Source organism: Hirundo rustica, chromosome 8 (assembly GCF_015227805.2).
Source record: "Hirundo rustica isolate bHirRus1 chromosome 8, bHirRus1.pri.v3, whole genome shotgun sequence".
Lineage (NCBI taxonomy): Eukaryota > Metazoa > Chordata > Aves > Passeriformes > Hirundinidae > Hirundo > Hirundo rustica.
The window spans coordinates 20768609-21013801 of record NC_053457.1 but is presented as its reverse complement, the minus strand read 5'-3'; the positions used below and the strand labels follow the sequence as shown (position 1 = coordinate 21013801).

The 245193-nt window shown below is 37.7% G+C and overlaps 3 protein-coding genes across 15 annotated transcripts; 1 reads left to right on the top strand and 2 right to left on the bottom strand.

The window, feature by feature from the left end:
- Nucleotides 1-18893: 18893 nt before the first annotated feature.
- DNTT (DNA nucleotidylexotransferase) lies at nucleotides 18894-153162 on the bottom strand. 6 transcript variants are annotated; one of them, XM_040071201.1, is made up of 13 exons: nucleotides 153025-153162; nucleotides 151696-151914; nucleotides 100714-100793; nucleotides 97272-97446; nucleotides 90666-90791; nucleotides 81074-81244; nucleotides 79714-79785; nucleotides 76875-76998; nucleotides 75650-75782; nucleotides 49280-49382; nucleotides 42475-42738; nucleotides 40970-41053; nucleotides 18900-20069 (listed from the first exon to the last, which is right to left on the bottom strand). In XM_040071201.1, exons 2-13 carry the CDS (start codon nucleotides 151702-151704, stop codon nucleotides 19983-19985), a joined length of 1428 nt encoding a protein of 475 aa, XP_039927135.1. In that variant the 5' UTR covers nucleotides 151705-151914; nucleotides 153025-153162; the 3' UTR covers nucleotides 18900-19982. The 6 variants fall into 6 exon arrangements, with proteins under 6 accessions (XP_039927132.1, XP_039927135.1, XP_039927136.1 ...); XM_040071202.1 differs by lacking the exon at nucleotides 153025-153162 and adding an exon at nucleotides 152866-152994; XM_040071200.1 differs by lacking the exon at nucleotides 153025-153162 and adding an exon at nucleotides 152593-152988.
- Nucleotides 123179-218066, top strand: BLNK (B cell linker). Of its 4 annotated transcripts, XM_040071193.2 has the most exons (26): nucleotides 123179-123340; nucleotides 125915-126585; nucleotides 131018-131080; nucleotides 154700-154746; nucleotides 187782-187847; nucleotides 193047-193103; nucleotides 194872-194921; nucleotides 195838-195878; nucleotides 196731-196887; nucleotides 198036-198205; nucleotides 198684-198765; nucleotides 199566-199646; nucleotides 201112-201137; nucleotides 201648-201676; nucleotides 202015-202104; nucleotides 202857-202899; nucleotides 205728-205755; nucleotides 206051-206123; nucleotides 206674-206704; nucleotides 207683-207725; nucleotides 208418-208496; nucleotides 208915-208946; nucleotides 211893-211972; nucleotides 214293-214376; nucleotides 215408-215563; nucleotides 216826-218066. In XM_040071193.2, the coding sequence occupies exons 2-26, from the start codon at nucleotides 126511-126513 to the stop codon at nucleotides 216943-216945; spliced, it is 1803 nt and encodes a 600-aa protein (XP_039927127.1). In that variant the 5' UTR covers nucleotides 123179-123340; nucleotides 125915-126510; the 3' UTR covers nucleotides 216946-218066. The 4 variants fall into 4 exon arrangements, with proteins under 4 accessions (XP_039927127.1, XP_039927128.1, XP_039927129.1 ...); XM_040071194.2 differs by lacking the exons at nucleotides 123179-123340; nucleotides 193047-193103 and having other exon boundaries at nucleotides 126336-126585; XM_040071195.2 differs by lacking the exons at nucleotides 123179-123340; nucleotides 125915-126585; nucleotides 131018-131080; nucleotides 154700-154746 and adding an exon at nucleotides 174019-174142.
- Nucleotides 218067-221247: 3181 nt separating this feature from the next.
- Nucleotides 221248-232565, bottom strand: ZNF518A (zinc finger protein 518A). 5 transcript variants are annotated; one of them, XM_040071491.1, is made up of 4 exons: nucleotides 232429-232565; nucleotides 230548-230666; nucleotides 224320-228175; nucleotides 221248-222904 (listed from the first exon to the last, which is right to left on the bottom strand). In XM_040071491.1, exons 3-4 carry the CDS (start codon nucleotides 228062-228064, stop codon nucleotides 222885-222887), a joined length of 3765 nt encoding a protein of 1254 aa, XP_039927425.1. In that variant the 5' UTR covers nucleotides 228065-228175; nucleotides 230548-230666; nucleotides 232429-232565; the 3' UTR covers nucleotides 221248-222884. The 5 variants fall into 5 exon arrangements, with proteins under 5 accessions (XP_039927425.1, XP_039927424.1, XP_039927426.1 ...); XM_040071490.1 differs by having other exon boundaries at nucleotides 221248-227979; nucleotides 228115-228175; XM_040071492.1 differs by lacking the exon at nucleotides 232429-232565 and adding an exon at nucleotides 231754-231837.
- Nucleotides 232566-245193: the final 12628 nt, after the last annotated feature.

Below are 245193 nucleotides of genomic sequence, written 5' to 3'. Positions count from 1 at the left end.
ATTTCACCCAGGGCATGATTAGACACTGATCATTAAGAAATCAGATTAGTGTTAAGTTATACCAGATAAATGTACAATGCACCTTTTAAACTACCCAAAGCCCAGTTTTTAACCTTCCCAATCATTTCAGCTATGCAAAATGAAACCATCAGCATAATTTTTACTACCAAAACATAGGTTTTTTTCTTCTACCTTACTTTGACCATCAGGTTTCCCTCGTGCTAATTTTTTAACTTTTTATTTCCCTACCCCATACAAGTTCCAAACAATTTTTTCTGATCTTTATTATGTTTCACATTCTTTTCTTTTCTTTTCTTTTCTTTTCTTTTCTTTTCTTTTCTTTTCTTTTCTTTTCTTAACAGAGTAGTATGTTTAAGTACACACAGGTAACAAAATTCCACAGGCATCTACAATTCTGAGTTACAAAAACATGTCTTTTTCTTCAGAAGTGAACTCTTTACACATAAGTCTCATCGAAGCTGATTGATCTCAGCTCTGTTTACATAGTTAACTCTAGATGCCCAGATAGAGGAGGATGTATAACCCCAATCAGTAACATGTTGGAGAAAAAAAAAACAGTTCCTTCAGCAGAAGATAAGTAACTTGGGTGAAGAACAGAGAAATAATTTCTTGATAAGGTCCCAATGGTGTCTTTAATTTCAAAAGCTTTTTTACACAACTTTTCAAATAATTTTTAGCTTATTTTCAAAGTTCTTCAGCCAACACCTCCGTAAAAAAAAATTTCATAAAGGAAGTCAAAAACAGAAGAGACAATGTATTACAAATGTCTTAAAATAAATGTGTCTGCATAAAGTCCGCAGTAAAAATCAGATCTAAGTAAGTTCTACATCATTGTGTGGCATCACATGCAGTTCCTTTTGTCATTTGCTGGATGTAACTGGCAATTCACATCTCTTCTGGTAATTATATGCAGCATAAATATTTCATGTCACAATAATTATGCAACCCTGTTGGATAGAGGCTGCCATGTATATGAGTACATTTTTCTGCTCTCTATAGGATACTTTGAACAACTCAGCATGACTCAATCAGCATAGGAAATACATGCATTTTGTATGTATCTATGATATAATTCCTCTAAAAAATTACAGATTTAAATTATTGCATCTTTTTCTAGTCAGGCTTCTGAACAAAGCAGAAATTCATGCCATTATTTTATATAAATGTACACTTTGAGCAGTCAAACACTGCTCTTGAAAGTGTATATTTGAATATTTTACAAGTTTTCCAGTTGGTACATCACATGTGAAGTAAATGAATTCCCATGGAAAGACTTCATTATTTTCTTAATTTCTACTGGGAGTCACAGAGGTGCCCTTTTCTTTGTCTTTCACAAACAATTAACCTTTTGCCTTGTATGCAATTGGCTGAGAGCAATCCTAAGTGGCTCAGAAAATAATTTACAGCAGAAACTGTACAAAGTTAATTAGTATTAGTCTAAGGTTATTCATATATTATCAACCCAAGAAAATGGTCATCATGACCCTCATGGAACTTTAAGCAACAGCTGAGTCTTCTCATCATCAGCTGCAGAGCATAAATGCTAATCAGGTTCCAGTAGAGACACAGGTCTTTTAACCATGGCCATTTTAAGTTTGAATGTTAAAACCTCTGAAAGTACAGGTATATACAAGCATGCAAAGTAGATTATTCTATGCTATTACTTAATTCTTATGTTAAGCAAAACAGAAACAAACAAATTACTAAAACCAGAAGTACTGTCTTTTAATTTTACCTGAGAATGTTTTAACTTGTTCTCATTTTTGGAGGTCAGTTTATTAAATTTTTACGGATTATTTCTGCCTAAAGATTAAGCTCCTTTAGAATTAATTATGAGCATAGTTACTTCTAAAGACAGAATCAAGGCATAGAGAACACATAGAGTCTTGATTTTAATTTTGGTGAAACAGAAGGGGAGCTCTCAGTGTGCTTCTTATACTACTCGAAGTGCACAATATTTGATTTTCAAATATCTGAGAGGTATTTTCCAAATATGTGGGAGACTGGAGTTGTTATAGGCTAGTGACTCAAAACATCACCCAGCTGGGAAAGTACCAGAGGGCTTTATTGGAGATGGGTTTGGAGATGGAGGAGTTGAGCTTTTGGAATTTCTCTTAACAGCTAATCCACACTTCCTTTTGGCACCTATGGCAAGTGTGTCCACCAGCAGCCAGTCTATCATATGGAATCCCTTTCTACCATTGTATGCCTTAGGTGCTCAGTTAAATTTAACTGACAGTCTCACAAAGTAGACTTACATTCCCTATTTGGGGACGTAACTGTGTAAGTTTCTAACTAATTAAAGGTCATTCAGAAATCCTGAAATACAGTTACAACGGCCAACAACTTTCCTGGGTTCCACCCAGACCACAGTGTTCCCACGGGTGTTTAACGGGAGCTCTGTTTCGTTGGCTCCTGCACATGGGCACAGTTCTGCTGCTGAGTACAGACAGCAGATGGTCTCCAAAGAAGAGCCATGGCCAGGCCAGGTCCAGCCAGGAATTTAGTCATGGCCATGTCATGCTGGCATGTTGTAAAGGCGCCAGCTTTGCCCTGACATTGCAGGGCAGGAAGGACAATACTAAAGTTCTTGTTTCTAAGGCTAGAAAGGAGCAGAGGAAGAAGAAAATTACCTTCTGTATAGACTGCTCGTGTCATGGCATGCAGGCTTGCGTGGCAGCAGACTGTGAGGCAGCCCCTGGAGCACAGCAAGCCATTTCTTGACGGTGCCAAACACCAGGGGTCAATCTGGCTGCCCACGCTGCTCAGCCAGCAGCGCCTGCCATTGCCAGTGGGCCAGCACAGCCCACAGAGACATGGCCACATCACAGGTCTGACCAGAACCCTGGGAGCAGAGTGAGTTTAGGTTTTAGCTCGTATAAGGCTTCAGATGAGGCAGACATTTGAACAGGGTAATTACGAAACACTGGGTCAATGGTACCTTGAGTGCAAGTCATCACCAAAGTTTAACAGCAACAGTGGATAAATGACTGAAAATACTTTTGTCCTTGGAATAGTTTAGTTTTGAATAAATAGATTTATTCAACAAAGGTCTGCAGCCCATTCTGGAGGTCAGTGGCAATGAGCCAAATAGTCCCTTTTGGCTTTATAATCAATCAGTCTGCAAAGTCTAGTTAATTTTTTAGCATGTGAAGAAGTGAATTGGGTAGCTGGTCAAAAGGGTTCCACTTTGCAGTTGGCTTACAGTTGTCTTGTGGAAAATTTCTCATTGCTGATTTGAGAGCCTCTTAGATTCTTTCTGCAACTCACTTCATATCTCAAAACCATTTTACAGCTTAAAAAACGTCTACTATAAACATTGTCAAGCTGAGTCAGTATCTCTGTGGTTGCTGGAAAGTAAAAAAGCCTGATCCCTGATTAAAAAGAAACTCAAAAGATCTCCCATATTAAATCATTGCTTTAGAGAAGAATTAATCCTCTTTTTAAAACAGTGAACCCTCAGATATTTCCTTCTTGATTCTCCTGAGTTTTTAAAGATTAAGTATAATAAGGATTTTTTTTGTACTTTTCCCAGTTTTAAACTTCAGAGGAAAATGTGATTTTGAACGTTGAACTTGGATTCTAGTACAAAGAACTACAGTCCACTGAAGTTCAAAAACCAAATTAACAAAAAAAGACAATATAAAGGAATGAAAATAGAGTATAAAATAAAACCTTAAAAAATTGAGAGAAACACAGTAGATCAGCAGAATACAGAGCATGTGAAAGGAGAATGGCTGTTTGGAAAGCTGGAAAAAGAAGATAAAGCAATATCTTGCTTATACTTGTATCAACTGGAGATATTTGCCTCTGGAATAATTAGGGGGGGGGGTTTCTTTCTTTTTTTTTTTTTTTCCTAGAAAACTTCTCTTTTGTTATTGGCTTCTAGAAGAATATGAACATTTTAACAACAAATTTAAATGGTTTAATAATTTGACTCATTTAAACAAAATCCCTGTGTCACTGTTGGACACAAAAGAAAGATTAAAGACTCCAAGTATTTCAGAAGGCAAAGAGTGTAGAAGGCTTTATTTTTTTATAAGGTGTTCTGGTACAGATTTAACATGACTGGTGACTACTAACGACACCTCTCTAATCCCACTGGTGAATCTAGAGAAACAGCAAAACACCACCGGAGAAAGATGGTTTTGGGAAAGGATAGTTGTTTTGCCAAGATTGTTTGGAGAAAAGGCTTTCTTGAGAACTTTTCCCTTGGGAAACAGTTAGCACTATTAGCAGGCTAAAATCCCTTCAGATTTAGAAATTTCAGGCCCACAACCCCAGTATAGCAACCTGCTCTGAGCTTGGTAAAATTAGTTATTTTTCTGGTTTTGGACAGCAATTTCTTTTGTGAAGCTGGGTAAGTGAAAATGTGATAACCCACTGGTATGCCAATGGCAGAGGACTGGCCGGTTGGAAAGTTACATTCATAAGCAACAGGATGAACTGAAGAATATCTATTCAGGTTTCAGAATAAATAATTCAGGGAGCAGTTAACAGTCCTCTGTAAGTAAGCATAAGAAGTCCCACTGAATGAGGGTGGTTTTGGCTCCAGTCTTACAGCTTTAATCCTACCATTTACAGTCTGTTTTAGGGCCCACAATCTCCAGTCTTGTAGTTAGCTCTATGAAAGAAATGAGATTTTGCATATGACCATACATTCTAACGTGAAGTATCATCCATAATTTATGGGGTTTATCAATTTATATAGATGCCAAGTGTGATACCCGCCTGTTTTGTCTGTTCTTCTGAGTAATACATCATTGCAGATTATAGGTAACTGTGCTATTATCCATCTAGAAGTTTAGTGGGGTTTTGAACTTCCCTAAATTTTCATGTTTGCTTTTAACACTCTATCAAACATTTATTTTACCTCCAAGCAAACATATGTTAAACATAAATGTCTACTTTACATAGTAGTACAAGGGGAAAGCATTATTTATTGATAGTAAAAAAAATATCTCTTGAGGAAACAACCACATAGTATTTCCTGGCAAAATCATGGTAGTGTTTTGTCTGGATTACACTGCTAATACTCAGGAAATCCTTGTGAAGTCAATACAAATATTTTAAAATATTTATTAAAATACTCAAACACACTGCAGATTGTTTTGTTCTACCCCATTCCATCTTTCAATCCATTCACATCCAGCTGAATCTGATGAAAGGAAGATATGTGGCAGGGTTTCTAAATTACCTGTCAGAACGAGGTAAGAAGACAATAGAGAAAGAGCAGAAGACATGACAAGACATGGCTGGGGAGTGTACTATAGTCCTTGGAAGAAGATTGAGGCCAAACCACTGAAGTAACAAACTGGATTAGATATCTCTTAATGTAACAAAAACCCTCTCTCCTTATTTGCTTAAGTCAGGGGACAAAGATAAGGACAGAGAAGAGCTTTCTGAGAGGAAGCCAGCTAAAACATAGTGGGAATCACAGAATCTACAGCATAAATGGAGATACTGCTAAATGGATAGAATGTTAGAAGCAATATAAGAATGAAATCTTCTGCTGCTTAATTTTAAGCATCTTCCAAAACAGATTTCATAATTAGTATTTTCTTTCATCAAAGCAAATATATTCTTGTGCAATGTGGTTTATGTATGCGCTTAGGGGACACCATGTGTAGCAAAATGTACATAAAGTAGATTACTGTAGAAAAGTTAGTGCAGAAATACTGAAAATTAAATGGAAGTGCAGATGGTACTAAGCACATATTCAGACAGTTGACTCTGAAGGGAATCTGTAGTTTTGCAAGAGTTTTGTAGAAGGAACTTGAAATTTCTACTTCAACTTGCCTAAGGAAATTTTCATTAAAATAGACCTTCTGCTGGGTTATCAGTTCCTAACCAGTTCTAAAGTGATAACTAAATTAAGTATTGTAAAGAGTACACTATTATTTAGGTTTTAGTATTATTTGAAATCTATGAACTCATAAATTTCCTTTGTTGCAACAAATTACAACTAATCTTTCTTTCTTTTTCTTATAGCTCTTTCTTTTTCTCCTAGATGCTTTAATATACAGGCCTCTTTTTACTCCCTGAGGACCTAGGCACGTAACTTAAATTAAGCATGTAATAGAAATGGAATGTATTGTAACATTTTTGAAAGTAATATAAGCACCTGGATGACTAAGCAAAACAAGCTCCAAAGTTTCCATTTGTAACAATGCACACATCTAGGATCATCATGGAAAAAGTTATACACAGAATGTCAGGAGCCATTTAAGCTCTTTATTTAATGTAAGACAATTGCCAAGGAGGTCCCCATTTTCTGAAGTAGTGTAAGATAACACGTTGGTCCAACTCCTTCAAAGAACTGGAGCATGAATACTTGATGTTTGACAGTATTTGTACCTCTCTGGCATTCTCTTTCCATCCATCATTATCATCAGTTCATTGCCTCCCCTCAAATGTGAGAGAGTACATCCTTGTCTGTCTGCCAAGAAAAAGTCACTCTACAATGTATTCGAAGTGATTTATGAGCTGAAAGCAAAACAGAGGCAGTGAATAACCAAACACAGATACATGCAGCAGTATCATTTAATCAATTACATTACCCACTTTTATGATACACTTGTGAATTATGTTCTTTTTGCATGTATAATTAGAAGGCAGAACAGATGGTGAAAGCTTAGTTTAAAGGCCTTAGATAAAGTTTTAAAATAACCATTGCTGCCAAGTGATCATTCACTGTAACAGGATACATTTTTCTTTAAGCTATGATTTTGCCATGGTCTAATACACTAGATGGTAATGAGACTGTAAAAACATTACTCTCCAGGGTCTTACTCTACCAAAGTTCATTGCAATGGAATGTGAACATGGAGGGGAATATTGGGGGTGGCTCTACGGTACACTGTCACTGCTCATTTAAGTGTACTCTAAGGAATGATGACTGAACAATCAAGAGGACCATCTCTGAGAAGCCAGCACTACTTTGAGAGGAAGGAAAATTATATTCTAATATGTAAGTATTTAGTCAGGTTCCAAGCTCATATATGGACATTTATCAGCAATGTTGTGGTTGTTCATTAACAGCTCAGAAGCTTCATTGGTTATAATGAAAAAAGATCTTTCCAGATAGTAACCTTCCCTGTCCCTCTTATACAACCCACCTAGTGATCAAAATCTAGATGATATCTTTATCTGTGCCCCAAACATGCTTCTCACAGTATTTCTCATCTCATAGCAATGCTGAAATTACAGATGTACCAGGTGTTCTTGAAAAATAATATGATTTTAATAAAGGTTTTTAATAATAACAATCATTAAGTGAAGGAAACAGAGAGAGTTGACACGTAGAAATCTTCTGATGTCTTTTGAGTCCATGGGTATATTACACTACTGTTGCAGTCCAGCTCTAGAATGACTTTTCGGAGCAAATTTCCTGATTATTCCTACTCACCGTATTTCATCTTGCATGGGATGCACTCCAAAAAGATGGGTACTAAATCCTACCTGTTAATGCATATTGAGTCTGAGGCAGCCAAGCATGTATAGGAATAATTTTCAAGTATATAAACCATGGAAGAAAAGAAACAACAACCAACTGGAAGGTACTTGTGGACTCCAACTGAAAACAATAGTTTACCATACTGAGGCATCTCTCTGCGTTTGAAATACAATTTTCATTCTTAAAGCCAGAAGGCATGGTATTTCCTGTGATGACTAGAATGCCAAATAGCTCATAATAATTTAAATTTAACTACTGTTAATAATAAACACATGTTTTGTATATGTATGTAATTCTCTCACCACAATAGCACAGTTTCCCCAAAATATCTTGGTAAACAGGAATTGATGTTCTGAGGTAACTGCTGTTCTGCTTCTTCACCAGCTGAAAATTATATACTGTATTATTTATGTTACATTCTTAACTTTAAAAGTTGTACAAACAAAAAGTAATCAACCTGTCATCTTTCACATTTAAAATATCCAACACTTTATTAATACCATGGTCTTCTGAAAAAAAACGAAACAAATTTTAAATAAAAATCAAGGGAGGTAGCCAGCAATCATGACTTTACTGTTTGCTGTTGGTATGATACCAAGGAACAGAAACTGCTGCCACTTCTTTTTAATGACAAAAAAAAACCAAACCAAACCAAACCAAACCAACCAACCAACCAACCAAACAAACAAACAAAAAAAAAAAAAAAAAATCACCACCTTTGCAGACCTTAGAGAATAAAGTTTTATTCATACAATAAATTATGCAGCATTTTCAAGTGCAGAATGTAACTAATATAAAAGCTACAGAAAATCCTCCTCCATAACTAGAGGTAAATTGCATAAGGCTTATCAATTCCTTTGATCCCATTTTAACTGCTGCATTTGTCTCTGTAATGGAGGGTTCTTAGGAGTCTTAGATCTACTTTGACTTTGCAATGTGTTATTTTTATCTTGAAACAGATTGAGAAAATAGGACTTTTGTGATCACATCGGAGTAGACATTGCAATCTGCACCGTACCTAAATCTCATCCTACACTGGAAGAGAACTCCCACACTATCCTGCCTGTTGAAGTGTTGCAAAATAGACAGGTTGATTGCTTGGTGATTTGAGATCTGGAGAAACACAGCCATTGCTTTTGACTCTTTATAAGCCTAACTTCACACTTTTATTTGTATTTAGCTTTGTGGCAACTTGCCCTCTTCAGGCCTTATTTATTAAAACATTATTTTAAAAACTTTTATTTCTCCAGCTCTTTTATGTCCATTTCCCACTGTTGTCAAACATTTAAAGACAGCCCTTCATCTTAGCCTGCCAGCACCTCGACTCTCTCCCCAGAAGTAGCAACTTTTTACGAATTCTATTATTGCCTCACTGCTCAAATCCCCATTGCTCCTTGAATTTGACTCCCTTGTCTGTTTTCTCATACTTTCCTCCTTCATTTTAAGGATTGTAAAAAAAATTTCTAACATACTCTACAGATTCCCAGTGATCATGTTGTATTTAACATCTCCACAGCATCACCAACAGCTACAATTCAACACACAATATTATGTTTCCTGCCAAGTGTAAAAACCTGTCTAAGAAGGTCCCGGGTTTACAGAGTGCAACGTACATTAAGTATTATTTTTAAAAAACATGGTCACATAGCTACACTTCTATTTTCTTTCCTCAGGATGAAGCGTTGCCTTAATAATTTATAAACTTTACTGCTGATACTGTTTTTATGCCTTTTAAATTGTGTCAAACGTGCTGAGTGCCATTTTGCTTTTATTTGCTGTTAAGACAATCATTCAATAAAAAGCCTCTTATCTTTTATAAGCTTTCAATTAGTTGTCTTTTTTATCCAAAAGCTGTATTTCCTTTATATATACCTTCAGTTATTTCAGAATTATGTGACTGAGCAAACATAAACATTTCTAAATATTTCCAATTCTTTATGCATTTATTTGTGGTTTTTCAGTCATCACTGCACCATGGGACTCTAATGAAGAGATTTAAAGTATTGTTTTATTCCTACACTGCCTGTATTAGTCTCATCTGTCTGTAATTTGGAGACCAGTGGTCAGTTTTTGATCTTAGGCTCTTCAGGGATTTTAAATTTCTTACAAAGCATAAAGCTTAGCTCTGATGTGTCTCAGAGCATTCCATTCTTGGCCCAGTGGTGCTTCTAATCTTTATGCTGGAACTTAGAGGACAAAGTCTTTGGTAGTATTTGCATGTCCCTGCATGGATGCTGATACTCCACTTATCTTTCTTTAACACCTTCTATCCTGCAGGCATTTTTATTGTTCTTAGATCATTTATCCAATCTCCACTACCAGACATGTTATAATATTTTCCATCTAAATTCAACCAAAAAAATGAAAGCAGGTTATTTTTACTGGCAAAGGTTGCTAAGCTGTTATTTTTTTAGTACATAAGCAATACTGTTTCTAACATTCAGTCCAAATACAGAAAGAAGAGAGCTGCCAGTCTGGTTATTAAATATTTAAAACTTAGGTCCATTCAGTTAACTGATCTTTATTTCTGCTATGATACCCTGCTCTTTTATTATCTTGATATTGATATCTTGTGCTGTGCTTTTATTTCTTGCAGCAAGATAGCTGTGAACCTGTCCATATTTCAAAATCTACTTTTTTTGACTAATTTGAACTCACAAAAAAAGTATTGTTTCCTGTGTCTTTTCTGGAACATTTTAAACAATTCATATTCAACAGTTGAGTTCATCTCTGGTTGTACAGAGGAGACTCAAAAAAATACCTGCCCCCGAATTTTTAAAAACCAGGTACAAGTCCTAAGAGAGATTGACAGAAGCAAAACTCAATGCTAGGTCTACTAAGACAAAATATATGGCTTGTTAATGTCACAGATAATGAGTTAAAATAAGGCACTCTCGCACAGGTAGTACAGCTGGAGAAACCATATGCAGCCGTTCAGCCCCGGCATTGATCCCTTTTAGTGCTTTGAATATCAATACACAGAATATTTTTCTTGCAATGTTGCACCAAGAGCAGCTACATACACCTTTTTTAGTGCTTATTTTTCAAAGGTTTTTCACTTTGCGTTGGGTCATTCAGTTCTGTTGCAGGTGACTAAACATGTTAACACGAATTTAACACGAGTAAGATTTGTGAGGCTTGTGTCAGCTACCATTCCTAAGGATAAAAATCTGTCTGATAATGGATACATGAAGTGAAGGGTAGCAGAGGTGTTAGCAGTACCACGAAGAACCGTAGACTGATGAGTTTGATCCAAAGAGTAAAAACGTGTTTTGTCTGCAGCGTTCTTCCATTGTTATCTGCAGCCTGAAAATGCATGAGAACATGCTGGAAAAACTGAAGAAAAGAAACAGTGGCATGCAAGGATAGCACAGCGTAAAAAGCTAAAGAGATATTCTAAAGCAATGCAGACACCAACAATGAATGTTCTTGCAGAGAAGAATTGCAGAAGCCCAGATCTTCTTGAGCAAGGGTTCCCTTCACTTTGGATTACTCCACAATGGAGAAACATCAGTGCTGTGGGAACCACAGGCGGGCTTACACTCCCTTGCAAATAAACACTGTCGTTTGGGATGCTTAAACAAACAGAACCTGTAAGTCATCACTAGCACAAATGTTATTTTGACTTGTTCAACCGTCGATTATGATAATTTCCTTCTCACAATGTGGAGGAAAAGGTTTAAACTGAAGTAGAAATCCTGACATTTTGAAAAACTTTTCTGACTTTTTAGATATATGGCCAAAAATGCATTTCTGCGTACTTAACACTTTGTTAAATACGTGAAAACCTCTTTGAGCTTTCCATGAGCTGACAAGGAAGGAGAGTTGTCAAGGAAACTTCTGCAGTACAGTAAATTACATGTGGATGCATTTCCCAGTACTATTCCCAGACTTCTACCTCTGCCTCAGCTGTCACACTCAGTTGTGAATGAAAATAAAAATTGCTTTGTCTAATTGCTTTGTCTAATTGCTTAAGATGTATTGAGCAAATGAAAACAGGATACTCTAAATCAGGCAAAAAAAACCATTAGATTTTTCAAGGGCTTGATTTTATAAGTTTAGATTTGATCTCGTAAGGGTTATCATGGCACTTAATATTCAAAAACTAGTGCCTGTTTTCCATTTTTATATCAGTGCAGCACATTAAAAATTAAAAATACCATCAAAACAAGATTATAACTATATTTTTAAAGATGCAAAATTCTTCTTTATCATTCATACATGTGAGTATACATTTTTCATGCGCATGAATTTCATCCTACAAGCCAGAAAATACAGCCAATTCCAACAAAGTCACAAATTGCAGTGTCATCACCATCATGAAAATTCAAGCACAGAAACCTCCACTGTAGAAAAGTTTATTCATCTATGCTCATGCTGGTTTAAAGCATCTCATAACTGTTGATGATGATTGCAGCAGGCTGTCAGTGTCTGGCTTCAGCAAAAGCCATCTGGATGGGACATGGCACAATAAACTCCTCCACCATCTCAAAACATACTTGCAGCTGAGCTTTTCCTCTTCTCAAGATAAGAAAGTAGTTGAATGCTTCTACCATAATAGATTGTCAAAGTCCAATTTATTTATTCCATACAGTATCTGAACATATTGCATACCACATAAGCTCCACAGTTTACATTTACCAACAGATGTTTTTCTTTCTGGAGCAGATGGTATATTGAGTGTACTGTGATATAATTCACATTTGCATTATCAGTCATGAATGCTAATGCATTCCATAAACTGAGTTTTGTGTTTTGATAAGATATTTTTAATAACCACAGCATCTCTGTATAAATCAATTTGTTTGATAATACAATCAAAAAAAACCCCAAATTTCTTTTCTCAGTTACACAAAAAGATAAGATTTTTTAATTCTAATGTAATATTTAGAAAAAAATAAATAAATAAAAAGGGGACAGAAATGTAAGAATTTTTTATTACCAACTTTTTATTATTGTCTGATTTGTGCATATTTATTTTGGTTTTGGTTGTTAAATCTTAAACTTCAAAGTTAAATATTTTTTACTACTGCAAAAATTCTAAATTTTCTAAGCTGTGAGCTAATATTTAGTAATATCTTTTTATGAACAAAACTAGATAAACTTACTTTATTAAATCATCACAGGCATTAATAAAGTGAAATAACTGTAAGTTGAACAACACGTTGCCAGATAATATTAATAACTTCACTATACTTGGGCATGATGATGGTCCTGCTAAATTTAAAAAAAAAAAAAATCCAAATTATTTTGGATTTTATTCTCAACTTACATTAGTTTTTTCCATTATTTTCTAGAATATCACTAACAAGTATCTGGAATGCCCTGCTAAGTAACTTCCTAAAAGGAATAGAACAGATAATATATGCAGGTCCAAACAATATCCTCTTTTTACAGTATGCAAAGTATATTTTCACGTAAATAAATCTCTATTTGTTTACTTTCTGACTATGATTACAGGTTTATCCTGATTCAAATAAACATTCTATTGTCAGATTACTTTTTTCTTCCATGAGTTTCATCCCACACAGACATTATAGGCACAAAGCAATTTTTTCCCTGGCACAAACAAGCCCAGCCTTCTTTAAGGGCAAGAGTTCTCATCATTTTAAAGTCAGCCCAATGTGGCTGAAATGGGTCTCCTGATTCAGAAGCCCAAAGTCTAGTTTGCACTGGCTGAGGCCAAACAGCACCTCATAAATGTAAATCAATCATTGCTGCATACTGTGCTGCTGTTGGGTGACTTGATATTTCTTCTCGTACAGTTCGCTTGGTTTTTCACAGAATTGCCTAAAATGTTTAATGGAACACTTAGGGGTTAAGAAAGTGTTGTCCAAATTGTGAAAGAACACCCAGATCAAAGAAAGGACATAGCAGTGAAAAGACCTCTAGCTGGATGAGGCACTGCAATTCTTAATAATGCCTTCTTAATTAGCCTTGTGTGGGGATCAAAAGCTAAAATGTGACCTGTCCATTTTATAACCAGAAATCCATACAACAGCAAGAAAATGAATCACATATACAAAAAGCTAAGAATTTTAGGCTTAAAATTCTGTTCCCTTAGAGAACCCTGTGGCATATTATGATTGATATATCAGCATAATTTGAGAGTGTTGTCTCTGTCTGCTTTTAGATGAATTATTAGCAGTAAAATTCAACTAGCACTCAGCATCATATGGCTGTTTCTGTGATCTTTTTGAAGAGCTAAAAAGGGAAAATGAACAGTTGTCCTGTTGCAATAAGAGTAACTGTCAATCCTCTTTGCTTCTTTTAAAAGGAATTGCTGAGATTACAGATTCTGAAAGCTGGATACTTTTGAAAATACTGTTCCCCTTTCCCAACAGCAAGAAATCATTACCCCTAAAAATGTTTTTTCACAACTAGACCATTGAGAGATGTTTCTCATACTACAAGTAATTTGTTTCTCTTGAGCTCTATTCATTTAATGTAATATATTTCAGCTCTCAGGCAAGCCTCCATTATTATTTTACAAATATTATGACTTCATCTTAAAACTTGTAACTCATAAGAGTTCATCATTATTCATTTATGTTATTCTTTCCCATTTGTCTGTGGTTAATTTGTTCTACCTTGTGCATGTAAGTTTGTTTTTCTGGGATTTTTAGGTACCCACCTCATTTGGCATGAGACACATTTGCTTCTAGGAGGATTTCATACAACTCACTGAGGTTCTTCTTAGGGACTGGAATAATTGTAATATTAAGTTCATCACTGTTGGCTCTGATAATCTTCATATCTGTTCATCCCTCCCTTACATTAGAAGAATGTTTATTCTCTGCTCAGCTCTTCTATTTAAAAGCTTGCAATTCTTGATTCGCTGGTAATTTTGTATGATCGTTAAACTTCAGTTCAAATGTTTCTTGGAGGAGGCTTGCTGCTTTTTTTTTTTTTTTTTTTTTTTTTTTTTTTTGGTCTTTTGAAAGCTTTAATGTATAGTCATGTGTCATCCAGAGTAGATTGTCTTAGCAACCATCTGTCACTAAATTTCGAAGTGGAGTGGCCCACCCATCTACAGTTTCTTTCTCACTTGGATGTTTTTGAAAATCTTTCCTTGCATACACAAGTGTACAAGTGGGGCTTGCAGCACATTTTTAAATTACACAGTTCATTAGGCCCCGTTATTTGCATCTAATAGAAATTTCCTGAAAGCTGTTCAGTGTCCAATTTTCTGGTCATATGGGGACAAAGGTCCTTTGGGTGAGTAAAAGAAAGGGATTGTGAGCCTCTTCAACAGGGAGGAGGAGAGCACTTGTACTGTGGTTCACCGTGGAGCCCTTCAGATATGTGTCCTTGTCCCCTCACGAAATCAAATCTAACTGGGGGTAAGGGGTGAGATTAACGGAAGAAAAACAACCATATTCCTTCTGTGATCATGATATCCTGTCTGAAAGGACACTGATATTTATGGTATTCGGCTTCTTTTTAGTGTTGGTATTGTGAAGGATTCAAATGAAATCATCAATCATTTGTCAAGAGCCCCGCAACAGCTCCAGCCCTGCCACCAGTCTGTCAGGGTTTCCAAAACAGCCACCTCCCACTCGTATACCGCCAACACAAAATACACGTTATCCAAGACTTTAGCACATTCAAAAGCATACTGTAAAAGGACAAAAGGCAGAGAGTTTTGTCTCTGATATCTTAGTTTCGTTTAGAACACAGAAACCCAATTCGTATATCATAATATGGTTTAAAGCAGAATCAAAGGATTTCAGGATCGCCAGAAGCAGTAGATCCTAGTTACCTTCTCAACATATTTTGATCTTTTGCTTGTCAGAGGAGCGCAAAGGCAAAATTTCCCCACCATTACTTGCTGAAGTGTGGGATTCATGGATTTACAGAAGCCACAGGCCCAAGTGGTCTTTCAACCCATCCTTAGGCTACTAAAAATGGAACACTTTCAGACTTGTATCACCAACAAGAGTTTCCAACTGCAAAAACACTCCCACGGAGCCACACAATTACATAACCTCCTCAAGCTCCATTCTTGAAGTTAGATCTACCCAGCTGTGAAGAAAATTCCAAATAATTTCTCTTTTAGTGGTTAGAAAAATACAAGTATCGTTATTTTATGTTCAAAGTATTGGGATATGATTTTTTTATTTTTTGCTATTTTTCTCCTACATGTTGCAGCCACAGGTTTCTGAAATATAATCTGCACATCCCCAGCAGAGAAATCATCAATTTTTTAAAAATTGAGATATTTCTTATTATTTTCTATTATATGTAACGCATAACTTCCTTAAGGAGAAAAGACACTGAAACTGACAGAAGACTTAGAGTAATTTGGACATAGTGTGTGTATATATAGCAACAAACACACAAAATTTTGTTACTCCTGCTAGAAAGGCTTTGTTTATTTAATAAAAATGCATCTGAGTTGGTTTCATATAAATATTGTTCCCTTAAAACCTCATAATGATGGAAAAGGGTCTGGGGAGCTTTGCCATTTCCAAAAATCCCTTTGAATGAGTATGCTGATTTTGGCTAGACTGAAACAAAAAAGAAAGGAAGTATACTATTTAGTATTACTTTTTGCTGTGCAGTTATGAAGGAACTGGAATTAAATGTCTGCAACCGTAAAAAAAAAGTAGCTTGTTTTCAGTAAGTGTGTTTATATACTAAACCACAGAAAACCAGGAGACTTTGTACTTACCCAACAAGGGTTCTCTCTCCTTCTCTCCCCATGGTCAGTCACCACATGCAGAGAGGATTGATTCTCATCAGCCAAGTGTTTTTCCTGAGGCATCTGGGCTTCTGGAATGTGTAGTCCAGCATCACTCCCCCCACCCTGACGTGGAGTTTCTGTATTATCAGTAGTATTTTAGAATAGTATTTGTTGGAGATAGCCACTGAAAAATAGTGTTAGATTTTGTGGGTTGCCTATAAAACATTTATTGAAGGAGATATTAAGCAGCGAAGTACTCTGAAGGAGTTTGAACAGCTTCCATGGGGAAAAGCCTTTTCCAGTTACTGTTTGACATTGTGCAAGGTGATACCTCTGGTTGGCTTTAGCAGAGGGCCTTAGCTCAGGGTGACACAACATACATTTCCACAGTATTCCACATAATAGCTGCTGCTATCAAGGGTGTCCTATAGTACTCCTAAGGAGCCTCTTCAGCTAAAACAAATTACATTTGATGCATCCTGATTAAAGTAAAAGACACTTTGTGCATCTGCGCAGCAGGGCTAAAAGACTGCTTGGTCTTCCTCTTAATGAAGGTTTCCAGAGCTCTCTGTCTTCATTTGCTTATGTGACTTCAATTAACCTGTTAGACCCAGGACCTGCTTATTTTAACTGCAGTTAACTGTATAATAGAAAGAAAGAAAACTGTATAATAGAAAGTAATAGCTGTTCAAAAAGCAAAAGAATATATTTCATACCAAGGAATAAGATGGTCTCACCTGAGAAAGCAAAATAATTCTGCCCATAAACTGTAGAAAAGACATTTCATTTGGGAATTATAACATTTGCAAATCTTTGGGGTTGGGTTTTTTTAACATTCTGGAGTTATTTATGCAAAGTAGCAGGAGTTCTCAGGTTTCCAGTTATTTGCAGAAAGTCCATGTGGCTTCAGTTTTATGAGTATTTAGGTTGCCCAGATTTGCAATTTTGTAGAGCTTTGTGGATAGAATTAGCTTTTCCTTCAGTACATTAGTCCTTTAATCATTAACTACATTATTACCCACCAAACTAAATACATCTCATTGCCTTTGTCTTAAGAGATTATTTGACAAATCATATCTAACTTCAAACTACGAAAAAAAATAACAGTGGTTTTCCTTTTCCTTTACAGAGACAGAACTGCTTTCTAATTCTTAGAGAGTTAGTAGATAGATGCTTATTAAACCAGTGATCCTTCTCTACCCACTACTTGCCACATTGCCTTGGTGTAGAAGCAGGGGAGGAGGGACAGACATTTTTAAAAAACAGCCTCCAGGGACTTTACAACTGAATTAGTTTGACATGATTTGTTTCTGATGAACAAGTTACCAATAACTTATCATTTTATTTTCCTCTAGGTGCATTGAAAATACAGTCTATTAATCATTCTAGCAATTTAGGAGTTATTAAGTGCACTGATCTGAGATTCTCTCTTCCCTTCCCCCTAGTAAAAGGTTGATCTGTTCTTGTTACAAGTGTTTGCCCTTTCCAGGCCCTCAGGCCTCACCTGTCCTTCACTAATTCAGAAGCTTTGCTCTGAACGTTGACTCCAACAATTCCATCATGCTGGAGGCTCTTTTCACCAGCACATGGATCCAGATACGCTCAGCTGATAAAGGCTCTGTTTCCTTTAACCTGTCCCATCCCAGCTCTCCTGTATGACTTTTATCTTTTCTAATTATAGTCTCAGCTGAGAGGTCTGGCTGGTGCTATCAGGGATGATCCTGCACACGGTACCTGCGATAGTGACCATCTTCTTCATGGTCAAACCATCCTGGTCATCTAAGCTGTTCTTCTCTTTAACACAACCCCTCATTTATTAGATCCATTTTTTTTAAAAATAGTTGATGCAGTGAGTACTCTGAAAGAGGTATTCTAAATAAAGTTCAGAAAAATTGAGAGAAATAAAAGAGTGAAGTGATATGCTGATTTCTTCTAGTCTTGGAAGAGCCAACAGAACTTGGTGTCTTGGTGTCTTTTCCCTCACAGGTAGCATAATTATAAGTGATGCATGGGCACCCAAGATGTGAGTTATTTATTTATGTGGAACTCAGAATGTTTGATACTTTGTGTGTGTCTTGAAGTTTGCAGAAACAGCACAACTGGAATGTGTAATTTCTGATAAATATTGGCCAAGTAGAAAGTAGAATATTCAGACAAGGAAGCTTTTGTTTTCTTCCATTAGGACTGAAAAATATCACTGCTACTTCAGTGTCAGCATCCTGATGCAAAACACAGAGAAGATACTTCATGCCTCAGCACAATAAAGCAGGAAGCAATGCCAGTGCCTTGTAGTTAGAGCAGTTTAGGAAGCAGCACTGTACTTTCAGCTCAGTTAGCAAAACTGCACATAAATAGGGTGGTTTTATTGACACAGGCAAGAAGTAAATTCCTGCCATCAACACATTTTTCTACAACCCTGACTGAGGTTTTGGAATAGTTTACAGCGCAGCCCTCTAAAAGTCTATTCCCCAGCTGAAAGTAATGAGTAACAAATGAAGCATTCTCTTTTACAGTAATAGAAATACTGTTTGAATATGGGAAGCCTTTAGTGTCTGTAATAACTGTTGTGCACAGCATTGCCATTCTTTCCTTGTCATGTCAAGAGGTGTAGTCCTCAATAGAGGAAAAAAATCCAGATTTATAAAGAAGAAAATTTGACCAATCCTGGTGTTCTTAATCACCTTTATTCTGAAATAACTAATAGATCACTAAATAGTTTAATTTCCTAAAGCGCTGGATGTCCCTGTTCATTAAAGGGTAAATGTATTACAAATCCTTCATTGTCATTACGGTCACAAGAGCTACCTGGACATCTTTTGAAACCAAAATATCTTGTAGGGCTCTTATCAGAAAGCCTCTCACATCATAGATGAATTTCCGACTAAAGAGAGGGAATACCACTCTAAAGCTGCCAATAGCCCAACAGCTCAAGTAAAATCCCATTCCAACGCACTCACACTTACTAATAAATAATTTTCCATTGATCTAAATTGAGCACAGATAATTAAAACATTTTGTCTTGGAGCAGTCACCAGCCTGACAGCTAAACTATTGTCTTCATGCAGGTTAGGATTCAAATTCCCAGTTGAGGACCATTAATCCACATAACCTGAATCCTCTTTAGTCCAAATCAGTACTCTAAATTTAAAGTATTTTTCTACACAATTAAAGATTGCTACTGAGTTACTCCACTTTTCGTTTCAAAATCCCTTCCTGTGAAATGTATTTTAATTCTCACTGGATTATTGACTTGTTTATAGTTTTTGTAAAATAGTGCCCTACCTGGGAAAATATTACAACTGAAGCCTCAAGTTGCTGAGACTGCAAAGTAGTTACTGCCTAGGTCATTAAGCCTTATATACTGAGCAATTTTATACATGGATTCAGCAAAATAAGTAAGAAATTCAGTTTAAGACCAGCATACGTTTCAGTAATGTTTTGACTCAGCTCAGATGTTTTGAATTATTCATGTATTGTTGTAGCTGACTATTTTAAAAAACAAGTATTGTTCATACTAAATGTTAAATTCCTATCATAAGCAAAAATCTTACCAATTCCAAGTTTTCCCCCCAAAACAAGCACTGTCTTATCACTCCCATGTAGAAACTTCCAAAACCAGAAAAGACTGGAAAATATTATGAAAAACTTATACTCTTATCTTCTGGGAACATTAGCATGTGCAAATGGCTTCTAATACTTATTTAAATTTTATGTTGTCATAGAAACACTTATTATATATGCATATATAACTAAACCAGACTGCAAAATGGGCAGAAAGACCATTGCAGTCAACAGATGAATGTACACTGGCAAAAAATTTTAAGCATTCCTTTCCCATGGTTCAACATAATCCAAGCCAAGATGTGCAAAGATTTCTTCCTCACTTCCAGCTTTGAGAAAGATCCTCTGTAAAAAAAATTTAAAAGAAAGTCAATAGGAGTGTTAGAAAGAAATTTCAATTGATGTTTTTTGCTGTTGAAAAGGAGTTAATTTTTGACAGTTCTACTCATTGTATCCTCTAAAGAATACACTGTCTTCATCAGTGTGCCTACCCTGAAATGCAAAAGCAAGTTAAAAAAGAATTTTAATGCTGCTTGATGTTTCCACTTTCAGTGACTATCTTACAACTTTGATTTACTCTTTCAGGACCCTCAAATCCAACTTACATTTCCTTTCCATGAGGGTTAATAGCAGGACTTCCTTCATAAAATCATAAATGTTTTTAAATTAATATAGCAAGGTTCTCTCTATAAGTGCATTCAAACTGATTTGATGGTGACACTAATTGTGCTTAGCCAAGCATTAAAAGCATCAATTAAAACCCAAGTTTTATTTTTCTTTACCCACACTCCTTCTGAATTTTACACAGTAAAATACAGTTTAATTTTTTATTTTTTACCTGCACCCCTGATAATACAGGAGATTATTTTTATACAGGGACACTCACAAGCTACCCCCCGTATGATGGTTGATACAATAAAGTACATAGCCTTATGCATTGCTTTCATCAATAAAGTACAATCATAATTTTAAAAGCTACTAAGGTGGGTGAATATTAAAACAGCGAAAACCTCTTAATTTAGGGTCTGGAAGCAAGAAGGGATAGTTAATATTTCAGCAGTTCCTGAATCAATTGAAGTTTAAATCAGTGTTCAGCTCTGAATAATCAAACTCAAGTGTTGTGAAAACTTCAGAGTTGAGTTTCTAGATTTACCCCTTACTGTGAAAGAGGAGATGCTGTCTAGAGAACCCATTGATATATTCCTTTGAGCAAGGAGAATCTGTGACTCCCACAGCCCGTGTGCCCGCAGCTCTGCTCCCTCTGCTGCCAAGCAGTGCCTCCAGGAGGGCTGCGCCATCCAGCACACCCATGGGAACGGGTCAGGAAGGGAGTCCAGAATTACATCTGATCTAATGGTTGAACGATTTCTGGCACCAGAGATTCACAACCAAGAACTGAGTGACTGAAGTTGTCTCTGCAACAGCAAAGATTGCTTATAAAGCATAGAAAAATAACATCCCAATTTTTTTTCCCTAGGAAGTTCAAAATGTCAGCTTCTGGAATAAAAGGAACCTACAAATAACACTGAACAGCAGAAATACTGAACTTCTTCCTATATATAGGAGAAGAAAAAAATGGTAGAAAATATAAATTGAACAGAATAAAAGGAAAGAAGACATCAACAACTGTCCATGGAATAAAAATATTGTGTCCTCAAGTGTCTCCTGAGATGACAGGATTTTAAGGATTTTTTTGTCATTTCTTTTTTTTTTTTTTTTCTTTCTTTTCTTTTAGAATTACTAAGAAAAAGAGGTCAAGCCATAACACCTACATTACTGGGAAAAAAAAAAAAAAAAAAAAAAGGAAAGAGAAAAAAAAGAAAAGAAAAAAAAAAATCTTACACTTGTAGACAGATGTTGCAGACACTCTTTAATAGAAGCCCTTCATATCTCTGGGACCCCAAATTGCATTCCATTTCTTTTGTTCTGTCACTTTTATGTTTTCCTGCAAGCTAAACTCATTTCATTTGCTTGACAGGGAAAACTTCTAATACAATGTATTTGATGCTGAATACCATTCTCTGTAGCTACAAGCAATGTTTCTAAATGAATCTCTGGCTGATATCTGCCAGCTGCTTCAGCAATGTAAGTGTTATTAATGTTAATCATAACCTATGATTTTCCTTCTGTGTCAATCTATGCAGAGCTTACACAGTGGTGCAAATTTAATTATTGCATTTTTTTCTTGCTTTTTCCTTTTTGCTCAAGAGAAGTAATGAACTGCTTGCCTAGTTGTGATTTTACTTCATCTTCTTACTAATATTCTGCAGATCCAAAACATGCCCCTTCAACATCAATCAAATTTACAAAAAAAACAATGCTCTGGAGCTTCTGGTATGTTTCTCTCTTATCCCATTTAATCAATTCTGTCATTTCAATGGATGTAAATATTACATTTGTGGTTGTAAACATGACCATTAACTACACCTAATATAGAACAATTGCCATCCAAATGTTTTCTTTTACGAATTTCTACCTCTTATTTTTCATTTTTGGCATTAATGATCAATAATACTTTTGATGAAAGAGAAGCAGAGAGTGAAGGCACAGAGCTAGCACAGCTTTATGACATTCTAACTATCATGGCCAAAGTTCATGTATGTTATACTTCTGCCGTCACTTGGTTTCATATCACATTTTAATACAATGAACCCAGCAAAATTAAATCATTACTTAATAAAGCAGAATTCTAGTTTTAGTTATATAAATCAGCATTAGCCAACAGCACAGACTTCTTGAAAGGCACACATTTAATCGTAGTCCAAGCAGACTGATATCCTACTGTTTATTACCAAATTGCTTGGCAATCACAGTGTGTTGCCCAATACCAAAATAAATAATCTATTACACTTGAGTAATACTATGAATAAGTCTTAGCCTGCCACTATAGGATTTCATTACTATTTAATCCATGTCAGGATGAACTAAGAAAATTAGTTTGGAGTACCCAAAAATGGAAGTCAATACCACACATTATCATTGATGAATTGGGATTTGATGGTTCTGAGCCAGCAGAATCTGCTGCAGAGTGAAGTACACCAGATTTGTATGTACATGTGAAATGCATTTTTCTGAACTTGAGACACGTGATGAAAGTTTGACTAATTTTTTCCTTTAAATCCTTATAATCCTTGGTCTTAGCTGAAGAACAAGAATTAGGTATGTTCCCAATTGATTACTGGCATAACTCTGCTTTATAAACTATTTGAACATTTGTTCTTGAATAAGTCACAGCCAAATTATGCCCTTAAAGACCAAGTAATTTCATTCCAGATCCCATTTTTCCTACTCTTTTCAGAGCCTTGACTTTCACATGCTTTACAGGTGTAATTCAGAAAGAATGCAGTCATACTCTAGCAGATTTCATTATCCTTTTGAAAATTATAATGTTGTGTGAGGCACATCCCTTCCTTTTGCAAAACACCCTGAAGGACCCGAAACACTAAGGTCTGTCTGGACTCCTATTAAATGAAATAAATTGGGGAGGGGAGGAAGGACATGGAGATTATTGCCAACAGTACCTTGTTAACAATTTATAAAACACTCTTTGATACAACTTTGCTTCTAGACAAGAACCTGGAATGTCATTAACATGCACATTTTTTCTGACCTTTTCTTTGTGTCCAGGACTATGTTGCATCCTTTAAAATGACAAAATTTTACACAAGATATTTAGGGATTTTAAATTTAATTTTTGTCTTCTATCAATGATTTTCATATTGTTTAACATGTCACACATATTCACATCAGTTTAATTACCCTAATATTTCCTTTTCTTTTTAAAACTATTAAAGTGGAGATATAATGACAATATGATCATACCTAACTTTGTAGTTCTACCAGTTCACTGAATGATACGTACCAAGCAGTCTAAACCCCCATCACTTTACATCTCAAATTATCTCAGTGGCCGTAAGCAAGGCAACGACAAATAAACAACAGAAAAGAAGAGGACAGACTGTCATTTGCAAACTTGAAACTTAATTGTTCATTGTGCTTGGACAGAATCCATTCTAAAAATAAGATTCATGGGTAAAGTCAGTTGTAGATGAATGATGATAGCAACAGAACTTGCTTAATCAGCCATGGTCGAAGATACCACATTGCACCTTAAATTTTTACACATGTATTTGTCACTTTAGTGACATCTTCACAATCATCCCTTACGTCAAGTCAGTTAAAGAGTTTTAATTAAAGATATTTGGGACAAATTAAAAGATGATGCTGCTTACATTCCTTGCAACAACTTCTTTAGATACAAAAGGCCATGACACTAAGTGAAGCAGTGCACCATAATGTCAGATCCACAATTGATAGAATACACCTCAACGGCTTATCAGAGTAAAAGTACAAAGCTATTAAATTGGTCACACTCCCTTTTTCTCTGATCCCATTTACTCAAACAGCATTTGTATCCTTGGAAAAATAATTAACAGAAGAGGCTTACAGAAAGAATTGTGAAGGCAGAAACACGAGTAACCCATCACATCCTCCACATGATTGCCAGTGGGAATGTTCTGCGTGTTTACCCGACCTGAGTGTTACCCCACCTGTTCCCTGCCCCTGGGCCAGTTCTCCAGCTCAGGTGCTGATGCATCACCAGGGCACAAGGGTCACACCAGCGCCGCAGAAATGTTAGGAAGAAGCTACGTTTACTAAATCAGCTTTTTATAATGCATGGGCATACATTTCATTGTTTTGTATGTATCCAGTATTTTGGATTTTTTTGACCTAAACTCCTGCATACCAAGGCAAAAATATTCAGCTTGTAAGGCAGTCTGAGCACTGCATCAAGGAAGCCTGTACAGTCACATACCCACAAAACAATGCACTGAAGTATTTTTGTTTCAACATTTCCTGCATACTCAGAGGTCCTATTTTATCAAGTTCAGTACAAGGTTCTAACAATAAATAGATAGACCATTAAATTAATTCTCATCTGTGAAAATGTTGAAATAACCAAATACTGAAATAAAACCAAGAAGTTAGAAGAGGTGCAAACAACCAACACTTTTATGGGAGAATTTCTGTGACTGCTATAGCAACCATTGTTAAAATATTTTTAAACAAGTAGCTGTAGTACATACATTTTTTTCTTGATACGTGAATATTAAATGTAATACACGACAATAGCCCCAAGGAACTTCTTCTAATCCCCAAAATACTGAGGAAAAAAGAAATAAGAAGACCTTTGGAAGCTTGAAGTAGTCACATTTTCATTTGTTGTATGACCAGAATTGCAAGAAAGTTTTGGGGCTTGCTCTAATTATTCTTTAAAAACAGAAATGAGGCCTGCCTGAAAGGTAAGAAAAGAAAGAAAGAACAAAGATACCAGAAAGCAAAAAATATGTTTTTTCCATCAACTGTTCAAGTGTTGCAAAGCTAAAAATATGTAGGCACCCACCTTGTGCTTTATACTTATATAGTTGCACTTTCTTGCTATTTCTGAGAGTTAAAAGATACCTGTGACTGACAGCACACAAATCCAGTGAGAAGAAAAGGAAGATCTCAGTGCAAAATAAAAGACATCCCAAAGGTTTTTCCATTTGGCTACAGTGAGCTGCATGGATTTTTGGTGAATCTTAGCAAACAAGCCTTAGGAAATCATACAAGTTCAATGCTGTTCTCCACTGGGAAGCCTGAGCTGCAGCATGAGCCTGAAGACCTCCATTAGCTCACAATCAAAAGTAAACTTGAAAACACAGAGGCCATTAAAAAGTCATCCATTAGCAAGGGAAACATAATTTTCAAACAAAAACTTGAATTCCAAAGGCAACCACTGAATGTGTTGAATGCAGATACCTAAGAATCCTTGGAAGTGACAAGAGCAAGGACCACTGTCAAAGCAACTGAGTCAGGAAAGCCCAAGAGAAGACAAGACAGACAGGTAGAGCATATGTTTGCTTTAGCTGCACATTTACATGTTCTCCCAGAAAGGTCAATCAGAGAGAGGTAATCAGATTAAACAGACTGATTGATGAAAAATTATCCAAATTCACTCCACGGCACAACTAATTGGACATTCTGTTTATTGACAATTAAGTTACTGTGAGTCCCAGAATAAACACTATGAGTTGTATATATGCTTGATTCCCATCAAATTCAATTAGGTTTATCCTGGAATCATGAATATGTAGATGGTACTAGCATTTTCTAAAAATAATTTTTTAAAGTTAAAAAAGGAAAGAAAAAAGGGCAGCACAGAAGGACAGAAAGGAGGATGTCAGTAACAGGGTAGAAAAAGGCTAAAGCCAAATCTGGATGGACAAGTTATTGAATGATTGACTTGACATGACCTCCTCATGGGCCTCATATGTTAACAGTTCCTACCATACTGACCATGCTGATGAACTTCTGCAGTTCAGCACTTCCATACGGAGGATGAGTCCAACACATAACGAGACAGGGAGGTAAAACTGAAGAAAGTAGGGAAGAGAAAATTTCTATGGAATTTGAGTTCAGACATTTCTGAATTGCTTTTGGTGGTTTTTTTCAGGTAGATGCAAACCTAGACTAAAATATCAAATATAATGGCTCAGAACATTTTACTCAAGCCAAAATTTACAGAACCAAACAAATTTACTCAACCACCAGCCAGTGAAAAGGCAAACAAGGGCACCTACAATAGAGCAATTGTCTACATAAACTTGTTAGGGTCTTAAGACTTGTAGCAGGTTCAATAAAAAGCTTAATCTGTTTTTGTTTCACCTGGATGTATATGTGGGTTAGTGGGCTTCTGAGAGGAACATGTAGGCAGTGCCTGGAAAGTGACTCAGCAGAAGGAGCAGCTGCAAGGAAGGGAGAAAAAGGTTGTTGCAAACTTTGAGTGTTTCAATTACTCCCTGCTCAAAAGTTGTTTACTTGCAAAAAGATATTCCCACCTTCCTCATTATCAAAAAGCAATCACTTTCAGGAGTGATTTTTTGCAGACCAAATTCGTTGATTAACAGTGTGGATAGGAGCTCTGAAAGTATAAGCCACAAGGTCTGAGGAAAACTACCAGAAAATGCATAAAAACTCTCCATAACAATAGCTAGAAACTGATTTCAAGGAAAATAAGCATTTTGTTGATATAATAATCGTGTGGTTTTGTCTATATTTGAATTTACTAACCTAAAGACAAGCATCATTACTTGATTTATATTGATTTACTATAGACTTATAATAATACAAAAAATGTGAGTGAATCATATTTCTTTAAATCTCCCTAAATACCTAGCTCTATGTTGTTTTCTACCCTTACCATGTGGAACTTGAGTCACTGAGCATCACCTTAAGCAGGAGAGTGGGCTGTGTTTTATATGCTCTATGTCAAAAAGTAATACATAAGTTAGCAGAGAGAGATTTTTACTAAAGTTACTAAGAGGAGCCCAGGGCCACCATCAACATTTAAAAACTATTGACATCAATATCAGAATTTATTGATAACAATGTTAAGCCACAGGGACAATAATTCCATTTTTTTTTTAACAGATGAAGGTGCATCTCCTTGATCTATCCATAACCAAGGGCAGCCCATGCACCAGGATTTCCATCTGCCATTCAAGTCTGTCATGTTGTGCCAGGCAGTCTTACTTTCAGCACCACAACGAGCTCCATCCCCTCTCTGATGGGAAGGGAGGTCAGCATCTCTCTCCCATCCCCTGCCATGACCAGGGGGAAGGCAGGCTCTGCAAGCACTGAGCAGGAAGCCAGCAATTTTATCTTCCTTCTCTATGCAACTGTTAACTTTAGAAGAAGGAATGTTGTACGCCTTTGGTGGAAAATATAAATCTGTTCTGAGCTTCAGCATAACAAATAGCTTTGCAATTTTACACCACTTACAGACCCAGAATTTGGGAGAGTGACTGTAGAGAAAGCCTTATGGAAAATCCATAAATTCCTGCAGTGCACTGACTGATAGGAGGTTGAGTGCCTTCAATTGACAATGAAAGGTATGGGAATACAACATAACACTGATCTGTAAAATAGTGGCTACTTCTCTGAAATCTCCAGCTGATCATCTGGTAGACAAACTGCTAACAAGAGACACGGTGTTCAGTAACCTTCACAGCAAGCAAAATTATTTTATGGAGAGGGTGGGGAGGAAACAGAAGAATCAGAAAAGGCTAAGTGCAGCAGTTTCCATATAAAAATGCACACAATCATTGCATACCATCATAAATACATTATGCAAGAGATTTCAAGTAATTGCACTCAATGATTGTCTTGCATAGTATGAACATTGCCAGAAAGTACCATGGAAAAATGAGATTTCTTCATGGTCCTGATGTTACAATGGTTTTTCTGAGTTTTTTATAGCCTTTTGATTTTTCATAAATGGAGTCAGATCTTTTAGCTATGGTACAATATTAGAAGCAGTTCTACCTTTTTCCCACAGATGTAACATAAACAAATCCTTTGTTTCTCATTCTCTGTCCTTTGTTTGCATATTTCTAACCTGAAAACAATTGTAACTGACGGCTGGTCTGGCCAGTTGGCTTGAGAGGTGAAAACTCTAAAAGCCAATCTTCTGCTAGACCCACAAATGTATAAAAAGTAAGAAATAAAACAAAGAGGCTCTCTCTCCGCCTGGATTCAGCCTTGAGCCAGATCAGAGAAGGACCTCTGCCCTGTGAAACCTCTCTCTTGTGTGACTGCTTTGTGTGTCTCGGTAACAGTCCTGATACTCATACTGCTCTCCAGCCCGAGAGGGACAGCAGCTCATTCCACCAGTACTCTGTCAGACAAGGCTCTCAACATGAAACATTGCTTGATGAAAAAAATATTACAGAATCAAGGAACTGTGCAGTAATTACCCATCAGAATTTAGCTTCATTATAGTCGACACACATTGTTTATACTTTGTGGATAGTTTTAACATCTGACAATCTGTCTTCTAGTACTTTCTTATACAACATGACTAGCAACTTTCAGGAGTTTTTCCTTCTGTGCTTTTCCCAGTCTTTTTTTTTTTTGGAAGAGGTTTGTTTTTAAGACTGGCTATTGGTGATTTTGCTTTGCTTGTGATTAGGAATTTTACTAAATATTTAAGCTATGTTTATCAATGAGACTATAAAGAGCACAAACAAATTTATAATTATAGAACATAAATTCTGAAGTACTAATTGTGCTAGAAATGTGAACTATGTCAACAAATTCAATAATAATATCCCACAATATCTGGAGACACCATGCATTTTTCATTTGACAGCATCATAACAGTTTTCAGCAGCAATAACCTGAAGTTTCTCTGACAATATATTATCTCCATATGTAATTTTAATGTTTAACTGCTATTTTCTGCAGTAATATTCACATCAGCATGCCTGCCTTAAAATAAAAACTAATTTGTTCCTAAGCCAGCTACAAACAAGATGATAAATCAGAGAGAAAAAAATTACTTTTTGAAGAGACAGTATAACAAACCATGATTGAAAAAACAGCATTACAAGCATTACCCATTGACTTGATACCTTCAGGCAAAATCGTGTGTAATGGTACTGATGCAAAATAATGCAGTGGAATTTATTCTAATAATTCTGGGCATGAATAATTTTTGAATGTAATAGAAGCCAGAATCATAAATTCTCATTTCATTTTACCACTGGACTTGTCTTGTGCTTTTAATCAGAAATACCAGACTGGAATGTTACTCTTAAACTCATCTCTGGCTCTCGTTACAGGTTTATTGACATTAAATTCTGAACAGTAACAAGTAAATTAATCAAGTAAAATAGAATAATCAGGCTAATATAAGAACATTCCAGGCACTTACCCAACTGTATCATAACATAGTGTAACAAAATACCTTCATGTTTTCTACTTGCAGTCCACTTATTCCAAGTAGTTTTATGAAGGAGAAAGAAAAAGACCAGTGCTGAAGTACTGACCGTTTGAAAAATAAAATATTAAAAAACACTATCTGTTGATTTAACAGAACTTGCTAAAATTTAGTTTGCAAACAAGACCATGTTGTAGATAAAATGGAACTATTGTCTGTTTAAAATGACAGATCTGTGGTCACTTTGTTGCAAAACACTACATTGTTATGCATCCAATCTCCCATTACAATTTTAAAAATTGAAAGCATTCCACGATTCATTGCCATCCAGACTAAAATGTTTTCAGTTTGGGGCACACAAAGTAAGAGGAAACTTGGAACTCACTATCTGACAACACAGGCAAAAATTTTAACACATTAAGCAGCACACTGTCATAAACAAAAGCAGATCAAAAACTTGTTGTCTGTGCAGTTCTCTGGCAACTTCTGCACTACCACAAAGTCCTTAAAAATATTCTCAATTTCCTTTTTCACTTTAGTTATACCCACATTTCACTCTAAGTCTGTGTTATTTACAGCAGCTTTGTCAAATACTGTTGGGTTTTTGTACTTTATCTTATAAAGCTTTGTAAGAGTGAATGAGATGAGAAAAATGCAGAATCCTGGATTTTATGAAACTCAGTTGTGAGTAATTCATATGGGATTACTACAAACAAACCACTTCAGAACTTTATTGGGATTGCAAAATCAAAGACCTGCAATTTAAGAAATCCCAGAATGTGGTGGATTGAATTTTGACCTTAATTCAATTTTTCTATATTTATGCATAAAGACTTCATTTCTTCAAAGAAACGCTGCTTATTTCAAATCCCGTAAGATACTTAGGCTTTGTTCACTAGGCAGGAAATGTACTGTGCTACAGGGCTAACAAATATTTGCTCACAGCACTGACACAATCTTGAGTTGCAGACCAATGTGGGATCAATCAGTCTTAGGAAACTGAGCTTTTATAATCTGTATCTGTTCCAGCTCCCTGTCTTTGCTGCTCCCCTATGCTAAGTTGTTGATGTCTGCTCTCAGATTTCCAGTGTAACTCTAGGCTCCTCTCACGCCATATCCAGAGTTAAGTGAGATTTGCATAGTTTACTTGATTATTTGAGGCACAGAACATTTACCTACTCCTTGTTGGCAGCTTAGAGCATTAGCCTGATGAATTGAATTTAATTTTTAGTCCATCAAACTTCCACTTAGATCTCTTCCCTGTCATTCTATTTTTGTGCCCCTTTTCAGTTGTCTCTTCAGTCAACATAGATTCGTTTCCACAATGCAGCTGCTAATTAAATCCACCCTTTCCATTCCCCATCCCTTTTTCCAGCCACTCTGCATTTACTTATCAAATTTGTACATCCACCATCCCCTTCTGACTCACACCTCCTGTGCCATTTTCCCCTCTGCTCCTCAGCTGCTTCCTTTTCCAGTTTCCTCTCTACCTAACCTCTTCTCAAATTAATTACTTTTTCCTTTTGACAGAAAATATGAGACAGTAACCCCCACATTCAATAACTAATCCCAGCATACTGACTGAACAATTGAATTAGAACAGTTGAAAATTATTGGTTCTGTACTGCCCTAGAAATTAAAGTGAGTAAAAAAGTATAGTCAAAATCTTCAGGATCTGCACCTCCTTAAACATTTTGAGAGATGTCTTTTAATTAGCAATACAGGTTTCACTGAACTGCTCAAAAAACACGCTGAGCATAGGAAATGACAATTAGGTACTTTTATCTTTGTGTTAGATGTATAGCTTGGTATTGCAAAGAGATTAGATTTAGCTAAATATATATATTAATTACATGCAAACTTTGTAAAAATGGCCAAATCATATGCTGTATGAGAAAAAATCAAAAAGCTAAGAGAACATGGAGGAGAAGCACACTTTGTAAGAGAATGTATAATCATTTTTAAACTTATCAAGAGGTAAGAAAAGTAGATTATTTTAATTCTTAATTTTTAAAACTAGACCAGGTACAAAAAGAAAAAAATCACCCAAATCACACATACAACTAGACCAGGTACAAAAAGAAAAAAATCACCCAAATCACACATACAATTTCCACTTTCCTGAGTGAGAAGAATTGAAACATAAATGAAAGAATGTGCATCTGTTTACAATGACTCAGTGTTTAATTGTAGTAATCTTAGAATCAAGGAATTGTTTAAGTTGCAAAAGACCTCTGAGACCATCAAGTCTATGACCCAAAACCACCTTGTCAACCAGACCATGGCACTGAGTGCCATATCCAATCTTTCCTTTAAACACTTCCAGGGATTGTGACTCCATCACATCCCTGTGCAGCTTGTTTCAGTGCCCAATCACCCTTTCTGTGAATAAACTCCTCCTGATGTCCAATCTAAACCTCCCCTGATGTAGCTTGAGACTGTGTCCTCTTGTCCTGTCACTGTAGCCTGGGAGAAGAGGCCAAGCCCCACATGGTTACAACTTCCTTTCAGGTAGTTGCAGAGAGCACAGTGGAAATCAATATTATAAATTTTGGATCTTTATGTTTACTGTAGCTTTAATCCAGTCATTGTTGCAGATGTCTAAAGCAAACTCCACAGCTGCAGCATGTTTAATTCATCAAGATGTTCTCAAGGCTGATTATATCACCATTATAACTTTATAATTTTAGAGCAGCATCTGCCAAAATAAGTCTATAACTTTCAATTTTTACAGAATCATAAAAAATGTTTCTAACTATGCAAGTAAACTTCTGCAAGCATCTTTTTCAATGAATGGTAGTGTGGAGTAGATTTTCTCAGATAATACCCAAAAACTGAGTTAGAGACTGTAACTACGAAATGCACAATTAAACACTGTGAAGATTACACAACTTCATGTAATAAAATGAGGTTATAAAATCATAGACAGCTCTTTCTGGTGATACAGGTTTTTGAGAAGTAATGTGTTGGGCAGCGAAAGGAAAGAATATCTGCTTGAAAAACAAAGCTGGCTTTTTATTAGGAGACATATTTACCAAGTTCTGGCAGGGCAGGTAACCGCCCAGCCACCTGTGCTCAGTCTGGCTTCCTCAGAGCAGTTTCTGTCCTCTGAGCCAAGCCACCACAGGGACCTATGAACATGACTTTTTGCACCAGCATGGACACTGTCAGGTAAGCCATGTTCCAAAATAAAAGTCACAACACAGATGCAGTTTCAGCCAGAGCAAAATTTGAATATTATGAGGGAGGCTAGAAGCTCAAGGATGTTGCCAGGCATGGCTGGATGGGCTGCCTGCCGCAAACATGGGGGCTGACTGTGAAGCAGCTACTAGGACAAAAGATGAGCAGTAGCAGAACTCAGACACTCTGAGCCGCTCACCAGAGCATTACTGTCATAAAATAGTCATTTACTGGGGCTGTAATCACACCTTCATTTGGCTTTACAGATATGTGCTAAGGCAGGCAGGACAAGCCCTGCCTGAAGAGTCAATCATGGTTTTGTAGAGGGGAATTCACTGTGCAATACTGATGGTGACAATTGAGTACATGTGAGCTTCACGGTGTGGAAGAAATCCCAGGATAAATTTCCCCTTTCCTACTTATTATGATTCCCCAAGAAAATGTAAAATTTCCCTTAAAAAAACTGGGATCACAGAATCTTATTATACTCAGTGTAACTGCACAGCACTTAATGGCTTGCAAAGCTGGGTCCCATTATGAAGTTTTCAGAGCATCTTGTGAGTTTGTTATTCAGTACAGTTATATAAACCACCTCTCTTGTTATTCCACAACTAAATAACATTTCATGCCATCCAAATTCATACAAGGTTTTTAAATGCAAAATTGTCATCAATCATCAGTCAGTCATCTGTATAGTGTCATATTTTTTCCAATATTTCTTTAATAGAAAACATTAAGGAGGCCTATTTCCCATCTTAAATTTACATAGGACATAAAATTAATAACTGCTTTCTGCCTCAATGACTCTCCAAAATAACAATGAGCTCATGATCCTTCTGGTACAAAATATTTTTAAAAAAAAAAAAAAAATCAACCTACAATGTCAGTGCAAGAGCATTCATATGCTAATAATTCAATTAATCTATTATACCTTAAGAACTCCACCTATTCTTTCACCAAAAAAAGCAATGTTAATTATTTACATCACTTCATTTTGCTGCCATGAACTGCATAAAGTGATAATTGGACTTGAAAGGGATTTTCTGGAATGTTGTGAAAATATATGGGTTTATAGAATTTATAAATCAGAATTTACAAGATAAATTCAATTCTCCAATCTCTACACTTGGTTTGAGAATTTCCATTGGTGAGTGGTGTATAAAATGCAGGAGAGAAACACTTTCTATGTGGCCACAGTCCAGCCATGAAACTGTTCCACATGCCATCCTTAGAAATGTCCTGACACGAAATAGGAATACCTGCAGTAAAGTAAAATACCAGCAGCAGTTTAAGGCATCCAGCCCACTCCATCCCACTTCTCATTCAGCTCAGCTCTCCCATGCTCCCTTCCATGTCCAAAAGACAGAAATTTGAGGAAATATATCACTCAGAATTTCTAGCATGGAACGGTTGAAGCTAGTTCCTGTTTTAGGCAGAGCTGATTCTGAGTAGCTGCTGAACAGCAAACAGCATCAAGAAAAATAAACATACTCTAAGTGAAAGGAAAGAACAACAGGGAACCCCACTACAGCTGAAATTGTGTGACAGTGAGGAAGTTTTAAATCTCATTTGTTACTGTAACTCCAAGGAATAATTTCCAAATAGTTACCAAAATGCAAAAACAAACAAAAAGAGATTCATTTTCCTATGGATTCTGAAGTATTTGGAAATGGCGTTAATTTTTAATAATTCAGCTAAGGAAGTTTAGTTAGGAAGCAATAGCAAAAAAGATTGATAAATCCTGCATTTTAAAAAGTCACATTCATCCACCGTGTAGGTGGGGCTGGGTTTTATAGAGGGCAATAGATCTTTCAGAAGCATCTTCTGTAGTTAAGTTTGGGATAGCCTCAGAGCAAGCTGTACTGAGAAAGATGATATATGGATTTGGCTGGCTGAGAATCACTAGAATGCAACTTCCCAGGATTCCCAGAGAAGAGTGAATTCTAGGGAACAGTACTTCTACCTAACACAATTATAGTCCCACAAAAATATTATCACGTGGCCCTTTGAACAGATCTAATTCTCAAAACACTAATGAATCTTACTTCATTGGAATTTTCCTACTCACTTATCCTGGGTGTTCCATAAAAATGATGTAATCAAAATACTGCCCCCAAAAAAGTCACAATCCAATAGAACCTAGCTTACCAGGCAATTTAAAAAAATCAAAGCCTATTTGTGCTCCTGCCAGCTTGCACATCTTCTCAATAACCTGCCTGACAGGCTACTGGGAGCCTGAGCTCAAATAAGTCATTTTAAGTACTTCAGAGTCAGGGTCCCCAGAGCTCATTGGCTCCATGGGCCTGGAGCAGCCAGCCAAGCAAAAGCCTCAGAGCTTGCAACTCCAGGAACTGTCCGAGCTTTGGGGCTTTGGAACAGTCTGATACATGGATTGTTTCCAAAACTGAGATTCAGAAAGAAATTCCTTTACCAGAAAGTGCCAACTTTTTGACTTTCCCTCTAAGGGACCAAGCAAATTTTGAATCATCAAGATTTTCCATTAAATCTTCGTTATCTCTTCTAGTTATAGACAAAGACAAAACACAGGGTGATAAAAATTCTTCATTAAACTGAAAGAGCTTTTTCTTCAGGGGTTAACTACTTACCATTACTGCATTACTAGCTTTTACTGCTGGGAAGTGAGACTAAGGAAGGTTAAACAACCTGCTTAAAACTACAGAGAAAATTTGGCTACAGAGTGACACAAGTTGCAAGCTAAAAGTCAAACCTCTGGACCATCCTCCTTCCTTAGCCTGTATTACAATGACATGTAGACACCAGCTCACAAAACCATCATTTCATGCTAAATGTCACAATTCCTTCTCGTGCTGCCTTTTCACCAACCAAATTAGGATTACAAGAGGGATCAGAAAACATTCAGAGAACATGACAGCCTGAAAGTTGTTTGACTGTGCTCCCTGATGTCACACGTCTGACCCGGTACGTGACCCTTTGGCTGCCTGCAACCTTGTCATTCTGCCAGCCAGTGCAAAAATCCAGTAACAGAGAGTCCAGCCTCAGGTACTCCCCACAGGGCCATTCTGCATGAAAAGATATTCTACTGCAGCTAACAGCACCAGACTTGGTAAAGCCACCAACCACCTCTGGAGTTCCTGAATCTTATTCTGGATTGCTGATACGGAAAAAAGGCATTCATACCACAAGGACAGCTCCTTTAAGGTTAGAAGTCCTGTGGTTTGCCAGAGACTTTACAAATCACTTTCAAGATAATAAAATACTAAGAGAAAGTAAATCACATCTTTCTTGCATTTTCCTATAAACATGATAATTACTAATCTAAAAGACATATTTAAAAATAAAACAGGCTTCAGAACTGTATCTTCTTTAGTTAGACCCACTAGGTCTCTCTTTATTTCACCAAGGTAAAAAGCTGTCAGGATGTTGTCAAAACTTGCCAACAATGCCCTAGTATGCACACCACTAGTCCAGAGGCAATGCACATTATAGCCCCCAAAAATGTATTGTGAGGGATAATTGCCTCCTAATCCAACTCAGAGGAGTGTCAAAACAACAGCTGATGTCCTGGTTTACAGAATAAGGACCTTAATTTTTCTAAGGAAGAGCCTGTTATTCAGCCAACCTGACTTATGCTTCACACAGAAAAAGGAATTTCTTATTTTTTTTTTTAACCATTACTATTTTTTTAGAGAGCATATTGTTCATTAATGAATAGGGAAAGTTTTACAATGAGAGTTTTATTCACCTGTTCATAAAAATGTCATGCCATTTGTAGCACCAATAATACCACAAGACATGGGGAATGTACAACTTCTCTTTCTTCCTTGTGACTGATCAAGGAACTCCATTCTGTAAGAGTGGGGATCATGGACAGGTTTGACCTCCAGCTGGTGCAAATCACAGGAACTACATACCTCAGGTTGGTGTCTACAAGTGCTGATTTCTGTACCTTTAGTACACTGTTCTAAAGACACACAGATTTGGACATACACTCATCTTTTTATGTAAAAGAGGCTAACAGATAATTGGTAGCAAGTTTTCAAATTTTTTGGCACAATTTTCCTATGAAAGGAAGATCTAAAAAATGCCCTTCTTATTACAGAACTGAAAAAAAAAAAAAATGTTAGTTTGATAATTACACGCTGTCTTCCAAAACCAACAAATATATGAAAAAGATTCACACTAGAAAGAAAAGAAAAGAATAAATCAAGGCTGAGGAATAATTTCACAGTGTAACTTTGTAATGAGTCCCTGGAGAAAATTTCTCTTCCTTTTGTTCCCATCTGCAAAGCTATGTAATTGATTCCTAACTGCTGTGTTAATGCTCCCGATTCCTGGCAGAATCCCTTTGGAAATACATTAAAGTAAGCAGGACTCTCTCCTGCTGCAACCCTTTGAACGCTGGAATTTGGGATTCTGTGACATGCATCACATTTCAAGCAGAGAGCCACAGTGTGAACATCTGTGCCAAAGGGCTGATAAATATTAACATAGAACAATAAAGTATACTGAATTATATATTGAAATATAGAGCAAATCAGGAAGTTGTTTTCCTTTGTAATGAATGACATTCTCTTACAAGTACAGTTACATTCAACCAAATAGAAATTAAATAAGAGCAAGTAATATTTGCTATAGTGTGATTTATTAACTTCTTATAACGACTTGAAAATTTTTAAATTATCACAGGGCAAGGGTTTTTTAAGGAAAGGACTTTGTCTTCTGCAGGATCAAGAAATAGTTTGACTGTTCCAGATCTTCTTATCCCTTTTGCTGTGCAGCTCCCAAATTCTACCCCAGCCAATACCCCAGTGACTGTCACAGCTGTGCATAAAGGTTCGTCTGCCTGGACAGAGCCAGTGACATAAAACAACCTCTCTTCAGCAGACAAGGAGAGAAATACGGAAAAGGTGTGTTTCAGTTTTCACATATGGTGCCTCATTAACCTTAATTAAGGTTGTGCTGAGGGATCTTGAGCAGCTTGCACAAGGGATATCTGCTCCCTGATTTTTTTTTTTTTTAGGTTTAAGAAAGGAAGATTTTCTCTTACAAAGAGAATTATACTTATGAAATACAAATGTTCATGTTCCAATCCAATTTTATGAGACGGTACAGATAAAACGCCCATGTTTTTATTATTCCCTACGAGTTAATTTTAAAAAAAAAGCACTAGGATTACAACAAAGTAGATTCTCTGTTCTGTGGGAGAATTGTAAAAGAATGGATAGTGCTCCGGGCAATCTTGTCCCTGATGAGGAAAGACAGGTGAAGTGCATTAGAGGAAAAGGAGCAAATCAGGGAATGTTGATTTGTATTAACCAATCACAAAAGAGTAAAAGGGCACACGGGGTTATGCATAAGGGGAAAAGGATATAAAAGGTTGTACTGGGGAATAATAAAGTACTGATACTTGAAACCATTCTTGGTGTCAGCTGTGTGTCCTCCATCACCACTCTTCATAGTTTAATGTGAAAAATAACCAACAAACCAACCCTAAACATTTTACTATTTGGGCATATGTTCCCTTGTGTAAAATTATGAATTATTTTTATTACTTGTTTTAAGCTAACAACTCTGATGACCCTAAAAATTAATCAACCTTGGCAGCCACACAATTTACTGTGAACTTCTCCTCTTCCATTGTAGGCCATCAAATTTCACAGGCAAACACCTTTGCTGTATTCTGTACATTTCTGATCTTATTACACACTGGGTGGCAGTATGGAAGGTTTTTGTTCAAACTGTCGTTTGTGGGAATAACAATATAAAATTGTAAAGTTAAAAATAATTTTCAAATACATTTAAATTTAACACATTAGATTACAAATAATAGTGTACTTGCCAGAGAGTCATCTCCTTGCATCTTGTTAGAATAACACTACTTGAAAAAAAGAGCCTGTGTTAAGCAGATTATAAATTCTGTGGTGCCTGGCATGAAATTTTCATATTACATATCTGCCTTAGAAGTCTCTTTCTTTGTGGAAAAAGTCAGCTAATGTAATTTAGCTATTTCTGAGACGGCAGCAGAAACAAGAACAGTATTCTGCTGTGTCAACATATTAACACAACTTCTTGTGTTTGAAGTCTGCAGTGCATCTGTGGTTTACAGCAAAAGAAAACCCAGAAATTGGAAGCAAACTAGCTGTGTTTGGGATTAGATGACAAATGGCAGACGTGGATATTGGGGAGCAAGGGTGGTGATGGCAGATAGACATTTGAAAGCAAAGTTCCTCCCTGAAAGGGATAGCTGACCCAACCATGTGCTCATTCCATATAGGGAAATTGTAGATTAAGGGCTTCATGGTCAAGACAGTTAAAATTTTCCCTGGAGATTTGGTCTGGGTGTTTTAGTTTTCACCTAGTTTGGGTTTTGGTTTGCTGTTTTTTCTTCTTTGCCTTTGTCAAGAACTCCTGCCTTATGATAAGAAATAAGGAAAATTTTCTGAGTTTTGCTTCTCAGCTCTGTCCTTAGGTTCATTTCTTCAGTCTTGGGCAGTACAGCTGAGGAGGGGAGGAAATCTCAGTTGAGACTCAGACACGTAGAAGGTCTGGAGATTAAGTTACAATTACAGCTTATAGTTTGGGGAACCACAACATGGGTATACACATTTGTTTGTATTTTTAAAATTTCCAAGGCAAATACTCAATAGGAGAAACTTGAGGTTGGGCACTGCAAATGCAGGGCCCTCAAAATCAATGGATGTTTAAGACCTTACATCTTTCTCTGCCTCCTCTCTTTACTTGAAAATTTGGGATGAGAAGAGCATCTTGCTTCCCAGAGGAAACTGTGAAGATAAACTCATCATTTATTTGTGAATCATCCTGGCTAATCCAGTCAAAAACACATGAAAACTCACATTTTTTCCCCCAAAAAAATTAATGGTATGTTGGTTATAAAGCCTAAACATATTCAAGAAAAAATTATACTGATTGATGTTGTCCATGAAAGAACAGTGTCCATTTTGCATCCCTGAAAGCCCCAGGGCTCTGAGTAAAAGCAGCAAATATTATGATACATACTCATACACCAAGCAGGCAAATTTTGCTGCATACAAAAAATAACACTGGCATTCTTCAAGTTCTTTGGTTTTCCCTAGCGCCATTTTCCGTTACACCCAAGAAGCTATTGAATAGAGCAGATATTAGCATGTAGATAACACCAACAATATTATATTGAGGAAAAGTGTTCATATTTTGAATACTTTCAAAATATAAAAGACAGGCAGAAATACACTGACATCGAGTTTGAGAAGAAACATTCTCTAGACACACGATAGCGTATTTATCTACCATTGATTGTATGTTTTCTCCTGAAGCATCTAGTATTGACAATTGCTAGTGGCAGGATATCTGACTAAAGGGATAATTAGCCCAATAATTTCCCCAGGTTTCCATGTGAACTGAGGATGCTGTAGCAGCATCTGAACCTGGCGAGCACATATGGAGACAGTGGAAATGAAGTGATGGCTTGGATCATTCCTGCATCTTAGAAAGAAGCAGTGAGACAATACTGCATGTAAGTAGGGGTGCTAAAAGCCCCCTCCATTCTATAAGGAATATATAGGAAAGAGTAATGTAAAATCTTGACATGGTACTTTTGCCTTTCCCTATAATGACATCAATAAGCATCTTCAGTATTGATTTTTGCTTATTTAAATGGCCTGATACAAATACAGACATGAAGCCAGATAAATGCAGAGATCAGTATAACTGCAGCCAAGAGCCTTTATACCAGAAATTATACCAATTACTCCCTAGGCTTCCGAGCCTGACTAAACAGAATTCCACACAGACTTCTGAATGCAGGGCTTTAAAAGCAGGATGATCCCTAATCCCTACTTAGTGTCATACCCTGCAAAAGCTTCCTCAAGCCTTCTAACTGAGCCTGTACCACTCAATATCCCCTCTTCCTTTGCAATGTCAGACCAATACGAGTTGAAAGAGTGTCAGGGACACAGAAATGATCCCTCTTTCTGAAATGGGACAGTGAAGTACCTTTTTCAAATACTTGAAGATGGGTTGCTCTAAATTTTGTAAAGGCTGCAGAGTTCCTATCAAACACAAATGTCTAATTCATGCTTCTTGTTACATTTCAGGAATTACCTCATAATTGCAAAAAAAAAAAAAAAAAAAAGGTTTCCAGACTTACATGTTCAGATTTAATCAGGCTGTTTAGTGAAACAAAATCATGTGAAGGTGGAACTGTTAAACACCAAATGGATAATCAAGCTAAAATATTCTACATACTTGAATATAAAAAATTCACTGGAAATGCACACTCAGAAATAAAAACATTAGTTTTATCTCTGAGGATAGACAGTACCTTGCTCCTGTCATACAATGCATGGTTATCCAAAATCATCTTCCTTTCATGTGCAGCATACCTCTTCAAATCACGTCCAAATTGCTGTGAAAGATATAGCAAATATCAAATATATACACAAACAAACCTGTTTTCCTTTGCACCTTCTAACACCAAACCAAATAATAAACTAAGGAGTAAAAATTACCTCTATTAAAGAAATATAGTCTGGTAAAATCAATCATCTGAAAGGAAATGTTTTGACAGGGAATGATCCATCATTTCAGTTAGTTACTCTGAGAGTAGTTGTGCAGTGTAAAAAGAAGTAAACCTGTGATGGGCTCACGCAGTCTGTAGGTGAATTAGCTCAACAGGGAGTAGGAACTCTGTGAGGCAGAGAAAACTGCCTACTCATCCAAAGGGCCTCACACTGTGTGTTTTTAGTGTAGACACCTATCTACAGAGTTGAGAGAAGGGCTTTTAAGTTGCCAAACACTTTCAGGATAAGAAAGGATGCCAAAGTCTGCAGAACTTAATCCAAAGTCCAAATAAATACATTTTGTTATCTCAAAAAAGTGACTGAAGTAACTCATAAGCTCAGCAGGAGAACACATCAATTTCAGAATTTTGCCTGGTCTAAGCCATTCTGCTTCCAATTAACCTGAGTAGAACAGAGTGGCAAGGCACCACTACTGCTTCCAGCACATCAAAAAGATAATTCAGAGCAGGCTCAGGAGCTCTCCATTGTACCATGTAAACACTCCCTAAAAAATGAACATCAGAAGGCGAGCATGTAGAACAGATTGAAAAATAATTCTGTGTGGAGAGAGATTAATCATTTGAGTTTTGAGTTTGCATTAGGTAGAATTTTTTGTTATGAAAATGGTGTACTATTTCATATTATGCCAGCTAAGTACTGTCTATTATGAAAGTAGTTATCATTTCAAGTTTTCTTATTAAAACATAAATCAAAATATATTCTATTCTAGTTCAAAACTAATGTCTAATTTTAATTTTTTTCCATTTTTTTACAATTTAAAAGAGTCAATGAAAATGCAACTGAAACAAAACATTTGATCTAATCCAAACCCAAAAGATGTCAAATAGTTTTCAATTTCCTACAAAACAAATTAAGTTCCAATTCAGAACATCTCTCCCTCAAATGTTTAATTTCCTGTAAAATTGTGTGATGCTTTCCAAATCATCTCTCTACTCAGCAACCATTTAAACTGCTTGTTAACAGTATCATGATGTGGAAGGACAACTGACCAAAAGCCTAGCTCTCCAGTCCATAAACCTGAACAGTAAGCTTCCAGGAAAACAGATCTTAAATCTGCTGGAGAGACATCTATAAATGCTGGTGATGACTTCATCAGCTCCAGCCCATGATCAGGGTGAATGACAGCATGAAATGAAATGTGTGGACATCAGGAATACTTTTTTTTTAATCCATGAACTCTGAATAGTCCTGCAACAACAAAAACATGTTTACAATGCTAAGAAAACATACTGTTGTGGTTACTTACCCTGGAGCCTGTCCAGCCCAACAGAGCATATGCATATTGCTCAAAGGGGGTGATGACCAGATCCACACGGATTGCCTTCCAGTCTTTGACTTCTGCCATTTCCAGTTTTTCTGATGTGTTGCAAGTGCTGCTGTCTACTCTTGGCTGATATAATTTTAAAATTGCAAAACACTTCTGAAAATGATCCATAGCATCAACTTTTCTGCTTGGCAGCTGTTCCTTTACAAATGTTGATTCAATCATATCGCAATAAAGGAGTAAGCCCTAAAGAGAAGATATTGTCCATGTTGAATTGCTAAACTGGTTTTACTGTCATTCCAGAGTTTCTAGACAGTTGTCTTAAAAATTCATGCGAAATGTAATTTCACAAGGAACTGTGCCAGGCCAAATCTGTGCTAAGGAGAGACATTCTTCCACTCCCTCCTTTTCTCCTAAAGCTTTTTCTAGTCAACATCAGAGATAATGTCAACTTTCTGAGTAAGGATTTTATGTTCCCATGTGGCAGACATCTAGAAAAAATTATTAGTCCAGTGCACAGTCTTGCTGACATATTCCAAAGTGGAAGATTTCATTTGGACTCTATCTGTAGCATGAGATTTCCTTATGACAGGGTCTGGAGTCTCCAGAGAGATGGAAGATTCCTGCCCATGTCTTTTGCAGAGGGAATGCTCATTTGTTTAGGTCCTTGGATCACTTTTTTGTTTCTGCTTTGAAATCACTCAAATGTTTACATGCTCTCCTTCCTCTGGACTAGGGGCTTTTTTAAGTTGTGATGTTGAACTAGGAATGTCTAAAAGTGGTTTTATTTGATAGCTGTCACTTGTTAACTACGATAGTGTTGTAGTTTAGGAATGGTATTTTCCCATTTAGTAGCCCAGCTACTAAACCAGCTAAAACCACTCCTCTTGCTTCCCCCTACCACCCCAACTGAAAATACAAAAGGCAAAGATCATGGGCTGAGATAAGAACAATTTCCTGGAAACAGCAATGTGGTTTGAGCAAAGAAAATAAACAGTAGCACAGCAATATTAATAATAAAAGGTATAAGACAAAGAAATTATTTACATGTAAAATACCAGATCTTTTCAACTACCACACTTTCTCCCATTGTAAGGAACACCTTTCTTCCAGGAAGAGAGAAAGTCCCTTTCCCCCATCCCTGGCAACGATAAAAAGTGGTATTGAATAACATCAGAGTCTGGCCACACCCCTTCCCTCTGATCTCTAGATAAGACCACTTAATGTCCCAGGTAACAATGAACTGATTTTTGGAAGAATAGCTCAGTATTAAAAAACAGATTTTGATTATTCTTTTATTTAGCGCAGGTGTGGTAACTTTACATGACAATATCCTAAATGCCTTAGAAAATACTTTACAGCAATAATATTACTTCTATTACTTAGAGCTATAATTCTGGCACAAATAAAAAAGCGTAACAAAACCACTTAACAAGATATTATTTAAACAAAGAGACACTGATATGGATTATTACATGTTTAGCCTCTAGCTTTTTGTTGATGATAATTCCAAATTAACAATCCCATTATTTTACTGGAAATCAGTTGCAGGGTTTTTTATGGGTCAATGAACCAGCCTTTGAAATTATAACTATTTTATCTGAATTGGCATTCTTTCACTTGTTTGGAATTTTCCCTGATTATAAAGATTTATTATAAGCTGATATGAGAAAACTCCTTATATAGCTTCTTCTCTTGGGTTACTAGTTTCCAAGTCTGCTGATGTGAAAATGCTTAAATTTAGCAGGTGCTCTGTAACATCTATCTTTAAAAGAGCAATTTTTTCTTAATTTTACCCCAACATCATGAGACACTGACGCTTGGTCTTTCCAAAAATAGATTCAAAACAGCTGTTGAATGTTAATGCATAACTGCTTATTTTCCTGCTCTTTTTGGATGAAACTATCCTCCCTTCAGGTTAATTTTTTTGCTTTTAATATTAATAATCTGAATATCATTAATCATTGACCATAAATTGATGACTTCACACTGATTAAGCACCAATATTCTTCCCATTTTCTATAAAAATCTGTAAGCTACTTAGGAATACTTTCTCATCTTTTGCTTCATTTTTCTTGGTGCTCTTGGAGATTTGGGACACTACATATTATATACCAGAAGTCACCATTAAATAGGAGCCAAAACCTAGGTCATATGCATTGGGATAATGTTTCCAATTAACCTCGTATAATTAGATAGTGAACATCACCATCGCCCCATAAAGTAAAGGTGAAATGGCACTTAGATACTTTTGGAAAAAGCATTGCCTGAAGGGGCAGTCAGCTATGAAGATTGTGTGAAGCTCTGGCCACTGCTAGTTGCAGAGCTGCAGCTTTCTCATTATTCTCTGTCAGGGAATTTGCAGTTCTCTGCACATTTCAGATTGATCCTTATACCATAAAGGGTTGTAGGTCTTGTTTACAAAGTCAAGTTTTAAAGTGTAGGCATTTTAATTTCACAAATTTACACCACCATCAAAACTAAATGTGTTTTTTAGGACAGTTATGTTAAAACCTCAACAATTTTCCATTTTTAGAATGACTGCACACTTGTACTTCAATATGCTGAGAGCTGGCACATCAGTAGCATTGACACTGGAATAAATCCGTGTTCAAACTGAGGAAAAGTATGGCTTTTCAGAAAAATATGAAATCAATCACTGAAAAATCAATCAAATATGGTCACTAGCATTGTCAGTCATTTTTAATTAAATGAACTAAATATAGAATCCTATTCTATATTTAGTGTTACATGCTGTCATTATTCATAATTGTTGCTAGCTGGATTAATTCTGTTAAAGCTAAGTAGGATCATTTTATATCATCTGAAAATGTAATCCTATATGTTCCTCTGGAATTTGTATGTTATTGCTCTAAATTTCCTTCTGAGATAGTTTAATAAAGTGAAACTGGATTTCTATTTTTTTTTCCCAGTGGAATTTCTATATCTAACCCAAAAGAGTATGTAGCATGTTAATTTGGAAAAATCTCAACCTAGAAGAGGTAGATGGAATTCTATAAAGTAGAATAACTAAAGAAACTGATGGCTGGGAGAAGTCAGGCCTTTTAGGATAAGAAGTCATTAGAAAATGGCATCAAAGGTTTGATCAGCAATGCAAAACTTGGCAGCTGCTGCATTAATCACAGCTGCCTTGGTCCTTTTTCATCTTGAAGTTCCCTGTGTGCTGGAATGATCTATTTCTGAGCCTGTCTGGGGCAGCCTGCCTTTGATAACAATGGACAGATCAGCGCCGGAATCAAATGAAGGTGTTCACCTCTCCATGCCACGATAATTTGCACTGCTGAGCAAGATAAAGAGACAGACAGACAGGAACTTACATGTACCTACTCACCCACATACAGCTATACAGTACACACCAGAAAGATCAGACATCTTGAGAAATGCCATTGTTGCCTGGATCTTCACTTAGAACATAGCAGGAAATGGAACACTTCTGCCTACATTATACAATAAACCTCACAAACAGGATAATCAGATTCAGCCCTATACTCCCTCTACAGAAATTTAAACCAAGATCTCTCACTTTCAGGGCTCTAACCACCTTGCAATAGTCTATTTTAGGTAAGAATTCCCTAGTCTGATTCAGAATCAAACAAAAAATTCATAATGCAATGCAAAGAAAGTTGAGACAATACATGTTCACTAAGGAGCTCTGCATCCTTACACACTCTTTCATCTGAAACAAAAGGTTCTTTCCTCTGGCTTCTTAATCATTTCTGTGTCTTGTCTTAGAAACAGGCTTTGTTGCTGGCAAAATCCAGCTGTCACTTATGAATGCGTGGCTTTCCTGTGAATCCTGTTTCCAGCAAAAGAAGAAATATTTCTTGCTCCTCACCATCCTCTTCAATGGCACATCAAGCCTTCCCCTTCCTGATCACCTCATCAAGGGTGAATACTAGAGTTTAAATCAGGCCAGTAATATATTAAAATAGGTAAGCACAGGCAGGTGTCCCCATTATTCATTTTCCTAAAGCCAAAAGAAAAACACAACATTGTACTTACACCAATACAAAGGGAAAAACTGAAGAGTGCAGGAGTGCCTGTCGTAACAGTACCTCTTCCATTGTTGAAAGTATGTATATAACAGGAGCAGGGCTAAATACAGCTATATAGGTTTTCAGCAAAAAATGAAAGCATTTTTCACAGTATGCGAATGAAGCTACATCAACACAGATGGCTCAGCCTGTTTGCCCACAGACTTTCAAGCTCTAACCCACAAAAGTAATTTCTTACTTTCTTTATGAGGCTTTTTGCAACCATTAAGACCATAACCTGTGTACTGCATCACAGCTTTTCCATTTTGCCACTCTGCTTTGAAGACTTTGTGCTCTCTGTTCCTCAGCTCCATTTATCCCCGGTGATGCTGTATCAAAGAGCATGATGGTGCTGATTTAGCCACTTCATTTTCAGCAGCTTTCAGTGGAAGGATCCTGTAACACTAAACATTTCAGATAAGTAAAGGGCTCTTAAAACTATTTAAAGATGTGGTCCATAATTTCAAAGTTAAACATTGTGGAATCCTTCACTCAGAGCTGCCAAAAGAAAGTCAACATCATGACCTCCATGATGTACATCGATTAATTTGGCTTAGAAGCAGCAGCACAAAAGTGGCAAGCTGTGAAGCAGATTACTGCAAAAAGTTAAAAAGTGCTTTATTTGTTGGTTTGGTTTTTTCTTTCCTGCCCTCTCCCTTAGAAATCAGAGATAATAAAAAGGCCAGAGGTGTATAAATTTTCTCTTTTTTACATTTTGATTTTGCTGGCACCTTGTTTTTCAGTAGTGACAGTAAAAGCCTGTATAGAGGCTTTTACTGTAGAGAGGTAGTGTAACTAGTAGTATAAACCATGAAAAATCTGGAGGACAAACAGAACACATGAAATCATTTTCCATAGCTTTAAACCATACCCAGCTCCTCTGGGTTTGGTTTCTACGCCCGTTGTGCTTCTGACATGTTCTTCATGCTGGGATTCCTAGAGGAATCCTAATCTTTCTATCAAACTCTTGGACACCCTTGACCTCCCCTACTCTGCCCACGCTCCTCTCTGCCACATAGCCTCCCTAACAAGAAAATCAGTAAGAACAAATAATTTTCAATTTCTTTCCTTTCAATTCCTTTTAATGAAAGCAGCTCAAAGTAAACTGGAAAAAAAAAAATGGTACTTGTCAGATCACAGCCATTTTTCTCAGTAATGTAAGTGGGAAAGAAGAAATGAAAGGCTGAACTCAGGGCAGGTTCTAGCCTTGGTTTGTTCTTCCCTTTCCCTTCTGTTCTATTACAGTAATCATATTTTGGGAGGACCCATACATGTTTTCCTAGAGATTCAAGTGAGTGTAAGAAGGGAAAAAGACACCTTCTAAGAAGAAAAACAACTTTTCTCATAGTAAAGGGAATATAATAACCATGAAGGAACCTATACATTAATAATAAAATTATAAAAATAGATAATTTCCTCAGCACTCACTAATTGCCATTGCTTCATTGTTTTTGAGTAATCTAGATGGTAAATGCTATCAATCTACTCCAACGCATACAGCTTCCACAGAGAAATGAGAAAAATCTAAAAAATTAGTAGCAGTCTGATAACACTTCAAAAATCAATTGGAAGAAGAGGAATTCAGCTAATGTTGCATTTTACCTGGAAAAAACAATTTTGAGGCCCTTCCATTAAAGCCAGCTGCAAGACTTTGACCACCTTGAAACAAGTAACTTCATTCAGTCACATAAGCTTTTGTGTGGTTGGAGGTTTCGAACCTCTCATATGTTAATCCATTATATGTTAATTAAAGTACGCAGCTCAAGAATAAATTCAAAAACATTCTCTGCACCCTGCCAGCACTGAAAGCTGACTTGCCTTAGCAGTGAGGCACTTGAGGATTCACCTCAGGGTGCTGGCCTTTTACTTGTTGAAATGTACTCCATTTCTTTGAACAGTGTTGGTAGTAAATGTTGAAAAATATCTCAGCTGGCTAGAAAACCAAAAGTTTATATTTTTCCAACATACTATATTTTTCTCACCCAGGAATATTTTAGCTACCTGCGTCTGTTATAACTGAGACACTTCCAACTTTAAAGCTGTTGGAAACTGAGTAGCTGAATAGAAAAAAGAAAACAAAAATCCATCTCTTAGATGAGTGATTCCTCTATGAAATGACACTATCATCTAGCAGTTTGGGTTGGAAGGGACCTTGAAGATGTGTCCATTCTTCCACAGACCTCACGGAAAACTATGTCAATTTTTCAGTATTTCAATGGAAGCTGGGACAATTGCTAATTAATGGAGTGAAAGAAAGTCAGAATTACAGAGCTTTGGTGCCTAAGCTTTCAGATTTGCTCACCTCACACTCTGAGGTCATCCAAGCCCACTATGCTTAAAGCTGGATCTCCCTGGAGCAGCTTCCCCAGGAAAACCTACTCCCACCTCAAGGAGAAATTAAACAAAGAGACAATTTCTTCAAAGTATAAGAACAATTTTCTCTGATACTCAAAACTCTACCTAGCTTGATTTCTCACCTTTGACTAGCTGCATATTCTTAGGGTAAGATATTACAGATTGCATGTGCACTTCTGCCATAACCTTCAGCTTTAACATTTGGAGCTAGAGAATGGACCTAGATCATATTGGTTAGTAACCAAATAGAACCAATCCTTCTCCAAAGTATTGCAGTCAGCTGTAAAAAGGAGCATGACATTCTTTAAGAGGTACATAGGCTTAATTCAGTGGAGTCAGAACATGTCTCTTTTGGCCAAGTGCTCTTTAGTTCATACCTGCTTTTTCCATAAGTCAATAACTTTATGCAGAAGTTCATCATCCTCTCTTGGTCCTGGATTGGTGATCAAAAAATCTATGTCATGTCCAATATTCTTACCCCTAGAAAGAATAAATAACAAGGACATTAAAAGAGTTAAGTTCCTGTTGAATTTATCTCTGTTTTCAAAACAAGTATTTTTGCTGCATTACAAAAATGTTTGCAGAGTAAAGAGATAGCAATGTTGCTTAAAACATAACCAAAATGGAATTTTTTATTTCTATTATGGAGTCTATTAGTGTTGTTTATAAAATAATAATGACAAGTTTTTGATCTATGTCCTCTGTTTTTCAACTAGATACTACAGATCCATTTGCAGATATTAAATCTCTCTTTCTTCCCCTTAAGTGCCAGAAAGGAAGGTTTCAGTCATCTTTGGATTAAAAAAAAAAAAAAACACATAATCAAAATACCATGTTACATATTATGAATCCAGTGCAATAACAGCAGATAAAATTGCCAGTCAAACTACCACAGATTTAAATATTCTTTTTTGCTTTTGATGGACATTTGAATGTACAAAACTGTGATTATGAACATTTTCATTGTTTCTTTTAATAGCAGATTTAAATCCTTTGACTATTTTGCATTTCTTTTAAATATAACAATGCTTTTTACAGAGATTGATTTTTTTTTTTTGAGGACAGTTCATCCTTAATGTGACTAAAGCTTGTTCATTACATGCACTAAGGATTTCATAATTAAATCCGTGTGCACAAAATTTAATTGCCAATGAATGTTCTTAATGAAAAACTATGTCATAACCTCTTGTTTTTCTGTTTAAGTCTAAGCATTCAGCTTGCTTTTGATCTACTTTCCAAAGGTGTCAAACCTAAATCTGATTAAGACATAGCTATCATTGGAAAACAGGCAAAAGCATGTTTTTCTGGAATGCTTCCCTTCAGAATTACAAAATGTTTGAGAACACATAAAAGTTTATCTCACAGTGCAATTCATCTGAGTATTGCAGAACCAATACAAGGTTTTAATTTCGGTCTCAGTATTACAATAGGACTGCATACACATTTAGTGAGTGCAATCAGTCCAGCCTAAGGAGAAATGAGCAGCGGAGATATTTCTGCAATGAGAATAATTCTCCTTTATGGAGCTGGTGGAGTAAGCACCCAAAATCTGGAGTAGTGACACTTCTGTGTAGCACATTCCCAAATGTTTTTCATGTCTTTATGGGAAAAGCTTGCTCTTGCTGATGTTCACAATATGTGATGTTACAGCTCAGGAGGGTTTCAGCCAACACTGTGTCAGAGAACTTCTGAACTGCTATTCAAGCAATGAAAATAAAAGTGTGGGACCCAAAAACTCTTCTTTTTTTATTTCATTAAATAATTTACTCTCTTAAAATAATGCCTAAAACTGAACCTGGTTCCTTAAACTTGGAAATTTGTAGAAATAGAACTGATAGGCAGATTTGTCAACTGCCATTTGTGTGACAGGAAGTCATCTAACTGATGGGTAGTTGAACAGCATTAGCACAAAGTTGTAAGGAGATGAAAGTCTGGGGTTTGCATTTGACAAGTAGTCTAACTCCCTATAATGCAACTATTGTGCCGTGTCTGCAGCAAAATCAAAATTGCTTAAACAGGTGGAAATTATTTCAAAAGAGGTTTCAAACAAAGAATCAGTCTAGGCTTAGAAACTGAACAGCAATTCAAACTCAAAAAGTTAGAAAATACTTAGTATTCCATGTAACACTGAGTTATTTTGTAGGATGCCATTCATGATCTCTAAAATTACAATAATAATGAAAAGCACTTACATAGCACTTTTTACTAACATGTCTCAAAATATTTTTTCAAAGGGAAAGAATTTATTATTCCTGTCTTAGAGATGCAGAATGGCATAAGAATATTTACTTAAAATTATTTTTAAAGAAATCAAAGAAAGAAGTTGGATGCTGATGGATCTGGGAGCTGATTCCCAATGCTTCTTCAACATTTACATGTTTTAGGTTAACATCTACAAAACCCTGCATCAATCAAGCCGTAAATTCACAGGAAATCCAAGCTGCTTCATTGGTCCTCTATCTCGCAAGACAGAAAGTATTTATTGAAATGTTCTCAGAGGCTTTTTTTTTTTCCTGTGGAATTAGAGATTTTAAATCTCATATTAGCACACAATATTAATTATTGTCAGAGTTAAATTTCAGATCCTTTCTGAGTAATTCACAATGGATAAATTTCTAACCGAAATTGTTAAGCTGGTGCTGAGACATTTCGTCTAATTGCCAGTAGTACTCTTTACCAAACAATGGATTTCAGCCTAGAAAAACATATTATTTTCCTTACAATAGAAAACCAATGTAGTAAATTAAAAAGATGCATAACATATATTGCTCACAACTTGTAAATCATGCAAAAAGGTGCAGTAAGAGATTCACATCATCATTCTGTTGAAGCTGTATGTGGCCAATAATTTCAGCAGAGTAGGGTTTTTCACATAATGCATTTGTGTGTGCGTACATGCAAACATACAATAACTCATAAAGTTACATAAAGGGCCAAGTTATTTGTCATTCACTGGCTGTTAAATACAAAACACAGAGCCAGAGCTTGGTACAGAGAGCAGGGTCTTAAGAGCTTTCCTCACTAGAAAGGCATCCTAGTCAGTGTGCTACTTTGCACTCCCCCTGGATCTACAAATCTCCCATTTAATATCTCAGGGTGGCATAAACCCACCTGAGCTCGTATTTTTAGCACACTAATCAAAGATGGGAGATGCAGGGATTTGAATCTGGCACACCACAGTTTACATACTCTAATCACAAAGACTTTATATAAAATGAGTATTTCTTTTAAAATAAAATGAGCTGCAATGACATTTTAGCAAAAATAATACACACACACTTAACATGTATGAGAATAGCACAGGATTTGTCCATTTTCTAGACCTCCTATGAGATAGCAATGATAACCTGTCTAGTCTCTACATTCCACTTGGGCATAAGCAGGATTTAAAAAATCATTTGCTTATACCTGGAACTGCTGAAGCTCTGGTGAGCCAGGAGCACAGATGTACCCTAGGAGCAAAGTAATCATGGACAGAACTGGGAGTTCAAGTTTCTGCAGCTTTGAACAGGAAAATATTCAAGGTTTGGATTTCCTATTCAGAGCCACTTACATCTTTTTATTCTCTTCAAATTTAAACCTAAATCTTTGCTGGGCTGGAGCTATAAGAAAACCAGCACTTTAAAGAATGGGAATTGCAGCTTACCTTTTGTTTTAATAATTGATTCAAGCCTGAAGATAATAAAACACAGTGCACTATTAATTGTGTTCAATTCTTGGTTGACTAAACTTGTATAAGTCTGTAAAATGTTTCTTAGCAGTCAATTAACTACCTTTAAGGTTGTTGGAATTATCTTTCTTGCTGTTATTAGATTCCAAGTGATCAAATATAGCTATCATTATGACTAAAACTTAAAGATATGAACGTATGGTAAAGGATAATCATATTGTCTTAATCTACAATGGCAATGCCTGCACAATTAGACATTTAATAGTTTTATGTGTGCAGAATATTCTGAGATACTGGAATAGTACATAATGGCTAAGCCACATCAATGAGGATTCTGATAAAATTATTTTAGCTGAGAAAAGATGACTGATGTTTCCTTACTATTCACAAAATTTCACTTCCAAACTGTTGGATGAGAAAAATTACTTTTGACTTCAAAATCTTAAACATTATACTAGATCTGTCTTTGGGTTACTTAGGCTATTTGGTGATGAGTTCCTGTGATGTTTTGCTTAACAAACTGTATTTTCCTGGTTTCAGAGATTCCCACTTCATTCAGAGTGAGATTATAACAATTTTTCCAAATCCTTCTCAATCTCTTGCTTTACTTCTGTGTGAAAACAGTTCACCGGTTAAGCGATTTACCTCAGATCTGTCCTTGTCAGCTAAATAACAAACAATTGCCTGACTTTGGAATAAAAATGGAAAGGCAACTACAAATTTTGGACCAGGAATCCAAGTTAGTACCATGCTTTCCAAAGCAGTCTAAAATACTGTTTCTTCACAGCTGCCATGTTGTGTAATTCAATTGATTCTCAAAACCATCTTAGGAGGGGCACTTCAACATTTTCTTTGTGAAAGATAGCGCTTAATATTCAGAAGAAGATTTTCAATAGTTGCTCTGAAAGACCATCCCACTGGTTCTGCAGTCTTAGAATCTGGACTGGAGACAAGCTGGAAAACTGGTATTTCTATCTCTCAAAAAACACAGATGGAAAATTTCCAAATGATTTTTTGGAGTTTGTTGTTGTTTTGGGGATTTTTGGTTTGGTTTCAGGGGTTTTTTTGTGCTGTAACAGTCACAGCAGAGCCATGATTACCTTTATTAGGAAGCAAATATTATCTATTCCTTAATTAGAGAAAATTCTTTATGGCATGATAGAATTAAAAGTGTTGAACAAATTCCCATGTGTGTAAAATCACTCAGTGTTTACACAAGTACTCTGAACTTTACACATGGGACCACTGCTACAGATAATCAGAAACATTAATCGTTTTGTGAAGTCAAGCATATATATTTAAGAACCTGACAACTAACACAAGCTCATTTCCAATGTCTTATCAAGTATAATAAATCCTAAAGAGGCATAAATTTTGTGGGGTTCCTGGACTTCAGCAAATTAATTGCATATAATTAATTCCATTATAAATCTTCAAATCATCCACTCATTTAACAGCAAAAAAAATACAGCACAATGAAGTGGGTGCAAATAATGGCAAACATAAACAGTTTGGGCATAGGCACTTCAAGTTTCCTTCTATGTGACTAAACTTTTTATATCTGTCAAAATTTTGGAAAAATAATAATTGTGGAGGAAGACATGAACTCTCAAATACTAGGTGTTGGCTAATGTTCCAAGCTAATCTGTTTGATGAAACTGGATTGTACTTACTAAAACAGTGTACTTGTTATAATATTCAGATGCTAATCAATATTTTAGTTATGACATTTGCAACCTCTGCACTGACTAAAAAAACCCCATAACCCCATAATATATTATAGAGAGTGATTGCTCTCAGGAAATACTGTGAAAAAAATTAGTCCACAGGAATTGCTGTCAGGAATATGGCCAATATTCACCATAAAACTGGAAAGATTTTTTTACTTATCTTTTTCCTGAGCATTTTATTGTATAGTTGTGTTTTGATAGAGAAAGCTAGGAAAATCAGTAAAAGTAATTTCACACTGGTACTGCATGGAATGGGCCTCAGACAACATGAGGAGAGTCTGCACAGAATATCAGAGGATTTAACTCTCCCCTCCTTCCAGAGATCTCAGATTAAAAGCAATCCAGCTGAAATTCATTTGTAAAGTAAGCTGGATCCTAGCTAAGATGCTGGAAGTTGATATAAAATAATGTCAGTGCCTTTATTTGTTGAAAGAAATATGGGAATTCATTTTAAGTTAAATTCAGCATCATCTCCTCTGCATTCCTCTTTTGGGGAATGGAGGGAGGACAGCTTCTAGACAGACATCCCCAAATGATTTGAAAATATGTGAGGATATTTGAAGATTTTCTTGAATATAGATGAGTAATATGTATAAACACCCAAGAAGAACAAATGCAATTGCTGAAGTGATGATTGTGTGGCAATGGAAAAGGAATTAAATGTTGCAGAAGGTTACACACAGCTGAAGAAATGAAAATATTGTGATATAGCGCAATGATCCCTTGTTTGAGCAGTGAAGAGAACACTTGAATAAGCAGCAGAATAACTTATTTTAGAAACAGCTAACAAATAATTTATAAGTACCATAAAACACATGTTCCTGAGCAGAACCCCTAGTAAAACATGTAATTACATCTCTAATGGAACACACACACATAGGTACACATAGTGCAAACATTTCTCTCTGTTCTGATATCAATGCCATATTTTTCCTCTGGGGAGGTATCCTCTCTGCTGGGTCTCCTGTAACTCTCCCTGTAACAGCAGGGTAGAATTATTGTTTGACATCAGTTGAGTTTGACCAAGTGGCACAGGATTTCTATCTAGTAACTACAGTCCTGATTAAGTTGCTTCCACAACACAGCTCCAATCAACATGTGCCTCTCAGGAAAAGGAACATACATTTATGTCCAAATCCCAAGGTAGTCTGCATGCCTGTGGATTTGGTTATTAAGCAGTCTTTGCTGAGACCTTGAACAGGGAACAGACCATTTCTTACAGCCAGATATTAAAATAATTCTGAGTTACTGTCAGTCAAACTATGAAGAACTACATATTTTCTTTGTATAAACCTCTTACAAAAAGAAAAAAAACCCCATTCTTTAAGCTTGAAGTACTTGGAGTGTGACAGTGTTACAACTCTTACATAGAAAGTAAAATCCTGGCTGTTTGACAGAAGAATTCTACCAATTGTAAAAGAGTTACAGAATAATTCTTGGCTCTGATACTACAGATTTTCAAAACTTTGTTACACAGCGTCCCATCTTCAGATATAAATTACTAGAGTTTTAATAAAATAAAAAAGCAGTGGTCTACAAAGTAGACCAGTAAGTACAATTCCCTGTATATATTGCCTAAAGAGAATTTACTGAATTCAGAATTTATTCACAAGTTTGTTATTCCTGTTCATTTTTTTCCTCCAACCTTTTTTCAGATCTGAAATCTGGACCTAGAGTAAGTTGTTTTATTGACTCTGAAGGACATTAACCTTTGCTACCTATACAATTAGTACACTTACATGGGCAGTCAGGTCTGTGCAAGGGTTTCTGAAACACTGATTTCATGCTGAAGGAGTTTTTTAAATGGAAGAAATTTTTATGTCTGCAACATGGTTGTTTCACTTGCAACAGGAACTAGGTAATAGTAAAAAGAAGTCAGAAAGTTATTCTGTTTGTGACAGAAAGTCGCTTTATTGTAAGTCTTCCAACTTACAATAAAATGCTGTAACATTTATTTGAAAATATTTCCTCAGAAATTCTCAATTACATATTCTGACAAATAGAGGTTGTGACAAACTCTGACTGTAAGAGAGTATTAACAGCCCAAGCAGCAGCATAATGCTGTACCAGTCCATTGCTGGCATAAATGACCAGCTAAGCCCTGTACACCACACGTAAGCTGTTCTTCAAACCACTTCCAGCTTTAGCTCAGGAGTTTTCCTTAATATTCAGGTCAGCTCCACATTTCCAGAACAACATTTAGATTCAACAGTGTCAATGCCATGGTGTTTCACATCCATATAGAGTAGGTAGCAAGAAAATAAATGTTCATTGAAGTGCAAAAGCAGCTCAACAAAAGTTAACAATCCAAAAACACTGACACAGAGAAAGCAGAGACAGCAGAACACAAAATGTAAGTGTTGGCAGGTCTGACTCACATTGTGCAGTGACTACTTTGTCAGCTGAGGGAGGGGGGAGAGGGAACATTCAGTCAGAATAAACCAGGGGCTCTCAAACATCCCTAACTCTAGCACCAGGTTCATTTGTTCTCTCAGTGCTTGATCTCTACCTTCGACATGACAAAGACATAAGATTGGTGAGGATTTCTAAAGCAAGATGCCATTTTATAATTCATCAAATTAGACAGAAGGCTCACCTATACTATTTATCACATGAAGCCATATTATGCTTCCTTAAGTTTGGCATTCTAAGAGTCACAGATTACTCTGATTCCGGAATTAAAACTCAGGAAAGCCTTGTAGTGCAGGACAAGGTAGTAAATAGGAAGACAAAGCTGTAGAGTTTACCAGGTTACTTTATTCAAAAAGTCCTAACCAGTACTAGATGACAATTTTGAGCACGGCTATTAAAAAATAATAACCAAGAAGATTATTACACTGCAAGTATCTATGGCAGTGGTTTGTTACACCCCCTGATTCAGTGAATGCCAACACAGTCAGAACCTGCTTTTCAGAAATAAAGTAACACGCCTGAAGTAATGAGGAAAACAATAAACCAAGATCTGATCAGAGGTCTGTAGAAAAAAGATATGGGTTGGGCTTCTTCAGATAATTTCTGCTCACCTGGTTGTTATTTGAATTAGTTCCTAATTTCTTTTGATGGCAGTTTGACACTAGTGGTTCCCAGACAGTGTGAAAATTAATTCTCGTTTCCTTCTAATGCTACATAGGTGGTAAGGTACAAAAAAACACCTGTGGAGATGAAAAAGGCCAGTGTGGGAAGATACTTGTGCTAACATTTTATATCTGGACTCTGAGTTCAAGGCCCAGCCTTTCAGTCACCCTACTGCACTTGGTTTTCACAAGTGAATAAAAACTTTGAGCTGAATATTTCCAGAATTCTAAATCCAAACTGAGTGAGAGTCTTTATTCTATATCAAAGAAATTCTGGAATTCCTGCCCCTTGAGGGCTAAATCATCCCTGGTTGTACATTACAGTGCTCTTCTGGGGTATAATTAATATCTGTAAGATGATTTAATAAGATGCTGAATAATATCTAAAATAGCAATATAATAATCTAATTAAATCAACTGAAATAAATTCTGCCACTAGCAAAGACAATTAAAATTAAAACTGAAATAATGATATATTTAACTGAAAAGATACCATACAGTTATGAGAACTACCCTGATTCATTTTGAGGGAATTTGTGGGTAAAAAAATTGCTGTCACAGCTTTGTCTGCAGAATTACTTTTCCCACTAATTTAAGAACAGAATTATTTAGGTTACACTGTCTCTGAAATAGAAACTAGTGAAAACTGAGACCTGCTCCCCTGGGGAGCTATAAATCAGGCTTCTACAAAGGTTTGAATTGCCAAAGGTAGCAGATAGCAGCTTCTTCACCCAGACAAGTAATTCAACATAAACCCAGCTGAACTATGTAAGTATTTGGCAAAGATTCACAGGTATCTTCTCTTGAAAAAGTGCTTGAGGGTGGACACGTCATTAAAACGCTATTTTTCTTGCCCAGTGTAACAGTAATTCTAATTCACTGGAGGCAGAAACCATTTTCCATGGCTGTGGAACATACTTATTTTACTTTTCAAGCTAATCCAACTCTGCAATGAAGCAGCATTGGGGAAAATCTTTCCCTTTAGGATCAGAAACCTTACTAGATAGCGAAAGGGAATACAGCTTTAATATGGGATACACAAAACAAGCATTTTTGGTTTCTCATTTATTCAGCAGGGTATCGCTGCTATTGTGCATCAGTAGCTTCTGCTCAAGAAATATTTTAGGGAAAGTCCTAACAAGGCAGAGAACTAATTACTTAAAAGATCTTGTATCAAGTCAGGAGAAAGGATTACCGACTGCAGCAGAAGGGACCACATCACTGGTTATTTCTACAAGTTTTGTTCTGAGGGAAAAATCACTGAAGTGAAGAGAACCAGTGAAAAACCTGTGCAATAGCACTTAAATTTACTTGAAACGTAATTTCACCCTCAGTGACTACACTGCCCCAAAGAAAGTTAGTAATGCATGGCCCTCACCTCCTCTCATTAAATGCATTTTCAAAGACCAAGTTATGTCATGCTACACTTGATTGTATCTTTTATTACCCAAAAGAAACTTAGACATGTCTCAGAGATACTCAGGTACTCCTCGTGATGCTGTGCTGATAAGTTTTGCTTTAACAGATATTTCATTTAATGCAATAAAAGGAAAAGATCAGAAAACAGTTATTCAACTGAGGGACTTAAATGACCAGTATAGCTAAACTGAGAGCTATTCGCTGATCTTAGAAACATCTCTTAGATTATTTGCATTTAAATTATTTATTTAAATTATTTAATGTGAGAAACATCTTCTATGCAAAAGCCTGAAAATATTTCCCTGCCCTGTGAAAACAATGAATGGTGAATAGTGTGTCTATATACTGCCTTCTATGTACCTTTAGCCAAATGATTATTTCAAGGTGTATTTGGTTTAAAATAAGACTGTGTAAGGATTCTCTTATGCACTAGTATCTGAGAAAACCGTAGTCATGGAACAACATGAAAATCTGAATGGAACTCAATATTTGAAGAACAGATAAAAAAAAATTAATCACAAGCAAAAATATAAAAACAAAATTTATTCACCTATTTTGGTATGCATTATCTTGAGGAGGACCACCTGCTATTCACATGCTGAAACTACTTCTCTCCAATCTTAATTTCAGATTTTTTAAAAACAGAAAAGCAGTTTCTATGAAAAACAGTTGCAAAATTGTATTTCAACCAAATTTACTGTACACTATTAAAATAGTTCATAAAGCTGTCTTCCACCAGTCTGGTTTCCACTAAAGAAAAAAAGAATAGGATAGTGGCCAATGTAAGAATTTAGTCACCTACTTGTTATTTAGAAAGTATGGCTCCCCCCAGGGATTGTAACAGTTGCATAGCCTGGATGGTGCTGTTGTCCTCTGGCTTTCCCAGAATGGGTTAGGTTGGAAGGGACTCCATTGGGTCATCTGCCGCCAGGCGGTCACCCCAGAACACTTTGCACAGAATAGCACCCAGATGGTTCTTGAATATCCCCTGTGAGGGAGACTCCACAGGCTCTGGGCAATCTGCTCCAGGGCACAGTCACTCACACAGGTTAGAAGTTCCTCCTCTATGGGAAGAACATATTTGTCTTCCTTCCATGACATTGATGCCTGAACGCGGCTGTCACCAATTATACCCTGATGCTGAATATTTATCATTTTTGGCTTGCACACAAGATGACTTTTTCTTGCTAGCAGTTTTAGCCTCTCTGAATCCTCTATTTGGAGTAAATACACTATTCCACCAAGCAAAACAAAACTATGGTTAAGTTTTGAATCTCTGCAAGTGCTGTCTCAATTTCATATAAATAGTGCAACTGTACCTGGAAGCTGTCCATGTAATTTCAAGCTTTAAAGCTTATGAAATGTACCCTACCAAACTGTCACAGTTTTATTTAAATTCATGAAATACATTGCTGAAGTTTTGCCTTTGCTGTCTTGGCAAATCCTTCAAATTATACTTAATTTCAATCAAACATTTCAAATGACATCATAGAAACTTTCTGCATAAATAGATTTTGCCCAGTGCCAATCAATGACAAAACAAAACCACTTTAACACTGTTTGAAAAAGACATACAGTCCAATAAGTATAGATGCATATTTGGGATCTCATATATGCAGATGAAATGTGAGGTATGCAGATGAATTTAATCTTAAAACATCTACTTAGTTTTGCATATGTGAAACCTTCTGTCAGCACATTCTATGGAAAAAAGCTTTCTCACTCTTAAGTAACAGCCTGTAAGACAGTGGTACAACACCCTTAGTTACTAGTCATTTTATAGATTAAAATTACTCTGAAACATGCAGGAAAAAATAACATATTCCAATATGTAGTAAGTCTGAGAAATCAGACTTGACTGGAGAGAAGATATGTTTTTATTATTTATGAGAGAAGACATCTCAGACTAGACCTGCTCAGATATCTTGAAGTACCTCATTTCTTTTGGCCTAATTAAAATCCTTAAAGACAACTTCAAAATTACGCAAACTGGGAGACAAGGATATTTAACTACCTCAGATTTTGAAGAACACAACTAAGAGATCAGTGTACTCAGATGTTAGATATTTTGATGAATTATCAGAGAGTATGATGTACTTTAAGGGGAAAACAAAACAACATAACCAAAGAAACCCAAACAAATAACCAAACCAACAACAATAACAACAACAACCACTAAGAAAGGAAGATAAAGAGAATTACTGCTACCTCTATCCAAAAATAAATTAATATGAGAGGATGAAAGAGAAGGTTAAGGTTTTTAGGACTTCAGTCTTTGGAGGTAAGTGGTGACTGGCATTTTCCAGGACAGACTCCTACAAATTGGGAGAGCACTGGACCCTTCCGGATCTGGATTAGCCATTATGTATAGCTATTTCTCTCTTTCAAGACCAATTCAGGTGCTCTGTCCGTGTTCTGCCAGAGAAGAAATTTGGCTAGAGCTGGCTATAGATTACATATGTATCTCCCAATACCTAAAGGTGGGGTGGAATGCTTGCAACGCACTGACATTCCAGATTTAAAAGTCAGAAAACTTACCAGTTTTTTCTTCCATCTCAGCTGGTGCATAAGCCACTCGGGTGTCACATTTCAAAAAGCATTAATTGCAAACCGAAACCACAGTTAAATGAGAGATATATTGCTAAAACAATAACCTAGTGATCTCTTCAACATCATTAATAATGCAGTAGAAAATACAGAAAGCTCAGCTGCATTCAAATTATTTACTGAAATAAGTAAATAAAAGTCTGCATTAATAATTATGAAAGGTGTATACTAAAAAAAATGTTTTCATTAAACTACTTGTTGCACCTTAATTTTTGCAAACAGTAAAAAAATCATTTTGCAACTAAGGTAGTTTCCATTTACTAGTTTAGATTTATTTTTTTTTTGTCCAAGGCAAAATTGCTTGGTTCAGAAATATTTCTATTTTACTTGCTCAGAATCTCATAAATATATACAAGCTTATATTTAAGATACAATATTTTATTTTATAGAAGATGAAAGTTATTTTTCTATAATGATACTCTAACAAAATTAACAATCAGCTTTATAGAAACAATTTTTGCTGTCCTGAAGCTTTCTGGCAGTAGATCGAAAACATGAATTCAAACCCTGCTGATTTTCATTCTCTCCAGCTAATTCTGTTGAGTGTTCCAAATGGCTTATTCTTTTAACATATCCCTTTGTCACAGAAACTTTCCTCAAAAAGTTCTTCATGCATGTCTACTTTGGCATTTCTAAAAATCAAAATGTTCTCTTTAAACAATTTAAAAGACAATATTAATGTTCATGTGAGGAAGGAAACATGCATCTTCAGAATGCCCGAATGATATTAAATGTTCAGCCTGGGTTTCACTTACTTGGCAGTGATGGGACAATCTGCAGAATCAACCTACCATGAAAACAAAGGTTTCTATTTACTTCCTGCTCAGCTGTTCTGGAAGTTATATAAACATGACCAGTTTTCTATTAAAATTCCTTGAACTGAGAAATAGATTGCTTGCATCCACAGGGAGGGTGGGGGAAGACAACCAGAAATAAGACATCTCTCAGAAATCCTAACATGAGATAGGATTAACACTTCTGCTAGAGCTGATAGTGTAGTGGCCAAGGAGTGCAGGTAATTTTTCAAGCGTTTGGGTTAGTGACGAAGACACAAGCCAAATTTTGAACTCCGGCATTTTGGGGTAATATGTGTAATTCTACTTTAGTTGTGATTACTTTAAGGTATTTTATCAATCTATTCCATCAAAGGGGATATAATGCAATTTAAACATTTGTGTAATTGCCATCAGACAGCTGCAGCAAGGTGAGTTTGAGTATAGCTTTTCTACCAAATTTTACTCAAGTACTTCTGAAAAAAATATGTACAGTTTAAACTTCAAGCACGTGTACAATCTGATTAGATTTAAGAAAATTGGCTCACTCACTCAAATTTTTAAAGTGAACTGTGAAATTTTTCCAGGATTGAGCTGACAGAGATTTTCAATAACTGCACTTGCAGTAGTAGTTACCCCTACTGCAAGTAACGTAGGGGTATATATACAGAAGAATAATGCAGAGAAAATGAGATTATTCCCTTTCAATAACTAATCTAGATTGTGTAATCTACTAATTTTGTAGAAGGGAAGAGAACTTTACCCCTAATTTATGAAATAGACTTGGAACACTACACTTTTGCAGAGAATGAAACTGAAATTAAAAACTTGTCTTCTTGGTTTACATCAGTGGTTTGCCAAGATAGCTGTGTGGTGTGAATGTACAGTGTTTGCCAGCAGCTCCCTGAAGCTGAAATAGTTACACCCTTTAGGCCAAAATAGGTTATTTCATTTGAGAAAATCATTTAAACTGTACTGTCAAAGGAACACTGCATCTGCACAGAGAAGTGTTGCCAATATATTCTCAAGTACAGGCATACCAGAAAAGCCTTTTAAAGTGTGGACAAGCCTGTCATTAAATCTAACTTCTAGCTTGAGTAAATCCCTCCATTGTGAAATCTTGTTACCCTCCTTTACAAAATTCCCTTGCTCTGCTTCAAGATGTGATTCTCCATCAGCTAAGGAGCTCATGAAGTTAACTTAGTCGATTTAATTCTAGATTGAAAACTTCTCTGATTATTACTAACCAACTTCCTTAATTCCCAAACCGTGGCAAGAAAATATCCTGTTGGACAATGTAGCTTATTAGAGTTCTCTTTGAGCCCTTCTTCCAGATCCAGATATTGTAAAGCTCTAGCCATATATTTTCAGAGAGTCTTTCAAAGAGCCAGTCATATCATATTTCTTGTATTCTTGTTCTGACTTCTTTCTGAAAACAATCCTGACTTTTTCAACCTGCCCTGTTTTGTGACCTCAGGTAATTGAAGAGACCTTTCCAGGGTATCTTCAATATAGGTACATATTTTAATATTCAGGTGAAATGTGAAGATGTATTCCCTGGGTCACCATTTCTTGCCAGTTCAATTTCTCGAACAATCAGTTGAAAGTGAGCCCCTATTTTGTCATGATTCAACAGAAACCAATGTCCAACCTCCCACCAACATTTCAGTGAGAAACGACGGAAGAGTTGTTCACATTTCATTTTTAAGATAAGAACAGTGAAGGTAAAATCTACATTGGCTAAGTGTGGGTGTGGTACCATTTACTGCAGTGATACAAATGTCTACTATAACACCGAGACATTTCATAAACAGCAATGAAATAAGGATATTATAGCCAATATATAACATCTCCATTGGATATCATATCCAATGACAATATTATCACTAAGGTAAAATAATTAGGTGCCACTGGACATTAACCACTGTAACACAACCAAATAATCAGGTGTGTTTCTTGTGTTTGTTTATCCACTAGACCTGTGTCTAGGTGTAAGATATGTCAAGATAAAAGGAAAACATTCTGCCATCCTTGATCAATAGCACAAGATAAAGCATGTTAGGTTATTACTTTATGAACTAGCATGAGTTTATATGCATGTATATGAGAAGAAGCAACCCACAAGGCTATCGTATCAGGTTTTGCTGCTATTTAATGCTGATTTTCCATTCTTCAAAAAGATTGCCTGAAACATTTCCATCCGCCTCTCCTACAGTACATCAACAATCCATAATTTATTCCACCACTTCCAAACTGAAAGCAACTAAAAGAACTATTTCTGACTATATCTTTTAATTCATGCCTGTCACTCATGATTTATTGTAAACCTTTTTAGTTTTTCCTTGTTATCTGACATGTAGAAAATATCCTGTCTGACTCATATTGCAACAACAACAACGAAAATTTAACCAGCAGCTACTTCTTTGTTATCATGTCACCACACCACTAGCAAGATTAAGTCACACTTGATTAAAATGTTGTGGCTATTCTTGCTCACAGGGATCTGCAAAATGTATCCCCTAGTTGCAAGGTCACCGATGTTTGCAGCTTTTCTCATGACTATCTGACAGGAAAAAAAAAAATCATTCTTAACTTTTGCTGTCAACCATCTTTACAGCAACTTACCAGTCTACAATAAATTTTGACTCCTGCTAAAGAGTCTATCAGCATTAAGTAAACTCTGCTATAAAAGTCTTGTTTTCAAGCCAGGTTCCTGGGAATAAAAGCATGGGGGGGGAAATGACAAAGTATAATACATAGCATAATTAAAACAAATTTTTGTCCTCTTGATCAAAACATCAGGCATTTGACCCTGCAGTCACTGAACCACCTGGCATCTGAGCCTGCAAAACCTCTTTTGCACGTGGTGAACCACAGAACACTATTGTTTGTCACAGTAACTGTTCACTAAGAGAATGCAAAATTTTCAGAACAACTTCATCTCCGACATAGATGCCCTGAGACACTTATGAGTAAAGCATACAAATAGTAAGAAATATCCTCAAAATACTGAGGCATCAGAAACTTCTCAGAGAAAACAACACACATCCAAGAAAAACTGCGCACAGGACAAAATGTATTAAATCATTTCTATTCTGTCCTGAAACACTTAGGCACAGGCACTGAAGTTCATAGGTAAAAGATGCTTAAGTACCATTGTCTGAAACAAAACAAGAAATAGACACTTGCTTCCTGGTGCACCAAATGTGTCTAACAGAGAGCTGGCTAAGCATTATTAGCACTATTCTTGGCACTATTCTTTCTGTGTTAGCACATTAATTAAGCCTCTTAATCATAGCCAAGCCCTATCCTTGGCCTATTAATGCTACATTACAGTTGACTTTACTGCTGGGAACTTAGTCTAAGACTGCTGCCTGAGTTTTGTTTCAATTACCCTTTATGCAGAGTTCTGATTTGATTTTCCATTAGAAAGAATGTCACTTTCTTCTGCACGTCTCTTAGTGTTACAAAGACAATTGTTCTGTCTCTCTTCATTCCATTCCCACCTTGAGTGGCCTCGATTTTCTATGACATCCTCTTCTTAGCAGGTGAACCCCAATGAAACTATTTTATAGATAACATGTAAGGAAAAGAGCTATCTATCAAACTAGGCACCTCCATCTCATCAAAGCCAAGTATAGCTTTGGTTTGACCTCTTGTGCTTTATGTTTCTCTTTTATCTTACTACTTTATCTGAAATCGCCTCTATCTTTTTTTAATCTTGCTACTTCATCTTTCCTGAGTATATTCCACTATCTTAATAATCCTCCTTGTACCTAATGCTCTATAAGTTTTAGGTTTTCTACTTACCAGTTTTATGTAGTATTATGAATATATTTTAATTTAATATATTATTAATTTAATTTTCAAGTAGTATATTTTAAATATTGTACTTGAGCATACTTCTTGGCCTAAGTATTAAAACTGATCCACTGGCAGAGCATTCCAGAAATCAGTGCATGGTATTAGCTGAACTCATGTCAAATGTCTATAAGATACTCTCAAATTATTGTGACTCTTCAGAGCAGTACTTCAAAATATGATGCCTTCCCATAATATCCATGTAAAAGGCAAAAAATGCAAACATTTGCAAACACTAACAATTGAAACATTTGCTTTTGCTACAAATGCTGAGTGATAATTATAGTTGATTGTTTATTCTCTCTCTAATGATTCAATCTATTATTCACAGTGAGGATTTAGTAGAGCTGGTCAAGAAAATGAGAAAAAGCAAAAGGATTTAGGTGCACAGTTGAAAATAAATTAAAGAGGAATACATGTTGTCAATTCAATTTGTTGTCTAAAACCTCAATCAAAATATTTCAGTGATCTTGCAAAGACGTTGTGATGCTTCACAGAGGTTTCTGTGCCTCTGACTACCACTTCCAGATGCATATGCCCTTGTCTTTAGATGAAATGACACCACATCATTATGAAATTCCTATGGCTGAGGCTAATCACAAACGAGGAACTCTGAAATTCTGAATAGAACATTCATTTCGGGGGGAAAAAAAAAAATACATTTCTGCACATTTCTGCATCGAGAAATGAAAATTTTCGCAGAAAACAAATACTCAAATATTTTGGTAGATATGTTACAAGTAACCTTAAACATAAATGCATGAATCACTTCATTCGTTAATTTTGTTTCTGAGTAGAAAGCTGTTCTATAGCACCATTGATATATTTTGGCCTGCAATGCCTCTTCCCAAACAGCAATACACAAGTTCTCATATCCCCTAGAACAGAAACAACAAAAAACCCTAACCAAACATCACTGACAATCCATTAAGGTAAAATTCCAAAAAGAATTAATCAAATCTTCAGAGAATTTAGACTTTCTTATGCATAATGAATCATATCAGAAAATTCAAAACTTAGTGGAAATTTCTTATTCATATTCTCCCTTTATGACATTCCCTATGTAATATGCCCAATATCAGTAGCACGAGAAAGAACAAGGCTGGCAAACTCCTTGAGCTCTATCCTATGCACTCAAATTATTGCAGCACATATAACAGGACTCTGCTACAGAATGGTTCTATGGTTACCATCATTGAACTTGCATCAGTTATTATCATAAATAATTGCTTGTCCTTCTTTCTACAGAGTTTGAAAATGAAGCTCTCCCAGTCTATGAATATGTCTCTGGACATGTTAATGTTAGGTACCAATTATTTGTACAATTTCTTTTTTAATCATAAGAGCATTTATTCCCCCATGACATATCACACTAATCTATTCCCAAACTACCAGGACATTCAAAGAGCAACAGTTCAACCCTAATGCAGGAAGCAGGTTTTCCAGCTTATTAAATTATACTGATAAATCAATTTTAGTACATGCTCTGTATCATGCAACCTGCCTCCCTGTCTCAGCCCCAGATTATGTGTTATAATAATACCTGGGGCTGTCAGACTTGATGTGACTTTTTTTGAATGACGTGGTGACCTATTCAGACTGTCTCAGCACCGTCACCTTAGTCTTGTGCAAAACACCTTTTCTGAATTTACGTAATACATGTTTTATGCTCACTGAAAATTATGTACTTGTGTATTGGAGAAACTGTGTTCGAGGAAGGGCAAAGCATTTTCCCTTCCAAAACAACAGAGGAGTGTTTTTAAGATAAGTCATACCAGAACCTAGTAATTTACACGTTTAATTTCCATAATGCAAACAGTAACCACCACTGCATACACTAATTGTTATAAAATGATGAATGAATACTTTTCAGTTAACCTAGCAAAATAAAAACCACAACCATTTTTATTGCTAATCTTTTAAATGGGAATGGTCAGTAGAATATGCATTATTAAGTACACTTCATTCATATAGTAGGACTAAGAGTAATTGTATCATACCCCTTTTATAATTTTTCAAAAACATTCACTTTGGCAAAACTTGTCCAGGAATTTGTGTAAGTGATGCAAAATCTGTTTTTACATCTTTGGAATTCTAATGCGATATTATCTGAAGGAGTGGCATTGCAGAAGCCACTGCAGTTTGAGCTGGGAGTACTGTAATTCGTACTGACAGCTGTCACTGCTCCTTTCCACTTAGGTGGGTCTAACGAGCCAGCCGTCAGGAGAGATTGGTATTTGTTTCAGAGCTGGGACTTCACATCAGGAGAAAGCAAGTTAGCTGTTAGTTATCACCTGACACTCTCACAAGCTCCCAAAACGGCAAAACTGAGCTCAGTGCTGAAACCTGCTCCAGATAATGGCACCACCATTCTCTTGCATTTTGCTAAGCAAAGCCAGTGGAATGGGTGCATCCACATCCAGATCACTCAGCCCAGCCTTCTGCATCCCAGGAGCCCCAGATGGCTTTTGTCGTGTCCCACACTGAGCAGGAAACCCAGAAGCCCCTTCCCCCATGCCTGTCCTCCTACACAGGGAAGGATTTATCACAGTGAGTCGTCTCTGTTACACAGTGAAGGTTTTGAGACACTGTCACCCAAAAATGAGAACAAACATCAAACAGAATTATGGAAACATCAAAGATGCTTTTGAACAAACAATGGTAGATTTCTAACAACTTCTATTACTTTCTCTGTAAGTAAAAGGCATACTATGTTGTAAATACTAAATCCATGAAAAGATTAAATTAAAACATTCTACATTAGTGCAGAAGGAACTAATTTAAAAAACCTTGGACACCTACTGTTTAGGTATTAGATTATTTGTGAGATGTCAGAGTAAATTTCTGAGGGGAATGTACATTGTTAACTGACTATTCTTCACACCATTTCATAAAATGCTCTTAATGTGGGACTTCTTGTCAAATAATTTTCATCACTTCTCAGCCATGTGTCTTTCTTAAAGTCTTAACTAGATCATTTTGACTACCTCTTCCTTAATTTCCATTCACTGACAAAACAAAGATGTGAATTTTTTGTCTCATATCTGCACATTATCACTGGCATTGCACAAAAAATAGGTTCTTCTTTTGACATTGCATCTCTATAAAAGAATTAAATGAACTGTGAATATCAGCATTTAACCAATAAAATGAGATCCTTATTTATTTAGACTGTATCAGATCTGCTTCATCTAAAAGTCTAATTGAAAAGGCTATTCAGGTCAGCTGTGATATTAGAAGACAACTGAATCACATTTAATGCTACTTAAAGGATGTGAATGGGCTGAAAGAAAAATTAAACCATGGCCATTAAAATTTAATTTGACTAAGCGAAGCCATTAACATTTTGGTTTTATGCAGCGGCAAGCATTCTAAAAATATTTAGAAATATAATTTAGAAACCTAGAAGTGCCAAAGGTTGACCCTTACACAGCAAAAATGATTGAAAGCGACCTTACAGGGCAAATCAGGAAAAAAAGCAAAAGGAGAACAATTGTTCAAATAGCATTATTAGCTGTCATTCTTTTCTTCCTTCAGATATAAACTGTCTTCTATTCTAGTAATTACTCATTTTGTTTTTCATTTAACATTCAATTAATTTGGATGTCAAAAGAACATAACATGAAGATGTGGAAAGAAAAAAATGTATTTTTAAGAAAATGCCCAGTCCTACTTCTGGTAGTGTACCTGCAATGTGTTGCTTTGTCACCACAAGTTTGCCTTTGCACTTTGAAAATGCCACTCCAATATCCCTTAGACGCTGTAATGACAAATATTGTTAACAGCACAAAGCATCCATCAGTGCAGTAACTTTAAAAACTTTCATCAGTTTCAAAAGAAAATTTTGTCTAGATTAAAATGGTAACAAATCTCATGATGTATCATAACTGAAATTTCAGACTGACTGCCTGACAAGGCAATAGAAATCCCTAGTTTTGGTTTTCAGTCTCACTTTTTCCAATTAATTTTTTAAAAAAAAGAAACTGCTAATACAAGAGTCTTTGTTTAACAGTCCCAAAATACCAAAATAATACAAGCTGAGATTTCATATCTTGCTTTATAACGTTATTTGTATTTCTCTGGCTTACTAACTAGTAGTCACCATCAGACTTGATAGGAAACATAAAACACTGAACACTGTAAAGGCTCTTACAAATGCATTCCAGAAGGTACAGGGTGTTCATAGAAACTGTAAGACTAAGGCAATTTTCTGGCTCTACACAGAGTGTAAAATTTCTGGCTTTGCAGAAATCAGCCACCTCCATTTTCAGCTCCTCACTGGACCCACCAAGTGAACTAGTTTTAGAGATAAGACAGGTACATAGCTACACAGCTTCCTTCTAATGAGATAAAAAGTTGTGAAAGTAGGAAAGGGTGAAGTAAGGTGGGGCATGTAAAAAAACTGAATCAACAAGTTTTTGAAAGACTTTCAAAGTATATGCTCTGCTTAGTACTCAATTTTAAGTTTCATGGGTTCTTACAAAGTCCTTTTGTCTGTGATTCCCAAATACCTTATTCATCAGTTCCTACTTCATGATTCATTGTGGCTAATAATAGATGAAATGACTGGAAAAATAATCAAAGCTCTAATGACAAAAGGAAGTGTCTGAATTACTGCAATAGATTATCTTTTAAATTGATTTGGCTAGCCATTAATTTGATTTTCTCCTTTCCCAACTTAATTTTTAATGGATTACAGAAAATTAAAAGCAGAAACTTGTGTTGATCCCTGTTCCTTCACTTGCAGTGCTTCTAACTCCCGCCAGAGAATATTTTTACAGACAGCTTATCAATACCTCAAGTTCAAACACCTCTAATCTTAGCAAGTTTGGAAAAGCAAAGCTGTTTTACTAAGCTTTAAAACCAGTCAGATCAGATTAGAACATCTCCAGGTTAAAACTCTCACCCAAAGTAGGCTACATTTCATCAGAGGAAAGGCTGAGCTCATGAATGATAGCCAAGCTGTCTCTCCAGCCTGTTGCTGGAATAATTGTTAGATCTGCTTTAATTTGAACATGAGCGAGCTACCACTTCAGCTTGAATGTTCAGCAAGCAGCTTGCCTCACATCTCCTTTATAGCAGATTTCTCCCTGGAAAAAATGTTAAATACCAGCATACAAAAAAATTTATTTCTTTTTAATAGCAGTAGAAAAAAGTGAAGAGAAATTATAGTATTTGGACTTGCGTACCTGGAGAGAGTTTATATTTTCCCTTACCAGAGTTTATGTTTCAGAGTAAAAAACAAAAAAAAACCAAAAAAAACACATGGAAATAATTGTACCTAAGAACAGTGTAAATGCAAAGCTACACTGGTACACTGTAACAACAAAGTGTAAGTAGAATAAGCAATTTCTGCTTAGAAGTTTGCCTAAAAACTTAATGCAAGAATCTTTTGCAAAATTAATTCTATTAGTTTAACAAGTAAGTCCAGCACTATTTTAATCCTAGATCTGAGGAGAAAGAAAATAATTTGCATAATAAGACTTCAAATACATTTATTCTGAGCAGCTAAAAAATATTTGGAGTTACGTCAGGTATTTTAACCTCATTGCAGAACATCTACAGCCTCCAAAAGAATACTCTTATTAGGAATATCCAATATCAAAAGGTCAAATAGAGCTTTTTATCAGGATCAGAACTTGTGATCAGATGTTCTGTGATTTATCAAGATGTTCAGCCAGTAGCCACAGGACAAGCTCAATTAAATAAACCACAAAGTCTTGCCTATATTCCAAAGCTTGGAAAGCGTAATACTCTTCGACATTCAATCTCAGTCTCTCTATACGAGGATGCGCCAACACAGTTAGATGTGATTCCACCTGCCATATAGAAGTCTTATTCCTGAAACAAAGGTGCCACAATAACCTTGGATATTTATCACTGCATGAACCTGTAAAATAATCTCTCAAAGTGTTTCTTTGTCTCAGCTATTTCAACTTATCTCCAAGACTGAAAGAAGAGATATCTTTAAATTATTTTCTTGCTACAGAACAGAAAGACCAGAATGCTGTCCCATGTCATTACTTTATGCATTCCTTTGCCTTGTAGGAAATGTCACCGCACACGGGAAAGAATTTTTTGCATTGTAATATACAAAAGCATGGCAGTGGTGCCTGACAAATACCATCACCCTGTCCTTTTCTCTCTTCATTGCTTTTCTATTAATAATTCTTATCTACAAATGTTAGAGAGTATCAAATCCTCATTTCTAAAAGATAATACAAAATTCAAGCAAGGAGATAGTGATCTACACTCAGGTTCATGTTGGGACAGAATTAAGAATAAGAGAGACTGGGAAAAATTTCCCTGAAGACTGATAACAGCATGGAAAAATTAACCTCCCACAAAGATAAAAAAAGATAAGATACATTAGTTATTCTTCATGATGCAATACCCAAGACACTTGAACAACCTCTTAAGAACTGCAACATGGAAAATTACCTAAAACAAAGTCACTGCTTAGTCTACTTCACTTTCTTTCTCTGAAGGCTAAGGTAGGAGAAGCCAATAAAAGTGTGTCTAAGTAAATATTTGAGAAAGTGAGAAGTGAAATCATAATACTAAGAGGATCTCTAAATAATTTTCAAAAAAGTAAGTGCCTGTTGATGATATAGTAACCACATCCTCACATCACAGACACAATTCTACTTCTGCACAGATAACCACTACTGTGTTACGTGCAACACAATAAAATTGAACCCTAACTTGTAAATAATTTGTGAATCATATGGACAGAACACACAGAAAACCATTCTGAAAATGTAGTTCTTATACATATATATAAAATATCCTCATTATTGTATGTAATTCTTATTCTAGATTATTTTCTGAATGTCTCCAGCCAAATTTGGAGGTTGTGGGTATATGTATTGAGATACAAAAAAACAATAAAGAGACTGAAACCATAAACTACATATAGGATACAGTGCTTCCTCCAAGCATTTTTCCTCTTATGAAACCCTCAATTTAGATCACATCTTGGGGCAAAACCAAGTGTCAGCAGCTAAATCAAGTTCACTAAAACCTAGGATCTTACTGAATATCATGATAATGCTCCAGTGCATGCCAACCTTTTCTTGAAATTTCTCTAAAGCCATATACTAATATGGAACTGCAGGAACAAGGGGAAATCTCCTCCAGTTTCACTCACATGAAACTTAGAGTGAAGTTATTTTTCTACTTGTCTTTCCTAATGACCCTACAACAAGGCTAATATTATTATTAATAGCATTAACATATCGCTAACAGGAATAAAATTTTCTGTAACATGCACTGATATGCACCAAACGAGACAATGCTATTACTACAGAAACCTCCTTAATTCCCTTCATTGAAAAAATTTACTCTTTTAATATCCATGGGAAAAACATTGTCAGGTCCACAGTTGAACTCATTTAAAGGTGAGAACACACATTAGCTTAAACTACACTCCTGCCTTGGATATAGCTGGGACAAGTGGATTATTAATCAGGGATGTTGCTTATTAGAATAAGGGGCTTCTTCTCCCTGGGGCCTCTGTTTATGTAGGAAGGGAAACTTCACCTTCAGTGGCTTTAGTAACTTATGAGGTTACTATCCTCCACCTCAGAATTTGTCTTATTAACTAAAACCTCAAAATAAGGAAGGCTGAGCACTGAAAGTAATACTGTGCCAATTCAAACAGACTTTGCATAGCAAATTCAGACTTTCTAATAACATTGTTCATGGCATGATTTATATTGCACTATCAGCACCTTTGAATCTTCCTTCTTTGCAGTCACCCTCCCTGACACCTTCCCTGAACAGACAATGAAATATATTCCATACCAGATAAGTGTGATTTATTTTATAATGACAATTGCTCTATTTCTGTATTTCTATGCATTTCAGTGTTGCAATTTCTGTTTCAAAATGACCCAGATAAGTGCTGGAGAAGGTTGAAAGAAACATAAAAACCCTCCCTGAAACACAAGGAATGTTCTACAGGCAGTTAGCCAAGAGTTCCTGTAGGAAGGCAATGAGGGATAAACTTATCTAGACTTCATTAATTTCTGCCCCTGAATTATTTCAAATTAGAAAGATATGAAGGGTTGCCATTACGATTCTTTTTTTACAGGTCTAGAAAAAGAAGTCAAACAAAAGACTGGAGGTGAAAGACTAATCAATCCAAAGAAAAGGTCATGAACTACTTTGCTGGGATTTAAAATAAAACAAAGCAAAACCTATTACATATTTTACCTTTATACTGTTTGATTTGTGAGATTCACACTTTGCAAACTATGCTGCCAACAAAGCCCACAAATACATTTTATTAGAAGAAACTGGGACTTTTCAGTAAATAACCCCATCTCGACATGAGTTAGTCAGCTACATCCAAGTTACCAGTGACACAAGGTCTCCGACTGATTTGCATCCTTTGGGAGAGTCTCTTAAACAAAGACTCACGGTATGACGACACTTGAGGTTTGGAACGTAAAATTATATCTTGTTATCAGACCTCTGGTCAGGGTTCCTGCTTAAGCCTAATGCTTCTTACTGACCGCATAGTTTTATAGAAATTATGTAGCTGGAGGTTGCTAACATTCCTACAATAAATACGGGATATACCAGAAATAATTATAAATACCATGAAAAGGGACAAAGATGATAAAAACATTCAGCACAATCCCTATACTGTAGAAATTACAAATTAATTTAGTACTAGACAGAGTCTCTGACTTATCTAGGCTTACAATATTAAAACACACAGGTGCTATATTAATTATTAATATTCTTTCATCTTTTGCTTTCATATCAGTTTTAGGTGCATGAGAGTCACTGAATTGCATATTTTGAGTTCTGCAAGAATAAATATCTTTGAAAGATACTTTTATATTTAAAATACAGTTGGAAGTTTTACAAAGTAACAAAGTCAGTAACAAAAGCTAGCAATGACTATATTTTTTTTGCTTAAGAACATAACATGTAGCGCAAGAAGGACATAATGGGGGACTGAGAATAGAGCAAGGAAAGCAGAACTCCTGAAGGCTATTCCCAGCTCAGTACTGTGTTTTGTGGCTGTAAGAAAACTCTCAAGTAAGTGCTGAAAGAATGAATGTTCTGAACAACAGCTTTGGGTTTGGTTTTGCAGAGCAAGACCAAAAGTATTTGTAACAAAAAATCAGCCCGTAAAGGAATTCCGAGATCCCATCTATACAGATGTTAGTATATATTTAATTCAGTCAGTGCTTTATAGTCATTTTAGTAACTGTTTACTCCAAGTATACTTCTAACACTACAAACTCTGCCTCAGCACATTTCAAACTCACGTGACTAAGATCTCATTAAACCTTTCCCCACAAAAACCCAAACCAAGACAGCCTTAAGCCTGTTGTATCTTTCCTTCAAGCATGGCCTTGCCATAGTCTCAGCCTTGGGAATTCAGATCCAGCAAAACTAACCACCTGCAGCGACAAAACACAGGAACCTGGGACTGTCATAGAATTGTACTCCTGTTCGGGGGAAAAAAAAAAAAAAAAAAAAAAAAGAGTCTGATATTTTCCCAAAAAGCTTCTTTGAATTTTCCAGGACACAGACATATTTTTCTTCATGCACCTGCATAAAACAGTCAAGTGACTTCATTTTTTTCACTCACCTCCTGAAACCACCAGTTATGGTAACTAAAGCATCTGGAAGAAATGTACACACAGTATTCTTGACAATCGAGGTTACTGCATCTGCTTCTGCCTTAGACACGCAGCTAACAAGGTCCTCATAGTAGAGAAGCCCTGGAAATCAAAGGGGAGAAGTACTGATCGCTCCACAGAAAGATTAAAATCTACACAGCATTATTTAAGGCCCAAATCACAGGTGGTGTCGGTACAGAGACAGCCTCTTTCTTCCCTCATCTTTCTCCTTAGAGTTTATGTATATTTTTGTCATTATAATTCATAATGTAATTTTGTCAACACAGCAGCCACAATAATTGCTGCACTTTCTTAAGACCTAAATATTTATAAATTAGTCTGACTTCCCCACCAGCTCCCATCAATGGCATTTTTGGATGTACTCTTTCAAAAGGCAGTCTTCCCAAAATAATGTTGTTCTACGCAAGTCCAGAGCTCAGATGTATGTGAAATATCCCAGCTAGCTCATTTCTGATCACAGACCTTGCTTTGAAAGAGCCCAGTATGGCAGCTTGCTTCACATTTGAATATGACATGTAAAAGAAAAAGGGACAAAGCAGCATGAATATAAGAAAACTGATCCAAGGGATTCTGAGGTGATGTAAAGCACATGAATTTAATGCAAAAATAAAGTTACATTATTTTAAGGTCATATTATAGAATATGTTTACTTTGATGCAATTAATTTCTTTGTTTAATTCATTTATTTAGGGAAACAGTGCATGCACACAAAATCTGTGGGGGAGCAACATTATTCATGTGATCGTGTTTAACATTTTAAAGCTAAGATTATAGAAAAAAATTTATAAGTACTGTATAACAAGTCTAGATTTATCGGTAAAGTAGAGCTGCCTTGAAGGAGAGAGATCTCCTCTGAAAAGTAGTTCTGGACTTTCCCAATTTTGTAATTTTTTTCACAACCTGTGCAGTACTGAACCATTAATAGTTTCATGTATAAGAGATTTCATTTGGTTTCTGCACAAACAATTTAAAAACATGCATATTTTTATGTTTTGGATGACACCATTTTTAATTAGGAGCTCACATGGTCCAAATATTTTCACCTAATAAATCAGTATTCACAAGACTGCAGCAAGGGAACAGATGTATAAATGAGCTTTGCCTTCCCCTGTGATTCTGTTATCAAGTTCTTAGAGCACTGAGATACAAGTTTTTATGACACTTTCACCTTACCTGCTTTCTGCATTTTTGACAGCTTCAGGGTCTTGTCAGCTTTTACCTCTTCCACAGTTCGCAAGCCCAGTCTGTACCATTTCTCAGAAGTCTTCACTCCCACTCCAAAGACTGAGGTAAATTGCTAAGGTCAGTAGAAAAATATTTCAGAGTTGTTTTCTAAAGAAGCAGTGAATTAATAATAAGCAGGTAACAACCAGGTTTCACAAGGAAAGCAATAGGCAGAGTTAATCCTACACTGAAGATAAATAGTGTGATATACAAATTCAGCTTCCCTTCTTTTCATGACTACTTTGAACAGAGAATTGGTTTTATACATGGAGAGCTCTCACTAAGGCGAAATCTAAACAAAAATACATTAGTCGTCCCAGCACCTTTATGTAATTTACTAAAATGTACACTTTTACCTAAGGTTTGAAATAAGGGTAGTAATCTTTATTTTTCTCAGTTTCTGAATAGAAATGCAAACAGCAACATTAGGTAGCTCTATTCCCTGACACTGGCCTGATAGAATAAGAGATGTCACAAGATTATCTCATAATTTGACTGACATTGAGGCTTTGTGCTATATGCAACACCAGCTCTCTCAAAAACAAACAAAAAATAAACAAAAAAAACCCATAAAAACCCCAAACAAACAAACAAAACAACCAAAATAAGGACCAAACCCCCACACACTCATCCCTAAACAAACAAAAAAACTGACACACAAAAAACTAACTTAAAACATCCCAAAATCTATCAGTCCACCAGAAATTTTTGTGTGGCCATATTCCATCTATTAAAAAGCAATGTTGTTCACTAGCTTACTACCCATGAAAGGATGTAAAGCAAAAATGTCACAGTTGTAAGCATTATTCAATGGATCGATATCTCAGATGAACACTGATATGAAAGCAAGAGGGAAATCTTTCATGCTTGCCTAAAAGCACGTTCTTTATGTTCAGTTTGTCAATACTGTAGCTCTCCACGCTTTCTTTGTACTTTTGCGGAATTCAATGAGAAGCTGTGTAAGACATGAATAGCTGCTCTTTTCCATTGAATGTACTACCTCTGAATTCCAAGCATGCTGGCTTTATTTTGTGTTTCGGTGAAGTTATTAATTCCTTGGAAATAATTAATATAAAATAGAGAAAAATTAAAATAATGGATAATATTAAATATTAAATAGGAATTGCCCTAAATTTTGTATATGATGGGTGAAATTACCTACTCTTTGTCTGAATCACGGGTGCTTATAAAAGGATATGTTTTTTTAGATTAGATTGTTATTTTTTAATGTTTTTGCTGGTGCTGAAATATTTTCAAAAGGGTCTATTACTAGTTTCAAATGATTCTAGAAGGCTTTTTTAACACTGAGAGAGAGAATGAAAGAAAAAGGATTCTAGGCACCCAAAGTTTTAGGGGAAAAAAACCAAAAGTGGTTTTTTTTTCCTTTCTGTACTAAGAGCCACTGTTATTTAGCATTTTATAGAAGCTGCAGTGCAGCACAAGTAACAGGGAGCTCACTTCTTCAGTTGCCTGTGGGGGAAATGAATCACGCCAACTCACTGTCTGCAGCCCCCACTTCTGTAAGGAGGCAAACTGACCCTGCCAATGCATGTCCCTACATCCAAAACACTGACTGTAATTTAACTCAGTCATTTGAGAACCACGCTCCTGGGGCCAGCGTGATCTTTTAAGCCTTGATAAGTGAAGCAGCAGGCACCAGGACTGTGCTAAACAGTAAAATCTAGGAATTCACTAATATGAGATTCTTCTTAGAATCTCATAAAAAATTGGTGGAAACAACTGGTTACAACTAATTTAGACAAAATGTTGAGATGTATGCTCAGCCAAGAAGAAACCACCTAAGTAAGTTTGTTGTAATTTTGCATGTGAAACAAGGCATAAAGCATATTTGAGATAATTTGTCTCCTGATGGGTTTTATTCTAATCTCCAAGAGATTTTCTTAAACCCCGAAGTGTAAGATTTAATAGCTGTTCCTCAATCATGCTGTAATGCAATCATGCATTAATAATCAAGTCTGCTTCTTGAATCCTGCTATACATGTCAATCTACATTTCTTTCTGAATATAGCTCGAGATGGCATCAACAACTGTCTCTGAACACCCTTGCATAGCTGTATTGTAGGTCAGAGAGAATGGAAGAACCTTTGGGTAACTGAGGTCAAAGTGAGTGACGCCAGGGAGAATCAAACAGATCAAACAGCCCCATTTGTCTCACTCTGTTTTAATTTTTCTGAAGACAGAGAATATTCATAAAGATCAGAAATGCAGATAAAATAAAATGTTTGTCCATCTTACATGTTTCCAATGGAGAATTCAATAAATATTTCACTAATGGGAACTGCAGTATTTATGGGATTTAGATTCCCTGCAACTATGAAATTGTGTGACTAAGACTCTATAATCTGCCTAAAGAAGAAATAGTTCCAGTCCTCCTACCTCACACGAAAGAGAACTACAATAGATCTCAGTCAACTTCTTCACCTGGTATTTTCTTAATTCCAGAATAAAATCAAGTAGTGTTAAAATGATAAATAGCTGAGGCAGAAATAAACCCGACATCACGTTAAACTTACAGCAAAGAATAAGTTGCATTACATTACTTAAGAGCAGCTATATATACATCACATTAATTAAAATAGAAAGTTATTTCACATTATTCCTTATCACTGTTTCTCAATTTCCCTTTCTTTTTATTCAAGACCTTTGTATTTCTTTGTACTTGACATTGGTTGTCCCTTTATAATAAAATTGATGGCTTTGTCCAAGTTTACTTTGTCCAAGTAAAGGGAGGGAAATTTTAAACAGCAAGAAAACTCAAAAGATTTACCTTAAATGCCTTGTATCGCTCATCATTCAACACCTCTTTAACTCTAGAACTCTCTCCTTCTTCAATAATCTCCTAAACAAAGAAAAATATTACTTAAAGAAAATAAATTTAAAAAGCAATTGTAAGATCTTACCACAATTAAAAGATTTAGTGAAATAATTTAAAACCAAGTTTTATCAATCTTTATCAATCAATAAAGATAACTCCTAGCAAGCATATTCTTTTATTCCCTTAGGATCAAATTCTGCAACCCTTTAAAAAGACAGAAAATTACTGAAGGATGAAGGAGAAACTGGAACCACAGAATAAATTTCACAGTACTTACTTACTCATAAATTTACTCAAGGATGAAGTAGAAACTGGGACCATGGAATATATTCCACAATACTTATTTACTTATAAAGTCACAGCCAGAAAGCAGTTATTTATCATAAGCTATCAATGACTTGTCCTGAAAATTAGATTTCATTATTTGGTTGAGTTTCCTACTCTCAAAAATAAGACCATTGTAAGAACAAATACATTTTTTCTAGAGCATACAATTCTTTCAGCATTTCTTTAAAAAATTAAAAACAAAACTAAGAAAGAGAACCACCAATATAAGCCAAACAAACCATCCTATTTTCTGTGGGATCATGGTTGCAATGCCAGCCCCCCCACAATATACTAAAAGCACTTCAGAAGCTACATTCTTAACTGGGGAATGGGGTAAATGAGGAGCCAGAGCAAAGCACAACACTCAGCAATGACCCCTCCAAACAGCTGAGACCCCTGAGCAGCTGCCTGCTGGAATAGCAGCACTCAGAGATAGGCTCTTGAAAAGGCTAAGAACTAAAGAAAGGTGCAGGGGATACTCCAAGTTGCAGTAAGAATGTAGAGTTCATCCATCACCTGGGTAAAAGGCTCTGCTATAACTATATATAACTTGCTATAACATAGCAAGGTAAGATTGAACATTAAAGTACTAAAATATTTACCACTTCCACAAAAAATAGTATTTCCAATAAAGCATTCTGGTGAGTAAACTGATGTTGCCAAGGGCAGAAGTCACATGAACAAAACTATTAACAGTTAACCCAGTGCATCTGAATCAGAGTCCTTAGGAATTACATACAAAGATGATATTGCTTTCTTTATTCTCTTGTATTTATTCACTTGTTACCCTCATTCCTAAGAGTTGGGGCTCCATGAGCTGTGTGTTACAAAAGGTTTCCAAAAATCATTCCATTGCTAGAAGCATGGATAACACCTTGTTATTACAGGAAATGCAGGAGATTGTGTACCATAGATACCAGTGCTCCTCTCTGTAAATGTTGATCTGTAAAAGAATGAATTGGCAGATAATCCAGCAGTACATCACCTCAATGATATCTCTGACTTGGTCTCCCACACAGGGCAACCCTTGTATATCTTTCATTCTGGTTACTGAAAATGGAAGAGATTTCAGCAAAGAAGTTGCCCTTAAAAATTCCAGGCAGAATATTTCGTTTTCTTTGAACTCGTAATTTTCGGCCATTACCTCAAAGGCATCCTGGGACAGGGGGAGGCAGAGAAAAAAAAAAAAAAAAGTTAAAGTTTAATAAAAACTTAAAATATTCAGTATGCTCCTTAGAAAGGTTACTTTGTATGCTAATTCAATAATTGCTTCTTTACACTAGGGTGAAAAGATAGAGTCCATTAAAAAAGCAGACTAATTTTCTAGCAACTTGAAGTTTTCCAGGCATCATAAAAATTTTAGAGAAAAAGGTAAGAAAATTTTTTGATCTGTAGCACAGCCAAGCTTGAAAACCTTTTGTGAGATTTGCCTTCTGTATTCTGTATGAATCTTATAAACTAGGGTCAAGTAGAGCCATAATTTTTAGAATTATGCCCAACTATAAGTAATCCATCAGATCAGCATGTAGCATCTGCATTTTCAGACACAGACAAATAGGAACCAGTGGCGATATTGGAAACCATCTTCGTCTTTTTGAACATGTAGCCATGCTTCTACTTGACAATTTAGGGAATAAACTCTCATTTTTCTCATTTTTCAGATGTAAAACCTTGCAAATATAAACACATTTCTTTATGGTTCTTTAGATGTCCATGGTTTGATTTATTCAACATTGCACTTAAAAATACCTGAAGAACGTCTGTATTGTTGATTATTTTCTAAACAATCCATATGAGGTCTGTTTCCCACTCAGAATATATATAAATATATATATTAATAGCAGCAAATTTTATAAATTAAATGCAGGGAATAAACCACACAGTAGCGCAGAAGAATTTTGTTGCTGTTGGCCACTGTAGAATATCAGCTTTTGAGAGAGAACCAATGCTGCAAAATAATTTTGTGAATAACCTAAGAATTTACTAAGAAGATTTTAAGTCAGATTAGCTGGAAAAACAAGTTCTGAGTGAAATCTTGCACAAAACTCAAAAAATTTCAAGAATGCAAAACTGAGTGATTTCTTCAGAAGTGCTTAAGAATGGACCATTACTAGAAGAGACTTTCACTGTTCAGAACGTTTCCCCAGAACCCAGAGAACTGGTTGTCAGTGTGCATCTGCCTGCAATTACCACTCCCCAGAGCTGTAGGCCAAGTGCCTGCTCAGAAATGTTTTTGGAACAGATACGAGTAAAATCAAGAGACAACAAACAGCTTACCAATGGCTACAGTGGAAAGTAGGAAGGAAAAAGATTAAGCGGTTTTTTTCCTGCTCTCACTGTTCATGTTTAGTTTCAAATTTGATTTCATTTGTAATGAATATACAGTTTATACAGTTAAAAAAAAAAAAATTTAGATTTTCCTTTGTGTGCTTTATATTGGAAGATAAAAGCCAGTAAAAAGCAGCAGGCTTTGTACTTCCTAAGTGCTACATGTGTAATATCTCCAGGTGAATCTGTCCCAAGCCCACTAACTGGCATGACAGCAAATCCAGTGAAGTCAGCTCTTTATTGGATCTATGGAATAGAAAACAGCATCTATCATCCTGAACTGAATGAATACAGCCTCATTTAAACCACCACGAGATTTTACTTGAGCTACCATCATCACTGAAATAGAAGAGCTCCTTAAAATTAAGCATACCTTTCACAATGAATGGAGATTATTTACATATTAGATTTCATTTTTGGGTCAGTTCTATAAAAACACACCATATGACACGGTATGTTGTTTATATAATAAGCATTATATTCTCATTAAAACAAAATGAAGGTTTTACTCTAAATATTCAAGAAAATATTGTCTTTGCTTACCCTACAATTTGCAAAACATTCCTCTTAACAAAACAACATTATGAGATCTTAATTGTTTTCACAGTATTTCCTCAAAAGGAAATAGGCACTGTAGCTGAACAAAACCACTTCATTTCCTTTTTTTTTTCCTTGCACTATGTTAAAATATATAAAAATAGGGCTTGCTATAATTTGCTTTATTCTATGTCACCAGTATAACTTCACTCCTTAGTCTCCCTAAGAATCAATCACCTGTTGTCTAAGAATCCTTCCCTTAGCTGCATATTTGTTTACCAGCTACCCTCATTAGTAAGGGCTGTGAAATTCCATTTTCATGACATTTCATGAAAGAGCTCATGAGAAGGACAGCTGTTTAGCAACAGGCCTGATCTGGAAGTTTCAACTATCATTTACATTCAACTAGCCCTTGGGTATAAGGAATCAAAAAGAGGAGAGAAAATGCTGCTATGGGGAAAGAAATAAACAAAACCCCAAATCTATTAGAAAAATAATGCACAAGCCTTAGCTTCCTAACATCTGTCTCTAAATCTTTGCAGTAGCTAATTGTTGGAATTATTCAACTGCCTTTTTTTTTTTTTTTTCCTCTCTCACATTTAAAATCTTTATTTAGTTGACAGATTATGTTGCATGTAATTACAGACTTTTTGGTAAAAGTCAGGCACATTATATCTTCCATTTAGAAACAGAACTAATGCAGAAAAAGGTGGAACCACCAGTCTGAGGTCAGGAGCAACATAGATTCATCCCAAATTGTATATAGAAGAAAAGAGACAGCACAGACAGTAAAATGGGGAAATATATTTTAAAAGTGAGATAACAGGAGTCAGATGTTTCCCCTGCTGTGGGGTTTTTCCTGGATGTTCTCCCAATTTCTAACACTTTTTATTCTTTATCAACCCCAAAGATTCTTTCTTACTGTGGAATAGAACATGCTAATTGTGGCTTCAAGTGAGACTTACAGTTCAACTCACAAAATAAAGATTTCTTTTTCTCTCTTTATAATTTGTACACATAAATACTCAAGAAAGTACTGTTTGGCAAGAAATATCTTACTCCAGTTAATACTAAAAGCATTAATCAGGGGCAGAGCTAAAAAGATGTAATTGCTACATTCTTATTTAAGTAGTCTATACTGATAAACATGGCCAGAAAAGTGCTTTCCAAAAGCAGCTGCTCAGCAGCATGTGTTAATAATGGCAGGGACTGGCAGAGCCATCTTCTTGATTAGGGTGCTCAAAAAGTCCTGGGATGTTTTTTCTCACTCCTGACAGGCAGCCTCTCACATGCGCATCCAATAAACGTCCTACACCGAATAATCAGCCGTTGTGATAATTGTGTCTGCACACAGCAGCACCAACCCTGCTGTGGAGAGGGGTCAGTCCCTTCCCCTGGCAGGAGGGCAGCTCTCAGAAAAGCCGTGTCACCATCGCTATTGAAAAATACAATCACATGAAGCATTTTACTCAGAGGCTGTTGATAAACAATGAGAAAATACAATCAAAGCATTTTTGTTATTCTAGTTTACATTTTTCAGTATTTTCCTGCCCCTGCGAAGCTCGTTAGGCTGTTGGAAAAAAAACAATTAAGGAGTATGGAATATTCATTATTCTCTGTGCAAAAGAGTCACATTGCCTGCAAATGCCGCAACTAATTATGGATCTGCCTTTTAACCTAAAACTGCTTTTGATATTCTTTTTGATAAAAAAATTATTTAAAAAAAAAAAAAGACAGCAATCCAGCTGTCTATTAAATAGTGTAGTTCATATTGAGTAATAGTCTAGAGGGCAAAAACATATAAAACTCTAATTTTATTTAAGAAAAATCTACTATCTAATAGATTTTTGGTGAAGTCTACCTATGTTGATATAAAAAGGAAAGTTATTGACCATTTATTCTAAACTATTATGTGTCTTACATGAAGCACCTCACCTTTACCTTATCAATCAGAACAATATTCAGATTGCCTGTTTAAGAAGAAACTAAATTTCCAGAGATTGCCAGTACATGGGAATTTCATTATCTTCAGAGTACTCTGCAGGGTCTGCTTTAATTAAATTTGGAACCGAGCAGGGCTACATTTCAATTCTTCAGTTATTGAAAATTTTACTTCCTCTCTGAAATTGTGAAAGATTTGTTGGTGAGACTTGGACTCATGGAAAAATTTGGGGTTTAAATGCACTTCCAGATTCCAGTGGGTCAGATCCAAAAAACACTAAGATTTTGCTGAATTGTGTTAAAAATAAGAAAGGTGACAGATGTAGAGAGGAATTGTGAATCTCATTTAATATCTGGTATTTAAGAACTAATAAAGTAAAATATCATTAACAACACAAAGTTACCAGTAATCACCTTACGTATGCAAAAACCGCAGACTAAAATACTATAAACGCTAAAAAAAATCCCTCAAAAACCAACAGAAAGTGCAAGATTCTCAACAATTATAGGAGAATGATTCTCAGGAAAAGATAATAATCAGTAAGACCACGCTAGTTTCTGTCTGCTGAACAGCTGACCCCATAACATTCAGCATGATTATCAGAGTACAGGTCATGCAGAAATCAAAACAAATTAACGGTCCCGTGGGTTATTTTATACTATCCTGCTCATTTCAACAACAGTGTCAGAGCAGGTCCATTGCTACTTGCAAAACAGTCTTTAATAAACTCAGTTTAAGACTCTGCTAGAACAGAAACTACAAATAACACACACAAAAAAAACCCATATTTTAAATGTTTTGTAAATAATTTATTACAGCCTCGTGGAGGGCACTTGTCTTGCTGCCATGCCTACACTCACAACTTTGCTGCGAGACCTTGGAAAGCTGCTTCACACCTCCCTACCATTGTTTCTCTTGGCATCTTCCATTCACTCTCTATTAGGACTGTGAACACTCCAGGGCTTGAATGCTTTCACAGTGTGCTCGTACAGCATCTCTCATAGAAAAGGCACCTCTCTTACTTGAGCCTGCAAACACTACTGCAGCACAAATTTAAAAAATATTAACACACTGTTGTGCAAGTAAATTCAATCTGCCAAAGAGCTAAAAAGCAAATTGTGATATTAAAAAAAAAAAAAAACTTACATGGATTGTATTTGAAAAACTGTTATACGCAGAAAAGCAATTTTAGTTAAATTGCTTTCCCTCTCAGTCACTCTTTTCTACTTGTTTATTTAGTAGGTTGCAAATCCAAAGGACCGGTCCTACTTCTCATCACATCTGGGTCATCAGTGTCTGATGACAATTCAAAACTGACCAAAGTTTTAGAATCCATCTTTCATTCAAATCTTTTTCCTCTCTCTTTCATTACTGTAAATATCAATTTTATATTTTGGTAGGAAGAGATATCTGGCATGTGAATGTCCTTTTATATAGACTGAGAGAGAAAATAAATACTTCCAGGTGCAAATTTCAAGAATTAAGCAATTTAGGCCAACCTGTAATATGGACTAAAGTGACTTCCAAATAATCGAAATTACACCTTTTTGTCCAGCCTGATTTTTTTTGGTTTTGAATCTGGACTGAAAAACCCAACACTTTCCCAGACTCAAAGATTTTATGATGTTATTTTACATCAGCTAGGAAAACAAAGGAGCTGAGAAAGTAACAATAAGAGCATAACATGCATGATCTCAGGGTCCCTGCTTAAAATCTATTACTGGAAATAAATGTTAGTTCCAGTTGCTCCTCATATCAATGAACAATAACAAGTTCATTTCTTGAAACAGAGTGCAATTCATGAGAAGTTTTTGTATTATTCCACATGATGCAAAAGAAAACAAAACAAATGTGAAAGGTCTGCTGACACCACACACAAATGCAGTTAGAATATTAATCAAATAACAATGGCCTACATAATAGACACACTGCGTAATAAGAAATATAAAACATGAAATACATATTACATAGATTAATATGGTTAAAAAAGCAACATACACTTGATGTATCATACTAATTTAAATTGCCAAAAAGTAAAGATGTATTCATACTCTGTATTTTAAGAAGCACCTTCCCATTCATCTTAAAAATCTGAGTACATATTTACTCCTTAGACCAAACCATCAATTAATTTTGAATAGGTATATATTTTGCACATATTCACATCATAATTCAGAGGTACGGTCTGGAGAATTTTTACTGAAGCAAGTTATGTCAGTGGGACACTACTTGTTATTGAGAGTATCCATTCAGTTCATGGGTTTCTACTACACAGCTCCCAAGTTCATTATAAAAATAAAATTGAGGATCTTTTGAGGTATGTTTTAAAATTAAATAATAATAATAACTGCTTAAGCCACTGGCATAACTGGTACTTTTTTTTTTTTTTCTGTAGATACAAAAGAAGAAAGAAATATTTCTTTTTCATTTTTCTCTAACATAGTGGAAAGGAAACCAGGCATCTTTCCCATGCTAAACATCCACATTCTCATTACCATGAGTAACAGCCAAAGCAAAGTAACATCCAGTAGCATTAGCAATAAGCCTCAGAATCACAGAACCATTTGCCTCTGACTTAATTAGTTTCTTCTGTAAGAATTAAATTGTATTTTCTTCACAGAATAATGTCTTTCTGAATTTTATTGCAGTCTGATATTAGTATTCAAATCCAACAACCCCTCCTGGGCACAGCAGAATGACTCCTTTTATTTTAACGCAAGAAAACACAATGCAGCCTCCAAGAGTATATTTTCAGCCGGAGAGGCAAGATAGCTCCAAATAAACCAGAGAACGATATTGTAATATTATATTCCACAATAACATTAATATTTAAGACAAACATAAAGGAAACTTGCTAAGGTACAGACTACTCAAAGGATCTGCTCTTTTGTTTTGCAGCTTTTCCCATCTGAGCAGCCACAGCTCAGCTGTGAGCGGGGTGATGAGTTCAGGTGCACTCCTGGACCAGGCAGATCGCTGTGGCAGGGCTCTCAGCCTGCACACCCCCAGGCCGTGGGACACAGGGCACTGGGACCCAAAGCCTGCACAAAGACCGAGTCTGAAGCATTGCATTTCTACTCCGTGAACATGACTCCACTGTCTACTCCACGGCATCTGACATTCTTAGCGCATTCTTCACACAACAAGCCTCACTACACAACAGCTCATAAATAATTTGACTGGGATTTGCTCCATGCTGAACACAACAATGAAACCTTGGCATCTGCAATTTTTGTCAACCCTTCTGTAGCTTCTTCCACGTGTAAAACTGGTTTGTCGTAACTTTTTGGAAGTCACTTTCTGGCTATTACAGCAGACGGGAAACATGAGACATTTGAACACAGAAATTGCACCTAGTATATCAAACCACTTTTTCCTCATGAGCTCTTATCAAATAGTTCTGCTATTTTTTTTTTAATAAGTAGTCTTTCATGATGAAATATATGCAGAACAGGACTCAAGATTAAAAATTTTGATAATTGGCTAATTATCAATTTCTTCAGAAATCAACTCCCCAAAAGTGCCCCTCCCAAGAAACCAGGACACACAAATCCTACAGGACCCATATTGCTGCCTATTGGTGACTGTTCCAACGTAATTACTGCACTTTCTCAAACACAACTAAGGCTTATTTGAAAGGGGAACTGGATACAACATATCAGGGCAAAATCCATGAAAGGAAGAATCCAAGAGTTCATAGAAGAATGTATTAGCAAATAGTAGCTTTGTACCCGCGTTATGGGCAGGGTCAGAAAGCAAGCTAACCAAAGAAAACCTGTAAGAAAAGGGAGCGAGCCTGACTCACAGAATGAGGTTGTTATAACAAAATGCTGCCATCATCACATAACTCAAGATGGCTTGGACCCAATTTTCAGGACGTATGGTATCAACCCAAGGAAAATCTGTCATTTAATTGTTGGCTGCCCACAGCATGCACAAGTGAGTTATACCAATGCTTCAGTGCATTTGCTAAGTGCTTGCACTGAAAAATCTGTTGGAACGCTTTTATTTGAGAACGTGAATTACAAGATTAATACAAAGCCAACAAAACAACAAACATAAAAATCAGGCTCCTGTGACGTTAGGCAGACTAACTGGCAGTTCTCCAAGGCAAGGGCCAGTTCTGCAGCCCATAAACTGTTGTTTCAGCTGAACAACCCTTCAGCTGTTGTTGCCAGCTTTGGCTGTGAGGAATAAGAACAACAGCCCTAAGGATCTCCATTACAGCTGATTTACCTCATTACATTGAGGTGATGATGCTAGGTAGACTCACACAACATCAACTTGCCCAGTCCTACCTCCAGGCACAAAACACAGCATGAACTTGGAGAAGTCACTCTCCAAATAGGTTGAGGAAGAAAAACTGACATTTTTGTGACCACAAAGCCCAGTGTCTACCCAGACTCAGAAATGTTTGAGATATAGGATAACAGAAGGAAATCTCAGTACTCCCATCATCAAACCACCCCACTCCTAATGCGTTCACTTACCAAATACAAGCTGTACTTTGACATTAAGACTGCTGCATTGATAAGCCTGGAAGTATTCATGCTATGTTTGGTCTGACATTTTCCCCTACAACAGCTTGTATTTGATATTTATAAACAGTGAAAGAACTGCTGCTTTCAAGTGGTTAAATGCTTACAATCACAGCCCTGTTTTTGTAGCAGGAGGTGGGGAAATACACCCATTTCAAAAGAAACAGTTTTGGGAATGTTGGAAAGGACCTCAGGAGGTCTCTAGTCCAAAATCAGGCTTGAAACAGGGTCAAAACTCAATTCCCATCATGTTGCTCAAAATGGGACCTTTTGTAAAGAAGCAAACAGTTCAACCTATTTGACTACCATAAATAGTAACATATATTTGATGTATTTGCTGATTACTTCAAAGCATAACTACAAGCCAAATTTTAGGTTGTTTGATTTCACAAAGTGCATTCCCAGATCAAGACAGTTTTGAGTTGCTTGTATGTTTATCCTTAGTTCTGAATTCCCAGAGGTTTTAATATTTACCATGTAAAGGATTTATATGCACAAATAACTGGTATCTGTTCTTTTTACGTGGATCTTACAAATATTTTCTTGAAACATTTGTGTGTATTAACAGGAACACACAAAGCAGAATCATAAAAATTGTAAACAACAATAAAATAATTAATAAATCTTTAGAAAAATGAGATGGTGTTTGATGTTATAGTTAGAACATATGCATGTAACAATGCCAGACATATTTAGACTGCACTACATTAGAGTCTCTGATGGTAAAGTAATGTGATGGTAAAGTAATTAACATGCAGTCTGTTTCCATAACTACTCAGTTGTGAAAATCTGAAGTTTAGAACCATACTTTGAAGAACTGAACACTTGGACAAACCAAAAGGCAGCACAGCAACTGTGAAGAACCTTGGACTCACCTAAACCAAACTTTTGTTTATCATACTTCCAGCTTGTCAAATAAGACTGTGCTGAAAGGCTAAAAGACATTTTCGGAATGTTATTCTATCATTTGTTTTAAAAATTCATGTGTTTACAAGCTATTAATGTATTTAAAGATCCACTGTGTTAAGCTTTCAGCAATACTTAGAGGATGCAATTAAGCTTGCATTCAATTTTAATTTACGTATGGCAGATTTATAACTTTTTTTAATTGTTATTATGATGCCTGTTTACTCATTAATTTGCTGAGGGTACCACAGAAAATACTGAGGCAAGTATTATAGTAATTATTCTAATTATGCTAGTTTTTATTTTATGGATAGAATAAATATTACCGTGAATTTCTTGTTGTAGTTATTTAAAGTTGTCTTCCTCTGGCATGAATACTGAGATACTTTTGTTGCAATAAATGCTGGCATTTCCAATTCAGGTGTATTCAGAGGAGGAGATTGATATTGCTCCTAACAAGGGTGGGAAAAAAAAAAAAAGAAAAAGAAAAAGAAAAAAAAAGTTAGTGACACACATGGCAAATAGCTTAAAAATACAAAAAAGAGTATATTTCATGAGCCCAAAATACAAACCTTTGAAGAGCAGGCAAGAAAAAAATAATGCTCCTGTCATCCTCCTATGAAAAACAGTTGATTTCACATTGGCTGGACTGACACTACAGTTCATCTGGTCATTACTGGGATTTTTTATTTTCTGCAGTATGTTTTGCAGGGAGTTTACAATAACACTGCCATTGTTTTTTAAAAAAATAAGTCTACCTAAATGCTGTGTATCTCTACTACTCTCACTATTGCAATAAGTTTGAAAAACTACAAAGCTTTAAGAGCAGATAAGCTCTAAAACAGAGTTTTCAACTAAAACACTAGAGTATTCATTACAAGATTAGGTATATTAGACAAAAGAGAAATGTTCAACTGACTTTTTCACAGACTCTAGCTAAATTCAGTAGTGGAAGAAAAATTTTTGTTTGAATTGGAAATAGTTTTCTCCCCTCTTGCAGGTAAAATAATAGAAAACTTTTTCTTTTGGATTTAATATTTTAAGCTAAATATTTGATTTTGTAGTCACGTTAGAGTGAAGGAAACATCAATAAACAGCTACAGAAGATGGTAATCACCATCCTTTTTTCACCCAACAGCCAGCTGGTGGTGTAGTTTCTCCCTTAGCCAATCCCATAGATGCTGATCCAATCCAGACATCATTTTTCCACATCCACCAGAGCAAGGAAAAGGAGGCAGATGCCAAGACTTGAATGGGCATTTCCCAGTCTCCAGGCTGCCTCCATGCTCACTCCCTATTCACTAATTTTGCTCCATGCAAAATAGACCAAGGTCATACAGGTCTGTGAGCAACCCACCCCTGAAGGATGGGAATTCTCTTGAAAGGCAAGATTCAGAGTTATGTCTCCATTGGCAAAAGAGAGTCCTGAGCACAAGTCCTCAACATGGGAATGTCCTGACCAGGCAGCACCTAGAAAAAGGGAATCTCACACTGGTTTTGTGCTGCTTTATATATCCAGTCCTTCAATTCCTTTACTATCTTCAAAGTGCCAAATCTGAAATACTTCAGAAACATGAAGTACCTTTAGCAGTTCTCTGTATTTCTTTTTGCTCTTGGTCCTTTTGCTTGAAAACTTCTGGCAGATGTATCAAAAACCTATTGCACTGTGGGACCCATAAGCCACAGGGAAAGGGTTCAATAACAACAACTAAAAATATCATGAAGATACATAAAAGAAATTTTCACACCAATAATGGAATAATGAGCCCTTTTTCCCCTGTATCCAATCACACACAAAAGGGTAGCAAACTATAAGCAAGTAGGTATCTTCATAACCACACTCCCAATTATAATTTCACGCTCAACTGCCTTTGTATTTGATACAAAGAAGTTACATAACAGTATTCACGCATACACAAGTATTTGCTTGCACAACTGAAGGAGCAGTGAATTATATAGTGGTTTTCATAGCATACCCTGAAAGGAGGAAAGCTATTTTATGTGTAAGACCAGTCTTGGGAATAACCAAAATGGGTTTCAGTCAGGACAACAGCACAACTCATCCACTTCTGCACACATTCATGATTTATGTTTTAAAATTGATTTTAAATCACATAAACTATGATTGATTAGTGCTAATATACTGCTCAAAATGGTAGTGCCAGCTGCAAGGACTGTGAACAAACATAATGTTACTGAATAGAATATATAATAAGCTGCTACCTTCACTGAGACACAGACACAAAGAACAAGAGCCCTACACGCAGCATTAGCTGGCACTGTGGAGGAGGGCAAAACTAATGCAGAAAATCTATTCATTTAAGAGTGTGATAGACTGGACATAAACATCCTATTCCTGCCTTAGAAGAGCTATTTGAACATTTTCCTTAATCGATAAGAATTATGCAGTTAGTTAACTGGACTTGATTATAGACAAAGATAGAAGACATTTTGGAGAGAAATTAACAGCAAAAACATCTGGCAGATGATAATTACTCCAGTCTGATTTGCAGGGAGTATTATGATGCCTACATGTGATCTATGGAAATGATCTATCAGCAACAGATCATGAGCCAAATTGATACTGCTATTTGGTGGGAAAACCAGACAGGAAAAAAATTGTTTGTACAGATTACAGGACAAACCTAAACTTCCATTAATAGCAATTACAGTGTAGAACAAGGAATCCTGGAAAGTCATTACATCAAAAATGATTTCTAGTACTGGGAAGAAATAACTGCAGAGAAGAGAAAAATTGAAAAGTGTAAGCATTGATTTTTTTTTATATAACTCTACATTCAAATGAAATTGCAGTACAGTGCACAGGGGCAACAACTGAAAAATATCCACATGTGTCACTACAGCTAGTCAGAGTTCCTATCCCACAGCCAGGCTGCAGTGAATGCCACTTGCTACTCTTTCACAGTGACATTTTCCACATGGCATAAGCAGAAGAAACAGACTTTACCACTAGCACAAATTTGTAAAGCAGACAGACTTGATTGCAGAATTAATCTTGTGGGGGACTACTTTGCTCTTCATCAAATTATTTTTTTAACACACCGAGAAGTATAATGACATAGGGAAATAACAGGGAGAAAATGAAGCAGCAGTGAATGGAGTGCGCAGAGACAACCAGCCAGGAGCTCTGTAAAGCCCAGGCAGCATTGACCAAATAATAAAGTCCTCTGATACCCAGCATTTTCTGAAGAGAAGGCAGACAGTTGATAAGTTTCATTTTTATTTCCTGAGAAACTCTGACTGTCAGTATGAAGGATTTCTTCCATTACTTACAGCCTCTCTCTTTCACAATGAAATAGAGAGAAATGCTTTCCTGACAACATGAGAAGACAAAGGATCAAAAGATGGCACTTTCTTTCCCTAATGTGGAGAAAAATTCTTTCTTCAAATAAATAAATCTCTTTTCCTTTTAAGAAAAAACAAACAACAACAACACAAAACCACCCTAACTAGGTTCTGACTGAGGAAAAGGCAGAGGACATGCAGTCACAGCACAGTTCTTAAGGCTGCTGAGTGTGCAGCATCCCTTACGGAACTCTACCTCTCTTTTTTTCCCTCTGAAAGCCTCCCCTCTGCCTCTCTCTCCCCCATAATAACCCAGGAAACATCAGGACTTTCTAGCACTGGGGGATGCCCTCGTGTAACTATTAATGCCCATGTCCTGCTATTGTCAAGGATACCCATCTGCTTGTGGTAGGAAAGTTGTCTCAGGACAAGGGCTGAGCTTTGCCACAGAAATATTTTACTTCCCTTTTAAAGCAGATATTTGGATGCCATGTTTCCAAAGCTTATTAAACTAAGTGATGGCTACTAACCCTAAAAGTTAACTGTGACTGAATGAATCAATAAAAATTTTATCCTTCTTAAATCTGGTCAACCAACCTTTTATTCTCTATAAATCATCAACATGAGAGTATCTCTTGGATCATTCATTACCACAGAAAGATGTACTTTAATGACAGTTGTAATCAGGATGTTAGCTAATGGTCTGTAACTCTGACTTTATCACCCTTGTTTTGCATGGAGAAGGGCATTTCTTTTTACTAATGCAATAAAACAAATGTCCTGAATGAAGAATAACCTTCCAAATAGGCTACTGTAGGATCTGAAAGATGAAATCTTACTGCTATTGATATTAATGGGAATTTGACCACAAAACTACATGGGGACAAGATTTCACCCAAAACATTCCTGCACTGCAATCCATTCCTTTTACTTCAAAACCTCCATGATCTAGCTTGAGTTCAAGGTTTGTTAATTCACTTTCATTTCACAAGTCTGACATAATGAACCAAATTTGTCTTCAGTGAAATTACAATTAAATTACATTATGTATGAGTTCGATCTAGTACTTAAAAAGAAAATTAACCTTTACTTCAATCTTTCCTCATTTCTCAAGGCAGAAAAAAGAATTAGCACAATGACAATGAAACAATAAAATTATTTTTTAATTTGCTACACTCCTAGAATCCTTGTTTTCTCCTTGTTTGCTTTACAAAATGTTTATTACTTTAGACCAACTATATAATTAAGATTGGTCTTAACTATAAGCCTTAAAAACAACAGCATAGCTGTCACTGGCTTCCCTATTGTACTCTATATTTATTAGCATGAAATCTTTATGTTTCAATAAAAACAGAAGCTTTTACTTGCAGAGCCAGTCTCAAAGTATAATAATGATCTCCTGACAGTGCTGATACTTTTTTCAGAAGTTTATGCTCCACCAATATTCCCAAAGGAGTTTTATACAAAACTAAGGCAATTGCCTTCGCATTGACTTAAAAAATTTTGGAGGACTTTTGGGGAAAGACAAAGGTGTTTCTTGCGTTGGAAAGAAAAAAATTTATGAAAATATATTTTCTGAGCTATCTGAATCTATAGGTCCCCTTATACTGCTGAAATTAAGAATGTATATAAAAGGTACTTTGGTTCACTTTTAATGCTGATGTGAAACTCTGCGGGATGTTTTCTGGTTTTGATGCATTACTTGTTTAGAGAACTTCTTTGCATTCCCTGTATTTATAGTTTTATGGCCTGTAAGATAAAATAAAGCAGTAGGTACAAGGCTTCCTTTTGGTTCTTTTTTCTTTTTGTATTAATTTCCTTGGTCTATTCTCCCTCCAGCAGATTCACTGAAAAATGCTATAAATGTTAAAAATATATCCTTGGAAGGATTTAATATATAAACACAAATTCCATCATGGAATCATGCTGAGTCTGAGAGCGACAGCTCCATCTGGTGTATTCACTCACCCCTCCCCCCAACCCAAACTGTTATTAAATAGTAATTCTTACATGTAAAAACCTGGAAAATATTTTCTGGCAATGAAAATGCAATATGACTGGGAAAAAAATAAACAGGAGCTACCGTTTTCCTTGGGAAAGGATGGTATTTATGAATTATCCTTTATAATCTAAATACCAGAATGAAGAAGAAGCGAACAGCGCATTGTTCCTGTTAAATATTCAGGCACTGCGTGATGCTGCTCATCCTGCCATGGTCCCAGTGTGGTCACAGTTCACACAGAGCCTAATCCACACCCTCGGGAGTCAGCAGGAATCCCTCACTTTCCTTCACAGAGCTTTGGATCAGACTTGCAGCTCTCTTGACATGTGAATTAATTTCTTTGCCGGTGCACACGAAACCCATCACGGCGAGGCTCGGGCGGGTGCGGGACGAGGGAACAGCTTCATCCAGCTGCAGTGCTGGGCCTATTTCACAGCTCAGTGGCACAGGCTGGGCACAGCACGCCTGGCATCCCCCACCAAACGCCCATCGCTCACAGCCTGTGCCGAGGTATCGAGTACCCCTGCTTCTCACTGTGCTCCCATCTGAGAAATGAGCAGATGATTTGTCAGATATAGATCAGAGGAAAACATCACCATCCTTTGCTTCAAGGTCAAACACCATGCATCAAATAATCAGCCTGTCATTTGCAATATCCTCCGACTCACAGCTTCCATTGAGAGATAATAGAATATAGCAAAACTACTTTTTCTCTTAGCACAATTTTACTTGATGGTGCCAAGTCTGTAAACACACGTCCACTGACTACATCAGTCTTCTCTTCACAGGTCCTTCAAGGGCCCAGCCATTAGCTGATCGCCCTGCAACAGCAAAAATTGTAACATTTTTGCACTGTTTTGAGGAGGCCAAGTATTCCATCAACAGCCCATCGAAAAACACTGTTCTCACTGGGATATTTGCCATGATATTAATGTATTTGAGCAAATACCACAAATACCAGAACAGCAACAAGTTCCTCATTGATGGATACTGCAGAGGAACTGGGGCTGCTCAGCCTCTTAAGGCTCCAAGAAAACCTAACAGCAGCCTTCCAGTAATTAAAGGGGCAGCAAGAGAGCTGGAGAGAGACTTGTAACAAAGGCATGGTGATAGGACAAGGTGTAATGACTTTACACTGGCAGAGGGGAAATTTGTATTAGATTTACAGAAGAAATTCTTTTCCGTGAGGGTGTTGAGGCACTGGAACAGGTTGTCCAGAGGAGCTGTGGCTGCCCCATCCGTGGAAGTGTTCAAGGCCAGGTTGAATAGGACTTTGAGCAACCTGATCTAGTGGAAGGTGTCCCTGCCCATGGCAGGGCACTGGAAGCTGGATGATCTCTAAGGTCAAACCTTCCAGCCCAGACCATTCTGTGACTCTGTATTGCCCATTTGTAACCTGTGATGATACAGTAACTCAGCATCACCAGACACTTATAAAGAAGGCATGGAAGGCGCTTTTAATCTATTAAAACTGTGTGAATTACTCATATAAATTTCACAGAAAAAAATAATTCAAAAATAATAACACAACACAGTTATATACATTTTAAGTTAAAACAAATAAATGAAATCACAGCCATTCATTTTGGATATCGCTGTATTCACACTGCAGGATCTGTCTTACCATGAGACGGTACTTCATTTCTGCATCAACTGGTCTCCCAGCTTCCATGCAGGCAGTAAACCAGGAGATGTCCAGTAGTTCAAACCTGGAGCTGTCACCCACAGCCTGTCCTTTCAGCCAGTCCAGCACCTCCAGGTAAGAGTTGTTCTCAGCCACAATATGAGTGACAGAATCACTGTCAAGAAGAATACAAAAAGTTTTCTCTTTGGTTTTTTTTTGTTTTTTTTCCCCGCTGAATCCAACTCTACACAGACACAGAGGTGTAATTTCCGTATTTACTTACCATCCACTCGCTGAAAAATGTAGTGTATATTGTACGTTAGAATGTGGGAAGCACTTAAGTTTTCATGTCACCATATATTTATTCTGGTCACTGACTTTGCCTTGAGTGAAGATTATAGTCTGACAGCTCCTGTAAGTGCAGTATTTTCTTTCTTGAAGGATCATTTACCTTCCATAGACACTAACCTAATACACATTCGTTGCAATTCTGAAAATATTATTTTATGCAAGCAGTACTGTAATTAAAAGGCTGCTTAACAACACCTGACAGTCTCTTCCCAATATTCCTCATCAATAAGTGAAAGCTTTGCAGCATTAAAAAGTCAGTTAACAATAATTATTTAAAACTTTATAGCTAGTAATATCTTTCTGGATACTTAAGTTTTCTGTACTTATATGAAGCCGTTCATTATATATGGCATTGCCAAATGTTCATGAATTAAATCTTATTAACTACGTGTTCCATCCAAACAACATATCCTTGCTGCTAAGCCAGTATAACAAAACTGACGGTTTAGTGAATACAAAATTTACAGCTGGAATTGTTAATCAATACATTATATGGTGTACATTGCCTAAAAATACAATAGCACAAATGTTATTGCAGTGGATTTTGGTTGTTGTACTCGAACAATATTGGAAAGGATCACCTGATTAAAAGATGATCCTTTTAAATATTAAAGTTACATTTTTAAGAAAAGATTAGGTGCATACTTAGGATGATCTATAAGTTTCTGTCTGGCCTGCTGATGTTTCTCAGCAAGTTTAGAAAAATACAGACTTGGTAGGAAATTTTGAATAATTCTGAGTGTTCCTGTTCCCTAAGCATCCCACGAGAGTGCTGTCAGCCACACAAAAAACATGAGAGAAAGGAGAAAATTCTTCATTTCCATCAACTTGTAGGACTTAAGTGTCTAGAAAGTATATTCCAACATTAATTTCAATCATGCAACAGATTCCTAAACTCCTTGTGAAAGGCACAGTCAGGCAGTGTCACTATTTGACACTATTTCTACAGAAGGAAAGCTAGAGTTGGAACATAAATTGTCTTGATGGCAGCCATATGCATTTGAAAGTCTCTCTGTCTTTCTGCTAGCCCATGATGGTGGCAGCCTTCTGCACAGACAGCAAATTTCCACTGGACATGACAGATTGCTCTGAACTCTCTCTAACAGCTGGAGAAGTTGGGCCATCAGCCTGCCAAAGCAGAGAGGACATCACTGGTGGAGATTGCTGGTTAGCGTGGACTTCAAACATGATGCGTGCTGTTAAAGGCAGACTGCACAACCTTTCAAAGCAAATTACCTTCCAGAAAACCAAGGAAATCCCTTGGTCTATCTCTGTGATCTTTATTCAAATGAGTACTCAGCAATCTCATTAAGTCATGAAATCACAATGACAAATACTGGAATCACTCTGTACAAAATCGTTATCAAATAACTCACCAATGCAAGAAACAGACTGTATTTTACAACTATAAGAAAGGTACTAAAAGGACTGTGCTTCAGAAACGTGTGTCATGCTATGGCACAATTTTTTTCTCTCCATATAATGGAACTTGTAGAGCAGAGTCCGTTGAAAAAGACTAAATCCCATCTTATTTTTTTCTAAAAGACTACAAACACAGATTAAATGAATCTGCATGAAATACTGTTGGGTTTATTATTATTTAACCCTGCTAGGTCCCGCGTTAATTAAACTGTCACATCTTTATACTTGAGCTTAAAAAAAAAAAAAAAACAGTTAGAGACATAGAACTTCTGCTTCCTGTGGTTTATTTCACTTCATATAAAATATTCATATGTTATGTATTTGTACCAAGCTGCAGAGCTGGGAACTTTGCCATAACTATGCTCACAGCAGCAGTTTAGCTGCTGAGCTCCAGTTTCCTCTCGTACCTGTACAGCTGTGCTATTTTCTTGGCACAGAACATAACAAATTTAGCATTTCCTCTGACATTTTCAAAAACAAAAATCAACAGTTAAATAGGTTTTTTTTATCCAGTGGCAGCTATGCTGAAATTAAACATAACACCTGCCTCATACAACTTACAGGAAGTCTGAAATACTGGCAATAAATACCTGTGTGTCAAAGCAGCCCGGATAAAGCATTTACACAGTCCTCTACAGATTATTAATGTAGGATCCAGAACAGCACTCTGCAATTCTTTATTCCCCAGGAATTCAATTAGTTTTGTATCAGATGCTAATTGCCTACTTCTGTTCAATACCTGTTTGAATCTTGCTTTACAAATTATCTCACCCTCCCTCCTTCCTCAGACTTTCAACATTGATGGGATTGAAGAAAAGTCTGTGGAAGTAAGCTTTTATAGGGAGGACCCAGTTGTATACTCTCTTTGTACAGATCCAGAGAAATGAGCAATATTTGGCTTTCCTCCAGTTTTTCAGAGGACCTGTATAATGATGCAGCTTTTGGAAAACTGTGTAATGACATAACCAGCACTTATGCAAAGCACTGTTTGGAGGAAGGCTTCCTTCAGAAGGAGTTGGTTCACTGAAACCAGACAAATTTGAATCTGGAGTGTGTTTTCATTCTCAAATGCCACGTCTGTGGTATTTTACTCCTAACATTTTTCTCCAGTGCTCTTCCAGATTGTACCAAAGCATAAGCCATAACTTTGAGACTCACATCAGAGTAAAAAACTTAAACACTATAATACCAGAGATGATGTAGACTAATGTCCCCCTCAACCCATCACAATTTCCATTCCTGCTTATTTAATTTTTTTTTCATTTTTTGAAATTGGCCATTAAATTTAGATTAATCTCAACCTGACTTCAAAGGGGAAATAAACAATGACTGATTCAGATGAGCTAAAGACACAATTTATATGCATACACTTGATAATTGGCAGATTTAACATAAATTAGAAATGCACATTTTAAGAGGGAAAAATTAGAAATTTTGCTGAGTTTTGTGCTTTCCTTGCTTCCTGTCCAGAAGGCAGTAGAAATAAACCACATACTTGGAACAGCCATTGAACTCCTGAAACATATCTATAATGGAAAGAGCCAAGTATATCCACCAAAAACACAGGCAAAAGCTTCAATCACAGGCACTTGCATGACTATACTTATTGAATTCGAATGCTTCAAACAGCATTACTACATGTTATTTCAAAATACAAACATTTTCCTACCTTAGCTCGCTTTCTACTCTGAAACCTTTTCTTCTTCCCAGTTCCATCAAAAACATCCTTCTGGTCATCCCCATCTTCCTCTGCATAATAAAAATGACAAAGTTACTGAATTTTATTTCATAACTACAAGAAAGTTTTGGGGAATATAACCCTTTCTGTCTCTTCCTCTGGGAGATTACAGCTGGAGCTTTGAACCTATCCATGATGCAAGGTAGAGGTGTTTTGACTTCAGTAAAATAGAGGTAATGTGCTTTCTGCCTGGCAACAGCTGTTATTTAATGTCACCACCCATTGAAGTAATCTTCTTGTTTCTCCTCTGAAATCAAAAGCAGGTGCTTCACAAGCAGAAACATCACTCGCTCTCGACCAGCTGGGCCTTCTTCAACAGAAATACTCCAGACAGGTGCAAAAATTCTTTCATTCCTTAAAACAACAATTGCCTGAAAAGACTATCCACGTAATATTCATCAGCCAAATGATCTCAAAATTTCAGCCAGGTCTTCAGCTGATTGAATGGTTCCGTTCTGCCTTTTTGCTTTTAAGCATCCAGTGACCTCCAAACAGATCCAGAGGAGATTATGGAGGCCATTTACCCTTCTCATCTAGAGGAGGGGGTACTGCTCATCGCAGAACTGCCAAATCTTTTTGCCAGTGTCAGGTTGGATCCAGTTCTGTATCTCCCTGAATTTCCATTAGAGCAAGGTGAGCACAAAGAACCAGGTTTACAACATCTGCATAAACTTCAGCACAAATCTACTTCAGTGGTAAATATCCCTATTCCCATGTCAAGCTGGGTTTTAATTTTTAACATAGCAGAGAATTTGGATTTTACCAGTCCTTCACAACACATCAGAAATGTTATATGTTGCAATTCTCATTGCTCACATTCAGGAGGGGAAGCAAGGTGGAAAAATCCCTAAGTCAGGTCTATCAATTATATTTTCAGTTATTTTATCACAGATGGATATACAAACTGAGTTTCAGGAAAATGAGTCAAAACCTGTTGCCTGCAATTATCGCCCTGATTTTAAAATTAAATTGTAAAAGTATTGTTACATTTTCTGAGCCCTATAGCTCTTTCTGCTTCAGCTGTATTATTGCAGATCTAAAGAAATACTTTTCATCAGAATAGAAACTAACCATCAAAAATTAATATAGAGCTTTCAGCTCTGGGGTCTTCCTGAGGCCACGAAAAAAATATATTAAAAATATATACATAGTGCAGTATATGAATTAGACTGGATTAATTTCTTCCCTTGCCTAGGGACAACCCAGAAGCCAAAATATCTATTCCTCTTTTGGACTTATAACATTAAAATTGTCAAAATAAATAATTTCAAGGTTATTTTGAAATTGAGAAATGAGATCTTTTCAGAGGAACTGGAAAATGGACAAGCTGGCTTTAGGAGGCTTAAGCAAAAGAACAGCGGCAAAGAAGAAAAAAAAATAAAAAATTGGGAATGGATCTGGCATTAAGGCTGAGCAATCTGTTTTGGTTGTTTGATGTCTTTTTTCCAGACTACAAATCAACCATCGAACACTGGTCACTCCCCTGTTCATAGCTTTCCTAGGCTTGGTAAAACACTATCTCAATCCCTACAAGGAATAATGCATTGGAGAACAGATTCTTTACATATGTTAAACAAAGTTTTATTTTATGTTATAATTAATTCAGCGCTCTAAAACATGTAAATATAATTTTCCCCAGTGTAGCATCAATATGCTTGGTGCCAGTAAAATCCTTCTGGCATGAATAACAAGTTATTATTCCTTTGTGTTACTGTTATAACTCTTAAGCCAGATTTTCGAGGGTATTGAGGTGCCAAAAAGCCGCAAACAGAGACCTGGTGGGATTTTCAAAATATCTAAGCAACCAAGGCACTCAGCTCCTTTGGAAATCAATTTCTGGCTTTGAACCTAATGCAAAGAGATTTTCTCGAATAAACAGAGTATAACATGAAAAAGTCTCTGCCAATGATGCAATTTTATTAAATGCACTTTCTAAAATTAACAGGATTTCCATATCCCAGATGAGTGAATTACTTACTTTCCTACAATATTATATCATAATATTTTTGACAGTATCACAGAAAGTAGAACACACGTTAGAGAGAAAGCAAATACAGCAGAGAAAAAGCCTGTCTTATTTATGACAATGGAAAAGCACACAGTTATCTGAGTCATGGCAACACCTATGACTCGTGGCCTAAAACCACAGAAACTTGCAGAAATTTTCCATCTCATAACAGTATCATGGAGTTCAGAGTATTTCACATTCCTTGAGGGAAATCTGAACAAACTTTTATGTTCTTGCTATGGATCACTTTTGCACACTATCAAAGGCAAAGATTAAGGATTCAATACAAATACTGATGGCCATTTAAGTAAACATTTTTCATCACTTGTGATGTGGGTGCCAACAACAGCATCCCAAACTCCTCTGAGGCACAGAGTACTGATCAGCTTCAAAGGGAGGTTCTTTGAGAGGAAAAGCGCTGCAAAGTGCAGCTCCTCTGAATTTCAGTATTCACACATGCTTTCACTGCATATTCTTGATTACTGTCAGTCTTTCAGTGCCCTGTTGTCATGTGAGCTGCATTGTAAATATTTTATAAAATACTACTTGTCCATTCATGTAGCTTTCACGAGGAGAACTGTGAAATTTGCTTTTAAAACAGAGCTAAAATCCACTAACCTTCGGAGAATGCATCTCTCAAATACCAACAATAAAAATCAGAGAAGTGATTGGAAGCCTTCTTTTTTTCACATAGGCTTAACAGTATCTCATGCAGTATTGTTTCACAATGATTAATTTTCCTTAGCTTTTTCATTTAGTAACTTTTCTTCAGTAATTCAGTATTTTCAAATGAACCAATTCATGGAAAATTTTTAATGCTTCTTACATTTGTTTTTGTCTAGATATTCCCATTACTATTCTTCTGTTTGAATTCTGGCTTTCTTTGTCACTTATGCCTGTTCTACCAATCTCTCAGTACCCAAAAACCGTAAAGCAGGTGTTTTTCCTGGTTTAAAAATTAATTCTCCTAAATTCCTTTTTACAGTCTTGAGCTGCAGCTGGGGAGATTCAGGTTAGACATTAGGAGGAATTTCCACACAGAAAGGGTGATTAGGCATAGGAATGATTGCACAGGGCGGTGGTGGAGTCCCTGGAGGTGTTTAAGGAACTTGGTGTCGTGTCTGGTTGACAGGGTGGTGTTCAGTCAAAGGTGAGACTCAAAGTCAGGTATTTTCCAAGCTAATTGATTCTGTAATATTTTTATTCTTTGAAGCACTAGAATATTTTTAGGGGGCAGTTCTGAGGTATAGGTGCTTGAATTATTCCCATCAAAGATGATAAACTCCATAAGACATAAGAAGGCATATCACCAAGAATTTTTAAAAACTTATTAAATGATGGTATCCATACTCACTTGGTTGCATGATGCTATTTAGCATATAAAGTTAAGTCAACTTAGAGAGGACAAAAAATTTTGTAGCTGTTGTCATAAAATGTACAGTATTTCTGATATATATGGTCAAAAAAGCTGGGGGGGGGGGGGTTTGTGTGGTTTTTGTTGTTGTTGTTGTTTTGGGGTGTTTGTTTTGTGGGGTGGTTTTTGGGGGGTTTTTGGGGTTTTTTTTTTCCTACCTAATTAAAAATGAAAATCTGAATAAAAAGAATTTATTTGGCAACGTCTCTCAAGTCATACCGAGACCTAACAGCTAGTTTAATTTATTGCATACACAGATATTCTAGAAAGGTTTTTTTCCTGAGCCCTTTCTGAAGAAACTCAGGAAGAGCATTATCGTAATTCTGAATAATTGAATAGAGCAAGAGGGTTCTTCCTTACAGCATAAGGAAAAAGTAATTGGTGACAATTCCTAGCAGGAGCCATTTCCTACTCACATCAACATGCCTATATTCCCTGGAAACTATTATTTTCACTCATCCTTCAGTCTCTCTGTTCAGTAACAAGGTTTACAATTGCCCTCTTTAGTAACTCTGTGTACGATAGTTGCTTCTCCTTGTTGTGATTATTATTGGGCTATTCTTTGATTTTTGTGCTGGTACATCAATGGTTTTCTGTATACTTTAGTCTCATGAGAGCCTTGTGAACCTTTAGCAAAAAGCAGAGACATATCTGCATAATCCCATCAATATACATGGCCAGGCAGCTCCTTTGACAGTTACACATCTCCTCCAAGCATAGCTTACAAAGGTAAATCTGCCTGAATTTTGAGCAGCATTTATTTAGCTGGCCTCATTTATTTCACTGCTAATATTAAAGACATTTCCAGTAACTAAGAAATACCAAGCAACCCTCCAGAGATGAGGAGCTACACAAACAGAGTGGCACAGTCTAAATTTAGGCAGTTGTAAATATTATTTGTGTCAACAATGACTCAATAACATTTCTGTGAACATTTCAGAAAATTCTTATATAACTGTATAATAATAGAAATAAACACAAATTATAATAAAATTATAACGCTGTTATAATAACAATTCTTATCATTCTTTATCTCTAAAGAATATTTATGTCCTCTTCTGGGCACTGCAAGTAAAACATCTAAATTGTTCATTTGTCTTCTTTTAATTAGTTGTTATAATATTTTCTAGGTGGTAGAATTGAGGAACCTTGCAGTGACTGCAGCATTTCCAGACTTAAATTACAGAACATAACAGCAGTATGAGTGAGATTTATGCCTTGGACAGGTAGTAAAGCACAATGCATTTAATAAAGATAGATGTACCTAAGCCAAAATAATGAAAACTGGGAAAATACTATTGCCATGATTCATAGAAACCTTTCAACTGTACGTTCAATTCTGAGTAGTGCAGGAAAGTTCCCGCACCATCAAGCTGAGCACACAATCTGACCAAGTAATATAAAAGAGAGAAGAAAGTAATAATAAGTACCATAGATAATGTTGTTCCAAAGGGAAGAAAAACTTATGAATAACATCATACAAAATGACCCCTTCTTAAGAGTTTATGCAAGTCAAACTAAGAGAAATTTTGTCTCAGTTTTTGGCTATTGAGCACAAGCAACAGGTGATACCTAACGGGGTGAGTCCTGACACACTCCACTGAAATAAGCCGTTGGAAAAAGTCAGAGCCAGCACCAGAGAAACTGAAGGAATTGCTGATGAGGATTAGACACATCTTTGTGCTATCTACTGAGAGAAAACAAAGCAGATGTTCATCCAAATGATGTGTTGTGAATTTTGCAGGTGAAGGAAAAATCAATTAGAAGCCTTTTTTTATTCTAGAAATTTGAACTGAAGGAGACTAAAAAGCAGAGTGGAATGGAGCAGAATTCTCACCTTTTTAATTTACTGAGGTGCAGTATTCCACTAATGCAGAACTAATTACAGCAGAAGTAACCTAGCTGGGTAATTAATTCATAGCAGAAAATTTTAGCATCAGGCAGCAGGATTTTTTTAACACAAAACAGCTCTTGACACAGTTTCCACAAAAAACACACTTTCCATTTCTTACTGACTTCACCTAATAATTTGGCAGCTGCCTGGACTATCACAAAATACTTGGACTGTTTTTCTTTTGCAGTGTGGATTTGATGGTTCTAACTTTAACTACAATAAAGGTTAATTTATTTCCAACTGCATAAAAAATTATTTCTCCAAGCTATGAGCAATTCTTTTTCCAGGCTATCTCAAAGTTTGCTTCCATTGTTTCATCTTGCAGAAAACTCAATAATACTAAGTCAATTCAAAGTTGAAATAACCCCTAGAAACTGTGCCCCAGTGTAGCACTGCATGTTTTCTTAGCCGTGAACACGTGTTGGCCAATCTTTATTAAAAAAAGCACTGTCGGTAGATCATTTTTGAAAAGGCAACCCTTAGAGTCATCTTTCCAACTCCTTAAACGATAGGTGCAAATCTCATGCCATTATTTTATGATCCACACCTGCTTATTAGAAAATTCCATCACAAGCTTTGACACATTTTTTATCCTTTTCAAAGACACAGAGTACAATTGCATCTAACTGAGGTCTTTACCTTATGAGCTTTGCTGCTCTTCCCTGTGTTTTCTGCTGCAGAGAGGATTCATTTAAAGAAATGGAAGTTAATTTTCTTCTGCGTAAAAAGTCAGACTCAATAGACTATCACATAAAACTATTAATCAAGCTGATAATTCAATATTAAATGACAAATCTAAAAAATACAACATGATAAAAAATTTCACCAGAAAACTTTAATGTCTTTCTTCCCATAAGGTTTTCCTATATCTTTCTGCTTTTCTGCTCCTGTGCTAAACTAATTATTATTTTGTATTATGAAGAAAGAAAATATAAATCAGGTAAACATATTTGAAAATGTTACTGTTACAATTTACTCAAAAATTTACTAAAGATACAGGCTATTTTTAGTCACTTTGCACTTTGTGATGTTATTAAGGACACAATTCAATATCATTTTCTTTTGCTGTCAGCAGATCATTACGAAGTTTACAATGCACTAGAATTCAAAATATCATCCATACAAACATGAAAAACAAAACATGGGCTAAGTTTGTCTGTGCAACCGTGTTATTTTACAAAGACGTAAAATCAGGACAAGTTAGAGAAGACAAAGGCCTAAATCCTGAGACTATGCTGTGGTTATGGACAGCAGGTACCAGTAGATCCCAAAATTATTATATAGCCAAGAAATAATATTTTGACAAGTACATACATGTTTTCAAAAAACAGTCAGCTCATTTCCTGATAATCTGGACTGCTCTTCTACAAGCTTGAGTCAAACACCAGAGAAGTCACACCAACCTATCACTCAAGCTTCCACTGTCCAAACCAAATGACTAAAATAGGAGAACTTGGAGATAATATCCTGTAAATATTTCAACCAAACCACCAAGTTACATAGATGAGGCTCTAAGGAAAATAGTGCTTTTTTTCTCTTATGGCCTTACCCAACAGTCTGTGCTCTACACACTCACCACAGTGAGCATCTCAACATAACATGCACAGATACTGTACAATAACCTTCAAAGAACAAGGAATTCCTAACAAAGTACACAGACTTCAGCTTTGGCAGCTGTGGGTGAATGTATATCAAAATCATGTCAAGAAGGCTGTGGAGGAAGAAACTCAATACTACTGAGCTACTAAAATAATGATATAAGATGTAGTCATGCTTTTTAATGTATGGGAAAGTAATCCAAGATGTCTCTTCTGAGTAATGAAATTTTATGTAAACAAAATGGGACATGATATAGAAACTGTATCCACAAGTTAAATTAAAGAATTGTATGGGGTGGTTTTATGCATGTAAGTATCATACTCACTGAACTATGCAGTTAACACTGATAAAATTATATTTTACTAACAGTATGGGTTTGTGCCTACAGAAAATCTGATCCTTCCATTATCTTGTGTAGGCATCTAATAAAGTACAAAATGTGCCATATTGCACAACTTCCAGAGGGAAAAATCCATGTATATTTTCATACTTCAGTAAATCCAGAAAATTCTTTGTCACAAGTAATTATACGTACAGTATATCTTTCCTTTTATACAGACCCAGTGGCTTTCTGGCTCCTTATTTCCCTGCACACAGATTACGTGAGATAAAATGTCTTCCTGATCCCTTCCTACACATTGTACAAGTGTTAAAAACAAGGAAGGAGGGTGGGATGGGGACGCACACGTGACAAGGGACAAAGAGGGCACACAACTGTGGGCAATTGTGTTCAGCTTAGATGGCTGGAAAAAAAGGGATTCAGAACAACTTTTCAAGAGCCATTACTGTTCTGGTTGTAAGCAGCATAGGGAAAGGAACCCAACAGAAATATTCCTTGATGGATAATGGCAAAGGGGGGGTTAAATAAACCACCTAAATAAGACTGTAATAGTGGATGGTTCTAAAAGAGAATAAAAGCAAACTCACATTTGGGGGAGAAGATTCTAGAGGAAGTAATACTCTTCACTTTTAGCAACCATTTAGACATATTCTCGTCACTGCTCACTGGTCACAATCATGAGACAACAAAACACCAACCCGGCAGCCTTTGTGATATGACAGGAGGCATCGCACATGCTCCCTCTGCTTCACGGCAAACCACAACAGGATCACCTCATGTCACCTCCACAGCTGCACGACCCACAACAGGTCACAGCACAACCAGGGCAAGCGAGCAGCAGTACACCACAAAGGGGTAAAGATGAGGGGAGGAAATTAAGGAAAACTCTTTCAAACTACTAAACAGGAAAGAAGCAACAACTGGCAATACTTCTTCAGGCCAGTTCTACTTTATGTACTTGCATTCATAATGTGTTCTCAAAGCTATGTTACACAGCTTGGCACAGGAATATAGCACATTCAGTGAGTAAAACCATTAGGAAAATGAGGGAAAAGTAAACTTGTAAAATAAAACTACTAAAAACACAGTACACAACAGATGGAGTCACAATTTGCTACTACCTCGTCACTCACAGTACTGTACATTTGACATCAAAACTGACAACTCACCCTCTCTCCAAAATGTCTGAGCCAAAAGAAGTCAACTGCTGCACCTGACTCTGTAAACTATTCAGGAAAATTTGAAAAATTTTTCCCTTGCAAGGCCTGAGCAAAATGAGTTTAACAGATCCAACTGAGAAGGCATTTCATATATAGTAGGGCCAGTCACTTTATGAATTACTTTTTAGAAAGGATGTGGAGCCTCCTCAATTATCCCCAGAGCAAGCAAGAAAGATTTTAGCAATGCATCAAAACAATGATCACTCAGGTTCTTTTGTTGTCAAGTTTGAGACTATTTTTTCCTTACAGCAATTACTGCAGGTTTGTCCTGTCACTGTATTTCCCAAGAAACCACATTTAATTGACATCTATTTAAATGGCTACATTAAACATACTCAACCTTCTTAAGGTTGCTTCAGTATTACAAATAAACTGGACACACCTGAACAGTTATATATCATTTTGCACCCTAATTCATGTTGGATATGCCTGAAAAGTATGCAATACTATTCCCTCCCTCACATTTCAAAACAGGCACATATGTAAGCTTAAGCAGTGTACTTGGTGCTCTTCAGACACTTTCTTTTCATAAGGGACTAGAAGCTCCAAACTCGTCCATCTTCCATTTATATCACTGTTTTTCAATCTTTTTCAGCTGTGTGACAAAAGATATCCATATTAACAATTAGGTTAGGATAATCATTAGGTTCAAAAAAAACAAAGCTCATTTGTCTGTCTTTTAGACTAAGCCTAGAAATGAGAAAACTGATTGAGCAAGGGTCTGAAAACTGTGCTTGGATTTGGCTAACAGGAATCATTTTTGAACATTAATGAACAAGATAAATCTTTAGAGCTCCTAGTTCACTAGCACTAAGCATTGAATTCAATAGGATCTCATGGCCTAAAAGTCCTACAGAGCCAGCAACTTCAGACACATGGACAATGTTAGGGTAGCAGGGGTCAGGATTGCCAGGGTTAGATATCCATGTTACCCAATGGGTTTAATGATCAATTAATTCCTGGTCAAGTAAAGAAACCTTCCTGCTCATATTGGGGTGTGAGGAGGCAACAGCTGTGTCTGGACTGACAGTGTCCAACCCACTGGAGTCAGACCTGACTCAGAAGCAGCCACCTGGCTTGGTTTTGTGGTCATACAAGAAATATTTTCCCTCTGCAGAACTCTCAGCCAAGCTTTTGTACCTCATTTCTTTTTAATCTTCTCTCTTTATGCTGTAAAGTGATCATGCAAGGGCCCTAATTAAATATAGTTATTGGGCAAATTAGTGAATTCATGTGGGCAAGTACTTTATACTGAATGCAGAGAAGCACATGGAGTAGGGGTGTGAGCAGGTAAAGAAAGTGAGTTTGGTTCATTTGGTGAGCAATTGTTGAAGGAAATATGTGTTTGATTGGAAAAGGGAGGACACTGACCATTCTCTATGATTAAAAGTGTTCATTCAACCAAAAATGAAACTCCTGGTAGCAATTATCCAAAAAATAACCCATATTCAGCTTAGGCTGAAAAATGTGTTTCACTTGATGGGAAGCCAGGCAATATAATGCAATTTCAAAGTACTTATTATCCTAATTTCTTATTTTATTTTTAAGTTTAGGGTTATTTTTATATTTAAAATATAATTTTTGAATGAGAAGTAAAAAAAAAAAAAAAAAAAGTCACTTTATACTGTTCGTTACATTTACTAGTTTACATAAGTTCTGTAAACACTGAGTTCTATATGAGCATAAGCAAAATCAATCCCAGAGCAATCAGTTTAATATCCTATGTGTTAGATCTCTGGCTTTTGTTAGATTTTGGTAACAGAACCAAACAGCGTTTGGGGTGGGGATTGGCTATGGTTTGGGTTTTTTGTTGTTTTTTTTTAATATATGTTCTTGTTTAAATAAGTTACAAGAATTCCTTTAACTATGATCTTGGTTTTTAATAGCCATATTTTGACACATCAGGACAAGCCTTAATGAGATATACTCAGATATATTTAGACTGATATGATGCAGTATGCAGCTATCTTGATATATTCAAGCTCTCACCAGAAATACATGGCAAATGTGACCCATTCACCTTCATCAATTTCTGTGCAGATGCATTGGTGGCAAATTTTCAAACACTGGAAACTCTTTATCAAAACTGAATATTTTTATGAAGTATTTTCTTTACCTCAATCACAGTCACAGTGTATAAAACAGGTGGGTTTTTACATCAAGCCACATTTGTTATGCAAAAGGTCACACTCAATAATGACTGTTAGTCACTTGCAACCTTAACACCTACGAATTTTCTAATCTATTTGAAGACTTCATGGAAAAGAGGACAAAGACGAGTGCTCAGATTTCTACACTGAGTAGAAATCATTTCATTTTCATTCCTTGTTTAAGGACAGCTTCTGGATTATTTCTGCTTCAGCTAGTATGACTGAAACCTGAATAGACAGCAAGGAAAACTTATGTTTCAATAAGAGACTCATCTAAAGTTTTCAGAAGGCTAAATAAGTAAACAAGTGTTCAGTAGGATCTAGGGAAGAGTGGTGCCCTTTACAACTGGTGCAGAAGAAATGTGCTTTTAACTTGCATACTGGTGCATTCACACATATACACTTTTCACTTCTATGAATGTTAAGAACATTTTGTCTGTGTTGGGTAGGTCAACTGCTCAAAGTTGAAAACATTTATCATTCAGTTGGTACAGCTTTATTGGAGCCAGTAGTCGTATATCAACAGAGATTCAGGACAGTGACTTTTCCCAAGGGATTCAGGGAGTACTTTAACCAGAGGCACATTTTCCTGCTATCCAGCTGCTTATTGCTATAACATCCAGGAGAGCACATTATAACATAATACTTTGAATAATGGTTGAATATGATACATGCCTTTTTAAGACATGACAAGTCTAGACTCACTGCACATGACCCTTATGACCCTTCACATAAACTTTGGTTCTATCCATAGAGGTTTAATTTCTTTCTTCGTGGGATTTGTTCTAAATATACATTCTTCTAACCTAATCTCATAAATTTAATGGAAAGTTGTAAGTGAATAATACTGTCCATAAAATGGAAATTAATCATTTTTTAAAGCCAGATTCCAATGTTATGTCCAGCAATATTTTATCCAGAAATATTGAACAGTAAACTGAAATGGAGAAAGAATTTTTCACTGAACTATTTAATTACTTCAACACAAAGGGATGATATCTACATGAGGACAATTCTGTGCTAAGAGCAGCTCAGCTAAAATTCCTGTTCTTGTGATCACTGCTTTTGCTGGGGAAGGGAAGGAAAGTCAAATACTCAAATAGTTCACCTGAGAAAGGAGTGGTAACTACTGCTCCAGACTGAGAACACATTCCTTGTTTCCTCTAAACAGAAACTTATTTCAAGAAAAAGTAATCCTTTAAAAAAAAAAAAAAAAAAAAAAAAAAAAAAAACCACAAAAAACTATTATCTCTGGCTCATTAAGACAAACTTCACTATTTTTGGCCACTTTCAGAGATAGTTTGACAGAGACAAAGGTATTGTTTCCAGTTATGTTGACACACTTATTGAACTTGGCTTACTAAAGCATAAAAGCATACATAAAAAGTCTGTGTTGGATATCACTTATTCCCAAATGTCTAACTCAGAAATCATTGTTTAATCAATCCAAAGGGGAGAGAAAATCCATTAGGCTTACAATCAATGACTGTAGATCATCTTCAAACAAAGTCTTCACTGAAGAGCTCATTTCAAACTGAGCAAACATTAAGCCCTGAAGTTATATAATCAGCAAACATCTATTCACCAGAAAGTGTATCAAAGGCACGGGACTTGGGATATCATAACACAGCTTCTGTTTACAAGGTGCTGTATGCTCGTGGGGAATATCAGCCCTGGCAGACAAAAAGGAAAGTGAAACTTTAACTATTTTCTCCCTTTCATAAGCTGCTCACAATAAAAATTTAAAAATATTTTCTAGAGTTAATATAATATTTTGCTTTTGAATGTTCAGTGAGAAGCTGATGCACACTAGTACAGCAAAAATTCTGAATTCATTGTATTTTCACTGCTGACAAATAGGGGAATATTAAGAATTTTGTCCAACTTCATTAATTAATATTTACTTAAATTGTGTGAATAGCATTTAACAAGAACACAGAGATTCCCAAATAAAAGGCAAAGTATAGCATTTTCTTTCCAAAGCATGGCTTTACTCTACTGCCTTGCACACAAAAATTGCCAGGATAAACTAATAGTCAACTGTCATGTTAAGCCCCCTGATACCAAGTGTCAGTTATCAAAAAAAAAATAAAATATCCTGTATCTTGTCATTAATCTGCACTGGGTTTTATCCACAGATCTCAAAACAAGCCAATGAGCTGCCAAACCTGACAGCTGCAAATGTCTCCTGCATGAAAGTGCACTGTGGGCTAGATTCCTATCTCAGTTGCAGCAGTAACAATAAAAAGTCCTTTTGTAAACAACACAAATATGAAAGAAGCACATCAATTATCTGTGGTAAAATTACAGGTAGAACTTGCATGAATATGGGAAAGAAAATCAAACAGTAATTTTGTATGTATAAATATTCCGAATTTAACTCTTAATAAATTAACCATCCAGTCAAATAAACAAAGAAACTATTCCAAGCAACAACACCAAAACAACCTTGCATTTTAAAAAACTATTTATATTGGCTCTGCATCAGTAAGACATTTGCTACTTGATTTTATGCATACATGGGGTGAAAATTATTTTAAGTCTAAAGAACTGCCAAACTCTTCTTTTAGGATATTACTTTTCACTGTCAACAGGAGGTCAACTGCCTTGCATTCGATCTCCTTTCTCTGTTCCTAAACTCTAGGATTCAATGCAGTTAAATACTCCCCCTTATGGGCTGCTAAAACATGACATTATAATGCTTTGTATTTCTCTTTACTAAATGCTACCACCTCCTACATGTGCTGTATATATAGCAAAAGAGTTAAGATAGGTCTAGGGTATTACAAACCAGTGAAATGAAACAATCTCTCTAAGACTGTGATAGCAGATTTTTGCAACTGTGGATTGCCATCCATTCTTCTGCTTTGAAAGGTGTTTATTGTCGTTTTTAAATTTCAGAATAAATATATAGAATAAATATACAGGAAGAGAATTTATTATATCAGGATTTGCTGACTAGTGTTTTGTTCCTGTTGGAATTTACCCCAGACAATAAATACATCTAAGCATTGTAGTCAGGAGATTTGCCACTGCAGTGACTTATTTGAAATCATATTTGTTAATCCTGTAAGAACCAAATGTAGAACAGTGGAATGAAATCTAACTAAAATTATATTCACTATGTTTTCCTGAAGAAGTGGGGAAAAGCTGTACAGTGTTTGTATGTGGCCACTGGCACCTACTCTCTGTACATTTTGTGAGAATTATTTTCACCTCCAAGTTCACTACTCATTCTTCAAATCAAACAATCTATTTCAAAATGGATTTGCAACTTCATTGTGTTAATCTTTTAGAAGAAAGCTTTACTAGTTAGACCTTATATAAGATCTGCTGCCCTAGATTAAAATCTATCCAACTTAAAATGCCTTTCACCATTCAGAAAGCCTTTCCTGGTTTCTGTTTTCACCCTGTTACTGACTGAAAACACACAAGGTCTCTCACCTGCTATAACTGACTGTAATAGCTTATTCCTTGGTGCAGTTTGTGTTAGTACACCTTCCCTGTTCTACTATGTCCTCATCATGAGGAAAGGAAAGTGTGTTGATATTTTTAATCTGAAATGTTATTCAAAGGGTAATATGTATAGTTATCATCAATCCTCTTCACTTCTCTGTAACACTAACTCATCTTCTCAAAATGCACTGAAAAAACATTAATTAACAGTGATAAAATTTTTCTTCCTTTATGCAGTGTCAGTCCAGCAAAGTTCTCTGTTCTCTTGCAAAGTCTCCAGAATTCAGCTGGTAACTTCAAAGAACAGCAAGCACTAACTTCTCTCAGAAGATCCTAAAACATTAAGCAAAGCACATTAAAGATTAAGATCCTCTAGAAATAAACAGCACTTCATTTGATTCAAGTTCTTCTCCCTGAACTTTAACTGAGTGGTCCTGGGGTCAATCTAATAAAACAATTCACTAAAAGCCATCCTTTCAGAAAGTGCTTTTATCTTTGCTTATTCCATTTATAAAAATGAATGGATTTATCTGCAATGGATTTGCAATTTAGATATATAAACAAAATAATCAGATTAAAAATTTTCTGCAGCATATTCTGTGGGACTTAATGCAAAAAAAATGTTTAAAATATTTATTAGAAAATTTAAAGTGTACAAAAAAATACAAAGGATAAAATCAACCAGGAAACTTGGTAAAATCCTACTAAAATCCCCTCACAAAAAATCAAGCTTCAACACTGAAACTCCATATAACATTTGACAAATAGTTCCCAATACTATTTTCATCTCCTCTGTGAACAAAGGGGGTGGTGTCACCTCTATTCAAGAAGTTTCCTTGATTTTGCTTTTCAAGTTTCCAAATAATGTTAAATCCAAAATTCAAAGTTCCTCTATTAGGCAAAAATTTTACAAGTCTTAAAGGAGGTGATGACTTCTGAAAGAGGGAAAGTCATTCAACATTTCTCCTGTATTCTACTATTATGAAGCTATCAAATAGCACTGAAATTCTGAAATATGAAATGTTAAATTTCAACTTTGCTCTTTCTGAGACTGATTGTATTTGAATAAAATTTTCTTTTGTAAGGCAGATGTTCTAGGATTCTTCTATATGCAGTTGCACAAAATACTTTTGAGGCTTTAAAACTGGAGCTCATAGTGGGAGCTAATTGTAAATGTATTTTCTTACAAGTTGTAGGGCATACAGGAAAGGATGAGTTTGTTAGAGAATTAAACACCATAAATATGAAAGCTCTGTCTTTCAGACAGGGTGAACAGACACAGAAAGCTGCTTTTCCACAACAGAATCACCTTGTTTTTGAGGTGTTTCTAATCTTTCAGGAAGTGGGGAAACAGCCCATTCCCATAGGCAGTTTGTATTCTAAAAGCAGACAAATTGACAGAAACTCGGGGGAAAAAAATAGGAGCATGGAAGGCAATTCTTATGAATTATTATATTGGCTCACACCAAACAGAGGGTTCTGGTCATTTTTTCAGTCTGATTTGTATCAGTAACAAGGTGAAAGCCAGTCTTTCACAGACACAGCCAAAGTTGGTGACCTTATCCCGCCTCAGATATTCCTCACCTTCCTAGAGATTCTTAACCACACTTGTTCAGGAGAGGTGTTTAAGTCTATTTACTTTGACAAGCTCTTCGATTTCCTGGGATACAAATAAAAAAATCTGAAGGAGACTGATCTAAGCAAACTCTCACAAAAAAAATATTACATTCTTTCTGGCCTTTCTCTCCTGCTGTTCTACTCTTACAGAAAGTGTTGACTCACAGGGGTTTAAATGCTGTGAGAAACAGCAAGAGTTAAGAGAGTGAGTGCAATTCATCTATAAGAACAAAAAGGAAAATGAAAACAATTATTTAGAGTATCATGAAGTTCCTGAGTTCAGTCCATCCAGAGCAGAACCTCAGTTCTAGAGATACTTAAATCTTTCAATACTTCAATTCAAGCTTCCTTTTGGATCTGCCATTATTTATGAAGTCTTGATAGATAAAGTTAGGGGGAAAAAGAGGTGAGCAAGATCCTCAGTAAAAAAATAAATTATTTAATGGGTCAGTGATGGTGAGTCTTTCCAGGTATCTTCCAAGTAACCCGAAGATTATTTGATAGTTATTGTCCCCTACATGTTATTGAGCCTACTTTAACACCAGAAAGAAAGACCTGACTGGAGCTGATGTCAGCACCCTGTAAATGGTCAGTAGAAATCCAAAAGCTGGACTGGCCAGTGAAGCAGCCCTGATGGCATCGTGTCAGTGATGCAACAGGGACCCTGGATCAGAGCACCTGCAGCACACGCTGTGACAGAACGTTAATCTAAACAATAAAATCGTTCCTGTGCCTGAAATTCCAACTAAAGGTCAGTTGCCCTAGTCAACAGGAAAGAGTGGAGATGAATACAGTTAAAAACAATTTTACCAGGACATTTAATAACTTCTAATCTGTTACAAGCTATAGGCCATTCCAATTCATTTTGCTGATACAGATGTATCAGGGCCAGTGCAATTTCCCATAGCTTTTGCACTCATTTGTGCCAATCACATATAGAGCACAGCATATGGAGCCTTATGAACTGGGGCACAGCTAACCAAGAGGAGAGAATTGCCAGAGGATTCAATTGTCTGCTGTAGTGTGCCAACAATGGAGAGATGCAAAGCTGCAAGCAAAAATAATAGTTCATACTCTGGACAGTGGAAAAGAGGTGACAAATGAGGCATGGGATGTTATGCAGAACATGTACGTTCCCAAGTATGAAAGTCATCACTGCGTCATCTGATTTGTAACTTCTGGCCTCAGTGGATAACCATAACACCGTCAAATCTCATTGCTTTGAAGGTCAGTGGTGAGGTTTTTATCAGCCTGACATTTATTGTCAACTTCTTTTTTTAAAGTTCTCATTTCATTTTAATAACAAAAGAACAAGGACATGAAGGTTATGCGTAAAAAACTCCCACTGACTTTTCATAAAATACTTGAATCTAAATAGACTTGAATTTATCAGGAATTACAATGCTTTATTCACATCATAGCTCCAATCAACTTTTGAAAACAGGCATGGAATTCTAAGGTAGAACTGCTTTTGAGGTGTTCAAAAACTGAAAACAAGGATAAGAAAAACATTATACAAGAGTGCAAATTTTTGTTTGATTTCTTCTCTTTCTCACTTCCTATGGTTGATGGTTCACTTCTCTAGAAGTGGAGTTAATATTCACCAGTTCTAGAGAAGAGAACATTTCTAGAGAAATTAAGCCTTCATTGCTGAGGGAAAACAAGAAGCTTCCATTTCTACTACTCTTCAGTTTGTTGTCTTGCAAATGCAGATTTGCCCAAGGCAGTGCATGGAAAAACAAATTAAGGGGAAATCTGCTTAAAACCATAATTAAGACACTTACTATCCACCCAAATAGTAGCTTATCCTCCTTTATAGTGTCTGATAAAACAGCAGTGTTAAATACACCAACATTAGGTAAATAATTTATACTGTAAACCGGAGTGGAAATTTTACAATAAAAACTCCTCTTGCAAATGCAGTTTAGCCTGTGGTTTTTTTATTGTCCACATTGCTTCAAAGTATATTCATCATTTGAGATATATCATTCCCATGACAGTGGGATCACAGGAAATCATGGTATAACAAAGCTAGACCAAACAGACAGAATGTCAGCAGTGTCAAACTAGCAAATATATCATTTAACCAGAGATCAAAAGAGAAAATCTGAAGGTCAGAAATGCAATATTTATAATGCTGTCAGTAGATGGATGCATACCACACGCCTCATATCCAGACCCCTAAAAAGCTTATCAGAGGAATGTTTACAAGGCACAAGAGATGGGGGATACTCCAGTATCACTTTAGTTTCCAATATGAATGAATACTGAGGCAAACATTTCCTAGTACATTCACCAAGAACAGCAAAAAATCTTGAGATACACCTTAATGGTACAAACATAAGCAGCAGTCAATTACTACCCTCATTCCCACTAATTCCACTTGGTACAACAAAATCCCCCCCAGCATGTTCCCAATAGGCAACATATTTCCTTGGAAAGAAACCAACAGGATTAGGATGGTTGCTAGCTTCAGAAAAGATGAGAGAATAAACAGAAACAACTTTGTATTGTCACTGATTCAAACAAGGCACTTTGGCACCATGCAAAGAAAATACCCTGTGAGAAAATTCATGATTTCTCTCGAGTAGCCCTGTGACAATGGAACTGGAGATGCTAAAGGTATGGGAGGAAGGTTGACAAAAGTTCACAAGAAAAGTGAAAAGAGAATTGACATAAATACACCAAACTCTGGCTTTATGCAGCATATAACAATAAAGACTCCTCCACATTCAGTATGGGAAGCAACCCATCATTGAGTGTTTGCTCCTTCCCTATCTCTCCTGTAATCATGACAGCATTTAACCTAGATGTAATTTCACTTAATACCATGGTGATAGATGTTCAACATTACCATTACCTAAATGATAAACAAAACCAAGCTAATAAAAGCATCTAGAATAAAAGGTTATGAAATTACTGTGTTTAAGTTTTGTGAGTCAAATTGTGAGAAAAATTCAAAAGTAGCTTGTCATTTTCTTCTTGATAGGTTTTTCATTTACAATTTATTAATATAAACATAGTATCTCTTGAAATATCTTTTTGATATCTCCCTAAATACAGTCAGAATTTTTAGAAAAATATATCTCAGCTTTCAAGGTCTTTCTTATTGAGATTTTATCATATTCTCTGTTGACTGTCAAATAAACTCTGCTCATTAAATTTTATCTATGTCAGCAGTCTAAGGACAGAAGACATGTAAAAGCCCTATTTATGAATCCAAAATCTTGAGAAATATTCTCTATTTATACAGCTTGTCTCCTTTCTCCTTTTCTTTACTTTTTGTACCCATCCACTTCTAAAACCCTCTCCCTTTGTCAATCTCTTCAATTCTCTACCTTCTATCTATTTCTCAATCTAAGCTCCCATTTCTCTTTGGAATTCCTCCTTTATTTAACAGGCTCAGTGCTTTATTTCCCCAACTTCATTTGCAGGGATCTGCTGACTGGAAGTGGAGAGGAGGTCTGCTTGGTCCAAACAATATCTGGATGCTGGCCAGCTGACACAGACGCTCCACCCCATCCCCCTTGAATAGTGAATAGCAAGCTTCCCTGAACCCTTTCGTCCTCCCAAAACAATCACTTGCTCCCTTCCTTCCACATGCTGTCTTTGTGACAATAAACAACAAGTACCTTGCCCAAACAACATTAAATTGCAGGTTCTGTTCTCAGACTCTCCCTCCTTTCTGTAACCTTTAGCCAGTTTCCCTCAGACCTCCTTCTATCCTACAGAAAGGTCCCCCCAGTGTCCCATTGCCCCCCATCCAGTTATTTATCCTGTCCAGGTTTATCTCAGTTGTTCTAAATAAGTAGGAGAACAGAAGTTCTGATCTTTAAGAATTCACCTGGTATAAGTTTTTGAAGGAAACCTGCATGTCAGAACCACAGACACACTATAATGCAGTACTATAACATGCCATGGCACTGCACTATACAATATATATGCAGCAACAGGATCAGCTTTGCTGAGCTCTTCCACTGTAAAATACCATGCAGTGATGCCCACTGAGAGCTGAAGTATTGCTTTGACATTTTTCCATTTATTTCATAGCAAGAGTCATGGGCATGGTAAAATACTTTCTACATATATCAATGCTCAAGCCTCAAAAAAATCAATAGTGGTTGAACAGGAATTCATTATACTAACAAAATCCATCAGAGAATATAAAAAAAAATATTTAAAGCAAGCATTACCCACAACATTTCAAATTTAAGTTGCCGAGAAATTTTACTTAAATAAGGCAGGACACTGAAATAATACTGATTTTTCTGGTTTTAAATTTATTCACTAGGTTTTAGTGCATTAAAACATTGCCAGATGGAAAGCTGTTCATACACGTTTTTCCATATTTTATCAGAAGAGTCACAGATGAATTTCAAAGGAAAGATTTTATGAAGAAACTATACAAAGTCTAAGTTCAAACCATACAAGGCAGCATATGAATCTAGAGGAAGAGACAGCAGGTTTTAGCAACGTGTTCAAAAGAATAATAATCAAAAAATGCCTCAGTTAAACAGCAAAGAATACTGACTACTTGCAAAGGATATCACAACCAAGCACTACAGCGTCAATTCCAGCCTTCAAAAAAAATCAAAGAGAATTTCTAATGAACAATGTCACTTTTGTAGCAGGCTGTGGTTTTATTACTGTTGTATTTTATTTTACTAGTTAAAAACATGAATTTTTGAAAAGATAAAGAAACCTAGGCGCAAAATCCAGGTTACAAACAAATACCTATGAGAATAAGTATATTTTTAATGCATGGTTCATGGTGTCAAAGCTCTCTAGAATAACAGCTGAATCTATTTCTAGATCCAAAGAGAAGGTCAAACTAACAATGAAAAGCCATATCAAAAGATTTCAGAGGGTTGAATAATAATACAAAGAGCAATTGTCCTTGAGACAATGGAGTTTATGTCATGAATCCAGCCTCTGTGGCAAAACATGCAAACAAAATCCCCCAGCATTCAGCAATAATTAAAATTCAGTTGAAATTACATGCCCCAGAAATGGATTGAAGAATGACTCCAATTAAAAAAAAAGGGGGGGGGGGGCATATTTATGCAGCAAACTGTGCATAGTGGAAGTGATTTAAAGGTAATAGGCTTCAAATCAGTGTACAGCCTTGCTATAGCAATGGCACTAAGCATTCCCAGCAAGTTTTTGGGAGTCTGGGGTTTGTTCTCATATTTTTTTCCTTTGTCTTTCAGTCTTTTGTGATCCCAAAAAATGCCAAAACTAGAACAACAGATATAGAAAAACCCACATGCCCATTTCAGAACAAAGATTTTCATAACTTTTGGACAAACATTAGTATATCATGTCCTGTGATTCTCCGTGCTACAGCACTGAATGCTCTCACAGAAACAAAGATGGAGGAAAACACTGTGACAGAAAATAAGGAGATTAGCAAAGATCCATGAAGTTCTTAGGCAGGTGTAGTTCTCTTTGGCCTCTGAAAAACTCCTTAATCATAAAAAAAAACTATAAAATCAAAATAATAAAAACCAATCTACTTCAGTCAAAAAGAAAAATCAAAACTCTGGAACAGCGTTTTTATACTTCATATCTATAGGGCAAATATTTCCCCTTGACCATCATGGGGGAAGGAAGAGAGCAAACCAGAGAACAGTCAGCCCAACTTCACTTCTCAGGAATATACAATGCAAATATTGTGCCTCAGCATACCTAAAAATTGTTTCTGCAGTAAAAACGGACTTTTCAGGAACTATGTCAAACCAATCTCATTTCCTTCCTCATTATGATAGCTACCTAGATAAGTGGCACAAAGCCCATAATACCACTGATGCTTTTAATAAGGTCCCACATAAAAAATCATCACCTACAAACTAGAGAAATGTGATTAAAGCACTGTTTGTTGTAAGAGATTATCTCTTGTTGAGAACTTATCCTGTGAATCGCTTCCAAACCCAAAGAGTATTTCAAGTAGAGTTCCACAGGAGTTTGTCCTGGTCTTAACTGTATTCAGGATTTTGTTGATAACATGGGTGCTGCATAACAAGCTGAAAGTCTATCAGGATATCACTGAGCCAGAAGTGGTTCCCATGGGATAAACAGTATATACTGGGACCTGTTCAGACACCACATTTTTCAGTAAGATGCAGTCAAATTGAAGAGTGACCTGAAAGGAAAAAGATTTAACAAGAGTTTCCCAAACTGCTACTTATGAACAAATGCTCATGAAACTGGGTTTTCTCCTGCAGAAACAGCAGGATGTCCTAGTCAAGCCCATCTGGTGCTTAGACAGCAATTATCCTTACAAACATTTCCTTTTGCTCCCTCCAGCAGCGGAGCACAAAATTTATTCTAGATCATCTTCCTGCTTGTTCACTCACTGCTGTGGTGAATCTGATGTATCCCCAAGAACCCAGTTAAAAAAAATGGGTTACCAAGACTGACCCAATTTCTTCTATTTGTGTTTGGTCCTGCCTCTCTGCTGAAGCCCTGCCAAGATTTCTCAAGGTCCCTTTCAGACTCTGTGATTCCTGTTGATTCTGTTGCTATTTTTATTTCATGTTAAATGAGGAAAAAAAGGAAAAAAAAAAAAAAAAGAAAAAAAAAACCAATTAAGCAAGACTTTTATCAACCTTCTAGACAGACAGCTGTAAGCAAGAGTTCATTTTCCAACATTCTTTATAGACTTATTTAGACTGAGTATATTCTAGCTTTTTGCTTTAAGAATGTTTTTCTCCCACCCACCATGAATACCAAGCCTGTCAATCACACTAACAACAACAAAATACATATGGGACAGCTTAAGGAGCAAGAGCAGACGTGAGAAACTGCTCCTTTAACTTATTTGGAATCAACTCCAACATGTGTGCCTGGGAGAAAAAAAAGTAAGTCATGTTACTTTCATTATTTTTGTATAAAATGGGAAAAGAAAACAAACAGGGACAATGGTTCCTATTTTCTGTACAGTAATATTTCATTGACCTATTTTGCTCAAGCATATTTTCCGGGGGCAATATTCCAGTGTTACATCCAGTAAAACAAGTTGCTTGCAGCTGCTACAGGGTTTTGTAGAGCCGAAGTTGACTTTGAAAGTTTTGAGATAAGTTTAACAGATTTGGTGTTTATGTTCATTAACATGTAGAGAGTATTTAGAAAGAAATGCCAGTGGTATGGTGTAGGAAACAGTTTTTATACTGCTTTTTAACTATCTCTATGAAATCACAAAATGAGAACTTAATTTACAAAAAGCCAAGGAGCTGTAGCCTGCAAAAACTTGTTCTCTGTGTTCCTTGTACATTACAGACTTTAGGAAATGAACTTTTGCCAATATAGGGTGTAAAGATGAGTTAACTCAGCTTGATATACAAGTTCTGCATGGGAATGAATTTCTCTTTAGAGGACAAAATTCCTGGTGTATAAAATGCACACCTTTAGATACCTCTGAAATTTGGTAGTTCTCAAGTAGTAAATGTCCTTTTTCATTAGTGCTCAGAAAAATGAAATTTCTTAATATACAGAATCAGATTTCTACCTTATTAAGAGTGAAATTGTAAACAGTACAGATTAAAAGTGTTGATGTCTCCAGCAAGACACAAGTTTTGGGTTTTTTAATAGCAGATTACTCTCTGCACATGTACCCAAATACATTTTTAAGCCTGCCAAGGTTTGCAGCAGATCAGGAGGCTCCAGGGAATTTTCAAGTAGCAGGCAAGCCTCACCCGCCCTAGGCTAGTGCTGTTTCACATTCAAGTATCTACAATCTGCTTCAAAATTTTATGTAAGCACCTGAAAGTTTGGAAAGAAACTATTTCCGTGGCCTGCCTTTATCTGGGGAACTCTGGAAGCAGTACTCTGCTCAAGAACTCCCCCCACTACAGCCCTCACAGCCAACATGTGTTCAAGTGCACCCATTTATTTGGGTTTATCACACCATGGAAGGTGATACATTACACAGAGGAACCAGAAGCATGACAGTGCTAAGTAGAATCAGTAATTAAATTTGGGGTTCTCCAGCCAACAGTTCTTGAACTAATCCCCTTAGGGGTGATAGAAAGCAAGTGGAAGTGCATGACAATGTCCTCGATTTCTTTCACACACACTTAAGGACAGAAAACGACAGACAGCATCAATCAAGCCAAGGGCAACATCAGCATCGAGAGGAGATGCAGGATCCCAGATGAGCATCCCCATGTCCCTGGTCTTTTTCTTTTTTTTTCTTTTTTTTTCCCTCCCTCTTGTTATTATATTTAATCTGACTAAAACATAAATATTTCTTGCAAGTCTTATGGTCCCTTTGGTTGAACCACCTATGCCACAGCCCCTTTGGGAGTACAAAACTGAGCACAAACAGATCTGCCTCATTCTGTGGAGAGAGTCACACTGCGTAAACACTGACCTTTTAAGAGTGCTGTCCTAGGAGCCTAGAACATAAATTAAGGCAATGTCAACACAGAAGAACTGGCCACAGTTCAGCGTGGGGGGAGAGCAGAGAGGAAGCGAGGAGGACGCGGGGCACAGCAAGGTGGGCAGCTGGCAGGGCAGGGCTGCAGCTCACGCTGCAGGCAGTGCAGGAAGGTGACAGCAGTGCACAGCTGGCAGGGCTGCAGCTCACCAGGCAGTGCAGGAAGGTGACAGCAGTGCACAGCTGGCAGGGCAGGGCTGCAGCTCACCAGGCAGTGCAGGAAGGTGACAGCAGTGCACAGCTGGCAGGGCTGCAGCTCACGCTGCAGGCAGTGCAGGAAGGTGACAGCAGTGCACAGCTGGCAGGGCTGCAGCTCACCAGGCAGTGCAGGAAGGTGACAGCAGTGCACAGCTGGCAGGGCTGCAGCTCACCAGGCAGTGCAGGAAGGTGACAGCAGTGCACAGCTGGCAGGGCAGGGCTGCAGCTCACCAGGCAGTGCAGGAAGGTGACAGCAGTGCACAGCTGGCAGGGCTGCAGCTCACCAGGCAGTGCAGGAAGGTGACAGCAGTGCACAGCTGGCAGGGCTGCAGCTCACCAGGCAGTGCAGGAAGGTGACAGCCAAGGACAGCTGGCAGCCAGGAGCAGTTCCTTGCACCTCAATACTTCAGAAAACCCTCCCGGCCTGATGGGCGGTCAGAGGAGGAGGAACAGGTACAGCTGGCAGCGCGCACAGAACTGCAAAATCCTTAAAGCACTATTTTTAATTTGCCTTTGAGATGTTCTGAACTAGGACTGCTTACACCTACTCGGTAAGCAAACAGCCTGTACCACATTAATACCTGCACTTCACATTCTTCATGTTTCGCACCTGATGCCATCTGTTAATTTTGTTGTTTCCTGTAAGCAGCCATTAAACCTGTAACTCACACATCTCCTTCCCACCTTCACAGTACACGAAGACTCTACAACAGATGAAATCACTCCTGCACTCAAACTAGGCAAGCAAAATTTCTTAAGGAATACATGCAGCTCTCTCTTCTGGTTCTCTCTTTTACAGTGGAAAGAGTATTGCTGCCTCCTGTCATCCAGGAAGATGGTGCCCTCCTTGGAAAAAAACCTCACAGCCAGCATTATGAAACATTGAACGCTACAAAGCACTATGAAATTCAACATAATTTTTTCATAATATGCCAGCCAAGCACCTCAAAGCTTTTTCTGAGCAGGCCAAATGTAAGATGCAAGAGCTTCAATCTTATTTCTGAAACTCTAAGAGATGAGTTTTGCCAGATTCAGTGTTCTGGAAAGTCAGAAAACAGCTAAAAGGTATTCACTGGCAACAACAGACCTGTCAGTCATTCTAAGAGTTAAAATGCATGCAGGAAAATTTTAAGGCTAGCAGATGAGACACTTCAACTTTTTCAGTAATGACAGGTGTATATGGTGATGTAACAACCAGTTTCCTTGTGCTGGGGTCGCTCACACAAGAACATTGGTACTTCCCAAATCACCCTTCACAGGCGTTCACTTTAAGTGAGCAAACAGGAAAAAAGTTGCAGAGAGGACTTCCTCCTCAGATTTCTACATCTGTAAAGAACAGTAAAGCAAGAGTTCAGCGTTACTCAGTCAGATCAAGTCTTTCTCCCTGGAGAGAAGATGACCACAAAACTACCATCTCAAGAGGAGTTTGAGAACTGGACAGCTTTTCAAGTTGCAGATCTCTTAAGACAGGTACTGAATCCATATGTAAGACTTTAGAGAGTTCAGCTACGTTCAGCTAGCAGAAACACTGGCTTTATCCTTGAAAACCAGATACCTTATCCTACATTGAGCACAAATATTTAAAAATGCTAAAAATAGTTTAGTCACCACTTATATTAATATAACTTGAGGTTTTTGGTACTCTCCTGTTTTCTGTAGGAATCATGGTAGAAGCTAAGATCTCCAACATTATAAACAATACAAAAAAATGCTTTCTCACAGGAATATTTCTTATAAAAGAAAAGGTATTTCATGCCCAAATTTATTTCCTGCTGGGAAGAAATAATCATTTTAGAGAAAGTATGTCTAGTTTTATATTTGAATACAGCTTTAAAATTTACAGCGTTTCAATAAGATTCTTCTGTTCATCTTCTCAATGTATATACACACACAGGAGTTGCTAAATGTTGTTTAATTTTAATGTACTTGAGCTTTTAGGGGGGGAGGTTTGAGGCATTCCTTTATTGGCTTGTATATTTCTTTGTTCTACAAGGTCCTTTCTAGTATATCTAAAATTACCTGAATTGCACAAAGTATTCCAAGCTCATTTTCACTATCTTACTAATCTCCTCTCAGATATATAAGATATCTCCTCCATGATACAGCCTTTTTTATCACATTTTTTCCTTATAACTTGCTGAATAATGTGACTCAGGTTTAAGAATTCTACCTGTGACTTTTAAAGTTCATTGCTGCAATTAGATATATAATCTCATTTTATATTCCTTTTTTGTTGTTTTTATGCAAGTTACTCTATATAATTTTGAATATGGGATTTTTTTTCTTGTGTTTATCCTAATTCTAACTGTAAGAGCACCAATTTTTTCCTTCATTACACCAATAGTGAGAATTCGAGTCATTAAGCTTTCTCATCCTTTTCAACTGAAGAAACGTACAATCTTTGTCAAGGAAAATAATAATGTTATGAAGTCTTCCCACAGGATTTCCCTTCGTAGCCACATAAAAAGTAGGCCACAATTTCAAATGATCATTTTGTATTGTTATTTTTTCAGTTTGCCTTTACATAAATACATATGCTTATTCATGTACAATTTTAAAAAACCACTAAAAAATAAAAAGACAACAAAGCCACACACGGTTTCACAGTGGAGATGTAGCTCAGGTGGACCACTGAGGAAGCTAACCTCTTCCATGGAATTAATTCATGCTATAGAGGTAATGGATCAGCTAAGGTGTGAACTTAGTACTGTGAACAGCTACTCAGAGGAATAATCAACTCAAAGCCTTTCATGCTTAAAGGAAATCAGGCTAATTTATAGAGGTTAAGATGCTCTTAAAGTACCCTGCAAGTCTATGTAGAATACAAGACAGAAAATTAATAGCAATTGTTCAAGAACTCAGAGGCTTCCAGGGAAATTTCAGGCACACCATAACTGCTGGCTTCATACTTGTTAACAGTGAGTCCAACTTTATAAAAAGCTGTTAATGCCTATGTTTGCATTCACAACACTGATTAAAGCAGCTAAATAAACCAGTTACTACAGCATAACCACATTAAGCACTTGGCCATTCTGCGTATCAAAGACTGTGTATCATAGCCATTTGCCTGTGGCCACTGTGGATGGAGCTGTCAGCTCCCACTGCCAGCGCTCCAGAGAGCCTCAGCACCAGCTACTCCATCATTTCCATGGTCAGACCACATGCTGGGAGCTCTGCTGGAACTCCCCACCCTAGCACTGGCCATGCATTTGCATGAGCTCTAAAAAAAAGGCTGTTAAGGATACAGAAACCAGCACCAAAATGTACCAGAACTAGGATTACATCCATAGCCTAAATTTCCCATCTTTCACATATACATCATGATAGCCTGTAACTGCCTCTTTATATGCTACCTTTTCCATTCACAAAATCTACCAATGCAGAGAAACCAGCAGGTTTCTGCATTATTCTACGCTGTTACAGGAATTCTAAGGTGCACAAGGCCAGGGCTGGCTGAAAGCCAAATACATAGGACTGTTGATTTAATTCTGCCTTGAAATATCAGACCCTGTTACTGCCCCAGCACAACACTTTTACCTGAAGATGTGCAAGTCACTCAGACAAAACCTGACATTTCCCAAGTGTTTGACTTGCAGCAGTGAGAGGCAAGAGCTACAACCACAGCTCTGCTCAGAAGGTAAAAATGGCAAAATATTTACTATGCAGATATACATTTATATCTCTTAGATCTAAACAGATGGAGTTAGGTATCAAAACCCACTGGATACTGTGGTGTGAGTTTCATTTCTCATGCACCTCAACTTCCCTTAGAAATTAAGTTTTCATGTCAGAAAGCAGTCTCACAAAAAGCAGTTTTTAGTGCTTCTGAAGCATTTGGACAACAAAGAGTGCTGTAGAAGAGTTCAGATTTTTTTAAAAAATCATTTTGAGTTCAGAGGAGGTTTTGAGTACTATGCAGTACAGGTACACAAGGTAGACAAGCAGTGAGCACTGAACAGAAAATACATCGACCTTCAGGAAAGTAGTATCAGCTTCCATGTTCTGTGACTGAGACTTGGTTTTCTAGAAGAGGCATACCCATGCTGATGCCACAGTATATATGTAGAATGGTTATGTACATATGTACTGTGCAATTTTAGTATTTTCTTAAATTCAAAGGTCTTAATGATATAGATTTTTCTGTGTCATAAATATGAAAGTTTTTAATTAGCCATTCTGCAAAGTGTTTCCAGACTCATGAAAGGCATTTTGCATAAAATCAATACCTTAGCTACTAAATAATAATTAACCACACAGATTTTGCATTTTCCCTCACAAATAAATGCAGATAGCAATGGAGACTTGCTAGCCATGTGAGTGTACCTCATTGTCATCTTGCATCTACGCTGTAATTGCAACAACGCTGAAATATTCCATGTTGTGTTCAGAGTTATCTACTGAGCCTCCATTTGCCATGTAGTCTGGTCCTCCTAGTACTGATCTTAACATAAGCTTTTCTTTGTAAGAAAAGTTAATGCAATCTCAAGAAAACTAAAGGTACCACGGTCATCACTAAACACCAGCAGCAAGACACCCACTTGCCTGATGCATTAACCACGGAAAAAGAACAAGTTTTCCTTTACACAAAAGCTTGATTAATAGCATAAAGCAAAGCTCAAAAGCAGCTCATCAAGCCAGTGACTGGAGATAGAGGTAGAAACAAGAAACAGATGAGTAAACGCCAAGAGAAGCAGAGAGTGCATAGCCTTGATTCTTTGCCTCTCCGTCAACACCAGTGCAACTCACGGCAAATTAACACAATCCACAAACAACCGCTGGTCCAACAACCACAGCAACCCTCTCCTTTGAATTGTGATCTATTCTGTACTGCAAACGAGCAGGACTTTCCCAAGCATAGTAGAAAACAAAAAAACAAAAAGCCCAAAAATATTATAAACCTAGGCATATTAGCTAACAGGTCAAAAAATTATGAGTATATGTCTGAACAGGACAAAGAACTTATTGTACTAATATTTCTCTGCTAGCATCTGATTTGGTCACTACTGATACAGATATTTACATCTAAGCATTACAAATACTAAAACTCATTTTGAGAGCAGTACATTCTTCAAGATTTCTAAATTTTTTTGCCACTTTCCATGCATAATAATTTCTTTTAAAAGTCACACCAAGCCATCTAACACACCGTGAGATTTTTAGGATATCTTACGGCCTAGTTCATTCATTTCCACTTTTTAATAGAAAATCTGATGTGTCTGTTTTTTTCCTAATTGCTACTCAGGAGTTAGTTCTGCTCTGAGATATAATATTTCTGGACATTCTGGTTTCATTTTAATTTATAATTCACTTCAACTTTGTTAAAAAACATGACTAACAACCACATTACAGAAAAAAAAAATCTTTTTTCTGAACCTGAATATTTTCCAGCAATGCCCATGATCATGGTAAGTGCAAGACACAAACCAAATATCTGGTGCTGAAGCCGAGCAGCCACCAGAGCAAACAGAGGTTGGTAACAGCCATGTGGGATGATGACGTAGCTACTGATGAACTTTTGCCTCAGGATACCTTTTAACCTGTTTCTAAGTCTGGCTTCTTATCACATAGCAATCCACAGTACTCCTGTTGGGCTCCTTGCTCCATTTAAATGACATCTGCTGCTTTATAACTTCTTCTTGTCTACTCCATTCACAGTTTCATTGGCCCTTATCCCCTGTAATCTTTCTTCCAAAGAAAGAGGTAGTACTGCGTTTTATCTCTCATGTGAAAGTCACTGCCTAAACATTAGAGTTACTCAATATTCTTTTTCTAATTATCCTTGTCAAGTAGTATAACAATTTCCACAACCCCGAATATTTGAGCATGGAAATATTAATTTGTTTGTTTACAAATGCCAAGTTTCATACTATGGTAATAATCTTGGGTTTTTTTCTCACCTCAGTTTGGAATGCCCGAATCTGCTGTGGTTGTAGAAAAACTGTGCATGAATGGATCTCATTTCTTGGTAAGCAAATATTCCATAAGAGCTCTCACTCTGGTGCATTTCAGCATGAGGATTGTACTCTTTACAGTGCCAGGAAATAGCCTGAAATTTTCCTTCTTTATACACACTTTATCAATTTCTTTGGTTTTGCATTTTAGCGGGTTGTTTTATACCTCTGACTGGAGGAATCTCCCTGCACAAAAGAAATTCCAGCCAGCCTTTCCCTGCTCCAGAGAAAGGGCAGATATAATCAGCCACCAGCACACAGGTGTGGCAGGGGACATCTCATGAAATATGAGGAGGATGTGGGGTTTTTTAACAATATAGATATTTTAAAGCCATCATTTATGTAAATGCTTTTTTGTAAAACTTACATGATTAAGAACATTTACCAGCACAGAATTGTACATTAATTTTATAGGGAAAGTTTAGAGAAACAACACCTAAAAAATCTGATAACATCCTTTCCTGACCTCTGTAGAATTTTTTGTATGAGTGCGTTTTATTGAGTACAACTCATTAGGAGAGAGGACTAAAATAACTCCTTGAACTGCAGCAATTCCTCTACCAATAATACCATTTGTGTAACTATTCAAGTTAAAGTTCCTTAAAAATCTGTTTTAAAGGTAAAATTATTGTTATGGTGCATTTATGCACTGCAGAGTTATTATGTTTTGGCAACTCATTGCTCAACAGAGCTGTTTCCTGGGTGCATCAGGAGTTATACCTGCTGTTTATGCTAACACGATTCATGAGACTGCAGGTGCAGCATGGCCACAGAGTAAAACTGGGTTTCACCAACAATTCCTACTAAGGGAGTAGGGCTAGCACAGCTGTCAAATACACAGTGATTCCATTCATCCACTATAAATTGGATCACTAAAGGTGCTGCAGCCTTCATCACTGGATGAGAGGCTGTGAAGTTAAAGCTAAGGGTGGATGTGGTGGCTTCCCGTGGCTCTGCAAATAAAGCCGTACAGCAGCAGTGGACTGAGAAGTAATTTCAGATGTCAGTGGTAACCCATTCAAAACACAACTGAAAAAAACAAGGAGAACAATGGATGACCTTTGGTGACTGTGTGCAACACAAAAGTAGTGTGATTAAAAATGAAAGCATCTGCTAGTATGGTCTCCAAACTACGAAGCCGCTTCAAAGTACCTCTAAAGATTATTTTGCACCACAGAAAACATGGCATTATACTTGCAATACAATGAGCAACATATATTTTTATGACGTTATAGAAAATTATGTCATTATAGAAAAAAATGAGACAGGTCTCACACACCGGTAAAAGCTTTCCTACAAATTTTATATATTCTCTAATTGAATTTTTCAGTAGCATTGTCAACATGATAAGTCTGCATGCTTGAAACAGAATTATGACAATACTAAAAAATTCAAATACCTATATTTCAGTATCATTAATAGCCTTATTCGAGTAATTGTAAGATGCTGCTCTCTATGTATAAGCTAACAGATATATTAACTTGAAAGTAATTAAATCAAGACCCAATTTTTTTATTCCATTCTCCTAGCCCAACATATGAGAAATCTGTACTATGCCAGAAATTAAATGTTCTTTATCTGCTACAAGGTGTGTTTTAGGAAGAACAGCTTTAGTAGAGCTACCTTAGCAATATACAAGAGAGTAACAAAATGTCAGACACTTGCACTCAGAAAATCTGAGTTTCTTTATACATAACTATGTGGTGTCTCCCTCTAATATCTTGATTCCCTAACTGGATCTACTGTCCTGTGTAGAGATGTTCAGAATTCAAAAATCCTGAAGCTGTTATGTGGCTGTTAAAAGTCTTTTGCACTTCAGTTTATCCTTCATTGTAAGATGCATATGATTTCCTTCTACTGCTGTCTGCAAAGTCTAAACAGAAGCTCAATATCACCTTCAGACACCGAGCTTAGAATCACAAGAGAAAAGCCGGCCGTCGAACACTACACAGCAGTGAACCAAAGAAAGCTAAGCCCAAAACCTTTATAACAAAGCACTTGAACAAGCCTGATGACACCTGCTAAATAGAAGTGACAGGTTTACCTTTGCTTAATAGTTTTTAAAAAGCAAACACAAGTTTGCTGCTGTGTGTGCAGAAACCCTGTGCACACATGTAGAACTCACGATACGTGTGCGGTGTTTCCGTGCGTCCAGCAAACGTTAGATGAATATTTAGATACAGATCTGGTTTTGCTATGAGATCTGTTAGGAATCACAGGAAAAGTGAAAATTCCTTCTAGCCTGGCAGGTAAAGAAAAAAGCAACACTGTGGTAGCTGACACAAGAACACAGTGAGCTTCCCCCACTGCACATTAAGAGTGACCCAAGTTACTGTTTTACCTTTGCATGGGCTGAAAAATTCTCTTCCATCCCAGCGGCAGAAGGCACATCCGAGTGCCTGTGAGGGCAGCCCAAGGGGAGCCACACCATCACCTTACCCATTCCACCCTTCACAATCCCAGACGAGCCCTTCTTCTCACAGTGGGACTCCTCCAGCCTGCCCCAAACGCCTGCTATGGCACTGGCACCTTGAGCAGTACAGGTGTGTTGTGCCAGTGAGATGTACCAAAATCCAGAGGCAGTGCCAGCACACTTCAAGGCAGCACTGGAGGGAAGCTTTCCTGGAAAGAAAGATCTGCAGCCAGCACACTGCACTTTTATCAAAGATATAAACACCAACCCACCAGATGTGCCTCTATTTCTTGGTTTTCCAGGGAGGACAGTTACATCTTTTCAATTTTTCTAAAGAGGAATGTTGTACAATGTCGGGAAAATGCTGCAGAAGATAATTATCCTAAAGCCTGCCACTGAACTAACACAAAACAACTTAGGGATCTGGCCCGTACAAAATCCTTCATGTCAAACGGAAACTGCATTTTATTTGCAAGTGAATCAAACATTTATCAATACTAAGGTCTTTTTGAAGTGAAAAGTGTTTAGAGTCATGCAGGCATTATAGCCACAAAATCTGTGATAAGTTTGCCACAACACCTTAAATCAATTTGACTGCCTTCATAATAGAAATAATCACATTTATATGGTCATTTCTTTGAATATTTCTTGCCTTTGAGTGGCTAAAAAACAATCATTTTTATGGTAATATCATATTCTGTTTTATAAACATACTGAGCATCCAACTGAACTTATATAGGAAACTAAATTACATGCATTTCATAAAAATTTAGAAGTAATAGCTCTTCCCCTACACTTCTGTAGAATCTAAAACCACAAAAGGGTGGTATATTAGATCTGAAGTGTACCATGCAGTTTCATTTTTCATCAGTAGTACCAGACTTGTGATAGCTACTCAACATGCAGGTCACTTCTGAGTGATGCTAATCTAGTCCTAATGTGCAAATCAGCATTAAGCCACAGCTGCATTGCACAGAGCATATTATATTCTCTCTTGTTTTTTAATGTCTGAACTTGCTACACTGTACTCCTGCTTTTCAGTTCCCTCTAAGTGTAGGTTGCTTGTTTGATTATTTTTTTTTTTAATTCTCAGTGACAGATTGAAAAATATATAAAAAACTGAAGTTTTACTCAAACTTCAGAACTGAAATTTGGTTTGTATATAGAAATTTACTAAAAGAAATCTAAAAACAGCAAAAATGGTTAGACACTAATTCTAAACCACTTTCATGTATTTCTCCTCTTTCTTGGTCTTCCAAAATGTGTTTTGAATTGCATGGCTGGAATAGGAACGCCCTGGAGAAAACCAGAGCCATGTTATTCACAAATACTCTACTGGGGATTTCTGAATAATATTTAGAAAATGAAACCTGTGTCCTCCTGTGGGAGATTCCTGACTCCTTGCCAGTGCAAAACACTGCCAGAGCTTGTCAGGTTCGATTCACCGAGCCTGTCCTTTGACATCCATTTCTGTCAGCATTGCTACCAAGTAAAAGCAGCTCTTGTCCAGAAAAAGCAACCCTCGTCTCACTTGGGTGCTCCCTCCTGTCCCTGCAATGCAGAAGCAGCAGAGAGGAAAGGACAGGAACCACATCTGCTTTCAATAGAGACCACAGCAACCAAACACACCACACCTAGAGAGCTCCTCCGCTGCTATTTGAAATCTGCAGAGTCCCATCTCCCCCAGTTTCAGCTAAAAGAGTATTTCCCAGTGATCAGAGTGATATTTTCACAGCATGGGATATGGGAATAGGTGGAAAGACATTAAAATTGGTTTAGGTGGCCCAGATATCTGCTTGGAAAAAGACAACCAGCATCAGGTTCTGTTCAGATTGATCTGGCATCCACCCCTCTATACTTAGTTTTACAAATAAAATTCAGACCAAGAATCCCTTGAGTTTCCAGAGAGGGGGAAAATTCTTTTCTACATCCTATATAAACAAAAGATATTAAAGACTTACTAAGTATATTCTTATAAGCTAATTCTTCTGGGAAAGAGCCAAAAGAGTCTTGCAGTGTTTTCCCTGGGTGTCAAGCAAGCATAGAAGGCTTAGGTAAGGTCAGAGAAACGTAGTCCCAGCTGCAGGTACCGTTGAGTCCCACCCTTGGGCTGGCTGTTGACACCTTAATGCCACAAGTGCCTATCCAGGGTTTAATAATATACTGCATATCTCAGAAGGCCATAAACAAGCTTTTTGCAATGACACAAAATTTTAAAATTAAAGTTTTGGCATACCCAATTGTTTTGGAAGCAGAAGTGAGGGAGGCATTGTTTGTCCTGCCTTTGGCAAACACAAAAGGTTACCATGGCAAAAAAAAAAATATATTGTTCACCACAGAAAACTGATGTTACAAAAATATACATCTTCAGCTACAAAACTAAATTAAGCCATGTAACTGTATTAATTTAGTTGCATTTTTACACAACTTTTATTCCTCTAACATTGTTTTCTCCTATTTATCGACCATCTGCCCTTTGCATTTCCCAGTGCCTGAGCCCCTTTTCACCCACTCCCCTTTAAACCTCCTTGCCTCCAGTGCTTTCCAACACCTAGTGCTTTGCTTCTGATCCTCTTTTAACCAGGGTCCTCCTTCCCTTTGCTCCTTAATTATATTCTATTGGTCATGGACTGAAACTTCTACTGACATTCCTCATGGACTTGCACTCCTTCAGGCTTTTCTCATTTCCATTCTTCACAGATGTAAAGGCTTCATGTCAGAGGCAGTGGAAGTGGCTTAGCTATCAAAAATATTTTTTTAGAAACACCTTAATTTCCAGGTATTTCTACGGACTGCTCACTTTCTCAGTGAAGAGTGGATAGTAGTAGGAGCTGGGCACCTAAAGAGCTTGGTCCCCTTTGGGCAAAGACAAGTGATCTTAGCACCTATCCCTTCAGCAAGGACTTTACAGACTTTGAAAACACAGCTAAAATAAAGCTGTTTAAAATGAAAGTTTTCAGGGCAGGAAGAAATTGAAAATAGCTTCTTCTCCAGGGAGATAGATGCAAAGCATTAAGAGAGAAGGCAGAAAACGTCACAGAGAGCAGAGCAGTGCAAGCTTTGCCCCCGAGCAGTTCTTGCAGGATGCAAGACCTTAGGGAGCAAAGGGACAGGTAGGAACCACTCCCTGAACACCAGCGGCTGCCGAGTCCAGAGGGCTTCGGTTCTGTTTCTTACTGTTTCTAACCAAATAGGAAACTGTTTCTGAAAGCAGAATCGGTTACTTAGAGTCATTTCAAGAAGAAGAAAATGGTCTTAGAAAGAAAACAAGTGTTGTTTAACTTATCACTAGAAGCAAAGAGTCACCTCAAAGGGACTAAAAGAAAGATTTTACAGCTAAGCATTGCTGCTTCTTATCAATCATCTTCAATCAGGTCAAGGTACAAGGGTACTACACATTCATGCATCATCAGAGCATAAGGCAGCTGTAAAGTAAAAACAACATTTGCATATTTTTTCTAATTCTCAAAAAAAAAGCAAAGGAAACATGAAGCTGGATTACTGAACATGGATATAATCTCTGAAATCTAGAGCACCGTGAAGATAGGCATCAATCTTGGCACACAAAAACAAGTGATTTTAGCTATCAAATATTAGTTAAACATATATGAACATTAGCAAATAAAACACTCAAAAGAAATTATTTAGGCTGAGATACAAAGTCAAACATCATTATCACTGGATTTCCCATGATTGCACAAAATTCAGTTTCTAAGCTAACAATCATTTGGAATTATTTTCCTGACAAGTATTTTCAAAGATCTCAAAAGTAAGTTAATAAAACTGTCTAATGTCATAACCGAGCAATGGAATCCTGCAGTAAAAAATCCTGAGCCCGTGCAAAAGTATTTATTGCAGGAGTGGTCCCTTGTATTTTTTTTTTTTTCTCTGTGACAGAAGAGCATTTCTATTCATATTCCAAATACTGCTGCCAGAAATTATTTGAACTTTTGTTTGTTTTATACAGTAGTTGCAAAGGATGCAAAGTGCTTCTCTGCTTTCCAGTCTAAGCTCTAGCACAGAACAATGCAATCAAATTCTAAATGTCATGATAGTCAATTACATTAAATATGGATTAAAGGAGTATCTTTTGACACAGAATTCTTAGTTCTTAAAGTTTGCTGATAATTTGAAATGTTAAGTTCTGTGTACCTTTCAAGTTCAAGGAACATGAAAAAGAATGTGAGAAGTTGTGGAATTAAGCCACTGTGTCATAGTTTCTAACATGTTCTTTGTAAGCCCTTGACTGAAAAACAGGAAAACTCCACAGAGCCTTGGGCTTTGTAATTTTCAATCTCCTCCTGTTTCTGTTTTGTTCAAGTATCCTAGTTATAAAAGTGCACCAACTCTTTTGAGAATCTGCGATTAGAAGAATCTTCATTTTGGTTGCTTTTGTACTCTTTCCTTCGTGAAAGATCAGGAGATTTTACAGTGCATGTAAGTTCTTTCACAATACTAACGTCCAAAATCATAACGTTTCAACATCAAGCCAGAAACTACAATCACTCCCCCATTGTAAAATACCGGCTGCTAACCATTTCAGTAATCTTCTAGCACACCTAATCAGAATTTAGTCCTTCTGCTTTCACATTATATGTTTCCAATACAAAGGCATACATTCCTAATTCTCCACTCTTTACTTCGTCCTTAAAGGGGTAAATCAAGAGGAGCACCATGGTGCTCTTCACCTGAGGGATATTTCCAAAGGCTTCTAGGAAAATACACTTTTCTGCAGTAAATACTACAGCCAGCTGCATATTAGCAATTCTCATGAGAAAGCATGAACAAGGGTAAAAATTGATGTTGTAGAGGAGTTTTTCCAGGGAAGGGATAACTCTTAGGGCTCTGATGGTTTGGAAAGGTAAAAATATATGCAATTCCGTGGAAAACAAGAAAATCCTGTGAGAACCAGACAATGTAGCAGGGAAAAAGGACTCCTTGGGAATAGGCTGGAGAGAGTCTGAAATTTTAAGTTGTCTGTTTCTACTGAGTTCAGAAAGGGAGGAATTCATCAGCCTTCTATGTACAAACAGGATTGCATTAAGTACAGCAGACTGTAGTCTAAGTGTCTACGGCAAACAGACAAAACCTGGAAAAGCCTGGTTATGTTATAAATAATATTAACCTTTTTTTGATATGATGGGTGATATTAATGCCAAAACGAGATAAATTTGCAATGAGATACATTTCAAGCTGCTATTCTTAATCAAAGAACTAACTGGAGTCCTAAGAGCAGAAATGAAAGATGGCTAGAAATTACTGGGGGGGGAAAAAAAAAAAAAAAAAAAAAAAAAGGAACTTCCATTTCAAAAATAAAGGCAGTGGAAGGAATTCCCTTTTGTTGAAGCCTGTCTGGATACTGCAACTACCAAGCTCCTAATTGTAAAGTGGCATGAATGAAAGCAAAACAAGCACACTGTTACTCCCCCAGGACATCCACAGGGGTGCTATGTGTAGATGATTGTGGCAGGACACTTCTGCTGGTAGATTTTTACTTAGAAACACTTATAGCCCAAGATTTAGATATAACCCACAATAACCTGAGCACATTCTGCTAACGCTGACTGAGCTGTTATAGCTGTATTAAAAAGCTCAAGGCACCTAAAATGAAAGTCCATTAAGCCTTCAATGCAAAGTTATAGAAACTAGAAGCATTGAGGAAGTTACCAAATGTCAGGGGGTTTCCCTTAGTGAAATGAAGCCATCCTGGGTTTTTTTTAAAGGATGACATCTGGTCTGAATAAGCATGATGCTGAGGGGAAGGGGGAAAACAAGCAAACACAGCAGAAACATCAAGACTATAGATTGCTACTAACGTAGTGAGTGCTAAATTTCAGTGTAATATTGTCTTTAATTTAAAATGATCAGCAGATGGCTTGCATGACCTGTCAGTTCCTGCCCTACTGCTAAAAGAAAAAGCTTCCAGTCATTCCTAGAACGGCTCAAAAGACAATGTTAAATATTTATCAATCTTTCCATATCTAAAAACTCATGGAATTTGCCCACATTAAAAATAAAAACAAAACACACACAAATGCAGTTTCAGAGAACTTTCATGAGTTTTCCCAGTGCCAACTTCGTGCACAAGCGCAGACCTTACCATTAGGGAATCTGGCTTGAAGTTTGGCTTGGACTGCTGGGAAACCACATCACACACTGGTGCTCAGGAGGAGGCATGTTGGAAAGAATTTAGAATTCCCAAAGGTCCTACAAAACCAGTGCTTAGAAGAATAAGAATTTCAATCATTTCATGTATTTTAGCCCCTGGAATACTGAAGAGTAAATTCTATCCAAAATTCACATTAGTGCTTCAAATGCAGAAACACAGCTTCTATTTGCAGGGTATTTGATTTCCTCTAGGCACTCTTACCTGCAGCATTTGACTTCACGTTAATAAGCAGATAGGCACAAAATCCCTACAAAGATAATTTAAATTGTTTATAATTATTCTTTCAACCTGATTTTGATTTTGTTTCTTCGCTTTTCTATTTATTTCTTCCAATGTTCCTGTGTAGCTGGGCTTTTTCACTTAACAGTTTAACTGTTGTGTCCCCTGCCACTTGAATGCAATTTACACATTTAAAAGGTGTTATTATCTGCATCTATTGCAACAGAGTCCTTGAAAAACATAAGACTGAGAATTATTAAAACCCTACAAATGCCCAGGGGTTGATTTTCCATGGTATGACCCCAACAGAGTAAAAACTTGATTTTCTATCAAACTTACTTATATGTCCCATTAGACATCTAGAACATCTAATCATAATATGAGCAGGCAGGGTGCTTAACCACCTGAATGTAGGATGATATACAAAAGAATTGAACAAGTCGTACAATTTTTTGATTAAAAAAAAATACAAGCATTAGACTACAAACATATGTTATCTATTTATAGCTGATGAACTATTATACTCACTCAGAACTACTCAAGGCAAATGCTGACATTTGCCCTTGACCCCTGGCTTCCTGTGAAGGGGAAAATGCAACACTTCATTTGTGTTTTAGATTGTCTGGGTCCTGTAGTATATAAAAAGCTGACTAGAGAAATGTCTGTATGCATCAGCACCACACTGTAAGTGAAAGAAACTCTTCACTGGGACAAATAAACTAACCAGCCACAAAACCTCACTCTTTTACCTGAATGTTTTTGATTTGGGTGGATTCAGAGTATCTGAAATGCATCTGTACAAACACCAAATTTTGAAGAGGCAGTTGGAAAAAAAGGGCAAATAAATTCTGTAATAGTATCAGCTCCGAAGGCAGGGTTTATTTGGTCATATATACACTTTCCAAACAGAAAGTCCTCTACTGACAAAATTTCAGTGTTTTTTAGAACTGTACCATGCATTATTTATGGTGTTATCGTTTCTTCCTTTTCCCTGTCCAATTAAGTATTCTTGAACTTGACAGTGTAGAGCTACATTTTCTGTTGGGTCTTGAAGGACTTTCGTGACTGTGCTCATGAATAAATTCAGCAATATATAAAACTGAGGCACTCAACAATTAGGTCATAGGAGGTTTTTTATCTTTTCCTATGTTTTTCATTACAACATAAACCACCATGTTAGTTGCAAATGCAAGAAATATCCATTTGGTCAGCACAGATAAAACCAGTATAATTTAATATTGGCAGACAATAGCTGAATTTCCACAACATAACATGGAGTAGTGTTGCAACCTCAAGAGTTTCTTGGATATGATTTTGCCTTTGTTGAGCTTCAGCTTGAAGTACCCTGATTCGTGAATTTTAATCAGCTAAAGCCAAATAGAGTCACTTTTGTCATGTTAAGCAGCACCCAGATTCACTGACACTCCTCAAAAGCCTGGCTATCAGTCAGGTCAACAACTCTTCCAACATCCATCATCTGATCATGTGCACCTCACACACATCTGAATGAGCTGCAGATTCCTTCTCTCACACATGGATAAGAGTGGGAAGACGTAGTCATTTTACAAACATATTGGAGTGGGAAACACCAGGGTCTCTTAATTGGTAGGTAATGCAATAGAAGGAAAAATATAATTTGTTTGTTCTTATTTAAGTATTCTAGAAGACTAAGTCATACTATGCAGGTGTATTATTTGGCTGGGTAGTCACAGTCATATGTGAAAAGCAGTAGAAAATACTAATTTAAGCATTTAAAATATTAAGTAATAAAATTTACTTTTATTACTTAATGGTTGTTTTTTTTCTTGACTGAAAATAAAACACCTCTGTTTAGGTTATGTAGGAGGTACCCACCACTATGGGCTATTTCATTAATATATACGGACAGGTTTCTAAATTATTTGGTTTTCTAAACCTGCATGTCTGAAGTTTAAAACCTGTGTTTCCCTCCCCTCCAAGAAAAATAAGTGAATGCAAAATACAGATTTAACAACAACACCCATCCATTTCATCACCATCTTAAATTATTTGGGAGTTTAATTTTTTCATTTTTTGCACTTTTATTGCACCAGAAATAGCTACAAGTAGTTGGAACCTATAATTGAAGTAATATGGTCATGGCTAGCAGCTAGAACGAATTCCATTTAGTAACTAGAATGAATGAAGAAAGCCATGCTATAAAATAGCACTTAGAGTATTTCTTGAACGATGAAGAAATTTAAGTAATCAAAACTGCCTGGGTTTACCCCCAAAGAAGTTATTTTCTTTTGCTCATGGTCAATTAGAAAAGAACTGGATTCACATTGATAATGAACTCATTACAAACCTTTTAACACAGTGGGGGATTAACTTCTACTAAACAAACAATTGGCCAACAATTGATAATTGACATATCAAAATTCAAATGTCCTCTCTTTTTGTGTTCTTTTCCTGTTTTACAAGTGTATATGCCCAATTGTAAGGATGGCTGTTATGTAATAGCAACATCTATTATTGCCTCTTGACTTTCACAGATCATAAAATCATTTAGAGAGCACCATATTTTTTATATTAGTGCTCAGTGTTCACACAATTCCTAGTTTGCTTCTGCATGTAAACAACACTACATGACGGTCACTCTATAAAATTTTTTAAAACCTTGATTAAAGCATTTAAATATAAGAATGGAAATGTTTACTCTAAGCTAAATTTCAGTATTAGTCAATGGTTTGAGGGTGAAAAAGGGAGAGATAAAATTAACCAACAGTGACTTTTTCCTAAAAAGAAACTACTCCCACACACAAGGAAACTGGGGTTAGGAGAGTAATTTAAAGTTATCTTGTTGGTCACTTCATCCCAGCATAAATATCACTGGCTTCCAGATACCATTATAATGACAGGCTAATATTAGAACTGCTCAAAAATATGTGAATTGTTTTCCTGGAATGAGCTTATTTTTGAAGCCATGTGAATCTTCAGAAACTACTAGGATGTGAAAGGACATTTGCATGTACAATTTTGACCTCTTCTCTTGCTCTTTGCCTGCTAATAAATTTCAGCTGCTTTGTGTTTTAACACTGAAAAACTTTCAGTAGCTTTCAAAGCTCAACTTTTCTCAAAGAAAACATGCTGCTTTTCCTTTCTCCCCACTGTCTGAAGTCTGCACAAGCTTGGTAATAGATTTAAAGACACACTGCCCCTAGATGGTGTGATGGCAGCATACTGAAACTCAAGTGTTGTTTTATGAACTGCCAGGAAAGGAAAGAGTGTCTGTGTGTCAGTGGAAATTTGCAATTTTTTTGTAAGCATTTAATCTTGGCTGTCAACAACATGTTGGGTCATTGACTTATAAAGCCTTGAAACGGAAATATTTATTTTTAGACACTTTAAATATATATTCTGGTATTTATTTCACTTCAAGAGCCATGGTTGCTAACTACTGTAATTTAAAGTTAAAAAACTGGTAGAAAAAGTTTTTTTCTAAAGGAGATTCATGTGTATTTATATATAGTGGAAGAGTCATTTCAATGACATTTGGCATCATTTTTATAACCCATACTAATCGCCTTGCTCACAATTAACTTGGTTCACTTCAAGATTGGGCCCAAAGGAAGTCTGCTTCAAATGCATCCCTGAACACTATCTAATGCTAGAAAATCAATGCAGAATATAGTAAGAGCAAATAAAAAATTAATCTTTATAAAATTATAAAGATTATAAAAGCTGAATACTTGGGAGGTTTGAGAACTTTAGATGTAGACAGACTACCCTGGCTACCGTGAGGTGTCAAAGAGAAAAAGATGAAAAAAACCCCAACATTAATGAAGATTCACCAGGCTGACAGGGAAGGGAAAGATGCACATGCTGGCTGCCCCAGGACCTTGATTAAATATACAGATCCAGCATGAAATCCAAATAAAGAAATGTTTGTGCATTAAGACCAAGCAAGAATACAGGAATATATAAAACACAAGTACTGTATCACTTACATACTGATAGTCTTTAGAGCAATCTATATGTGCACAGGAACACCACAAATTTAACCTAATATATTGAGTCCTGTATCCAAAACTAGATTTCCTTTTTCCTATCAAAATCAGATAGATACACAACACTTTACAAACAAGTCATTATACTGTTAAATTTCCATGTAAAGAACAAAAGAGGTGAAAAACTTTCAAAGCACCTTTTCCTTTGCTTCTTTCTAACTGACACTAACGGTTCAGGTCTTGACAGCTAAAGTGAAAGGAAATTAAGCCTCCCAAATTAAGTTACTCTCTACCTTGATAGCTATCCCCACAACATCTATCATCAAGAAGCATCATTAGCACCAGACGTGTTGCACTGACAGAAGACATTGTTGATTGCATTAAACCAGAAAATACTTTAATTAAACCATTTAAAAACACCAACAAATTTATTGACATCCCAGAAAGACGGGATATTGCAGTATGAGGGAGGGAATGTCTCAGGCTGTCTTTCAAATTTCCAAACTGCAAAAAGCAAAGCAGATGTTTAAATGGAATATTCTTAAGCACTTTGTAGCCGAGTACTCACTGAGAAAGTTTGCAAAGCTCTTTGTGCCACTGGTACCCACTGAGTAATACTGTGCTAGTCTTTGGCTTTGCCCCTTCAAGATGTGGCTTTCAAATTTTGGGGTTGTCCTGGCCATAAACCACTAAGCAGCACCCTGCTCTCTGTCACAGCCCAGGAGAGAGGTGATGACTGTGCTGTACCCGTCCCTTAGAAGTCCTCATGGACACTCACTGCTGTGACCCAACAGAGATTTTGTTCACACTTTGAATGAAGATATTTACAGACATAGGCATGAGTAGTTGTTTTTCTCCAGGGGCAGAAATAGTTTCTTCTGTTTGAACCAGAGACACTTGCATGCACAATTGGCAGAGGGTATTTTCAACACCTAACTGTTGTGAAGGTTGAGCTCTTGCGGCAACTTAGACAGGTGTGCTTCACAGTAACAGGTCTTAATTGTGCTCAATCTTGACACCCCTGCTCCTCACCTAAATTATCACTATTTGTGATATCACTCTTGTGTTTTGTCCTACTTGCAATGACTGCCAGCCAGCACCTTAAGGTCTACCTTTCCACAAAGTTATTTCAGCCACTGAAATGCAGCAGTGGTGATCTTGCTGTTGGAGTCAGTGATTACTCACTATTAATAATATTGCTTGCTGTGGCTGAGGTAATGTGAATCAAGCAAACCAAGTGCCCATTTTCAGGAAGCCTACAGATATAGATAGGTGACATACATGTGACTATGTGAATTAAAGGGTATCCATACACGACAGCTATGACCATTGAGATCAAAATCTAAACAGTGGAACTAAAGCACAACCTCAAAAAACTAAGTATAAAAGGAGGTACAGCAAATCTATTCCACTATCCAGGGAGTACTACAGAGTCAAGTAGCTCAGCACATTTCAAATGAGCAACATTTGAAATTGTTTCTTCAAGGTAGATGCTCAAGGAGCTTATGGGATGGTTTCTTTCCTAAGAGAAGACAGCCATCAAAGTTTTTAGGGTAGACAGGTATGTACTAAGCCACATTTGGTTTCCTTTTTCAGTAAGAGTATTTATTCTTATAATTAAGATTTGCTACTTCTAGTTCCTTTGATGAAATGTAATGTGCTTACAATTATGCAGATGTTCTTTCTTAATCTTTCAAGAATATATAGGTTTTGCTTTTAAGACTGCTGCAACAGCTTAACTGTTGCTGACAGCTTCTGTCATAGTATTTGCTCTGAGAGGCAAGATGATTCTCATAGTCCTCTACAGCTTTTTTGTGCTCAGCTGTTTCCCAGCACTCCTTGTTCCAGCTGTTTTTGTCTAGATGCAGGAAAGCAGAAGGCAGCTGATTCTGCCAGCAGTGTCAGCAGGGAGCACATCTGCACAGTTCCCAGGCCCCTGGCCACCAGGGGAGAGCTGAGGGTCCAATGTCACCCACTTCTGGGACTCTCTAAGATTGATCCCACTGCTCCCGACAGCCTGACACACCTGGGGAGCACCTCTGTTTAGTTACTTGGCTTGTATAGCAGCCATTAACTAAGATTTTGACTTAACTTTCCCTAAGAAAGAAGAGTGCTTGTCAGTCTCAGCCACCAGTGACCTGAGAATTGACTCCTGATGTGCTATTTCCTGTCATTTTCAGTGTCCCTCATGAGAGCAGGCTGGAAACAGTCAGTACCCAGAAAACTGAGTTTTGTATTTCAGTGCAATGCACAGAGCATCTTGCACCCACTCAGCCATTGCTTACAGACATTACTCTTCCTACTAACTCAATATTCAAATACTGAAAACACCACAACCATTTTAGTTCTTGCCTCCTCCCACCCCCTTACTAAGCAAATTAGATGAACTGAAGGGACTTTTTCATACCTGCAGAGATGTCTGCTCAGTTAAAGAAACACCAAATAATAAAATCAGATTGTTTCAATAGGAAAGATGAGCTAGAAAGAAACAGCACATAATCACATAGCCAAGGGCCAATCTCTGTTTTCACAGCATAAGCTAGACACAGAAGGGCACCAATTGACCCAAAGCACCTGCATGCAGTTCCTGGAACAGGACTCAGGTAGCTGGAAGCAGCAGCTGGCCTCAGACCTGGTTCAGCCCTGACCAAGGCAAGATTTTTAACAGAAGCCGACAGCGTCAATTCTGCTACGTGTCACCACGGAACTGGGTCAACAGCATATTGAACTCACACTTTGGGCTGAGTCCTGAGGAAAAGAGAGTTCTTAAAGAACCAGGTCTGCTTCTAGAAGGACTCCTCCATACTGAGGACATTTCTGCAGCATGTCCTATTCTCAGGTGATTGGCATTTTGACTACAGACTAGAAATATTTTCCAGGACTTAATTCTTCGATGTGGCCAGAAATGGAACTTTTGACACTTCAATATTTCCTTTTGCTCTGATTCAGAAGGAATGGTTGCAAAGGTCCCATCAAAGTAAAAATAAAGTGCTTTGGAACAACTAAGGCAGTAATGCTTATATGCCTCATTTGGGACTTTTACCTTATATTAAAAAACATGAAAACGAATTGATTCAACTTTACCATTTTTTTAATAGAGTCCTAATCATCAGTGAAGTGAAAGAAGCCCTGAAAAAACACTTGTTTTAATTGATGAAGCATTCTTAGAGATAAATGTTTCTGCTAGAAGAATTTCAGCTGGCCCTTTTGAATTCTCTTTTCTCAAAAAGAAAACAAACTTCCTAATCTTGCAGCCTACATCAGCAGAGGCTCTGCTGCTTTTTTGCTGAGGCTAAACTTCTGGTGGTCACAGTTATTTCTATATGTGGTAACTTCCTTCCTCTTTCAAACCCTAAAATTCAATTCCCTTAAGCATATACTGGTGCATTACTACAAGGATATGGGAAGTGCTCTTATTTTCTGTGTTCCAGTAAATGTCTTTTCAATAAGGACATGCAAATACAGAGAGAGCTTGGCCCATAGACCATTACACTGCCAGGGAAGAAGACCGTAAAATTTCTGAAAGCCTTGGAAACCTCCCCTCTCTCCATCAGGTCAGCCTAAGACTAATGGGGACATAATGTTGCAGGAAAAATAACATGACCTTTCTCAATGTATGCACTATATAAACAGATTCATACTGCAAATCAAACTTGCTGTCTTAGAACAAGGCTATTTCTGCAGCCCACTTGCAAGGAGGCCACCATTCATTCCACATTGAGATTGAATTAAACAGGTTCAAAAAGTCTTGGACAGTCAAGTATGAGCAAACAATTCCTGGGGTATACAATAGGTTGGAAACCCTAGATCCTAAATAAATCACAGGTGAACTCACCTTCAGCACAAATAAAGAGTAAAGGGTCAACTAGTTTAATGTTTCGCTGAGCTTTCAACGTGAGACAGTACTATTGCAATAGGCAGTTTTCTCAGAACAATGCAAACCACAGGGGTTCACTGAGCTACTGCTGAAAGAAAACATCTTTCAGCTGAGGAAAAAACCAGGTTTCTAGTATCTCAACAGCTAAAAAAATGTGGTAGGTGAGGTAGCAGAGAATCCTTGGAACCATACAGCTCAATGCATATTAAACTTTATCAAATAATTCCAAAGCCCCTTGGTTTTAATTTGAAGTGTTAGAGCAGCAATACAATAGACAGATCTCCATCAGTGTAATAAAGTCATTCCAGCTGCCCTAAAGAATGTAAAGTACTCTACTGTTTCTTCCAACAAGGGAAACATCTAGATCCCAAACTCCCACTACCTGTTGAACACAGCTCTTTGTAACCCAATATTAGATGGGCTTTTTTTTTTAACTAAAAGCATGCCTGAGGACAAAATAATGGCAGAATTCCATGATGAATGACAAATCCACAGCAGTGGATTTACAACAAGCACATCCTGAATATATTCACTTGCTACCACCACTGCCAGCAACACAAGTACTTTCACTATGCAAGGTTTTATATAAACCAAATGCAGAGACAGCTGCTCTGAAATCTTAGAGATCTCATGTATATTAACAATTCTGCTGCTACTAGCAGGACTTATCCTTATGCTTCCACAACTTTGGAAAGGCGTCAGTGTCCAAGAGGTAAGAAGAAGCCCCGAGGAGTGCAGACAGAGTCAGAGTGGCTCTGCATACAGAAACTGGCCTCATGTCATTGCAACCGCTCCCACTCAGACCCGAAAGGTCAAAAGCTTATTAGAACTGTTAAGCACCTGTACTGGATTACCAGGTTCAGGACAGACAAGATTGCATCTCCCAGCTCTGGCTGGCACAACTGTTAACAGCTAATCTCCTCCTTAGAGAGCTGCTGTGCAGCAAACAGGATTGCTGCTCGGCTCTGCTTTCCCACTCAAGCACCAGGCTGGCCTATCTGAAATGACAGCTGCTGTTTCTTATGCCACTTCTATAACTGTGACTCAAGCCTCATTGCAGAATGTCAACATTTGTGTTCAACAAATATGATTCACCATGTTTTGAAAGTAACAGAAATGGAATGATAGAGGCAGCATATGATTCACCACAGCCTTGAAACTGCACTGAGCTATGCTGAATTAGAATTATGCTACCGACATTATTTACCTCTGAAATATTTGCAACAGTTATTATGAATTGAGAAGACTGTAAAATAAACACTCACAATCACAAATTGACCAATATAGTTTGACAATTCTTGCCACAAACTGATAACCCCGAAAAAATAACCTATGGTTTTTTTCCCCCCACAGTGCTAAATTACAGTTTCACTGAAGCACGCTTGCTTTCCTTCTTCCTTCAAATTTGCCTTTGTCTTCACACAGTCTTCTATTTCTGATCCCTTTCATTTTATTATCTGGAAGATAGATTTGAATGATGCTTTTATATTTTTCCATGTTCATTTTAAATTGTACCCTTTGACTGTAGGCATGGTGCCCCTAAGCCATGTTTTAAAAAACAATTGATATTTTTTGCATATCTTTGCTTGTTATTAGCAATTCATAAATTATGCATATAATGGTACTGAAGGCAAAGATAAATTAAAGTCTCAGTGGGGCAAGCGTCATGCAGAGTTTTAGCAAGGGATTTTTTCTTCAAAGGCACTAAAAACATAAGCTAGACAACACAGAACAATATTTTTTAAATGACCTTTGAACAAAAATGTGAATTAGAAATTATTATATTAACCATGATTCAGCAAATGAAGATGGGAACTATTTAAGCACATGCCTGCATACTTTATCAATTCAGAGCCCACATATCTTGTCTGAATTCATGAGAGATCTCAGTTTTGGCCATAAAGTCCTGCTTCCTCTCCCAGAGGAGCTTACGCTCGTGAGTAATGCCACACTTAGAGAAACACATCACAGCTGAGGCCTGACTTCTGTTCATTCATAAGAGGTCTGAGATTGGGAGCTGCCAAGCAGTTTCCCAACTGACCCTGAAGTTCTGTAACTCTTTACCCTCACCTTTTTTTAACCCTCATGCCCCTTTCGACCTTTTCTCCTCTAATGAAATTGTTCATCAGTTCTCTAGCACGAGGCCATGCATTCAGGAAGATGACCCACAACCTGGCATTATATAAGTGAGATATTACTAAAAGAAGCAAGTCTTAGTTCGAAATGCTCTGTAACACCCAGCTAAAGAACAGAGAATTGCAGTTTTAGTGTGCAATATAGTTACAATCTATTAATCTGCTCTGCAAACTGGTCTCACTAAAGCCACGTTGCACACAAAGTGCTGTTGCTACCACTAGATGTCAGTTTTACACACTTTAAAATGGCCAATGCCCTTAAAAATAGAAATTCTCCATTCGCAGTAGAAACAGCTCTCTGTTATGTCATTCTTTCTGAACTGACCTTTAATTTTAAGTGTCTCACATATTATTTACCTTCTCTCCACTTCTCCCCCAGCCCCTCGGGGCATAGGTCTCCTCTATTAAAGGAAAAAAAAAAAAATCTACTATGCTTTTATTCCATTATTTTCTCAGTCTGAGACACTGGCAGGTTTTGCCAGATATCACTGACAAAAGTCTGTATCTCAGGTTGTGTCTCTGAAGGCCAATGCTGAAATCTTACTTTTATTCCCCAGAGATGTTTTTTATATTCTATAAGGACACTTTTACTAAGAAATGCCATTACATTTTTTTACTAAGAAATGCCAGCGTAATTACAGATAAGCTTCCATGCCAGTTAATAAGGGCTATCATTGATATGGCTTACTACAATTCTATGATTTTTTCAGATTTTTACTTACACTGACTGCCTAAATGTAAACAGTTTTTATTTATACTTCAAATCTCAGTCTCGCAAAAGTCATAAATGTAGCTGTACATTCCTCCTATTCTCCTACAAGGTCTCTTTTCCTAAGAACAATTTTCATTAACTAGTCTTAACAAACTGAATACAGAGCTTCTGTATTGTGCATTTACTTTATCACAACAAAATGGAATTTCTTTTTGCCGGGTAAATCTATCTTTACTTCCTCCCGCTAAAGAAAAATCATTGAAGAAAATCAGGAGGAAGTCAAATTCATTATACATTATTCCATTCAAATATATGTATACATGCACAAGAAGCAACAAACATCTCCAAAGCTGTCCATGCTCAGAACTGGCAATGTTCCAGAACATAATTCTGCATTTTTATAAGGTAATGACACGACTGTCACCTTACACGCAGTTGTACTGCCTAGATAGCAACAATTTAGCTAGCAATGCACTATGTTTGTTAATCAAAATGTCAAAGGAATCCCCCCACCCTTATTCACATCAAAATCTGACATTTTACAGCTCCTACTGATCCTTCACAGCTGTCTTGGATTATTCACTGTATTCTTTGCACCTGCAGCCATAATCACCTCATCCAAGTGCTTGCCTACCAGAAAGGGCTGGAAAGTAAGGAAGAGGAAAGATGTACTTCAATGAACTTCAAAATAGAGTTAAAAACGCTGTATCATGCATTCAACTCTATCAACAACCTTCCCCAAAAACATCCAAAAACATTTTTAGTGACAACTCCATTGAAACCATTCCTCTGCACAACCTCAGCAACCATAAAAGCATAGCAAAAAACCTCCAAGGCAAACACAGAATCCAAAACACATCAAGTCCCATGACTGCAGACAGCAATGTTCATGGCTTAGGAGCCTTTCTTAGAGAAGTGCTATGCCTGGGGCAGATAAGGGTGTCATATATGCTACATATTGTGTTGCAACGCTTTGCCCCTTTCCCTTTGGCTTTCTACCACTCACTCACTATCCCTTATCCACCTACCAGGAACCCCCAGGAATGCAAAATGCCCTAAATCCCACCCAGCCAAGGCGTAAGAGCCACCCACATCCACACTGCTCCCTTGCAAGCGCATGCACAGAGGCAGAGTACCTCAGACATGCCAGATCACTCTGCAGGCACTGCACAGCCAGGGGCATGAGCCAGTCTGAAGTTCTCCAGGTGAAAATTCACAAAACGCACTCGGGCACCCGCAGCTCCAGATTGTACCGATGGTACCTTGGCTTTGCCTTTGATGCAAGGTGTCTCCTTTGCCAGCAGCCACGGTGGCAAACAGCTACAGCAGGAGAGGCTCAGGTCCAAGACGTGCTTCTGCAAGTAAAGGAGCAAAAGACACACCTCAAACACTTGCACTGCTACAGCGTTTCTCTCACTCCTGGGTGCTTGATCTGCAAACTAGGAATTTTGGTGATTCTGAGCTACTGAGAAAGTTGATGTTGGGTGAATGAAGCAGGCAGTAGAAATGAGGAGATCAATAGCAGGCTAGAAGAGAACAAATTTTTTATATGCTTTCTAAATTATGCTCTAACATAAAACTGTAAACATAGAAACCAGAACAAACAAGCAAAACAACAAACCAAACACACCTCCCCCCCAAAAAAAAAAAAAAACCCAAAGCCCCAAAAACTAAACAACAATCTGTCCCTTTACTTCCTCATTGTATATTTGACCAGTCAAATCCCTCCAGGAAAGAAACGATTTTAACTTCTTCTTTATCGCACATATTCATTTGCAACTTATTCCATTCATGCCAATATGAATCACAAATAATGTATATCATAAGCAACAACAGAAGCAGTGGTTAACTAAAACCTGGAAGCATTACTCATCTTCCCACAAAAGCTGCCATGTAATTTCAAAAGTGTTGAGTTGGCAAGATATTTTTGTACTCTTTCCTAGGATCAGAATTCTGCTGTTAAAGAGCAGCAGCAGCTGCTCTTTTCAATCTATAGTGCATTTTACTGAAGAAGGGAAAAAAAAAAAACAAACCTTTCAGCTGGACCCTTAGGTATCAATAATTTCAAACCAATGTGTGAGACACATAACTTGATCCCCTCATTGAAGATTGTCCCGGGGCAAGAGAAATAGGTTAAAACTCTCTCAACAGAACATTCCCCAATAAAGGAATTGCTTAGATCCATAGCTTCCTGCTCTACCAAATTCCACTGCAAGTTTCAGAAGTGCCTGATGGACCCCTACACACAGGACCTGCCTGCGTGGAAAGGCAGCTGTGCTTAGGCAGCGTGTTCCAGCCAGCAGCACCTTGGAAGGACTGAAAGTTACACAAGCTATTTCTCTGAAATCACCAAGCCGTTATCCCCCGGCAATCTTCATACGTGCACGTAAAGGTTTAAACACCCTATTTTACAAAGGAAAGACAGTGAACAAGATCAAACCCTTGCAACAAAAAAGCATAGCTACCTCCGCCTCTCCTTTAAAAAGTGCCAGAGGCGGTGGGGGAGCAGCCCTGCTCCTGCTGGTCAGTCATCTGCAGAGGCAATTTGGTGAGTCTCCACTGCAGCTGATGGAGCCAGGCGAGCCCGGGTGGGTCTGTATGCCAATCACACAGCTCAATACTGTCTCAAATTTCCTCAGGAATTTGCTGATTTCTAGATCTGCTGGATCACCTGCTAATTACCATACCCACTACATGCAGATATGCAGCTGCTTTTTGTTACAGTGTAATTACAGGCTAAGTATTAAATATAGGGGCATCTCTACTGTCTGAAATGGCATATTTTCACAACAAATACATCAAAGAAATGCAGAGATTCACTGGAATTTAAACATAGACTGAGGAAATACGTTTTCTCAGAGAATGTGTTCTCATACACTTATTAGTGTCTCCATTTGTATGCCTGATACAAACCCATCTATCAAGCTGATGAGATGGTGAGAGAAAAGGCAAAATAGTTTGGTTTGGGGCTGATGGCTGGGACATTATTCAGGAAAAAAAAAAAAAATGATAGATCTGAGTAAACATCAGTCATATTACATATGACTGATACATACTACATACAAACATCACACATACTACATACATCAGTCAAACTCAATATCACTGAGTTCACTGGAAAGTATTTCAGAGATTTCACATCTGCTATAGGCATGCCTAGGAAGTGTCAGGAAATACACAAATTAATTTCCTCTTCCCGACATAAAAATAGATGAAGGGTTAGAATTGCATCTACTAAATGGATATGTTTTCAGCCTTACCCATCCTCTGCTGAAATCTGTGCTGAAAAAGGGGGCATTTTAGCATTAGAAGGTTTCTGGACTGAAAATATGAGATCTCACACTTTGTCTTAGTACAATCCAGAGACTTTACTGGGAATTTTGCACTAAAGAAAAACCCATAGATAAAAAAAGGTTTTATTTAGACTAACTTAAGACTCTGACTTGAGAGGTTTGCTTGCAAGATGCACACTAGCTTGAACATCAAAAGTACTGAAAAGTATTGCATTAACTCCTTGTTCACCTAGAGGTAAAACATATAGAGAGCTACACAAACTATTGAAATAATTTGGTAAAACTCTTTCCAGTACCTGCATTAGCTTGTTCAGCACTAGAATGGGCACTTTATGTGCCAAGGTAGCATAGTACAAATTCTATTTCTTTTTCATCACCAGCTTTTCATGTGTTGAAAAGAGCTTTAGAACAAGAACAGACCAAACATGAGGTTAATAATATCCCAGCCATTGTTAAAGTATCTTCCACTCAGCCATTGTACTAATCTGCTGATTTGAGTGAAAAAAACACAAAGAAATTCTGTGGTGAAGAGACCATATTAAACGGCTTGCTTATCACTTCTTGAATGATTCATTAACCAGCCTAATTTAATCTGCCACATGCCTGGTAAAATTCCAGTTTAACAATGTAGTGTGCTACCAGCTTTCTAGAAATGTTACAACAGGCCAACAACAAAAAGTTAAGCATTAACCAAGAGGAGACAAGCATGTAGCTACAAAACTAAAAACTGTTTTTACAGGTCTCCCTTTCATTCACTTTTTAAAACATCATGTATTTCACTTCTTGAATTGCTCTTGACTAAAATGATCTTCATTTAAACTATAATACCTGTTCTCTCTCTTTTCAGAAAGCATCAAATTCTGAGCTGAGCAGATTCAAAACAATGCACCAACAGTAAGTGTCTCATTATTTTCCATTTCCCCACTGAATGACAAATACACTTCTACTCTGACAGTTGCTCTGTTAATAAATCAGGAAAAATAAGAATTGAGACCTCCTGCTCACGTGAACTTTGACATTAATTGATGGGGGTGGAACTTCCCCAGGATTAGGATCCTGGAATGTTTACAAGAGCTGTGGTTCAGATCAGCTGACAGGAAAGTCTCTTCTGCACTAGATGCTGGCTGTTATTCTTCCTCAGAACAGAAAGGGACAACCATAATATTAGTAAAAGTACAAGTTCAACTGATTCCAGAACACAAAGGCTCTTTGCTTGTATTGTATTTGAGGTCAAATTTTCAGAATTGGTTCATCTGCTACTTGGGGATTCATTTAAGTGATCAGTTTAACAGAGTACGATGTTGAAAGTAATTTAAATTGAATGTAAATACAGGACTGAATAAGCAAATACGGATATAACAGTCGAGAAATACCTTCATATAACTTGTGACAAATCAAGTTCATTTCAAAGGATATCCTTAATGTTCAAATATATTATTTCTCTTGTAGTATTACACAGAAACAATATTAGAGAGTTTTCTCTATGAGCCAATGAAACCAAGAAGACTTCAGTTTAATATAGTGTGTTGCTGTTCTTCACCTAATTGTTATTATTCCATGTAGCTTTCCCATCCCCAACTAACTGGGAAAACATTTATTTAGAAATTGTTTCCTGAATTCCACTCTATTGGTAAGAAACTGGATAAACTTGAAGGCATTTTTACCAAATAAATTCCTATTCCTATTGATAGGAATTTGTTGAGAGTATAGGTAAATATTCTTCAGGTTTTAATTTAATTATTAACTAGATGAGTAAAAAAAAAAATCAAAGTACTTTCTTGCGAAGCACTTTAGTCTAATGGGACATAATTTTGAGAGAAAATGTAGAGAATTAATGTAAAGTCAACCAAGGATACATTTTCTGTTTTTGACATACGTGAATCTGATCTATGACAATACTGGGGCAAACAAATATGTTGAACTGAGGCCAAGAGTTGCACTTCTACTGATGCGACCATTCAAGCTTTGAATTCTCAAATTATTGGAATAACAAAAGTGTTTTGCCATATGAATTCTGTCGTCCAAAGCATTAAAATTCCTTAAATTCACGGTGTGGATGTCACATCCTCAGTACCAACTTCCAATCTAAAACCTGTTACTCTTACATCGTATTATTTGGTATTGCAAAAGCCGCATGAGTTTCCAGCACTAACTGGAGACAGTCTACATTGATCCACCTAGGACAGATCAAGTGGCCTGTTCAAGGATGTTCATACAGCAGGTAATTCCCAAAGGACCAAAACACTAAGCATAGATAAGCAGAAAATGAATAATTGCCAGACAAGGTGAAATCCTGTGTTTCTACTCTGTGGTCAGGGCTAGGTCTCTGCCTTTATGAGAGTTTCTTCATGAGGTTTCGTTAGGCAGGAGTTAATTGTCTGACTACCAGCAAAAGCTCTTTGCCTTTCCCGTTCTTGTTCAACACTTGATATTCCTATTTTCCACAAGATTTTGAGACTACAAGGCTGTAAGCGCTCTTTGAGCTAAAACACACTATTCCCCATTCTGCTGGGACATCTCATGACGGGGGTACCAGGAGCAATCTGCAGCCATGCTTGGGTGTGCTTCCCTGCCCTCTGCACCAAACACCTCCACTAACTTAATGCAAGGCTCTTTCCCCTCTAGCCAGTATCCTGCTTGTTCTCCTAGGGGAAAAAATTATCAGGGCAAAAAAACCCCAAAATGGTTTATCTGGAAAGAGTTTATCATAGTAATTCTGTTTTGATACCCTTAAGTAAACCTTTTTGCACTACATTTCTCATGAAGTCTCCTACTATATTCTGTTGGGTTTGCTATGTCAATGTTGGCTTTGACAGCCTAATGACAGCCCCATACAAACGAGTTCCCACCTACACTTAAAGCCACAGGTCTACCTAGGTTGTTTCTGAGCAACTCCCGAATATTAAGGTGATATTACCAAGGTGCAGTCTCTACTAGTGCCTTGCCCTACCCCTGAAATGCAATAATGAAAGATTTTTTTCCCCACTTGCTAAACAATATCAGAAGGGAGGTTCTGCTTTAAAACATAGACAGCAGAGTACTGAGTCACTCATCCAAACCCTCTCTGGAGCTGCCAGAGTTGTGCAACAAACTGCTCTCACAGGTTTACATGTTTTCAGCAATCCCCACAGCATGTTGAAATCTCAGGCTTTGCTTTAAGCCTTTCCTCCTGCACAAGCACCATTGTAATTTTTCACTCCACACAGCAGACTCAGTTGATAAACTTGGTAAACTGAAAGCCTGTGATCGCCCAAAACATTGAACTAGTTCACTCTCAAGAATGCCAGTACAACTGCACTTTGCAGATACTTCCCATAAGAGCATTTTCAAACACCTCACCAGTTACGGCCATGGGCTCCTTTAGTGCTGACATTTACGCCAGGGAGAACACTATATAGAAGAACATCGTGCTACATTCAGGAACACTGTTTAAGAGAGTGCAGGTGCCATAATCAACCTCATACCACAGATTTATGAGAATACTGGAACTTAGGGCCTTTCCAAACGTGCTTTCTTGCTGTGCAAATATGCAAATAAGATTGGCATTTATAACTGTATCCACCAAACCTCAGCATATAGGCTATAACTCAGTTATAAACATCTAGAATTTGGAAGCATCTCTCAAGAAAGAAATGTAATTACAGCTCCATCACCTCAGTGTAGATATCCCAAGACCTACAGTATCGGGTGTTTATGCAGAAGGTTTTTCATAATGCTTTCAGCTTACCCAAGTTTCATTTTCCCAGGGACCGTGAAATTAAAAGGCTGCCTTTGTAACTAATGTGATTAGAAATTCATCCCAGATCAAACTCAGATTAAATTTTGCTCTCACCTCAGGAGTTCTGGGGACTACTTTACAAAATCAGGACTAAAATCTTTCATCACAAAATCAGTACTTTCCATCACATGCAAATTCAGAAGCCTGTTCTGCCTGTGACAGATTGCCAGGTAAATGGGAAATCCTCACCTGCAAATCAGGTCTGAGGTGTCAGGTTCTGAGTTTACCATTTGTATATAGCAACACGCAGTTATGGAAGATCCTGGGTAATAAGTGAGCTGAGTTGCAGAACGCATAATTACAAGTTCTGTTTAATTATGGTATAGGCAGCATTTTGTCTCCTTTGCTTGAAACAAACATCTATCAATCTTCACTTCCATGAAAAATCTTATTACTTTATTCCACCAAGGATTTATAGCATATGCAGAAAAAAATAGCTATTCTTAAATCAAGCAAGTATTCTGCAATTAACAGTGATTTCTGGATTCGTTTCTAACATATTTTTTTATTTGATTTGAGCATATTTTTTAAAAACTCGAAACTGAAATTTTCTATCCTTGCCTTCCAAGAATAGCCAGTATCTTTTCCTGAATCAGATTGATAAATTCTCCATTGTAAGAGCTGTTACATACCAGGAAAGTACCTTTGTAATGCTGAGGTGTTCCACTTGAGATGTCTGAACTTGCATAGTTCAAACTGCAAGAGCTAGAAATGTTACATATTAACACCTTTTTCATTCTTCCCTCTCCACTCACATTTTTTCTTTTATTTCTTCATTATGAAGGTAAATAATTTAATGTGGAAAATTCACTTTTCAGCTTTTACACAGACATCAACACTTACATACATTTAACCAAAGACAATTCCTAACAAAAATACTAATAAAATTAAATAGAATTCTATGACAACTAGGCTGTTTCCTTAAAAAAAAAATTAAAAAGACAAAGATCTTTTGCTGTCTCTTTAAGCAAGATCCAGCAGTACAGGAATCTTGTCTTGTTCTGACAATCTGCATTTGGACTTTCCCCACTCCATTGAAAGCTTTGAGCTGAAAAACAAGGGAAGTGAATGACTGCTATTCCAATACTGAGTAAGCAGGAAAGATTTTCCCCTATCCTTGGGATATACCATAATATTTTCCTATTATCCTATGTCCTTTAAATACCACTTCTGACTCAGGCTGGATGTTTTATGTCTAAATCCATAGACTTGGTTCCTTGCTTTCCTTAGGTTTTGTTGTAGATTTAATGCCACTAAAAAATCTCCACTTATTCCCAAAACTGCAAAAGGCCAGGGCTGGAAATTCAGAAAATACCTCTTTATGCAGCAAGGCCTCCCAATAAAAAATTACATCTAAAAGAGACCAGAACAGGTTCCCAGAACATAACTCTTGTGTCACAGACACATGCATTATCTAGTCATTTTTAGCATAGAAAGTCTATGACAAAAGTCTACCCAGGCATCAAATACTTACAGTGGCATCCATTTCCTGAAGATTAGAATGAATTCTGGATAATCTCCTGTTCACAGGAAGATCTAGGAAATTGATTTTCAGCAAAGCAATGCCATGCTGCCCTCTTTTAGAGCAGCAGAAAACATCACACTTCTGCAACAGAAAGGAGGCAACAGACACTCGCATTGCAGCAGTGCCTCTTCCACCCTGCCATGAGCAATGGACACCTCTGCAACGACAGAGTTACTCAAGGATGAGGACAGGCCCCCACACAACTAAGGATGTAGCTGGAAATGACATTTGGCAGAGTTTATAGAGAGAAAACAGGTATCTGTATGCAAAAATCATTGGAATTCACTGGAGAATATACTTCAGTCTTCGAAAAAGATTCTAGAAATAATAGCAAAACAGTTCTCTCAAAAGTTTAAAATATACATAAATGCACAAAACATACAAGTGTGTGTTCTCTGATGAAGTCCTGACATGCAGATATTTGCTGGGGTCTTCCTACTTTTCAAGGAGCAGAGGAGGCAGTTCAGTTTTTACTGTGCTACATTACTGCAGGTGTGGTTAAAGTGGGAACCGACTTGGCAGTGTTTAATTTCTGTGTTCTGTGTACTGTATTCCTAACCCTTGGCTGAGCAGAAAGAATATATAACAAAAGGTTTTCTTTATGCACATAACACTGTTAGACTGAATTACCACTATTGTAGTTTTGAGGAAGGGCTTAGGGTTAAGATATATTGTCAGTGTTGAAGGGACTTTTTCCATTTCCTTGAAGATTGCATCAGGAAACTCCAATGAAATAAATTCATTTTGTCCCTTCTTACTGAAAATAATCCCATTCTTAAACAGTTTAAATAGAAGTTGATATTATCTGGAGGTCACCAAAGAACTGATAAAGTATGAAGATGTCAGAGAAAATCCAAAATTATCTCCCCACCACCCTTGATGTCATGATGGAAAACAGTTTCAAGCTATCTGAATATCTTCTTGGCACATTTTGCCCTCCCTATCCCAGCTAGGAAAGCACAGAGGCACAGATGTTGTGGCTTCAGCTGGATTATGTGTATATATGTATATGTATATATGTGTGTGTGTATGTGTGTGTGTATGTATGTGTATGTATGTGTGTATGTATGTATATAACACATATAAATCAGTACAAGCCTAGAAGTATCTCCAGAGTCTCTTCTTCTTCAGCCCTATGATTTTCCATTACACATTAACATTAATGTTCATTAACGTTCAGGACAATTTATGAATTAGAAAATTATAGAATTAGTGAACCTTGCCCAAGCGCTTTTCATGCTACCCTACCATGCTCAGCCATCTATGGAATGTCATTTGAGGGGTGGGGGTAACAGTTTCTTTAATATTGGAACTATGCTCATTTTTAGGGACCTTCAGCAAGATAGATAAGAGAGACTTTTTATTAACAGTGAGACAGACTAGAGATCTACCAACCCTCTTTGAAGAGCAGTAGTGGATTGGCCTCTGAGAACAAAGCCCATCCTGGTCCAGGTGGAGGGACTGTAACATTCAGCTTCATCTCACTAAGATTTTGTGAAAGTAGAAATCTTCCCCTTTGTTTGTACTCTAGGCCAGTCTAAATAGCAATGGAATGTCAGTCAAGTAGCAACTCAATTTGGGTACCAAAAATCAAAGAAATGGGTCATCTGTTTGGGACGCGTATGCAAATGATCTGTTTAGGTTTCTACGCAAAGCCAGAAGCAAAAACCAGAAAAGGAAGCTGTTGCCCAAATCACAAACCACTTCTTCACCAACATCATATTTCTGGACAGGATCCCGTTCCTCCACCCTGTCAGTTGATGTGCTTTCCTTTTCTCTATTACATGTCTCTCTTTTAGTTTCAATTCACTGGTCTTTCTTCCCTTTTAGAGAATCATATTTGTTAGTCAGAAAGTGCTGCACCTGGGACTCAAAACCAGAAGAAAATAACTTCTGGCTCATTCAAGCAATGAAGTGTGAAGGGCTATTAATTTATAATCTCATTTTAACAGAATTCCACATGTGCCCCAGCTCAAGTACACACTGGGCAGAAAACAGAACAGATGTCTGGGCTCATTTTGCTCCAAGTGCCCAAACTGGAGTCCTCTCAATTTTTGAAAGAAATACAATATTTAATTTACAGCATGTTACCAACATATATTTATGCTCTCTGCAGGAGGGACATTTCATTCTTCTTGCTTTAGACTAGCCTCTGTGAAAATGAGTGAAAATACAACCTAATTTTGCTTTTGTATAAGCATGTGGAGAGCTTAATTCATCAGTTCACATGTTTATGCTGTGATGTCAGGTGGTCTACGCACTATTTCTAAGATAGCGGAGGAAAATATTAAACCAAATCATGTAAACTTTATTCAGTTCAGAAATCAGAAAAGAACAGCTTGAGATAATATTAAACAGTGAAAACTGCAGTACTTAAAAATGGAGTCATCAAGACAAGCAAAGTAAAGAAATTACAAGACGAGCTGCAAGGAGAAGTTAAGGGACCGTAGCAGGAGGGTCAGATGCAGCTGCAAGCCAGACAGTTGGGGCTGCAGCAACCAGACACTCGAAACAGCTTCAGAGGAGGCTGCTCAGGGCAGCTGGGCTGGAAAAGATGAAGTGCACTTGGTAGGAATGCCACAGCAGCCCCTTGTGCAACAGAATTCAAGACCTGAAACCCAACTGTCTGAAACCAATAGAATTAACAACTTTGCCAAAAATACATATTTCAAAGATTTACCCCCAAAAAATGCAGAAATTGTGCTCAGCATGCAAATAAATACTTTTTTACTAGCACCTTCCTTATAAAGTCTCTCACCAAGAGCAAGCAATGGGAGGAATGTAAGATTACCTTAGTAACACCACAGACACTGACATGGAAGCACTTGTGCAGAACTGCATGCAGAGGCATTGAAGCTCTTCAACACATGACTCAGGGCATCAGAGACTCTCTCTGGATTGACAACCTGTAACCACCTAAACACAGACAGTATCATCATGTACATATTTATCAAATTATGAGCTTCTTCATGATGGCCTTCTCGTTTTCAGTGCTTCAGAGCACCTCCATGCTTGCAGTGGGTGCAGGATAGGGACTGAGGAGTTACCACCAGGCAGAGGAGCTGCTCAGCTGCCAGAGGCAGGAACACTGCTCTAATGGATGCTTGACATAACCAGAAATATCTTGTTTCATGGTGTAGCTCTGCTACATCTTCTTCCAGAGACTGCTCAGCTCCCACCAGCTCCAGCACAATGCTCCCCCCAAATACAGTATAAACACACTTCAAGTTTACAGTCTTGATGTTTGTTTGTAATTCTTAGAAATAAAATCCAGATATGCTCTGAATTCTTGAAGAGGGGAACTGTTTTCAGGCCAGACTATGGCCAGTCTTTTGCCACACTAACAGCAGCTTTCCTGCAGGATGCTACAATTTAGGACTACTCAGACCACACCTTGCAGGTTATTTTATCAAGCTCCTGGAGGACAGAGGGATTAAAGAGGATTGTCCATAGTAGGGAGGCAAGTCAGACTCCCTGTCCAAGTCTGTTTTGATCGGGACTGAGACTGCTGCTAAAAATTAGAATGGAACAGTATTATCTAATCTGTCTTTAAAAATATTTTATTTTATTCTTCCACAAACCATGCCTGATTTTTCAAATCTTGACAATCTCCTTCTGTTTCTAATAGCCAAGAATTATGGGAAGAAAAACAAAATGCGATTTTATGTATTTTACAGTTCTTATACTAGCTTTTCTGTTTTCCATTCTGCTCTACCTACTGCCATTGCACATTTCAGATACTCTCCAATGATATCCTTGACAGAGCATTAGGGCTCAGTTTCTTCTTCACAATTCTGGCACTGAGTTTGACAGACACCTGCTACCACAGCTCTGTCATTTCTCCTATTTAGTTCCTCACTGCACAGTTTCGTGGCTTTTTATTATTTTACCAAGCTCTCCTAATACAGACTATAAGCTAAAAATATATTACCATTTGAGTTAACATACCTTACCATGCATAAGTGTAATCAATCCTTTCCTAAACCACTGATCAAGCAGATATAATTAATTAGCTTTATCAGTATATTAGTTCCTCATTTCATTCCTCTGGCTCAGGGAATAATCTGAAGAATACATGAGAATATTAGACCTATCCATACTGTTCCTTTAATTAATAGATACTGCAGTTCAAGAACACAGAAGTAAAAGAATTCTTTGTATTGCTTGGAATGTCAACATGAATTACCAGCTGTATTCCTTTTATATTACTAGTACAAATATTGTCCACATATAGCCCACAAATAGATAGATTTAAATATGCTCTGAAAAGTTGTTCCAAAGTCAATTATTTCTTAGTATTATATTTTATTTTTAAAGAAATAGAAGAATGATTCACATGTATAGTCTTAGAGGTAATATCTGCTAGATTGTCCCTTTCCAGGGATTTATTCAAAATTACAGATAAACCAACTAATTTCAATAATTTCAGCTTTTAACCAAAAGCAGCACTAATTATGTGTCATATACCTCCATGCATTGGTATTTTATTGGGTTTTCCCTTAAAAACAAACAAAAAAAAGGCAGCTAAGTAAATGCTGCAAAATAACAAATGTAGCTAACTTCTGATCACAGACTTTACAGATGATGTCTTTCCAGCAACACTTTTGTACCATCATCAAGATGACTACAGTTTCAGATCCTCTGTTAATCACAAAGAACAATGGGAATAAAATTCCTCAGGATTAAAGACATGAACGCTCCCAAACCAGCCTAAGACAAAACCATCGTATCTGTATACACGTATACCTGTCATGTACCTTGCAGAGTCCACAGGATGGAGCACCCGTTTCTGGGAAAGCACCACTTTCTGGACAGATTTGAAGTGTTGCTCATTCACAGCCAATGCCCCAAGGACATTTTGAAACACAGCACCTCAGCACAGCTCCAGCAGACACCCAGGCTTAGGCTTAGAACTCATTCTACACCAAGCTCAAAACGTCCTTCCTCTATCACAGCATTTCTTTCTACTCTGACATCCTTGTGTATCAGCTTTCTTAAAGCCAGGCAGTTCTGGGCCAGCTCAGAGGTCTGTGTCAGGTGACATTTGTGACAGGAGCCTGCACCCAATGCCCCAGGAAGAAAAGAACGAGCGAATGGGTGCGGGTGGGAGCCTCCAGACACGTGTGTGAGCAGCACGTCACCGCTGGGCTGGAGTAACACCCCACTGACCACCCAAAACAAATGAAATTACACGCTGCACTTCGGCTCAGGTGGTATCAGTTCCACCAGGAATGAGAATAATAATAGAAATCTATAATTTCTTTAGAAGCCTCATGATACTCTTGAGTCGTTTTTTTCATAAAAGGAGCAATTCTCCTGTGAACAGAATGATGAAAGTTAACCGACCTCAAGGAAAGGTTAAGCTTGAAAGAAATCACAATGCTCAAGGAAAAGATACCTTAAAAACCAACAACTTCTCCCTGGAAGATTCTACTGTATCAGTATTGTCTTCCTATTTGCTAACTAATATGAACATTTTATGGCAAAAGCTATACAAATAACATACACCTTGAGAGTCATTTCAAATTACAAACAGCGCATAGCAAACCAATCTGCACTCGTCTGTCTGTTCATGAACATAATCCTGACTCAACATCATTGTGACAAAACAAACAGCACTGTTTCAAATGTACGACATAACCCCAGACAGACAGCTACAATACAGAGAAAGGTGTTAAATAGCTATGCTGCAGATGTTGGTAAAATTCACTAATAACCAGAAACCAAAAATCTTGTACAGTTATCATCTATGCATATTATTTGTAAACTAACAGTCAGAAAGTTTCTTCAAACACAAAATATGTTAGATTGTAATTTCCTCTATGCAGTGACCTTCTTGTTCTCTATTAGAACACTATATAAAAAGGGGGAAGATTGTTTATAAATAATACAATGGAGTATAATGATATTCGAATTTACATATATGTGTTTCTTTACATATAGATTTCTGTCTTATGTTCTTTCTTCTTTCATTTCTGACTTTTGTATTTTACATCTGAAGGGAAGTTATTCTGAAATCCAGTGTTTGATAGTAAATACAGACTTTTTCTCCCAATATCCTCTGAGGGTGCAAAGATGCAGGATCATACAACCACAAACTTGTAAAGTAATTCTTTAAAATAATGTACTACAGCAATAAATGCCACACTTAGAATCTATAAAAATAATAACCCTCTGAGATATAGTCTTGGACTCCAATTCATCTGCTACAGTTTTGTGTTTTTAATGCAATCAAAGTTATAAACTGTGTAAACGTATCCTTAGCAACAACCCACAAGATTTGCAGTTGTAGACAATAGAAAAATTTCATGACTGTAGTTACAAGTCTAAACAATTTTTCTCCACTGAAGAGAGTATTCCATTAAAGTATTTATCTTTGGTCATAAAATGTTCTCTTGCTATTGTTTCAAATAGCAGTTTGATACTTATTAAGATAATAATTTCTTTCTTAAGAAAGTCTTCCATCTCCCTGATCATTTTACTTGGGTTTTGGGGGGGTTGGGTTGTTTTGGGTGGGGTTGTTTGTTTGTTTGTTTGTTTGTTTGTTTGTTTGTTTGTTTCTTTCTTTCTTTCTTTCTTTCTTTTTTCTTTCTTTGTTTTTGGTGGTGTTTTTTGTTTTGTTTTTTGGGGAGGGGTTTGGAGGGTAGTATTTCAAATCCACTACATTTTTGTGTGAAAAAGACTTCTGAAACTACTTCTGTTCAGTGACATCTGCGCTCCAAGAACACCGTGTCAGGTAATTCCAGTTATCCAGGAAACAGGAGAGAGCAGTCTTAAGCAGATGGAAAAACATGAGAACAGAAAAAACTACAGACAAAATCATTTTTCCTGTTCTTAAGCAGGAATAGGAAAATGTTCAGACAGCATAGTTATGGTTAGTGAAGTGCAGATTAACAAATTGTGCCAGAGAATACACTCAACGACCCTTTCCCTTTGGCTGCATGTATTACAGGCCAGTGCAGGAAAGAAGTGGTTTAAAGTTTTAATTTTTCAGCATTTTCCAGATACTGAAAGCATCATGGTATGTGTAACAGCCCTATAAAAAAATAACCTTATTTCAAGACATTCACTTTGAAATTTTACGAATTTGTGCAGCCTTTTGTCTGTGTGAGCAATTTCATCAGCAGGCACACAAACTTATTTAGACCATTCACCATCCCTGTCAGAATACTGACTGACACTCGGAGGCACCTGCTGAAAGGAAGGACACAAAGCACTGCTTCCCCCTGATCCTGTCCCTATCCTGTCCTGCATTCCCAATGCCAGGGCCCAATACCCCAAGCTGCTCCCACAAAGGCTTCCTGGGTACCCTTCAGGGTAAATCCACATCCCAAACAGGAGGGTGAATGGGATTATCCAACTTAATCCTACTGCAGCAAGGGGTGAGGAGGGAGAGCAGGGTACACAGGCTCTGCAGAAAAGTCAGAAACAAGCACGGCTTGCCAGGCTGAAAAGAGCCCTGTGTCCCTCCACCCTCCCTTCCTGGTTAGGCTCAGAGTGGGATTAAGCTGACCACTTAGGGATAGTCAGTCTCGACTGCTGGAAGGGGATCAGGTCTGCAGCACAAGCAGAGCTGTTCCCAAGAGTCACTTGGGTATCAGCTGGCTCCAACACAGGTCACCTCCTCTGAGACAATCTGATCTCAAATGCTGTGAGTTTGACATTAAATAATTAGTGTGTCTGTAGGAGCAATTCTTGTGTTTCTCTATGCATATGGAACAGATGACAGTAAAACTGAAAAGCAGAAGTGCAGCTTTTTGCACAGTCCCCAGAGAAAGAAAACATATCCTCAGCAGGTGCAAAAATGTGTTTGCTCAGAAGACTCTCCATGAGAAAATTCTACTAAATTTACTGTTCTCACATCTTTGCCTGCAGTACATGCCTACATGGATGACCTGTTTCCTCCAGTGAGCCTAATGACAAACCCTAATCCCATTCAATAAAACTTAGAGTAGCATTTTCAAATGCGTCTCCTATTACTCATACTGTAAGACCAGCTTTAAGTATGCCATTTGGTATCCAAAATGATAAAGGATTAAAGTTTTAAGATTTCTAGGGCAGTCGGTAGGAATCTTCCAAAATCAATACTGTGGAATTGAGCCATTTGTCCCACAGTGAGAAGACCAAAACTTCTGAAAATCAGCATTATGGAAAAAAACTTGGGACAAAAATCTACCCTCTTCTCATCTGCTAAGACACAACTACAGGCCACATGTAACTTTCCTGTACAAGAAGTGTTTCCTAGTTTAAAATGGCACACAAGCATCCTGGGAATGGAAGTAAATCCACTGAAATTGATTAGTTGAAAAAATACAGAGATGTATTCTTTTAAATAAAAAGCAGAACTGTTTTACTTTTTTGTAACAACCAGTAAGTAGCAAATATAGAGAGTATCGTGAGAAATCATGTTCCATAAACTCATGCTTTCCAAATACCAGCTATGGGACACTGATAACTAAGTTACGTAGGCAGTGTGTCAACTAAAGAAGAAATTGAGGGGGCAAAAAACCTATGTCTAAATTGGCATAGTTTTAAACAATAGAGTTTGAGTGCACTTCTGGCCCGGCATAAAGTACCACAAATTTGCATTCAGATCCATATGATCAAGCACAAAACCCTCACAGGCAGCATGTGACAGTCTACTGCTAATTTTCTGTTTCCCCTCCACTCTTCGCCGCCACAGCCCATTGCTGGCACATCTTCCTACGGATATTCAGAAAGCAGAAGAAATCAAACACATACAAAATACTATCAAACAGCACATTCTCTTAGGGAAAAAATTGAGCTTGCAACACGACTACAGACTCCAGTTCAGATTCACACGGTTTGTGCTTGGGCTGTCTTCCGATGCAGATGTAGATGGTACCAGTTGGGGCTATTTTCACTCCACAGCCGTGAAAAAGAGAACTGTGGCAATCATTTCCCAACTTTCATGTGAACCCAGGCTGATCAAGCCCAATTCCTGTTACTGACCAGTTATATTTACATTCACATTACAGTGCTTCTAAGGCTGGAGCTCTCTCCTCTGTGCTAATCCAGTAGCTCAGAGCTCATGCAGTAGATGTATCTTTTAAACAGAGTCCTTCATGTTTGAATATCTACTGCCTCTGAAGCAATTATCAATCTGAGATTAAAGACAGCCTGTAGATATGGGCAGGGAGAACTACCTCTGAGCTAGGTGAAATACTATGACCTCAAGACATATTTTGAAGTGAATTATCAATCATTTTATGTATTGCTCAGGAGAGCTTATAGTGCTGCTCTACTGCCAGGACTTCCTAAAAAAAAAGCTCACAAAGCTGTCTTTTGAAGAGCAAATTGTGCAATATCCTGTGATTCTCCACATTCCCAAAGGTAGGGAAGTCAAAATCAAAGAACCCACTTGGCAAGAGAAGGTTGTAAATTAAATTCTCTCCATTAATCCTTTCCTATAAAGAACAGTTGCATCCTTCACTCCTGAGTACTTCTAAGAAAAAAATTTGGCCCAATCACCTCTAATAACGTTAGAGAGAAAACTTTGTTAATAGAGAAGGGGTTAAGAAGTGGGTTTCCTAACATGACTGAGAGAAAAAGTCTTATATGGTCATGTCATGAATAAAAATGAAATCTGGTAATCAAACTGATTGCTTACTTCAAATCAGGTTTCTTGGCAGTTTTATATACATTGAAAGCATTAGACTGTATCTATGAGTATTAATGTAATATGTAAAAAGTAGCTTCCTCTTGAATAGTCATGCATAGATCGAGATCCTTTGATGCAGCACTATCCTCAAAGCATCAAAAATAAACATTAAAGAGATTTACTGTAAATCATTTTAATCTACTTGCAGTTCTTTTTATTCAGCTTCTCATTGCTAAATGTTTGTGCTCTATAATAGAATTTAAAATTGTCTGCTTTTATTTCAACTGTGTGAAACCCTAGAAGTTCAGAAATGGCAAGAGAGAGAGCCAAGGCTGTAACTGTACCCTGGTTTGGACTTTTCACACTCTTTCCTGCAGCTTGATTGCCCATCTCTCTTGTGTGCCAGAGCTCCTTGGACATGCCCCTAGGATTCCTTGCCATGCAGAGGAGGCTAAGGGTAGATGCTGCTGCACCACTGAGCCTCAGCCCACCTGCAGTCAGAATGTGGCTTCAGGCATCAGCCCAGATCAGAACTCAAACAGGCCCCTGGACTCCCCAGTAATTAGTTCCCTAGACTAGTGTGTCACACAGTCATAATCTGTAACTTGCATTAAGACAATGGCAAAAATTGTCTCAATAAAAAGCCTCAAAACTTATGAATCTTAAAGGAAGATATGCATAGCTGACATATTTAAATCTAGTAGCTTCAGCAGGAACCCCTGAAAAGCCCAAAATCATTATACAAACCATGTACTAGAAGGTATTAAACTAGGGAGCATTAATTTCAGTGGAAATAAGAAAAGGCAGTCATCAAAGGAGTCAGAGAAAAAACTTCGGGCAAGAAAATCCACCCATCTTGTCAGTGATAGCAGCCAAACCCTGGATTTTGCTTAATTATTTCTCTGCAATCAGCTCTGTATGGAGATGCTTGTTCTGATCTAGGGACATTACCTAACGAGAACTAAACTGCTTTAGATAAGTCATCTGATCCTTTGTTTCTATGCTACAGGAGTTTTTTATCTACTCAGAAATTCGAAGTCAAAGCGAAAATTATCCTTACAATAGGATATAGAGAACTGGAGCCCTGAAATGGGACATACCTGGCAATTCACAGCAAATTTTGACCAAATGAAGGTAGGGTGCTCACAGTCTTTGTGACAGAGTTTGTTTCAGCAAATCTGGTTTTGACCATGCCTCAATGGCCTCACAGCTCTGAAACAGAAACCAGAACATGACACCAGAATGAGGCAGCATGTGGAAGGAAAGAACTGGCAGGGAATAAACAGCAGAAAATTGCAGAGGGGATAAAAAACAGGCTCTGTTTCTGAACATATTTATCAACATTCTTTATCAAATGATAAAGACGTTTTTTAAAAAATCTATCTATTTATGAGCATAAATGGAGAATTACATAATCATATTGAGCAGAGGATGAGAGAGATCAACCCAGACTGAGCCACATCACTTGCAAAGAAGAGAAAATTATGTTGCAACAGACAGTGGTGTTTAGAAAAGGCATTTAGAAGGCCTTTTTCAAAATTACAATGGCATTTTGAGCACCAAAAATTTTAAATAAAAATGCATGTATATTCTGTAAGCTGTCCCGCCAAGGGACTTTACTGGCAAATCCTGCATGCCTGTGTTAGGTAATAGTGCCAGGAATCATCCCCTATCCTTTGCAGCCATATAAAGGAAAATAAAGTAAATGCCTATACATAATCACAAAAGTTTGTGTGGCAGTCTGTGTGGATGCAGATTCTTAAAACATTAGATAAGAAAATACAATTTAGGTAAAAGGCTTTAATTATGTTGCTCCAGAGAACCAGTATTGAGGGAACACCTCTGCAAAACGCCTTGTCCAAGACATCAAGGCACATTTTTTCTGGGACACCATTATGCCCCAGGGCCCTATCACTCAGCTGGGCAGGCTGGCCCCAGATATGCCAGGGAGCGGGGAAGTGACACAGGCATCCCTCAAAATAAATCCCCATCAACCTAAAACAGCCCTTGTGGCTGGGGACGGGAGTTTCTTGTTAATCATCACCACGGTCAAGATGCCACCCACGATGTAAAAAAATCCCAGTTCCTCTTTGGCCTTATCCAAATGAACATATTATGTCAAAGAGGGAGAGTTGCTGGGGTTACAGCTACAGAAATAGCATGACATTATGTTTGCTGCGTGGCTCAAACCCACCACCGCCTCCAGGCTCTCCCAGGGCTCCCAAAGAGGAAGGCAGGGTGTTTCCTGCACTGGGGGTCAGTCAGACCCCGCCCCACCTCCAACCCAGGCCTCCAGAGACACTGCTCTGGGATGCTAAGTTAGGCAGGAGGGATGGAGAAGCTGCTCCTTGCGCTGTCCGTGGTGCAGGTCTGCAGGGCCGCCCTCCTGCTGGACACTGCCGTGTGTCCCTGTCTGTATGGGCTGCACAAGCGCACTCGACCACAGGCAGGATCAGTCCCAGCATGGGCCAGGAGTTCCGACTCTGCAAACACCTGCCGGGCAAAAAGGAGGGGCCTGGGGCTGTTTGCAGGGGCTTGGCCATGCCCTTCTTTATTTAAGGTGTTTCTCTCGTGGTTTTCCTACATTGTTGCACCCAAACCAGCCTTCTCAGCACTGGGGCAGATGGCCAGATAGGCTGATTTGGAGGCAGACCAGAAAGAGCTAAGCAGGTGCCACAAAATCTCATGAGCAAGTCTTGTGTAACGAAGACTTTTTTAGGAGTAAGTTCTTGGCAGCAGTACCAACCTAAGTCACAGCCCTATTCCACTCACCCCGCGCTGCACCCTCACAAACTGTGCACCGAATCAAACCAAAGAACTGATGCAGTTTAAACCTCCTCTTTTTGTGACTTTTTGCTAGTTTGTAGTGGACTTCTTCCCCAGCCCATGGCACTGCACAGCTACCCAAACACAGGGGCCAGCAGATGTCTGGGATGAGAGATCCTGTGTGAGTCAAGCTGTCACCGAGCCCTGAGCGCACAGGACTCGGGGGCTGCCCTGAGCATGGCACACCAGCAGCCATCCCTTCCATGGACCAGGGAGGTGACAGCACTGCAAGGACGGGACTCGGGGGCTGCCCTGAGCATGGCACACCAGCAGCCATCCCTTCCATGGACCAGGGAGGTGACAGCACTGCAAGGACGGGACTCGGGGGCTGCCCTGAGCATGGCACACCAGCAGCCATCCCTTCCATGGACCAGGGAGGTGACAGCACTGCAAGGACGGGACTCGGGGGCTGCTCTGAGCATGGCACACCAGCAGCCATCCCTTCCCGGGACCAGGGAGGTGACAGCACTGCAAGGACGGGCGAGAAAACCTCCGCACTGGGCACGGCAGAGTTTGAAACCCGTAGGTTCGGTTGAGTCAGGAAGAAACAAGGCGAAACCAGCACAGTATTGCAGATGACAGATCCCAAAGATTCCAAAGGAAAGCGGCCCGAGATTTCTGTGACAGCCAGGCGAGAGCCACTTGTGTAAGGGAAACCACCACAGGAGCCTACTGAGCAAATCTCTTATTCTGGTATGCGTTCAGATAAGTGGCAAGATTACATATGCAAAAGGGAAAGCGAGGCAGCAATTTATTCATATCTACTTCTTCGCATTGTCATTGTGAATTTCAACTAATTCAAAATTAATTTGATTTTCAAAATAACATTTAGGGAGTAAAATGGCAAAGTTGACCAGTCCACAACCAGATACAATGCAATGTGGAATTATAGTTTTGTGTATTACAGACATTCAACATTATATTATTCCTTAAAGCCCACAAACTTTATAAGATTCTCCAAAAAAAAAAGCAATTTGTACACTATCGGCCGAGATTAGAAAATACAGTATTCAAACATAAAATTATTCTTATGCTGAAAGCTCACACCAGCCTGCCAAGATCACAACGATACTGCTATCAAAGACAAAAATCTCAAGGCAGCTATTTCCCCAGAGTCAGCTGCACTAACCAGGAAACTCTGTTTTGCTCCTTCAGTTTCACAAGAAAAAACTTCAGTCAGTACAACCTGGGGAGAAGAATTCCATGTGAAAACCTAGCCAAGTGGCAATGAGAATCTCACCAAGAAATACCTTTGTGTGTCCCCAAAACATACTGTACTTATTATATTACTATGATGCAGATATACATTTTTTTAAAAAATAACCACTACGTTTCTTCCCTAGAACAGCCTTAGGTTAACTAAGCTGCAGAGAGGCCAAAAGTACAGAAGGAGAGCAACAAGAGCCATCCTCCAAAGGTGCAGAATTGAAATGAATCAGCCTACATTGTTGGCCTACAGCCAACAACTGCCTACATTGCCCCTCAGAAGCAACTGGCTGCCTCCAAAATTCATCTTTATAGAGGAAAATATTGTTGAGCTTAGGACTGAGCAAAAAGTCCCCGGTTCAGAGATATCAGAGCCATAAAATACATGGCTGCCTGCATCTTGGGTGGGAACAGCCTTGCTGTGTCTCTGGAAGGATCAGGGTTTTCTCCTGCCTTAGTTTAGAAACTCTTTTTTTCTTTACAGTTATATTGAGAAGAACGGGGATAAGATGATGGTTTTCTCTCGCTTTTACTGGGGAACCTCGGAAAAGTTCCCACGCAGCTTGTTCCCACCTGGCACAAATTCATCCGGGGTATAGAGAAGCGGGGAGAAGGGGAACCAGGCGCCTGCATCTCTTCCCACAGCGAAGTCACCTGGGCTGGGCAGGTGGCAGCGAGCGGGTCCCCGGCCCCGGCACGGCCCGCGGGGCTCGTCCCGATCCGCCCGCAGAACCGCCGGGCCGCCCGGCTCGGCTCCGCTCGGCTCGGCTCGGCTCGGCTCGGCTCGGCTCAGCTCAGCTCAGCTCGGCTCAGCTCGGCTCGGCTCGGCTCGGCTCAGCTCAGCTCGGCTCGGCTCGGCTCGGCTCGGCTCGGCTCGGCTCGGCTCGGCTCGGCTCGGCTCGGCTCAGCTCAGCTCAGCTCGGCTCAGCTCGGCTCGGCTCGGCTCGGCTCAGCTCAGCTCGGCTCGGCTCGGCTCGGCTCGGCTCCCCGAGGCAGCGCGGCCCCGGCGGGAGGGGCGGATCAGCTCTGCCCCGCTCCCAAAGCTCCTCCTCGGCTCCCGGCCCGCAGCCACCTGTGCGCGGCCCGGGCGGGGCGGGGCCGGGCCGAGCCCCGGGTCCCTCCTCTGCCGGTGCCTGCGGGCGGGACGGGACGGGACGGGACGGGGAGAGGCTCCGGCAGCGCCGCACGGCCGCGGCGGGACCCGGCGGAGGGACAGCCCGGCCCGGGGCAGCGGCGGTGCCGGCAGGTGCCGGGCCGAGGGCAGCGGCGGGGCGGCGCTCACGGGCATGGACAAGCTCAACAGGCTGACGGTGCCGGCCGGGGAGAAGCTCAGGTAGGGGCCGGGCCGCTGCCGCTGCCCTGCGGGAAGGCGCTGCGGCGGCGGGACGGGCGCTGCCCGCAGCGGAGCGCGGGGGCACCGGCAGGCACCAGGAAGTCGGCAGGAGTTTTAGAGTAAAAAGGAGGCGAACGCGGTTTTACCCGGTGGCCAGGGCGCCGCAGGGAAGCGCGGGAGGCAAACACGGGTCTGGAGTGGGTAACACAGATTTCAAAGCGAAGGGTGTATCGGCTTCACCTGCAGCGCAGAGGAATATTTTCAAAGTGTCTGTGTTCAAAGCTGTAAGGAAATGGTGCGTGAGTCATTGTGATGTATGAGTCTGATGCAAATTAGAAAAAAATTAATTGCTTAATGCTTTAATGTCTTGCGAAGATGGCTTTTGCAGTCAAGTTCTGTAATATTTCCTAATCTTCGAAAGAACTGGTGGAATAGAGGGAACTGGAAAACAGGAAATGTTCCTAAGTGAAGGAGAACAATGTTAAATACAGGGTTTGAGAGGAAAAAAGCAGAAGCTGGCCATTACTGTGGTATTTTTAGCGTGTCTCGGTTCGTGTGCTGGTGCGGTTGGCACCTCGAGGCTCTTTCATCATGACTTTTTGTATTTCAGAATAGTTAAAAAAGAAGTTCTGTTTCAGATTAAAGTAACGTCAAGTTCTTTTGCTCCTCTGAAAAAATAAGAATGAAATACTGAAAATATTTTTTCCTGAAATAAGTCATACTTAAGCGCTCAATACTAACTTAAAAACCCTTCTCAAGTCTCTCTCCCTCTCCCCAGAAACCTTCATGCAAACTGGAATAATCCCTTGTAAAGCTAACTTTGATGGAATGCAGTTCATTGGTATCTACTCTTTGTATACTGTTGAAATATCGTTGGAGGGGGGTGTGTACTTGCAGAGCTGCAGTGACATTTATGCTCCTCAGCCAGGTACACCTAATGAAAACCAAGCAGGCTGCATCCTAAGCCCAGGCAAGAACTCTGTGGAAGGCTCAGTGGACAGGGGGAAGAACACAGGGAATTTCCTCATTTTCTGCAATTTACCACCTTCAGCAGTCTGAACTGGTTTAAATGGTGTCAGAGCTCAGTGTTGGGCTAAACTAGCTATCTTTAAATAACAAGTTGGAAAGCTTGATGCCATCTATTGCATAAAAAAATAAATGCACACTCTGCTATCATAGAACCGTAGCTGGGATTTACCTTCTGCACTTTTGCAAACAATTAAAGCAGGATTACCTTCAAGTATCTAAAGTGGTCTATATGTGAAGATCGTAACAGCCCACAACATTTTGGTGAACTGATTCAAAAGCCCTAAACCCAAAAGGCAGCACCACGCCTCTGCTGCATCTTCACATAGATGACACTCTCCATCTTGTCTGAGGTTTTAATATTGCCGTAAAATAGGGAAGAGAAAGAAGTAGCTCTGCTTTCCTGTATTAACCTGAAGTATTACAAGTTACTTTTTCTCTCCTCCTCATGGCCAATTCAGCCTATTTGTGCAGGGAATGTAGGAGCACCCGTTTCTCAGGCATGTGAGCGTTCTCACCACATGCAGTGGACTTGAGCGTGTTGAAAATACTCCTTAGAAACATGGATACGTGGCTACAAAATCTTCCTATGGTATCAGAACTTTAAAACCTGAAGGCAGGACTTTCCAAGAGTAGCTACCCATAGGATAAATTTAAGAGAGATGTGCAAATACAGGAAAAGATCGGCATAACATGGCAGAGCCTTTTCCTCCTTCTCTGAAACACCTGGATACCCCTCGTGCGCTGTGACCTGCTGGCAGTGCAGTTGACTTCCTGGTACCACATCTGTGTGCACAGAGCGCACATAGGTGGTTCAGAGTTTGTACTGAATGTTACATGAACTAAATGGTTATGTCAAGAACATACTTTCCTTCATACGCTGTGATGCAATGCCAGGAAATGTTCCTGCCAAACATAGTTTCAATTTATGTGATTATAGTTTGCATTTTTAAAGACAGCTTTCTTAAAATTTCTGCTTTGCAGCAGCAAAAGTTAAAAGAGCACTTCTTCGAGTCAGTGTCTGAGAGAGGATCTTTTGATTTTTTTAAGTGTAGACCTGAAAAACTAGATATTATGTGGTTTTACTAAGCTCAACTGTTCTCCATGGATATAATTGAACCTACCAGACCTAGCTTTTTGTTGCATTAGCAAAGCTTACATCAGATATGAATTCTTTACATGTTCCATTCATTAAGTTTATTGCAACAATGAGAACTATAAGTGTTCTTATATGCCTGTCTGCCTAACATATTGTGGTATGTACATTGTTTGCAATTAATCCACTCAATTAACTCCAGTAAAAGTTGGACAGGAATGCTGGAACTTCATGGAATTCTGGTATTAATTTCTACATAGTGTTTCTTATAAGGCATGCACAGTATTATACAAATAATCGCTCGGAGTACATTGTGTATTCTAACTGCTTCCTTATAGTCAGGAAAAATTAATTCAAAGGCTTGGTTATTTATTGTGAGAGAAACTAATCTGTGATGCATACAAGTAATTTGGTACTTTGAGTTTTTTACCAAAGAGTGGAGTGAATGCATGAGCAACAGCCATGCTGCCATGGCAAGCTCTAGTGTGCCTGGATTTCAGACTGAACTTCAGGGAAAAAAAATTATACTGCAAACATGCAGAAATAGACGCACTCATGATCAGGGACAGTGGGCTGCATGGGTAAGGGGAAGTTAGCAGCTCAGAACAAAAGTCTGCACTAACCTTGCAGATTCCTTTGTGGTTTAACTTCTCTAGACTGTAAGGCTATGATTCCTGGTATTTAAATAATTTCTGGCTACTATATGTGACTGTGTCACAGCATCTCTTCAGACTCGCTGCATTTTTTTGTTATGACCACAAACCTTAATGATGAACCTCTGCCCGTAGCTGGCTTTGCTGTGTAGCACCAAGTCCTTTTGAAGGCATCATCACCAGTGCGGTGATGGGCAAACCATGGCACAAACCAAAGCGTGCCACATGCTTTCACTTGCCTAAGGTCATGCAGCCAGCAAGTTCCAGATTGCAAACAGCTTTTACCAAGAGTACAGTTTCATGTTAATTTCATATGACTTCATTAATTTGCAGCAGTCTGTCTCTGCGCCCAGCAAAAAAAAAAAAAAAAAAGGTTTAAAATCCTTATGTCCAAGCCCACTTAAAAGGAAATGGAAGTAAACTGGCAATTTACTTTTTTGGGTTGAACAAGTGTGCCTGGGGTTTTGTGCAGGATTTTTTCCTAGTCACCCTTGTTAAACAGGAGGGTTGAAGTCTTAATCCTGTGAAAATCAAGAGGAATTTCCTTAAGGCCTGAATGTCTGTTGTCTATCAAACCTGGAGGTGTTTATGGTCATCACTAATTTTGTACTGGTAGTTTGGCTGTAACTGCTAGGCCTTTTTCTTTAACAGAGATAATTCTGACAATGTGTCTTCTTGAAAGTCTGTAGTAGAAAATTAATTCATTTGGGATTGAAATGATATTTACCTGTAAAATGACACCTCCTATGTGTAGGATGCTTTACCATAGGGAGCATTTACTTTTGGAGAAAATGTTTGGGGAATATCTTAATATTAGTTTTGTGCTGTAAGAAAATATTTTATTATAGTAGTTCTACTAATTCCTCTTAGTGGTAGCAAACACACTTAGAAACTTAGTCTGTTTTTTCAAGGCAAATTTTAACTTAGTTTATTGCCTCAATGAACTTGAACAGGACAAAAGAACAAAAATAAACTCAAGCAAGAAATGAACTGGAGTTTAAAAATAACCTAGAGAGCATTCCCCATGGCAGAATTAGGCATCAAAGCCCATATCCAGCTTCAGCATCTCAACCTCTTATTAGTTAGAGTCCAGAGGAAATGCAAATGATAGAATCATTCAGTGGTTTGGGTTGAAAGGGGAAAGGGACTATCCTGTTCCCATCCCTCTGCCATGGGCAGGGAAAACTTCCACTAGATCAGGTTGCTCAAAGCTTCATCCAGCCTGGCCTTGAGCACTTCCAGGAATGGGACAGCCACAGGTTCTCAAGCCAACTTGTTCCAGTGCTGCACCACCTTCACAGTAAAGAATTTCTTCTTCTTTCCTAATGACTGCTCTCAGTTTGATGCCATTTCCCCTTGTTCTGTTGCTACATACCCTTATAATCAGCTCCTCTCCAGCATTCTTGTAGACTCCCTTCAGTTATTAAAAGGCTGCAATAAGATCACCACAGAGATCCTTTGCCTTTTCCATGCTGAATAATCCCAATTCTCTCAGCCTCACTTCTGCTCTTCCACCTGCTCTGGTGTTCTCCACTTTCTAGCAAAACAGCTGTGAGGATCTTCTGGTCTTCACCACCCACTGCCACCCACAGCCACCTCCTGTCCCAGCTTCCAGTGTCTCCTGACAACTTCCCACTGCACAGTATCACTCTGTGGTGACAGCAGCTTTTGTGGCACACCCATGTTTTAGCCCACCAAAACCTAGGCTGAACATAAGGTCACATGAAATCACAGTTCAGTGATTTACAGTTCAAAGTTGAGTTTCACAGACACAGGGAAAGGAGGTCACTGGCTGCATTTGCCATGCTGATGGGCACAAAAAAAAGTTTGTTCTGTAGCGTTGTTAGGTCCTGTTTGCCATACAAAGCACAGGATTTCAATTAAAAGAGAAAGTTTTATAATCTCTGTTTCCTCTAGTTTTCTGTCAGCTTAAATAGTTCATTAATCTCTCTCTCGTTTCTGGACTTTGGAATGAAATGAAATAGGAAATGCAAACTTCTCCAAATACCACTGCAAAACCCCATTCTTTCGCTCAGTGTGACTTCTCCAGTCAAATCCTCTTGCTTCTCCCTCTGACCTTGGTTCAGCACAGCATGGCCTCCATCCCATCTATATTTGTCCTTCTTTATTTCCTCTTCTCTGCACAATCAGTTTATTCTACCAATCCCTTTAAAGCTTCTTTTCTTCTTTCCTGCTATGTCATCCCACCTGGACCAATCCCCAGGCTAAAAAAGCAGCCCATGAAACACGCTAATTTTTACAAGAGAAGGAAAAAAAAAAAAAAAAATTTCCCCCACCCCCCAAAAAACCTTCCTCAAACTGAAGGGAGGAAGAAAAAAAAAAAAAAACCAACTAAGCCACCACGTATTATTTGGTCTCACACAGAATTTCCTGCCTATAATACTGTTTATAGAAAAGTATGTTTGAGTGTGACTGATCTACGTGTGTTTTAAACAAAAATATGGCAATGTGGACAAAACGATGCAGTGTAATATTGAAACTATGAAGAGATGCCCTGCTTTAATCTCTGCAGGTAGACAGCAGTGTAAGGGTGTAATCTGTTCACAAGATCTGCTATGCTGGTGTAGTACCTATAGCTTTATTCTACTTGTGCTGGAAAATTATTAAGTCATTGGCACAACTTATTCTACCACTGCTTCACGTGCACACTGCTCCAAATAAAATAAGGCCTTGTAGTGACCGTAGTTCTGCCAAAATAACTGTCCAGAGTAGGAGCATTTGTCAACCACAGCAATCACAAATGACTTTATCCTTGGCCTGCAACTGTCAGTAATTCAGCAGAAGCAAGTAATTCAGATTTGATCTAATGACATAGGATTTTGAGGGGTTTTTTTTGTAAAATAAACAATTATCAAGAGCCAAGCAAATAAATTCATTTTCATGGCCAACATTCCAGTAAATGTGGCAATACTATTTTTTACTATTAGTTTATAAATGTATCCCATACAGCTGTGTAACGTGCTAGTTATTAAATCATTGCAGGTACCCAGTGATATGTTGATTCCAGAACAAAACAGTTTTGTGTTTTACAGAATCATTCAAAACCTACGTACTGCGCAGGACATTAAAATGTGATAGATGTTTTGCTTTTGGAAGGCAAATATGACAATCATCAATCATTGCAAAAAAACTCCACTGAAAAACAGTATTAATTTATATGCTCAGCAGACAAGAGAATTGAAAAATTGATGGAAAACAGTGGCTGGTGGGAACAGTATTTTCCCATTTGGCTTGAGGGCATCATCTTAGATTTTTGGTAGACTGTAAGAGGATGTAACGTAAATATGTTCAGTTTGTGCCAGCCGTAATAAATTAGTGAGGGGTAACAGAAGCTTGAAAATTCTGTTAGCATCTTTATCCTAATCGGTTCATGTACACATTTTGAACAAGTTTATTTTCCAGACATAAGCAAAGCCAGATGTGCAATGCTACAAGTTTATGACCTCAGCATAAATTACTACACAGTAAATACTTTAGAAAGAATTGAAATAATGCATCCTTGAGGCACTAATATGAAAAATGAGTATATGTTTTTCAAGCTTAATTCAAGGGGAAATGGGGTGAAGTAAGTTATTAATACAAGAGGCTATACCATGTGGCTAAATGTTTCCTTCCCATCTTAAAATATGGATCTCTGCAAGAAGCACAGAGGCAACAAAGTGCTACTGAAGCTGTAGCTACACGGCCAGTTGAATCTGACAGAAGTCTGAGCTGCTGCTAAAAGAGCAGGTCCCTTTTTCCCACCCTCCAATGCCCCTGCTCACCCTGCCCCTCTCTGCCCTCTCACTGGCACTAGGGTTCCAGTGGCCATGTGACAGAGCTGGATCTGATCCTGCTGATATCTAAACTGGCATAAGAAAAAAGAAGTTAGTTTCCCAGCTGGAAGTCCTGTGATTCATCATAGCTGGGGAAGCACTGAGGGCAGAGAAGAGCGGAATTTCCCCTTTCAGTGGCAGCCCGTGTGGGCTCTGTTACAGTGACACAGGGACCAGCTAGGGAATCTCTCCAGAGTTTTAACAAAATTTGATTGGCTCCAGAACAAAACAAAACAAAACTGATCCATGAGTAGCCTCCATTAGGTCTCTGTCAGTGCCACCCCACATCTATGACGGGTATAAATGCTTCTGCAGCCTGAGCAAGAACACTTTCAGCCCAAGTACAGCAGTGGTTGTCAGTGGTAATATTCTGGGTCCATAGCAGATCCTGTCTTTATTCGTTTCCCTACAATGCCTTTCTGCTTCCTCTTCTTGTAGAAATATAAAAGCCACTTAATTCTTTTAAATTTGTGCCCTTGTTCTCCTTCAGTGACCAGGCTGTAGGGTACTAATCCTTCAGGGAGGTACAGCATTCACGTAGTTTTAACTACTACCTCCCTGAAGGATGTATTTCAGAGTAGCCTAACATGTTGAGCTTCATTCTGCTGCTTGAAAATCTTCCAGAAAAGTGGAATTAGTCTTGTGAATGTGGCTTCTTTGTAGCTTTTTATTGTTTTGTTTTATAATGCATTAACTTGTATCCAGAGAGCTGGTGCAAAAAAGAGATCAGTAAACCAAAAAAAAGGTTCAAAACAGAGCAGGTCAATTACACAACAAAAAACCATACTTTTTAGGGGGTTTTTTTAATACTGTTTTATACTTTTACCTTTTTGTGTCAAGAAGTGACATGTAATACTCACTTACATATCATAATATCTAATTATTTTCTGTATTCCTTATGGTGTCATCCTTATTTAGTTGGGAAGAGCGATCTGCATAACAGGGAAGAGGTGTCCAAATCTTTGAGTTTTTCATCGTTTGTTTGTTTCCAGGCCAATTCACATGCTTAGCATTGGAAACCTAGAATGAGTTCTTTCAATATGCAGAACTCCCAGTCACCCTGAAGTACTTACCCTATTTACTTTCACACTAGTCATGATTTCTGTCAAGGATGTATTATCCCTTTACATGCTACATTTTTTATTTACTCGGTGAATATTAGTACTTACCAGTACAAGGAGGACTGTCAGCTTTTTTGTAAAGATTACGTAGAGGACAAATGAAGATGAAAAATACAGTCAATATTTAGCCTTTCTGTGCTTCTGTGTGTACAATGTAAACACACACCTGCTCTAACTATGGGGTTTGCCTTTAGGCAAAATAATGGATGATTCAAAAGTGAGCAGAATAGCATGTTTCTGAGACTTTTAAAAATCAACACTCTTGTCAAAATGAATATAAACTATTGTCATTTCCCCTTGTGCATCTCCCAAACACGGGTGAAAATAATTCCTTGTTCCATTTTCCCTCAGAAAGGTAGCTGTAATTGACTTCTCCCAATAAGCAAACCTCTTTGAACTTTTCTTCACAGCTTTGAGATAGCTTTACAGATAAAGATCAAAGGCTCAGTGCCTCGAATGGATGGTTTGGTGCCACAGGTTTCCACCTCCAGCTCCCCACTTCCTCTTCTCCCACCAAGAAAGCCATTGCAGGGGTGGATAAAAGCCCAGAGTGGATGAGGGGCTGTAGGGCCCTACCTTGGACCAGTTGATACTGAAGTGATTTATCTGACTGCACCTCAAGGATTCAGCTGCCTCTCTTACACATTTTTATGCATTTTACACATATCACAGCCATTGAGAACACCAACTGTGACCCAGGTGGCTGATTCCACCTGACGTTTCCTTGCAAAGGGCTCCCACTCTTTCCAGAGATTTCTTATATCAGATATACTCTGTTCCAGTATATCTGATATAAGAGTGTGCATGTGGAGATCTGACGCACCTGAAGGAGAACTAATGAGGAACTAGATGCTTTCTATATTTGGTATTTCTTTTTGCTTTCTACTGACGAATTAGAAGTGAAGTGGAAGGCAGTAGAGTTATTTTATAACATTTAATTGCATTGTCTTTGAGGCACAAAACTGACAAGTAATATGAAAATACATCTTAGGAAGACATCCAGTTCACCAAAATCCATGTTCTTCCACAGAGACCATGGCAGGAGCATTGCTTTCATGGAAGCCTGGCATAGGAGAATTTTTCTAGTTTGTTAATTCACTTTGAAAAGATATTTCAACATAAGAGCTTCAAGCTCTTCAAAATCTCAAGTGGTACTTTTATAAGCCTCCTAGGTAAGCAGGTTCTCCCCCTAAAAGGAAGCAGGACTCTTCTCCTTTGTCCAGAAGCAATAACTTTCGTTTCTTAAATTGGTCACCTGCATAGCTGTTTATAAAGCTGAAGGATAATAGAAAAACAAAACAAAGACCAGCTGGGTGGAATAATTGTGTTGTGAGAAGCCACAAAGGAGGGGTCTGGGCATATTGGTCTTTCTTTGGTTTCGTATTTTAACGTGGGGGTTTTTTACCTAACAGAGGTAGCTGTGATAATTTTTTAGTTTTCTGGTCTTTGAGTTTTGGCTTTTATTTTCTAATAACTTAGCTTTTATTCTCCACATGTCATTATACTCTTCCTTGCTTTCTGTTTTGTGGTTCTTTCCTGAAAAACTTTATCACTGAGGCAAGTGGGTATTTTTGGAGATTTTTTGTTTTAATCTAAATTTGCACTTACTAAATCCCATTCTAGGTTTCTAGTGCCAAGTATTTAAATTTGCCCAAAAAAAGAACCTAAACAAACAAACAAAAACTCTGAAAAACAACGTATTTTTTGTTTTAATGTGATCTGCCTTTCTTAAGCCAAAAGTGAGTACTACATCTGCCCACAGTCTTACTTTAAGTGAATGGACATAGTAATCTTCAGAAAATATGACTTTCTCGGCACAGAACTACAGGTTGTCCTGTCAGTGAGAAACAGATGTATCCAAAAAGGCATAAGAACTTCAACTGGCATGCAAATTGTCTGATTTACAGGTTGATTTTTTTAAAATTATTTTTACTATTTTAAAGCCAATTCAAGTTAAAGACCCAACGGATGTGAGAAGGAGAAGGAACATACAGGTCCCTTAATGTTGGATGTGTCAATACTGCTCATTAAGCTGCTCTAGCAAACCTGTCAACTTATGTTCAAAATTCTGCTCTTCTTTAACTAAAGAAACTGGTTTGTGAGTACTGATGAGGATTTTTCAAGAGGCAAAACAGGTAATTCAGACAGTCCTGTAAAGACCAGAAATGTAAGGAGGTATAATTTTCACCCTTCAGATAAACAGAAATAGGTAGGCTTGTAATATAGAAAATTTCCTGTAAATAATTTAAAATTATTTTTTGTTTTGCTTCCACTCCTCATTGATGCTGCAGTCAGCCCTCTTTCCAAAAACATTAGCAGGAGCCCTCTCAGCTACAGGTGCTCACAGCCAGACACCCTGACACAATTGTGTCCCTCTCCCACTCCAGACCCTGCAAAATACTCTTTTAATGGGCCGTGATGTGACACAGGCACAGATAAAACACTGACAGCCAGCTGCACTGAAGGGGCAAACATTGGATTTGCTGTGCACAAGTGGGTGAACTCTGCACATGGGAGATCCCTCCCTGTTTCCAGGAGCAGGGACGGATCATGACCACTGAGGAGCCACTCATGCTGACTGCTCTGGGCCTTAATACACTGAGCTACAGAATGCATATTGGTAAATGTCTTCACAGATTTATAAAACCCATAAATACAATTTCTCAAAAACTGCTCTAAATGGTGGGAGAATTCCATGTTATACAAATCTGTCTGAAATTAAGACAGACTTCTCTTTCTCAAGTTTAGGGACTCTGTACTTCATCTCATATCTGAGTTGAAAACTTGTTACACACTTTATTCTTCATATTTCTCTTTAAAAACTATTTTACCTTTGGAAAGCTTTTGTAGGATAGTGTGTATGCAAAAGAGCCAAAGGCTTCCAGGTGATGCTTGAAGGTGAGGATGTGTCACAGGCCAGGTGCACCCATCATCATCACTTTATCACATATTTCGAGCTGAGCTGTGAGCAGATCAAAGAGAGGGTGGGTTGGTTTCATTTTGTTTTATCTCCAGGCAGCTCTGCCAGTCCTTGAGTGCAGCAAGGTATTTTGTCACACAGCAAATCCTTCTTTCGGGATGTATGGTATTCACAATGGTAAAACTTTTCCACCTTCCTTCATGTATGTATCACAGCTAGTGACCCCTTTGTCAATAGATCTGATAATTCTGAATTACTGGAGCTTTTAGCTATGAAAATAGCAACACAGGGCTAAAAAGTGTTTTGGTTTAGGTTTCTGTCTTTTTTTGTTATTCCTTCCAATGTGTAGAATTTCTAATGTATCTGTAAGAAACCTAAAACTTTTCAGAAGCACCTCCAGCCAAGACTTCCAAACTTACTATCTGCAAAACTTTGAAAATCTATTGTATGCCATGAGATCCTGATCAAAGGGTCCCATCCAGTCTATACAAGTTACAATTAAAATGGACCTCTGAAATATCTATTGCTGAAATGTGTTTTCAGAAATGAGCAGTAACACAGGCTGCACCTTTATCTGCAAACCTAATTTTGCATGAAAAGATCCCAAGCAGGTTTAATGAAGAGTTGGAGCTTGTAGTTAAAGGGGCAACTTTAAGTTTTACCTCTTGATTATCTTTAATTATATGCAATGCAAAGTAAGACAAGCATTACTCATTTTTATTTACAGTACTAGCTGATGGAAGTCCTTGAGTATTTCTAGGATCTGCTCATCCCAAGAGAACACCATTTATTCCCAAGAGAATAAACATTAGTTGGGAATGAGGTCCTGACTCAGACGTGTTGTGAAGAGAGAGGTTGTAGTTACGTACTGACGCAAGGGCTGCCTACACTGGGCCATGGGAGCCCCCATTTCCTGGTACCCTCAGGGCTGCTGCTCTGGTAAGGTCCTCTCACAACAAACCCCTTTACTTGGAGTATAATCAAGTTTGAGAGCCATTCAGCAAGCATTTTAGTGCTAGTCAGGTCTGTAGATTCAGTCCAAACTTTAGTTGTATAAATGCCCCTCTGTGCTTCACTTTCCTCATCACTCTGGAACGGCCTTTGGCCTTGGGATTGAGCACCTTAAGATGTGAGAGTCCTCTTGCCATAGACTTTTCCATCTGCCTCCCATCTTTTCTTCTGTCTCTCTAAGATCAGACAGACAGCTCTTTCTAAAACTTTTCAGTTGTTGCCTTTTATATGGCCTGGCACGTGAAGAAATTCAGCCTCCAGCTAATTGGACAGACTGGTTTTTGGAGCTCATTCATCTCTCTGGGTCAAAGGGGATTCCACTTGAACTGGAGATCAGCTGTGCTTGATGGCTTCCTACACTTCCCACTTAGTACACTTATCTACTAACTCTCACAGGCTTCAGACAAGTTAAATTCTCCAGAGGCAACAAAGAAGTATTTTAACAACTCCTATAAGAGCTACGTAACTTTAAAAACTGAAAAAATTCACACTAGTGCATATTAGGTGCTCTCTAATTTATCAAGACTGTAATTAGAAATCTAAATGCCTCCAGAAAAAGAATAAGGAATAAGAAACACAGATTTTTAAGAAATTTGACTACGCAAAATATGGGGATGTTTTCATATCAGTCCATCTGCATGGAAAAAATATCATAATAGCACTAGTGCATGTGATCTCCTAATTTAAATGCACCATTTTTAATAGAAATATGTAATAAAATTATATTTTAAACTATAGCCTTATTCAAGACTCAAGGAATATCCATGATGCTCTAATCAATTCACCTAAATATGATCAAATGAAAAGCAAATTCAGGTACTTGTACTTACCAGTTTTGTGTTGGATCTTATTTGCATGTGTGTGTGAAGATTTTTTAGCAAATAAATGACAATATAGAATAAAGCCAGTACTGTGAAAGAAGCCCACCTCTTTTTCAAAGTAAAGTAATAATTCTGCTAAAGTAAAGATATTAGAGTTGGTGATGAGCAATAAGTAATATTCAGATAGAAATCTACACTTAGATTTTTGTTGGTGAGTCTTATCTCTGACAAACAACAAAAGAAATGTAACTGATGCTGACATCTTCCCCTAACTGAAGTCTGGCAAGCTTTTTGAAAGAAACACAAACACTTACAACCATTCTCCCCAAACTAGAACTAAATCATTTAGATCTCCTCTCATTCTTTTCAGTCCTCATTGCTTTTCACTTATAGACACTGCCAGGTGCCAGCTGGGGCACAACACAGAAACAGCAAACTGCAGATGATGGCTATTTCTGATGTTTCGAGCAGAACCAGAAGCTGAATCTGTTAAGAAAAAAACCCCAACAAATACAACAGAAAAGCAGAAGTTCTTCTGAGCTTTTCATCTCAGATTTAATGTATCTCGTTAGTTTAGATAATAATCCAAGCTACTCTTATAGATGTAGTACATTGTTGTTGGAAGTTTTGGAGCATTTTGCTCTACACCTGTTTCTCACATCTATAAATAATTACATTATTTGTATTAGCAGGTAACTATATAATTTTGCTGTAAATTAATATGTTGAGTTTTCAGCAGTAGTTAAAGATGTGCTTGTGAATTATTTTTCCATTATTCTCATTATATTTATGTGTCCCATCTATGGTCAGAAATCATAGGGCATCACCATGGTAGCTCTGCAGTGTTGTAAAGTCAGTTCTAGATAAAATTTTAACATTTAAGTATTCAAAACTATTACTTTGGGTAAGGATTTTTTTTTTTCCTGATGCACTTACTCTTAAATTGATTGTATATACCGTACTTAATTGTACTTAGAAGAAGGATAACAGAAATAATGCTAAAGAGCCCTTTAAAGGGAAGGGAAACTTCATGCACAAGTGATTTAACAATAAACTAGTTATTGAAGATATATTGAGCATATTTTTTCTTAATTGATATTAATGGCTATTCAACCACTTGGTAATTTAATGCTGGCTTTGTTTAATGTCTTACAGGAAGCTTCAAAAGATGGTGCATGACATCAAGAAAAATGAAAGTGGGATAATAAACAAGTTCAAAAAGTAAGTTTGCAATGCTAGTCCCTGATTTTATCGATGTGGGGAGTTTGGATTACGGGAATCGTGGTGTGTAGTACGTTAGTGATGGGACCATGTCATTCCAGAGGGAGGTACTTCAGTGCATGGAGAAAGCTTCGGTTCAGACTGCAACCTGCAGAATTGTCATCAGAATTAAGGCTATCTTAAAGGAGTTGCAGAACTGGAGTCCCATGATAGGTTGTGTTTGTAGCCTTGAAAAAAAACAGTACTTGAGTGAAGAGCCTTTGTTGGGTTTTTTTGAATGTTGGCTGGGAATGGTCATTGCTTATTGTTTGCATGTGTGCCTTTCTCCTTAGGCAACTGTTTAGGCTCCCTGCTGCAATTAAGTTGAATTTGAGCTCCACCTTGAACCAACTAGTCAGACATCATACTTAAAATTCCCATAAAAATGCTAAGTTCTCTTGTGTTTCAGTGTCATTAAACAAAATCCAGCATTACCTAGCACCCTTATTCTAGCAAGATGTTCTGAACAGCATGCAGATTGTGTCATGTGCTTGAAAGTATCATAAAATATTCATATCTATTTATACATAGAAGGAAATTCCAGTAGTTGTGCATCCTTGTCAAATGAATACACTATTCACTGTTTCCAAGCAATTAGATATTTAACACACTTTTCTTAATGCAACAGCTCATTTGCATTGAAATTCCATTTGGATGTGATTTTTCTCATTCAGATGTGTTTCTTTACATGGGTCATTGGCAACAAAAGTATTAAGTACTTTTAGAAGTTAATTACAATACCCTAGCTGCAGTGTTTCCGGCACAACCATATTAAATTCTAGAAATGGAGCTCTTGTACATAAAAGACACGTGGAAACGTTGTTTTAAATTGTTTTTAAAGAAGGACTGTGATGGCTCAGTTCAAGGGAAACAGCTAATTCTCGGTATATACAAAGCCGTCAGTCAATTATTGGCAGAAGCAGTAGAGCCCTGCCTGGTTTGGCTGTGCAAGAGCTCTGGAAAGCCAAGCTGGCTCAGCTCCTGCCCCTGCTGCCAGCCCAGGCAGGGCTGGTGTTTGTGGGGCAGCTGCTGGACCTGCCAGAGGAGGGATACTCTCCTAGGAGCAGCAGGACTGCCCAGCTCTCCTGTTCCCCAGGCAGGAGGAGTAATTTTGGACTCTAAACCCTCCTTTGTGCTCTCATTTCCACAGCTGTGTTTCTGTCCACATGCCCACAGACCTTGAGCAGGTTCTGATGGTAAAACATTTGACATATCAAATAGATTTTTGTGATATTTTTTTCCTTTATTCATCTTCTTTAAGATTGCTGCAGTTCACAGTTAATCACAGTCGCTGTACTGTGCAACTTCCATGCAAGCACAAAAGGAGACTTTCCCATAAAATGGCCCTCTTTCAAGCTACTTGGGGTTTTAAGTTAATTTGTGGTTTTGGTTTTAACACAGTGACCGCTGTGTTCACCACCCATCTACAAAAATTGATTTTCATCTGGGACGTGCTCACAGGGAAGAGCTGCTAGGCTGCCTGAGGCTTTTAGTGGGGTTTTGGAGGGGAGGGAGTTAAAGAGGGTTTCTTAGAGTTGCTGCTTTTTAACAAAGAGTGGCTTCCTACTTCACCATAGTTGTTTAATTGTAATTAATAATGTCCCAGTGGACTCAGTTCAAAAGCCTCAGAGAGGATACATGACAGAAACAACAGAAGCATCTAAGGTTTATCATTTGAGGCTACAAAGTGTCTCCCATAATTGCCTGAACATGAATTCTGTTGTTAATCTGATTGTGTGCCCTTGGTAGAGAGTAAGAGGGGAAGAACAGAAAAGCAGAAAATGGAGAAGTAACATGAACCAAATGTAGCAAAAGCTGGGAGGGCCATCAGTAAGTGTCAAAGATTGCTGCTATGGCACTGCAATTCTTTGATTCACTCAAGATATATATATATATGTATATATATAAAAGAGCAGACTCATAAAAATCAAAGTATTACTTTAGCACAAAGCTCACATGTCAGTTCTCTCAGTTATGAGAACACAAGCCAAGGTATAAAAATATAACAATCTTCCTGGATGTTACTGAGATTCATCAGAGTCATAATAATCTTTTTTGCAGTTCTGAAGATCAGAAATTTAGTTTTTAAAAATTGAAGAATTTCTAATATTTGCACATGACTTCAGAGTTCAAGTCTTGAACCAGCACATAATGAGACTTCCAATAAAAGCATGAGTTGACAACACTGATAAGGATAGGTACAGGAGGTGCTAAGCTTTACAGAATTAGAGCTGGCTGTGTTCCTCACTATGCAGCGTTTGGGGGCTTTATGTTTGATTGTAGATGCTTTCTCTAAAACATGGTTATCCAGTTGATCACTACTTCCATTTCATTAAAGGACTATTTTATTAAATGCCAATGTTCTAAACATGACTAAGGCAGGAAAAGTTTTGTTTAAAACGAGATTTGCGTAGCACAGATTCATCCATGTGCTGGGAAGGAAAATAAAAATCAAACCTATTTTAAGTAGAAATCATTTTAGAGAATTCAAATAGTGTACTTTCTTATCAGAATGTTATCACCCAGATGTATGCTGTAAGCCACTGCTACACAAATTGAAAGAATTATCAAATATTCGTGAAATACATTGGACTTATTAGCAGTATTTGTTAAAACACTTCTGAAATCTGGATTGGCTCTTGATTATGCAGAAATTAAAAAGGTCTTGCACCAAGACTTTTGCTCTCCAGTCTAGTTCCTCTGTGGAGTGCAGGTGGGGAGGAATTCTGCTATCCATGCGTGTCTTAGAGGTCTGTGGAAAGCAGGCTGAACAGTCCTGGTAACAGGAAAGAAATTGGTGGTTTTTTCATTGCTTAAAAGTTCCTGTTTATTCCCCATTCCAACTCAATGTTTTCTGGCAGTAAAAATATTGGCCACTGCAGGATAGCTGTCACCTGCTTGCCCTTAATCACATGCAAAACTGTTTACAGCCCTGAGTCCCAGCTGCTGTGCAGATCACAGTGTCAAGGAGGATTATGTACTCAGGTGTAGAAGCAATGAGTGTAGCCAGCATTGTATAAACAGGGAGAGCTGGGGGCTCACATCCTGGGTAATACAGAGCAGGGAAGCAGAGAAATCATAGGTTTCATGATGTAGGATGGTTGCCTGTGCTTCAAACACTGTAAAGACATGGCACTCATCTATACATCATAAGCTTTAAGCCTCTAGGCTTTGTTCAGTGGAATCCTGGCTCCACTGAAGTTGATGTTAAAGGTCACACTGCATACATAGCAAAGTCAGGATTTCACCTAAAGTTTTGGTACGTGCTGACCTACTGTGTTGAATAAGAAACAAGAAGTTCAATTTATTTGCTTTGTTGTGATATCACATCTTTCACAAAGCCATTAGAAATCATGCTTGCATGCATGCATTAGAAATCACACTTGTGCTTATGTTTCTGACTGCCCACTATCCAAATATGTCCATTTTTTGAACATTTGCCATGTGCCCTGAAAAATGGAACGAGGATGCTTTACCCAGCTTTTTAGTTGGGTACGTCTTTGCTTCAGATTTGTGTCGTCCATTTTTCTATACCATTTATAATTTAGGCAGTGACTAGACAGAAAAATAGTTGTTGTGTCACTAAATGTCTCTTCAACCTGCATAGCTTCAACTAAAAGACATTCACGATCAGTCCCTTGGGGGAGGGAAAAGCAGTATTTTATGAACCAAACATTGAGAGAAAGTACCAAAATCAAGCTGTACCGCACTTAGAAAAAGAAAATAGGAAAAACTATAGTACCTCATTTTAACTGTTACGCTGAAGAAATATGAAAATTAGCTGTAGCTGAATAGAATGTTTGAGTGTCAGGATTTTTATTACTGCAACTGCCATAGCACCTTGTAAGAACATATGTGAAAGAGTAATAATAACACTTTGAAAAGCAAAAATCCCTTTCAGTTTGATTTTATCTTCTACAATTGCTGCATAATTCCAAGTCTGTAGCAAACTATTCCACTAGGTCATGAGAACACAGTCCAGGAAAAGTTTATCTGTTTGCATCACACCTTTTGGACCACTGGAAATGTTTCTGGCAAAGTTCAGTTAATTTATTGTGTAATCACAAGTGTGATGATCTAGTGTGTGTAAAGCCAATAATACATACTATAAATACTTATCCCAGAAAAAACATATCAATATAATTTTTGTAAAAACTATTATGTTAAAATGGTTCCTAAGAAGGGAGCGGACTTTGTTCACAGACTTAACAATACAAAAAAGCAAACGATTTTTGAAAACAGAGTTCTCAGGCGTATCTCAGGCGTAGTAGGGAAATACACCTGTGGGAAAATTTAAGTGCTAGGTGTAAAGGACTACTAATATGTATGTTTCGTTATTTTTCTGGGTGTTGCCTGTAAAAACAAGTGTTGCTTGAGCAAAACACCCAGACCTCTGCTGCAGTTTATTTTAAAATTCTTCACTTAATGCAGTAAAACAAAAATTCTAAAGTAATTAATATTTGCACTTTCTACAGGACCATACATGTTAGAAAAGTTAAGTACATGCCTAAATGTTTTGTTGGATCAAGTTCAGCATATTATAGGGGCAAATTTGGAATACATTGTTTTAAAATGGAATAATTTATTCTCTTAAAAGTTGTTCTGAATTTCTGTACCCTGCATTCTATTCTATTCCTGTGTGAGAAGCATCTATAACCCATTATATGAAATGTCTCAAGTGCTACCTGGTTATTTGTTGAAGCTCCAATATATGTACTAGGATTAAATACACTTACATATACATGCTTAGTTGGATGGCATTTGATTCTTTCCAATCTCTTCTCATTAACTCCAGAGAGTAGGATGGAGTCAGTTGCCATTCTGCAAGGATCTGTGTGGACAATGAGGTCAGAGTCTGCAGTAAGTGTGGGTGACCACACCTTGGCAACAGGCTTGTGTCTTTTGAGCTTGTGTTGTGGTTTGCACATTGGGTAGAGTTCTGCCTCCTGTAAAGTGAAGCTCCAGCTGACTTCAAAAGAGCCTGGATTCCAGTTCTGGCACTCAGAAAATTGTACCAGTACTGTGAAAACTACTTTTAAAGTGGATTAGAATTTTAGAATAAATAACATATTAAAAAGATTCTAGCAAATATAGATGTGGCCATGAACTGTTTCAGCTCTGTGACAGAAACATTATTTCTTTTCTTCTATTGATATTCAGGTTCCAAAATGAACAAGTGGCCTTAATTTGCAAAACTGGGAAAGATACTTGGGATCGGTATGCTATTCCATAGCTGCACCATAGCATGATAGGCTGCTTAGACACAGACCTCTGTTCTGTACCTCGTGTGCTTTCGTTATAACGTATTTACATTTTCTGCCAGGGCCACTGCCAGGATTTACAGGGCCTGGTACCAAGTGTGGAAGATTCCTGCTTAGCAGCTTAGAAATGTGTAGTATTGCTTAAGCCCTGTACTTTATACCATGACCCAGACAGCCTCTTAATGTTGCTTTAGTTCCACTATTCTCCAAGTCTCCACCATTTCCAAACAACTTACAGTAGGCATGTTACAAAATACATCAAAAGTTCTTGGTCTCCCCTTGCTAAGACGTGAGATGAGCCCTGGCAGTGGCCCTGGGATTTTCTTTCTAACATGGCTGTGCTAACCTGGACAGAAGACCAGAGCAGGGCTGTTGAGAATGCTTTTTAATTTATCGTTTGTACACTACATTATGTTATGCTTCAGGAAGTTAAAACCTCTGAGGAGACAGCTATCCATCATTAGTGTTGTTACTCATCAACAAAGCAGGTTAACATTGCAAAAATGATCTTCACAGTTTGGTTTTTGTTTGGTTTGGAGGAGTTGGGCATTTTTTGAGTTTTAGAAATGCCCACACCATTTATTCACTGATTCATGCATGTGCATGGGGTGTTTTGGGTGACTATCTGAACAACAGAATTTCATTAGTTCAACTCAGAAGTGGGCAAAGCATTTCTCAAAACAGACAGGAAAATTTGTAAGTTGATGTGGTAGTGCCAGCATGCCACCACCCCGAGTAAAAGTGCTACCTGAACAATGATACCTAGGCAGCAAGCTCAGGACCTAAATATGGAGTGTCAGATTCTTGTGGTAAAGCAACATTTGTAAACAGTTACCTCTGCAGAGGCATCAGTCTGGCCTGTGATGTCACACGTGCAATGTTCATCTTGACTTTAAACCCAAATTCTTCTTCATTACAGGGTAGTGAAATAATTGAACTGACTTCAGTAACTCAGTGTCTTCTTTGAACAGCTGCAAGTTAGTAAGGAGGAGTATACATGAATAAACATATATATATATATATATATATATATATACACAAATATATATGTGTTTACACATATGTGTACTTCTGCTTGCCAGATATATATACACATGCACATACATACAAATCTACCTGTATAGCCAAAAAAATCCTTTCAGTATTTCTACAAATTATCTTTTGATTCACTGGTATGTGATGCCATTGTAACAGTTTTTACCAAAAAAGTGACATAACATCATAAAATAATAAAAAGTAGAATCTTTCACTGAGAGACCTGGTATACATTTAAATATTAATCATCAAATGAAGTGCATGCAAAATTATAGTTCTAAAAATACAAATGGAGAGTGCTACGCCACTTTCTTATTCCATAATCTTAATAAAACCTCTGTGAACCTGAACAGATTTTCATCTTCCAATAGATCCTCATTTATCTCTGCCCCCTATCTTATCTCTTTCTGGAAATGAAGAAGATGAGGGGTGAGCAAGGAAGCTGTCCTTTCAACATATGTTCTTAGTGGAAAAAATATATTAAAAACTCAGGTTCTATTTTATTATTTTATCAGTTTCTAGCTTTTCAAAGCATTCTTCTACAGCTATTTGCTAAGCATCTGTGATGGTAATCTGTATTTCTTTAGCTGCAGGTATCTTTTGTCATCAGCTTTTTTATGTGTCTGGCTAATGCTCCCTTCTAGTGAGGGTTACTTTGAGATCATAAATGTAATAATTCTAATTTACAGGCTTAAAAAAAAGCCACCACCAAGTCTACCACAAAGGGATTATGCTTCAGGTAAGGCTGTATTAATGTAAATTTAAGCTGTATGTCTGTGTTAATTTGCTATCTATATGCCTAACAGTATTTCAGTTTTACATTGCCTCATAATTTGTTTTTAATTAGAGATCAGGATACCATTAGCAACAACTCTGAAGGTAGTTCACACCTCTGAAATGAAAGGCAAGAAAAAAAGATGAATTGTGCCAGCATGAAGAGTAGCAAGTAACCACTCTTTGAAAATCAGTCTTAATCAGAGTTCTGTATCTAGGCTGCTGTAAAAGTGGAGGAGAGAAACTGTGAAAGTAAATACGGAAGAAATTGAACAAATGCATCATTACAAATTTAAAATCTTAATACTATTAATGTAATGACGACATCATGAATTATCTTAAAGGTGCTTATCTACTCGCATATCACACAGCACTGCCCACAAACTAGTTCATGGCTATTTTTACAAGTTAACAGCCATCTTGTTAAGAATAGAAGAATGCAGGACAGAGTTTGGAAGATTTTAGGTAACTGTTCCCTGTTTAACATAAACATTTGTAATTAGTGTGCTGTCTTGGCACTTTAACCAACAAGAAGGTACAGGGCCAAGAGGTCAGCAAGAGTTCCATTATCTAGAAATTGTCCCCCGTACTTAAAAATGAGATGCATTAGCAGGACATTGTGGGTAAAGTGCGTGCTCTGCTGTTCAGTTTGTCATTTTCTAATGCTTTTCCAACAATTCTGAAATAATTTGTCAAAAATAAGCCAGAAGGCATTTAATTTACTGTTCTGTCCAAACCAGATGTGTTGCTCAGAACTGTTTGGAAATTTTGCTCATTCTTTTTTTAACTGAATATGATGAGTATAGATTGAAAAACCAATCTAAGATAAACATTTATATACACTATTACATCTCCTTAAATAACTCTAATGTTTGGTTTAGAACACGCAGACAATGAAGAGGAACAATGGTCAGATGATTTCGTAAGTACATTTTTTGGGCTAGTAGGAGGTTACTGTGGCAACAAGTTAGCACAAGAAATAATAATAAAAGATTCTTTTAAAATCATCTACTTATGGTTGAACTAAATAATATTGACGTTTCTGTTATTTTTTACATCATTTTAATTCACGAATAGCCACTGATTTTTAGCTGCCTCATTATTTTTATATTCAACTTAGAAGTACTTTGAGAAGCACAGTCAATGGTAGCCATGAACACTAAGGTTTTTGGATAAGTAAGCACATGGCATCAGTTTGAGGGACTTCCTAAACTGAGCAATAATTTCAGAAATCAGTAACAGGTTTTATTTGGGGCAGGAAGGGTGGGAGGGGTGAGGAGAGGAAAGCCAGTTCTTACTAAAAACAAAACCTTCTGCAAAGATTTTAGAAAACGTTAGAATGAAGCAATTCATGGTTGTCAGCCATGTAATGTAATGCTGCAACTGTCAGCTTGAAGTGACCAGTTTCCTTCTGGAGTCAGATCTTGAGTACTCTTTTAACAGGAAAGGGAGAGGAAGTGACAACACACATCAAGAGTCACAGCTGGATCTAGAAAGGAACTGTCCTAGGAAGGGAAAATAGCTATGGAACCATAACTTGAAGACTGAGCTCCTGAGGTGAAAGGACTCCTTGAAGATAGCAAGTAGACAGGGACCTCCTGGGAGGAGTAGAATGGAGGAGGCAGGAGTGCCTCTTTGCAAGAGGAAGCACTAAAAGGGAATATGATGTGTCCATTCAAGGGTACATTGTTGTCATTTTGTTATCATTCTCGTGAAAGGATATTTGTGGTATGGATTGCTATGAGAAGAGAAATGGGAAGTTCTGTCTTTCTAGGACAGCGATTATGAAAATCCAGATGACCACTCTGACTCTGAGATGTATGTGGTCCCCAGTGAAGAGAATCCTGATGACAGCTATGAGCCACCTCCAAGTGAGAAGGAGAAAAAGAAGATTCCCTCTGCATTCCCTATTTCTAGGGGTGAATATGCAGGTAGTTATGGAATAGTTAATTATGTCATCTTGATAATTGCTTTTTGATCAGTACCAGAAAAGAGGCCTCAAATGCACCAATCTGTCCTTTCCTCAAGAGTTTGCTTTTAATTCTGATACTCAGATCTTAAGCATTCGGGGTATGATTTTTTTTATTATTATTATTATTAATACAGCATGAAACAGGTTACTATTGCCGGTAGTGATGTTTATAATTTTACTATAATGTGTCCTAGAGATTTTGGTAGGCATCTGCTAATGACAAACAAAGGTATGGGAGATACTATTAAATTAGGGCTCCAAATCAATCCACATATACTGATGCAGGAATTCCTATTAAAGATGAGGCACATAAGAATAGACAGGTCCCTTCTTAATCTTCTTTGTTTCTCCAATCATTATTCCCAAAGCAATAAAACAGTAGCCCAAATATTCACTCTTTATTGTCCTTCAAAATTGGTACTAAGGATGATAAATATCTTGAAAAACGGGACAGGATCGAGATTTTATTTACATTAGTCCAATATAAAGGGAACTTTTCTTCCTTATTTGATTCTTTTCAGCCATTTATAGGTTGCATTGAAGTGAATGAAAGTTAGCTTCAGTAAGATGAAGATTTGAGACGTGGAGAAAAGAAACATTGGCATGATGCCTGCTTTCATTTTCATATGATACCAGTGTTACTGGTTGTAAAATACTCATCAAAGTACTAAAATACCACATATGTACTCAGAGAATTTTATCAACCCTTCACCTGTGTGTTCTTTGAAAAGGGAAGGATTTGTTAAAATGACACCCTAGAGAACCTGGCACAATTCACGTTCCAGTCCCACCCAGTGTTGTTTTTCTCATGCCTTATATAAGAATCTAGACCACCCAGCCATCACCCTTTCCCCAAGGAGTTAATCAGTTGTTCATACAACAGTCTAGGCATCCTCTGCAGCCTGATACAGGGGGCCAGGCTGCTACCCTGAACGATGAAATAGGACCTGTTACACACAAGTCTCAACATCAGATTCACCTATGCTGAGGTCTGCCGCTTGACCTATGCTGCAGCCACGGCAAAGACTTTTGCACAAGCAGTAGGAGAAAGTGCAGAGACTAATGTGTCGTTTTTACTGAAATTGTTGTTTTCTACCAAATTAAAAGACAATCGCACGAGTCACCAGCAGCTTCCTCCCATCAACAAACCTCTCCCGAGTACACCCAGTCCAGCCACGTCCAGACCAAAGAAACCATGTGTGCCATCCATGCCATGGCCATCTCCTGCTGCAAAACCAAAAGTGCCACCAAAGCCTAAGGAGTGCAATGATGATGAGGTAAAGTTTACAGATGTACTTGTTTTAACCATGTAAATGTCATAGCAATGCCATGGTCTGGGTCTTTTTCTTAGCCTCTATAGTTCAAATAATTTCTAAATCACTAACAGTGACCTGCAAGTACCATGCTGATTCCTAGGGGATATATGCCTGCTTTGAGTATCAAGGAGGCTATTTAGACCATGGAATAGCTCCTGATCATCCATAATAAGCTGCAAGCAACAGGGAGAGAGTAACCTCAAAGCTGATCTAGGACCAGAGGGAAGGGAGGGCTTCCACGCACCAGTGGAATAATTTCATAAAGGGTTTTCAATCTTTGGGATTCCCTTCCACATAGCATGATAAATGTCTGAATTAGGAGTCACTGTGAAATGGCGACTATTGTAAACTGCTGCCAGGACTTCACTCCCAACAGTTTGTTGACATGATGACATGATGGAGGTTTAACTGGTAGATTTTTGTCCTGCATTTCTCATAGGATAACTACATTGTGCCAGTGGACAATGATGATGATAACTATATTGAACCCACAGAAAGCAGCACGTCACTACCTACAAGATGTGAGTTTAAGTAATTTAAGGTTATTATTATTGCTTTATTAGGAATAATAGTGGGAAAAAAAATGGTCAAATTAATGTCTGTTTCTAGGGTTCAAAGAGTGGAGGTGCAGCTATTACAGAGATCACAGCCTGCAAAAAAGGCAGTTGGCTCCTTTGGCTTATGACAACACCAAGGAAAATTATTTTTTACTTTATTGGAAGATATGTTTAATTTCTGCCTCTCTCACCCAACTGTTTCAAAGTCCAGCCCTTGTAAAACTAGGAGGCTTTTCATGACGTATGACCTGCCTTCTCATCCAAGGGAGCAGTAGCATTAAAGTTCTCTGTTTGCTGAAGTGTTTCAGAAGAAGAACAAGCATTTTTAGATATTTAGTAGATAAAGACAACTTTGCTTGCTTTTTTTTTTTTTTTTTTTTTTTTTTTTTTTTTTTTTTTTTAATCTCACTATATATATAAGTATATTTATCTAGAGAATGAAACTACTACAGCCCAAAGGTGAAAAGTAAACAGAGAAGAGTTCTGCTCTCTGAATTCACTGACAGTATCAAACCTCTTCAGAGAGGCTGGAATACTGAATAATACTTCTGTTTTCAAATGAGAGCTCTTTTCTGACTGAGTTGATCTATTCAAGATCACACAAAACATTGTCATTTGGACCTACTTAATATTCATTCTTATTGTATAAATTTTACATTGTTAGTTTGTTAACAGATGTGTGTATATATAAAAATATATGTCTACATATACACACTTGCACAAATATATATATATATATGTACATTAATAAAATATGTTTTTAGCACCTGTGAACAGATTTATGAAGACAACAAAGCCAGCCCCCCCTATTTCTCCAAAGCCTTCTCTTACTTCTAATATGCAAGGTACGTGGAGCTTGCATGGCTGTTAGAATAAAATAATGTAAGACTGTGGAATATTAAATTATGCCTGATATATTCACCCCACTAACCCTATGACATACTAAAGTAAAACAAAAATATGTTCCCCTTTAGCTTTTCTATGTTGTAGCAGTTGCTTTGTCTAGGTTGAATAATAAATAAATCCATTTTAAGCATAAATAAAACTAGAACAAGTTATTTGCCCCAAATTAATTTTAGTCTTCTGCTCTAGTGGAGGAATGCAAATGGATCAATATAGCAAAAAGAATTATAGGCCTCAGTATGTCAGTAATTCCATTTCACCATAAGAATCAAGACCCAATACTTTGATACCATTAGACTTAGCCATATAGAAATTCTGTCCAGGCTGATGTCTTGCATGGCCTTTTATAACAGTGTTCCCATTGAGATTCTGTAAAGAGCAGTTTATTTGGAAAAAGAATCAAAAGCAGAAGCAAAAAAAGAGAATCCTATTTGCTTTTGTAAGTTCAGATATTCTTGTTTAATTTCTCTCTGCCGACTTAGAGTTGTTTTGCATCCTCACCTTCTCATTAATTGCTTGGATGTAACCTTTCCCGACATGACACAGTTCTTTAAAAAGCTATGCATATTCATTAGCAATGTGTTTAGCTTTAAAGTCACAAACTACAAGTCGTAAACTAACATTTTTTATTAATTACTTGAGATTTCGTGAGTTATTTTCCAGACATTTTAAAATGCCCTTTTCAATCTCAGCCTTTCTGTAAATCAGTGTTGAGCAACAACCAGCTCCTGACAGTTGTTACTAAAAAATAAAACGTCTCCCCCTGGTGGGAGCTGGGACACTTGGACGCAGTAAAGCGATGAAACCTGACACGAAATTGACTGAAATGCGATTCTATTTTCACTGAAGAAACTGGGCATCGATAAAGATGCTGGTGTTTTTTTTTTTTGTTTTTTTTTTCTTTTAAGATCTATGAATTACAATATACTTGTGGATCAGAACTCAGGGAAGGATGTTGGCTGTGCAAGTGAGCCAGCTTGTATTTATGACTGACCTGATTTCTTCCTCCCCGAGTCAAGGAAGGGCTAGATGCTAGTACAGGTGTGCTAACGCATTTTTTCCAGACTGACCCCGGTTTGCACAACACAAGCATTCATCTTGCTTGCAGTGGGGAGGAACGGAGAAGAAAAACAAAACAATAAAAAGGTTTTGCAGTGGGAGGAAACTTGATTAATTCAGTGACTGTATCTCAGACTGTATCTCCTGTGGCTTCACCTGAAGTTCCCACTAGAAGACAAGGGGTGTTGCTGCTCTGGGGTTTTGGTGGCAGATTCAAATTCTGAGCAGATTCTCCAAGTTATTTTTCAAAAGAATACAAGTTATTTGTATCAGTCAGAAGTATGACAAATTCAGATAAGCCTTTTTGGTAACATGCAGTATGTTTTTTATTTCTTCCCTGTCCTGTAGAAGTCTACGAGGTTCCTGAAGAAGAGGTGAGATCTTTCTAAACTATGTCTACCATTGCCCTCAGGCAGGATACAAATGTGAGAAAAGATTATCAGTCTTTCAAAAGGGAAAACTGGGAACCAATCTCTTCCTGCACTTAAAGCTTTCTGACATTCCCTTTTCAGAAGCTGGCAAACCATTTCAAAGGATTAAGGGGAAAGTTTCCCAGTCCTCTGTGATAGTGACCCAATCTGTGAAGCACCAGCCTAAGGGAATGTTTTACAGAAGCAGAACTGAAGCAGAGGAGCAATGACAGTTCTGACACAGTAATATTTTTCCCATTTGCTGGTACTGGCATAACATATGGGCAAAGCAGATTTACTGATGTTGACTTCTTGCCTCTTTCATCCTAATGTAGATTACCAGACAGCTCTAGTAGAAATTTGTATCACATGCAAAAATAATATCATGATGTGGTAAGATAAATAGGATCATACAAATTTATTTTATGGAATCAAAAAGTGACCAAAAAAATTTTGGTGCATTTTCTCTTACAGGAAAAACCATCACCACCACCAGTATCCAGGTAATCCATTGCTGTGAATGTTTGTGCATTATTTACAACTGTCAGAAAAGATATTTTCTCATCTAGATACTACATTTCTGATAATTCTTTCTTTAGAAGAAATACAGTAACAGAAGTAAGAAATACATACAGTAAATGTCTCTTTAGATTATCTACACAAAGATTATAATTTCTATGGTAATTTCAGTAACCCAAATGTAATACATATTAAAGAGAGATACTCTTAAGGTTACTTTTTAGAATTTTGAGGGGGAATAGGGGAAAAGAAAGAGAGGTTTGCTTGGTATTCACTGTTGTTAAATATAATTTTCCTTTCTTAATTCATGTTTCATTACTAGATTCACCAAGCCACTCATGTTTATGCCTGCTCAGAATACAGAGCATTCCCACAGCATGACCAGAGAGTCACCTAAGCAGGATGCTTCGAGGTAAGTTAACAGCAGCTTAGATCAATAGGAAATATTAGCAGAGAAAATTTTCTTCTCTCTAATGTGTAGCCTTCAGATAATAGACAATTGTCAGGACACTCAAATAGCTAGGGATGCTAGGACAAGGTGAGAACGGAAAGCTCTCATTGCTTTGTGAACTTCTGTGTTCAAGCCAGTTTGCCAAATGGATAGGATTTTCTGAAATATCCCTTTAGGGATCCAGTACAGGGATAAAATATCTCTGCATGCCAGTCCTATTAGCCATCTCTGCACCCTTGCAAATTAGATGTTTTTGCAGTTGTACACAACTGCTTGTAAAGAAACTGGGCTCAGTAAATCCCTTATTTATATCCCAAGTCTCTGGAGGAAAAGGGGAAAATGATACTTGAGTGTGCAGCCTACTTCACTCCTGTGTCCCCAGAAGCATTGAAAGCTGCTTCATAACCCCTGCCTCCTCTCTAGGTCATTATTTTACAAAATATGTTATGTGCCCCCAGAAGGAGGCATGCACAGTGCTCTGTGTGAGGGTGTTTGGTTGGGTCCTGTGCACGGTCACAGAGGACCCGAGGTCTAGGACAGAAGCTCTTCTAGAGTAGTTCCACACCGGAGGCACAGCATCACCACTGTCTGTGCAGAGCTGAAATCAAGTCCATTTACTGCAGACCTCCTTCCCTCTAGATCTTAAAAAACCTATCTGAGCCAATTAAACAAAGAAATCCTGTTCATCATAACCTACTGTGTGTATTTTTCAGAAATATTTTGCCTCTCCCCAGAAGTCGTCTTCATCCAAAAACAGTGAGTAATTAATGGGCCACTCTAAAAGAACATGTTAAATTTAGTCCTGTGTTTTATATATAAATAGATGGAATATCTATTTATTATCTGTATTAAATAACTGAAATAGATGACCAGATGTCAGATTAATCTAATATTGTGATTGTTGCTATTAATCTTTTGGACAAAAGAGCACTGGGGATCTGTATTGATCCAAGAAAAAGTTCAAATGTTTTAAGGGATGTATGTCTCAGTCCACAAAAATAATTTCTTGTACTAAAAAATACCAGTTGTACTTCAGGAACCTTACTTTAAGTAGCAAAGGATGATTTTGCCCAGTCTGAAGCACTTCTCCTTGAGCTTATTCCTCTCAGATGGTGAGATGATGAATGCTTTCTGAAAATGGAAACCTAAAATGTCAGACTGGGTAGTCTGAGTAACGAGTATCACTAGAAAATGCAGTCCTTGAAGGACTAATTACAAGCCTTGGGTCCTAAGGCTGTGTTTCAGCCAGTCCCCTTCTCCCTCTGCTCTTATCCCAGTCTGTCCCTTCCACTGTGCTGTTTTTTTGAAGCAAACCGTTTGAAAACTTGTCCAACTGCAGAAATTAGCAAAAGCAAATCATAAAATATTCATTTTCAGCCGGATTAGCTCCATAAACTGATCTGCACCACAGCTCTATTCACAGCTGTGCCAGCTTGAGAGGGTCTGCATGAGGAGCCAACTATCAAGAACAGATTAACATAATTGTGTCAGCATCTCTGCCAAGCTACACGCTCAGATCCTGTCCCAGCCCTATGCCCAGAATTGTCCCTAAGAAGTAATCAGTCTACCAATGAGTATATAGAGAAATTAGACTTAAAACTAGGAATTTGGGGTCATATAATAGGATTAGATGTTATGGTAACACAGTGCAGGTGGTATATGAGCACTTATAGTCTTACTTCAGTCTTTAAATTTCTTACGTACCAAGCAGTTTGTACATACAATGGCATCAGCATTTCAGTTTCCCTTCTACCTCATCACAAGGTTCTTCATTTAGATCTGTGGGAGTCTGAACAATTCCTAAGCAGTGCCAAATTTGGGATTTCTCTTTTACAAAATAGTTTGATTTCTCAGCTTTTCTTACCAATACAAGATAAGAAAAAAATGTTGCATCTGAAGGGAGAATGTTGGACAGAAATTCCACTATCTGATCAGCACTAAGAATACTCCTGCTTCAGAACAGACTCAAGTGCCATATTGGTGCTGAAACCTCTCCATTAATGCATTTTCAGAGTTTACATCTGAGATGGGCATCATCCTAGCTTTGCAGAGAATAAAAAGAGACTCTCCTTTAGCTGGAGCCACTCACTGAGTGAGTTACAGTTCCAAGATGAAGCTCCCAGACAAACACTCATCTGTACTATGAGTGTATTCAGCTCCTGAGTGCTTGCAGTTCACCAGTTTGTCACAAGCGTCAGCCTAGGAAAGCGTTACCCAGTGCAGTCCAAATTTTGGGATCTTTGCTTGTCTTGTAAGTGGTGGCCTTTACAATTTTAAACAAACACATGATAATGAGCATGATGTTTGTCCAGTGCTCTTTCCATCCTGTTGTTCCTTTCCATCCCTGGCTACAGCACGTTGACAAAGCCCAAACAATAACTGAAACATCTGTTAACTGCTCCCACTCAATCTGCTGTCAGCACTAACCAGCACTGATCATGTGCACAGAACTGTAACCCATGTTCCTCTCAAAAGCCAGAGCTGACTGGGAGAAAAATTTTGCTATGTCTCATTTCCCCAACTGCTGGGGGATGGATTACACCTTTCCAGCCAGAGAATGGATGCATTTGTCACTAACATCAGTGAAAAGCCATTAGCTGGGAAGATGAAGACAGACAAATTAATAACTGGTGCCTCTTTGAAAGATCCTTATCAGATGGGAGCCTTGATTCCCTAGAAGTCAAGAAATGGGAGCCAAAATTAAGCATCTGCAAAAGAAGCCAAGAAATTAGGTGGATTGCTTCAATTCTAGCATGGTGACAAGAGAGCCTACTCAGTTTCCTCCGTTCAGTGGAAGATGTGGTTTTAGTATTTTCAAATCTGCTGCAAAATTTCTGTCTTCTGGGTCAGAAATTAAACCTAAACCAAAAGGTCTCACTACAAAACTAAGGCAAAATTTTCTCAATACTTACAAGCAATCTCAAGATTATTGGAAAGTTCAAAATTTGATTGTTGTTCAAAATTTTTCAAATGACATCATGAAAGTATTCTGGATACTATATACCTTCTGTACAAATATTTCTTTAAAAATTATTACAGATACCAAAATCATATTGATTATTCATGCAGTTCTCATTTAATAGTCAAAGAATCAGGCTGAAAAAGACGTCTGAGATCAAGTTCCAACTCTTCCAACAGCACCATCATGTTCATCATGAAACCATGTCCATAAATGCCACATCCACATGGCTTTTGAATATTTCCAAGGATGGTGATTCCACCTCTTCCCTGGGCAGCCTATTCCATGCCTGACCACACTTTCAGTGAAAAGATTTTTTCTAATATCTAATTTAAACCTCTCCTGGTGCAGCATAAGGTGATTTCCTCTTCTCCTGTCACTTGTTACCAGGGAGAAAACACCAGTACTCTCCTTTCAGGTACTTGTAGAGAGCTCTAAGGCCCCCTGAGCCTCCTTTTCTCCAGGCTTAACACCCCCAACTCCTTCAGCCACTCCACATAAGACTTGTGCTTCAGTCCTGTCACCAACCTTGTTGTCCTTCTGGTCGTGAAGGACTTAAAACTGAACACAGTAATTTCTTTTTTAATTCCTTCCTATAAAAATCTAACCTATTTTTCCATTACAGGACCATGAAGCAAACAATAATGATGAAAGTAAGTATTCAGATGAAAACATGGCGATATGAGAGGGACTAATATGCCACCAGTTACCATAATATAGCACACAATGTAGTGTGTCAGTGTAAATTTTATCTGTACAGTCAGCAATAAGCAAGAAGTGTTACTGAACTGTTCTCTTCTATAATCAGACTGAAAACACGTTAAGAAAAAAATTAAACCAATGGATATTTTTTACCTTTATTACATTAACACTAAAATGGCAGTGAGGAAAATCCACTGTTCAGATAGAGCTCACGTTGCCTACTAAATATGTTGCTTGCATCTCTAGGTCAGAGGTTCAGTAACACACAAGAATCCAGATTTCCCACTGGAGCAGCTCCATCTCCATTACCAAGGGGCCTGTGAGTAAAAAATTATAAAAATACTTCTTTGATGGGAATGGGTTTAATAGGTGTATTAGGAGCTAACTCCTATCCTTGCCTATAACAATTAGAATTCAGGAATAATATTTATTCCTGTTTGTGAAAGAGTAGGTTATTTTGTTCTTCCTGGAGGAATACTGTTTGTCTGCCAAGTGGCCTTGCCCTTCACTGCCTGCTGCTGATGGCAGATGCTGGCTGCCTTATCTGATTCAGTCCCATACTGCAGCACTAGCACATGCAAGCCTAGAAGTGCAGAAAGCTTTCACTAAGTTTTCCTTATGCTTATCTCATGCTAAATATTGGACAGAGTTGTAGCTTCCTTGTGTAAGTGCCTTTACTGAGTGCCCACATTGCATCTGACTCCCTTATTCCTTTTTTATTCTTGTTTATTTCTAACTGCTACAAGTATCCAGTGAGTTCCATTTTAGACAGAAGTACCCTGAGAACCAATGAAACTGATGCTTAGTTGCTAAATGAATCCATATATCTGAAGTAACCATAGTCTTTTTCTTTTTCCTCCATACTTCAGCAAGAAAACTTCTAATGCAGTAATTTCACCAGTAAGTTGACTTGTAATTGCATAATCAACCAAAAATGTTATTGGATTTTTAATTTATTGTAAAACTTAGTTTTATCATGGGTTTGGATACAAGATAAATGCAAAACATATCAGGGGAAAGAGTTACAAAGACAGGAAATATTTGGGTGCTATTACATGAGTGAAGATCAGTGATCTTTCTGATCAAGCAGAAAAATACTTTGATCAAAGCAACATTTGAATTCCATGCTCTAGGATGTAACAATAAACACAGTGCATGAACTGAATAAATGAGAATTAAATGGGAACACACGCAATTCAGCAGTATCCCTAGAATATACAGGCTGCCTATGGGGAACACAAGTTCATTGCAAGTGATAGCTCAAGAAATATGCAGGATTTTACCAGAATTTGCGGTTTTTCTGTAAGCATTTCATCATTTGAAAAATATCCCAAAACTTCTTGTGGCAGAAAGTAAGAGGACTGGTTGGAATTTTCAAAGAGATTAATTTGAAAAATGTTTCAAAACTAGCAGTTTATTATCATTGTTTCAAAATGAAAACAAAAAAAAATTAAAACTGGAAGATTGGTTCCAGTTTTACTGTGAGCTAAACTGACAATTCAGTTTCCAGTAAACAGAAATGTGTTCAGATATTTGTGTGCATAGCCCAATAAGGGTGAAAATCAAATTTTGATTTGCAAGTATTTGGGATAGACTTTTTGGTTTTGAGCCTGAGATAAGAATGAACCATCTAGATTTTACTTTTTCTCCATCTGCTTTTACCCACAAACTGGGATTCTTTCCAAATCTCCTTTGCAAAATCCCAAACTTCAAGGTCATACAACTAGAGGCTCTTCACAGAATGGCTATGTCCCTGCCTCCTAATTCTTCCCGGATGTTGTCAATTCTAAACTGTTTCTCAAAAAGTATAAATTATAAACATTTGCTGTACAAGTGATGTGACTGTTAATACTTGTTTGTCCTTCTGTTTTACTGCAGAAACCATGTTTACCTTCCAGAGAGACCTTAACTGCAAATGAAGGTAAATTTATAGCTACTACTGCGAAAAAGTTGACATTTATCTCAATTTCTTTGTTTCATGTTTTTAGTTAAAAAAAAAAAAAAACCACCGCATTCAACTTACTGTATGTTTTTGAGGGGTGTTTGGTTTTAGCAGTTTCGAACTGGATCTGGGCAGCCTTAGTTGCGCTGAATATCATTGTTCTCTAAAAGCAGCCGCAGTGAAACTGCTGAGGTTACTGGCGGGGTGATGTAGGAGCAGCAGTATGCCCGTGTAGCCCTGTAAGTGCAGAACGGGGAAGGGAGGGACGGGTTCTGAACTCAGCCAGAACCATCTCTCGTGGCAAGAGCCAGTCCCTGGCACAGGCAGGAGATCCGTCCCGTCTCTGTGTCTGTGTGAGCCGGCGGCTCCCGCAGGCAGCGCGGCTCCCGCAGGCAGTCCGGCTCCCGCAGCCCTGCTCCTGCAGGCAGCCCGCTCCAGCGCCCTCCTCTCGTCTCACCGAGCCCTGCAAGCGTCCATAGCACAGATATTTGCCCAGAATTCGTGAAAAAAAAAAAAAAAAAAAGAGCAGCGCGATGGCAAGCTGCCATGTAAGGAAAACCCCCCAAATTTATAGTAAAAGAAACCCTCCTTCACCTACTTGGACTCCCTAATCTGGGATAAAATATTTCTGAAGAAATCTTGACTCTACCGTTTGTTTTCCCAAACTACAGAAAAACCTACGGCACCAGAACGACGGCGCAATTCCAACCAGGAACTTCCACTTCCCCCACTTCCAAGTGGTGCCCAAAAGTAAGATCCCTTTCCATCCTCTTTTGAATGTTTCAGTGCACCAGCTGTGAGAGGCTCAAAGGGGAGCACTCTTCACTGGAGCCTTCTTGTTGCTTTTTCAGAGCTGAAATTCCTGAAGCCTCACAGTAGCAATGAAATAAAACATGGCAAATGAATGCATACAAATACTATAACCGTTGCCAAAAAGCATGAGGGGATATAATCTGTAGGTGACAGAGATTTAAAACATATGTTTAAGTTCCTACTAGTGGGATATAATTTGTTTTAAATACTTTTATCAGACCCATGTTTCTCAATGAACAAATGGGTGAGATGGAACATATTCTACCACTGCATGCTTTAAATACTCAATTTTCATATTATCAGGACTGAGTACAACCCTTCAGACTTTTCTGTAATCTCTTGACATTTATTTCAGGCCTCTGCTCCAAAAGTCCTCAATTCTGCCAAGTAAGTATAATTCAGTTTTTTAATTAAAATGTGACTAACTTGTAATTTCAAATTAATCTTTGAATTTAAATTATTTCAAAAGACCTTGCGTATTAATTCATTTGGAATCAATGTATCTGTAATGCATACAAAGAGGAGGTCAAGTATCCAGGATTTTAGCTCAGCTAGTAAAATTAAGGGAGTATCTCAGGATTATTGATGGAAAATGGGGGTTTCATTTACATTTATGAATACTGGAAATTTCTAGCAAAGGCAGTTTGGGTCATTTCCCATCATAATAAAGATTCCATCAATCTTCCTTGTCACAGAAGAATCCTAAATGTGACATTTCTGGGCTGTTCCAGGCTTCTGTTGCCTAGAAGACAGACAGATTATTATTGCATTCAATTTATTCTTTTTCTACAGAAGGAAAAAAGAAGGTACTTTTATAATAGCAAATGCTAAAGCTCTTTTCTAAGTAGTGCTTTCCAAGATGGATTTGTTTCAGTTAACAGCTAAAAACAAATTAGGTACTAGGTAAATAAACCCTCTTTGTACAGAAGTGTAAATTAGATTTAACATTTTTCTAGTTGCTTGTTAGCAGACATTTGTCTGACCTTCCTGTAAGCCCTTTACTGTACATATTCAGTCTGAACATATCTTTCACCCTGTAAACAGATGGTGAGAATGGCACATAGAAATCTACATTTGGTGTAGCTTAAACTTCGTGCTGTAATTCGTGTATCTCTTTCCTGGAAACATTTGCTTGGTGCTGGGTGCAATTATATATCTCCTGTGCTGAAGAAGTATAATGTGGTTCACAGTAATGCTTGTGACTGATGCACTCAAGTTTGTCTGCTCCTGTCACACAGCTGATGTGCTTCAACTTGAAGCATAAATTCTTACTATTCCCAGAACTGTAACTATCCTTCAAGACCATCTGGTGCTAAATGATGCTCTGATTAGTAAACTTTCTTTAGCACAATCTTATTCTGTGCCAGGTCCAATAACAACTTTCTAATATATACCACTGCTCCCATAACCACTACTGTCCCTTCAGTATAACCTGCCATCTCTTCTTTGGCTCCACACAAGCCTAGAGCTAATTTCCATCTTCATCATTAAAAGTACTTATTTCCCGTATGGCACAGTGTCAAATGCTCCTCTGAAGTCCAGATTAAGTGCAGTGCCACATTCCCTCTTTGTAGAACTCTGTTATTTTATGAAAGAGCTGTAACATTTTATCTACTTGGTTAAGATTCAGATTTTCTTTTGTTAGTTGCACCTTTACTTCCAAGTCGTGATGTTATTTCCTTCAAATTCTCTCCTAGGGCCTTGTGTTCTGTGGAATCAGACAAAAAGCCCTGTAGATCCTCAAGTCATTTTTTCCACTTTACGTATAGAAATTATGTTTGGTATTCTTTAATTTGGTACCATCCTGACTTGAAAATTATGTAAAGTAACTGTTATTTCATGTGCCAGTTTTTAAAATTTCCCAGGTAAAGATTATCTGGGCCCATCAGTTCAATTGTACTGAAGTTATTTAAGCTCTGCTTCCAATTTGATTGTGGAAATTTACATTTCTGTGCCAGAACTACTGTTTGTTTATTACCTAGATTATCTTTAAAATCAATTCTTACTGCATAAAGCCCCATCTCTCTTTACTTTTTTACACACAGCCAAGACATCTTTCATTACTTATTTTAATATCCTTTTGTCAAGTCTAATTCACTAATCTGACTGACTTCTGGCAGTTCTTGCTTTATTCATACAATCTACTTTCAGCTGTGGCTTTAACAGCTGATCAGTGAAAATTTTACAGAAAAACCAAAATCCCCAACATTGCATAGCCTTTTTCAGGTGATTATTAATTCATTGAGAGCTAGAACTGCTCCCTAAAATGTCTCCCCTTCACTCAGGATGCAGCTCCCAGACAGTTGCATCTTGACTACAAAAGAAGTTCTAAATGTACAAATGTACTTCACACAATTGTCTTTGAGCTCTCCAGTCCAGTTTTTAATTCTGGTCACTGAATTCTGGTCTTTTCTATAACATTCTTACTGCTGTCTAAACCAATATCTAAATCAGAATTTTATTAGTGAAGATTTGACAATGCAGTCTGCAGAGCACCATATCCAGAAAGGGTAGCATATGTTTTCCCCAGTAAGTAAAACAGACAGGAAAAAAGCCTCCCATAATAACAAAATAAGAATCACTCAACTTTCTACAACGATCTTCTCTACTATATTGATTTGCATCCAGCTGTGTCCACAAGTACCTGCAGCAGACACCTACACTGTTGGGCCAAATTCTGTTTTACCAGAAAAGAACAATCCATACTTACTTCTATCATATCATTTTTATGCAACACTACTCAAACATTTCACTTCTGATTTCTTAAACTCTTAAATCTGTATTTCAGCCCTAGTAATATTTTCAACTATGCTTTGTTATCCCAATTAAGCATCATAATGTTTTCTATTCATTCTGCTTCTCCATTTAGCTGCCTGGACCTCTTGTACATGCATACAAACAATTCAGGTAGTCTAAATTAGTGAAAATTTATCTCTGAAATAAATTAATTTTCCTGACTCGCTCATGTATAAGACTGCATCTCACACTGGACTGAGAATTACTTGCATCTTGTTCCTGCATTTTCTTATGTATTGTACCATTCATTCACTTTGATGGTGGAAGAGATTTTTTCCTGTATCCTGAGTCTAGTTCTGGCTAATAACCAAATAGTTATCCAGACTGGTTTTCTCTTCACAGGCAAGGCTACTCTTTGGGCAGGCAAGTGTCCCAGCACTTATATAGGCCCCATCCATTTCCAGTAGAAAGCTTCCCTGAGTGATATCAAAGGTCAAGCATTTCCAGATCTTCCAAAGTCCCTGTAACAAATCAATTTCTTACATCACAGCATCTATACTTTGAAAACTTATACATGTTGTTCTTTCTCTTTTCTAGAAGTGCCAGAAGCTGCAAACCGTTCTTTGGGTGCTTCCCCTCCCAGCAGCACTTTGTCTATTTCAAGTTCTGCAGACCAGGTATAATATTAGCTAAATTAATATTACAGAAATCTCCTTATCTTTTACTTTAAAATAGTATTTCCACCCCTACCCCCTTTCAAAAGAAAATTACACTCCTTTTGTGGAGGGCTTCTATGCCCCCTTTTTCCAATGAGGCTTTTCTGCCTCACACACAGGTAATCTGAATGTTAGCTTTCATTAAAATATGCTTGGAACACATAGCATACACAAACTGTAGAAAAATATGTAAATAGTATTATATTAAATCTTGGCACTCTACCAATCACAAAAAGCTTTCGTTTCATGTCTTCCTGACTCTCCAGTTCATACTTTCAACATCACTGAAACAAGGAAATCTGTGGTGAGGTACTTAAGTCTAGTCTTTGATATAGACTGCTATAAAGTTTTTAAATGTCTCCTTTTCTCTAACTTATAGCTGTACAAATTGTGTACAGGAAAAAAGAAAAGTGCAGTAAGCAAATACAGTGATGATGCGATGCCTCCCCTATGTGTTTTAGTTTCTCCCAAGTCCAGCTCCCTTCTGTTCCTTTAAACAGATCTCTTCTCATTAGAGTTAAGCTGTCAGTTTTATGGCCAACTCTTTTTTTATGTGTTTTGTTGCAACATTAAGCTTTGAATGATCTAAGCAAATGCAAGGTTATTTTCATTTCAGTGCTATTCCCCTTACTCTCATTTTGGATAAAGTGAGACTACAAAATGCAAAAAGCCATTCTTATAAGCCTAGTAGTCACAAACAAGGTAAAAATAGTTCTGTTGAGTGTAAAACAAAGGTTCTATCATGCAGAGCCAGTAACAGTAAGTGTTCTAAAGTCTGACATTACAAAATAATACAGCAGTGAAGAACACAAAGGATTTGAAGTTCTGAAAAAATGTTAACTGCATGTCACACTAGATATTTATTATAAAAATTACTTTCAAATAAGCAATCCAGAAGACTCTGCATAAACAGCTTGTAGCAATTACACTTGCAATTTTTATGCAACAGTCATGGGCAGAAACAGAACTTTATAAAAGATCCATTTTGTTTAAAAAAATTTAGCTGTTAGTGTTATTTTCCCAGCAATTATATACAGTGGTATCATTTGCTGTAGCATCCTGCACAATACAGGTGCTCATTCATTCCCGTGACATTCACTGTTTGCTTGGTCCCCATCCAATCACTGGCAGCAGCTGTCTGCTTCTACATTTAGGCCACAGATAGTGGTAGAAGAAAGGTCTGGGGGCGGGCCAGTGATTCCTTCTTTTGTTGAACAAAGATTTGTTCACTGGACTCATTCTCTGCCTGGGCAAGTACCTTTCATATTTGCAATTCCTCTCACCCTTTCTTTTTCCAATGAATAGTGTGACTGGAGAAATACATGGAAAATTTCTGAAGGTAAAATTATATGTTATGGCTTGAGCCAGTCTAAGAATTTAGTGCAATTCCCCCAAAATTGAGGCTCTGCTCTCTCCTCACTGTCAGCTCCCTTCCCAGCTTCTCTGGTGTTCCTTTCTGATCCTGCAGTGGGTTGAGCCAAGTCATTAAACTGACAGAAAACCAGCTTGGCAGTCAAACACAAAAAAAGGCAAACACAAAAAGGAAAGTTAGTGGGTTTTTTCTGCAAGATTAATAAAGTGAATTATCTCACCATGGGATCAGATGAGCAACAAAATGAGCACAAAGGAGAAGCCAAGACATTCCCTTTCTGGCAGCAATAAGCCAGACCAGCTCAGTTATAATGTGAAATGTTTAATCTGTTTTGTACAGAGGTGACAAAGCTTGAGTGAAAATTAATTCTATCATTAAGCTTGTTACTGTAAAGTTGGAGCAAAACTTACCCAACCTTCATGCTGTCCAGGTGGAGATAATCATGCTTGTGTTCACAAATGGTGTTACGTAGATGGGAAACTTCATTCCCAAAGCTTAGACATCAACCAAATCCAAACACCTCAGACCCACAACTGAGCAGCATTTAAATTGTTAATGGCTTTATTTATTCCTCAACATTTATTCCTCCTTAAATTCTACTGGAATAGCTTCCATCCTTAAAACCGTCCTACAGTTGAACCTGACTGCTTTCCTCAGGGCATCTCTCTTTTGTCATTTATCAGTCTTCTACCACAAATCTGTTAGCACTATTTTGACTCTCCAGTTTTTCTTTGCCCTACCTCTATCCAACTAAAACTGTGACCTCCTGGCAAAGACTTTTTTAAACTGTGTTTTCTGCATTTTAGTTCTTCATAGCTGTCATCATGTCACAGTAACTCCCCTACAGGCCATATTCTTTATTATTATCATTATTATTTTACAGGTGAAACACTGTTCCTCTCTTTTTAGGATGCTGGTGTTCACAGTAAAGCATGGTATGCTGCTACCTGTGATAGGAAAATGGCAGAAGATGCATTGTACCGATCAAACAAGGTAGGTCACTTTTGAAGAATGTGTTTTATCAGAAAAAAAACCCAAAACTTAAAAAAAAAAAAAAAAAAAATTTAAAAAGACAACCAGAAGCGTTCAGAGAGCATCAGCTGCTTTCTGAACAGGTCAGAACTACTGTGCCATGCAAGTACTGTCAAACCTGGAATTATTGTGGTGACATTAGTTAATGCTGGCTTTTATTGCAACACAAAGTCACATTAGTGAAACGCAAAGACCAAGCACTGCAAACAAAGCTATTAGAGACTAGAGAGCTGAGGAAGATCTTATAGCCCATACACAGCCCTTAAAAGAAATGCAAAGCCCAGTGGCTTTTCAGTGGTCTCTACCACTGTCCAATGGCTCAGTGAAAATAGCTATTTGGGAAGGCTGGCGTTGCTATGCATTTTGATATAGGAACACTGTGCATTTAGGTATTTGGAGAATTTGAATTCTCTCAGCTATTCTTTGTACAAAATCTGGTGTCACAGGAGGGAAGAGGAGCATTTAGAGTTGCATCCTCAGCATCAAGTACATTTCCACTCTTGCCTAAGTCCACAGAGCAGGATAAAGGGACAGAGCATGGGGGCTGTCACCAGGTAAAGGCCACTGCGAGTGAGTGAGCACAGGGCTGCGTTGTCAGGAGTGCACGTGCTTGGCTGTGCTGAGCGTGCTTTGACAGCTCTGGGAAAATGGTACCTCCACCTCCCCCTGCTTTCTTGCCTACCTACTGCCACTGACAGAACGATTCCCTAACAATCTGTGGACCCTCACAGGTGGCTGCCACTGTGTATTTATTATGTCATTTTCTCTCTGGTTGAGAGAAAGAACAGGCTACCAGCAAAGGTGATTCTTAAATTACACATTTGTAAACTACTGTTAGCAGGAATACATGCTACTTCTCATCTGCTGCTATTCTGTTCTTCTAATGGGAGAAAAAGTTTTAATGCCAATATAAACCAAAATACTAAGCCAAAACCAAACTAAATTGTTGGAAAGAAATTAACCAAATACACTGACTACTTTTTTCTCTTTAGGATGGATCTTTTCTAATAAGGAAGAGCTCTGGACAGGACTCACGACAACCATATACACTGGTTGTGTTTTACAACAGAAGAGTGTACAACATTCCTATACGATTTATTGAATCAACAAGACAATATGCACTGGGCAGAGAAAAAAATGGTGAAGAGGTGAGGTGATGTGAGGGTATTTTTCCTAACAGTTTTCAGTTATATACCTTTAATAAGCAAGTACTAAGTTATATTGCACTATGACCAAAAAGATTCTTCATGTATGAAGATAAAAATATACCTTTTATAATGACTGATCTGTCAAGCTAGAGAAACCAGTGTTACAACAGCTCCTGTACACTGTCACTAAAACCACAGATCAGATTTAAAACATACTCATAGAGCTGTTTAAATAAAGTTAACAGGATAAGAGCTGTAGCTGCTGGATGAATTCTCTGACTATGGTCCTCCATTTACCTTCTATCTAAGACTCTAGTTAACGTTTCTCGGAAAATTGCAAAGGAAGAACAACCATGCTCAAAAAACAAAACAAAATCCCCCAACACTATCAAAAATGAGAATGACATTACTGTTAATATTGTTTTCACATAAAGAAAATATTAAACTTTAGCTCTGGAGTGAAAAGATCACTCATTATCTACTCTGCCACAGAGATAATTACTCTGATAACAAACCAGAAACTTGGAACACAAATACCAATAAAAAGAGTTTATCACTGCAGAGAGTAGGCTTTTCAGCATTGTGAAAGTAGGCCTGACATGGCCTAATTATCTGTCTCCCAGGCACCAGTTTTGAGATTAGAGAAAATACAATAGCCTGGAGTTCACCTGGCCTTCAACAAAGGGTGAAAAATGACCTCAGGATAAATAGATAGTCCAAAGTCTTCATTTGACCAAAGTCCAAAAGGAAAAGCAACACACCTAGCAGATTCTGGATACTAATTTACATTGACAAATATTAAAACTGAGTAACTAAGCACAGTTCTCATAGATGGCTGCCTGTGCCTGTTACTCCTAGTCACGGCCTTCCCTCAAGGTGGCTGAACCACATCTGCCACAGCTTCTGAGCAGCCAGTCTGTAGCCTAGTGTACATTAAGATAAAATGAAACGTCAGTTCACTATGGCCCACAGCAAACTCAGTGGTTCACTTTGTGCACTTGGCAATCCCAAATGGAAAGGAGGAGACAGCTGGTGCCTGTAATACCTTCTATTGTCTAAATCTAATCTGTTTATGACTAAAATCAGAACTAAGAGAAGGATCAGTGCTTTCACTAAAAGGCAAAGCATCTTAACTTGGTGACAAGTAGTTTAACTCTCTTCAATTACATAAGAAGCAAAGATAAAAAGATGCAGTGATTACTGTCAATATTATAGCTTTAAAGGAAGTCAGCACTAATTATTTTTTTGTTTTCTTTATCCAGCGCTTTGACAGTGTTGCTGAAATAGTAGAGAATCATCAGCGTACCTCCCTGGTTCTAATTGACAGCCAAAACAACACAAAAGACTCAACAAAACTGAAACATATTGTAAGAGTTTCTTAATCAAACAGAACTGCTAAAATGAAGACCTCTTTAATAATTTCTTTCAACACACCGAGACATGGACAAGGTATTAAAAGAAGAAAATCCAAAATAATGGGAAACACTCTTCAAGGGCATCTACAGAATAGCAAGAAATGCATTTCAGAGAGTTCAACCCCACATCACTTCTATCAGGAAAGTATTCACATTTAACACAAGAAGTTAAAGCAGGTACGCTGTCATCGGTGACAACATGGGTATCCAAAGTCACGGGAAGAACAACTGCATAGCACAGCCTGGTACTCTGACTGCCATTTGAAGATAGATTTCTGGAAGGACATTTTACTTTTAAAAATGAGAATACCCACAGTGATCTACTCTTTCAATTTATGTTTACCACATATCACTGCTTTCAGGAACTTCTTTGTAAAGTGCACGGCCCCAGACATTAGAGCAACTTGACCTAATGCATCACTGTGCAAAAGTTGGATATAGGACTGTACTTTGTGATTAGTGGCAATAAATCCACCTGAATGTCTTAGATTTATGGAGATGCGTTGTACTTTCCTTCGGCTTCACCCCGTTTCACTGATATTTTTGTTTGTATTTTCAAATGTACAAATAAAATTTGAAAATACTGTAAACTCAGTAGTGTATGGAGACTTTGCTGGACTGATTTCTTGGCACCCTTCTAGCAAGAAAGCATCAATTCACTAGTGTTGATGGTTTAATGTATATATTTGTATGTGCTCCTTCACAATTTGTTATGAACAGTATCACTTTTTACAGCTTTATCTCATGTATGTATATATATACACACATAATTTGTCTTAATGACTCATATCTTTTGTCTTCAAATTGCCTACTGTTGGTGACCCAGTTGCACTGCATCATTGCTAAACTAATTACCAACTCATTTCTTGCTGAATTACTGTTTATGGAGACACACAAAAAAAAAAAAAAAAAAAAGCATTTTTTAATGTGATAGCCTGTTCTGTCACAGTGGTTTACTTATTGAATTATTGTGAACAAAGTAAACTTCCACAAATGCTTAAGTGGTGAAAATTGATTTGATGAACATATAAATTGCATCAATGAAGAACTTTCAGGAGGAATTGTTAACTAGTTCTAGTAGTGTTAGATTTCACTGGACCTGAAGACTCATCCACATTAAAGGTACTGACACTTTATACACACCTGGTTTATTTTTTGTTCCAAATTAGCCAGTGTTTTCTAGGATTATATTCAAGGCATTAAAAGCAAGGCTGAGTCAAGACCTGCAAAGCCTCAGCAAGTCACTTAGGCCATAACATAGCTGTATTCTGCAACTACTCCTTGCGCTTTTGTTTGAAGTCATGCACCTGTCTTCTAGAAAGAAGAGTATGCCAATACAATGCTCAGCACATGGCTGTCTACATACCTTGAGACATCTCAGCTTCTTCCCTCTGCAACACAAGCAATACTTACCCAAATGTAATGTGGTAAGACACTGGCAAGTAAGAAACAATGTATAGACTTTACACAAGCCTACCCACGACAGACCATTCACAGTACTACATAAGGGCTATGTTTAGTGTATTGCTCAGTTGGTATCAGTTTTATATTATTATGTTTAATACTGCTGAAATTTTTAGAACATTGATTGCCAAATCAAGGTGTCAAAAGTTACTAGGTGTCTACAAGCTCAATTTACTCCTATATGTGTGCTATTATGTTATTTAGCTACTTTAAGCATCACTTTAGAAGTTATTTCAAGCAATACTCACAATGGAAGTACTCTGTGAAAAAGCAGCCATCAAGTATTTAACTTCCTTTGCATTCATGTAGTCCTTGCCTTTCACTCATGTACTGCTCAGTATTTAAACTTGGGTACTAACAGTACAGTCTGCCTGTCTGCTAACCTTTCTGTGTTGCTCCACAACATCTCTAGCTTCTTCAAACATCCTTTCCAAGTTAAGTGTGCAGTATCTCCATCATTCTAGAAGTGGGGGGAAAAAAAATGTTTGAACAAGGGAAATCCAAGTGTCTATCTTTCATACAAGAGACTAGTTATCACTTTTTAAAGGTAATTAGCACTGAGCACTTTAAAGCACTGCTGCTCTTGCCTCTCAGCTCAAAGTGCTTCAGCATTACATATAACATTGTGACTAACCTACAAATAACAAATATGCTCTAGATAAACAGGCCAGTTACCTTCACCCTCAAACCTTATTTTTCATTCATGTTCTACATGATTATAGGGCTACCTTATAGTTTTGACAAGGAAGAGAGCTGACAGGCAACACAACGTGCCACAAAATAATCCAATCAGCCTGAAATGAGAACTTCTTAGGCACAAAATAAGGCTCGCTGGGAGAACAAACACACCTGTATGTTATCACCTACTTCACTAGACTTGGTGTTTTGTACAGGAGCAAAGGAAGCAGACTGGTTACTCTGCTTTCCATACCCAAGCTAGATCTGTTACAGCTTGGCAGGACTGTGATGTAGATGTATTTTGAAACACAGTTTTAGCTGGAAAAGGTTTAAGCAAGTTTCAGGTATAGGTTTGTACCAAGTTATAATGTCCTAGATTCTGGACATAAATTGGCACTCAGGATGAAGCCTGCTGTGTTAAAAATCCCAGTGCTGTGGGCTCAAAAGCCATTACAGAATGTAGGAAATGGTGACTTGGTGTGGCTGTTGCAGTGCCAGCAGTCATGCCACCACATGTATGCACCAGGTAACAGGAATATCAAGTCTGACCTGACAGACACAGCAACACACCTCTCCCCTCAATCTTCTTTGATATTGTGATTTTCCTTCCATATAATTGTCATTCACTGAATAGCTAAAACAAAACAATAAAAAAAAAAAAAAAATTAAAAAAAACACACACACACACACACAAAAAAAAAAACACCACACCCTAAAAACCACACACATAAAAAACCCCTAAACCAATTATTTTGTCTGAGAACTCAGGACAAAGTGTTATATTTAATGTACAAAGAAGTGTTGTCTGCCTACCTGATACGGAGAGTACAGTGAGTACTGCATATCATTCCCGATAACGTTGCTCCATGAAAGGAGTAGGTACTTGCATTCTCAAAAATTCAAGTGTTCAGACACACAAGTTACAAAAGTACATTCTTCCTTCAACCAAAAGCACCAGCAGCAAAGAGTTTATTAGTAAGTGTTGTTTAAAAAACGTCTCATGTAACAACAGCTCTGTAACAAATTTTTGTTAAAACACTGGAATTACTGAGGAAGGGCACCATGGCTTACTGATGAACACACAGCTTGCCAAGAACACATAATGGGATAGATTTTAGGCCTCTTCAAGGTCGAACACAGATCCTGTACAAACAGCTGATGACCTTTGCTTGCATCTCTCTTTGTATGTCCCAAAACAATATAATCAATTTAAGGGTTATCTTGCTGTGTGCAATGTTACAAGCTATTTTAAAATGTTATGGTTGCAAAGTCAAGCATTCAAAATCAAGATACTTCAAGTTACCTGTGCAACCTTGTCACATCAGCTATATTCATTACAACGCAAGCACAAAATATACAATCATTGAATATTTTTCCATATGGATTTGTTTCACTTGGTTCACACAACACTTCAGGGATAAATTGTAGCTGTGTAATGAAAAACTGTGGCTTGTAGGCTATTTGTAAGATACCTTCCCCCATTTACTGAAAATGCTGAGAAATGCACCATTAAAGCAGTTGAATGTTTCACTGAAGAACTGAGCATATTTTCCCTGCATCTTCTACTGCAACACAGGTCAGATCACTTCAACCAAATTTTCTCCTGATGGTAATTAACTGTGATCTTGATTTCAGTGAAGTCCCACTTGAGATTTTCTGAAACCTGATCTGCAGAAATGCCGGACTCTAAGGACCTCAAACAGTGCACTATGGAAAAAGTTGTAAGAATAAAATTATATACTTAGAACAGTACTTGAGCAACCTGCACTAAATAATATAAGGACCGAATTAAGGGTGGGGAAACAATATATAAAATCACTACCCAGGAGGGAGCAATAATTCTCTGCACTGAATGAGATTGGATGTCCATGGAAAAAGTGACACATGCCAATTAATTAAGATCGTATAAAACAACCTTATCTCAACATTTCCTAGCTTTACAATGCTTTCACAGCACCATTTAAGGCCAATTCACACAAAAACAAGTTAGAAAAAAATTTGTGACAGTTGTCACTCTCATAAGTCATCAATACAGAGAAAACCCCCTAATGCTACAGAATTTCCACCTCAATGCTAAATAATTCTTAATAAAAACTGGTCATGCTAGCTGAAATTGCACCAAGTAGGTTTAGAAACAAATTTCACATACATTTATTTCAAAGGCAAAGGCAATGTACAAAATTCACGGGTTCAGTTTCAGTTTACAGAGTAGCAAGCTGAGGCAGACAATAGATCCTTCTAGTCAAAAAAGCTTAACGTGTTTTTGTCCTTTCCTAAATGCTGTTTCTTTCCAACGTGCTTCCTCATCACTACACTGGTCCTCTTCAAAGTTCCTGGCCAAATTAACATCAGAGCTCAAGCCCATTGTGCAGCACAAAATCATCCAGGTTAGATACACAACATATACCAACTGTACATTAATTCACTCAAACTACGCTGACCTTCTTTGAGGTCAGATCTTCAGCTGACTTCCATACATAACTCAACAGCTGCAAGGCCAGTGTGCATCTTCCTGCCAACACACACAACAAGAAAGAAAAATGTACCTAATCACTGAAGCAATTGTTTTTTAAGTAATTTTAACACTTTTTAAAACACAAGTTGAATTCCTGTTAGTGGCGACATGCCCATGACATCCATGACTTTTTACTGTTCCATTGGTAGCAAGCAATCTTCGTTTTCACCTTAAGGAATCAGTAACAGGAAACTACCTGGGCTTGCATACAATCTAAGTCCCCCAAGATTTAAATGCCCCAGTCTTCTCCAAGCCTACTGTTCAATTTTGACAGTTTTTGCATCAATACTTCGGGAAGATGGCTCACACCTTCATACCTGGTGCCACTTCACCTTGGGAAAAGGTGCCAGCCACACGGTAAGAGCAATCCCACATAAGACTGAAACTTCTAACCTACAGACGTTCATTAAGAATCTGAAGGACAAAAATAACAAATTATGTCCTCAGGACATAATTACTGTGGATAGTAAGGACCTTCATCTGTATAATCTGTCACTATGGTTAAGGGTCTTTTGTTTACATGCCGTCATATAAAGACTAAAAAACTGTAAAGCATAGTCTCTCTTCGTTATCCTTAAAACTGAAAGTAGAAAGTAAGCAGGCTCTTAAGAACATTACCCTACTGGCTGGTAAAATAAGGGAAGAATAACTCGAGCCTTGGTTTTGCCAAACCCCTGGCGCCCCAAAAGGCAGCGTACCTGAATAAACAATAGTAGAAAACATTAAGTCATTATGGGGATAAACTGCATCCACCTGAAATAAAGCCATGATGCAATTACAAGCCTAAAATGGTGCTCTGCACCTCCCCATATCCTGACCTTCCTATAGGGTTTGGTTTTGGCAGACATAGCAAGACAAATATTTTCTATAAATGCTCAAAGTCATATGCTGTAAACACAAGTTATAGCAAATTTAATAGTGACAAAATCAATACAGATTAGGAATGTTCACCATTCTTAAACACCATATACATTATGAATATATATATTGTATATTTTCAATTGTTTCCATTCTGACGCATCGTATTAACACAATCATAATATGCTTTATTAATTTATATGAAAAATACTTCACTAAGAAAGTAGACAAACTGCACAGAAATAGTACAAGTGTCATGTGCATAGCAATATAGCTTAAAGCATTCACGTATGGCTTTGTTTGAATGAAACTGTTGGGGGAATGGCCCTATACGGACCCATGGTTACACAGTCGACATAATGTAAACTGCTTCACATCTTTGAGGCACTTGCTAATAATAGTGTTCAATCCCTGAAAAACAAAATCAAGAGCTAATAAGTGAAAATAACAAAAATCCCAGGAAAACAGTTGTGTGTATTTGAAAAGATTTTAAAAATTGGTTTTAGTAGTGCATGCACAGAACTGAAAAACTGGGGGGAGGGGTGTAATTTCTGTGCAAGATTTATACCAAGTAACTGAAAAGTATAAAAATATTTACATGTTTAAGGATTTTAAGTATGTACAGAACAAAAGCCCTGAAGACTCATTCCATAGAATAAAAATATAGCACATAATAGAAGTAATAAAAATATTCTTTTTATATATTTTTTTGTATTTGCAGTTAGTTACAAGTTATTTAAACTACAAAGTTCTCTGATCTTTCTCAAATCTGATGGCAATAGGGAATACACTCTTAAAACACAAGCGCTTTGCATCCTTTTTCAACCTCACAATACTGACATACAAAACAGAATGACTTGTGTATCCAACTGATTTTCTTTTCTTTAAACTTTAACGAATAATATTGATTTACTTCACTTATCATTTCATTAATGAATTCCAATCGCGAGTAGCCTCCATCAGATGCCTCTGTCCATGCCCTACCCAATTATCCTGATTGTCAAATACTCTACCACAAAACCAGCAGCTAAACTTAGCTTTCAAGGTATTATTAGAGGTAGTTTTCACAATCTGGTAATTGTTTTTGCTAGTCTTTTTCAGTGTCAATTTTAAGACAAATCTTTCTTTTACAGGGTTAATGGGTTTTATTGTCCTGTGTCTTTTTTGAGAAAAATCATCAGTAGTTACATCTGAAGGACTGCAGAAGTCTTGCTGCAGAAGAGCTTCAACAGTTCTTTTTGACAATAAAACCTTAAGAACATGTCCCTTAAATTTAGCAATAGTTTTCATTACATTTACAACTTCTGGAACATCTGCATCAGGATGATTAAGCACAACAACTGGTTGATTTCTCCGGGGGCATTTTACAAGCTGGTTAGAATTAAAAGGGAGCAATTTCAAAGTCCTCACAGTTTTTTTTGATGCCCTCGATTCATAAGGGCTACCTGACTCACTGACAACTTCAGCCTGATTCTTTTCCTTACACTTTCTGTGCAACATTGCTTTCTTTCTAGGAGGTTCTGGGCAACTAGACTTTCTTTTACGTTTGAAATTCTTGTTTCTTTGCCCACCCACAGTTCCTGAACTTTTAGATCTAGCTTGTTTTAAACTAGGCTTTACTTTTGCAGTTCTGGTTTGGGAGCTCCATGTGGACTTCCGACAACCAGAGTCATTCCTCTTGTTAGCAGCTATTACTTGTGTACTCTCAATAGAACATTTTTGCAACTGCGTCCCTGCATATTTAGCAGAATAAACAGGTTCTACAGGAGGAACACAATACGTTGGATTAGAGCTTGCCAAAGAGGCATTTGCTGGCATTAACCCACCTGGTAAGTTTAAGGCATCATTAAAACTAAGATTAGTTTGTTTCTGTGCTAGTGCAGGAGTAAGGAACTGCAAGTTTTCCACCTGTCGTGAGGGCACCAAGTTGCTTACTGACTGAGTGTTATCAGACAGTGTATCTGAAGTAGGAGTCTTAATTTTCAGCAAAAGCTGTTGTTGCATGGCTCCAGATTTCTTTGGTTGAAAATTTTGATGAGCATTATCCTGAAAAACAACTGGTCTATGAGCTACAGGCTTGTTTGATGTCATACATTTCAGAAAAATTTCCCGCTGTACATCAGGCGAAAGAGCATAAACATGCCGTTCTTGTTTAATTTCCTTCTGCTTTACTGACTCCAAAGAAGCAAAGACAGCATCCTGGTGCGCTGGTAACACCTTCACAGAAGAAGTTGCTTTCACAGATGACTCTGATGAGTTTGTCATTACAAGAGGTGCTTTGAATGGCATACTATTAAATGAGTCATTTACTGTACCACATACTTCCCCATTACAGGAACTTCTTACATTTCTAAAACTGCCATTTTCCCCCTTCACTTCTGAAGCTGATATGGCTATTTTTGCAAATTCTCTGGATGCAATTCCCCCTGAAACCTGAGAACTATCATTAGCGGCATTTGTAACTGTTCCAACTGCCCCACTAAAAGTCAAAATCATTCCAGGTTCTTTATTTGAAACAAAAGATGCAGGTACACCTTTAGTAACATGCCCATCTGATGAACTCGTTGATGGAAGAGATTTTCCAGAAACCACCTGTTGCCGTGACTGGTTAGAAAGGTGGAAAGGAACAAAAAATCGTGATGGAAGGGACTGAACAAAAACGGCTTTCTTCTGCTCCTGAAGAACAGGCAAAACTGGTAAAAAGCTGCTAGGATCTTGAGTTGCAGACAGTACTTTATCTTTTACTAACTGCAGTGTAAACTCATCCGTAGGAGTTTTTAGCAATGTACCAACACTTGGAGCTCTGGATAATTTGTCCACATCCTGCGAATCAAGTGATGTTTTGGGTATCTGTCCTTCTCTCCCACAACATGTACCTTCATTTGTGTGACATTTTGTGTTCAGCTCTCTCTTACATAAAGGGAAGTGTACATTAGGAGACGTCTGAAAACCACATGCAGTTGCAGAGCTGTTTAAATGCACACAGGCTGCATTCCTGGTCTCAGGACCAGAAAGCAGGTTATCAGAATGAAGTTTGACACAGTTACCCACCTTGCTGTTGAACTCTTGCTGAGAAGTTGTTTTTACTTTTAACACATCTTGCAGTAACTGGTTTATCTCAGGCGATAAATAATTAGCTGCCTGTTCACTTTGTAATGAAAAAACAGAAGTGATTTTAGGCATTAAGAAAGAGTTAACACAATCAGAGCCATTTTCCTGGTATTTCTCAGCCACGTTCTGAAAGCCTTGCTCTATGTTAGTGTCCAAATATTGTTGGCCATTATGCTTGTCCTCTGTAAAACACTCGCTATCAACACCACATTTAGATTGGCTTTTAAAAGACACAGAGTTACTTTTAGTGTTTATGTGTTCGTAAGTTTTATTAAAATTTGATTGGGCTGACACAACTTTCTCTGCTTTTAAACCTTCCATAGATTCTGAATATGAAGACGAAGGTTCATTTCTACTGTTCTGAAAAGAACCTCTCCTGCTAAATTCTTTGTATCTGTCATCTGTTGATGTCCAAATGCTACATGGATTATCCAAAGAGTCCATTTTGGAATAGTTGTGAAAAGACAACAATCCTTCACTAGATGAATCCACTGAGGCTGAACAATAGAGATTATTAGTTCCATTACTATTATTCAGGCCACCATTTTGCATTTTCGGTTCAGGAAAGAAGGGCATTTTCATAGGGTCACAATGAAGGGTGTTTGTAAGAGCGGGTGGTAATACCTGAGGATGACTTGAAGGACAAAAGCTTCCCCTTGAGATACTAGTTTGAGTTCCAACTTCTGTTACCTCTTCATGCAGAGGAACAGTTGAGTCCAGCTTCACTGGCAAATAATTTGGACCTTTTCCTACAGCTACAGTAGAAGGTGCTACAGTTTCAGAAACACTCCTACCATACAATATGGAGTGATTTTGTTTTTCCACTTTTGTATTTCCTGAATGAGGAGCAGAACAAGAAAACGGAGGGGAGGTTAATGGATGAACACAATTGTTCTTTAAGGTTGACTGATCAGTTACACGTGGTATAGCACTTGAAGACAAGCCACAGGGATCAGCAGTCTGTAGCAAAGAAGTTGCAGAACCATCTTTAACAGGATCAACCTTCTGACTCAACAAATATTCATTTTGCTTACTTGTAGGTATTAATTTTATAACAATATGTTGTTTTCCATCTACCATTTTAAAGCCCATAAATTTAGCACTGTAATTTGCTGGAACTGATATTTTATTATTTTTAAGCATCAATACTGTTGGCCCATGAACAGCATTTTTCAATAATCCCAGGCTGTAACTTGTTCCATCATCTGCCTTATTGTATTGTGCAGCAGCAGCAGAGAGCGTTCCACCCATGAAATGACGCTTTTCTGTGTATTTAATTTGATCCTTCTCTTCACTCATTTCCACATCTCTCATACAGTGGTTCAAATCCTCAGCATTTGTCTGAATTTTATTCACACTTCTTAGCACTTGTGTATTTTCTTCTCTGGCACTGTCACTTACACCACTTATCTTCTTCCATCTCCAGAGTGTTTTCTTCGATGCTCCCATTTTATACCTTCTTAACACAAGCTTCAGTCCTGCTGGAGTCTTTACTATTCTTTTTTCATATTTATCTTTTTCCAGTTTTTCTTTTGCAATTAAGCGGTCTCTGTGTAAAGCTATGATGTGTTTTAAAAGATAATCTTTCCGTGATGTGCTGTAACTGCAATAAGGACAACCAAAAGAAAACATACTTGTATGAACAAGAAGATGATTTTGAAGCTCCTCCTCTGTCAAGTTTTCTTGATGGCATTTTCCACATTTATAGGGAATCTCTTTATGTTTGTGAATGTGCTGAACAAATGTACCCACATCAAGTGTAGAAAATCCACATTTTTCACATTGAAAGTGTCCATTTACACAATGCTTTGATATGAAGTGTTTTGTCAAATCCAACAAAGTGTATACCTGTTCATCATTACAGAGCTCACACTTTACTAAAGTGCTACGATGGATGCGTCTGTGCTGTTTAAATGACTGAAAGTCATTAGCTGAGAAGCTGCACATCTCACAAGGATACAAAGGCAACTCGCCATAGTGTAACAGCTGAAAATGCTTCTGTAGGTCATTTGGGCTGTATCTAACGTTATCCTTGCACTTAGTACAAGTGAAATTCAGTATCTTTGCTGCAGTTTTCAACCCTTCTTCAAGTTGCACTTCTGGTGTAATTTGCAAGTGGCTTCCTTCTGAACAACTGAGATTGCGTCCACTTATTTCCACTGGGTTTAATGACTTCTTTGCAGTTTGGTGCTTACACTGAAAAAGTTTGCTAAACCTATCAACTTCATGCTTCATTAATACTTCATTTGGAATGTTCACCTTGGGCAATTCAATTTTCACAGTTTTTAGTCCATAAGGGAGATTGACATCTAAAATCGCTGGTTGAATCGTCATACTTAAAGGATCATTCACCAGTTCTTTTTTCAAAGTAATATCTGTAGAAAAATTGTTCACAGCATTTTGTCTTATGAAACTGATTTGCTTTTTGTCACAAAAAAAGTGTTCCTGTTCAGATGACATGATTTTAGGGTTTATTTCTTTTTATGTGAATTCTTGAGATTTAGTCTTACTTCTGGCAGACAACTGTGCTGAGTTATTCTCAAAGGTCTACAATTTCCCCATTTCATTCTCCTGAAAAAAAAAAAAAAAAAAAAAAAGCGCAAATAATTACTTTTAAAACTAATGCAATTAGAACACCTATTACAATTCATTAACATGCCAGTTTTTGAAGTTGTTTATTTTTACAGTATCACTTGAGGGGTGGGAAAAAAAAGGAGGTCAAAAAAAGCTATTACACTGTAACCTTTGTTTGCATTCAGGCTGTTTGTTGTTTGGTTTTTTTTTTAAAAAAAAAAAATACATAAAAGCCAAAAAATTTGTTTTAAAGAACAACATCTACTGAAAGATACATGTCATCAAATTTTGGGGTTCTCCCACCCTGTAAGCATAAATAAATTCAAAGATTTACTTTTTTTAAGCGAAGCCTGGGTTTATTACTAATTTGGGATTTCAAGCAAATAAAAACACTCCTTTGTGAGATGGGTCACTAAATGAACCTAAGTGAAGTACTGCAAACAAGTCAAAATCTAGAGAATTTGATATTTTTATTATTCAAGTGTGCTACTCTGTTAGTAACTATTGTGCTTAAAAAGAAAAGTAAAATCAGAATCTGACAAAAGATCTACCTCACAAATGGAGAAATGACCTTTTTCAACACCAAAAACCAATTACAATGTCCTACAATGAATTTTTCACATGCCAACCTTTAGTATCACACAAGTCTGAAGCAGTTGACAGACAAAAGTTCTCAAGTTTTTCACCGCATGTTTCTGGGCACATGCTAATATTTTCAGTGCATGACTGACAACAGTACCCCTCCATGGATTAAAGGGCTCAAACAGTTATGGTCATCATCACTGCCTCGCTACAGATTTCATGCCAGTGTTTCCGTAACAGGCTGCATCAACAATTTATAGCAGCTCAAGTCTATGCTTGAATAACACTCCTGCACACAGTGTCTACACAGAACCAGCAGAATTGGGACAGCAGCAAAATAAATTTAAATTCTGAAAAGCAACACTGGAAAGGAAGAACTGTTTCTTCACTAGTCTAATGCTTTTTAGTAAAAACTTTTTCCACTGTACAAGTCACAAAGTCAGTTTCTTCTTTCCTAGCAAAAGTTACTAAATTGTTCGCTGAAATCTGATCAGCAATTCTCTCTCCCCTACTCTCGTGCTCGCTCTGAAGCAACACAGACTTGGAACTCATTAGATCATCTTATTTATTCACATTCAAACTGAAAGAATGATCACATCCTCTCCCTCGCTGTGATTAAGTGAAAGGGCTGCTTCTAGGTCTCCAAGCCATCATAAGCATTAGCCCTAAGGTCTTTCAAATATTTTCCCACAGTCCTGGGAGAAGGAAGTACCTAGCATTATACATGCAACTACCTGACAAAGAAAATGGAGACTGAAAAATTTTCAAGTCCATGTTCTTGTATCATGTAGCAAGAAAAGCAAAACACTTTTTTTTAAGCACATGCTTTAATGCATTCCTTCGGAGAAGATACTAGCGCTTCTGCTAGTATCCTTGAAAATAGTAAACACAACAGACTTCAACACTATACACAGACTCTAATATCAAATAAATTCACTGTTCTCCAGATATGAGACCTGCAGGACTTCAACTATATATCTGACATCCAAAAAAACCCTCAAAAAACAACCCAAAACAGCAGACCACAGAGACATATACTCCTTCCTCAGAATCTCTCCAAATGGAAACACTTTGGGTACAGGATTTTTATTTTTCTTTTAACTCAATGACACATTCCCCATCTTCCACACAAAATATTAATACGTGGGAGATTACCCTACTTTGAGCCTTGAGAAGACAACAACTCCTGTGCACTTACATTCCATTTCCACCAAAAGAGTACTGCATTAAAATGCATTCTCCTGCCAATGGTATATCACTTATGAATAGAAGCAAGCTGAACTTCCACATAAAGAATAAATAACTAAAAATTATTTGGATTTGTTTGCTTAAACAACTTTTTTAATACACAGGTGCAACACAAAGATTACAGGTTGCATGATGCAAAACATCACCCCGATGGTAGCTGCCATGCTTCAGATTAAAAGGTTATACTGCCAGACACTGAAATGAAACCTGAAGTATGTTTACAATTAAAACTATACAAATCCAAAGTGGATAAAGTGCTGCAGAGAACAAGGCTCAGGCTTTCAATACCAAGCCAATGTGGTCCTGAACTGGGCAACATTTACATTTGGCAAAGAGTCCCAATCTAAGATCTCCTTGAATAAATTAACCTAATAACTTAACACTTCATTTTGTTATTTTTGGGTAGCATGCAACTATCAACAACCTCCTGCAGCATGACAAATAAAAATATCTACTTAAAATAACCATTAAAAAAGGTTGTGGGATTTTTTTTATCCCAGGGATCTTTAAATGTACATTTTTAAAGAAGTCTGACTTACACATTTAGAAAATACTTGACTTCAGTTCTTCAGCAGCTGGGTTTGTTCCATACACACAGAAGAGGTAAGTATGCAAGACTCAGAAAAGGCCACAGTCAGGAGAAATACTAAAAAAAGTTCTGGAAATGAAAGGAAAGGAATTTTAAATGGTGTAAATACAAGTATAACCGAAATAATAAGCTGAAAAGCACAAACCCCTCACAAATTTACATTATGTGGATTTTTAACACATTGAAGACAAAAAGGTTTTTCTCCCATAGAACATCATCAAATGCAATACCAATACTGTACATACACACAATATAACAATGCCTATTTTACCTTAGCTTTGCCACTACATCTCAGGCATTCATAGCTGGAAAGCACAAACAAATGATAACTTAAGAACAGCATAGAAAGAAGTGATTGGTATCTCTGTCCATCAAATTTTAACTTGAAATCAAAAGGCACTTATCTTTTCTCAAGCAAAAATTTTAATGGCAAAGATCTAATTATAAATTTCTACAAAGTGCAAAAGCCTGGGAAGGAAGCAGAATATTACATTCACAGTATCTGAAACAAGTAAGTAGATTTAAATGCGTAATGAGTACAAACATTGAAAATGCATAAGCATGTGCCACTCACTAAAAAACTCCCAAGCCACTAAGAACAAGTGTAAGTAACCACTTTAGGCTCTCAGCCATAATTTTCTTCCCTCAAAAATGCTGCAATATGTCCATATTTTAGTTAAAGAAAGTACAGAGAGAAAGTCTTAGCTATATACTTTGATCTAGTGAGAAATTACAGATAGGAGTTAAGACACTGCTAAATTAGGTAGCTTTTACACTTTTCCCATTTCGAACTAGATTCAAAATAGGTATCCCAGCAAGCAGTATCAAGATTTCTGAAAAAAAAATTAGACTTATTTAAATTTTATTAAATAAATAACTAAACTTATACTGAAGTATACCCTATGTCCATGTGCCTGCAAATACCCATTCCATGTGTCCGCAAATTTAGAGTGGTGCCTTAATCTCTCCAAAGACCGGGACACATGCAAGAACTTACAAAACTAGATCTTGAAAAACCCATAGAGCTGAAGCCGCCAGATACAACCTGACCAGCCCAAGGGTACTTTAGTAAAAAAAAAGAAAAAACGAAAAGAAAAACAATCACCGAAGCACTCTCAGACTCACACACACAGACTGCCCGTGCCACAGGACGAACCTGCCATTTACAAACACAGCTGCCGAACGCGGCGGCGACACGCGGCCAGCGCCAGCCCACCTGCGGGCGGACACTGCCTCCGCCCGCCCGGGGAGCAGCGGCGCCACGGCCGCGGCTGGCCGGGAGCCGACCAGGGGCCGCGGCGGCCGGTGAAAGCCGGGACAAAGCGCGGGGCGGCCGACGAGGCGACGGCAGCTCGGGAGCTCCGTCTGACCGCGGGCACAGCAGCGGGCGCCGGCGACGTCGGGGTATGGGCGAGCGAGGCGCGTCCCTCCCCGGCGCCTCCTCGGGATCCCCGCGGCAGCGCCGCCCCCGCCCGCCTGGGGCGCCCGCACGGCCCCGGGCCGGCCGCGACTCCGGGCGCGCAGCCCGGCGGAGGGATACGGCGCCACCGAGGCGCGGCCGCGGCGCACGAGGCCATTCCCGCCCGGTCCCCCCGCCCCGGGAGCGCCCCGCGGTCCCGCCCGCCCCCAGCCCCGGCTGCCCCGCGAGCCTCCCGCGGCCGGCGGGCGCGGACTATTTAATGTCTCGCCCTCACCACGGGGCACCGTCCCGCCCCGTCGCGGCCGCTCGCGTCCCCCGCCCGCTCCGCTCCGCCGCGAGCCGCGCCGGGCCGTCCCTCCCGCCCCGCGCGGGGCCTCCCCGCTCCCCGACCGACGCCTCCCGCGCAGGTACCTCGGGTACCGCCACCGCCGGCGAGGCGCTGCCGGCCGCCATCACAGTTTCCATCCGGGGACCGCGGGGTGCGAGCCCGGCCGAGGGGCGGCCGCGGCGGAGGGATACGTGTTCACCTGAGGGACGGGCGGACGGCGGCCGACGAGGCCCAACCGGGAGAGGGGGCGGGGCGGTTCCGGCAGGTCCGGCTGCCTTCGGGCCCGTCACCCTCCTCCCGTTCCTCTTTCTCCGCCTCGGGCGCATGGCACGGCCGTGGGAAGGGCCCGGCCGCCCCGCCCGCCGTTACCTTGAGTGGCCGTGCGCTTCCCTGTACCCAAGGGCGTGTTTGGGCCAATGGCCGCCGACGGCAGTGGGCAAGGAGAGCTGCTGCCCCTCGCAAAACACTCATAATTGAAGAGGGCCTGGCCCAGGATGTTTGTGCAGTGCTCCAGACGCGGGCTCGCTGACCTGCGTAGACACAACAGTAGACACAATGCATAAAGGGCTTTCTGTAGCAGATCAGTTAATTTGTTTTAACATGCTCGAAATAGCACTGAAATCATTTCTGCTTAGGAGTGGCATCGGCAGTACTTGCTGGTAGGGGCGTGCTCTTGGTGTCTGTGCCAAGTTTTAATGCACGTGGAAGACCACCCAGAGTAAGGTCACCAAAGAGTATGAAGGCATGTGAGAAGTAAGAAATCGAGCTGCACCATGGCCAGAAAAGGGCGAATGCCCCTGACAGAAATAGACTGTAAAGATGAATTGTGAATGAAGAGGTCATTGAAAAGGAAATCCTTTCTGCATTTAGGAAACAGTGATCAAAAAAAGCAAAGAGGAGAAAGCTTGAGCTTTTTCCTTTGGAAAACCTATCTAGTGAACAATTTAGCCATGCAATTCAGATAAATTTTTCTTCGCTAATCTTGTGACATATTACTAGTTGCAAGAAAGTTTAATAAGTGCAATATTTACTCACGATTAAATATGAAAACAAGGAGGAGTGTTGATGTCTTAGAGTGTGCGTGCATATACTAAGGGTATGTTAAATATGAGCATATTCTCAATTTCTTGATCCAGTTGGCATCATTTATTTCCCTTGTGTCCTAGACTGTAAAAGAAAATTAATAGAAGCCATTTTGGGTGGGTTCCTTGGCCCTAAAAAATATCTTCAAGGAAAGAATTATATAATTGATGGTTCTACTACACCCAAATAAATCAATCTGTGCCAAAAGCAAGCAGAGAAAAGTATTCTTCCAGTTTCTAATTACATTTTTCTAAGTAGAAAGGGGGAATTTACATATCCATAGTGTTTTAGAGGATCTGAAAACTTAACTACAACTGGAGAAAAAGAAAGAAAAACAGCATAGTTCTGACTGAAACCCTAATGTCAGAAAAGATAATGGAAAAGAATGATCCATGAAAATCATTAGTCTAATGAGCAGCTACAGTATCAAATTAGTGTTAGAATGCCAGTATTCCTAAAATGAAATTAAAATATACATCATATTGTCAACTATTAATCCAAATGAATTTACATGTAAGATGGGGGGGGAAAAAAAAAATCTGTATTTTATTACTTTGTAATTCAAATTTAGAACACATATGAGTGCCAAGCAGAAGGAAAAATAAAACTATGTGTGGAATAACACCAAGAGGAGACAAGAAAGGAAGAAGAAAGACTAATGCCTAATTTATCATATCCATTAAGATTCTTCATTGCCCAAGGAATCAAAAAAGATTACATCAAAACACACCGTTTAATAAAAGTTTACTGGGATTAGGATCTGTGTAGGGATATACAGGGGAAAAAAAAGGTGGCAATCCAATGAAAAACTACAGCAGTGGGCAACCCCATTGTGCAAGAAATCCAGGGAAGACTAAAGTCTTCCCAAGGGGCCCCGAAATTATCCTGATGCTGTCAGTTGAACCTCATGTGGCATGAATTGTGACATGTTACATGTAACATTCTAGTCCTTCACTCTTTTTCAGAAGCTAAATTGAATTTGGTCCACTTTAAGGCATCCTGTGAAAATGATGTTCAACTGCAAGACAGTCCATGTTCTGTAAAACGCAATATCCTGTAACAGTTTTTACTTTTCACCAAAAAAAATTGCTCTGACATCTGCAGAGAGTTTTGGGGTTGGTGGGTTGGTGGGTTTGTCGGCTTTTGTTTGGATGGGGGTTTTTTTGCTGAGCATTGGCTATTGTGTCCAAAAATATATGTAAGCTGTGTAGTATTTTGGAAGCTTGAAGGGTATTTGTACTGTCCCAGTGTGCATTACATCACATTACTCTGTGCATCTGAACTGGCAGGGCTTCTCTCTATGTCTCATTAGCACTAGTCTGATATAAATTGGTAGGGCAATTAGGTGCAAATAAGTAGCTTTTATAATGTGATTTTTATTATTGTTGCTATTGGTTCTAGATTTGTGATGTTTTAAGACTGAAAATTTAATGGTTTCCTCTAGTATATGGGCAGTACTACATCCCAGATTTTCCTTAGATATTCACCTTACTTAAGAGTAGCAGGATGGTTTGGAGCAATTTATTTCATAATCTGCTGGACTATCAGAAATCATTTCTATCAGAAATTATTTCATACCAAATAATTGGGACTGATGCATATATTTCCTCAGAAACACTGAGGGGAAAAAAATTTGTGTTTTCAAATGTATATGCTAAGGGAAACAGCAACCATGAATAACCAAATGAATCTATGAACTAATTTTCTAATGAAAACCACTTCTTTTTAAACTGAAGTTGCTCATGCATTTGAATTCAGTCACAAACGGGAAAGAGCTTCTTCCTCAGTTACAAAAAATAAAGTGCTGCTGCTAGCATGTTCCATATTTGAGTTACAAAAAAAGTGGAAATACCTGGCTTAAGGTGAAAACATTTTTTCAGTTAGATTTTCACTTTTGAGATTATTCAGTGTTGGTATGTGTAATAGCTAAATTTCAAAAAGTTTTTTGATCTATGGCAATTTTTATCTTGGTTTGTTGGGTTTGTTCCCCGGCATTCAGGTGGTTTTAGAGTCTTTTTTGCCCTCTGCAAAGCTCTGAGCCAAACGGATAAAAGAGACGGAGTCTTCGGGTTCTGATCTTTCAAGGTTGCATGCTTCATTTATTTTTCTTATCTTACAATTTTCTCAGCACCCCACAAGAGATGTTTGCAGCTGCTCGGGCATCTGACGACTCCTCCCACCCAGGCTGTCCTTTATCTTTTATACTAATTGCTACGTATTCTTTATTTACTATTAATTGCCAATGCCTATCGCTATTACTAAAAAGGTCATCTTTACTCTGACCCAATCCTCACAAACTACTTTGTGCCAACGTCACTGCAGCAATGGAGTGAGGGAAGAAGGATGAAGAAGAAGGAGACAATGCCCCAAATTCTCCATCTTGCCCCCATTCACTTCAATGCTAGAAATCTAAACTTACTGTTTTCTCACCCTGTGATAAGCTAAACTACTATATTTTTCACACTCTTGTGGCCTGTAAACCGTCTCGCAGTGTAGGAAGTTTTTCCCATGGACTGAGATCAAAGCCAGTGTCTCTCTGAGCTCTGGGCTGGGGTCCCAGACCCCCCTGTCCAGGTCTCTGACCCTCCAGGGCAGACAAAGGAATGCCCTGGACTCCAACGTTGGTTCTCTCACATTTTTTGTTCAATCTAATATGAATTTAACTAATAAAGTTTACAAAATCTATACAGTAAATGAAGATATTCATGTATTCTCTGGTTTTTTTAAGTGTTTCTATGACTTTGTTCTGTAAGGATGTAAGAGTTAATAGTAAATAGCTCTTTCATTCAACTCATAAATTCTGTAAAAATTTGATGTCTCATATGCCTTCTTCTATTCTTTCACTTAAAACATCGCTTTTAAGTAAAAAATAACACCTCAAACATAATCATGCAACCACCTCATTCTATATTGCACTAAAACTCCTAGTTGTGACCATGCTGGCTTTGCTACTGTTCATTTTGTTCTATATTCTTCTCTACTGACACTTTTGAAACATTTGACAGTCTTTTGCACATATTTCATGAAGAGTTGGAATGTAGAAACCTCCACAAGTCTGTTATTACAGATGAAAATTCTCATTTTTCCCCAGTGGTTTGAAATTCCAAGTGCTCATCTATTGGCTGTACAGGTTTTCTGGAAGAGTTCCTGTTTCTGATAGTTTTCTTATGATGTGGACTAAATCATTCCATAATTACAGTAGCTAAAATTCTGAATCACTTTGTGGCTTTTAGTGACAGTAAATAAAACTTAATCTCATGCATTTTTCTATGGCAGCATTTAATAAATATATTAAATATATACTTTCTAAAATATAATTAATTGATACATCTTTCCTGGTGTGTATGTAATGAGATTATAAAACATATTCTTATGTACTGCTTGGCAGCTAGAGCTGTGACTCAGTGTCACCAGAACAGCTGCAATGATTATCCATTTCTCCAGAAGACAGCAAGTTCTGGATACATTCAAGAAAAGTGTATTAAAAAATATGCCTGTCTTCAGGGTACAACTGGGCAATATTACGGGTAGCAGAGGCTGGAAACTCATGGAGGAAGGAATCTGGAGCTAAACATACTCAGGTATGGGAAAATAACGTTTAGGAATTGACAGCTCTCATTTAGCCTTGACAGACTACCCAGCAGGACAGCTTATCTTTGAATGATAAGCAAGAAAGAAGTAAGATTCTATTGCTTTTAAAGAACATCAGGTTCACAAGAGTTAGAAAATACCTGTTGTGATAGTAACAAAAAGTCTGAGTCAAGTAATCTTACTGCTAGGTGGTTGTTTCAAATTCTTGTAAATGGAAAGTGTAATCTTACAGGTAAACAGCACAGTACAAATGGAGGGTTCAAAGAAAATACATCCATTCTTTTCTGTTCTGTGCCACTTCACTCATGAAAGGTGCTAACTTGACTTTCTGTATTAAACATTTTACTGGTGAATTCTTACATAAAAGCCTTTTGGTGGGGTCTTTGAGTTCATTCTTTGAGTGTTTTATACTGATCTGCTTACAAAAATCTCCAAACTGAGCTTGTCAAATAAATAATACATTGGGTAGGCAGAGCTCATTTCTTTCACAAAGTACAGTGTACTTCAAACAATGCTCATATGAGTAAGCTGTAGGGCTGTAAGAGAAGCTCCATATTTCTAAGATGAAACATCAGTACACAGTGAAAATGAGAAAATTGTCTTTTAAAGCAGTTCCTAACACACTACAATATTGTTTTTTACTATGAAGTATTTAGCAATGTATTGTTGCCTATATGTCACTGTTAGTGACACGTCACTGTAATTTTGACTCTGTATTTCTTATGATAAATAGCCCACTTTTGTTTAGGGCATAACAGCAGGAAAACACAATGTTAAGTCTTCCTTTTCTAGATATCTTATAACAGCTTTAATGACAGCTAAAGGTGTCATTATTAATATCTATGAACCCTTTTCATGTCTTCACCTGCACATCCTGAGCAATATTGCAACAATGAAAGAAGTCACAATTTCATTTTCTTTGTGGATTTCATGGCACAAATCAGCCTTGGAGCTATCCAAACCATAATTGTTAAAACTTCAGGAATAATAGTTTGAAAAAAAACAACTAAAGCATTCAATCTAACAAGAATTTAAATTAATTTAGCTTTCTACAGGAAGAAGGATGAAATAGAACCATGCCAAAATTTGATGACAGTAATTTTCTCAAGCCAGCTTGGGAAATAGCAGCATTTGCCATCATCTTCTACAGCTCTGTTGGAATCTGCTTTTGGCCAAATGACGCTCAGCTAAATAGACCTCATACATCAGTTCCCTCTGTTAATTATTTCAATACAACCACCAGATGGACACATCCAGTTAAGAGGCACTGTTATCATGAATATATATATATATATATGTACACTGTTATTCTCAGCATAGATTTTTTTAAATACTATTTCTGATCACTTGCATACAAAGTATGTGTTGTGAGAAAACATTCTTAGGAACTTATTCAATCTTCTTTGGAAACTTGTGGAGAAAGGATCTCTCTGCCTTTCACAATATGTGAAATAGGTAAGAGACTTTTTATTGTTCTAATTTGCAAATGGGGAAGTGTCACCAAACAGCAAAAAGAAGAAGCACTCTTAGAAATGTGTAAACTTTTTTTTTTATCACTGTATTTATGGTTCTACCACATGTAAATCAATTACTGATAATCTGCTGAAAGATGTGATTCACCTTCACAAGTAGCTTGAACTAGAATTTCTACAGATCTTATTTCTTGATTTGACTCACTGTCTAATCATTGTCACTGTTCTTGGAAAATGTTTTAATCTTATGAAAACTAAAGTCTGCATAGTTAAGTGAAGATTCCATTTGGTTCATTATAGTTTTAGTCTCAATGTTTGCAAGTATCTTCAGCATCATGAACAGTCCATGCTGAAACAAGCTTGGGCAAGCTAACTTAAAGCAGAAACTGGAGCTGGAAAAGAAAGAGGCAAGATCTAGAATCAAGACTGAGCAGATGAAGGGCAGATTAGGATCTAGCACTCAGTAGGTGGAACTAGGACGAGATCTAGAAGATCTAGAACAGATCTAGAAGACAAGATCTGGCCCTGTTTCACATACCCCAAGATAGGCTACACCAGCCTCTCAGAGGTGAGGCCATATCCCTTTGGAAAATTAGTTATGGCCAGGTGACGAATAAAGGGATGCCGGACCTGACTGTGGGAGATAACTTCACAATTTTCAGGAAAGCTCAGCAAGCAGGGTGTCCTGAGTGACACAAGCATCTTCCTCATTGTCAGACAGTCATAATCTCAACACTTTTTATTGGCAGTCAAGTAACATGAGAGCAGTGAGCTGGATCATGATGGCCCAGATGGGACAAGATTGACTGGCAAACCAAGGAAAGTTTGAATCAAAGCAAACTGCAGTAATGTTACTGCACACAGACACTAAGAAAGTGAGATTAACCTCCAGCCTTTCTCAAAATGGGAAGTTTTTACTCTTGGCAGCAAACAAACTAGAAACCACACACCATTGCACATACTGTGCTGATGCAACATTGCAAAATACATCCTGAATACTGGGCTGGTGTCCTTTAGCAATGTGGGTACTCATTTACCTTTTGGAAGGTGCAGATAAATGGAAATATCTAAAAAAGCAAGTTTTTCTATGCCATAACATAAGACATGGGATTATATATTTTATAACAGTATAACTTCTGTCTATTTTTGCATTTCTAATAGTTATGAGTATCTGTCGGTAGAGCCCTCTCATGAGTTTTTACCATCTAAAAGCACATGTCAACACTGGCACCCTTCAGGTCAGGCTGTTTATGCTCTCTGCTTCAGTGTATCCATCAGCTGGAGCAAAGGTGTGCGCTCGTAAAGAATTAGTTATTATAAGATTAATTTGTTTTTCTCAACAGGCCAATGGCTTTGTACATTCTTTGATATCAGTTAGGAAATTCTCGACTTTCAAGAACTAGGTGACATTTCTCATAGGATGTATTTTCCTCGTGGGTGTTGACAGGACTTTCTGCATTTTAACTGGAGATCCGCAGGTACACGTCACCCCAAATTAAAATGGGAAAAGTACAACATTTAGGCACGAATGTTTGCATCCTGTTGAATTCTGTGGAAATTGCAGAAGTATCTCCATGCATAATAGGACAGGACTTGTTTATCCTCTGCTGCTTGGACAGTAACTTCTATTCTAGTCACTGCTGATAACCCTCTCCTAATAAAATACATACCAACTTTGAATATAATGGGAAACTAAATTCCTTTCTTTTCCTCACATATCTTTGTACTTTTTTGTACCTTTATTATATCACCACATGTTGAATTTTATCTGGATCTTCTAGAAATTGCTTTGAACACATCTCATCATGGTATCAAGTTAGATATTAGTAGAAATCTTTCCTTGTTTATACAACTTTGGTCTGTTTCATTGGTTCCCTACAAGGTTTCAAATAGATTTTAAATTTTTTATTATTTGTATATTAAAATCTAGCAATCTGTTGGTTTAATATAGTTTTCAATTCTTAAATTTTGTGTCATCTTGCATCTTGAATCTTAGGCTAGCAGATCCTCTGCTGCACTCCAGGTCTGACAAAGGCAGCAGCACAAGAGAGTTTCTCTGCATAGCCCCACAACTATGTGTTATTTGCATTTAATAATCTGTAATTGCACTGCAAATAAGTCCCATTTCCATACTCATTCATCTTTGGCACTTTTGCTGAGATTACTAATATCAAGTAGTAACTTTTGAAGAGTGAAGATAGAGATTGAACTCCCTTTTGTGTAACTGTTCAGGCCTATAGTACTGGACCAAATTTGAAATAGGAACCTACCATGGACAATCCTTCGTATACCATCCTCAACCCCCTGATAAACTGTGTGTTCTCTTTCTACCTATTTCAAAAGGTGTATTGGAGACTGCAGGTATCAGGTTGCCTTTTAATTGTGCTCTGTGGCTTTGGATTTCACTGCCTAATGACAGGAGATCAGTTACACTGTCATGGTGTAGTTTAGTAACAGGCTAAATAAAGCCTTTTTTGTTTTTCTTAATCCATTTTTTGGCTATTATTTTAGTTCTATGCCCCACAAGGCTTTCCAAGCAGTCCTCCAGACTGGTACATTGTACCCATTCCTAGTTACAGGAACAGTCAGACTGCGTGAACATGCTGTAAACACGTTCATTAGTTTCTAATGAAGTGTCTTTGTGTTGGAGAAATTAAGACTTTAATTAAAACCAGCTGGCACTATAAACTGTTTCATGCTCCGTAAAACTGACCATGGGTTTCAGTTAGAGAAAATCAGGGAATTTCTTCATCCTACCTAAAAACTCTGGTTGCTGATCTTCCTCTTAGTGTACAAGAGATGAGTAGAACAACTGCATTGTAACAGTTTTGTATCCAAAATGCTGCAGTATTTGCATCTCAGAGAGTTTTACAAAAGGACAAACATGTCCTTTTGTAAAAAAATACAACCATATGACAACCACCTTGTTACTGTTCCTGCATTTCCAGTCAGCCAACTTCCTTGAGTTACAATAAATAAATGCAGAGTCAAAAAATTTGCAAGTCAGGCAATATGGTGCTCTCAATACATACGTGCTGACAGCTGATAAGGGAGAGTGGCCGGATGTGCACAGTTTTGAAACATAAGAGATCAAGAAGAAAAGTACAACACAGCCATTACAATAATGCCTCCCAGAAGCAAAATCCAGCCCTAATTGTTTTCCATTTCAGTTATGAGTTAGTTTTGCTAATGCTATTTCATTATTTTCCTTCTCATGAACTCTATTCCCCCAAATTAAGTGAGTTTGCCCACAACGTTTTATTGGTGAAACTACAAAGATGAACCTGTTCAGTATTTGCAGAAAGAGACTACAGTGATTAATTAGACAAAAGATTAGGAGCAAAGCCAATCTGGATCCTAATCCCAGCTGAGCCATTTATGGTGTAACCTTGGGGAAGTTACTTGACCTTCATGTTTCTCAGCAAACTCTGCTGGCAATTGGATACCAGCTGGACCTCAGGGAATACCAGACACGTCTGCTGAACTCCTCCCAATTAGCATTGTTGGAATAATGGTGAGAAGGCTTGTATTATTATTGTGCAGTACTATGCACATAAATACAGCCAAGGATTAATGACCTTCTTTCCCCTTCCTAGCAGGGATAAACTAATATTAAGAGGTGGCCTAGGAACTGAATATCCTGGCCAATTTTTGGCTTTATCATACATTAAAATAATGGTGATCATGAGGCAATTAGGCTTTTAAAGTATTCCAGTTCTTCCCTTCCAACTAGCATTCTCCTGCACTTCCAGAAAGGACATTTATCAGCTTATCTGATTAGAAAGATTAGATTTATAGACCCAGAGTCAGCTGCATCCACGATGAACTATGTGCAATCCTTTAATATGAGATCAGTTCTATGCAACTGGAAAAGACAAGTCCAAGACTTCATAATTCCCATAGGTGAAATACCATTTTGGCCACATTTACTGCAAATACAGCTGCCAATGATCCTATGCCAGTGACTTTATATCATCAAGGAAATTCCTCTTGCCAAGTGTATCTCAAAGTCCTTTCATGCAACTAAGTTATTTTCCTGAAGTGAACCTAAATTTTCTTCTGTCAATCTTTGTTCAATTATTTAATTTAGGAAAAAAAATGAAAATAAAGCAGAAATAAAGGGAATGGTGAAGAAAGGCTCAGTCACTTTGGCAATAAAATGGTAAGAGTCCTACATAACCCTCAGAGGTGCAATATGGGGTCCACTATTGTGTAATCTCCTCATTAAAGGCTTTGATGATGGGGCAGAGTGCCCCAAACCCTCAGCAAGTTTGCCAGCCATATTTGGGAAGAGTGGTTAATACACCAGTTGGTTGTGCTGCCATTCAGAGACACCTGGACAGGCTGGAGAAATGGCAGACAGGATTCTCAAGGACTGCAGCATAACAAAGTCATTCGACTACATGATCTCCAATTCAGTGATTTTGTGAGTCTGAATGAAGAAAAAAAAATCATGGATAATCCTGTTGCCTTCCTAATCAATAGTCCTGCAAGGACTTACAATCCCTAAGTTTATGCAGTATCTGTTTTTACATATGCTCAGTGGGAGTTTAGTAGAGATTAATAGCTAAAATTTAAAATATAGTTATTCCTGAGCAGAATTACATTTCCCTGCAGCTACAGATGAAACTAGTTGAGCGTACCTCTTTTCACTTCTTTGTCAAAGGATGTTACAGAATTTCACTCCATGGATAGCAAAAAGCCTTCTAATTTTGTTCATAATGAATTACAACATTTCTCTTCTAGTGTTTGACTTGAAAATAAAGATTGTATTAATTCTTTGGAGAAATAGGTATCAAGCTAGAAGCAGGTTCAGGACCAAGGTTGAGTTGAGAAAGATGCAAAAGAAGAGGAAAGACTATCAAAATCCCCATTAATTTTGTTAGGAGCTCCTAGTGGCAGAGACAAACTGAGGCGATTGTTGAGGAATGCAGGAGGGGAACCACAAGCCACAGGTACAAAAGAGCTTTGTGTGATGGGGCATTGTGGCTGACAAATTACTTAGGCAAAGGTACTGAGATAAGACATCTACATTGAGGAGTGTGTGAAACAGAGTTAAACATACTGATTAAGAGCCTGAGGATGGAGAGACAGCTGCAATGGGTATTGTGAACTGAGTAAAAAACTTAAATAACAGAACTATGGCTTTTAAACATTTTATTTCATCTCAACAAAAATCTGTTTATTAGAAACGATTGTCTGTTTGTTTGTTTGTTTGTTTGTTTAATAAGTGTGAGGTTCAACATTAGTTAGTAATAGCAACAGTTGGACCAGTTCTGCTTTTAAGTGCTAATTGGATGCTGGATTGCTGACATAGGTACGATCAGATTAGTTCCTTGGATGGAACGGCAGAAGTGCTTGGTCAGGATATTATGCTTGTGATGGCTAATGTGTTATTTTGTCCTACTGTCAGCTTATTTATATTCCTTGAAATGAAAACAGCAGCTAATCTGCCACTGAACCTCTTAATTTAACCTCACTGTGCATATGCAGCTCTTGCTCCAGTTTCAGAGAACAACTCGCTAGGGATTTGAATAGGGTTGTGTAGTGAGGGACGCTGTCTGTCAGACAGGGCACACGAAGTGGAGAGGACAGGATTACTGCAGTAGGAAGAAGAGCTTTGCACAGCAGACGCCGCTGCACGGCATGCTGGAGAGCACGGCTTTACGTCTGCCTTTTCTACAAGTCCCCTGCTATGCTGGCTAGGCCACTGAAGCACCGTGGTACCTCTGGAATTTCAGCATCTCGTTTTCTGAATGAAAGCTACTTACAGTCCCGGTGAGCAGAGGTACACAGGAGTTGAATCTGCCACCTGCACCAGTGGAGAACACCGTCAATATGCACAGTGAAATATCGTGCTGAATTCTCTGAAGGGTTACCTTCCAATTTTCTTAAATCAGGCACCCAACATGAATTTCAATTTGATTCTCCTCATGACCTAGATCCACTTCTACACGAGGAAGACAACATGTGCCTTAAAGAGATATTGTGAAGATGACTATTAATGAAGAGACCCATGAAAAAGTTCAAATTTATCTTTTCAAAAGTCTGACTAAACTGCAGTGAATAGAGGCAGGAATCCTGCAGGAAAAAATGCAAGTCTTTGGGATGTGTGGTCTGTCCTGCTCCAGGCCACAGTGATCAGGGATGGGGCCGCTCAGCTGGGACCCTGATGCGGCCCTCCCTGCTTTCTTTTATATCCCTTCACACACACACCTTAAATAAACAACCAACCCTGTTTTACTCTTTCCCCTCTGGCTTCCATTTTGCTGACTACATCCTTACTTGAGAGTTGCAGCCTCATTCTGCACATAACTGCCCTGTCCTTGAAAAATTTAAACCCACAGGGAGTTCTTCCCTGCCCGTTCCTTCGCATCTTTCGTCTTGTAGTCCCTCTTGTTACTCTGTTGCTGTTTCAGCCTTGGGTTGGTCCCCTCCTTTCTCCTTCCCCCGTTTCCAGCAGTTTCTCACACTCTCAGCCCGTGTTGCCAGTGAGGAGCGGGGGCAGCTCCAGCGCCAAGTCCCGCTATCGCCAGCGCCGGAGTGACCCTGGAGCAGCAAGGCAGCCTGCACACAGCGAGCTGCTCTGCAGCGGCGCTGGGGAGCCTTCGGCTCTGTGGCACGCACCAGATGTCCCTCACCACCCGGTGAGGTGGAACACACTCCTCTCACTGGCTGGTGACACGAGGTCTGGCCCCTTCG

Coding starts and splice junctions, on each gene's coding strand:
- BLNK (XM_040071193.2), top strand. CDS start 126,511: ATGACCACAAAACTACCATCTCAAGAGGAGTTTGAGAACTGGACAGCT. Junction 194,922..195,837: donor ACAAAGGGATTATGCTTCAG/GTAAGGCTGTAT, acceptor TGTTTGGTTTAG/AACACGCAGACAATGAAGAG. Junction 207,726..208,417: donor GACCTTAACTGCAAATGAAG/GTAAATTTATAG, acceptor CCCAAACTACAG/AAAAACCTACGGCACCAGAA.
- DNTT (XM_040071198.2), bottom strand. CDS start 100,916: ATGGATAGGTTCAAAGCTCCAGCTGTAATCTCCCAGAGGAAGAGACAG. Junction 41,054..42,474: donor TGGGCTGGACAGGCTCCAGG/GTAAGTAACCAC, acceptor TATCTTTCACAG/CAATTTGGACGTGATTTGAA. Junction 20,070..40,969: donor CATTGTATGACAGGAGCAAG/GTACTGTCTATC, acceptor TTTTTTTTACAG/AGGATCTTTCTCAAAGCTGG.
- ZNF518A (XM_040071488.1), bottom strand. CDS start 228,064: ATGTCATCTGAACAGGAACACTTTTTTTGTGACAAAAAGCAAATCAGT.